Source organism: Myxocyprinus asiaticus, chromosome 43, assembly GCF_019703515.2.
Source record: "Myxocyprinus asiaticus isolate MX2 ecotype Aquarium Trade chromosome 43, UBuf_Myxa_2, whole genome shotgun sequence".
Lineage (NCBI taxonomy): Eukaryota > Metazoa > Chordata > Actinopteri > Cypriniformes > Catostomidae > Myxocyprinus > Myxocyprinus asiaticus.
Genome location: NC_059386.1, coordinates 9827976 through 10116333, shown reverse-complemented (window position 1 = coordinate 10116333; position 288358 = coordinate 9827976). Strand labels below are relative to the sequence as shown.

Here is a 288358-nt window from a genome sequence, read left to right as displayed (position 1 = left end):
ATAAAAAATAAAGTTCTAAGTTTGAAATCAAGATGTCTTGCTTTATTGTGTAGGCTTAACCCTAACCCTGCCTAATGAAAATTACCCCATTGTACCACCTAGCGTCCAACCAGCGGTAATACCAGTGTTTGTCGGTTTCCTGTGGAGTTTTTTTCTGCCACCAACCGACCAATCAAAACTTGGTCGACCAAAACTCTTCTCATTGACTAACCTTTGGTCGACTATCAGGGGGCAGCCCCAATATATATATATATATACACACACACACACACTGGTGCCCAAACGTTTGGAATAATGTACAGATTTTGCTCTTATGGAAAGATATTGGTACTTTTATTCACCAAAGTGGCATTCAACTGATCACAATGTATAGGCAGGACGTTAATAATGTGAAAAATTACAATTACAATTTGAAAAAAATGTTCAGAACTTCAAAGTGTTCTCATCAAAAAATCCTCCACGTGCAGCAATGACAGCTTTGCAGATCCTTGGCATTCTAGCTGTCAGTTTATCCAGATACTCAGGCGACATTTCATCCCACACTTCCTGTAGCACTTGCCATAGATGTGGCTGTCTTGTCGGGCACTTCTCACGCACCTTACAGTCTAGCTGATCCCACAAAAGCTCAATGGGGTTAAGATCCATAACACTCTTTTCCAATTATCTGTTGTCCAATGTCTGTGTTTCTTTGCCCACTCTAACCTTTTCTTTTTGTTTTTCTGTTTCAAAAGTGGCTTTTTCTTTGCAATTCTTCCCATAAGGCCTGCACCCCTGAGTCTTCTCTTTACTGTTGTACATGAATCTGGTGTTGAGCGGGTAGAATTCAATGAAGCTGTCAGCTGAGGACATTTGAGGTGTCTATTTCTCAAACTAGATACTCTGATGTACTTCTCCTCTTGTTTAGTTGTACATCCGGCCTTCCACATCTCTTTCTGTCCTTGTCAGAGCCAGTTGTCCTTTGTCTTAAAGACTGTAGTGTACACATTTGTATGAAATCTTCAGTTTTTTGGCAATTTCAAGCATTGTAAAGCCTTCATTTCTCAAAACAATTATTGACTGATGAGTTTCTAGAGAAAGCTGTTTCTTTTTTGCCATTTCTGACCTAATATTTACTTTATTGATATTTACATGCCAGTCTATTGTATACTGTGGCAAATCAAAAACAAACACAACAACAATGTTAAGCTTCATTTAATGAACCAAATAGCTTTCAACTGTGTTTGATATAATGGCAAGTGAAACCATACTTATCTACTGACAGCAGACCGTACAAGATGAGTAAAGACACATTCTTGCATTCAAACACAGCTGGACGGAGTGCAACACTCAATGCAGGGTTCTCAAGATAATTTTTTCTGTTTCAAACTACGTTTAAAGTGACACAGCGTCATAACTCATTTGCGAAATGGATTGCTGTTGTGTTTGTTCAATAATATGGAAATAAATCATTTATTGCCTTCTAAAGCCACTTTTTTATTGTGTAATCAATGCTTTACTCATCTACCATGATATTGTAATGTTTTTTAACTATCTGAATTATTTATTATATTTAAAATTATTTACACACAATTATTTTATCATTATTTATTGAATTATTTATATTTGGGTCCTTTCTCTGCAAATATTGATATATGCGAAAAATTTGATTAATGATCAGCACATCATGTAATTAATTTAATTTAAAAAAATTAATCGTTTGACAGCCCTTGTAAATATTATGCATGTTTACATGATTTTAGGGTGATAATATAAGAGATTTACTGCCATTATGGCATATACCAGATTTCAGGGTTTACCGGTGTTACATCATCATTACAACAAAGTTGTAATATTGGAAGTGATTTTGTCAAAATAAAATAATTTTAACACCTATACTATTGACATGTTATGGCTATACTTTTGAGACCATGTGTATTTTAATGTTAATGGACTGGCCCCATTCGCTTCCATCCTAATTGTCTTACTGTAATCGTCATTTTTTTCTTTTTTTAATAATAAACAAGGGTGAAGTCGAAAATTTTTTTGTGGTAATCAACATTATATCACAAATGCTGTTGATTGATCTTAACTTGTATGGACCCGGAAAATTCCTTAACGCACAGCACTAGCAGTTATCTGCCTATAGTTCTTCTAATGAATGAATGAATGGTTGATCAAGCAGAGAGGTAGATGGTATGGTCTGCAAATTTTAATGGGATAGGTAGGATTAGGATTATGGGCAGGAGAGTGGGAGATTATTTATTTGGATAATCTGTCCTAATTAGTGCAGCTCAAGTACAGGGTACTCTCTTGACTGACCTAAACTGTAGTTTTAAGTACTTTTAAACAGGGTGCTTTACTCCCCTGCTTAAAATAATTTAATGGTCTTTTCTGTGATGTGTAAGATTTTAAAGATAAGGAATCGGTGGAGTTTCTGTTATAGAATAGATGTGTTTTGTATGTATTATGCTTAAGGAAATAAAAAAATGCAATTATTTAAACATTAATATTGTATTGTTGGATAGTAGATGGATCTGTAAGAGGAATTTACTAAATTATAGGCATTGTATTTCCCCTTTTTTTTTTTTTTTTTTAGAGGAGGAGCTGAACTTCTGTTTGATGGAGTCAAGAATCATCATGTGACACTCCCCGGCCAATCAGATCCCTGTGAGTATAGAAAAATGTAGTTTACAGTTGTGTTGTTAGTGGTGTGTGCTAAGGTAAGCATCAGTATTACTTTTGGTCATATTTAGGGTTAGGGATTTAACAAACCACTAACCCTAAGCACTTCAACGCATATCTCTTCCTGCACCAATTATGCTACGGGCATGAAAGCACTTCATTTCACTTGTTGAGGAGAGGTACGCTATTTCTTTTCTAAGCAATGGGATTTGTTTGCTTGGAGGAAAATAAAATCCAATAGACTTAAAGGAGGGACCTGAGCCATATCTAGAGAGCAGACTAAAGACTTGGAGGTGGGCTTTTTTGACCCGAGTCTGTTAGCAACCCCTCATACCACCCTAACAACTGCATTGCAATGCCCTAACATTCCCTCAGAACACTATAGCAACCCCACAGCAATGCCCAGGCAACCCCCCATAAAGCCCAAAGTATACTTCGTCTGCGTACAGGACGAGTGATGCAAATCTTGTCATCAGCAGGTGGCGCAAGCACTGAACGTGTGCAGCCTGATTTTTCTAACCGAGAGTCTTTGAACACGCAGAATGCGCATGCGCCTGGAGTTATTTGCACTAATTAGTGGGTCCACAAGGTGGCAACACTTACATTTTGAGATGTTGCTGTTACGAAGAAGTGCTAGATGTAATCGCTGCTAAACGTCAGGAGATGAAGGTAAAAACAACAACAGTGGATGTGCAAGTCAAGAGCACGTGTGTGAGGAGGTCTGGAGATACCTGCATTTGTATAACTTGAGTCTGAAGGAATAGACATCTTTGTGAGTCTAAACTCCTGAAGAGAAAGTCTGGTATCTCATAGCAGTCGTAGCGCGCATGCGCCAACTGCCTGTGTATGTGCACACAGTTATACGGAGTATACTTTGACAGGCTCACGTTTGACTGTACGCAGACGCTGAGTGTTCGCATCAAAATGGAAGTATACCCAGGGCTTAACACACATGCTTTGTTGTGGTGAGTTTTGTATGGAAAGCACCACTTACATTTTCTTCAGAAGAAGTGTACGTTCTCAGATTTAAGTGGGTTGTTCAAAAAATTATGCTTATAATGCCCAGATGGTCTTGAGTTTGCTAAATATTTTAAGAGATTTCTACCAAACTTAAAAATTTGGCGCCTTTTACCCGACAAACCAGTGCCTTTTCATATCCAGCACTGATGACTTAATTAGTTCCAAATGTCTCCACCCTTTCTTTTCCATTGCCCAAGAATCGGGGTGTGGGATTCACTTACTGGCCTTTTGCCCTGCTGGAACTAAAGGGTGCCTTTTCTTTTGGCTATTTCCACAGGGAAAAAAGCCACACAAATTATACCAAATTATGTGCCTCTTTCTCCACATATCTCTTTTTTTCTGCTGTTCCTCTGCCTGATGCTCTTTTCCCATTCACTGCTTTCCCTCCCCTGACCTCTCCAAGCCCTGGTTCACACGCTTCCCTGGACACCTTTTCTTCCAGGCAGTCTTGCTTTCACCCTGACGTTGGGCCAATAGCGAATCAGTGCTGGCCTGCCATCACAAATCGAGTTTTTTTATACCCTCCACCCCTCCCTCGGCAACAATGGAGCTTGAGCCCCTTCTCCATGCATCCCACCTCCCCCTCAACCACCACCAACATCTGTGAGCCTCCCTGCGCCGGCTATTCTTTGCCTAACTGCTCCATTATTGGGCCCCTTTCACTTGTAAATGCAGCCAGTGATACTGTTGATGGATCTTTTATGCCCAGTGCTGGGGTCACAGGAAAGGTATGGAGAATGGAGGGCCAGTAAAGGAGGGAGGGACAATTGTTACAAAGCACTAAGTCCTTTTTGTGTGCAGTCACTTTTTGGGATGCCTGACACTACAAATGCCTCACTCCCGCCTCGCATTCCTCCAGCTTCTTGGTGGGACATCGGGTGAAAGTGGTGGGATGTTTGGTTGTGGGGGAGTGCTGGCATTGCCCCAGTATTTAGGCAGAGAGTGGGTGACATGTTCTCTGGCATCTCTGGATTGAAACTCATTGTTTGACAGTCATTAGCAAATAAGATACATTGAAGATCCAAGACCATATATTCCATGCACATGCTAAGAAGTCCCTGGAAGATTTATAGATAATTTTTTTGGACAGGATTAGTGGTCGACCAATATGGCAACCAATATATTTTCAAAGGGAGGTAGCAATGTCAATATCTAGAAAGCAGAATGGCCGATGCCCTACACAATGCAAATATATATTGGGTGAATTTAGGTAAATTGGGCCACGTTTTGGCAGTCATCTCAATTCTGTGAACATCTCATTTGCTAACATTAAATTGTATTGAGATAATATGTATAATATTTAGGCTGAATACAGGAAAGTTGGGCCACTTTTTGTCATCAATATTGGGACATTAATTGTGGGGCAGTTTCAGCCACATAGATTAAGTCATTGGCCAGTGATGTGTGATATAACTTTGGTCATTAAATAGTTAGGCCTGAATAAATAAGTAATTGTAAGGAGTCACAAAGCCAGTTTTTTTTTAGTGGTTGAAAAGTTTTTTTTTTTTTTTTTGGTAGGAACTGCCATGATTTATTCCGATTTTTATATTGACCTGCTGCTTATAGTTTCCTGGCACAAACATGCAGACAGTGACTTCCTTATTTTTTGGGATATTTCCTCTGCTTGTGGTCTGAGTTGTAGAGAACAGGACTAGAACTTATGACCAAATGTGTTAGTATACATTTTTGCATCCCCATCCCAGCTCGGTGTTTAGGACAGTTCTCATATATGTGTACTCTGGTGGCCTTGCTAACCTCTGCAAACAAGAAAAAGGTCAATTTCCGTCACACTGAAGTATCCACGACAACCTGCCCACAAAAGTGGATGGCAGGAGGGAATGTGACTACCAAGACCTCGCCGGGACCCAGGAGGTGACCTTGGAGCACATTTGAAGCCCATAGTCCCTACGTTTGTTTGTGGGTATGATTTGAGTATGTCACGGATGGCTAGCTATGATTGCTTAGGCTGACACTGATGCTGAAAAGTAATCCCTCCTAAATTTTCTGTCTTCTGGTCCAGACCCCTCTGAGTGATTGATGAGTAGCACTGAGCCCCCCGCTGCTGGACACACACACACTACACATACATATGATTGTCACAAAATAAATGTCTTCATTACCTCCCACCCACAGATAGTGGCGATAATGACAATCGTCATGCTAAAAGAAGGGAAACAGCGCAGGTTAGCCAGCCACTATGCTACGTAAATGGCGTCACCCTCCCACGCAGGATATATCCCAGCATGCACCTGTCTGCGATGATGCACCCACCATCCCCAAACACACACGCATGTTATCACTCCTCCTCCTACCCTTAAAACAACTTCTCCAGTCCTTTTTGCTGTACAAGAAAAGGGGGCAATGAAGATGTGAGGCATCTTGTTGACCCCTCACTCTTTGCCCCTGGCCCACATAAACCACCCTTTGTTTGATAAAATGAAGCAGTCGAATTTCGCTTCAGTCTTTTCAAGTCCCCCCCTCCCCCACAACCGACGGAATTATTCGGGTGAAAGTGATCACGTATGTTTTTCTCCCCTGCTTTTGGCGCTAGTCGATATTCATTGCGGTAGTGCAGCACTGAGGCAAGCATCACTCTTCTTTATAGGTGTAGGAGTGCAGGCTAGCTGAGCTGCAAGGTAGAGCGATCGTTACACAACTGAAGAGGCTGACAGCGATCCAATTAACCTGAAACAGCCTCTGTTTCTCGGCCCCTGCCTCTCGCTGAGAAGCACGCCATGCGCACACACTTGCACGCATTGGTGCTGACATCTCTAAAAGCTTCAGTTCTAGTGGAAACTTGTCCAGTTGAAAGTATTGTGTAGACCTGCACCCACTTGCCCTCCTCTTTCATCCTATTGCTAATTATTTGTTCTGGTCTAATTATACACACTAGCATAGCCAGTTAGCTGTAGCACAATGGCGGTAGCAACTGCAAATCCGCTGGTCATCATGTATCCTCCAACCCTTCTAGGGTTTCCCAGCCCCCCTCACAGGTTCTGGTGAAACTTGCCCAGTTGAAAGTCTTGTAAAGACCTTTTCTTCACCCACTTGCCCTCGTCTTTTGTCCTCTTGATTATCATTTGCCCTGGTCTTATTATACATGCTAGTATAGCGGGTTTGCTGTAGTACAATGGTGGTAACAACTACAAGTCTGTTGGTCATCACGTCTCCTCAAACCCATCAAGGGATTCCCAGCCCCCCTAGGTTGTCTGGTCCACCCTCCAATGTTAGTCACTATTGCCCACCTGAGAAATTCTGTGTCCCTCTCCATTGCTCAGATCGGGACAGGTGTCAGTAAAACAGGTATCGCTGCATGCACACAGAAATCAAAAGGATGACGTTCAGCATTAAATGTTGCCAAAGGCCTGTTTTAATGGACCCTTTTTTTTTATTTAGAGCCAAGATATATGCTGACATGCATAAGAGCAAACACCTACACACATAGTGCCAGATATTCTTTAATACCCCTTTATATTGAATATCTCAGGACGATGTAAAATGTACAAGATGGTGATTGCATTACAACCATATTCTATTTGCATCTTAATTATTATTATTATTATTATTTTATTATTATTTAGGATTCAGGTAAGTTGCAAAGATTGTTGTAATGCATTTCCTAGATTTCACACAGAGATTGAGCAACTGCACTGGATTTTGTTGAAGAGCAGTAATTGGTACAGTTGCATCTATATGCATGTTTGGAAATGTTTACATGAATTTGCGCAGGTGAGTGTTCGCATGTGTTTTGATGGGATGGGCAGCGCGGATGCTATATTTGAGTTTCAAAGCTCTGTGTCTGTCACATTTCCAATAAAAGAAATAGCTTTTCATATTGACGAACTCTTGAGCTCCAAGAATTTGCCATTTGTGGAAAGCGCAAACAGCCTTCAGTCTTGCATCTTAACAGCGCCAACTACAGCAAACTCACAAATAATGAATTCAAGCTCCTCCCCAAATCTAAGAAAACAAAATGATCTTTTTGTTTTTGTTTTGTTTGACCATGTTTCTTTCCCTTTCTTACTGTTTCTCTGTCTTCATCTCCGCCCCCCCTCTGAGCAGAAAACTGGTATGTTCCAGACATGGACACTGATGATACAATGTTGATGTTGGACCAGAGACATACTGACTTCGCCATGTTGTGCAGTAGAGCTTCAGTGCTCACACACATGCATTGCTATAAAGCAATCATCTTTCATCATTACATGCTAGATTTATCTCAAAACACACAACACACATCTTGAAATCTAAACTTTACCCTTGCTTGAGTTGAATAACAACTAATAGCTGTAATTAGACTATATTTGCATCATTTGAGGTTCTGATTTTTATTGTGTTTTGTTACGTAGTATCTCTTTGCCCAGAATTTGAAATAACAAAATATTCAGAGCATGCAGATGTTTGCGAAACACTACGAAAAAGGTATCCACGTCGTTTACCATAAGGTTACAAAGGCTGGCTTTCTAGCACATTTCGTTTTTGTGGGGGAGGGTGTGCAGACATCCTAAATTTCATTTGAATTTCAACATGGGCGCTTTGGATTTATATCCATCAATCATCAACGCCCTCCTTTTTAATAGATATTAAGGCTGATTTTTTTTTGCTATACTTCTGTAGTGTAAAACATACCTATATAGTCACATTTACCTGGTCAATGCTTTCAGACCGGTACGGCTACAGTCTGAGTACGAATCTGAATTTAATTGGCATCACTGCAAAATTTTCAATGGTGTGCTCGAAAATGACAGTGGCCGAGTCTATTCTTGATATTCCTTCTATTAAATCCCCGCCCCCCCCCAATCGAGACTCTGTCGCGTCACATCGACCGTGAGGCTGGCTCACTGAACTCTGACCTGTAACCTTTGACCTCTGTGGTGCTCTTACAGGGGACATGAAGCAGCTGCTGGTGTGGATCCGAGGGAACATGTTGAAGGAGCGCCCCGAGCTCTTTATGCAGGGCGACACTGTGTAAGTACACAGACGCATAGTAAATACGTTACCTATGCAGGATGATGCTCAGGCAAACATACACGCCTGCACTAGACACACACTTGCAATAAATGCTGACCTACGCATTCGCTGTAGATTCGCTGTGAGGTCAAGTAAGTAGAATCACACAGCATTCCCCTGTGTGGTGTGTTTTAACGTAAAGATGAATTACTTCCTTTACTTCCTTTTTAATGCATCAGATGTGCTTACTTTCAATGTAAAAAATGTATTTTTGAATGTACAAATTAACATTAACCAAGATTATTAAATGCTGTAAAAGAATTGTTTGTTGTTAGTTCTTGCTAACTATTGTGTTAAAGGAATATTCTGGGTTCAAAACAAGTTAAACTCAGTCGACAGCATTTGTGGCATAATGTTGATTGCCACAAAAAAAATATTTGGACTCGTTCCTCCTTTTCTGGGTTACAGTGGGACACTTACAATGGAAGTGAATGGGGCCCAATTTTTTGAGGGTTTAAAAAAAGAAATGTGAAGCTTATAATTTTATAAAAGCACTTGCATTAATTCTTATTATTGCATTTTGTTTACATCTTATGTCTATACTTTTGAAACAGTGAATATTTTAATGTTTTACGGAAAAAAAAAAATTTTATATAAAGAAAAGGAGGGACAAGTTGAAATTAATTTTTGTGATAATCAACATTATGCCACAAATGCTTTCGATTGAGCTTAACTTGTATTGAACACGGAAAATTATTTTAATTTATGTTAAGGAATGCAACCTTATTAGAAAGTGTTAACCAATATTTTCCAAAGTTTGCTTTATGTGTAGCAAAATTTGGCTTTCTCCAAATGGTTTTGTGGACACAATTGTCATCGAGTCCATAAATTATCTTCATCCTAGCCTTGACATAACTGTAGCTAAAGAAAATATCTGATGGGTTACTGCAGTACACCGTGTACACTTCCATGGTGTATAAACCTGACCATAGACTGTTCTGCCATGAGGGACAGATCATTCACTGACCTACATATAAGAAAAGATTTGTTTTTATTATATGTATATATATATATATATATATATATATTATTTTTTATGAATAATCTAAGTGGTATTAATGGTTAAATACAAAGCAGAATCCAAAGTGTTGTCATTTTGCTTTATTGCTGTTTGCTTTATTTGCTTTCTTGGTTTTTGTAATTATAAATATTATGCTAATCATTGTGAGAGGATATTCTATGCATATTCTTCAGTGTGTTTCAGATTGCACGTGTATGTAAGAGATGCCATTCATTCAATGAACTACAGATGCAAGGGTCTTCGAGAAAACACAGGACTGGCTATTTTTATTGTGTATAAACAGGTTGCTTTACTGTCACTTATATGAGCTTTTCTTTTTCTATGCACACAGTAGACCAGGTATTCTTGTATTGATTAATGATGCAGACTGGGAACTGATGGTAAGTGTGTGTGTACATCCTCAATCACTCCCTCCACTCTCTGTTTTAATGACATGTTCATTTTTGGTCCAGTGTCAGCTCCTCTCCATTCATCTAATGTACATAACAGTTGTGCTAGGCTGTTCTTTCAGGAAAACGTGTATTGGCATCAGTACGTAATTTAAAGAAACAATCAATGGAAAAAAGTCAATGTCTCGACAGCTGTCAATGACGATGGAAACCAGCAAATCAAGTGTTGATTTAAAGTTAACAGTCTCTTCACATCAGTCTAGACTTTATTTTTGTGTTTCTGCAATACACATTAAATATATACTCTTCTGTAAGTGAATATATTAGTTCTTCAGCTTAAAAATGTGGTATGATTGACATTCTTTATAAACCAAATATTGACATTTTCACCACTAACATATATATTGTGTGTGCTCATGTCCACCTATGTCCTTTGCAGGGAGAAGTGGAGTACCAGCTTCAGGACCAGGATAATGTTGTCTTTATCTCCACACTTCATGGAGGTTAACTGACTCTTTAAAAAAAAAAAAAAAAAAGCACCACCGCACCCACAGGAGACCCTGCACCCTTCAATTGGCCAAATATCAAATGATCCATCAAAAATGGCTGTGTTTGCTGATTTCAATTCTGACATTGGACTTCTCAACCTATCCTGTGAAAAGACGCTGACTTATTTTGGTTTTAAATCCAATAAAATGTAACGTCATCGGGAATCAGGCTGCGGGGTGGACTGTTCGCTGGCCCCTGCACCTTACAGGAGTATGGGGGGTTAGGATGGGAGAATGTGCTCATTAGGAAGGTCACTCTGTCTAGCCACTGTCCAGATGGATTCTCTGGAGACATGGTGGACTGGTTGCCCCATGTCAAATGGCTCAGTTATAATTTTAATTTGTTTTTGTTTTTTTCAATGCCTTAATAGCCATCAGTTTTTTGTATGCTATGTAAGACCTATGCTTTTTTTTTTTCTTTTTCTAATCAATAAAAATTTTGTCATATTGTTTTGATACTAAATACATTTTCAGGGGAAAAAATGCAAATTCAAAAATGCATGTTTTTTTAATTTTTTTTTATTATTATTAAAATGAAGATATTTCTGTAAATGCTGTCCATCTTGTAGTGATTTCTTTGATATTTTTATATTAAGTATATATGTGACCAGGCTGCACTTATATACTGCTATATATATATATATATATATATACGTTAGTATACATCAACATAGTCTAATAGTCCGACATCTGCGACTATTATTTTTTTGTTTTTGGACGACTTAATAGTTTACCATCTTGAAATGGTACAACAACAATGACACTTTTCTCAGAAATGCCGCATTCACCTTTTAATGTTGGGGATTGATTATACTTCCTTGTCCTGGGGTTCACCTATAGAATATGCATTAGAATAAACTATATAGGATGACGGCGGGAGGTTGAGCACTGAGCGAGAACAAATCTCTCCTGGCTGAAGACTCGATTTGCAACGGAAACCCGTATGATAATATTATGCTAAAAAAATAAAATAAAACACAAACATGCTAATAATGTGAAAGAAATGCGTGATGTCAGCATTTGTGTGTGTGGAGAGAACGGGGTGAAAGGGGGATAAGACAGGTAAACATGCTTCTCCTGGACTGTGACCTGTTGGAAGGCACTTTTTACTGAGATTTAATTTTATTGGCTCGTGTAGGCGAATCCCCTCAGTTGACATTTTTTTTTTTTTTTTTTTTTTTTTTTTTGCGTATACATTGATTTGAATGATTTAGGACATTATACAAATCTGTTATACATGTTGTTTTTTTATTATTATTATTATTATTTATTTATTTTTATAAAGGGTTTTCTTTTTTGTTGTATTATTATTATTTTATTTAGCATATAGGCTATACATGGAATCGTACGATTTCGCCTGAAAACATTTTCCGACATAGTTATGAAGTGGACATTAGGCTTTGGAGATGTGGTTTTTCTATTTGGCTTGATTCATTGAAATTGTTTGATATATGGCCATATGTGAATATATATAAAATTTCATATAGCCTATTAGTGCACATATCTAAAGCATTTATATATGTATTATAAATTATTGAGAAAATATGTTGCATTCTTTGTAGTATTTATGTTACATATATGTACAAGCAGGCTACTTATAGCGAAAGCATTATGAACATTATTTGTTTTGCATGTAATGTAATGTCATATCATATCTTAAACCCCTTAATATCCTAATACCAATTAATACTGCAAGTATTAATATATAATCTCTCATCAGAAATCTGTAAGCTACGAATACTGGACTTTATGTATAGCATAGATCTTATTTATAGGGAAGACCGAGGCTAGTTGTCACGCGGGGAAATTGTTACAAGGGCTAAATCTCAATAACAATAAGGGTTTGAGTCAAAAGTCAAATGAACTGTTTTCTCTAGCAGGGATTTGTATGTTCATATCAAACACGTATTTTGTCTAGTTCACCTAAAACGTGCTATAGCTGTTCAGTAAAGATGTGAACACAAAAAAAACAAATACATGCAAGGGTCAGTTATAACGAAGGTAGATTTTAACCTAAAGGTTAAAAACTGTGTTCTCAGGACAAGGGTATTTAAGCTAAATGTCAGGGGCAAGTAGTCACATGCGTTTTAAAGATTATAAATGTATACAATTTATTAATTGCAGTATTTGGTGGACAAACTAATGGTTTGAGATTGTAGGCCTATAAATTGTTTGTTGATGTTTGCTGTTTCAAGAACTGTTCTCCGTTTTAATTTCTGCTGAAAATCCTATATTAGGCTAGCTGGTTCCATGTAGTGTGACAACATGCCCACAAAAGGTCTACGGGGCAAACCTCTATAAAGTTTATATCCCCCTAGTGTTGAATTGGTTAGCCAAGAGCATATCTTACCATAGGCCATGTAAAAAAAAACAAAAACAAAAGGACAACACCGGAATGGTCATTTTACAGTGCAAAGGGCTAAACTATTATCAGTTAATATGTCAAACCATTTGTCAATGTAACTGATTTCTACCTTGATTTTCTTCATTTATTTGAAACACTCATTACAAATACAGTTTTCCCTGTTCATTCAGTCTATATTTTACATTAAACTTGTACTTGAATACACGAAATACACGCGTTTGCGTCGATGCTTACATAAGTCCGGGCCTGAAACGACAAAAGCCAAAGCTAATGCTACACACAGCCTACATTTACGTTAGGCATTTCTACCTCTGTCACGATTCCACCAGTACATTAGGGTATCACGTGATGATGATTTCGAGTTGATTTTTGCATGCAGGGTTTATTCATTAGGGTATCACGTGATGATGATGATTTCGAGTTGATTTTTGCATGCAGGGTTTATTCATAAGGATACCACGTGGTGATGATTTCGAGTTGATTTTTGCATGCAGGGTTTATTCATTAGGGTATCACGTGGTGATTTCGAGTTGATTTTTGCATGCAGGGTTTATTCATTAGGGTATCACGTGATGATGATTTCGAGTTGATTTTTGCATGCAGGGTTTATTCATTAGGGTATCACGTGATGATGATTTCGAGTTGATTTTTGCATGCAGGGTTTATTCATTAGGGTATCACGTGATGATGATGATTTCGAGTTGATTTTTGCATGCAGGGTTTATTCATAAGGATACCACGTGGTGATGATTTCGAGTTGATTTTTGCATGCAGGGTTTATTCATTAGGGTATCACGTGGTGATTTCGAGTTGATTTTTGCATGCAGGGTTTATTCATTAGGGTATCACGTGATGACGATTTCGAGCTGATGTTTGCATGCAGAGTTTATTCATTAGGGTATCACGTGATGATGGTGATTTCGAGTTGATGTTCGCATGCAGAGTTTATTCATTAGGGTATCACGTGATGATGATGATTTCGAGTTGAGTTTTGCATGCAGGGTTTATTCATTAGGGTATCACGTGATGATGATGATTTCGAGTTGATTTTTGCATGCAGGGTTTATTCATAAGGATACCACGTGATGATTTCGAGTTGATTTTTGCATGCAGGGTTTATTCATTAGGGTATCACGTGGTGATTTCGAGTTGATTTTTGCATGCAGGGTTTATTCATTAGGGTATCACGTGATGATGATTTCAAGTTGATTTTTGCATGCAGGGTTTATTCATTAGGGTATCACGTGATGATGATGATTTCGAGTTGATTTTTGCATGCAGGGTTTATTCATAAGGATACCACGTGGTGATGATTTCGAGTTGATTTTTGCATGCAGGGTTTATTCATTAGGGTATCACGTGGTGATTTCGAGTTGATTTTTGCATGCAGGGTTTATTCATTAGGGTATCACGTGATGATGATTTCGAGTTGATTTTTGCATGCAGGGTTTATTTTTTGGAGGCTGGTGTATCCAATGGTCAGCTGTCGATAACCGTCAGGAGTGCGCCATTTTCAAGCTTAGCTATCATTTTTGAAGTGTCAGAGAAATACTTTCACCACCGACTTTATTTTCTTTAGAAATATAGCCATATATGCAATAAGACATCTATCTATTTGATCAATTTTTGGTGTTTATATTATTTAAATTCAAACTGCACTCTATATTATATTTTTATATACACGGAAGGGAAAATAGGCTACTAGTGGCCTGTATTTGTATTATTATTATTATTATTAATTATTATTATTATTATTATTATTACTTTGTATGAAGATGATAAAATTGTGGTGAACCTTTTGTGACGTGTTTTTACTATAAACAATCCGCTAAATTTATATCAGGCCTACACTGCAGATGGACCCGTTGAGTTTGAACTTAGTCATGAGGTTTTAAATTAAAATCTTATATTTCCTAAATGCGTGTATCAAAACTGTATTTTTTTTCTTCTTGTCTGTATCGTTTGTTAGACTTCTACTGTTAATATTTTACGCTGACATTATCAAACGCGTGTAAACAGCTGCTCTATGCAAAGATCCTTTGGGGCCCCTTTATGTCAACTAGTGGGCAATAGTGCCCACAATTTACAAAAGCTTTTGAACAAACGAAGTTTATGAATAAACGAAATGATAATGTGTAATGAGTAGGAGTGTGAATGTGTTTCTGAATATTATGTAAATTATTCTTGAATTTCACAACCACACGTGGTGCAGGTGCAAAGGTTTAATCCGTCTTGGTAGCCTTTCATAAAAAATAAATAAATAAATAAAAAAAAAAACATCAAACAAAATCGTGTCGTGTCTTTCATTGTCAAAAACGTCACTGAAACTACTTTGTAGTGTAATTAGCAATGTATTGATTTAGCAAGTGGAACGTAGTTACCAATACAATCAATCGACTTTCTGAAGTGGAATATCAAATCAAGGCAAAGCTACCGACAGTTGCCTGTTTCTTAAAATACATTTAAATACTATTTAGAATCACCTATTAATTACTTTCATTTTTAAATGGTTGAGAATCAGATGCCAACAAACACACACACACAAACACATTTTTGCCTGACCCTGCAGTTGTGGTACAAGCCTGCAATATGCGTAAAAACATAGCTGAATCCACTCTTAATGCTAAATTAAATAGTGTCTCGATCAAGCATTCTCTGCAGTGATGCAAGTAATACATGAGACTGAAAATAAAAAAAATGAATGCAATAAATGGCGTTTTAGTTTACTTAGTTTCATGGAGTCCTTCACCATGCAGCTTTAGGCAAAAGATGGCAGTCTCAGTGAATGAAAAACACAAGCATGCTCAAAGCATTTTCCCACCATGCTTTTATAATCAGCGTGACTTTTTATTCAGCTACTAAACAAAACAAGAAAAGCATAAATTCTATGATAAACACAACATATTGTGTGAAGTTTAGCAGTCAACGAAATTCATTTGGGGAATTCTTTTTACAAATATAACAGCATTAAAAAAAAAAAAAAAAAAAAAAAAATGAACCTACACACTTGTTCGTTTCAGCCAAAACAAAAAAAAGATTTCCCAAATGAATATGATTAGGGATGCAAATGCATTAAACATTAAACAAAAGTGTTTGGACAATTATTATATTTTATTTCATACCATCCACTCTTAGAACATGAATTCAAACTAATACGAATAATTGATCAAATAATAGCTCCAGTGTCATATAAAAAGCATCTTACCTTACACAAAACCTTTAAGAAAACGAATATTTAGCGCACATGATGACAAGGCCCATGTCCTCCAGAAAGAAGATGTTTGAATCTCCAGCAACAGATGTCCAGGCACAATTCTTGGATTTAAATGACATTTTACAAGAATTGCGTTTGGACAATCAATCTCTGGGACTCTTTGAAAACGACAGTTTGGTCTCAACGAATTTAAAATGCTCTTTGGAAATGTATTGCATGTATAAATCTGCATACTAACTAACACGATTCTGAACTGCCATCTATTGATGTGTTCCTGTGGCTATTCGGTAGATTTTTCACACAAAATGGCATTGCTCTTTTAAGCCTGCGCTCAAACGCTTTAGTTCCGCGTGTCCCTCTGTCTCTGGATATCTGTCTGTATTTTTGCTTTTAAATGTGTGGAGATGTAAAGTTTATATCGTTATTTGTTGCAATGGAATACATGTATGTACTGGCGGTAATTTACAGCGTTGGTACCAGGCTACGTGAATTTTACCTCAGGATTTGCGAAGAAATCTTAGTATTTTCTAAAATTAAAATAGTTAGGCTACCATTCGTAAACATTCATTTGGTCATTTTTTCGTAAACGTATTCAAAACAGCAAATTATAAACGTAATTTTAATTTACTTTGTAGTCAAACTCGAAAGGCCAATTTATCTTCCATTTTTGAAAGCTTTTCCTGTCGTTAAGAAAAGAGGGTTAAAAGTTTGACACGCTTTAAATGCGCCTTTTAATAATCTGTATAAACCGCACAAGAAAAAATCCAGAACTTCTCCTCACCACATTAGAACAAGAAACACTTTTGAAGAAAAAAAAAAAGAAAGAAAAGAAAACACACACACACACACACACACACACACACACACACACATCAGCTAAGAGAGCAGTTTTATAAAGTCCAGATTGTTAAAAGAGGCCAGCTCTTCGCCATTTCTGCACCTGTAAGGGCGCACATCCTTGTAGTTCCACCTTTCGTCATCAGGCGAAGGAAATTGGTTGCATCTTCTCATATTGGTAAAGACAAAAAAAAAAAAAAAACAACTACGAAAAACATTTTCCCAATCGACGCTTTTCGATACTTTTGTTGCCCATAGTATGATGATGTTTCAGGAAATTGAGCCGCTTCGTACCTCGCTTTGGTGATGAAATTGAAAGGAAGGCTCATGTGCGTGATGTGTCCGCGCGCTCGCTGTATCCTCACTAATGCACGCGGAGAAAATGGTCAAACGCAAGAAGGAGGGATCGCTTTGGGTCGCTCGAAGAGTCCGCACGCCCTTAGTAATGCCTTGGTGGGACGGTTCTTATGGAATGGCACGGACTATCACGTATGAAGGCTTTTCTCAGGCTCCCGTAACAATACCGGTGTTACCACGACGAGCGGCGAGAGGGAGTGGGGATGATCTTCGCTTGGTACTGAATTTGAATAACACCATGGGGTGATAAATGTCCATTGTGCTGTAGAAGTAATGAATCTCCACTGTCTTCTATTGCACACAAGCCAGCAGCTGCGAGCGAGGGACCAGCAGCCTCTTAAAGACACAACAGCCCCATTTTCTCCTCAAAAGTGATCACAATCATACACTGTTTATTCTATCAACACACACTGCATGACGTTTGTTTTCTGGACACCTTTACTTGGGTGAGGAAAGCTAGTACAACGCTGTAACCAGGCACTTACGTAAAATGCATGCCCACTTGATCATTTTAAGACAAATGAAATGTAGGATCCTTGAAAAATGTATAAATAAATATGCTCTTTTTATTTTTATTCTTGGATTGCATTGCACATTTATTATTGTTGTAGTTATTCTTAATGATATTATATGTTATTTAAGGAATGTACATATGCCGAAGTTTTAATACTTTTAGACACTGATTAAAAGATGACTAAAATAGCTAGGCTATGAAACATCCTGTTAAAAACTGGTTTTAGTTCACTTTTAAAAATAAAATAATAATAATAAGAAGAAGAATAATAATTATATATATATATATATATATATATATATATATATATATAGATAGATAGATAGATAGATAGATAGATAGATAGATAGATAGATAGATAGATAGATAGAATCATAAATATAGAAATACTATAGAAATATTAGCAAAACGAATTATTTTAGTTGGCACTAAATAAAGATATAGTAAAGAAACATTTTACTTGAGAGGTGACATCACTGCATATTGATGCTATTACACAACACTATGTCATGGGTTTTAGGTGGTAAACTATGGCATTTTTATATCCAGGAAAAGTTTATTTGCTTGTATCTATGAATAATAGCATACCCTCCAATATTTAAATTCCACAGTAACTGGCTTTAGGTTAAGGTGTAAGTAATTTTTTAAAGGTCTAACAATTTATTAATACCATTTAAAAAAATAAATAAAAATCTAATCAAATTAAGATCGTGTATCTGATGCTTGGATTATAAATTACCATCCTCACTTAAAACATTTTTCTTATGGGTATGAATGTAAACCTATTTTAATGTGTCATATGCGAAGTCCAGTGTTTCACCTCAGATGTTGTGTAGTTTTTCTCCTTTGTGTGCATTTGGTAAGCAGGTGTTTCCATTGAGGTATTTGAAAGTACAAGAAACAGATTATTTTCTAGTTCTACCACCTAACCTACTAGAAAGCCATTAAAATTTCAACAAAGCTCTGATGTAACATCCAAATGCTATCATCTAATATATTAGCCGTATTTCCCGTTCCAGCGCTCAGCCCATCAGCGTCACTAGGGCAAGCTGAAGGATCCCCTTGCTGTCCCTTTTCTTCAAATAAATCATGGAGTAAATCCCGCCCCTGGGCACTGCTCCACCCTCTTAAAGTGAAACTATTTCATCCTTTCATCTGTCTCTCTGAAGTAAGCGAGTTAACCTCCTCTTCAGTTCTGCGGGGTGCCTTGCCCGCGCACAATCCATTGCTCATTTGGCGCTAAAAGATTCTTTCCCGCTGCCGCCTTTTGACAAGAGTTTCACGAGCGTTAATGCGGAGTGCCTACTTGAGGAGGTTAAAAACAATAGAGAGTAATAACACTTATTTAATGGGAGTATTAAAGGAACCCCAGAGGCACAAGTAGTTTCGACTTAATTTATGGCGTTTCTGTAGTTTAATGTAATGTAATATATTCTAAACAGTCAAAACACTTGGTACACTAGACTTGGGTCATACTTGTTATGCAGTAACTTTTTAACTCAATAAAATGCTTGTGTAGTTGTTATAAAATGTTACACCAATATTTCCGAAATATGCAAGGGCTAAATAAAGATCTAAAGCTAGCCATTGTTGGTGATTGAGAGTTTTCTTAGCCTAAATGAGGTTATCTTGTACTGAGGTGTCAACATGAAATTCATTTTTATATTTTAAACCAGCTTTTGAAATGTTTGTTATTGTATTATCATACAGATTTATGTTATTTTATCAAACAGGATGAAATACTCAGACTGATCTCACAGTGAACTCACTTTTCTTTGGATAAAATTGGTCTGTGCTTACCGAAAATCAAAACACTGCCCCTATTGGTCAAAGCGTTAAAGGCTGTTGGGTGTATGGGCATGTGTGAGCTCCACGGAGGGGTGCCAAAAGCGAGTTGTGAAGCAAGTTGTTTTTAGCTGTACAGGCTGTAATAGACCAATCCAATTGTTTATAAATATAAGTGGTGGCAGAAAGCCGGCAAACTGGTATGTTAGATTTGACAGATTAGACGATTAAACAAAAGTATGAAACAAAACCATCATAAATACACAAATATTCTTAGCTATTCAATTATTATAATGATTTGAGCTAATAACATAACTGTAATAATGTTCGCTATAAATATTTGCTGCAAAGCTGTAAGTTCAAATGATCTCCTCAGTCCAGTCAACTCTGTTGGTGTCTTGAAGCCACAGGTGTCTACGAGTGCCCTCGAAATACTTTTTTTAACAACGGAATCCAATAAAAGTTTACTGTTTGCGCATGGTTTTTGCCACCACTTCCATGTGGGACATAAGCGGTGACGTTGCCAAAGGATTGGTCTATGTGAAGAGGGATGCATATTTTATAAACTGTGCCCCAAAACCTAAACCTAACCATCAGTGGAGTAAAAATATAATGTTAAAGGGAAAAATGCAACCTCCAATTTGCATGCGTTACTGATTATGTGAATGCGATTGCTTCCTGGTTTCAACGAGGGATCAGAACCTGGGTCTCCCATGCTGCTAAAACAATGCGCTTCCTTTTCCACAAGGAAAGAAAAACACACTGGAGCCAATGCAAAAATGTCTGATAGGAGATGCCACTTGTCAGTGAGTCAGCATTATGTGGCTGATCCTAGGGTACTGAAACTCTTGGAAACAACATGCCAACTTTCCATGTAATCGTTTTGCAAAACCTCAAAATATCACAGAATTCATAAAATCAAACGCTAACAGGCTTACCGGTACTCATGTTTGTGCTGTTGTTTTCCTACCAAAAATGATGTCACTTCCAGTGTTGGATAAGTTACTCAAAATGTTATTCACTACAAATTACTAATTACTTCTATATCAAATTTTAATCTGATTACTTTACTAATTACGTTACTTTTAATTTACATTTTAAAGTTAATTACTATTAACAAAAAGTTTTTTTGTTTTTTTTGCTCAACAAATTCAAATTAATTGGCTGCGTCCGAAACCAAAGCTGTCTTGTTGCCTCCCTGCCCTATCAGTCAATGACTCAACAGACAGAGTTTGCATAGGAAGGTACCTCCAGAAAATGGATTTGGACAGGCTACAGAGGCAGCATAATATCACATCGTTGCTAGGATACCAGCAACTGATTATTGCCATCTGGTGCCCACTAAAGGTAATGCATCTGCTTCATTCAGTTCAACTGAACCACAATGGTCTAATAATCTAGAACAAAATCAAGAGAGTTCTGGTAATAACCAAGTGTATATTTAATAACTTGAATACTACTTTCTCACTAGAAATGGAATCAAAAGTTGGAAAAAGTGAATAAAAACTGATATTTATACACAAATTGGCTATCAACTGCCTCTTTGGTCACCTTTTTTTTCTTCAGTTCAACCGCTGTGGATCCACGTGTACAGGATTCTGGGATTTGATAGGCAGCAATAGATACATCAACTGTATGCTGCCTTCAAAAATAGATCAGATGAAGGTATCTCAGTAGACAGGATGTGACACGAACATTGGATTTGGACGTGCCTTGATCCCTTCCTACCTCCACATACAGCCTCCGGTTGTAGCTTTTTCCTGGTTTCGGACACAGCCTATATTTCCTCCTAGTTCATACACTCAACACCACACATTTCTCCCTTACAATGACTTATTAAGGGGCTTACGCCTTTTAGCTGTCACAGAAATGCAAAGACATGTACATATGAACATAATTCATGTTTTAAATTTTACATACTATAAATAATACTATTTTAGGAATATGTAACAGATGCATTTCAAAGTAATTAACTTAACTGAAAGTCAGTGACTGTAATTTAAAACGAAATACGTGAAACTACTTGACTAAAAAAGTAATCATATTACTGTAACTAATTACTTTGTAATCAGATTACACCCAACACTGGTGTCTGAGTAAAGTCCAACGCGAGCCTGTCAAGTTATACTTCATTTGACTGTGCGCGCTTACACAGGCAGTTGCCGCATGCACGCTACGACTGCTATGAGATACTGGACTGTTTCTTTTCAGGAGTTTAAACACATAAAGATGTTTTTATATTCATTCAGACACGAGTTATACAAATGCAGGTATCTCCTGACCTCTTCACACAGGCGCTCTTGATGTGCACAATCACTGTTGTTGTTTCCACATTCATCTCCTTTTGTTTATTGCTGATCTTTTTCTAGCCTTTCTTTGTAAACGCAATGGCTCAAATGTGAGTGTTGCCACCTTGTGGACCCACTAATTAGTTCAAATAATTCCAGGCGCATGTGAATTCTGCACATTCAAAGACGCAGTTAGAACTATCGGGCTGCACACATTCAGTGCTTGAGCACTCTGCTGATGATGAAATTTGCATCACGGGTCCCGTGCATAGACGCTCAGTGTTACTTTGGGCTTAAGGAACTTGCTTTTATTGGTTAAAGGTGAATTATGTAATTTCTGTGCAGCTAGCATCACTAAATGGAATAGCAAAAAGTTCAAAGTTTATAGCGCCTTAGCCATGAACACGCATGGCAAAAATGCAAACATCCGTTCAAACGAATTAATGAAGTCATTTAAAATTTAAACCTATTTTCATGTTTCATCTGCTTGTTTGTTAGAATATTTCGGTCAATGGCAGAAGAGGGGAATATTCATGAATGCTGTTTGAAACAATGTTATTTTTGCCAAAAATATTTGGTGGCACTGGTGGCACAGAAATTAAACAATTCCCCTTTAATTATGATGAAAGTTTAAAAATTGTGCTTTTCATATTATATTCAATATACAGTATTAAGTCATATGAAAATGTACTCCATAATAGCAATGATTCAACTGCTATTGAGAATAATAATATTTAAGGGAGTATTAATGAAATCCCAGAGGTACATTATGTTTAGCCTTTATGGCATTTCTGTAGGGAAAGATGTGTGCTCTGTCATTGGGTTAACTTGGATATCTTTATGCTTTCTAGGCTCTGCTTTCAATTCTATGCATAAAAATGTCCAAAGTTGTTATCCGCATTGTTGTACACAACAAATTTGAAACTCTGATGCGACAATCCTCTAGCAGGGCAAAAAATACACAAAACTTGAGTTGCCCAGTGGGCAAGCTGGGCAGGATATTGTCAAGTCATGCACATCAGGACAGTGGGAAACATTGAATTGTTTTGGCACTGTGCTCGCCCTATTCACAGATAAATGTTTAACCCAGGAGCTGAAAGGAGCAGTGGGGGTGAGGAGCCCAGATCCACAGGGTAGGCAATGAAACGGCTCCTCTGAGGAAAGGAGGAGGGAGGGCAAACAATGGACCAGGGAGAATGCTAAAATAAGCCTCACCAGATGAAGGCATCTCAAGCCTGCTATATACACTAAGCAGAATTAGATGGATCAATGTACACCTCTTACCATCTGTGAAAGAATGCTTATAGAGGATTATCAGCTTCAGAAGGTTTAATAGTTTTGTTTATGCATCATGAATGGCTGTGTATTACCTTAAATAGAAACATGGTTGTCTTAGGTTTGTTTGCTATCATTGTGTTATTGTGACATTTTTACTTGTATTCACCCATTGAAGGCCTAAATCACTCAACATATCAGAAGTAGTTGAAATAAACATTTTGCACAAGACAGCATCACTGTAAATCATACATAATGTGGCTGTATCTAATCATAAAATGTTTTTCTCAAGAATAGTTTTGCACTGGGAATTATGATGATGCTGTCGATTCAAGAATGAATTTGTGTCAGTGTGTTTTAGCTGTGTGACTGAAATTGAGTTTGCCAGATGTAAGTTATGTGTGTCTAAAACAGCACAATCTTGTTTTCAATAAAACAATATTCTTCTCGCCATGATTATCACAGTTTATATTTAATTGCATGCCATTGGCTTTATTCCATCCTACATTATAGATTTTCTTCACATAAGTGCAATCTATAAATAGTATAGAGTATCTGCCTGAGCTGGATATATTATAGAACAAAATGGTGCGAACAACAGCCCCGGGATATCTTCTACATTGACCATTTTTATGATATCTATGATTTTATGAGAAAGACCAGTTCCTCGAAGGACTTGCAGCAGTTTTAGAGAAAAGCTTCATTTTTGTATGCTATAATATCAGTCAATGTGATTTCACAAGTTCAGAGATATAGAACAGTAATTGCTCATTTGCTGTTTTCATAATGTTTATGACATTGTTTACTTAAGTAGTTGTGCTTGCTACTTGTGCTTGACCTGGCAGACAATAAAACAGGCGAAAAAATCCCACCGATTTACATTCAAGGAGGATTCTTAGCCATATTTATAGACCAAAATATTATTGAATCTTGTGGGTGGGTTCTTTTCAATTTTTGACCATCTAGCAACCACTAAGAAAACTCTTGCAAAGCCTTAAAGGGATAGTTCACCCAAAAAATAAAAATGTTCCCATCATTTACTCACTCTCATACCATTCCAGATGTGTTTGACTTTCTTTCTTCTGCTGAACACAAACAAATATTTTTAGAAGAATATCTTAGCTCTGTTGATCCATACAATGCAAGTGAATGGTGACCAGACATTTGAAGCTCAAAAGATCACATAAAGGCTGTATAAAAGTCATACAGATCTGGGATGGCATGATAGTGAGTAAATGGTGAGAGACTTTTTTGGGTGAACTATCCGTTAAACAATGGCCTTGCAACCACATAGCAAAATATCAGCAACCACTCAGAACACCTTAGCAACCATATAGCAACACCCTGGAAACCACCCACAACTGGCATTGTGGTGATGAGGTTTATGTGGACAAGTACCACCCATATTTTCTTCAGAAAATGTCAAAATTTCGTTAGTGTTTGATGTTCTTTGTCACAGTCTGTCCATGACGGTTGCCCCCTTTCTCTGTCTGGGTGTCATGTCTGTGTTTGCCTGTGTGTTTCCCTCTCATTTCTCACAGGTGCTACTCAGACGCTGGTTGCACAGATCTGCAGCACCTTTGTCCACTTATTTTCTCCGCAATTTGAACTCTCCTTTGTCTCGTGTTCCCTGCTCATTTGTTTTGTGAGTTCGTGTTTCCTATTCCAGTCTGTCGGTTCGGCTTTCATAGCCCTCGGTCGGTTACCATTTACTAGTTGGTACTGTTTCGGTTTTGCTTATCATTTTGTCTCCATTGTGAGAGTTTTATTGTATTTTGTCTTTCTGTTAATTAAAGCTTTTTGCCTCCATCTCTGCGTTTGGACCTTCATCTCATCTGTGAGTGTGACATAACAAACGAGCCACAGACGGACCCAGCAGAGATGGATTTTTTTTTTTAACTAAACCTCGTTCTCCTGCTAGCCAGCGTGCAGAGTTTGTCAACAGGCTGTACGGGCTACGGCAGGAGGACAAGTCCGTGTGGGGGTATGCATTCTAATTTTTGGCTATATCCTCGTGTCTGGGATACAATCAGGCCTGCATTATTGAGCTTTTCAGAGCAGGTCTGACTGAGTCCATTAAATCGAGTGTCCCAGATCAGGGTGAGGGTGGGAGACTTCCCGAGACCATCAGGCTGTCCATGAAATGGGATGAATTCATCACAGCCTGTGCCTCGGAGGATTTCCAATCTTCATCCCAACCCGAGGATGATGACACCCCCACACGGAAGTGGACGCCTCGGCCTGTCCTGTTCTCTGTGGCTGTCGACGAGCCTGTCCAGTTCCCTGTAGTCATTGAGTCTGTCCAGTTCCCTGAGTCTGTTGACAAGTCCGTCCAGTTCCCTGAGGCTGTCAACAGTTCTTCCTAGTCCACTGTGCCCAGCACTCAGCCTAATAACTCCCCAGTGGCCAACACTCTGCCTATCCAGTCCCTATTGGCTGCTGCTCCACCTGTCCTGTCCCAAGTGGCCGCCGCCCAGTCTGCTGACCCCTCTCCAGTGGCCGCCGGCCAGTCTGCTGCCTTTCCTGTCCTTGCCACCCTCCTCTCCTCCCTCGTTCCCTACCTAAAACCTCCTCCCCGGACGCTGGACCATGCCCCTTTCCTGAGTCCCCCTCCCTGGCTGCCAGACCCCACTCCCTTCCTTAAACCTCCTCCCTGGTCCCTCCCACCGGTTCCACCGTGGACTGCCCTGCTGGTTCCTCCCTGGTTTCCCTCCCTTTCCTCACCTTCTTTTGTTCTGCCAATGCTCCCGGCCTTGGAGGCTGTTCCCCAGTCACTGCCAGCGCTCTCGACCACAGCAGTCACCACAGAGCCTGTCCAGTTTCCCATGGTCATCGAGTCTGTCCAGTTTGCTGAGGCTTTTGATGAGCCAGTCCTGTTTCCTGTGGCCATCGACGAGCCTGTCCTGTTCCCTGTGGCCGTCGACGAGCCTGTCCTGTTCCCTGTGGCCATCAGTGAACCTGTCCTGTTCCCTGTGGCTGTCGACGAGCCTGTCCTGCTCCCTGTGACTCTCGATGGGCCTATCCAGTTCCCTGTAGTCATTGAGTCTGTCCAGTTCCCCGAGGTTCTTGACGAGCCTGTCCAGTTCCCTGTAGTCATTGAACCTGTTTAGTTCCCTGAAGCTGTCGCCGAGCCTGTCCAGTTCACCTGTGGCCATCGAAGAGCACGTCCAGTTCCCTGTGACTGTTGATGGGCCTATCCAGTTCCCTGTAGTCATTGAGTCTGTCCAGTTCCCCGAGGTTGTCGACGAGCCTGTCCAGTTCCCTGTAGTCATTGAGCCTGTTTAGTTCCCTGAAGCTGTCGCCGAGCCTGTCCAGTTCCCTGTGGCCATCGAAGAGCACGTCCAGTTCCCTTTGGCTGTCGACGAGCCTATCCTGTTCACTGTGGTCGTCAACGAGCCTGTCCAGTTCCCTGTAGTCATTGAGTCTGTCCAGTTCCCTGAGGCTGTCGATGAGCCTGTCCAGTTCCCTGTAGTCATTGAGACTGTTTAGTTCCCTGAGGCTGTCGCCGAGCCTGTCCAGTTCCCTGTGGCCATCGACGAGCCCGTCCAGTTCCCTGTGGGCGTCAAAGAGCCCGTCCAGTTCCCTGTGGCCGTCGATGAGCCTATCCTGTTCCCTGTGGTTGTCGACGAGCCTGTCAAGTTCCCTGTGGTCATCAAGTCTGTCCAGTTTCCTGAGGCTGTCGATGAGCCTGTCCTGTTCCCTGTGGCTGTCGACGAGTCTGTCCAGTTCCCTGTAGTCATTGAGTCTGTCTAGTTACCTGAGGCTGTCGACGAGTCCATCCAGTTCCCTGAGGCCGTCGACGAGCCTGTGAAGTTCCCCGTGGCTGTCAACAGTTCTGCCCAGTCCCCTGTGCCCGGCACTCAGCCCGATCACTCCCCAGCAGCTGCAGCTCTGCCTGTCCAGTCCCTAGCGGCCGCTGCTCCACCTGTCCAGTCCCAAGTGGCCCCTGCCCAGTCTGCTGACCCCTTTCCAGTGGCTGCCACACAGTCTGCTGACCCCTGTCCAGCAGCTGCCGCCCAGTCTGCTGCCTTTCCTGTCCTTGCCACCCTCCTCTCCTCCCTCCTTTCCTACCTAAAACCTCCTCTCCGGCCGCTGGACCATGCCCCTTTCCTGAGGCCCCCTCCCTGGCTGCCGGACCCCACTCCCTTCCTTAAACCTCCTCCCTGGTCCCTCCCACTGGTTCCACCATGGACTGCCCTGCTGGTTCCTCCCCGGTTTCCCCCCATTGTTTTGTTTTTTTGTTCTTTATTAGTGCCTGTTCTGTTTGTCTTGTCTGGTGTTTTATGTTCCTCTTTTGGGACAGGATCCTGTCACTCTGTCAGTCTGGGTTTTTCCGGTGACAAGATCCTGACATTCTCATTCTGTGTCTGTGTTGAGTGCATGGCTCAGGGGTTCTCTCCTGACCATGTACTCTACCTGTCCTTGTTTCTTGTCTCTATGTGAGCTCACGGCTTGGGTTGTGGTTTCCCTGCCATGCGCTCTCCAGTTGGTTTTGTGTTTCATGTTTGGAGCATGGTGTCTGGATCCTGACTCTTCTGTCTGGTTCAGTTTTGGTCCTGGTGTCGGGATCCAGACACTCATGCTCCATGTCTTGTCTTTCCCCCACCCTCCCTCCCCTGGCCGGTTCCTTAAGATGTCGGCTGTGGACGCCATGTGGCGTCAAGTGAAGTCATTTTTATTTGTATAGCGCTTTTCACAACACACATCGTTTCAAAGCCGCTTTACAGGAAATCATGCATTAACAAAAACAAAAATTTATGATTAATGATGAAAATGTAATATCTATAATGTCTTACAGTGATCATTGTGTAGTTTGATTAAATATGATTGTAAAATGTGTATAGAAATTAAATAATTAAATAATAATTGTATTTAGAACCCCTGTGAGCAAGCTGAAAGCGACTGTGGCAAGGAACAAAAAACTCCATAAGATGTTAGTTACTGGAGAGAAATAACCTTGGGCTCCCTGTGGGGGCCAATTCCCCTCTGGCTAAACAACATGACTATAATACCAATATTAGTTATTTGTGTGCAGTGCAAGTCATGGTTTTAAATTTGTAAATTAAGTAAGCATTTAGGTCCAGTGTTTTAAAACATAGATGCATTGTCCTTTGTTAGTTGGCTGATGAAGGCTTTTGTTGGCAATTACATGATAATCTATATATTCCATTTCAAGAGAGTAGTCCATCAATAGACAAAGGTGATGCAGGCAAAGATTAATGAGGTGCATAGCAGTTCAACCTGCAGGCCATTTCGGTGAGGTTCGGTGGGGTCCATCCTACGTTCAGGCAGTGGCATATGAAGTATTCAATGTCTTACAGTTGTAGTTGGCATCAGTTCATCCTCTGAAGTCAAAAGACTGAAGTGATGTCTGGCTAGCACCGGCTGTAGTTTGTCATTATCTCTCAGCGACACGTAGCAGTTGAGCCCGACACCAAGCAGGAACGAAGCTGGATCTGGCAGGCTCTGGTAACCTCAGGATATGAATCATGGAAACAAATAGTATAATATTAGCATAGATGCCATTCAATTTTATGCAGAGTTATAGATTATGGATGTTTCTGGTTCCAGCAGACCTAACTAAAGCAGCCAAATTGTGAGTTGAAGGATAAATTAGGTGTATGCCTGGCTAAATAGATGAGTCTTTAGTCTAGACTTAAACTGAATGAGTGTGTCTGCATCCTGAACAGTGTTAGGGAGACTAATCCATAGTTTAGGAGCCAAGTATGAAAAGGATCTTGTCCTTTTTTGGATTTTCTTGGAATTATTTACAAGGCAGAATTTTGTGATCGTAATGAACGTGATGGAATATAGCGTGTCAGAAGGTCACTTAAGTACTGCAGAGCTAGACCATTCAAAGCTTTGTATGTAGTTAACATAATTTTAAAATTAATAAAACATTTAACAGGTAGCCAATTTAACGATGAAAAAATTGAGCTAATATGATCATATTAATTGGTTCTAGTCAGCACTCTGGCAGCTGCATTTTGAACCAATTGAAGTTTATTTATTGAACTTGCTGGACATCCTCCCAGTAATGCATTACAATAATCTAGTCTTAAAGTCATAAATGCATTAATTAATTTTTCGGCATCAGCAACAGAGAGCATGTGTCATAATTTAGCAATAATTCTAAGGTGGAAGAATGCTGATCTACAAACACTGGAAATTTTATTTTCAAAGGACAGTTTTGTATCAAATATAACACCTAAGTTCTTTGCTGAAGAAGACGATGTAACAGTACATCCATCGAGAGTCAAATTATATTTTAGCAGTTTATTTTTAGAGGTTTTTGGTCCAATCATTAGTACCTCTGTTTTGTCAGAATTGAGTAGAAGGAAATTTCTGGCCATCCAATCTTTAATTTCATTGATACACTCTGCTAATCTGGAAAATTGTGAATTTTCATTGGGTTTAGAAGAAATATAAAGTTGGGTATCGTCAGCATAACAGTGGAAACTTATTCCATGATTCCTGATAATATCTCCCAGAGAAAGCATGTATAAGTAGAAAAGCAGAGGTCCTAAAACTGATTCCTGTGGCACTCTATACTTTTATTTGATTTGACAATTCCTTGTTTACACATACAAAGTGGTAGCAATCTGATAAATAGGACCCAAACCATGCTAATGCAAGTCCACTAATGCCAACATAATTCTCCAGCCTATTCAAGAGAATGTCATGCGGTGTCATGCACAGCGAGCCATGTGATACGATGCGTGGATTGACTGTCTCAGAAGTGGAGGCAACTGAGACTTGTCCTCCGCCACCCAGATTGTGGTGAGTAACTGCACCACCACGTGGACCTACTAAGTAGTGAGAATTAGGCATTCCAAATTGGGGAGAAAAAGGGGATAAAAAAAAAAAAGAAGAGGTTCGGAGATTACTGCGAATACCACTTTAAGAGCTTAGTTGGTATTGGATCAAACATACAAGAATGTGGCTTTTGATTTTTTGATAAGTTTTGTTAGCTCTTCATGACCTATGACAGTGAAGCAAAATTATGAGACACTGTTTTCTGAGGTGCTGTGACAGTTGATTGCATAGTTCCAATTTTATTTCTGATTATTTCAATTTTATCAGTAAAGAAATTCATGAAGTCGTTACTATTGTGCTGCAATGGAATATCTGGTTCAGTCGATGCTTTATTCCTAACCAATTTAGCCACAGTACTGAATAAACACCTAGGATTATTGTGGTTATTTTCTATGAGTTTGCTAAAATATGCTGACCTGGCAGCTTTTAGTGCCTGTCTGTAGCTACAGACACTATCCTTCCATGCACCGCAAAATACCTCTAATTTTGTATTCTTCCACTAGCGCTCCATTTTCCAAGCTGCTCTCTTGAGAGCATGAGTGTGATCATTGTACCACAGTGCAAGGCTTTTTTCTATAATCTTTTTTAATCGAAGGGGGGCGACACTATCAAGAGTGCTAGAGAAGACTGTATTTATATTTTCTGTTATTTCATCAAGTTCTTCTAGACTTTTTGACTTACTGAGTATGTGAGACAATTCTGAAAGATTATTAGTGAAGCTATCTTTAGTGGTTGAAAGAATAGTTCTACCTGAATGATAGCGTGGTGTAGATTGAGTGACATTAGCTGATCACAACAAAAACGAGACGAGGTAATGATCTGAAATGTCCTCGCTCTGCTGTAAATTTCTATAGTATCAACATCAACTCCATATTAAAGAATAAAATCTAGCGTATGATTATGGTGATGAGTTGGTCCTGTCACATTTTGTCTGACTCCAAGAGAGTTGAGAATATCGATAAATGCTAATCCCAATGTGTCATTTTCATTATCTATGTGAATGTTGAAGTCACCAACAATTAAAGCTCTATCTACATTAACTACTAGATCAGATAGAACTTTTCAGATTCACCAAGGAAACCAGAGTAAGACCCGGGTGATCTATATAATGTAGCAAGGGCAAAAGATGACAGAGATTTTTCATTTATATCTGACGGTGTCATATTAAGCATTATTAGTTCAAAAGACTTACATTTATATCCTGTCCTCTGAGTAACACCAAAAACTTCACTGTAAATTGTAACAAAACCTCCTCCTCATCTCTTCAGATGAGGCTCATGTTTATAACAATAACCTGGGGGAGTAGATCCATTTAAACTAATATATTCATCTGGTTTAAGTCAGGTTTCAGTCAAACAGAGCACATCCAAACTATGATCTATACTAATTTCATTTACAATTAGTGCTTTGTTAGAAAGAGATCTAATGTTTAGTAGCCCTACCTTTATATGATGTTTATCTGAAATTATTTATTTTTATTTTTATTTTTTTCAAGTTTCACCTTAATCAAATTTTTTCTAAATGATTTAGTGAGAGTTTTGTGTTTGGTAGTTCGGGGAACAGACACAGTCTCTATATGATATCTAGGTGATACAGTCTCTATGTGTTGCAGTTGATGTGACCTATGTGACGTCTCAAGGCAGCTAGCCGACATTCGGATTAACCAGTTTGTCTGCTTCCTGACCTGGGTCCCAGTTAGTCAGACACTATCATTATTCAGACTATGAGTCAAATACCTAGAGAGGAGAGCGGCACCTTCGCTGGAGGGATGGAGTCCGTCTCTCTTTAGCAGGTCAGGTCTACCCCAAAAACTCTTCCAATTGTCTATAAATCCTGTGCTGTTCTCTGGACACCACTCAGACATCCTGCAGTTCAGTGACACTAATCTACTATAAACCTCGTCACCACGAGGAGAGTGAGGTTTACACACTGCACATCTATCACATACCAGCTGGTTACCATTACACAATGAATAAGCAACCTATGGGGAGACTAGTTCTTTCAATTAGTCAAACTCCCACTTAGACTTTGGGAAATGTTTAATGTTACTTGAATAGATGATATTTTAGAGCATTTCTATCTTTATACTCTATAAGGCTTTGTTTGGAAAATGTTAATAAAGCATTATATTGTAACACATTGTTTTGTTTTCCTTCCTTTGAAGGAATAAATGCATTTTGACAGGAAAATAAGTATATTTAGAGTCAAATTTTAGCACTCAAAATCTGTGATTAATCGTGATTAACTAAGAAAAATTATGTGATTAATTGCAATTAAAATATTTTAATGGACTGAAAGCACTAGTTTTAATATTTCAATATCATGACTGTCTACGTAACACAAGTTTAAAAAAAAAGTGTTTTTCTCATAGCGCTCATTTACAAAGAATGCTCATAAAAGATTTTCACTGAAAAATGACTTAAATTGCAAGCTGTTTCTCACCAAAACCTATCATATGCCTTCAGAAGGCTTGGAATATGATGCATGGACTACTTTCATGTTTTGGCCTTTTTTTTAAGATTGTGTGGCACTATAAACTGCCCTTGTATCGAAAAGACATTCTGCAATATTCATTAAAACTAATCCTTCTGCATAAGAAAGAAAGATATACAGTCTTGGAACAACAACAGCTTGGTTTCCATCCACATATTTTTATGCACATTTTGGGATATCGCATAAATACTGCTGGATGGAAACACCAAGATGCGAATAAAATCTCCAAAATGCGCATCAAAAATGTATACACTTGTTAGGGTGGATAATTTTTTTTATTCGACAAGAAGAAATGCGCGTAAACTATGATGGAAACACATTTACATAATAAACCCCTATAGGATTTATTAGGAATTCAAGATGCACATAAAAAAAGTCATGTGACTGAATAACTCATTCATAACTGGACTAACCAGAGGGCCAATTTGAAATGTTGCTCCGGTCTACCTGAAATAACATTGTCTAGCAAATCCAAAGCCTGCACAGATTTTCTAATGCAAATAAGTCGAATACAAACTATAACTGTGCTGAAGAGCAGGTTTATTGACACTTTTGAAAAATAAATTATAGATCTGCATGGCAAAGACATAAGGAAGAGGAACGCACACACATAGTTGCTCCCAGAACTGTGTGACACGCTGTCGCTCCAAAACATGAGACAAAATGTAATTTACAGTGTTTTGTCTGTGTGCTCTAAACCGCAAGTATTTTATTAATGGAAAAAAAAATCACAGTGGCAACAATTTCTCCGGAAGTTATGATTTTGTTCTATTGAATACATGGTATGGAAACGTGGAATCGCACATTGTTTTTGCAATATTATGGTTTTTTGCATAAATACAATTTAGCAACTTGGATGGAAACATAGCTAATGAGTACATTTTGACAGAATTAAAATTTTTAAGTGAACTATTCCTTTAAGCATTTTGCAAGCAGCTTACAGTTTCTCTATATATTGTCAGATTTTTTTTTTTTTTAATTAAATATACTATTTTACTAAGCAGAGTTGGTTGTAAAATTCACTGAAAAGAAAGAAACAACATTATCATACTTATAAATGTTGAATATATCGCCCAGCCCCTCTGTGTGGTATATTGAGTAAGCTGAAATATTATAACATTAAATATTTGATGACATCATTAAAGATAATAAAATGAGGAGTTCACGTGACGCCATGCGAGAAGCAGACGTGTGAGACACGAGCTCTGCGAACGTTGCTAGTTTTAAAATTATTTTCATGTCATAATCTGGTGAGATTCGATACACCCAGTTACATACTTGCTTTTTGAGGTAAACATGGCAAAGAAGTCAAAATCCTCAGACTCTGGAGACATTAAAAGACACTTATGTGTTCAAGCTGAGGCCTCTGGCGGCCCTGCGAGCCGAGGACTCGATTTGGACGGCACGTCAAGAGAAGAAATTCAGCGTCAACTGTCCAACATCTCGGTAATGCTGACGAAGGTTGTTACTGACTTGGAGGATCTCGCTGTAATACGTCGATCGATTACGGCGATGGAAAAAAAATTCTCTGAGTTGTTTACAAGAGTGACAGGAGTTGAAAGACAGATCGATTATCTTGAGTCATCGGAAAGTGAATTATCTGCTAATCCGCCCACGTCCAAAACAGATTTGGGATTCATTTTGGAAAAACTGGAATATTTCGAAAATATGAGCTGAAGGAATAACATACGAATTGTTGGAATTTCTGAGCATGAAGAGGGCAGAGATATGGTGAAATTCCTGGACGAGCACTTCCTGAATCTGCTTGACATAACAGGCCATAAACTGGAAATCGAGCGAGCTCACAGAGTCCCGACTCGCAGATCTGCTGAGGGAGACAGGCCCTGATCGATTCTGGCCAAATTTCTGAAATCATCCGATAAAGATCTCGTGTTGCACCAGGTGAGGAGCAAAGGAAAGCTTTCTTGGAAGAACCACAATATTTTCTTGTTCCCGGACTTTGCGAATTCGACAATAGAGAAACGTGATCGGTTCAGGGAATGCAAGAAGCTCTTACACCAACAGAAGATAGCTTTTGCACTGATGTTCCCGGCCAAACTGAGAATAGAACCGAAGAATGGTCACAAAGTGACATGTCCAAAACAGGCACTCTCCTTCATAAATACATTGGAGTAAGACATTTGATGTTTCTTATATTAGTGGACTGCCTCGTGGTTGAGGAACTCTATTATCTGAGAAAGCTGGGTGCCATTTTTGTTTCTTTTCGCGTTGGCTCTGCCTAGCAGAAACACCGGACTTGAGTAATCCGATGGCAAAGTTGTTGCGTGGGTTCTCGCGTACATGGACTCTTTGAGTTTGAGGGATTGACGCGGTTGGCGCTGTCGTGCGCAGGGTTAATGCGCACGTTTTTCTTTTTTCTGTTTGTTTTGTTCGGGGGGGAAGTTTGGGGTTTGATTGTTGCATTAATGGGGAATGTGGTCTGTGTAATCCTGTTTTTGACACAATTTTTAATTTTTTTATTATATCAATAAAATATTAATATGAATAAGTTGTCTCTCTCTACATGGAATGTGAATGGGTTGGGGCACCCTATAAAAAGAAGGAAGGTTATTTCTTTTTTTAAACGTAAGAAATATGACATTGTGTTTCTTCAAGAAACACATCTTTCCCCACAGGAAGCTGAAAAATTCTGTAAGATATGGGGTGGACATGTTTTCTTTAGTGCTGGTTCAAGTAAGAGCAGGGGAGTCATTACAATGATAAATAAGCATCTACAATTCAAATGTCTCAAACATATTAAAGATAAATTAGGAAGAGTCGTTGTTTTAGGAGAAATTCAGGGGCAAAAGTTGATTTTGGCTAATATTCACGCACCTAACACTGATGATCAGGGCTTTTTTATAGATCTTGATAGGATGTTGCAAGCTGCTGGCACCCCTCATGACATAATATTGGGAGGAGACTTTAATCTTTTGATGGACTCAGTCCTTGATCATAGTGAAGCAAAAGTGTGCAAGCCCCCTAGAGCAACACTGACACTTCACAGGACGTGTAAAAATCTTGGTCATGCAGATATCTAGCGACTTTTGAACCCATCTGGTAGGGATTATAAATTTTTTTCATCAGTTCATAAGATTTACTTTAGAATAGATTTTTTTATATATCTAAGTCCCTCATTTCATCTGTTGTGGATTGCTCAATTGGAAACATTTTAGTCTCAGATCATGCCCTGGCCACACACAGAGAAAAAGAAATCATATAGTTGGCGCTTTATTGTATCCCTTTTGCAAAATCCTGATTTCCAACAAATGTTAAAGACTGAAATCAGTGTTTATATGGAGACCAACTGGTCCTCAGTATCTTCTGTGGGCGTGGCTTGGGAGGCACTTAAGGCTGTTCTTAGGGGTAGGATCATACAGTATGCCTCATTCACCAAAAAATCCAAAGCACGAGAACTCGTGGAGTTGGAAGGAAATATGAAAAGTGCCGAGGCAGAGCTGAAGCGCTGAATGTCATCTGATGGTCTCAGAGAATTGACCCAATTGAAATACAGATATAATACTATTTTGTCGCGGAAAGTGGAGTTTTGGTTGTTCAGGGCAAGACAGTCATACTTTGAGTCAGGGGACAAAGCAGGGAAGCTTTTGGCTAGATATATAAAGCAGAGACAGTCTTTTTCTACCATTCCCTCAGTGAAATCTGCTGGTGGTGAAATATTTACCTCAGCCATTGATATTAATAATGCCTTTAAAGTATTTTATCTTGATCTCTATAGTTCCACGTCTTTGTCTACTGATGAAGATATTAGAAACTTTGTGGAACCATTTTAACTCCCTAAACTGACGAATGAGCAAAAAAACCACTCTTGATTCTGAGATAACCTTGGAGGAACTTGACGAGGTAATTAAGTCCTTACATACAGGCAAGGCTCCGGGGCCAGATGGTTTTGCCGCTGAATTTTTTAGATCTTATGCTACAGAACTGGCTCCACTTTTGTTAGAAGTTTATTCTGAATCATTAAAGAATGGGAAGCTTCCGCCAACTATGACACAAGCCCGGATCAGTCTGATTCTTAAAAAAGACAAAGATCCAAACGAGTGTAAAAGTTACCGTCCAATTTCCCTGATCCAGCTAGATGTAAAAATTTTGGCTAAAATTTTGGCTAACCGATAAAATAAAGTTATGACATCTCTTATACATATAGATCAGGTGGTGTTTATTCAGGGTCGTAGCTCTTCTGATAATATTAGGCATTTCATCAATATCATGTGGTCAGTGGCGAATGATCAGACTCTAGTCGCTGCCATCACACTTGATGCTGAAAAGGCGTTTGATATGGTAGAATGGGATTATCTTTTTAAGATTTTGGAAATGTATGGGTTCGGGAGTATGTTTATTGGTTGGATCAAGTTACTTTATAGACACCCTGTAGCAGTGGTACAAACAAACTGATTAATTTCAGATTATTTTACTCTGGATAGGGGCACCCGTCAGGGTTGCCCTCTTTTCCCATTATTGTTCTGTCTTGCCCTGGAACCATTAGCAGCCACGATAAGAAAGGAGGATGATTTTCCAGGGGTGATGGCGGGAGGCGTGGCGCATAAGCTTCTGCTTTATGCAAATTATATTTTATTATTCATTTCTGACCCTACTAAATCTATGCCTTGCCTCCACTGAATTATTCATTCCTTTTCCAAATTCTCAGGATACAAAGTCAACTGGTCTAAATCCGAAGCTTTGGCTTTGACAGTGTACTGTCCAGTAACGGCCTTCCAGCCAGGCACCTTCCAGTGGCCCAAACAGGGCATTAAGTATTTGGGCATTTTATTCCCAACATATTTGTCTGATTTAGTCAGAGTTAATTTAGACCCTTTAATAAAAAGTTTTTCGAGCGATGTAGATAGGTGGGCTTCATTACATTTATCGATGATTGGGAAGGTTAAGGTTATTAAAATGAACTGTATTCCAAAATTTAACTACTTGCTACAGTCTCTCCCAGTAGATGTCCCCCTCTTTCAAGCAATTTGAAAGCATAGCCAAGTCTTTCATTTGGAGTGGTAAGTGCCCCAGATTACATTTCAATAAGTTACATAGGCCGATTGACAAAGGTGGGCTAGGCCTACCCAAGATTTTGTTTTATTATTATGCATTCGGTCTCAGACATTTGGCTCATTGGTCGCTTCCACCTGAAAGAGCCCCTCCCTGGTTCTGCACTGAACAAGAACTTCTTGCCCCTATTTTGCCATTGCAAAGCCTTTCCATCTAACTAAATAGAGAAATTAAATCACACCCTGTTATTTCACATTTGCACTCAGTATGGACAAAAGTGTCCAGAGAATTCAGATATTTATCTAAATGTTGCCTCGAGCCTATGGCTAAACCCCAAACTATGCATTAAAAAGTCCCCTTTTGGTTGGTCAGAGTGGATTGCGAGGGGGGTTAATTCACTCGTGATCTTTATGAGAGCGGTGTGATGAGGTTCTTTGAAAATTTGGTTCAATATTTTGGGATCCCCAGATCTCAGTTTTTTAGGTATCTTCAGTTATGCCACTTGCTCTGTACTATTTTGGGAATAGCATACACCCCCCTAAAGCAGCAGATACTCTAGGAGAGGTGATTTCTGCTTTTGGGAAGGGCCATGAGGCATCAGTGTATTACTCCTTATTAATTCAGAGTCTGGGGGACGGAGTCTCAACCACTCTCAAGAGATTATGGGAGAAAGATTTAAACCTGGAATTGGAGGAGGGAGAATGGGCTAGGATTTTAAAAAACATAAAAACTGCATCGAGAGATGCAAATATGCGCCTTATACAATTCAAGATTTTACATCGGTTCTATTGGACCCCCTCTAAATTATATAGGCTTGGTCTTGAAGGCACACCCACCTGCTGGCAATGCCAATCAGAGGATGGAGACATGGCACATGTTTTTTGGTGGTGCACTGAGATTCAGGAATTGTGGTTGAAGGTACAGAGTGTTGTGTGTGACGTGTTGGGCATTCGGATTTCGTTTTGCCCCAGACTCTGTGTTTTGGGTGATGGGGCAGTCATCGACATAGGTGACAAATACATAAACAATTGGGTCCTCACCAGTGCGATGATAGGCAGGCAGATTGTTTTAAGGGGTTGTAAATCGGTGGGAGCACCCTCAATTTGGGAGTGGTGCGTGGAGATGGGAAGGGTGGCAGCCTTCGAAGAGGTAACATGTAGAAGGCTGGGGAAATGGAATTCTTTTATTGGGAAATGGGGTAGATATTTGATTTTTTTGGGGGGCTCTCGGAGTGGGTCTGTGGAGAGAGGTATAGTTTAGAGTTGTATGTTTATTATATGTGTATATGTATGTATGTATGTATGTATATATGTATATGTGTGTGTATGTATATATATATATATATATATATATATATATATATATATATATATATATATATATATATATATATTATATTTATTTATTTTTTATTATTTTATTCTCTGTATATGTGTGTACTTATGTAAGACCACTGGGATGTTCGTTTGGGGTCGGGCGGGGTTCTTGATTGGGGAGAGGAAGTAGTGGGAGTTAATGTTGATTCATTGTATATATGCTTTGTTTTTCTTTGAAAGATCAATAAAAATGTTAATCACAAAAAAAGATAATGACATGAAGTGTGTTGCAGTGGATACATTTCTGGCACTCATCTCCAGCATTCCGGACCCTTCTTGTTAACTTCAGGTACCCCACGGTTAGTTGGCAAATTGGTTCTTTACACACTCCCTTGCACTTTTTTCTCACTTTCTCCTTGTCTCCCCTCCACAACAAGGCAAACAAATTCTTTCACTGTGGTTGGCTGGTTGCCAGGCAACAAGGAAAGTAAGCGAATCCATGGTGACTTAGGTTAAAAAGACTACTGGGAGATTCATTCCCTATTGTGGGTTTCACAGAGCCACAGTGCCTTAAGTACACACATCCATTTCCGCAGTCCCCTCAACAAAGTCACAAGCACAAAACACTAAAACAACAAGGGATGCTGGCTTTTCAATATAATCAAAATTGTATCCTAATAAGTTTGTAAAAGTAGACAGTTCATGCAAAGCACATTCACAGAAGTCAAGAAACTATAAAGCAAATAGAACTTAAAAGGAACGTTTGCTAAAGTGCTTTTATTTTGAAATTAACATCTCTGGGCAGTTAATTTAAGAGAGTTGCCTGCAACTCCTGAAAGGACTTGATTAGGTCAGTACACCATTTGCCAGCTGTTAAATCATAGAGAAAGTAATAAAGCAATAGAGAATATGGGACTGTTTGGAGGCCCTAGATGCACTTGGTTTCAGTATTAGCATTAGCACTACTGTCCACACACATGCTGTCTACATAAGCCAAGAAAACCTTTGCACGGTTTTGCAGAATAAGCTACTGTTAAGTTAAAGCAAAGCATGAGATCTTTTCACTGCGTGTTGAGAGTAAAAGTTTGGTTTGGCTCATTCTGTGTAATGCAAGTTCAAAGTTGAGATCCATGGAATCAATTTGTCATTGAATAATGTCTCTTTTAATATCCTTTCTGTTCTTTACAGTCAGTTGTTTATCAAAAACTAAAATAAACATTTAATTCTAATCACAAATAGCACGGATGCGGTAAAGAATCTGTGCGATGCGCTTCATCAAAACACTTTTGTGAGATGCTCACTGAACTGTTGATTTTCTTAAAGAGACAGTACTGTTTTAACATTTGTTCTAAATATACCACTATTCTTATAATAATATAATATATGCTATATAATATATGAATATAATACATGCAATTTCAAGACAACATATTTATTAATGGAAAAATGAAATTGTGAAAAACTAATGATAAAATTACATTCGTAAAATTTATATTTTAGTAATGTACCAAGTTAGAAAGTGCCCATCTGTAAGCAAAACAGACATTATAACTGAAATGAATCGGAATCTAATCAAATCTGGAAATCTGTCTCAATACCTAGCCCTACAAATAAGCACCATAAAAATAAAAAAAACATACAAATGTACATTTAAGTCATTATTCACTTAACATCTGCTGCTGTAACTCTCAAATCTCAATAACATATTTGCATATTTCAAATTTGTGTCACACTTGGTTACGAGAAATGTGAGAAGCAGTGGCATTTGGTGTTTCAATCGACTTCAAACCAAGTTTCAAAATGTGCATGTTTGAATGGGATTTAAGAGCTACAGCGGATGGAAAGATTTTCAGTGAAAAATGATTTCAATCTGTTTTCCACATACATTTATAGTTTGGCTTCAGAAGACTTGGGATATAGTGTATGAGTTGTGTGGGCTACGGTAATTTTATGGTGCTTTTTGGCCCTTTTGGGGCCTTTAAGGGCTGCATCTGTATGTGTCTGTTGTTTACAAAGAACAGAAATATTTCTTCTTTTGTGTTCCACGGAAGAAAGAAAGTCATACGAGATAACAGTATAATAATTTTTTGACTGAACTATTTTGTTAAAATAAATGCATTTTATTGCTAAAGGCCTCTCATAAAGAATCAAGCCAGGAGACACTATACGGACCAGCAATGTTCATCAACCGGTACATCACGTGTAATACTGGGACCTTGTTTGATAAAGCACATCGAACTATTCAGCAAAATTGTATTGAACACAGTTACTTTAATAAGAAAAATGATTTCCTGGAATGTGTGAAGCAATCTGTGTGCTCAAAAAGGTGTCAGACTTCTTCTAGAATCCCACTACACTGATGGAACAACATGACTACAACTGCCTATAGATTTACAGAGGCTTTGGTCATCCTGCAGTATTGGCCAAAGGGAAACATATGAGCTGCCAATGGCCTGATTACCAGTCAATTTATCTATACTGACTATATCAATACATTCCCACAAGCTTTCTTTTTCTGGGACATATGTGTCTGTCTGCACTATCTACAAACACAGACAGAAAATAATTGAAATGCACAGTATTTGCACAGTAGTACTGTTGGTATTATTAGTCAGTCAACTTTTTTTGAGGTTGAGAAAGTGATGGGCATGTTCGGAATGTTATAATACCATAATATTCATACATTTTTTTTTTTTTGCAAAATGCAGCATGTACATTATCAACTGTGAATATCACCTTGACTCATTATTTCATTCATGATGACAAAAAATGCTGATTAAAACTGCATAATAATCATATTTATATCTGACTCCGAATTAAAAGGACAGTTCTCCCAAAAATGACAATTCTGTCATCATTTATTCAACCTTATGTTGTTCCATACCCAAATAACTTTCTTCTGCGGAATACAAAAGGAGATGTTTTTAAAGAATATTGTGATCACTGTGATCTTTCCATAAAAGTGTACAGTGACTCACTTTAGAGTTAAAAAAAGCACCCAAAAATGTCAAAACGCAATTTACAATAAATTACGATTTTTTAACCAATAAATAACTATAAAAATTAACAATAAATGACTATAAAAAACAATAAATAACTAAAAACAAATAATAATAATAAATAAATAAAAAAAATGAACAAGAGAAGGGGGCCCTAAACAGCTGCTTATGCTGCTTATAGTTAAAAATGGATGTTATTGACACGTCGCCATATTTGATTTGGGCTCAATATACATTAATTGATCAATGATATGATTTGATTTGATTTGATTTGAGAGTGAATAACGACCTAAATTACAAAGTGTTCAAATGATTAAGAAGTCTTGGAAAATGAAACACAAGCCGCATGGACTACTTTAACCACGTGTGACCCCGCGTACACATGCGTGGATGTTGTATTGTGGCTTCGCTATATGCAACGCATAACTGAAATTAATTTAAACAGACTGATCTCAGTTCAGGGGAATATGTGCTGTCAGTAAAGGGTTAAACTTTCCACGTATGGAGTCATGTGACAAAACAACATGGCGCCGACCACAGCAGAGTTTGTCTGTGGGAGAAACGCCAACAAAACTACATCTGGTAAGAAACCTAATTATGTTTTTACATTGAAACTTGTTTGATTCAAAAGATTTGTCTCTAGTTAATTTTTTATGTAATGTCTCAAAACATGAATAACCAACACTCATGGAAACATGATACACAATATGACTTTCTATATAACTTGGTATTATTTTATATTTTTCAACTTAGTCCTGCTGTCCACATATGTGCACATACATTTTTAGGAAAACTATTTGCTCTAGAATTTTTTTAAACATGTTTATTAGGTGCTACTAGTTACAAATCAAAAAGGGAAATGGAAAATGCAAACAGCAGTCACGCTCAGGTCTCAGGAGGTTGGGTGCTTTTTTAAAGCTTTAAAGTGAGGCAATATCCACTGCTATTGGGAAACCACCTCTAACAGCTGTTTTGTGCTGCAGTGAGAGCTGGAGGGGGATAGAGACAGACACATGAAGCTGACTGTGTGTATTTATGTTAAGCTGAATAGTATTGTTAATAAAAAGACTCACATTGGATTGTTTCCCCGGCTCCCGCTTCCTCCTTCAAAGAGAGTTTGTGACTTGTCACAGTGGTGCCGGAACTCAGGATTTGGAGGAAGATCCGCCATCATGGATTCCTCACCCTTTGCCAATCTGATCAGGACCCTCACCAGCATCCACCAAACACGACATCAGTCTCTGCTTGAGCTGCGCCAGGAACAGGAGCAGCAATTCTGGGTCATCCTTCAAGCTCAAGCAGAGGACCGGCAGGTGTTACGGAGCTTGCTACACCAGGGGGATTCCACTGGCACGAACTTGGCCAAGGCCCTGCCATGACCCACTTCACGATCACCAAGTTGGGACCAGAGGACGACCCGGAGGCATTCGTGGAACTGTTTGAACATGCGGTGGAAGCAGCGGGATGGCCAGAGTCCCAGTGGGTGGTCCGCCTGCTGCTGCTGCTGTCGGGAGAAGCACAACTGGCAGCCTAACAACTACCTGTCGCCAACCTCCTGGGGTATCAGGACTTGAAGCAAGTTATCTTGCAAGTTATCTATCGCAGAGCAGCACCGCCTACACTTCCGTTTGCTGACGCTTGATGAGCTCAGCTGCCCATTTGCCTTTACCCAACATCTCCGTGACTCCTGCCGGTGGTGGCTGCTGGCAACCGAACACAACGCCATGGCAGTAGTCAACCTGGTGGTACTGGAGCAGTTGATCAACCGAACCGAAAGGGATGGCGGAATGGGTCCAGTGCCACCACCCGGCAACGCTGGATGAGGCGGTCCAGCTGGCTGAGGACCATTTGGCGGTGTAGTTGGGGGCTGGCAAGCCCTCTTCTCTCTCTCTCTTCCCTCCCCCTCTCCTTCCCCTCATCCTGTTCCTATTCCCCGGAAATGGGAATTCTGACCCCAAAACCGGTTATCCGGTCCTGTGGGCCATTTTTCCCTAAACCTCTCCGCTCTCCCCCACAGGCTAGTGAATCCGCTGCCTGTGGGAGTGGGCGTGTAGTCTGGGCCGGTCTGCTGGAGCTGTGGGGAACCTGAGCATTTCCAGGACCAATGCCCCGCGATGAAGGTGGAAACATTGATCTGGATCCACAGGCCTCCCCTGATCGAGCAGGTGCATATCGGATACCTGCGAGTATTAAGGGGGTACATGCCAAGCCTTGGTGGATTCAGGTTGTAATCAAATCTCCATTCACCAAAGCTTGGTTCAATCCGAGGTTTTCGATACAAGCTGGCAGCTGAAGTTAAGGTGTGTGCATGGGGATATTCAAAATTACTCTGTAGTGACGGTCATTGTTCAATTTCAGGGACAAAAGCATAGTGTCCAGGTTGCGGATAGTCCCCACCTCTCCCATCCACTAATTTTGGGTATGAATTGGATGGAATTTACTACTTTATTGAGGAGAATGTGTGTGGATGGGTCCTGCAACAAACGGTCAGGACCTGATGGTGCCAGGGCCATCTACGTCAGCTCCACATCAGGAAGACGTAAGGGAGGGGGAAGTCCCCTGCAAGGGATTTCCCTCTGGAGCAGACGTGAGACGAGACCCTTAGGCACACTCTCCCATGTCCATGTATTTAAACCCTCATGTTTTCCATTGTCCTTTGTCAAGTATTGTTGATATGTACGTTTGGTAACGTTGTCATGTCTGTTTATGCCAAGTCAAGTTTATGTTAATCAAGTTTATAGTTAAGTTTATGTTTATGTTTCACGTTTACAGTTAGGGTTTTGGATTTCACTTTTGTCAAATAAATTGCACTTGGGTTCTTCATTCCATCGTCATCGTCTCCATTGTCATTGCCAGCGCCAGCAACAACATCGTTACAGAATACTTGACCGCAATGAACCCAGCAATCCAGCTCCTCCGCCTACGTCAGGGGAATCGTCCCCTGGAAGACTATGTGGAGGACTCCTGTGCTCTGGCCTGCCGGGTGGACTTCAATGCGGTTGCCCTCATAGACTGTTTCTGATTTGGACTAAATGAGCCTATCTCCACTTTGATGCCTGGCGGTCGCAGTTCCCTCAGCCTCGCTCATTATATCAACCTTGCCCTGCAGATCACTGGTTCTACGTTCACTGTGGGGGAGGTGGATGCCGAGCAAGAGTTCAATGACATGGCCGCCGAGCCAGATTTCTACGACATGGCCGCCGAGCCAGGCCGCAGAGCCAGAGTTTCACGTCGTGGCCGCCTAGCCAGAGTTTCATGTCATGGCCGCCAAGCCAGAGTTCCTCATCATGGTCACTGAGCTAGCGCCATCTTTTGCCCCAACGCCTCAGCCTGCTCCATGCCATGTCACAGCAACGCCTCAGCCTGCTCCATGCCATGTCACAGCAACGCCTAGCCTGCTCTATGCCACGTCACAGCAACGCCTTAGCCTGCTCCATGCCACGTCACAGCAATGCCTCAGCCTGCAAGGGGAACTTTCAACCCTCTGACCCTGCCTGGACCCTCCGAGCCCTGGACTCCGCCTTGGCCTGTAGGTCCCTCGACATTGCTTCAGCTCTGCGTTCCCTCGGCTCCACTGCGGTCCTTCAGCCTATCGACTTTGCCGGGGTCCCTCCGGCTCCTCCTTAGTCTGTCAGTCACCTGGCTCCGCCTTGGCTCTCCAATCCTCTGGCTGCACCTCGTCCCTCCGATCCGTCAGCTCCACCAGGGACCTCCTTCCCTACAGCTCCGCCTTGGTCCTCAGTCCCACCGGCTCTGCCTCAGTCTTCTGATCCCCCAGCTCTGCATTGCTCCTCCGAGCCTCCAGCACCGCCTTGGTCCTCCTTGCCATCGGCTCCACTCTGGCCCTTCGAGTCTTCGGCTACTCTCCAGGCACCAAGTTCCATGGCTCCGCACCTTGAGCCTCTCACAGCTCTGCCTTACATGGCTCCACCCCTTGAGCCTCTCATGGCTCCACCCCCCATGGGCTCCGCCCTGATCCCATGCTCCATGCCCTGCCAAGCCATGTCTCAAGACCACCCCCCAGCTCCCTACTGAACTTTGAAATTTTTGTCATGTTTTATGTGTTGGGGCATCAGGAGCTGGGATATGTCATTTGTATTTTGTTGATTCTTGTTTTTCATGTATTTTATTTTGAAAGTTATTTCCTGTTTCATGTCATGTGTCCCTAGTCATGTGATTTCATGTTTTTCCTCCATGTTCATGTGTCTTGTTTTCATTGGTTTATTGGTTATTATCTTGTTATCAGTTCTGTCAGTTTATTGGTTATCTTTGTCATGTGTTCTCCCATGTCCATGTATTTAAACCCTCATGTTTTCCATTGTCCTTTGTCAAGTATTGTTGATATGTACGTTTGGTAACGTTGTCATGTCTGTTTATGCCAAGTCAAGTTTATGTTAATTAAGTTCATAGTTAAGTTTATGTTTCATGTTTGCAGTTAGGGCTTTGGATTTTACTTTTGTCAAATAATTGCACTTGGGTTCTTCATTCCATCGTCTCCATTGTCATTGTCAGCGCCAGAAGCAACATCATTACAGTGGGCATCGCTTTGTGCTGGTTCTGGTGGACTACGCAATGTGATATCCGGAAGCAGTGCCTCTTTGCAACATTTCAGCGCGAAGTATTGCGGAGGCACTCTTCAGAATTATTCCGAAAGAAATCCTCACTGATCAGGGCACTATGTTTATGTCACGTACACTACGCAAACTGTACAAATTATTGGGGATTAAATCAATTCGCATCAGCATTTACCACCCCAAATGGACAGCTTGGTCCGATTCAGTCAGAGCCTAAAGAATATGATTTGTAAGTTCATGTGCGAAGATGCTTTAAATTGGGACAAGTGGCTCGAGCCCCTATTATTTGCAGTACAAGAGATCCTACAAGCCTCCACGGGGTTCTCCCCACTACAGATGTCGACTGCGCGGCGTGCTCGACGTCCTACGGGAAAATTGGGAGGAGGGACCTTCAACAGCATAAACGAAATTCGATATATTCTTGACCTGAAAGCAAAACTCCACACACTGGGGCAATTAACACAGGAAAATTTGCTCCAGGCTCAAGAACGTCAAAGCCGGCTATATAATGGGGTACTTGGCCACGGGAATTTACTACGTCAAAGCCGGCTGTATAATGGGGTATTTGGAGGTAAAGTCCTTGTATTGCTCCCCACATCGAGCTCTAAATTACTCGCCAAGTGGCAAGGACCCTTTGAGGTCACACGGTGAGTTGGGGAAATCGATTATGAGGTTAAATGAACAGATGGAGGCAGAGCACTTCAGAGTTACCACCTGAACCTCCTAAACCCGTGGAAAGAGGCGGTCCCCATGACTTTGGTGATGGTGGTTCTGGAGAGGGAGGAGCTTGGACTGGAGGTGAACTTAAAAGCCACCGATCGGGTCACCCCAGTCACTTGTGGAGACCACCTCTTACCATCCCAAGTCACGGAGGTTGCCAGGTTGCAAGGAGAATTCTCAGATGTGTTCTCGCCTCTTCCTGGTCACATGAATCTAGAGCACCATATCATAATGACCCCAGGGGTAGTGGTACGTAGTCATCCCTACCGATTACCCGAATACAAAAAAGAAGTGGTTTGGGAAGAATTAAAGGCCCTGTTGGATATGGGGGTATTGAAGAATCCCACAGTGACTTGGTCAGCCCGGTTGTTCTCGTGCCTAAGAGTGACGGCTCAGTCCAGTTCTGTGTGGATTATAGAAAAGTCAATACGGTGTCTAAATTTAATGAGTACCCGATGCCCTGATTGATGTGTTGCTCTTAAATCACTGGATTTAACAAAGGGATATTGGCAGATATCCTTAACTCTCATGTCCCATGAAAAGACGACATTTTCCACACTGTTCGGATTACACCAATTCGTGATGCTTCCGTTCGGTTTGTTCAGGGCCCCGGCTACGTTCAGCAGCTTATGGACAGAATCCTCAGACCAAACGCTGCCAATCTGGATGACATTATCATTTTCAGTAATGATTGGCAGCAGCATCTGAGGGCTGTCCTGAGGTCGTTGAGATGGATGGGAATCACAGCAAACCCAAAGAAGTGCGCAACTGGGCGGGTGAAAGTATGGTATCTGGGCTTCCACTTGGGTCAGGTGCATCCCCAAATTGATAAGACCGCAGTTATTGCAGCCTGCCCAAGACCTAAGATCAAAAAGGAGATGAGACAGTTCCTAGGGCTGACTGGCTATTATCGTAGGTTTGTGCCTAACTATTCGACCGTCACCAGCTTGCTGACTGATCTGACTAAAAAGGGGACACCATTCAGCAGGCGTTCACACGGGTGAAGGCTGCACTTTGCAATGGGCCATTATTGCTCTCTCCTGACTTCAGTCTCCCCTTTATCTTGCAGATGGATGCATTGGACAGAGGGGTGGGAGCGGTACTGTCCCAGATGGTGGAGGAGGAGTAGCTGTACATTAGTTGAAAGCTTTCGCTGAGAGAGACTAGGTACAGCACAGTCGAGAAGGAGTGTTTGGCCATCAAGTGGGCGATCCTCACCCTCCGGTACTATCTGGTGGGGCGTGCTTTCACCCTCTGTTTGGACCATGCCCTGCTCCAGTGGCTCCATCTCATGAAGAATACCAATGCGTGGATCACCTGTTGGTATCTAGCTCTCCAGCCTTTTAAGTTCGAAGTGGTCCACAGGCCGGGGGCGCACATGGCTGTTGCATATTTCCTTTCCAGAAATGGGGGGGGGGGGAGTAAGTGACAGGCCAGATGGCTCTCCGGCCTGAGTCGGGCGATGGGGGTATGTGGTGATGGGGGTGTGGGTGAGCGACATCTGTGGAGAGCGAGGCTGGGAGAGGAAGAGCGGTAAGGATGGACACCTGTGGGAAATCACTGCAGTGAGAGCAACACAAAACAGCTGTTTTGTTTTGTGACTTTCTTTCTTCTGGTGAGCACAAACAAAGACTGAAATTTTAATATTATGGCAAGCCTAGTATGCAGTATAGGCCTAAATAAGCAATTCGCATATATGTCTTTTCCTGAACCAACTTCAAAACAGTCAGTAAAGATTCAAACAAACGGACACTTTAAAGATAATTCATTCAGTGTTGAGCTGTCATTCCATGACTGCTAAGTTTTTGTGATTTAGCTGACCGTGGGACAGTGAGTGACAGTTATTGAGCTTATGAGCCATGAGACGTCTGTATGGGAACACGATTATCGATTATTGCCACACTGAACTAAGTTCGAGGCTTTCCCAGAGTGTTGCAGCTGCCCTTTCATGGATTTTGACTGACCCACTAAAGAAAAGGGGAAGACATGGAGAAAGAGTCTGCAGAGAATCTTGGACCATTGGACTTTCCTGCCCCCCATGCACTTTGATGGCCACATGTCTTCTATATATCCATAGGCTCATGACAGACCCCCCACTAGGCATAGGATAAAGTGGCTTAATCAAAGTTGTCCAAGGGGGACAATGCCCCCAACATTTTCTGAATAAATGTTTGGGCCCAGCTAGTTGTTTTGTGTGGCTTTGACCCCTGCCACACCATGTTGCCCTGCTCTTCAGACCTTTGACCCCGCAGTGAAAAGTTAGTTGGGATGTTGGTGAACTCTCTCAGGCTTGGCTGTGCTGAAGGCGCTGGGAAAGTGCCCTCCGAGGGCCAAGGGTTGGAGGGGTAGGTGTGGGGTACCATGAAACGACACTCCCTTTGACCCAAGTCTCCATGCCAGGCCAGAGCATGGTGCTAATTTAAATGTTACAGACAGTGCCACTGGTCAATGACAGAGAGGTGACTTGAAAGCTGGATGACAGCTCTCTCAGTACCTTTATCTCTTGGTCCTGATCATTCCCCAGCCATGCTGTTTTCTTTCCTGATTAAACCCTCTAAAGTCTTCCTCTTTAACACCTTCCTCTAGCCTCACATTCCATGTCTGGGATGAGTGTCTGAGTGTTCAAAAAGGAAAGAACTCAATAGAGTGGATTGCCACTGATCAATTTTACATTCCTTTGCAAGTGAACAACTAGTAAAAAATGCAAGATGGAAATCAATGTTGTATTGTACACACTTTGGTTAAAGTGTTCAGCAATTTTTATTTTACAGCCAAGGGAAGCCCATTTCCACCACATTAAAAAAATGGTGTTTATGTTAAGTCATCATTTTGAGATACTAAATCATGATGAGATAATAAATCATAATTATGACTTTTAATCTCATAATTATGACTCTTTATCTCAAAATTTTGCATTTTTATCTCATAATTATGACTTTTAATCTCAAAATGTTGACTTTTTAAACTCATAATTATGACTTTATTTCAACATGACTTGTTATCTAGTAATAATGACTTTTTTCCCATAATTGACTTTTAATCTCAAAATGTTGATTTTTTAATCTCATAATTATTACTTTATTTCAACATGACTTGTTATCTAGTAATAATGACTTTTTTCCCATAATTGACTTTTAATCTCAAAATGTTGATTTTTTAATCTCATAATTATTACTTTATTTCAACATGACTTGTTATCTAGTAATAATGACTTTTATCTCATAATTATGACTTAGTACCATATAATTATGACTTTTTATTTCAACATGACTTTTTAATCTCATAATTATGATTTAGTATCTCATATTATTTATGATATGATTTATCTCAAAATCATAACTGTGTCTCTGTGTCTCATAATTTTGACTTTATTTCAACATAATAACTTTTTATCTCATAATTATGACTTTATCTCAAAATTATAACTGTCTCATAATTTTGACTTTATTTCAACATAATGACTTTTTCTCATATTTATGACTTTTTATTTGAAAATGTTGACTTTTTAATCTCATAAATATGATTTAGTATCTCATAATTATGACTATCTCAAAATTATAACTGTCTCATAATTTTGACTTTATTTCAACATAATGTCTTTTTATCTCATAATTATGACTTTTTATCTCATAATTTAGATTTTTTTAAGATCATAATTATGATTTTTTTATTTCCAAAATTTGCTTTTTAATCTCATAATTATGATTTTTAATCTCAAAATGTTGACTTTTTAATCTCATAATTATGACTTTTTATTTCAATATGACTTATCTAGTAATAATGACTTTTTTTCTCATTATTATGACTTTATCTCAAAATTATGACTATGTATCTCATAATCTTCACTTTTTATCTCATAATTATGAATTTTTAATTGAATGACTTTTATTCTCATAATTATGACTTTTTTTTCTCATCACTGACTTTTATCTCATAATTATGACTTAGTACCTAATAATTATGACTTTTTATTTCAATAACTTTTTATCTCATAATTATGGAGTTTTTATTCAAGTAAAAAAAAAAAAATTAATCTGACTAAATACACCAGACAAATTAGGTTATACCAAAAAAAAATAATAATAATAATAATAATTTATAAGGGTTAAATAAATTAGAAATACAATAGGGTAACAATAGCAGGTAATCACGTTTTTGTGTGTGTGTGTGTGTGTGTGTGTGTGTGTGTGTGTGTGTATTAACACTTTTTTCAATCTTTATTATTATTATTATTATTATTATTATTATTATTAAGAGGGAACGGAGCAACGTAATATTTAAATTCTCGCCATTGGTTGTAAAACAAGCTCAACGCATCCCTCTTGTGGTTATTCTTTGAAAGTAAACATTGAATGAACGAAGCAAAGAGAACGTTACATGGTGGTTTTGGAAAATAAAAGCATTTGCTATTAAAGTAGTTCCTTAAAATATATATTCCTTATTTTTTAATTGTGTAAAATACTTTCACAAGGTTTTGGTTGTTCATAAGCGCCAGCTTATCTAAGTGGATATCTTTATGAAACGCTAGTTTTAGTTATGGCTTTATATTTTTTATTTTACACGTTTATTAAAGACGCAACGCAACAAATGAAAATATTTAGAATCTTATTACTCTTCTTAGTTAAAAATAAACGTAAAATAATAATAATAAAAAAAAAAAAAAAAATATCAAACATCAGCCAAAAGTGCTCGTTTTTTAGTTATTGATTTAGTCAGTAACGGTAACAAATGTAGGTCTCTTTTGGATGCAACGAAAAAAGCGATAAGTGCCAACACTCTGTTTTAAAAAAATTTAACTGTTAAAACTGTGTTTAAAAATGCCAATGCTATATTTAACACTGTAAAATGTACGAACTGAATGTCGACATCGTCCTTTGAATCATTGTAACAGTAGTAAACAATAGCGAATGGATGTAAATGCTCATTGAACATTCTAAAAATATAACATTTGGTATTGAACGTATCCGGAAGTTGCCTAAAAGCAGTGAACAGCACACGTTGGCTTCTCCGGGGGGAACAGAGACTTAAGGTGGAGTGTGAAATTTAGGGAAGATCCTTCATTCCCTCAACTGCTGACGCGGATGGGGTCTATGTGTGGAACGACGCCGCTGATAATCGAAATCCAATCCAACCATGTTATCTTGGATTATAACTATTTTGACGATACTTACGGTAGCACAATGTTACTTTACAGAGGAAAATTATACCGAAGAGTCACAAATGCAGCCGCCCACGCTCGTAATAGCTATAATCGCACGAAACGCCGCTCATTCTTTACCATATTACCTCGGAGCTCTGGAGAGATTAAACTATCCCAAAAAGCGCATCTCTATCTGGTAGGTGAAGTCCTTCCTGCAGTTTAAGCTTGCGAATGTTCTTTCTTATTATTTAAGAAAGTAGATGTCAAAAGGTCAATCTTATTTGCTTTCCATCACCTCCTCCCTTTGACTTCTTCAGACTTTCTCCTTAAAGCAGAAACCATTTTCCTCAACTAATAAACTTACCGTATTTATGTTTATGATGCACTTTATGCAAATGCATTTGATTGCTAGTGCATACTAATTAAAATATATGCAGAGCAAAAGTATGTAGTCTACGATGTTTTGCAGGATTTAACTATTTACAAGGATTTATTAGGATACTTGTGTCTACAAGCATTCCTTTAGCAGAAATTGGCCTAAAGAATTCTGATGCACTCATATAGGAAGAGTCGTTATTGTATGTTATAACATTGTTAATATAATTACAAGCAGCTCCACAAAATACTTCAGTGCATATTGTTCATTTGTATTAATCAGTACCATATATGCACATAAAAATGCAATGCAGAAACACTGTAATGTAAAGCATGTCCAAAAATTATTACATTCAACACACTCTAACAGCGAAATCGTAAGGATTCGTACGATTGTTCAAAACTTGGATAATGGGTATGATATGGTGCGACTGCACTCGTTTGAATTCCTACGAATTTCACTACAGCCAATGACGTCGCTGGACATAGTTTCCATCTAATACGTGCTTCTGTCACACACAACTGCTTCCTATCATGTTTACACACTCTACTGATTGGTTAAGTTTAGGTAAGGGCATAATATTAATAAGTATGTCCTTAACACCTGGTGCACGGAATTCGGGCTTACCTCCGCATTAGACATCCGGGAATTTCCAAGTGATGAAACTGTACAAGTTTATGCGAACAACATCTTGCGAGACCATACGAAATAGCCAACTCGTAAGTTATGTACGATTTTTTATGAGATCGGGTTGATTACATTGTAGTTTATTTGTTACTGTTGCCCTAACTTCACTTCCAGTCTTTGGTTAGAGGGTTTGTATGTGTTCACACTGACTCAGTGTAATAACTCGGACAGCACTAATCAATTCAACTCTTTCTGCTTATTTTTGTTTCCTGTAGGGCAGCAACAGACCACAACATTGACAACACAACAGCAATCCTTCGAGAGTGGCTCACCGTCATGCAAACACAATATCACTACGTTGAGTGGAGACCTATGGATAAACCCACGTGAGATTTCCATTATACGCCATGCACATGCTGTCCTTACGCATGCATTACAAAATGTAAAAATGCATAAATCATGTGTTCGGTTGAGGTGTGCTATTACTTCTCTAAGTGATCGGATGTAAATGTTTTTGAAAGGGACAAATCTACAGGTTTTAGCCCTCCTGGTTTTATTGCTTGTTCTATCTGCAGGTCCTATGCGGGTGAGCTGGGGCCTAAGCACTGGACTAACGGCCGTTATGAGTATATTATGAAGCTAAAACAGGCAGCGATGAACTTTGCATTGAAACGCTGGGCTGACTACATTCTGGTATGACCTAGTTAGATCATATATACCCCCAATTTTAGCTCACAAACCCAGTATCTCATAGGAATATTAAAAAAGTTACTACCAGGTCAAGATTCATAAAGGTAAACAGGGGCTCATTCTTATTGGGGTCTAAAATATGAAGTTTGCCAATAGATTTCACAGGAATTATTTTTGCTTATATCATGTTTTTTGCTGTTTATTTGTTTATATTATGACTGCCTATGTTAACCTTTTTTTTTTTTTTTTTTTTAAGATTATGCAGTCAGTTACTTTTCCAAAAAACTTTTAAGTCACTATGTGTGTTTGTGTGTCTGTTTTCTTGCTTCCTTTTTGGTATTTATTTAATCATCTACAGTATTCAGACACAGATAACATCCTGGCCAACCCTGACACACTGCATCTCCTCATGGCGGAGAATAAGTCTGTTATTGCCCCCATGCTGGACTCACAGTCAGCATACTCCAACTACTGGTGTGGCATCACTCCACAGGTAAAACCAATTTCTAGCTTAAAAGTATACATCACTGTGTGACATTTGCATACTGGTAGATCTTATGAAATGCCATATGCGATAGCTAACATTCCATCCTGCCATACACCAAACATAACGCTGGTAAAATGACCAGAACTGGTTCTAGTGTTGCTGTCTCTCTTTTTGGTCAACTTTAGTCTTGATCCATTTTGCGTTTTACACGGTTGTTGTTGGAACCCAACCAACCTGAATTATATTATATTATATTATATTATATTATAAAGTATGCAATAGTAAAATGTTTCTATCTCAAATTCTTTATTTTCACAATTTCTTTAAAGCTCTCTGATTAAACCCATGATCCCTCATTTCACATGAAGAAAGGACTTTGAGATTCGGTGTTTCTTCATTCTATCATCTTGGGTGTGACACAGGGCTTCACTGTGTGTATGAACCCACAACGACAAATAACATTTGCCATTATACAATCTTTAATGAAAGTGAAACCAGAGTGTTTTGCATTCACTAAAATCCTCATTTATATTTCCGCAGGAGTTTTTCGCAAACCTCCGCAGATGGCACGTGCATTACAACGCTTCATGTCCGGTTCAGAAGCGGTTCATCTCCACACGCTCTTCAGGAGCTGCACTTAGTGCGGTCCGCGGTGCGGCTCAGTGAGACGGTCGGAGTTCAATTTAATGAGACACTCAAATGCGCCATGCATTTCGTTATTTGGACAGTAAAATGTGTTTGGAATTTAAAGTGCACAATAATCGCGGCTATATCAAATAAATGCATTTAGATCAAATAACTGCGATTTGACAGTTATTTAATAATCACCACAGGCTTAGCAGATCCAAATCCAAAATCCAAAATCCAAATCCTGACGAGAACCACATTTTCCATGTATATAAAAGCAGCGTGTCACTAGAAATTTGCCTGACATTTAACAAGGACGCATGTATTATTGTCTTAATACACAAAAGAACGCAAGTCCATATTTATATTCTTCTAATTAATTGCATACAGTCCATTTACACTACTAACTTCTTATTAATGTGCTATCTTTCATTATATTGCTGGTGCTTGACAGGGAATGGACTATATAATAGTACGCTGACGATGTCGGAGAAGAAGCTAAGAATTAAATTGCAATTGATCCAGTCCATTAGCGCCTTGCACATGCAATTTCGCCAAACCCACTTGCGCCTAGACTTAGCGCATGCTTGCATAAAAAAAAAACAAAAAAAAAACTTCACGGCCATGCCCATTGACATTGCGCTTATAACTTATGGCATAGCGCTGTGCTTAGTGCTCTTAAAATAAGGCCTTAGATATATTGTTTTATCATTATAACCTAACAATTTTTTTTTTAATTTTTTTTTTAGAAACGTATGCTTGTGCTATCTTTCTTATGCTAGTGCATTCAAACATTAAGTGTGACTTAAAGGAATACTCAAGAGTTCAATACAAGTTAAGCTCAACCGACAGCATTTGTGTCATGATCATTTATTTAGACTCGTCCCACCTTTTTTTAAAAAGAGCAAAAATCGAGGTTACTTTCAAAAGAGACTTTCAATAGAAGTAAATGAGGCCAAGTTTTGGAGGGTTTAAGGCAGAAAACTGTAGCTTATAATTTTATAAACGCACTAATGCATTAATTTTTCTGTTGAAACTTGTGTATTATTTGAGCTGTAAAGTTGTTTAATGTAAATCATGTCATCATGGCAACAAAGTTGTAAAGTTGGATCACACTAAAATCATGCAAACATGCATATTGTTTATGTCTTGTGGCTCTACTTTTGAAACAGTGAGTATTTGAACATTTAAGGATTCACTTCCATTGTAAGTGTCTCACTGTAACCCAGATTGTTGCTTTTTTTTTTTTAAAGGAGGGACGAGTCGAAATTATTTTTTGTGGTAATCAACATTATGACACAAATGCTGTCGATTGAGCTTAACTTGTATTGAACCCAGAATATTCCTTTTAGTATTTGTGTGAATGGGAGTTTCATCACGAGTGCCATAGTGAGTATCTCCTAAGACATATAACATCACTTTTGGTCAGAATTGATCATTCTGTTCAATATTATTTTATTTCCAAGTTAATTTTCTATTTAAATTTAGTTTTTCATGTTTAGACCCACAGTTGGCAGGTGATGCTTGCACAAACGCTGGTTCTTTGTCTATGTTGTTGAGATTTCTGTCTGCTTCAGGGTTACTACCGTCGTACTGCAGAATATTTTCCCACAAAACACCGTCAGAAACTGGGCTGCTACCCTGTGCCGATGGTTCACTCCACTATTCTGCTGGACCTCCGCAAAGAGGGCACCAAGAAACTGGCCTTCCACCCTCCTCACAAAGACTACTCTTGGCCTTTTGACGACATCATTGTTTTTGCCTTCTCTTGCAGAATATCCGGTACGGCGCCCTCTTCTGGATGACTCCAAATTGTCTTCTTTATCTTATGCAAGATAATGGATATAACATTTGGATTTAGTTCAGAAGAAATGAGGGAAACATTCTTCTCAATGTCCAGCTGACTGTATGAGAATTGATAGTCAGAGAGCATTAGAAAGAACTGAAAGTGTGAATAGAGATAGATGTTTTTTATTAATCTTAAATTATTTATTTGGTTAAACAGAAGTTCAGATGTACCTGTGCAACAAAGAGCATTATGGGTATCTGAACATACCTGCAAAGCCTCATCAGACAGTGGAGGACGATCGAATCAATTTTGTCCACCTGTATCTGGAATCTTTGAGTGAGTAACACTGATATTTGATGAATCAAATGAAACAAACTTGTTTGTATTGGCCAATCTGTGTATCATTCATTCATTTAATATTCAATTAGGAATTCACAATTATTATTTCATTATTTGTTTACAAAACCTATATTAAAAAACAAATAATTACTTGTTTTTCGTCATTTCAACTTAATTCTCAAGTTAGAAATAGGAAATTGGAAAAATAGCTATGGGACACTGTGCGTTTTGATTAGTTGATTTCACTAATATATGGCTTGAATATTTGATTCGCACATATGGGTGGAGCTGAAACGCCCCTTTCTTCTGATTGGTCAACCTGCACCGTAGTCTTCCTCAATGCTGTGAGACAGAATAAAAGTTCTCTGCTGTTTAATTGTTCAGATAAATTTGTCTCAGTTAATATAAAATTCTTTACCATTTATTCTCCAAAACTCGCCACGTTTGTTGCAGCTGAGCTATCTCTCTCATCAAGTAGCCAGACACAGTGCCTATACATAACCATAAAATGTTCACTGAATGCAGACAGGGTTTCATTTTCATGCAATTCAGCATTAGGACAATCATTGCATTGTGAAGCAATTGATAAGAGCGAGACACACACACACACATACAGTGGTGGCCAAAAATATTGGCACCTTTGGTAAATATGAGAAAAGAAGGCTGTGAAAACTGTGTTCTAATTATTTATCCTTTTGGTCTTTCAATCAAAATATTCACAAAAATCTATCCTCAAATAGATATCAAACAATTCCAAACACAACACAAGATTTATCAAAAAACAAATATTTTTGTCAAATATATGTGTGGCACAATTATTGGCACCCTTTTGTTCAATACTTTGTGCAACCTCCCTTTGTCTTCTCCTATAATGCCTAATGAGGTTGGAGAACACATGGCAAGTGATCTGAGACCATTCTTCCATGCAGAACGCTCCTCTTCAGTTCACCACACAGGTTTTCTCTTGGGTTCAGGTCAGGGTACTGGGATGGCCATGGCAGGGCATTGATTGTGTGTTACCTCATATTTATACCTATGTGAAACAGGAAGTCTTGGCTGAACAATTTTATGTTCCTACTCACCCAGGTGTACTAAAAAATGTTAAATATGAATGGGGATATACTCCAGATATATTTTACTCATAAGAATTTCTAGGGGTGCCAATAATTGTGGCGAACGTGTTTTGGAGAAAAATTTTTATTTAATTATGAGACCCCCCCCCCCCCCCCCCCCACTTCAATTAGTTTACTTCAACTAAAGGTTAGATTTTTGTGAATATTTTGAATGAAACACCAAAAGGATAAACAATTAGGATATATTTTTCACAGCCTTCTTTTCTCATAATTACCAAGGGTGCCAATATTTTTGGCCACAACTGTATTATTAAGATGTTTATTAAGATTAATCCCTCGCTCTCTATGCCAAATGTCTTTACGCAGTTATCCTTCCTCGTGCCACACAACGTGTTTTATTCATTTATAAGTGGTACCATGCAGTGCAGCTGATCAGTTGGGCACTTGGTGGTCCACACTGCACTGGACAATCGGCTGCAGCTGGGTATGGCATTTGCAGTTAGGGTGACCAGACATCACTTTAAAACCGAGGACAGTCCCGATTTTACAAGTCATGTACCGTGTCACGGTGGACTTACAGTTGGGACACCTTTTGTCCTAATAGTTAGTCTAAGGCAGCTATAGTTTGATTGCTTTAAATAAGCATCACATCTGTGTTTTGTGCGTTTCTGAAATGAGAAATCATCAGAGTATTAAAAGTATCGGTTTATTTTCGGTTTTACATATTGCAGTACAATGAACAAAAATGGATATGAAATGAACTAATGATACACGGATTCTGGCCTTATCTGAAAATGGTTATTTGATATGGAGAGATCCAATGTCTTGCTTTGAAATGCTGAATAAACGTAATGGGGTCCAAAATCACTAGACCACTAAATAAAATGCTTTTTTGGATTTTGTTTTCTAATTTAACACACATTTTGTAGTACACATTATAATAACAGTATAACAATTTTAGTAAAATGTTTAATTGGGGTGGGGTGGGGGGGGGGGATTCTGAATTTTTTAGTTTTCTTAGAATTCTTAATATTTGGTATGTCTCCCTTTTGTTTTAATGTCAGTACAGAATCTCTAAAATGTTCTTTGTTTTAAAATGGCCAGAATATTTCCAGTTTTAAAAGAAAAAAATCCCAGATTACAATGTGATCTCAGACTTTTGGACCCCACTGAATGTGAAGATTGTACTAAGCTTGTGTTAATTAGTGATTAGCTACTGATCAGATGGAATCAATGTGAAGGATTGATTTAATTGAGAAAATCTTTCATGCAGTCAATGGGCCACCCATGTACGTCTCTCGCCATGTCCATGTTCCTCCCAAACAGTCAGACCTAATGAACTTTGATGAGGTAAAGATGAGTGCAACGGGTATTACCCTAAATTCCACTATTAAACTAGAGTATACACTGTTTGAGCTACATTAATCACAATGTTTGGTACACTAAAATGTGTTTTTGTATGTGTGCTTCTCAGATTTACTTGGTAAACCTGCGCAGGCGTCCAGACAGAAGGAATAGGATGTTGTGGTCACTGTATGAGCTAGAGATTGATGCAAAAGTTGTGGACGCTGTAGATGGAGCGTAAGTTCCAATGTAGACATGCACTAGACACTTGGTGTTATATATTCATTTTACTATTTTCTGAGACTGTATTGTAGAAAATAATCATGATAACAGCAATAATTTTGTGTTTTCAATTTTATGCCTTTGTAGAGCTCTGAACAGCAGTGATATTAAGATTCTAGGCGTTGATCTCTTACCTGGTTACTACGATCCCTTTTCTGGCCGCACACTGACCAAGGGAGAGGTGGGCTGCTTCCTGAGCCACTACTATATCTGGAAAGAGGTCAGTGGCTAAATAAACACACTACCAGCTTATTGTGGCCCCAAAAAGTATATTGGACACTTAAATCATGTATACTGTATATATAATATATGAAAGATAGCACACTTTAGGTTTTTAATAGTGCTGTCAAATTAGGGCTGTTTAATTTTTTTTTGAAATTATTCACATATAGAAATATTTGCCAGGAAAGCCCCCCAAATAACAATAATTTCATATATGATCAAATAATTATATTTCAATAATTATAAATATAATAAAGATTAGAAATATAATTAAGATAATTAAATGCATTACATTATTGTGGCAGACGAGTAAAGGCCTATTCACACCAAATTCGTGACGAATTTGCGAGACGAACTGCTGAACAATGGTCTATTCACACCTAGAACTTAATGAATAAAAGGATTTTTTAAACTCCTGTACAGTAGGTGGCGCTGTTCTACAAACAGATTTATTTAGTTTTTTCTGCTCAGACCTTATTCAGCTGTCAGTGCATAAGATTCATATTTTGAATGCTGTTAATGCATTTATTTAACTAATTTGGTGTAACTGTTTCATTATGTTCTTTCCATGTTTTTACTGCATTTTAAGGAATATAGAATTTGTTTTTTTTTTAAAAAGAGATGAGTAAAGAGCGCTTTTGCATAAATATATGTCCTCTTTATATTTATTTATATTATATTTATATTTGCTGAACTTTTTTTTTTTATAATGCTTGGATAATAAGGTACAGTGATATAAATACTGGAATACTGGAATAATGTACATTAAGGAAAAACAGGTATAGAAAATATGATGCATAACATTAGAATTATATAAAAGAAAACAGGCTCATGGTCTTTATTTAACTATTGCATATTTGTATTGAATTCGGGTTTCTTGTGCGTGGTGAGTAAAAGAGCACAGTTACAGGACAACTTTGTGTTAAATTATCCTCGCAATAAAAATAGCAGTGATGTTCTGCAATATGTTTGTCTACACTAGTAAAATATTGCTTTTCACGCGGTATTTTTCTACGAGTTTAGTCCAAACAAATTGCCGAACCTCACTGCTATTTTTAATGCCTGGATAATATAGCAGGCACAGTAATATACATATTAAATGTACATTAAGACAAAACACCTGTCACATATTCCTTGTCGTTTGTATTGACTTTTATGTTGAAATTCTTGTTTAGTTCCTTGTTCCTCTTTCCTGTTAGTTTTGTAGTCCTTTGTATTTTCTGTACATGATTGGTTTTCCCTTGATTGTTTCCCCAGGTGTTCCTCATTCCCTTGTTTTCCCTTGTGTATTTAAGCCCTTGTTTTCCCCTGGTTTTTTGTCAGTCTTCCTTGGTATTATGTTTTGTTCCATTATGTTCTGAGTTACCTGGTTTACTTTTGCTTTATTAAAAAAGGCTGCATTTAGATCCTCATTCCTCTCCTGTCTTGTCACAACACCACTTATTATATAATATGAGTTATCATCAGCACATTACATAAATATTCTAGAAAAGAAAGAATGTATGTTTACGGCTTATATATATATTTTTTTTTTTACTGCATATTTTCATTGAATTCAAAGTTTTTTGCATGAGACGAGTAAAAGAGCACAGCACCTATGTTTGCCAGTTGATTAGCGCCACCAACCCAATGGATTGAGCAGCAGCAACAACTCTGGGGAAAAATGACAAAAAGCTCAACTCATTGGTCAGTCAGTTTTCATCGCAGTGTGAAAAAAAAAATTCAGACCGCTCTCTGTAAAAAAAAAAACCTTCGGATTGTCGGCAGACGACTTGTTGGACCCGATGTGAATAGCGCCATGGGAATCCATTGTTCCAATTTAAAAGCTCATTCGGAAGTACATTTGCACCGAAAAAAATGGGTTTGGTGTGAATAGGTCTTAAAGCATTGATAAGATAATACACTAATTGGCTTTAGAAGGCAATATATTATTTCCATATTATTGAAAATAAGCCTATCATTTGCCTACAGTCCACAGCAATACATTTTGCAGTTGAATTCTATCTGTCCGAGATAGATTTATTATAAGGTCTTTTCTAAGGATGCGTCAATGTACACATGCGACAGACGGATGCTTTTGGAGCATCTCACTTTGGGTACATCACGTGATAAATGCAATGTTTTTAGGTCGCTGTGTCAAGTTAAACGTAGTTTGAAACTCAGAAAAATACATCTCGAGATCCCTGCAATCTGAATTGCGTTCCATTGAGCTGTTCTGAACTGTGCTGTCGATGGTGTCAAGCAAGCCTGAGTGTGGTTCTGCACATTGCCTATACAGCTGGAGTTTCGCTTACTGCCCCCTGCTGAAAACAGGTGGTACTTCAAGTATATATATAAATATTCTTTATTATGGTCTGGGGACGTGATTATTGTGTTAATTTTTTTTAACACCTTATTTCTTAAATAATCGCACTGAATTAACATACAATCAACAGCCCTAGTTTTTAATGATAAAATCACTATACAAATATACTGTTCAAAATATAGACAAAAAGTATTTAGACAATTTCTGGTCAAACGTTATTGAAACATAGTAAATGACAGGGCTCAACGCTAAGGATTTTTTCTACTGGCCCGGTTGGGCCAGTGCTTCAGATTTTTACTGGCCCTGCCAACATTTTCACTGGCCCCAACACAAAAATGACTATGTTTTTACCATCATGGCTTTAAAAAATATGTCCGAAGATAAATATTTTTTACATATCTTATGTTTTTAATACAATGCCCCCCAGGGGCCTGGGTAGCTCAGCGAGTAAAGACGCTGACTACCACACCTGGAGTCGCGAATTCGAATTGAGGGCGTGCTGAGTGACTCCAGCCAGGTCTCCTAAGCAGCCAAATTGGCCCGGTTGCTAGGGAGGGTAGAGTCACATGGGGTAACCTCCTTGTGGTCACTATAATGTGGTTCGCACTCGGTGGGGCGCATGGTAAGTTGTGCGTGGATGCCGCGGAGAATAGCGTGGGCCTCCGTGGTAACGCGCTCAACAAGCCACATGATAAGATGCGTGGATTGATGGTCTCAGATGTGGAGGCAACTGAGATTCGTCCTCTGCCACCCAGATTAAGGCGAGTCACTACGCCACCACGAGGACTTAGAGCGCATTGGGAATTGGGCATTCCAAATTGGGGAGAAAAATAAAAAATACAATGTCCCCCCAAATTTAATCACATTTATAATTTGAAAGATATGATTTATGCTTTATGTAATCCCATATATGCGCTTTACAGATATAAATTCATAAATACATCATATTAACCTCAGCTATCCTGCCATTTACACATGTGCTTTTAAGCCGAGAGTTCTGTGGAGGAGATGATGGGTTTTCGGTCACCCGTTTAGTCATGCTGTCATGCAACTTTTGCCCATGTGTAGTGTTTTCACAAGAAGGATCTAAGATAATACACTGAGTTAAAGATTTGATTATTGGCTGAGAGAACAGACATGCTACTAAATCGGTTGTGATGTGTAATATACAGTAGGTAGATATTAGGCCTAATCTGTGAATAAACAATGTGTATATAACATGAAATCAGACAACCCAAACAAGACCAACACTGACTGATATACAAAGAACATAAACAAAAATACCTGTATGGTCCAGAAATGAGACATGTCACAGGTGTTTTATCAGGATGATATGAAGTAGACTGTTTCAAATATTCATCTTCACCCTGCAGCTGAACAGCTCTGATAATAATAGCCTAATAGCCATAGTGATCTTGCTTCTTTTCATATCAAACGCCATTATCATGTCAAATTAATGTTTACATTTTGAAACATTACCTAATTAAATGTATACTTACATTTTGGATACTGAGCAGCTTGTGATTTCCAGACACGAGTATAACTGGGATTTAACAAAGTTTATTACGTCTCATTCGGCACTTCATCTCTAAAGGCGAATTCATGAGAGAAAATGTGTTTTTTTTTTTTTTTTTTACAGTGGGAATAAAACTAGCGCTCTGTCCCTTTACGAGAGCACATGCATGTTAAACAGTCTACGCTGCATGGAGAGAGATGATGATGAGACAAATGCATGGAGAGGCATGGATTTTCAGTCCTATAGAAAGAAACTGTTGATTTCTTGTGTTCCAATGTGTGGATTACTAATTTTCACCAACATGTAAAAACGAAAAATGTGGGGATTTCACACACTGTGAACACGGAATGTGCGGGGTTACTTAAAATGTTGCACAAGATAACATAAGATGTTAAATCCCACTATGAAATTCATTAAGTAGGTTTTTTTCCTGCTATTTTCTACACATTGGTAAAAGACACTTGGAAAAGAGTGAGGACAGTGCTAGGAGAGTGCGCTCGGTGTCTGCATGATCTTGTGCGTGCACACGACTGTGCCTTGGCGCGTCCAGTATATTATGCATTTGCGCGTCTTTGTGAGATAAATATACTTGCGCTCCCTCCTCGGTTAAAAGAATTTGTTCGCGCCGTGTAATTTTTGTGCTCTCTCGCTTGTTGTTTGCTTGCACTAATGTTATAAATGCAGCACTGGCATGATCGGGCAAGTGACATTACTAGCAACTGGCCTGAATCTTTCTCACACTGGCCCCGGGCCAACGGGCAGTCCTTATTTTCGAGCCCTGAATGAGATAAACTAGTTATGGTTACTCTGCTGGGATGCCTGTGTGAATTTAAGGGGAACTGACTTCACTGCATTTGATGAAGGATGCAGTTCTAGGCCGGTAAAACAGTATGTTCTTTAGGTTGTATAGATTCCGGACAAACTTTATCCGGGAAGTGGGCATTGACCCGTGACCCGAATATATGACATAATAACAACAAATGTGGAAATAATTTAATCTAGTTTTGTTAGACACACACAATTTAAGCACAAGGAACAACTTTGTTGGTGTATACAATATAGCACTTACAGTTGAAAAGAGCCACCGACTCGCGGTTCTCAGTCCTTTTTTTTTTAATTTAGTGTATTGAACATGACGTCTCCACAGCACCCGTGGCTTTATGGGATAAAAGAGTGTCCAGTAGATGAATCTTGCCTTCCATGCTTACTCTTTTATTAATACTGAGGATCTGGACATACTACTCCATTGGCATACTATTTTTGGCATACTATGTAGTAAGGACGTATGCATATTCGGACGTAGCATGTTGCTTTGTACAAATAAATTTTTGGCCACTATATGTAGAACAAGGCTTCAAGAACCGACACAAGTGTACATGAAGCCATAAAAACTGATTTTGAGTTAGCAAAAATTTGTACTTGACTTATACTTTCATGAATTCAGATATGACTTTTTACATTTATTAAGCTTTGTTTTCAGTATGACAAGGTAATATGTTGTTTATCACTCATAGATGGTAGACATGCAGCTTGATAAGGCGCTGATTTTTGAGGATGATGTACGTTTCCAAGCCAACTTCAAACGACGTCTGATGCGGCTGATGGAGGAGGTGAAGCAGGTGGAGCTGGACTGGGACATCATGTGAGTGACGCCTGTAAATCACACTGTTGTTATGGTATCAAGAGGAGACCACAATCTGAAGTGTCTGTGGCTTTGTCCTCCTTAAGGCCCCAATATACTTCTAGCGAAACTGAAGATTTCTAACAAAATCTGGCTGTTTTTTTAAGTTGCAGTGGTTTTTAGCAGCAGGAAACTTTATTTCAGCTGTCAAACACCTTCTTACTGCCATTGGTCCACATCATCAATCAGTGTGACCCAGAGCTCCACTTGGTCTGACGTCAAAAAAAAATTCCGGTTGATTTCTTCACTCAGTTGAGACAGAGAAAAATTGGATGGGAACATTTTTCCCATTGAATGGGAAAAATTGGAACACTCAATATGGCAGATGTAAAAAAGGAAGTTTCGCCTAACAGATCACCTTTTAGAGACAGACATCACCTGTCAGTCAACTCAAGAACGTGCATGCACATTAGCCTGACCAGCCTGAAAAATAGCATTTTTTCAGAGTGATCTGAGCTAAAGAAGCACAATTTATGATACCATTGTTTTCATATTCTTTGATCTTATTCTTGACCAACCGTTTTGGAGATTTCTGTCTTTTCCCATTCAAGCAGATAGGATATGTAATTTTATGCTGCTTATATCCATAGAAAATAGCTGCCCAGGAGGGTTCCCAAGATGGTGTCTAAGTGGACTGGCTTGTCTTTAAAGGGACCTAGTTTGAGATCAGTCAACCTTAACAAAGTGTAGTGGAGAGTTACTGAGCTGGTGCAAACTTACCTACTTCTGTAAGTCTGTTCACATAGAGACATTTTCCAAGACCATGTCATGTGATTTTAGATTAAGTCTACAAAAGTCTATAAAATACAATAACAGATGATAACCGGTGCATATTATGGCCACATGTAGCGTGTTAGCGCATTAGCCCAATTAATGCAGAATCGGTTTTGGGTGAGAAACAGACCACAATGTAACACATTTTTCACTGTAAATCTTGCCATTGCAGTCTCCTAGGCATGATCATGATTTGAAGCTCCATTACACTTCAAAGCACTGCTCATGTACACGCGCTGTACATGGGCTCTCTTCATGCATCAAGCTTTAGGAAGTTTAATGGAACTATAAAAAGTGATAACACCTAAAGACTGAAGTGGCAAGAGCTAAAAGGAGTTATATTTTCTCTGGGGTGTGTTTCTCACCAAAAGTCAATTGCATCGCATCAGAAGACATGGATTAAACCACTGGAGCCATATGGATTACTTTTATGCCGCCTTTATGTTCTTTTTGGAGCTCAAAAGTTTGGAAAACATTGATTTGCATTGTATGGATTTATTCACCTCATATCTCCATCAAAACATCTTCATTTGTGTTCCATGGCAGAAAGAAAGTAACGATGGGGTAATTATCATTTTTGGGTGAACTGTTCCTTCCAGTTTGGCTTTGTCACCTAAATTACTTACATTTCTTCATTAATCACAATATTATGTCAATAATTACCAATGATGATTTATAGGCCTGAGCTGGAGAATTACCCAGAGAATTGGGCTAGTTTTTTTTCTGAACTGAATTGATAGCTTCAGCCTTTTATGTCTAGGCAAACATTCAGACGGGTCTTATTTACTTGAATTTGGAAATACTGATAACTATGTTGGCTTAGCTTACATTTCAATAACATATTTCAAATCACCAATAAAACCAGAGAAAAATGGTATCATAAATGCTGCTGCTTTATTTGAAATCAGGCTGGATTGAAAAAAACTGTATTTCTCAGATCGGTTTAGTTAAGCCAGCATTACACTGGCTGATTTGTCACTTCGATTTTCAACATAATCGTTGGCCTGTCGAAAGGGACTTGGAGCTTGCGCTGCTTCTGCCAGCGGAAGGGAATTAATGACTTGACAAACTAAAATCCCTGCTGTTAGTATTCTCATTCATCTCAATGGCAGTTGTTCGACTGGCGCATGACTCCTCGGAAGTACGTATTTCAAAACAAGAAAAATATAAATGGCGCGTTTTTAAAAGCCACTGGTAAAACATCTAGAAAGGTTATATGATTAGAATACATGGCTACTTTTAATCGACCATCAATGAAGAAAGATGCTTTTTGGCTGAAAAGTCGTGTACTTGTGGCATCTACAAGTAGTGGCTAACTGGACCATGCTAATCAGACAGATGCTGACCCCGTGCCTTGAATAAGATGAGGGGCTGCCTTTACTAATAAACTCACTGGCTCTTTTAAGTCTGTCCATCATAGCCTAAAGATGGCGCTACTGTAAATAATGTCTATAGCTGCCATATGAAGCGTTGCAATTACTCCTATTAATTTTTCTACTAGTGGTCACTCTCCTCTTCTTACACTGTTTGCAATGGTGTGGTCTAACTGTAAAACTCATCTCAGACTTATAGCGCAGCCATCAGGTTTGTTCACTCTTGTGGGGTTTTCTTTGCAGATACTTGGGCAGGAAGCAAGTGAACCCTGGAGAGGAGGTTGCAGTGGAGAATGTGAGGAACCTGGTGTATGCTGATTATTCGTACTGGACTCTGTCGTATGCCATTAGTCTCCAGGGAGCTCAGAAGCTGCTAAACGCTGAACCGCTATCCAAGATGCTTCCAGTTGACGAGTTTCTTCCCATCATGTATGACAAACACCCCAAGTGAGTGACACTCATGTCTCCAGAGGCTGTGACTAAATGAATAAAAAAATAAATAATGTGTTGTAGGGTTTGTGACATGCTACAAAGCAGGGGTGCAACAACCCATTTTCGAGGATGTATGCGATACCTACATTGGTGCCCCATTTCAATACATTGCATACATTGGGTCCCCCTTGAATGTCGTTTTCGGCTTTCTGGGGGGCGGGGGGGTTTCCCAATTGCTGCCCCATTAGTGAGCCCATATGCATTGCATACATTGCTTATATGTTTTTGTGCCTTTGCCACAAAGTAATAGCTCACCTAAAATACTTAACCCAAAAACTTTGTTATTATGTGCCTCATGCTGTTCATATGCTGTTATTTTACCATGGAACACAAAAGTCAAAATGTTTTAATCGCTATGCAACTTTTGCTATACAACGACAGTTCATGTACATGAACATCACTATCAAGCTCACAAAAAGACAATTAAACATAAGAAAAGCATAAAAAAGGAGTCCATAGTCTTCTGAATCCATACGATAGCTTTTCTGTGAGCCATTTTTTAATCCAGATGTGAACACAGGCTGGACGCAAAGATAGTTAGTGAATAATGACTTTGGTCTGTTCCCCACGCAATGCTACTATGTGGCTTCAGACGACTTTAATATAGAGCACAAGTCATATGGTTTGTTTTTATAACACTTTTTTTTGTGTCCTTTTTGGAGCTTAACAGCCTCAACTCTGTGGACCCGAAAAATGTCTATATCCAAAAAAAGGACTCCGAATACATAAGTCAGGCATATGTGGTATCGTTTGAAAGCTTAGAATCTGAACTTTTCATAAATAACCATCACTTCTGCATTAAAGTATTGAAGTATTAATATGAATATGAAAGTCTTTCAAATAGCACTTAAATAGACAAATCATATATCAAATGAAAGGTCCCATTCCTAGGAATGCGACTGTACAGTTTATTGCGCTAATATTACAGTTTGAAAGATTTTCAAAATAAATTATGAAGTGAAACATCTCTTTTATGCACCGATCACTGAAAAAATTAGAAAATGTTTTGGCAGTTAGTCCACAGTATGTGCTTTTAAGTTTGAGTGTGAAAAATTGCATGCAGCAGCCCAAAAATGACCCAGAGTTGAAGAGGTTAAACTAGTGAGCAGCATGAAACAGTCCTTGTTTTACCTCCAAAGCCTCTCTGATTATATGTTAATCACATGTCTAGCTTATAATGAAATGTTAGTGTTTTATGCATTTTATTTTTAGCTGTCAGTCATATTACATCCAGAAACAGAAAGACAGCATATTTTAGCAAAGGAGGACTGGTTGAAAAAGTTTAAAGTGTGCACTTTGATTTGTGTTTTATTCTAAAGGCTTCTTTCTGTGTGGTTTCTTTATTGTAATTTGCAAAAGTCAGTTTATTTTTATGAACAGAGCGCAGAGACCCAAGCCAAGTAAGTCTGATTTTGAGGTAGCAATAGCTTTTGATTCCTCAATGCAAGTGTTTTTTGGTGTGCTGCAGACTGGCCCGATGCCATTATTGCCCTCCCCCCCCCACCCCATCCATTTCCTCTCCGTCTCTGGTTCTTATTCATTCTGTTTGGCATGTCCAGCCTGAAGCACCTCATCCCCACAGCAGCATTCTCTCCACGTTATTCACTCTTTCCACTTGATCCACGGCTCTCTCAGCAGAACCCGGCGTGCTGCTATTGCCCCGCTCACAGCAAACCCTTTAAACTGCTCTGCCCGTTCCGCATTCCAGCAAAATTAGTAGCTATTTTAGCTGCTGTTTGCTGCTTTGCTCTCCTTCCAGGTCTGACAAGCCAAGGGCTGTCTGCCAGCTCGCCAAGTACACACGTTTTATCCTCAGTGCGTTTGATTGCATAAAGTACCTCTTCACTGAAAGTAATTGATATTTTATTCATTTATTGAGCTGAGGTCAAGCAGCACAAGCCCTAAAGTGATTCGTTATCGGATTTTGGATCCAAAAGAGCCATTAAATAGAGAAGTGGTGACTTCTTTAGTTTAGGCTGTAAGCATCACTATTACCATTACTCATAGGGTTTGGGATTACCCGTACTGTTTGTGTTTCAAAAGCAGTGTTTGTCCTTCCAAATATGGATAATAGGAACAATTATTACTTTAATAATTATTTACTACATTTTATTTATCATAAAACATTTGTGTTTGTATAATTTTCAAATTTTCAAAAAAAAATAAAAAAATAAAAAAAATATGATATAACCTTGCAAACAAAAGTTGTGGTCACTACCAAAATACCTGGTGTTTTAATCAAAAAGTAAAATGTTATTATTAACTACAATTTTATGAAAATTACTGATTAAATACATATGTTCAATTTTATAAATCATTGACTCAAATCTGTATGATCAAATGTATGTATTTTACAGAGAAAATGTGTATTTATATTTTGATAAATCTTATAAATTGAACTTTGAAATGAGTTCATATTTTCATTTTAATTGTGGAAAAATTAATTAAAAAAAAAACGTTTTAGTTTTAAATACTTAGTGACTTAAGAATTGCTTTGTGGCTTAAGAATTGGTATTTCTGTTTTTTTAATATATATATTTGAAAAATAAATAACCATGCTATTTTCTCAAGGCTGTAATCATTATGATGATATCAGATATTAAAAACAGCAACATACTCCTATATATATATACATTAATTTTGCTGTGTCTTTCCTCTATCAACAGTGAGGACTACAAATCCCACTTCCCCAACCGGAATCTGGTGGCGTATTCCACAAACCCCCTTCTTGTTCAGCCCTGTCACTACGCAGGGGATCCTGAGTGGGTGAGCGACACGGAGACGTCTACACTGTGGGATGATGACAATGTGCGCACGGATTGGAGGGGGTCACATAAAACTCTCAAGGGCTCCCAGCCACCAGCCGGTCTGCAGAGCGCCACCTACAAAGACGAGTTGTGAAATATAGTCCAAAAGTCCCATTAATTGCCATTTTCTAAGAGTGGAGAGATCAGAATGAGTGAGCAGCTAATGTCACTCAATATGGAGATCTCAGTACTGTGGAAGAAACAAGGGAGACCTGGGACCAAAACTGAGAACCTTTACAACAATGCAAGGGAAAGAGTGCAAGGGAAGATTCTTTCAGATTTGACCACAATGAAAGAGAGATGTTATGTGTTCGGAATAGAAAACTAGCTTACTACTTACTAAATCCTGTGCAGTTTACACTTCATACTGCCTACTACTTTTTTTTAAAGAGTATGTGAAATGGTATTTATTATTCCATGATAATTCCATTTCGATGCAGAAAATGTGCATACTGTGAAAGTATACATACAGGTAACTATACAAATAGTAAGAGTAGTATGTTAAAATGCTATTTCAAACATAGCCTGTGTTTGACTGGAGGGTATTTGTCAGTCATTTGGAAATTTTTGGGGGTATTTTCTATTTTTTTTTACTCATTTAATAAGAATGTATTAAGCTTCATGCAAAAGTGGCAAAGCATAATTTTTATTGTAGGGTTTTCCCCGAAACTTAACAGTTGTCTATGATTATGACTATCATGCTCAGACAATCGAACAAACAGAGCTTAGATGTGTTTATTTGCATTATTTGTATGTATGTGTGGTGTGTTGTCCTGGCATTTATGGTGCATGATTGCTGTTTAAATTTCTGTTCTTATATTTTCTTATTTATTTCTCTTCACTGTCTTACTCCTTTTCTGTGCCCCTCCATAATGAACAGCAAGACCAATTTATATGACATGACAAGAATGTGTATGGCAGTTTTGTTAAATGCTGTTTTTGTTTCCAATTAAAAGTTGATGAAAAATGACAAAGCTGGATCTCGATCACAATGGGAAAAATTTGTGATTTTTGCCTGCCATAACTGGTTTAAAGTGAGTTATTAATATGCATTTTTATTTATTTTTTTAATCAAAATCATGTATATATACACCAATCAGCCACAACATTAAAACCACATGCCTAATATTGTGTAGGTCCCCCTTGTGCCGCCAAAACAGCGCCAACTATTCTTCTCACCACAATTGTACAGAACGGTTATCTGAGTTACAGTAGACTTTGTCAGTTCAAACCAGTCTGGCCATTCTCCATTGACCTCTCTCATCAACAAGGTGTTTCCATCCGCAGAACTGCCCCTCACTGGATGTTTTTGTTTTTGGCACCATTCTGAGTGTATTCTAGAGACGGTTGCATGTGAAAGTCCCAGGAGATCAGCAGTTACAGAAATACTCAAACCAGCCCGTCTGGCACCAACAATTATGCCACGGTCCAAATCACTGAGATCAAATTTTTTCCACATTCTAATGGTTTATGTGAACATTAACTGAAGCTCCTGACCCATATCTGCATGGTTTTATGCACTGCACTGCTGCCACATGATTGGCAGATTAGGTAATCACATGGATGATTGTTGGTGCTAGTGCAACTGGTCCTGCTCAACCCGCTCCGAACAGGATTCGAACTGCTGTGGGAGGCAGGCACGCTAACAAGCAGGCTAAAGGCTACAGCCTCTAGCGTCAGTTGCTAGTGCGCCTCATGAGGCCAGGGGAGTGATGGTTACACACCACACAGCTATCTACCAGCTGGCTACAGTTACACTCACCCCCCTAAACCTCACTCCCATCCGGGTCATGGCACCACTGCAACTGGTCCTACTCAACCCGCTCCGAACGGGATTCGAATCGGTGTCACCGGCGTGGGAGGCAAGTGCGGTAACAAGGAGGCTAAAGCCTCTAGCATCAGTCGCTAGTGCGCCTCATGAGGCCAGGGGAGTGAGGTTTACATACCGTACAGCTACCTACCAGCTGGCTACCGTTACACCAGATGGGCTGGTTTGAGTATTTCTGTAACTACTGATCTCTTGGGATTTTCACGCACAACGGTCTCTAGAGTTGAATGGTGCCAAAAACAAAAAACATCCAGTGAGGGGCAGTTCTGCGGATGGAAACGGCTTGTTGATGAGAGAGGTCAACGGAAAATGACCAGACTGGTTCGAACTGACAAAGTCTACGGTAACTCAGATAACTGCTTTGTACAATTGTGGTGAGAAGAATAGCATCTCAGAATGCTATTCTGAGATACGGGTTGGCGCTGTTTTGGTGGCACAAGGGGGACCTACACAATATCAGGCAGGTGGTTTTTATGTTGTGGCTGTAGATATTGTGTACCTCAAAGAAAAGAGACAAACATATAAACCCATAGTCTCATTTTTAATTATTAATCTCCAAATTGAAAATAGCCTAGTTGTAATACTTGGTGATTTAATAAAGAAAAACATAAAAAATCTACTTAGACACATTCTGGAGGGCAATTTCACTCTATTTCCAGCAGGAGCACAAGAGGCTTATTGGAACTGTAACAGAGCCACCAGCTGTTACACTGGTGCATCTCTATCACCATCTATTGGCTAAATTACAGAAGCACAACAATCACAAACTTGTGTTCCTTGACTGCAGCAGGTCATATTATGATAGAGGAGATATCAGTGATTAATTAAATATTTAGCTTTTGTTCTGGTTCATTTATTTATTTAATTTATTTTTACTCAGTATGATATACACTGTTGAGCCAAAACATTATGTCCACTCACAGGTGAAGCGAATAATGTTGATCATCTTATAACAAGGTGACATGTCAAGGTCTGGGTAGATTAGATGGTAAACGAACAATCAGTTCTCATAGTCAGCGTGTTGAAAGCAGGAGAAATGGGCAGGAGGAGTAAAGACCTGAGCGATTTTGAAAAGGGCCAGAGGGGTTTTGGAACAGGTTTGTGGGGTGTTCCTGGTCAGCAGTGGTGAGTACCTACTGACAGTGGTCTGAGGAGAAACAAACCACAAACTGGTAACAGGGTGTTGGTGTCCCATCTGGTCCGAATCGGCAGAAGGTCTACTGTGCCACAAGTTACAGAAAATTTTAATGATGGTTACGGGAGGAATGTGTCACAACACTCAGTGCATTGCACCCTGCTGTGTATGGGGCTGCGTAGCCGCAGACTGGTCAGAGAGCCCATGGTGACCCCTGTCCACCATCGAAAGTGCCTTCATTGGGCATGCGAGCATCAGAACTGGATCTTGGAGCAGTGGAAGAAGGTTGACTGGTCCAATGAGTCTTCACGTGTCTTTAGCTTCAGAACATTTTGTTAGGGTTAGGGGCATTAGCACCAAAGAGATGCATCTTTAGATGTTTCTTGAAGGTGGATAGGGTGAAGTTTGGCAGGTCATTCCACCAGCAAGGAACAGTTGAAGTGAATGACCGGGAGAGTGATTTTGAGCCTCTGTGAGATGGCACCATGAGGCACCGCACACCCTCTGATCGTAAACTTATGGATGGCACATAGACTTGAAGTTGCGAGTGTAGATAGGGGGTGCGGAGCCAGTGGTTGTTCTGTAAGCGAGCCTCAATGCTTTGAACTTAGTGTGAGCAACCAGCAATTCTAATAAGAGAGGTATGACATGTGACCTCTTGGGCTCATTGAAGGCCAATTGTGCTGCCACGTTTTGGATCAATTGCAAAGGATTTACTCTACATCCAGGAAGTCCTGCCAGAAGAACATTGCAGTAGTCCAGTCTAGACATAACAAGAGCCATGGTGAAAGTGACATGCGCATATCAAACTACACACTAGAGCATATCAAACTGCATGCTAGAGAAAAATCTGACACAACTTATATACAGTAGGACTTATATAACAGCGCTGACCTTAAAATTTACAATCAAAAGTTGATCTTGGATGCCTAAATGTTTTTTTTTCTCCTGAACTCTATGTGGCAGTACATACAGTGGAATATTCCTCCTAGCATTAAAGATGCTGTAAGCATTTTTTTCATTGAAAAGTATGCAAAACAATGTCCTACTCCCTTAGAGATATTAATGAATAAGTGTCCTAAGATATTTCACCGGTCTCTGTGACAGCTGTAGACTTTGTAAACAGCAAACAAATATGTGTCCACAGACCTCAGACATTGACACTTTTCACCTGTCAATCATTTTGCTTGTTCTCATAGTGTTGTATTTGAAGTGGATCATTGAGGCTATGATTCATAATGTTTGTCAGTTGAGGGCGCTATTGTGCCACTGTTGAATTTGACAGCCACAGGAACAAACAATGCTGCTTTTTTGCTTGGTTTTGGTCTCAAAATTATTTTTGGAGGGCAGGGTTTTGGAAATGAGGGGGCGTGGATAATTCAACGGCTTAGTCAAAGCTTCAGAACGCTTAAATCGCTTACAGCACCTTTAATCCACCAAAATGGGGTTGGGGAAAAAAATATCATGATTTGTGTTCGTTGTGACAGGTGCAGTTACACCGAGAGACTATTAATTTTGAGAGACACAGTGAACTACAATGTACAGTATCTAAGGCTGGTATTTTCTCATTTCACCCACCATTGGCAGATGTGGCAAAAATTTGCGCAAGTTTGGACTGAGTAAAACCGATGAGAAAGGTAGCAAGCACTTTAATACAGACATAGGCTACTTTGGTCTACTTCAATATAATCATCAGCCTATACATGTATGCTATTATTTAAGGAGCTCAAGTTTTTCACAAGGACAGCATATTTTGTAATCTCTACAGTATCTTTTATATGGTTAATAGGCTACATGTTAAAATTAATATGTTAATAGATTAAATTTTGTAAGTTTGGTCTGGTTTGTTTACAGTTTGAAAAGTTTTTGCACAATGTCATTTAAATGTAATTTTCTTTGACTAAAATTGGATGCCATATTAGGCAATAAAATTGAATTAAAATTAATGAATATGATGAAGAAATACTGACTAAACTTAAATGATATTTTCAAGTAAAGGCTAAAATTATGATTTAAATTATTATTATTTTTTTTTTGTGTAAAATGTAACAATACATCTCTTTTCAGGATCTCCAACTGCTAAAGTTTGATGTAATTCATCCTCACGTGCAGCATAACAGCTTAGACACTCTAGTTTCTTGCATAGTTTGCTTTATAATAATAATAATAATAATAACACACATATATATTTTTTTTTCTTTTTTTTTTTTTTTTAAACACTAACCGAAATAACAAGTATTAATAAGTACTACTTTAGTTTTACTTTACCCCCTACTTTAATACTTGGTGTAACCACCTTTTGCAGCTATTATAGCCACCAGTATTTTTGGAGAAGTCTCTACCAACTATGCTCATGAAATAATTGAAAGCAGCTGATCCACTAATTTCCAACACAAGTGGAGACTATAGAGCAACAAAATGGATGTGTTTATACTACAATATCTTGCACCTGAGCAATATCCAATATATAGATATACAAAACTGTGTACCAGCTTGGGGTGGTAAAAAAAAGTAATCCTTTAATATATTTAGAATCTGACAAAAAAAAAATAAAATAAAAAAATCCTATTTTTAAAGGTGCACTCAGTAACTTTTGTCTTTGTGTCATCTCGGATTTACACTGATACCTAACGGCTTCGATACAGCATCATTTAAAATCAATAGTTTTCAGTCTCAGATGCCATTTTAGAAATGTAGTATTCACAGTCAGCCATGATTACTTTAATCAATGAGCGAAAGTGTCAAACAACAGGATGGTTACTGAGATTAAGGGAGTAGTATTCGGCTGGTCATGTGATTCTAACATGGCAGCCCTCATGTGTGGACCCTCTCCATGTAGAATAAAACAGCTTTTATAAGGTTACTGATATGACTGGAGTCTTCATTTTAATGTGAGTGCTCATGATTTCCTACAAATATTGCAAAATTACAATTCATGTATTTAGGAGTTAAACTTTTTTAATAAGCAAAAAATTACTGAATGCACCTTTAACCATACCATTTTTTTGTTACTGGTTTAACCTAATGTATTAAGGTTAATTCAGTAATGTTAAATTGTATTTAAAATGTATTACTTTAAATATAAAATATTTTATCCATGCTTGAAAATGCTTCTATTTTGCATTTTTCAAATTTAATACAGCTAAATGTTTATTGTTACAAACTGTATTATAAGGATAAAGTTTGAGTGAAAATTTTGGCAGAACCTGATGATCCATGTTATCCAGCATGATTGCATGAATGTTCCATAGAGCATCATGAGTGCTTCAATGAAAGTAAGATTTCACAAAATGAGTACAAAAGGAGTTAACATAGTTAATGACATATTTGTGCCTCTTTATGCGCAAATGGTTTGCACGCGCTGTGCTCGTCCGTGGAATAGCGCAGGGTCATCACACTTTAATAAAGTTTTAGCTTCCCATTTAGTTCATAACCACATAACCCCCCGCACTCTCCACATACCCCCATTGCCCGACTCAGGCCAGGGAGCCATCCAGCCTGACTTACTCCCTCCCCCCCATCCCGAACTGCAGCTCTGGCTCCATCTTATTCCTTTCCCGGCTGATTGCGATCACTCTCCCCCAGCCATCCCTACTCACTCCCTACCCACTTTCCACAATTACATCAAGAAGTAGATTGGCATGCAGGTGCAAAGGACTTCAAATAAATACTGTAAAATAGTCCTTTTTTTTTTTTTTTTTTTGCTGTCGCGTGTCAGTGATTACCCCTTTAAAGTGCCAGTGTTGGCACACGTGACATAGGTTGCCGACTCCTGTGCTAAACTGATGTAACCCCCTGTTAAAATTCAATATGAATTGTAGTAATATCAATATGAACTGCTATATTGAAACATTAAGCATGCACCTTTATTAGACATTTATTTACAATTGCTGTCGCATGGGTGATTTGGTGTGCATGCGCCTAGAACAAATATGGATATTTGGTAAAATGATGAGTTAAAGTACTTCTGTTATTAAATCACTGCTTTTTGGGACTCAAATCATTCCATGGAACATAGGCCAACAAACCAAGTAAAATCGCAACTGTATAGCAGTGGATGATTATTAAGCACAGGGTGCATTTAATTTTGTGATTTGATTGACTTGACCTGTAGCTACTGTACAGCGCTACAGACCTTATTTACAGTAGCATCATATTTGATTTTTGACATGTATCAATATGAGGCTGTGAGGAACAGACTTAAAGTCTCTTCAGTGGCATGCACTTAATATAGCTGTTCAAGCTCCTAGATCACATGTAATTTTCAACCATTTTGAAATTTTTTGGAAAGATGTTTTTTTTTTTTTTTTTTTTTTTGTGGGAAGGCGGCTTATTCTATTTCTGTGATGAACAGAAAGCAGCAAAAGTGAGAGTAATCAGTGAAATATGACACTGTCTCTTTTCAGGATCTCTGACTGTTGAAGTCAGAAATAGTTCATCAGCTATAATGCTCTCCTATTTTTTTTAGGATCTCTGATTGTTGAAGTCTGTAATAGTTCATCAGCTATAGTGCTCTCGACTCTTTTCAGGATCTCTTGACTGTCTAAGTCTGATGTAGCTCACTTCCTTGTGCAGCACAGCAGCTCTGCTGCTCTCATCTCTTTTCAGGATCTCCGACTGTTGAAAGTCTGATGTCGTTCACCTCCAGTTACAGTTTAATTTTTTTTTTGTCATTTTATTTGTCAATTAAAATGTTATTTTCCTTAACAAAATTATATTCCATTTTAGAGTAATTATTTAGAAATAATTATGACAAGAAAAAAAATTGACAAAATTTAAAAGACATTTTCGTCAAAAGATTAAACCTCTCAGCCTGTCTACATGGGAGTGTTGCGCCACAACGTCTTGAGGCTGTCTACACTGGATGTCTAGAAGCGAAAGTTTTAAAAAGATGATGTGCACAGACAATCAGCTGTGAGCTGCAGCATCAAATGTGTCAGAAATAGAATGGGGTGCCCCCCTTGTAAACTGTTAGTGCTACTCAGCACGACCCTGCGCAACGCAGCTTGACGCTACAGATGCATCTAATGTAGAGAGCATCATTGATTAAATTGTGAATGATCTGCATGTCGCTCATGTCCAGTGTAGACAAGGTGTGAGAACAAAAATAAAAAACATTAGTGAAAATGTAACACTATGTCTCTTTTCAGGATCTCTGACTGTCTGATTTCGTTCACCTCCATGTGCAGTACAACGGCTCTGATGCTCTCATCTCTTTTCAGGATCTCTGATTGTTGAAGGCTGAAATAGTTCATCAGCTCCGATGTTTGTGTCTTTTTTCAGGATCTCCAGCTGTTGAAGTCTAAACTGTCTTCAACAAACGATCTGCTTTCAATGAGACATGTTGCTCATGTCCAGTGTAGACAAGGTGTAAGAAAAAAAATAACATGGTAAAAATGTAACACTGCGTCTCATTTCAGGATCTCCTACTGTCGAAGTCTGATGTCATTCACTTTCGTGTGTAGCACAACAGCTCCGATGCTCTCGTCTCTTTTCCAGATGAGTCCGCTGGCCCGTCTCACGGCAAGTCTGACCTCTTGTTTGGAGACCGTGAAGATGATGAGCTCTCGAGTGCAGCATCGGAGAGCGGGCTTGTTCAGTCGGACGCAGAAGCCTCAGCTGGGCTCCCCCCCTCGGGGACGATTGCCCAGTCACAGGCTGATGCAGAGATGATGGACATGCTTTCCCAGGCGGCCGCGAGCGTCGGGCTAGAGTGGAACCCTCCGCTCTCCCCTGAACCCTCGTGGCTCAATGATTGGTTCCTGGGCTCGTGGCGCCGCTCAAAGCAGCCACCCCCCTGCTCCAGTGCCTTTCTTCCCGGAAGTGCACGAGGAGCTGATGAAATCATGGGGGGCACCTTTTACTGCCCGGCCCCGATTCCTCAGTTCCCCCGCCCTCACTACCCTCGATGGCGGGGCGGCCAGGGGCTATATGGTGATTCCGCCGGTGGATAAGGCACTCGTGGTGCACCTATGCCTGCAGAGCGCCACCACCTGGCGCGGACGCCCAAAGCTCCCGTCCAAGCCCTGTAGGTTCACATTGTCCCTGATGGCTAAAGCCTACAGCGCTGCTGGACAAGCCGCCTCTGCCCTGCACGCCATGGCTCTCCTGCAGGTCCACCAAGCCAAGGCGCTAAAAGAACTGCATGAGGGTAGTTCCACCCCAGATCTGATGCAGGAACTGTGCTTGGCGACTGACCTCGCTCTCCGAGCGACGAAGGTCATGGCGCGGTCTCTCGGGCGGACGATGGCCACATTAGTGGTCCAGGAGTGCCACCTTTGGCTCAACCTGGTCGAGAAGGATGAGGCCGACAGGACACGGTTCCTTGCTGCCCCCATTTCCCAGGCTGGCCTATTCGGCTACACCGTCGAGGACTTTGCCCAGCAGTTCTCGACGGTGAAGCAGCAGACGGAGACTATCTGGCATATCCTGCCCCGGCGCGGCTCAAGATCCCACACCCCATCTGCTCGTCGCCAAGGGCGTCCCCCTGCGGTGACTGCACCGGCTCCGCTGCAGCCCGCCCCTTCGGCCTGGTCCCGGGGTGGAGCCCACCGAAGGAAGCAGACGCTACCCGTCTCACAGTCGGCCGCTAAGAACCCACGGAGGTCGTCAAAGCGCCCCTGAGACAGGCGACCCAGGGTCGAAGAAACCCACTCACCTGGAGAATCTTTTGTTGCCTTTTTGTTTGATTTTGCCGCATGCCCAAGTGGCTGCGGTACCCAACAATTCAGCAAAAGTGCAGTTTCCTTCTTCCCTGGGTCACATACCCAGTGTGCACGGTTGTCATCACGACTACCGTCCACTGATTTTTTCTTGCAGGATTGGCGCTCCAGCGGTGGTCTTCCCGCCCCTGAGCACCCAGCTGTGGCACACAGCCGCCCCCAATGTGACAGTCTCCACGGATTACGAGGACAGGCCTCTTCCTCCCCCGTCCCAGGCTGTTCCGGGGGTGGTCACAAGGAGCCAGGTAAGTGCTTCGATGTCCCTAGACTCAGTACGGCCACGACATGGTGTGGTACCTCGAGCTCTGCCCCACCGCTCTGCCCCACCTGCCGGTACGTCCGATGATGTTGTCCCCTTGGTCTCCCTTGCGCGGAACTTGGATGCGAGGCTTGCGCTTTCCAATCCGTCGCGATGGCTGGTCCGGACCATCCAACTCGGCTACGCGATTCAGTTCACCAGGTGCCCGCCCAGGTTCAGCGGTATCCACTTCACCTTAGTGAAGGACGAAAATGCTGCTACCTTGCGCATGGAGTTCGCTACCCTCCTACGGAAGGGCACGATAGAACCTGTCCCTCCGGCCGAGATGAAGAAGGGGTTTTACAGCCCCTACTTCATTGTACTGAAAAAAGGTGGTGGGTTGCAGCCAATCTTGGACCTGCAAGTACTGAACCGGGCTTTACACAGACTCCCGTTCAAGATGCTGATGCATTCTGGCGAGTGTCCGGAATCGAGATTGGTTCACGGTGGTAGACCTGAAGGACACATACTTCCACGTCTCGATCCTACCTCGACACAGACCCTTCCTGCGGTTTACATTCGAGGGTCAGGCGTATCAGTACAAGGTCCTCCCTTTCGGCCTGTCCCTGTCTCCTCACATCTTCACGAAGGTCGCAGAGGCAGCCCTTGCCTCGGTAAGGGAAGTGGGCATTCGCATTCTCAACTATCTCGACGACTGGCTAATCCTAGCTCACTCTCGGGATGTGTTGTGTGCACACAGGGACTTGTGCTCTCACACCTCAGCCGACTAGGGCTTCGGGTCAACTTGGAAAAGAGCAAGCTCCTCCCGGTTCAGAGCATCTCTTTCCTCAGTTTGGAGTTGGACTTAGTCTCTTTGACAGCGCGCCTCACGAACGAGTGCGCCCAGTTGGCGCTGGCCTGTTTGAAGGCGTTCAAACAGAAAACAGCGGTTCCACTGAAAATTTTTCAGAGGCTCGTGGGGCATATGGCATCCTCAGTGGTAGCCACCCCACCGGGTTGATGCATATGAGACCGCTTCAGCACTGGCTTCAGACTCGAGTCCCGAGATGGGCATGGTGCCGCGGGACACATAGTATGGTCATCACGCCGGTCTGTCACCGTCTTTTCAGCCCTTGGACTGACCTCTCATTTCTATGGGCAGGTGTTCCCCTAGAACTGGTCTCCAGGTGTGTCGTGGTCATGACAGATGCCTCCAAAATGGGCTGGGGTGCTGTTTGCAATGGGCACGCAGCCGCCGGCTTGTGGACGGGCCCACGACTGCATTGGCACATCAACTGCCTCGAGTTGTTGGCAATTCTGCTCGCCCTGTGGAGGTTTCGGCCGTTGATCCAGGGCAAGCACGTGTTAGTTCGGATAGACAACACGGCAACAGTAGCATATGTCAAACACCAAGGTGGTCTGCGCTCTCTTTGTATGTCACAACTCGCCCGCCGTCTCCTCCTCTGGAGTCAGCTGCACTTCAAGTCGCTGCAAGCCACTCACCTCCCGGGCAACCTCAACACTACAGCAGACGTGCTGTCATGGCAGGTTACCCTCAGGGGAGAGTGGAGACTCCACCCTCAGGTGGTCCAGCTGATTTGGAGTCTCTGGAATCTCCATGTTTGGCCCCTGGATGGGACGCAGAAGACCTAAGCGGTCTACCACCCGTGGTGGTAGACCCGATCACTCAGGCTAGGGCCCCCTCTACGAGGCGCCTGTATGCCTTGAAGTGGTGTCTGTTCGCTAAGTGGTGTTCTTCCCGACGGGAAGACCCCCAGAGATGCGCAGTCGGATCAGTGCTTTCCTTCCTGCAGGAGTGGTTGGAAGGGCGGCTGTCCCCTTCCACCTTGAAGGTATACGTTGCCACCATAGCAGCACACCACGACGCAGTCAATGGTAAGTCCTTAGGGAAGCACGACCTGATAATCAGTTTCCTGAGAGGTGCCAGGAGGCTGAATACCTCCAGATCGCACCTCGTTCCCTCATGGGACCTCTCTGTAGTTCTTCAGGGTCTATAGAGAGCCCCCTTTGAGCCTTTTCAGTCAGCTGAGCTTAAAGAACTCTCCTTGAAGACTGCCCTCCTGACTGCGCTCACTTCCATCAAGAGGATAGGAACACTTGCAGGTCTCTCTGTCAGCGAAACGTGCCTGGAGTTTGGTCCGGGCTACTCTCACATGATCCTGAGACCCCGACTGGGCTATGTGCCCAAGGTTCCCATGACCCCTTTTAGGGATCAGGTGGTGAACCTGCGAGCGCTGCTCCAGGAGGAGGCAGACCCAGCCCTTTCGTTGCTGTGTCCGGTGCGCGCTTTATGCATCTATTTGGATCGTACGCAGAGCTTTAGAATCTCTGAGCAGCTCTTTGTCTGCTTTGGTGCACAGTGGAAAGGAAGCGCTGTCTCCAAGCAGAGGATCATCCACTGGCTCATTGACGCCATAGCTATGGCATATCACGCCCAGGACATGCCGCCCCAGGTAGGGCTACGAGCCCATTCTACCAGGGGTGTAACGGCCTCCTGGGCCCTGGCCAGGGGTGCCTCTCTAACAGACATTTGCAGAGCAGCAGGCTGGGCAACACCCAACACCTTTGCAAGGTTCTACAACCTCCGGGTGGAACCGGTTTCGTCCCAGGTAGTGGCACACAATACAAGCGGATAAGCCCGGGATAGCCGGCCGGGTGTATCGCTTGTACATAGTGCCTTCCACCTCTTTTGAGCTGAAGACGTGCACCATTAATTCCCAGTAGTGTTCACAAACTGTGTTCCCTGGTTGACTTCCTCCGAGCCCTGTGGCAGTCGAGTTTTCGGAGAGACTCGCTGCCGGCCCAGTACACATGCTAACTAAGAGCCCTGTTCTGGGGTAGGTGCTCCGCATGTGGCGGTTCCCTGTAAGGTAACCCCATGCGATGTATATCTTCCGCTAATTCGTTTCTCTGTTGGCAAACTGCGTCTTCCTTGGGCAGAGCCCCTCTGCCCCAGTCTTCATATTTGTAGTAACTCCTCCCCCATTGGGTAGGATATACATTGAGACTCTCCACTTGGTTGTCAAGACCATGTGATGTATTTTTTCCACTTAAATATCCCCCCTCTCTTTGGGTGAGGTGTGGTCTCTGCGGTGTACCTGGCAGCCCAGTCAGATAATCCCCCTTCTTTTTTAGGGAGTGGAAAAAAGAAGGGGAAAAGAGGCCACGACTGGGTTAGCCTGTCACTATCTTTTGGGTAGTCGACTTGTCCCCAAAGGGCCGTTCCACACTCATAACTATGTTGGGGGAGGTTACGTGTCAGCCTGGTGCGCTGGCTATGAGGCACACAGTGGTATGCCTGTCACACACCGCTAGTTCACGTAACACAGTTCAGCCCGTTGTGGCATTTCGTATAGGGACCACTAGTGTCACTACATCGACACAACGTCGAGTGTGTGACAGATAGGGAACGTCATGGTTACTTGCGTAACCTCCGTTCCCTGATGGAGGGAACGAGACGTTGTGTCCCTCCTGCCACAATGCTGAACTACCCGCTGAAATGGCCGGACCTTGTCTCGGCTCCTCAGCATAAAACCTGAATGAGTGGTTGCATACCAGCTCCTTTTATACCCGTATGTCTGGGGGAGTGGCATGCAAATACCACTCGCCAATTTTCATTGGCCTTTTATCAAAGACCAGAGGTGTCTCGGACTCCCAAGAGTGACCCCTAGTGTCACTACATCGACACAACGTTTCGTTCCCTCCATCAGGGAACGGAGGTTACGCAAGTAACCATGAAGTTTTTAACTAATGGCGTTTTCCAAACTGCATTTTTGCGCCCTTGAAGCGCGCTATGGGAAGGGGATGCCACAAGAAGAGTTGTTCCTAATGAAAGTAAGACAATTGCCACAAACAGCCAATGCTTGAAACTTGAAAAGAGAGTCAGCACGATTTACTTCTAGCGAGAAATTCAGCGTGATTGCCGTCTCTGCAGAAGATCAAGCGATCATTATGAAAGTACGAAGAATTCAAACATTTACATAGCACAGATGCTGCCATGGATGTTTGGGGTGACTGTTGGGAAAAAAAAAACCTGAATATAATGTTTAATTGAATTTATATAGGTTCACAATAAGGACATGCGGTCTTATTAAAAGCATAAAAATCTATATATTTATGTAAAATGTAAAAGCTTTTATATTTATTTAAATTAAAAGCCTAATATAATTTAACGAAGTGCAAGCCATGTCACTTTATTCAACCACTATATTTTTTAGGTGGAATGACTCGCATTGCATACAAGTACAGTATGTGAAGAAATCCAAAAATAATACTTTTTTAATGTGCTGCTCAAAAGATACAAGGTTACCCGATCTCTCAAATAAACCATTTTATAATATCTAATAGGTCTACTATATTAAATCTTAATATATGAATCTAAATGTATCGAATATATAAATTACCCTGTGAAGAGTGCTTTAATTTGAAGCGAGAGATTCAGGAGAAGTGACTTTATTGCATCAGAGATGTCACTTTACTCACAGCTGATTGGTTCGGCAACTGTTTGCAATCTGTAACCCAGAATAAAACCTGCTCCGGAGCAGATTAGCCATGTATCGTAAATTGCAATGGCGATGAACATGGGTAAAAACCGACTCACCTTCTTGAGACCAACAAAACAGTGTTTCCTCAAACTAAACTCAAACTTACCAGGGTAGCTACTGAAACCGGCTTCCTACACAAGGCCTCAGGAACTCCAACTCTCAAAGGGTGCTTCTCAATCAGAAAGCTATAGCCTAGTTAGGCTGGATATCTCAGCTGCCACATCATCAAGCACCATCAAAGGCCATTTCAATTGTGAGGACCCTTGGAAGGCAGCCTCATTTCACAGCCTTCGTTCGCCATATTTTGGAGGATACATCAAGTGCATCCTTCGTGGCCTTCAATCACCCACAATACCTTGCACATACGCACTTACTAGACCATCTCATTCTTGCGCTGAATGCTGAGGAGGAGCCTAGCATACATCCATAAAAGGACTGGTCTAGGAAGGAAACTTTCAGATTGAGAAAAATGTCTGATGTTGTTAACCGCATTCACCACAACAGCACTGATGTCCTCATCTCTTTTTAGGCACTGTTGCGTTGTTTCTACCAAAAAGTTTTGCTTGCACATTGTGCTTTGTATCTCAATCTCCCACACATATATTGGTACCCTTACACTTTATTTAAATAATTATTTTATTGATCGATATTACTTTCTGTCTTAAAAGCTCCAATTAAATCATAGCCCATTACACACACTTTTGTGAATTCGTCCATTATCTAATTGATTTGCAGATTATTATCACATCAGTTACTGAAAAATTAGGTCAAAGCTGCTAGGGAGCATGTTTATTTAATGTAAACAGGTTTAGATTGCCCCTTAGTGATACTTACTGTTCTTAAAAAAATCACCCTTTTGAATCATAGGCAATTATTTAGTGTTATAACGATCATTTGAATAATAATAATTTAAACTCAAATGAAAATATTTTAGATACTAATAGGTACACACCATAGAGCTGTTCAGCCGTTAAGTCAATTTGCAGGCGAATCCGGAAGTCTAATTTGCCATGGGATACCCTCTGGATTTTCCTATGGGTTTCTATAATGGGGTTTTTGAAATTATGAGTAAATTAAGGTCTGTGGTAAACATTACTTGACGATACATGGACATTTTGTTCTACAACATAAATTACACACTTTCATACCTCAAACGTGAATTCTGAAGCCATGGTGTGTTTAAAAAAAATACATTTCTAATTCATTTGAGGTATGACTGTGTGTAATTTATGTTGTAGAACAAAACACCCACGTATCGTCAAGTAATGTTTACCACAGACCTTATTTTACTCATGATTTCAAAAACTCCATTATAAAAACCCATAGGAAAATCCAGAGGGAACCCATGGTGAATCAGACTTCCGGGTTTGCGGACTACAACCTGAACAACTCTCTTGTACTCATTTAGAGGTAACTCTGTAGTTGTAATGCCATGTTCCATTCAACTCGGAAAGTCAGATTTTTTCCATCTTCCTACTGGGAAAAGTGCAATGAAACGCCACTCGAAGTCGTAATTCCAACTTGGAAAGTTGTGCGGAAAAATTAAACTCCGATTTCGCCGAGATGTAGGTGCGTGACATCACACAATCATGTCAGCACCCAGGAAGATATACAAAATAAGTGATGAACATTCACTTGTATTAAATAATATTGATAAATTAGTCAAAGTTCCTATATTACATGATATTAACACGTGTTTAACAAACGTTAGCAGAGTAGCAGTTGTTCAAAACATGGTAAATTATACTCTCTTTTGATAATCGTACACCTGTAGCACAAATGCTAGCGTTGCAAATTGTTTATGAATTGGATTGCTAGGAGACATCTCTGGTGACAGTCAAACCCCTGCTAATCTAACGAGAGCATTGCAGTTTTGTTTCCTTTACCGTCATCTTCCGAGCATCTGGCAATGGAATGCATTTATGGTTGGAGATTGGATATATCAAGTAGGAATATCCCACATCCGATTTGAACGGAAGGCAGCATAAGAGATCATCCTAGTTCAGTAGTCAGGGCACTAATCAGTGAGTCAGACATTTTTAGGGCTGTCTCAATCACAAAATCGTTCTGGTGCACTGAAACATTCGCTCCCTAAAAAATCCCACAATGCACCGTAAAAACCAGGGAGCATCATTGCTCAATACATTCCCTAACCGGAAACTTCATCATGTCTTCTGAAGTCTCTCAAGAGATGACGAGTACAAGTGTAAAACTATTAAGTCCAAGCCTTATTTTCTCTTTAAAATAGATGTAGTTTGTAATGTCTTTCATTCATAATTACTATGAAAGTGAAACAATATTTTAAATATTTCAGTTGTTAAAAGAAGGTTTAAAATACTCCTCTATATTTTTATTTCTTTATTTATGTCGTGTTGCGGGTGATTGAGTCATAAGTGTCCCAATGTGCAGTGGAACACCCTTAGCAATACCCAAATTCGTGCTCATGATACACTGATTCACGACATAGAGGGCTAGGGAGCTGACTGAGGGGCTGTTTACACAACAACGTTTACAACTAAAAACGTAAAACTTTTTATGCGTTTCGGCTGTTCATTTACACGACAAAAAAAAAAAAACGATGCCGTTATCATCTCTGTGTAAACATACAAAAATGCGAATTTGTGAAAACGGTGACGTCATGCGCACACGTATTACGTGTTCAGTCTATAGGCATGCGCGCGAGTATTTCAAAACAACGCGCGAGACATTCAAAACTGCAATTGCGGACTACAGGACTGTGTTTGTGCTGCTCAAGATTTTGAGTTTATTGACCCTTCTCCAGCAAAGTAATTGTAGTAATAAAGCAACCTCATCGTCCGTCCATACAAAATTGCTCGATGCTTTCACCATCTTCATTGTTTGTATTCATTTCCACTCTGTGGAAGAATGCTCATGTGCACAGGCACGGAGTGTTTCTTTACAGTGACATCGCCAACTACTGGCCTGACATGCATAATACACCGTTTTTAGTCGTTTTTGCGGATCCGTGTGACTGGGGATCATTTTGACAGCGTTGTCGTCTGTATGTGAAATTTTCAAAAACGCAAATAAAAAACTTTTCCATTTTTAGTACATCGTTGTCGTGTAAACGTATCCTGAAACACAGGGTATGTTTTGGAGTCATCCGTGCAGAACTTCAACACAGTCTGCATTGGCTGAGGTTCTTAGCGCTCTCTACAGTTCAAGAGATGTAAAGAACACAGAGCACTGTTTGCCGTGCCATTTGAAAAGTGTGCCTGGCCCTACATAGGTAGAATTTAGTGTGATAAAATCATATATTAACCTTTATGTGTAAAGTTATATTCAATTTTACCACTTTGTTGCCATGATGATGTAATGTCAACAAACTCTAAAATGACTGTAAAAATGACTATTTAAACAACTTAGCTCAAATTATATACAAGTTTTATAAGAAGAATAAATGTAAGAGCTTTTATAAAATGATACGTTTCACATTTCTGCCTTTAAACCCTCCAAAAATTGGCCACATTGTATGTGCCTCAATGTAACTTTTTTTTTTTTTTTTTTTTTTTTTTTTTTAAGAACAGGAAAGATGAGTCGACATTTTTTTTTTTTGTGGTAATCAACATAATGCCACAAATGCTGTTGAATTTGTATTGGACCCAGTATATTCCTTTAATACGCTGCTACATTTTGAAAACATCTGTGAGTTATGAAGAGTCAGATGTAGAGTAAAAGAGACTGGGATTAGTTGTCACACCTTTTACTCTAGTAAATACTTCTCATTGTAAGTTCATATTTTTCATTTCTGTATATGCAGTGATCAGGAATCATAAAATTGTGAAACATTCATGTACTGAGAGACAGAAAGACACAAGTCCAGTTATAACTATATGTCTAGTTATAAGCCTATAAGATACTCTAAGATAGGAAATACTGTAAATGTAGCTTCTTTAAACATTAAACAAGACAGGAAACTATAAATAGAACAATAAATGTTATATGAAATATAACTATAGATACAAAATCCACAAAGTGTGCAAAACATAAAACATGTTGAAATGCAATGAAGATAGAAATAGTTGAATCTGTAAAACCTACGGATTACGGAAATGGATTTCTTTCTTCAGTAGAACACAAAAGGAGATGTTCGGCAGAATGTTATCTTCAGATACCATTCACATTCATTGCATTATTACATTTATTCCATTAATGTAAATCAATTATGGCCCACCGTCCTCCACTCATAAATTAGCAAGCAGGGATCATGCAGCTCTATATGTAAAGGGTTGGCTTCTGTTAAAAATACATTCCTTAAATGGCATCCGCCTTCACCTGAAGACATTATTGTATACGTCTAGGGCTCATGACCCCAGTGACCCCTGCTCTGATGACTAAAGGTAGCTAAATTAAATTTTGTAGAGTTCCAATAGTTCACTCCAATATTGCACACACTCAACTGGCTGTGATTATTGCAAGAAAACAGCATTTTAAATGTCTAATCTAATGTTTATGCTCTTCTGTCTGTGTGGTATCTAATTCATGTCAAACTGTTGGCTTGTTGCACAACAGTGTACAGTAGCACTGTGATGACATCACTCTAGGCCCTTGACCCTATCTGCTCCAGGGGTGCCGTATCATGGCTGACCCTGCACTCTGACCCCAGCTTAGCTGGGATATGTGAAAAAGAAGAATTTCACTGTATATGTGCAAATGTATAATGTGATAAATAAAGAAAATTAATTAATTAATTATTTGCATTTTATAAAGTTTCAAGAACTGATTTGCAATGCCCCAAACAACATTAGGCCATTTAAAAAATACTGTAATTTGAATGTATGAAATATAAAAGAAAACTGAAATATTGTTATAGTGTGTTAGCACATTTCCTTGACTAGAGGTGTTGGCTCTCAAATCCTTTACTGATTGGTTGCCTCAGAGGTTTTGTGAAGTCAGTGACTTTCTGTGCATGTTTCCGGCTACAGCAGAAACGTCTTGGTTACTGACCTCTGTTCCCTGATGGAGGGAACGAGACGTTGTGTCGATGTAGTGACACTAGGGGATTGATCTTGAGAGCCCCAATCACCTTTGCTTAAAATAGAAAAGGCCAATGAAAATTGGCGAGTGGAATTTGCATGCCACTCTCCGCCCCGGACATACGGGTATAAAAGGAGATGGCGTGCATCACTCATTCAGATTTATGCTGAGGAGCTGATAGAGAGTCCCGGCCCTGTCAGCGGCCGGTTCAGCGCTGCGGCAGGAGGGACACAACGTCTCATTCCCTCCATAAGGGAACAGAAGTTACATAAGTAACCAAGACATTCCCTGTCTGTCACTTACTCGACGTTGTATCAATGTAGTGACACTAGGGGTTCCTATAGAAAACGCCGCAGGCGCTGAACCATATCACACAGCATGGAAGAGTGGACACAGGCAAGCTGCTGCGTGCCTCGCAGCGAGCACTCAACCAATGTCGTGACATTCCAGCTAGGTAAGGCATCTCCCTAGTCCCGTTAAGGGGGGAGAAGGCACTTACCCAAGTAGGCTACCGGTTGTGCCTTTCTTAATTTGCTGTTAAGCAATCTCCCGCCGAGCACTTTCTAGAATAGCACTGGGAAGTGCTCTACGGAGCATTATGAAGGAGAGCACTACGGAGACCACATCCTGTCGGAGAGAGGTTAACATGTGGAGCATACCTCACATGGACTTACCACCGGGGAAGTACACATATGGAATGATACCACAGGAGGACCCTATCTACAGAGAGGGTACACAGCATAGTGGCCGAGACAGAGAAAGCTCTGATGAGAGGAAACACAGGTTTCACCTAAGGGGGAAACCGAACAGTGGAAACTCATCATACGGGATTACCAAAGGGGAATCACCATGCATGGAGCACTGAGCCCAAGCACACGGGCTCACCTGAAAAGGGGAATGCCATGAGTACTGGTCTTGGTGGCGTTACTCCTCCGCTGAGTTTGTCACCGGACAGTGCTAAAGAATTAAAGAGGCGTCCGGAGTTCACCGGTGGACAAAAAGCTCACATTATCACCTTTGAAAAAGGGGAAAGGCGCAATGCAAGTGGTACATCCAACCAGCCGCCAGGTCTACCTGCTTTTACCACGTAGCACTCGGGTCGAAACCGGATCTATGCGTAGGTTATAAAACCTTGTAAAGGTATTGGCCGTAGCCCAACCCACAGCTCTGATATGTCTGCTTGAGAGGCCCCCCTTGCCAGTGCCCAGGAGGATGCAACACCTCTAGTGGAGTGAGCCTGGACCCCCAAGGGGCACGGCAAGTCCTGAGACTGGTATGCGAGAGAAATGGCATCCACAATCCAATGGGCCAACCTCTGCTTGGAGACAGCTTTCCCCTTCTGCTGTCCTCCAAAACAGACAAAGAGCTGCTCCGAGCATCTAAAGCTCTGCATGCGGTCCAGATAGATGTGCAGGGCGCGAACGGGACACAGCAATGACAAGGCCGGGTCTTCCTCCTCTGAAGGGAGTGCTTGCAGGTTCACCACCTGGTCCCGAAAAGGAGTGGTGGGAACTTTGGGCATGTAACCGGGCCGGGGTCGCAAGATAACGTGAGAGTGTCCCGGCCCAAACTCCAGGCATTCGCTGGTAACAGAGAGTGCCTGCAGGCCACCACCCTCTTGATGGAAGTGAGTGCAACCAGCAGGGCCGTCTTCAGAGACAGAGGGCTGAGCTTGGCCTGCTCCAGGGGCTCAAACGGGGCTCTCTGTAGGGCTGGTAGGACCACAGAGAGGTCCCAAGAGGGGATCAGGTGCGGTCTCGGAGGATTCAATCTCCTCGCACCTTTGAGGAACCTGTTGATCAGGTTGCGCTGTCGTGAGGGACTGCCCTCCAGTGTATCGTGGTGAGCTGCTATGGCAGCCATGTACACTTTCAGAGTAGAGGGAGACAGCCGTCTCTCCAGCCCTTCCTGAAGAAAAGACAGCACAGACCCGACGGCATATCTCTGTGTGTCTTCCCCACAGGAAGAACACCAGTTAGCGAAAAGATGCCACTTCAAGGCATACAGCCACCTCATAGAGGGGGCCCTGGCCTGAGTGATCGTGTCTATCACTGCTGGCAGAAGACCTGCTAGGTCGAGGAAGGATCAATACGTGAAAGTACACGTCCTTCAGGTCGATGGCCGTGAACCAATCCTGATGTCGTACTGACACCAGGATGCGCTTCTGCGTTAACATCCTGAACAGAAGCCTTGTTCAGGGCATGCAGGTCCAAGATTGGGCACAATGCTCCCCCTCTCTTGGGCATGATAAAATAATGGCTATAGAAGCCCTTGCACAACTTGGCTACAGGGACAGGCTGTATTGCTCCCTTCACCAGAAGGTTGGCAACTTCCGGCCAAAGGACGGAGGCACCCACACCCTGCACCGTAGTGGAGAGGACGCCACTGAACCGGGGCAGGCATCTGGTGAACTAGATCGCGCAGCCGAGGCAAATCATCCTGATGAGCCACCGTGAGGGGCTGGAGAGCTCTAACCAGGCCTCCAGCCTCTGTGACGGCAGCACCAGGGGGACAACTGGACTTACCGTGCCCATGCAGGGTGGTTCGCGGCAAGGCAGAGTAGGCGCCCACCTGGAAGACAGCCCAGGGGGGACGTGCTGCTCCGCAAGCCCGCAACGGTGGCCGGTGACTGGGGCGGGCGAGTGGCCCCAGAGACCAGCACTCAATGGTGTCGCCAAAAAGCCCCCCTTGGGAGATGGCCGCATCAAGAAAGCAGACTTTCTCGGTGTCACACATCTCCGCAAGGTTGAGCCACAGGTGCCGCTCTTGGACCATAAGCATGGACATCGTCCGCCCCAGGGTGCGTGCCGTGACCTTCATCGCATGTAAGGCGAGGTCGGTTGCAGTGCACAGTTCCTGCATCAGCCCTGGGTCGGTCCTACCCTCATGCAGGTCTTTTAGCCCTTTGGCCTGGTGGACCTGCAGGATGGCCATGGCGTGCAGGGTGGAAGCGGCCTGACCCGCGGCCTTGTAAGCCTTCGTCATTAAAGAGGAAGAGAATTTACAGGCCTTGGAAGGGAGCCTTGGTCGGTTTCCCCAGGTGGCTGTGCCCTGCGGGCATAAATGCACCGCTATGGCGTGCTCTACCTGGGGAAGCTCAACATATCCCTTAGCCGCTCTGCAGTCGAGGGTAGTCAGAGTGGACAAGCCCGCGAAGCATGTACGGGCAGTAAAAGGTGCCTTCCACGACTTCGTTAGCTCCTAGTGCACTTCTGGGAAGAAAGGCACTGGGGCGGGGCGCGGCCATGAGTCGCGCTCCGAGCCCAGAAACCAATCATCCAGCTGCGAATGCTCAGGGCAGGGTGGAGGGTTCCACTTCAGCCCAATGTTCGCAGCCGCCCGGGCAAGCACGGCTCCCATCTCAGTGTCCGACTCATCCTGTGTTCTACCACCCGTGGGCGGGAGCTCAGAAGATTCATCTGCTTCCAATAGCAGAAGCCCACCCTCCGATGCCGAGACCGAAAGCTCATCCTCGTCGCAAGCTGTGAACGTCATATTAAACCCGCCCTGCATCGCTCGACAGCTCGTCCAGACGGAACGAAGAACTCTTTTAGAAGGAAATATACTCTTTCTAATGTACTCTTTCAGCACCTGCAGACTCAGACTGCCAAAGCACCCAGGGGAAACACAGCACTCAACCGTGTGAGGATGACCGCTGATATGCGGCATTAGAATCCAGCTGCGTAGCAAAGAGTGAGAGGACGAACCCACATGCATTTGGCTCGAAAGAAAAAATCTGAATGAGTGATGCATGCCATCTATTTTTATACCCATTTGTCAGAGCCAGGATTTGAACTTGGGTCTCTGGCGCAAGAGTCTTGATTTCCATCATTGAGCCACAGAAGAGAGTTGAATCCAGTAGTCAGACACGTTCTTAAATGAACTCAGAAGAGTTTATTAACAAAAATAGCAAAAAGGGTACAAAAAGTAATTTCTTACTGACAACCACAAAACAGAAAAATCTTTAGTCCAAAAAGGATCCAAAAGGAGGAAAAAACAATCTCCAAAGAACTCAGGAAAAAGACACCAAAAAACAGGAAAAATAAACACAGGGAAAAAACAATCCAAAAGGCTTTCAAAGTTTAGTACTCAGAACTAGAGCAGATTTACGACAGCAACTGGCTAGGAACATCAATAACCAAGCAAAGAAACAAAAGGAAGTGATCAGCTTAAATACACAGCCCAGAATGAGGCACATGTGAAAACAATGGCACTGATTACAAGAGACACAAGATAGACATGAGTACCATAGGGACCTCTAGTGGCCAAAATATAACATTAAAGCAAAAACTCTGACACCCGTATGTCGGGGGCGGAGAGTGACATGCAAATTCCACTGGCCAATTTTCTTTGGCCTTTTCTATTTTAAGCAAAGGTGATTAGGGCTTTCAAGATCGAACCCCTAGTGTCACTACAACGACACAACGTCGAGTGACTGACAGACAGGGAACAGGGAGTTTTTAAGTTCTCTAGGATGTTATTTTTGTATTGTGTAAAAACTGGCCAGCCAGTAACAGTCAAAGTTCATTGGTATTGTGTAGAGACTATTATTCTGTCTTAAATTGAAATTACTCAATAACTGAAAAACCCCACAGCCCAAAAATCTATTAAAGTGAAATAAATACATTCCTAGAATGTTGTTTTATGCAAATCTCATAAAAACTAGTTTAATCCAGGGACAAATTCCAGTATGTATAAGTGCTTATCATTTGCAATCTTTTACAAAACAAATTCAATGCCAATTCAATGTATCAATGAGTCCAGTACCAAAGATGATACCCATTTTATCATTTGTATTTGTGTCATAGCATAGGTTATGGCATAATACCACCTTTGACATTTTTTAGGTGTTTATCCTGTAATCATCATGTTCTAAATATTTGCCTGCAGCAATTAAACATTTCAGTGTAGAATATTATAATATAAGAGCATATGTCAAAACATTTCTAATCCATTTGTGATCTACTCTGATGTAAAACTAACAGATGAGTCTTCACACGTCATTCATTAAATAATAAAAGAATCAAGCATAATTTTTTTTTTATTTTTTCCCAAAACATACAGTAACATATGGGTCGACCCTCAGCCTGATACACAAAGTACAAATCTGTTCTTAGTGGGTAGAGAGTTCACACTAGGGTTACTATTTCTGTTTGGTAGCAGCAACCAGATTTCAATGTGCAGTGTGCATTAAGCCGCACACAACTTCCAGAAAAGCTAAATAATTTATTGTTTTTCGTTCCCTAGTGGATTTATTCATTGGGAAGGTAAGCATTACATGCATTATTCAGGACCAGTGAACTACCTAGTATCTAGACAACATTTTTGTACTGTCTAGGTAGGCAGCACACTAACATCTGGCTGAGTTCGGCATAACATACTTCTCTTACTATTTCTGCCGTGTATAGTAGTATGGTACCTTTAGTATGCTATTCCAAAAAGCCTCTGTTGACGACTCGACCACTTTTAGCATGTTATGGCAAGGAATTCTTTAGCAACAGACAACCAATCATAAACTACCTAAGTGCTTATCTCATTAAATATTCATGCGTTTGGACAGTTGCAGAAACTTGCACGCGTTGCTTGAGTTCCTTATCAATTCAGTCAGAATGCTGCATCATAGCTGATGCTATTAGGCTATCCCCGCATGCGTAGCCAATCTCTGAAACTCTTTAAAATCTCGCCGATTTTAATTGGCAGGTAACGCTTTGTGCTCCGCCTCCCTCACGCGCATATATAACGTAAATAACAGCGGTGCACAGTGCTATCTCTTCAGAATTTTCTCCTTCAGGGTGCCGATAATCTCTCTTGTAATCTGCACAGAAAATTGGATTTTCTTCTACAAAGAATCACCGTCAAGATTTGCTCCTCTCACAGCGGGTGCATCAGAGTTTTCTTCTACCCCCTGCAGTGCTCCGGCGATAGCGGATACTAAACCTTCACCTTTGAACAGCAGTGTTGGAATTTTTCCTTCTGTGGACAGCGGGTGGATGAGACATCTTCACTTCTTCTACCGCATCACAATGCTAGGATTATTGTACGGTCTGTGGGCCTCAACGGATAGTATCCTTTGGATTGTTAATTTAATGGATTGTATTGTATCATTTTCTGTAGGGTGTAGCATAAGCTCTACAGCCTGATTGTGTTTGTGTGGAATTGTCTGTAGACCTCTGAGACAGGATTGTATTGAGGCACAGATATGGGGAAGGGTACAGAAAAATTTCTGCAGCATTGAAGGTCCCAATGAGCACAGTGGCCTCCATCATCCATAAATGGAAGAAGTTTGGAACCACCAGGACTCTTCCTAGAGCTGGCCGCCTGGCCAAACTGAGTGATCGGGGGAGAAGGGCCTTAGTCAGGGAGGTGACCAAGAACCCGATGGTCACTCTGACAGAGCTCCAGCATTTCTCTGTGGAGAGAGGAGAACCTTCCAGAAGAACAACCATCTCTGCAGCACTCCACCAATCAGGCCTGTATGGTAGAGTGGCCAGACGGAACCCGCTCCTCAGTAAAAAGCACATGACAGCCCGCCTGGAGTTTGCCAAAAGGCACCTGAAGGACTCTCAGACCATTAGAAACAAAGATTGAACTCTTTGGACTGAATGGCAAGCGTCTTGTCTGGAGGAAACCAGGCACCGCTCATCACCTGGCCAATACCATCCCTACAGTGAAGCATGGTGGTGGCAGCATCATGCTGTGGGGATGTTTTTCAGCGGCAGGAACTGGGAAACTAGTCAGGATCGAGGGAAAGATGAATGCAGCAATGTACAGAGACATCCTTGATGAAAACCTGCTCCAGAGCGCTCTGGACCTCAGATTGGGGTGAAGGTTCATCTTCCAACAGGACAGTGACCCTAAGCACACAGCCAAGATAACAAAGGAGTGGCTCCGGGACAACTCTGTGAATGTCCTTGAGTGGCCCAGCCAGAGCCCAGACTTGAACCCGATTGAACATCTCTGGAGAGATCTGAAAATGGCTGTGCACCAACGCTCCCCATCCAACCTGATGGAGCTTGAGAGGTCCTGCAAAGAAGAATGGGAGAAACTGCCCAAAAATAGGTGTGCCAAGCTTGTAGCATCATACTCAAAAAGACTTGAGGCTGTAATTGGTGCCAAAGGTGCTTCAACAAAGTACTGAGCAAAGGCTGTGAATACTTATGCACATGTGATTTTTTTCGTTTTTTATTTTTAATAAATTTGCAAAGATTTCAAACAAACTTCTTTCACGTTGTCATTATGGGGTATTGTTTGTAGAAGTTTGAGGAAAATAATTAATTTAATCCATTTTGGAATAAGGCTGTAGCATAACAAAATGTGGAAAAAGTGAAGCGCTGTGAATACTTTCCGGATGCATTGTACTTTACACTGCGTGCCTAATTATTAGGCAAGTGAGTATTCTGATCTTATCATTATTTCCATGCACATTTTCCAACGCCAAACCATATAAACTTGAATGCTTATTGGATTCAATCATTTTCAGGTGGTATGTATTTGTGTAATGAGGGAGGGTGTGGCGAAAGTGACTAACACCTTATATCAAGGTGCGCATAATTATTAGGCAGCTTCATTACCTCAGGTAAAATGGGCCAAAAAAGAGAGTTAACTGACACTGAAAAGTCAAATATTGTAAAATGCCTTTCAGACGGATGCATCACTCTTGAAATAGCTAAACTATTGAGGCGTGACCACCGGACAATCAAATGTTTTGTTGCGAGAAGTCAACTGGGGCGCAAAAAACACATGGAGAAGAAAAGGTGCAAATTAACTGACTTGAGTTGAGAATAATTAAGCATGAAGCTACCAGGAACCCATTATCCTCCAATGCTACCATATTCCAGAACTGCAACCTACCTGGAGTGTCCAGAAGTACAAGGTGCTAAGTGCTCAGAGACATGGCCAAGGTCAAGAAGGCTGCAACACAACCACCACTGAATATATTCACAACTTGAAGCGTCAAGATTTGGCAAAGAAATACATGAAGACAGATTTTTCAAAGGTTTTATGGACAGATGAAATGAGAGTGACTCTTGATGGACCAGATGGATGGGCCCGTGGCTGAATCACTAATGGACACAGGGCACCACTTTGAGTCAGGTGCCAGCAAGGTGGAGGAGGGGTTCTGGTATGGGCTGTTATCATTAGGATGAGGTAGTTGGACCTTTTCGAGTTGAAGATGGACTGAAACTCAACTCTCAAACCTACTGCCAGTTTCTGGAAAGTACTTTCTTCAAGCAGTGGTACAGAAATTCATTCAAGAAGGCCATGATCTTTATGCAGGACAATGCTCCGTCACATGTATCCAAGTACTCCACTGCTTGGCTAGCCAGCAAAGGCCTCAAAGATGTCCAAATAATGACTTGGGCTCCCTTCCTCACCTGACTTAAATCCTACTGAGAACTTGTGGGCCCTTCTCAAATGTGAGATTTACAGTGAGGGAAGACAATACACCTCTTTGAACAGCATTTAGGAGACTGTGGTTGCTGCTTCAGCGAAAGTTAAACGTGAACAGATCAAGAAACTTACAGACTCCATGGATGGAAGGCTCATGGCAGTTATTGAAAAGAAGGGTGGCTATATTGTCAATGAATATTTTTGAAATGCCAAAATTTTTTTATTTAATTGTCATTTTGTGTTACTTATTTGTTGCACCTACTCTAAAAATTGAGAATAAACAATTGAGTAGGGAGAAATTCTTTTTGTAATTTAGTTGCCTAATAACTGTGCACACTTATATATTCCCATGAGAAAGACAAAACTCACTTTTTCTTTGTTAAACATTCAGGTTTAAGGTTCAGTAACATTTTGGATTGACTGAGAGCATTGTGTTCAGTAAAATTAATCCTAATTTTTGGATTTTTGCCCAATAATTGGGCACGTGGTGTAAAGCTTAAAAAAGCAACAAAAAGTGTCTTAAAAGTAGTCCATTTGACTCATGCATCATATTCAGAGTCTTCTTTTGAATGAAGAACAGAGCAAAATTAATGTAATTTTTACTCTCAAATTGAATCAAAAGCTTTATTTAAGCTTTAAACCATCAACTGCTATTGTATGGAAATTAGCGATTGCGCCATTCTATAAAATGGGCACTATATATATATATATATATATATATATGTACCTCTAGAATCAAGATAGAACAGGATAGTGGAGGCTTAGTGGGGGCTTATATCGCTGAGTGAATTACTGTAGGTCAGTGGTATGGTTTAAGTTGTGATTGAATTTATGAAGCATATTTGTAATATCGATGAATATCCTTTCGATTACAGGTGATCGAGAACTGTCCAGTGACTGGTATCCAGGTGAAGGCTGATGATTTGGGAGTGAAGAGAGTGAAAGCAGTTGAAACTCCTCAAGGGACTATCCAAACACCATGTGTGGTCAACTGTGCAGGTCAGAATAATGCAAACTTGCCATGTCTTTACCAGCAGAGGGCAGTCAATGACAATGAAATGCTGTTTTATGCTTAACCCCAAACCTTTGGAAAAGCTAAATTTGATTATTAACTGATACCAAATAACACATCAAACCTAATTATATAATGCACTGACAATTAATAGCCATTTTTTAATTATTATCTTTGCCTCACTGGCCTTTAAACTTTACAACATAAGGTTGCTAATCAGTCATTGCAAAGATCATGACATTATTTGTTGTTTAGCCTATCAATAATTAGTTTTGATGTCACATGATGCAACATAATTTTTAAAGTATACAACTTTTTATCAGGTGTTTGGGCCACTAAACTGGGTAAAATGGCAGATGTGAATGTTCCTTTGATAGACATGCGCCATACTTATGTCGTCACAGAGAGAATCGAGGGAATTCAGGTAACCTTTTTGTTTTTAGAGCTCAGCTATTGAAATTTTTATGCTGTTCAGTATTGTGTAAAACAAATTAACAATCATTACAAGCTCTGTCTTTAAAGGAATAGTTCACCCAAAAATTTAAATTCTGTCATAATTTACTCACCCGCATGTCGTTCCAAACCCTAATGACTTACTTATGCATAACACAAACTGAGATGTTTTAATGAATATTGTGGTCCATCTGTTAAAGCTTAAAAAAGATCCCAAAAGTATCATAAAAGTAGTCCATGCGACTTTTGCACCACATTCCAAGTCTTCTGAAGACATACGATAGGTTTTGTTGAGAAAAAACCTGTAGGGCCATATTTTAAGAGCCCTATGCCTAGGCACAGTGCTATGTGATACATCATATGTGCGTAGTTAGTTGGCATCACCATGAAGTTTTGATATTTTTGTGCAAGCATGCGCTAAGTCTAGGTGCAAGTGGGTTGGTGAAACCACACAAACAAAGCACTAATGGGCTGGATCAAGTGCAGTTTAATTCTAAACTTCTTCTCCAGTTATTGCACCATATTCGTATTATATATTCAATTTCCTTTCAATCTACATCAACATAAATAAAGGCGGTCCATCCATAAGAATTCGGTAGTGTAAATTTGCTGAATGCAATGCATCACCTGCTGTATTTGTCGCCTGAGCTGCTGACAGTGGTGTATGTGTTGTATGTTCTCTATCGGCATCTCTGTGACTGTTTGCTCTCTTTCTGCTCACCAATTTCTCACCTGCTTGAAATATGCTTTGCTTCTCTCCCATTTTTCATTGTTTTGTAATGTGTACTTGTCATACGTTTCTTTTTTTAATGTTTTTTTTTTTTTTTTTTTCTGTACAGCTTCCTTGAGTTTTGGAAAGGCACTATACAAAATACACTTATTTTATTGGTATTAGTAGTATTGTTATTTATCTACTGACAAAAAATAAATACAAATAAAATAATGGCTTGTATTAAAAGTGATCGATAGCTCTTTGATATCATCTGCTGGTTGAATCCCCAAACTGTAAATGCAGGAACTGAGTTTAGATTTTCGCCGAGAATAGACATGGTTCTCATACTCAGCCTATTTCTCAGGAAAATAGCAAATTTCGCTTTGCGCCACTTCGTTAACATACAATACACCCGCAATTTGGGTGCATGCACCCACAGATAGCGCTAACACTTCCACCCACGGCCACTTGCTCTTTGTGCTGGCACAGAAATTGCGCTTAGAATTAGTGCTTTCACGAAAATTGGATAAAATGTTGCACACGGTTTTAGCACTTAGCACTGCTCTTGGAAGAGTCATGAAAATAGAGCCTGTATTGTAAGTCTTATCTCAGCTCTGTAGTTCCATACAATGCAAGTGAATGGTGACCAGAATTTGAAGCTCAAAAAATCACATAAGTCAGCATAAAAGTAATCCATACGACTCCAGTGGTTATATCTATATCTTCAGGAGTGATATGATAGGTGTGGTTGAGAAACAGATCAAAGTAAAGTTTTACTGTAAATCCTCCTCCCTGCCCAGTAGGTGCTGATATGCAAGGATGCGAATCACCAAAAAACAAAAAAAGAAGAATGTGAAAGTGAAATTGGAGATTTATAGTAAAAAAGGACTTCTATATTGTTCTGTTTCTCACCCATACCTATCATATAACTTGTAGAATTAAACCACTGGAGTTTTGTCTTAAGCCATTTTCACTGTGTTACGTCTGTGCCTCTTTCACCTTTTGTCTCTATGCTCTTTGGTCTGTATTTTGAACCCTATAGGTGTATCTTATTGCAGTCTTCACACTGCAATGGCAAAACACAACAGCAGTTGTGAAATAACCACTTAGCTGTATTATGCAACTCTCTCTCTCTCTCCCTCTCTCCTGTGTGTGTGTGTGTGTGTGTGAGAGAGAGAGAGAGAGAGAGAGAGAGTGAGTGAGTGTGTGTGTGTGTGTGTGTGTGTGTGTGAGCTTTTAGTTTGATGCATGGTTGATGGATGGCATGTTACTAATATGTGCCATCTTTTAAACTGAAATGATGGAATATTTGTCAACCACACAATGTGGTAGTGAAACTGATTGACTGGTTTGCTCCTGCGAGACACAAACAAGTGTTAAAAACACAGTAGATATATCATTATACACTGTGATTATATTAGCATGTAGTGAAATATAATAGTGTTGTTTAGTAAAAGATTTTATCCACCCTTTACATTTTTTAATTTACATTATGAGCCATTCTTTTGCAGACTTTTGCAGTAATGTTATGAAAAATCAACTATGTATAAAAATGTGTATTTTTTTCATTAGAATATGCCCAACATCAGGGACCACGCAGATGCATCTGTCTACCTTCGTCTCCAAGGTGATGCACTCTCTGTCGGAGGCTACAAACAGGACCCAATTTTCTGGGATGATGTAAGTTGTAATAACTGCATTTAGCTAGTTTCATGTTTTTATCTACTCTCTTTGTTCTTATGTAGTAAAATCATTTCAACTTACAGTAAATCCATATTTCATGTCCATTTATTTATTTGGCAAATAGCCATGTAATTAGCTGAATAATGTATAGTCAGCCAGTCGTTATCAGGAAATAAAGCCCAATGTTGAGTTTTTTTTTTTTTTTTTTTTTTTTTTTTTTTTGCAATAATGACCAGCTGTTTTTACATTATCTATTAAGTTTCCTTTTTTTGTTACCATAGTTGTTTATGTTGTAAGTGTTCTGTTTGTGCAAGTTCCCTTAACCAGATTTCAGTAAATCTCTGCATGGGCTTTTTCACAAGCACTGCTGTGTGTGTGTGTGTGTGTGTGTGTGTGTGTGTGTGTGTGTGTGTGTGAATAATTGAGGTATCGTTTGCCACTTACACACTGCAAAGTTTTGGGAGTGACAAATGCATTTAATTATCATTCTGTGTGTGTGCAGAATACAGGATTTATTCCTGAAACAGCAATGACTCACAAGTGATAACCGTAGCTACGTTTCAGTGTCTTGCACCTATCAATAAGGTTACTTCGAGTTTAGCCTGTTTGGTTTTCAATATTTTTGAGTATTACCCACTAGCGACATATTATCATCCATTATTATCATATCTCACATGTGTTATTGCCTTCCTTAACAACTAGTTGTACAGTCTGGTACACACTACCTGGAATTTATGAAAATGCAGTTGTCATCTCTTGAGTTAATTCAGTTGTAGAATGTGTTTGTCACTTCCGTAAATTAAAACTGTGTGTACAGAACAGGATCAGGCACTGAAAAAGTAAAGTGACACCCTTATTTAGCTGCAGTGTGTACATATTCTTTACATCTTAGCTATTGCGTCAGCTCTTGATATGTAAAAAAGTTTTCCATGCTTGACACACTAAAAATGTCACTAGCCACTTTATTAATTGTTGTGGGCCATGTGAATGTGTATGTGTTTCTTTGTGTCTTGTGCCTCTAAAGAATTATCTGCTGTACTTCATTGAGTTCTGTTTTACTACTTTCAAAGTCCTCTCTGACCCTGTTTTTGATACAGTACCTTTAAGTCTTCTATATGTAAATTACCTCTGTTATGATTGACTAATCTCTGCAAACTGGTGTAGTTCACTCTGTCCTTCATCAGGTCAGGCCGAGTCTATGTGATTTTTTTTTGTTTTTTTTTTTTGTTATCGTCTGCCAGACAGAAATCGCTGGTCAAATTGTTTAGAAAAGTATAACAGCACACCTCTCTTCAACAAGGTACATGATTCCAGTATCAATTGAGGTGTCATATATGTCCGTAGCATAAACAGTGCCATACAATTTACACACTGAATTTGAATATTTAGGGTAAGGGGTTTGTTCAAATCTATAACCCTAAGTATGAGCAATAGTAATAATGATGCTTACCTTAGTAAATGTTACACCTGCAGCACCTGCTATCTCTCCTGTACGCCGCCAGAGGTCACCATCCCCAGAGTACTAACTTCTCATGAACTACATTTCCCATAATCCTCCGCTCAGACTGATTACTCTCACATCTGTTTCATATTAACTCTGGTTATTTAAGTTCCATGTTTTCTGGCATTCATTGTGAAGTCTTGTTGTCTTGTCAACATTTCTGAGCATTATTCACCCATCCTCCTTACTATTTATACTTTTAAAACTGCATATGGATCTTAACACTCCTGCCTCGGCATCCTTGCTACAGTAAACACCACTAATAAAAACCTCTTTCCCATGATACATCCCTTTGAATCCTGCTCATATTAGTTCTCAAATTTGACAATATTAGGGCTGTCAATCAATTAAAAAAATGTTAATCAAATTAATTCCATGATATGCTGATTACTTAATCGCAATTAATCCCATATCATTATTAACTAAGAAAGATAATTCATTATATAATATTTATTATAATATAATTTGAATAATATTTCAAAGAAATAACGTTAATTTGAATTGATTAGACAATACAAAAGGTGGCTTTGAATTCAATATATTGAACACGTTTACATGCACTACAGAAAACAGTTTATTCCAGGGTTTTTGCAGAAAGCGGCGTTCTGAAACGTCATGTAAATGAGAACGGCATTTTCCTTACACCGATTAAGAGAAAGCGGTTTAGAGAAACCTGTTTTTCCTCCCGGAGAATGCAGTTTATTTGGCCATGTAAACATATAAGTGGCATTCTCACTGGTTTTAGAGGAGTGCGCATGTGCTTGGAACAGACCGGATAACTCACGTCATAGGATGGAGCTCAACAACAAGTCAACACAGTGGAAAGAATTCAACATTACTGGGAGTACAGTGGGAAAAGTGAAAAGCACATACATTATAAACTATATCCATTTATATACACCAATTTAAAATATCGACTACTGTCCCTCACATCCGCGTATATGCACTGAAGTACACTGGGGGAATCCCAGAGTTTTCCGTAAGAGGAAAACCCCACTATTGCAGGGCAATTCCGCTGCAAGTCACGATGGAAACAAACACCGCAACAACTCTGGAATATCTGGAAATAAAGCAAAGCAACAGAGAATAAAATAGCAAATTCCTCAGATCCCATGTTTGTTGTTTACTCAAGTGTCGTGGGAAATTACGTGTCTGTGAAGAAAGCTGCTTACTGACCGAGCTGCATGTATATGGGAGTAAAGAGAAAGCTGTGAATACAGTGCTTGTTTTCGGGAACGCCGCTTTACAGCCTTAAGCAGCTTGCTTGCAATAAACTGTTTCTGGTGTCCATGTAAATGAGCTCACTGTCAAAATACTGTTTATGTCCATATCATTGAACATAAGCCTATCACTGGCCTACTGTTACAGGAATCCATTTAGCAAATGAGTTTTTGCAATCTATCCATTGAAATTTAAGAGCTATTTTTACTCTTCATCTGTCTGCGCTTTTTTTGCTCTATGTACAACACGTGTCAGATAGACACTGTTGGAGCGACCCACTGTGGTTGCGTTTAACTGGTTTTCAGCATCTCACGCCATAAATGCTTAGCGTTTTAGTGAAAACAGCGTTTTTAGTGTGCTGTCCTTTTAAATAAAGTTGGAAAAACATATCTCAAGACCCCTGCATTCTGCTAAGCCCTGTGCAGCTGTCTTTGATCAGCTGTCGATTTGTTGTCCGTACAGCTGGAGCTACACTTACTGCCCCATAATGACTGCGAGTTGCAAAAACATGAAGGTGTTAGTTCAAGTTTGAATCAAGTACAAAATTCTCATTTGGCAGGAAAATTCTTTATTACAGAATCGGGGGCATAATTAATTGTGTTTTTAAATCTTTTTTATTTTTTATATATAATTAATCAGACTGAATTAACAGGTTACATTGACAGCCTTACTGTATATGCATGCATCTGTGTGAGAGAATAATTTCTGTCTGCAGTGTTGGTGTGTGTGTGGGTGTTGAAACCGACTGCACTTTTGTTTTTTCAAGTTAAGTCCGACGTGAGTTTTTATCCTTGTCCCTCTCCCATATGACCACATTTAAATTCTAAACTTCCTTAACAATTATCTTCAGCCCGCAGTACTACAAAGGAACAGTCTTGCAATGAAACAGCGAATCAATAAGGTAGAAAAGTGTGAACATTTTGAGAAATGTGTTTTTAGAAATAGCTCTGGTCTGAAACTCTTAATGAGACAGTGTGAAGGCTGGCCTCTTCTCAAAACGAGCAGCCTCTACAGTTTTTATTTTTAAACTGCAGACTGCTCCACACCAGCCACATATTCTCTCGGTTTTTGCAATCAGCATTTCATCAGCTGTCAGATTGCTCACACCGTCTGCTCCTTACCATCCCACGCTTCGGAGTTCACTGACAGTCCCCTGTGGCGGCGAGTGAAGACTGTGACAAGCAGAGAACACTTTTTTTTTTTTTTTATAAAATTACAAATTGAAGAGAAGTGGCCATGGAATTTAAAGAAAGTACAGTATGCAGAGAAAGAAAAATTGTGCTGTGCACACGTACGGAACATAGTAATATTGTCAATCTGAAATTAAGAAGAAATAGTTCAACTAAAAATAAACATTCTCTTTCTTGCCGTTCCAAACTGTATGACTTTCTTTCTACTAAGGAACATAAAGGAGAAATTCTGAAGATGTTCATGGCACACTTTTATATAAAGCTACAAAAAGACAATAAAAGTACCATAAAAATGCGCTTGAATTTCAAGTTGTCCACTGAAAATCTTGCCCTCTGTCTTAGCTCTCAAATCGCATTCACACGCATATTCAGGCATGCTTTGCTTACTTATGACAGAGATGCCCAAACTAGGATGACCTTTGATTTGGCTCGCCTTGATGTATATGACAAGAGGGAAAAAAATAAATAAAAAATGCTATTGACGCAGCTTTTCATTGCATTAATTTAACAGATTGCGGAATAAATGTTTTTTTTGTTTGTTTTTTTTTTTTGTATGATGAAATCATTGTAACGTCGCTAGCAGTAACAGGCAGACGAAGATGATAAAGTGTGAAGAACCCAAGTGCAATTTATTTACAAAGTGCAGTTTATCCAAACGTGAGCACAAAACAAACATAAATGACTTGACTAGATAATGTTACACCAAAAAAAAAATACTCGACCAAATACAATAGCAAACATGAGGGCTTAAATACATGGACATGGGCAAACACATGACAATGACAACCAATAACAAGACTAAACTAATAACAAGATAACTAGATACTACAACATGAACCAATGAAAAGACAAGACTGATAACATGGTAATCAAACAATGAACCAATGAAAACAAGACACATGAACAGGGGAAACACATGACAAGATCACATGAGGGAACAGGAAATCACATGACATGAACACATGACTATAAAACAGGAACTAACTTCCAGAATAAAAGACATGAATACAAAACATGAACAAAAACACATTTAAACGTGACAATCATAAAGTAGGGGAACCAGAGCAACTTTAATATTTTAATATAATACAGTCTGCAGAGCCTGAAATTTGGTGTGGGTATTGTGCACAATTTTAATAATTCCAATTTTAAATAATTTCCACGTTCATAATGCGGGAAATTCCCGCACATTTTTATTCACTTGACAGTGCAGCTGCGCATTAGTAAACCAGTAGATACAGATGAACAAATCAAATCCATAAACTTGTTTTTGTATCAAATTATAATTCCAGAAGCTGCGCGAGTAAAGCGCTTTGTTTCTCTCACTCTCGTGCAGCTGTCGGCAGCGCATTGAGCAGTTGTTAAGTTTAGTGTGAGTGCGCGCAGTGAGGGAGCCCTTTGTTGCATAGATACTGAACTTAAGATGTTACAAATGTATAAACCTTTCTAAACCTGTTAATTCAACATGCAAATGGCGTTATGCCACGTCTCCGTAAGCGAGCGACGCTATAAAACTAGCATTCCTGTTTATAATCAACAAAGCTGCACATTTGCAAGAAAGGCAGTAATAGCAAAAAGGTTTTGCATAATGAACCAGCTGTATGGTGAGGAGAGACGCGTAAACACATTACATCTCTCATCTCCATAAACGCGCACACACGGGCACTCCGCTTCTCAAGCTCCACATCAGTTCGGTGTCGTGCTCCCACGCTAAAATTATCAAATGCTACAATGTAGTTAATAACAATATTAACAAAAAGAATATCTGGATGTGTTGAATAGCCTTGATGTTAAATAAAACTTTATTAATGATACAATAATAATTTTACAGAACATTAACCACTTTTGGTGTATGAATCATATCTCTGACTAATGTTCATTGTTTTATTAAATTGGCTTGAAGGAGTTGCTAAGTTTTTATATAAGCTCCTCATTCCAAATCTGGAGAAACGCTGTCATCTACTCTGTGTCGGTGCATTTGTTTTGTAGGCTGTTGATTTAATAGCCAAAATATTTGGAAATAAGTGAATGAGAAAGAAAATTGTTTCAGTAACAATGCACATTATGCAATGTAGAGATCATGCAATTTTGTAATTATTGAAACATGCCATTTTAAAATGTAATTAATTGTTTCAATTAAAGAATTTGACAAAAGGATGACAGAGTCATAAGGCTAGAAATAAATTACCTTTGTAAAGGTAAGAAAATGCCCTGATATGAGCCCCCCGACCCCAATCAAGTCTGATTTTTGGCCCTTCGTAGGAAAATGTTTGGGCACCTCTGGCTTTTGACATGCATTGAGAGCTATAGAGCGCAACATTCAAGTTCCGGAAGTAAAAATCCCATTCATTTTTTCCATAGCCGAAGTGATTTTTAAAAATAACTTATAAACCTTTAAAGACAGACCTACCGTGAGCTTCGAGGTTGTTTATCCATGGTATATGCTTCTGTTGAAGCCATCAGTCAGCGTTATTTCAACTTCATTGTTAAAAAAATCACGTTTAATATCGAAATTCCTGATAAACAACTAAACTACCCATGGTACAGCAGTGAAAGATCCACCAATCAGAGAACTGCGGCCAAGTAAGCCCACGAAAAATGCCTGGACAAGACCGTCCACCTTCATGACACACTCTGAGTGATGCATTAGAGTAAGTCTTCCCTCAAACTCCTTATTTATTTGCATATACTTGAATATTTTGCAGAAAACTTAAAACATATTGTTTCTATATTTAGAATTAACAACCAGAAATCAATAGTTTTATATAGTTCCATCGTTTTTTTTATCTGATTACTTCATTAACAATGCTTCATGGGATTGTAGTTCGTGCCCTCGTGAAAGATGGTAAGTACACAGTGTTGTATCTTTGTCTTTTAATCAGATTCTCAAGTACTTTTTTGCTTCAAATCAAATGTGCAATGTTTTGATTTGCCTCGGAACTGGTTGGTTTGGTTCAAGGTTTAGAACTCTTTTATTAAGGTGTAACGACGTTCAATGGAAAGGAGGAGGCGAGAACCAGCTTGACAATATAAATAATAATTTAATAATAAATAGAGTGAATATGCGCATGCACTTATTCGATTTCAGGGAAAATGTGTAAAGAAACATTATCAATAAATAGCAGCCTGTTACTGACATAAGGCTATCGTATTGCTTCATGATATGATGTATGATAATATTATTAAACTTTTTTGCTTTTTTCCACGGCTAGGTGTGCGTTAAATGATTTTAAATGCACGGCGTGTAGGCATTTAAAATAGTTTAACGCACACCTAGCCTATCCCGCTTATACCATGGTCACTTGCCAGAACTGATTAGTGACAGCTGTCATAGATTTTTTTGCAGTGCACATTTTGACCATAAGAATAGAAAAATTATGGTTAATTTCATCCAAGGGTCATTAGATCTACAGCTTGCCTATTCAGACAGAGAAAAAGTAGTTTCTGATATTTTTTTTTTTTAAAAGGCCAGTGAGAATTGGCGAGTGGAATTTGAATGCCACTCCCCCGGACATACATGTATAAAAGGAGCTGGTATGCAACCACTCATTCAGGTTTTGTGCTGAGGAGCCGAGATAAGATCCCGGCCATTTCAGCAGGTAGTTCAGCATTGTGGCAAGAGGGACACAATGTCTCGTTCCCTCCATCAGGGAACGGAGGTTACGAAAGTAACTATGATGTTCCCTATCTGTCACTCACTCAACGTTGTGTTGATGTAGTGACACTAGAGGTCCCTATATAAAACACCACAACTAACTGAACTGTGTTACGTGAAGTGGCGGTGTGTGATGGGCAGACTGCTGTGTGCCTTGTAGCCAGCGCACCAGGCCATCACGTAACCTTCCCCAATGTTCTTTATGAGTGTCGAACAGTCCTTCAGGCACAAGTCGACTGCCCAACGAATAGGTGGACAGGCTAGCCCAGCCGAGGCCTCTTTTCCTTCTCTTTTCTCCCCAAAAAGAGTGGAATTTGTTAACAGACTGGGAGCCCTAAGTGTCTACGTCGGGGGGTGTCATTCCCAAGGGGAAGACACCGCGGAGACCACACCCCACCCAAAAAAAGGAGGGGGGGGGGGTATTTTGAGTGGAAATACGTCACATGGTCTTTACAGAGCCTTGTCGGAAGTATGTCATGTGGAGAGGTTCCATGGTAGGTCCTACCTAAAGGGGGAGGAGTTTCTACAAAGCAAGGCGACCGGGGGCATAGGGGCCCATGCCCAAGGAAGACGCAGTTTACCGACAGGGAAACGATTTTGCGGAAAATATCACATGGGGTTGCCTTCGGGGGAACCAGCACATGCGGAGTACCTACCTCAGTACAGGGCCTCATTAGCGCACTTACTGAGCCGGCAGCGAGTTTCTCCGCAAACTCAACTGCCACAGGGCTAAGGAGGAAAGTCATCCAGGGATCACAGTCTGTGAACACTACTGGGAGTCAAGAGCGCACGTCTTCCCCTCAAGGGAGGGGAAAGGCGCTATGCGCAAGTGGTTCACCCGGCCAGTTGTCCCAGAACTTACCTGCTCCTGCCTGCCACTACTCGGGATGAGACCGGCTCAACCCGGAGATTGTAGAACCTTGCAAAGGTGTTGGGTGCTGCCAAGCCCGCTGCTCTGCAGATGTCTTCCAAAGAGGCACCACTGGCCAGGGCCCAGGAGGCCACCACACTCCTTGTAGAGTGGGCTCGTAACCCCGCAGGGGGTGGCACGTCTTGAGCCTGATATGCCATCATGATGGCGTCAATGACCCAGTGGGCGATCCTCTGTTTGGAGACAGCGCTTCCTTTCTGCTGTCCACCAAAGCAGACAAAGAGCTGCTTGGAGCTTCTAAAGCTCTGCGTGCGATCCAAATAGATGCGTAAAGCTCGCACTGGACACAGCAACGCCAAGGCTGGGTCTGCCTCCTCCTGGGGCAGTGCTTGCAGGTTCACCACCTGATACCTAAAAGGGGTCATGGGAACCTTGGGCACATATCCCTGTTGGGGCCTCAGGATCTCGTGAGAGTAACCCGGACCAAACTCCAGGCATGATTCGCTGACAGAGAATGCCTGCAGGTCCCTCTTGATGGAAATGAGTGCAGTCAGGAGGGCAGTCTTCAAAGAGAGTGCCTTAAGCTCAGCTGACTCCAAGGGCTCAAAGGGAGCTCCCCGTAGACCCTGAAGGACTACAGAGAGGTCCCACGGGGGGACCAGGCACGGTCTAGAGGGGTTCAACCTCCTAGCACCTCTCAGAAACCTGTGCTTCCCCAAGTACTTACCATCTACCGCATTGTGATGAGCCGAAATAGCGGCTACATACACCTTCAAGGTGGAGGGGGACAGCCGCCCCTCCAACCTCTCCTGCAGGAAGGAAATACAGGTGCCTCGTAGAGGGAGCCCTAGCCTGAGTGATCGTGTCTACCAAAGACAAAGGGGCGGGGGGACCGCCGCTGGAGTCCCATACCTGCAAAGATGAGATGGTGGACGGTGGTCGTGAAGACGGCCGTGCACACTGGACATGTGACCCAGGGAACAAGGAAACTACTCTTTTGCTGAACTTTTGGGTACCGCAGCCTCTTAGGCATGCGGCGCAATTAAATGAAAACGAAACAAAAGATTCTCCTTCCGGCCCTCAACTGGGGGATGGAGTGGTCTGCTTACCAGCTCCAGTGTAGCAGGTCTCCTTGCCCCTGGTTCACCCGTCTCAGGGGTGCTTCGAAGTCTTCCTCAGATTCTTAGCGGCCGGCTGTGAGACAGGTGGCGTCTGCTTCCTGCGCTGGGCTCTACGCTGGGGCCGGGCCATGGGAGCGGGTGGACATGGGTGGATATCGTCTGCCCGAGAGACCGAGCCGTGACCTTCATTGCCCGGAGAGCAAGGTTGGTCTCCGAGCACAGTTCCTGCATCAATACCGGGTCAGAACTACCCTTGTGCAGTTCTTTTATCGCCTTGGTTTGGTGTACTTGTAGGAGAGCCATGGCGTGCAGGTCGGAGGCAGCTTGTCCAACGGCACTGTAGGCCTTAGCCGTCAGGGATGACGGAAACCTACAGACCCTGGACGGGAGTTTCGGGCGCCCGCACCAGGTGCGACGTTCTGCGGACATAAGTGCACCGCGAGCGCCTTATCCACCTGGGGGATCACCGAGTACCCCCTGGCCGCTCCGCCACCAAGGGTAGCGAGAGCGGGGGAGTTGAAAGATCGGGACCAGGCAGTAAAAGGTAAAATCTTGTCAGCTCCTCATGCACTTCCGGGAAGAAATGAACGGGGGCCCAGGAACCAATTATTGAGCCGCGAGGGTTCCGGGGAGAGTGGAGGGTTCCACTCTAGCCCGACGCTCGCGGCCACCTGGGAAAGCATGTCCATCATTTCCACGTCAGCCTGGGACTGGGCAACCATTCCCGAAGGAGGAAGCCCAGTCGAATCCTCTGCGTCTGACTGGACGAGCCCACTCTCTGATGCTGCGCTCGATAACTCATCCTCTTCCCGGGCTCTGAACGAGGGGTCGAACTCGCCCTGAGACGAGCTGGCGATCTCATCCGAGCATGCGACCGGGGCAAGCGAGCGTGCTGGGAAAGGGAGGTCCGTGGGGGGATACCCGGCGGAGGTGGTCCCATTGAGGTCCCCAAATCGCCCTCAGTGCTAACCGGCACGGCCTCATACCCGTAGGTAGAAGGACCGAGGCGGGGAGCCGCTGGGGTGGCTTGCTTTCTTACGAATGCAAGCTGCGACCGCAATGTTGCCATGGTCATGTTCTCGCAATGAGGACATGATCCAACCACGAACTATGTCTCCGCGTGGGCAGCGCCCAGACACGTAAGACAGAAATCGTGGCCGTCGGAAGTGGAGAGATAATGACCGCAACCAGGAATAACACACAAACGCGTCTTTAAAAAGACGTTCCATGTGTGCCGCTCTTTCAGAAAGAAAATATACTCTATTAGAATATACTCTTTTAAATGTTCTGCCGAAGCACCCAGGGGCATTCTCTGCAAACCACAGATGCAGAGGGGGAGAAGCCACTGAAATGCACTGTAAGATCCAGCAGAGAGAGGTGAATGAACTCGCCGGATGAATTCAGCTCAATGAATAGAAACGCTTGGCTCCAAAGAGAAAATCTGAATGAGTGGTTGCATACCAGCTCCTTTTATACCCGTATATCCGGGGCAGTGGCATGCAAATTCCACTCGCCAATTCTCATTGGCCTTTTAAAAATAAAAAAGATCGGAGGTGTTTGGGGCTCCCAAGTGTGACCCCCTAGTGTCACTACATCGACACAATGTCGAGTGAGTGACAGATAGGGATCCGATGTTACAAACGTGGCAGTGACAGTATAAGTAACACTTACTGTATGATAAGGGGAAAACCATTCAAAACACTCTTGAACCTGCGGATTTTGATCTCTGAGACATCAGTATTGTATCCATCAAGGCTGCACAATTGACGGAATTAAGAATGAAATAGCAAAATAAATAAACAGCACTTCTCCTTCAGCGTTTGAGTCAGAGATGCATGAGCGCGGGCTATGGGTGGCACTTCAGCACAGCAACATAACATACACATCACATTACAGTTTAAATCATCTTGCATCGCCTTGCCAGAAAGCGACAGATGCATTTAATAGGTCTTTATTTCCTTCTCTCACCCTCCATGCAAAACATTATATTAGCTATGCTGATGAAAGTGGTTAGGAAATAATGTTATGTTGCTAATGTTACAAAATGTGCATTTTGTTGATAAAAACTCACCGGAACTACCTGTAAATTCAACGGTTTGAACCACATGCATTACAGCCAAGAATCGAGTATTCAAACAGACCATGGTATAAAGATGCAGTGTATATATAAACAGTATACCTGAATGTACTGAATGACCAGGTTATCCCATCAATGGATTTTTTTATTCCCTGACGGCACGGGCATATTCCAGGACGACAATGCCAAGATTCATTGGGCTCAAATTGTGAAAGAGTGGTTCAGGGAGCATGAGGAATCATTTTCACACATGAATTGGCCAGCACAGAGTCCTGACCTTAACCTCATTGAAAGTCTTTGGGATGTGCTGGAGAAGACTTTACGGAGTGGTTCGATTCTTCCGTCATCAATACAAGATGTCCGCCAAACATTAATACAACTCTGGATGGAAATAAATGTTGTGACATTGCATAAGGTTGTCGAAACTATGCCATAATGAATGCGTGCCATAATCAAAGCGAAAGGTGGTCAAACGGAAAATTAAAATATTACTTTTTTTTGGCCAGGCAGTGTGTATATATATTGCTAATTATATTCCTCATTTGTAAGCACTCATTTTACATTTAGCTAAATGACTAAATGTACAATTATATGAAAAAGAATGGCATGAATATTCTTCAAAATATCCCCTTTTGTGTTCCAAAGAACAAAGAATGTCATACGAGTTTGAACAACATAAGGCTGAGTAAATGATCATTTTTGAGTGAACTATTCTTTTAAAGTCAATATTAAATAAAAATGTACCCTTTTTATTTTCCTGTCCAAAATGTCCCTGCTCTGATTGTGTGATTCACAAGTGCATGTTTTTCTAAAATAAAAAAAAAGTCATAATCTTTCATTAGAATTTGGCTCAGAAAAGGCTTTTTATTTTTGGTTATGTAACCAAAGCAGTGCGGGTGGGAAAATAATATTTTCGTGCTTGCCCATGCAAAACTCATAAACATGATGCTAGGGTGTTCTAGGTGGTTGCAAGGGGGATTATGTTTTGGGTTTTTTGGTCCGTGTTATTGCTCACCAGTTTATAACACTGTTTGGCTATAGAAGAGTACACATTTGTGTGTGCACATATTAAACAAATAAATATCGTCAGTGCACCACAACATGACCAATCACTCAATCGTGCATTTGTGAACAGTGTGTCAATATTTCTCTCTCTCTCCTTTTGCTCTGACTTACAGGTATCTGATAAGTTTGCCTTCAGCTTGTTTGATCTGGACTGGGACGTATTCATGCAACACTTCGAGGGTGCTGTTAACAGAGTACCTGCTCTGGAACAAACTGGAAACAAATCCTGTCTGTGGCCCAGGTACTGACACACACACACACACACACACACACACACACACACACACACACACACGTTGGTGTGGGTATCCTTATGAGGACTCTCCATAGACATAATGATTTATACTGTACGAACTATACGAATCAATCCCCTAACCCTAACCTTACCCCTAAACCTAACCCTCACAAAAAACTTTCTGCATTTTTACATTTTCAAAAAAACAGCATTTAGTATGTTTTTTAAGCGATTTGAATTATGGGGACACTAGAAATGCCCCTACTCATAAACTCTTGTAATTACCAGTTTGTAACCTAAAACAATGTCCTCGTAAACCACCCAAACCTGCTGCAACCCCCCCCCCCACACACACACACACACACTCACACACTCACACACTCACACACATACACACACAGACACACACACAAACAAAAAAAACACCCATGTTACACATCAGTTAGACCTTCACATACTGGATTGTGATATAATGTTACTGACACTTTAAATTGTTTTAATGATGGTACTGTTTTCCAATATGCAGTACCATTTGCAAACACAGATTTATACTCAATTACTTAAACTCAATGCTGTTAAAGTCAATATAAAATCAAAAATTACTTTCTTAATACATGTTCATGTTCTTATTGGGCAAGATTCATAATGCACGTTATTCAGAAGAAAAACATCTTTGTAATATTTCATCAAAAGTTAATAACATGCTCTGCCTCTGAACGCCTCCGCTAACGTGACCTAGGCTGCATGGACTATGGGTTGGTCAAACAGCCAAATAGTTATTAAGGGTTAGCAAACTTGCATTTAATTGTGGTGCTATTCTGGTATGGCACTCCTAATTTTCATGATCTAATAAATTCCTGATGGATAGAAAAGTCTCACCCTACTTTTTTTTTTTTTTTGGTCTCATTGAATATCCTATATCACTAAATGTCATTTCATGTAGACATTTACAAACATCACTCTTCCAAATGTCTTTCTAATATCTTTATCAGTACACTATACAGTCCATTTTTGTTTAAGGTTTGACTCTCACTACCATCTAACCCAATGCCCTGGCAGCCAATCTCACCATTCGATTGGCTTTGGCTGCCTTATCAGGCTGCCAATCAGTGACACTGCACTTTGATTGGCTGATCTGTCACTGCTCTGGCTCTCCCTAGGGATTCAGTCAACCTTTATTGGCTATAATAAAAGCTGACATGTGTGAAATGCCACTAACACATTGTAGTGACTGTCGGTCATTGCAGATGGGTTTTGGGTCAGTGGATAAGCACTTCTCAAATCATTTTAAGAGAATGCTGTCAAAGTCTCTATTCACCTACTCATCAGCTATTAAAAAGAGATGTTGAGCATACAGTATGTATAATTCAACAAGATTATGATCTGGTCTTCTATAATTTGTGTGTGACCTTGGGGTGTCCTTATGGTTTAACTGCATTCATTTTAGTTCAAGCTGATGTGTGTAATTTTTTAATGTTAAAATTATTTTGTGAATCCCAGCTTTATATGCAGAGACATCTATAAGTAAGCCATTGGTAGGTTTATTTCATCTGAAAGTGTAACACTATGGCTCTGTGACGCTTTTAAAACAATGCTCTGTTTGTTTGAGCATCCAGCCCGAATCAGCAATATTGGCTCGAACAATGGTGTGAGTTTGGGGTGTGACAATCTTTTCTTACAACCAAAGGAAGACATGAGAGTTTCCTGGAATTTGTTTGAAAACTACGATTATTTTAGCAATTACATTTGGTGAAGCTTTGGTGCAAAAAATTACACACTTCAGCTTTTAGAACAACACTTCAAAGTCACATAAGTCGCACTAGCGGCACCAAATGGAATGGTAAAAAAATAATGACCCCCTCCCCATACATCTGTATAGGTATACACCACTCTAAAATGTTTAATTGGCTAGAAATGTCTCTTTGTAGGTGCAATCTCTTTAAAAAAAAAAACATTTCAAAATCTGTATCCAGTAATCACAATAACTGATAAACGACTAGAAAAATCATGGAAATTCATTTTTAAAAAGGTGTGGGAACCCTGTCCTTTAATGTGATGCCCAAGAACACCCCTTGCAAATGATAAAATAACTGTAATGGTCTCTCATTACTTATTTTTTAAAATCTTTTTACAGTCCTAATGTATTTAACCAATATCACAATAACACACCTGTTCTGCTGTGATCCGGCTGTAGGCACGAGGACACAGTGTAATAGATTTGTGTAACAAGGTTTGTCATTGTGGGAAGGAAGTAGATCAAGAAAGTACTGAATTTCATTTTCACTGTTTAAAGGTCCCTCCTCCCAAGCTTCCCGCAGGATGTCGAGCACACCTTGCAGTCGACGCCCATACAGCAGCTCGAATGGGGAAAACACTGTGGAGGCTTGCGGGACTGCTCGAACTGCAAATAACAGGGGAACTTGTTTCAATTCCTAGTGTCCTCGTGAACGAACTTACGAATCATATTTCTCAGGGTATTATTAAACTGTTCCACCAACCCGTCTGTCTGTGGGTGGTAAACACTGGTGCGAATCGATTTAATACCCAACAATTCGTATAGTTCACATAGTGTACGTGACATGAAAGCGGTACCCTGATCAGTGAGGATTTCTTTTGGAATCCACACTCGGGAGATTATTCTGAAGAGTGCCTCCGCAACACTATGTGCTGAGATGTTGGCACTGCTTCCGGATATCACATTGCAGAGTACACCAGCACCAATACAAAGCGATGTCCACATGCCGTCCACTCTAATGGCCTGATGCCAATTCTTTCGAAGGGGACCTCGATTAATGGAAGGGGGCGCAATGGCGCTCTTGGGGTGGCCAGCAGATTCACTTGCCGACATTCACGGCATGCTGCACACCACATGCGATCATCCCCGCGAATGCCCAGCCAATAGAAATGGCCATTAGTCGGACCAGTGTCTTTTCCTGCCCTAAGTGACCTGCCATTGGATTATAATGAGCCGTCTGGAATAACATTCCCCGACGGCTCTGCGGTATTAACAATCGGGTTGTATCCTCTTTTGTCTGAGTGTCCTGTATCACTCGATACAACCAATCCTTGACAATTTAAAAATACGGATATGAAAGTGCAACATTTGGCTGGAGCTGTAGCCCGTCCGGCTTTGGCGGAACATTCCCGTGCTTCCGGGGAACTGGGGTAGGCTGGAAAAAAGGGGCAGAGCGAGAGAGAGAGAGAGAGAGAGAGAGAGAGAGAGAGAGAGAGAGAGAGAGAGAGAGACAGAGGTCCTACACCAGGAAACTTGCCGCCAGTAGTTTTTGTGCCGTGAGCTGGGCTTCCCCGGACAACAGTGGAATGAGTCTGGCCACCCACTGGGCACATGGCCACCTCCAGATCTCGGCCATTCACTCAAATAAGTCAAAGAGTGCCTCCGGATCATTTTCTGCCCCCATTTTCTTGAGAGTGACCAGAGGCATGGGGGCTGCTGTGTCTGGGGTCGCAGCTGGGGCCTTCTCCTGGTGCATTAAGCTCTAGATTGCCTGTCGGCCCTCTGCAGGGCCTGATGTTGTGAATGGTGCATACTACCGAGGGATTGGATGACTTCCACCAACTACGAAGACTCTATGCCGGTGTATACTTCATCCAAAGTCCTGGGTTTTGGAACCAGAGTAATAAGGTTTGTCATTGTTGGAAGGAGGTAGGGGGACTCAGGTATGTTGAACTCAAACTCCTTTCTTTATTAACACTCATTTAAGATAGTTTTTCAGCCTAAACTCAAAGGTCCCAACATAACTGAACTCTGCTGGTCTCTCTCTCTCATCCTTGGGGTGGTCCCTCTTTTTATCGCTCTCCCCAGTGCTTACTGCAATCAGAAACAGGTGTTAGATATTATAGCACTCAGGTGTGTTGACCACGCCCCCACCGCCACAGTGTGATATTGCTTTTATACTACAGTTCAACAAACAAGTAAAAAATATTAAACAATGTGCATTCCAGACAAAAATTGACTAGTTAGTTTGTACAGTTCTTCTCTGTACAGTACTCACTCACACAGCTTTCAAACTAGTGGTTTTGTTTATAAGTGAATCAGTGTTTTTGAACAAATCATTTAAGTGAACAAATTGTTCTCATTCACATCCATTGTTTCAATGGTGAATGACATTGTTTTTTTAACTTCTCAGTTGAGTCAATGCTTGAATGTCTTGCCTCATAACATAAAAGATGCTCATTTGTCACCACTTACTGGTGTAAATATGCAGTCTCAAATTAGTGATAGCTGGAAGTTGTCACTAAAAATGGTCACTGAATGAATCAGTAAGTAAAAATCAAAATGGACTATGAAATAAAGATCCCCACCACTATTTAGAAAACCATGAATATGGAGATGTGAGACTCCTGACAATTCCCTGGCTGGCCAATAGGGGGAGCAAGTCTCTCCACTCTGTTTGATTAATGATCTAGTTCACCTGTGCCTAGTTTTGTCATTTGTATTTAAACCCAGTCTTTTCAGTTGTTATTTGCTCAGTCTTCTCTTTAAGTCAGCCAGCCTCAGTTCTTTCCCTGTGATATATGCCTGTAGGTTCTTATACTTTTTGAGATATTTTGACTTCTGGAACTTTGGAATTTTTCCCTTATTTTGATGCCTCTCCATGTGGATTATTTACCTTTGTTGAAGTTTTGGAATTGCCTTTTCCCCTAAGACTGAATTGTGCCTTTGTATGTCCTGTTGGATTACCTTTTGTGTTCAGTAAAGACAGCCCTTTGAACTACACACTGTCAGCCTTGGGATCTCAGTCTGCTCTGGTACTGTCTCAACCTCCACTGACCACTCCTGCCTCACCTCCACCTTCAGCTGGTCCTGAGCCTCATCTTCCAGCTCCTCAATGCTATGATGGCGAGGCTGGAGAGTGCCAGGGATTTCTTACACAGTGCTCCTTGACTTTTGAGCTGCAGCCTACCACTTTCCCCTGAGACAGATCTAAGATCGCTTACCTCATCACCCCATTGACTGGGAAGGCCTTATCCTGGGCCACAGCAATCTGGCAGCTGCAAACACCCCCATGTTCTAGCTACCAGCTTTTCACTGAGGAAATGCAAAAGGTGTTCGATCACCCAGTCTATGGAGATGAAGCGGCTAAGCAACTCTTACGACTCCACCAAGGGAACCTCAGTGTCGCTGAGTATGCCATAACCTTCCATACTTTAGCTGCAGAGAGCAAGTGGAACATGGAAGCCCTGACAGCAGCCTTTCAGCATGTCCTCTCTGACACTATCAAGGATGAACTAGTCTCCAGAGAGGCCGTGGCAGATCTAGAGACACTATTTGATCTGTCTATATGGATAGATAACTGACTTAGGGAGAGAAGGAGAGAACGTCACTCCACCCCTTACCCATCATCTGAAGTTCGGGTTCCACTGAGTTCAGCGTCCACTGATCTTTCCTCAAGTTTCTCTTCTGCTCTGGAGGAGCCCATGCAGATGGGTCATACCCATTTCTCTCAGTCAGAACGTGACCGAAGAATGAGGGAGAGGTGCTGTCTCTATTGAGGGGAACCTGGACACTTCAGATCTTCCTGCCCAGTGCTGATGAGAAAAGACAAGGCCCATCCAGGGAAGGGAGGACTGTGACAGGCCAAGCAACAACTCCCGAGTCTGGGGCAACTGGAGTCCTCCTCAACATATCGCTTTCTTGGGGAATGGGTGAACAACCTTTGAAGGCCTTTGTGGACACCGGGGCCACTGGAAACTTCTTGGACGCTAACCTAGCCTCCCGACTCAGGATTCCTTTGGCCACCATTGACCCTCCTGTGAATGTCACTGCTCTTGATGGACGTCCCCTTGGTTCAGGTAAGATCCATCATCTCACTGCTCTGCTACATCTGTGTGTGGGGGAACACCAGGAGATGCTTCAGTTTCATGTTATTTCCTCTCCAGAATTCCCTGTGGTCCTAGGATATCCTTGGTTGAACCGTCATAATCCACATATCAACTGGACCTTTGGTTCAATAACTGAATGGGGATCCTCATGTCATGCTACTTGTCTTTTCGCTAGACCTTCTCCTTCTCTCGAGTCCCAAGTCTCCCCTGAATTATCCGGAGTCCCTCAAAAATACATGGATCTAAAAGAGGTCTTCAGTAAGTTTCGAGCTGCTCTTCTTCCCCCTCATCGATCCTATGATTGTGGCATTGAATTGTTGCCTGGAACTTGCCTGCCTCACGGTCGGCTCTATTCTCACTCAGCCCCTGAAAGAGTTGCCATGGAGAATTATATCAAGGATGCCCTGGCCTCTGGGTTCATACACCCTTCCTCCTCACCTGCTGGAGCAGGCTTCTTTTTTGTCGAGAAGAAGGATGGCGGGCTCCATCCTTGCATAGACTATCATGGACTGAATAAGGTTACTGTTAGGAATCGATACCCACTTTCCCTAATGACTTCTGCCTTTGAATTGCTTCAGGGAGCGACCATTTTCACAAAGTTAGATCTGCAAAATGCTTACAACCTTGTCCGTATTCGTGAAGGTCATGAATGGAAAACAGCATTTAACACCCCTTGTGGTCATTATGAATAATTGGTTATGCCTTTTGGTTTAGTTAATGCCCCTGCTGTGTTTCAAGCTTTCATTAATGATGTCCTCAGAGATATGCTTAATCATTTTGTTTTTGTTTACCTAGATGATATACTCATCTTCTCCAAGAGCCTCCACGAACATGTGCAACATGTCAGACAAGTCTTACATCGCCTCCTGAAGAACCACCTGTTTGTTAAGATGGAGAAATGTGAGTTCCACCAGCCCACAGTTTCATTCCTTGGGTTCATAGTCTCGAATGGTCACATCCAGATGGACCCTTGCAAGACTCGGGCAGTTACTGACTGGCCATGTCCCACCACAGTTAAGGAGCTGCAACGCTTTTTGGGGTTTTCACATTTCTATAGACGTTTTATTAGGAATTTCAGCTCCATAACTGAACCTCTCACTGCTCTCATTAAAGGTCTCCTTAAGAAGATTTCTTGGACTCCAGAGGCAGATAAGGCTTTCAAGGAACTGAAGAAGCGTTTTGTCACAGCTCCAATACTTACCCTGCCTGATCTGGAGCTCCCTTTTATCATTGAATTTGATGCCTCTAATGTGGGGGTGGGGGCTATACTTTCCCAACGATCAAGCACTGATGGGAAACTACACCCGTGCACTTTTCTCTCACGCCGTCTCTCTCCCAGTGAACTTAATTACGGCATTGGCAACAGAAAACTGCTTGCAGTCAAAGTGGCTTTAGATGAGTGGCGACACTGGCTAGAGGGGGCTAAACACCTGTTCCTGGTCTGGACTGACCATAAGAACCTGTCTTACATACAGGAGGCTAAGCGACTCACACCGCGTCAGGCCAGATGGGCACTTTTTTATCACTTCCACTTCACCTTGTCCTAACACCCAGGCACTAAGAATCAGAAACCAGATGCTTTGTCCAGGCAGTTTGATACCCCAGAGAAACTTCAGAACCCTGAGCCGATCCTCTCAAGCACCTGGATTGTGGCACCTATCTGGTGGGGAATAGAGACTATAGTTAGGAGGGCTAAAAGAACAGAGGCAGACCCAGGAAATGGCCCACCAGGCTGTATATTTTTCCCCAAATCAGTTCGTTCTCAAATACTACAGGGGGGGCACTCCTCGAGACTGACAAGTCACCCTGGTAGTGGAAGGACACTGGAGTTTCTGAAGATACAATTTTGGTGGCCCACCATGGAGGAGGATGTCCATTCATTTGTTGCAGCCTGCCCCACTTGCGCTTGAAGCAAGACACCTAGGATGCGTCCTCAAGGGTAGTTGCTCCCACTTCCCATTCCACCCCGACCTTGGGCTCACATCTCAGTTGACTTTATCACGGGACTTCCCCCATCTGAAGGTAACACTGTAATTTTTGTTATTGTTGATAGATTTTCTAAGGCTTGCCATTTCATACCTTTAACCAAGCTGCCCTCTGCCCAAGAAACAGCTAAGCTCCTGTTGCAATATGTTGTCTGACTACACAGTATCCCTCAGGACATTGTGTCAGACTGTGGAACACAATTTACTTCTCAGTTTTGGAAGGCTTTCTTCAGACTCCTGGGTGCATCTGTTAGCCTCTCTTCGGGGTTTCACCCTCAGTCCAATGGGCAGACTGAGAGGATGAATCAAGAGCTGGAGACCACCTTGAGATGCCTTGTTTCGTCCAATCCCACATTATGGAGTAAAGAACTGTTTTGGGTGGAATATGCTCACAACACCCTTAAGAGCTCCTCAACAGGTATGTCACCATTTGAATATCAGTTTGGTTACAAGCCTCCTCTGTTTCCAGAGCAAGAGCCTGAGGTCGGTGTACCTGCAGTGGAGTCAATGGTTCGTCGCTGCCATCACATATGGAGGAAAGCAAGGTCAGCCCTACTACGAGCCTCACGTCGTCACCAACAACAGGCCAACCGATGACGCAGACATGCTCCGCTGTTTCGCCCAGGACAGAGGGTTTGGCTATCCACTCGAGATCTTCCATTGTGGGTGGAATCCCACAAACTGGCCCCTCGCTACATTGGCCCTTTCAAAGTCCTGCAGAGAGTTAATCCAGTGGCATAAAGTATCGGTTTACTCATCTCACAATTCGGTTCGGTTCACGATACTGAACTCATGGTTCAGTTCGTTTCACAATTCTTTAAACTAAGCCTGAATCAAGAAAAGTTAAGATTGAAAGTTTATTATTATTATTATGACTTTATAGTCATATGCAAAACAGTTTGTTTCCTTAATGTAGCTAAAAGAACTGTTTGTAAATGTGCTAAATGGTCCATCAGAGATATACTAGGACTAGCTAATGATTCTGCTTACTGAAAATATGGAATTGCTAGATACATATGCTGCTTACACAGTGTCACTGATTACATACATTTAAAATATTTTAAATTAAAATTGTGTCTTTCTCAAATAGTATTGTCTCTGATTACATCTAAATATAATTTTTTTAAATACATATGCTATTTAATGGAAGTGCATGCTTATCCAGTTAAATAACATAGACATGACATTAGACATTAAGATTATATTCCCCCATAGTATTATAATACATAATATTCAGCATTATATACAGTAGATTAATATGGCACTCTCATTAAACCTCTGTAAACTTTCATTTTCTCTCACGCTGTCAGAGCAGATCACTCTTGCACGTCAAACGGACATTTGATCCCTCGTGCTGAAAAGGCGCGTCTCACTCCCGCTCCTGTTTTCACTTTCAGCCGAACTCATGGTACAACACCTGTGGCTGCTAGTGTGCAATTGTAATTTAGAGATCCTTGTGTCCAATGAAGCGATTTCCATGTGCATGCTGCGTTACATAGGTGTAGGACGTCGCATGAATTGCATAGAACAGACTAAAATAATTTTATATAAAAAAATTAAAAATTAAAAAAACGTCCCATCACCACGATACATGTTGTCACATTTTTTAACGACGATGCATGCCACAATAAACCGTTACATCCCTAATGTGAACCATTTGGAATTACCTGCATTTATGTATAAATTTGTCTGGTTTGATCTTCATCTAAGTTACAATAATGAACAAACACAATCTGTTTGAACTAATAACACACAAATTATTGGATTATTCTTGTGCATACTGAATACATCATTCACCATCAAACATTCACAGTTTAGGTTGGAAAAAGGTAGGCTAATGACGTCAACAAAAGTTAATTAGAGTCAGGAGCAAACCTTGCATCTAGTTAATGAAATGAGATTGGAGGGGTGGGTTAGAGCTACTTTAACTTATAAGAATCACTCAAACATTTTGAGTTTGCTATTCACAAAAAGCATCTGCTGACGTGGACCATGCCTCGTAAAAAAGAGATCTCAGAAGACATACAATCAAGAATTGTTGCTTTGCATAAAGCTGGCAAGGTTTATCTCAAAGAGCTTAGATATTCATCTTTCCACAGTTATACAAACTGTCTTTAAATGGAGACGATTTAGTACTGTGGCAACTCTCTCTAGAAGTGTCTGTCCAGCCATGATTTGGGCCTGCTTTGCTGCTTTGGGGCCTGGACCACTTGCCATCATCAAGGGAAAATGTATTCTCAAGTTTATCAAGATATCCTACAGGATAATGTCTGGCTGTGTGCCAGATGAAGCTCAGTAGAAGTTGGGCGATGCAGCAGGACAATTACCCTAAACATCAAAGTAAATCCACTACAGAATGGCTTAAAAAAAAGAAAATCCACCTTTTGGAGTGGCCCATTCAGAGCCCAGACCTTAACCCAATAGAAATGCCGTGGAATGACCTCAAAAGAGCCATTCACACAGACATCCTCAGAATATGGCTGTACTGAAGCAGTTCTGTAAGGAAGAATGGTCCAAAAATCCTTCTGAATGTTGTGCAGGTCTAATCTGTATCTACCGGAAATGCTTGGTTGAGGTTATTGCTGCTAAAGGAGGATCGACCAGTTATTAAATCCAAGGGTTCACTTACTTTTTCCACAGCACTGTGAATGTTTAATGGGATGTATTCAATAAAGTCATGAATGATTATAATTGTTTGGGTGTTGTCAGCTTAAGCACATTTCATTTGTCTTTACTTGTAACTTTGATGAAGATGAGATCACATTTTAATGATCAATGCAGAAAACCACCAATTCCAAAGAGTTCACATACTTCTTGCCATTGTATATAAATATATATAATGTAGTATACCAGAATATAGTGAATGTATTATTTGCTGTACACCGAATCAGAACAGGGCAACTGAAGTGTGTTATAATTTGAGTAACACACACTCTCTCAAGTAGATCATTTTTGGGTCCCTCACTCTTGCAATAAAGGCATTGATTTGCCGTTGGTGTCTGTGGCATCATGTTGAAGCTGTGTTTGACGTACAAGGTGACCCACAGTAAGTCTAATCTGCTGAAGATGACAGTCAGTGTGGTGTGGTCATTTCTCTAAGGGGATAGAGCTGTCTGTTTGTGTGTGGTGATGTATGAATTAGGGCAATGGAGGAAAGGAAGATGGATAAATAATATATAACTGCAGCCTCACCCTTCCCATGCTGTCTTTCATGGTCTCTATTTCTATCAAAGAGCAAATATGCTTTGGTAAAATACTTACTCATATGGAGTAATGAAAAGGTGTGTCTCTTGTCTTCATCTCTCATTTTATTTTTTTATATTTTCTTTGTAATGCTGAAGTGTGTAATTTCTGCACCATTAGCACCACCAAACAGAATTGCATAAATAATCACTGTCTCAGATTAAAGTAAACTACCCCCATCTTTCATTAGTTGTACAAACAGATAGTCTTGCCCCAAACTCACGTCTTGGTCGAGCCAATGTTGCTGTGTCGGGCTGGACAGGCCATTCACACAAACAGAGGGATATTTTGATTGCACCACAGAGCCACAGTGTTTACACTTGTAGGTGAAATCAAACTACAAATGCCTTACAGTAAAATGTCGTACTTATATGATGTAGGATATTAAGCTTTGATACAAAGAATTTTACATAGAAAAAAATACGAATCAAATATGGGTAGGTGGTGATGGCACGATAAGACTAAGCTCATCAATATTAATTAGCATATACTGATGTTACTAGGTAATCTTCCTACACCGTCCAGTCACGTTACCTAATTAATATTCATGAGCCAAACATTCGCTTTTGTTTTTGAAGATGTTCCATACTGTTTTGGCATTGAAATGCAAAGTCAAGCCAGTTTTGTTACCCTTTTTAAAAAAAATTAAAACAGCAAATTAAAAGGTATCTTTTAAAGTAATCAATTGCTAAATTCATATCAAATTAAAGTCTATATCAGAAATGTGCTGTTAATCCGAGCCAACAGAGGTAAGCTACATATTTTAACGTCAGCCGAAGTGGATATGGGCTAAAAGTTCCTGCCTTTGTTTCTCTTAACACCCATTCACCTTTTCCTTTCTTTCTGTCGTTGATGATTTTTAGGCACATCCCATGCTATCTTACGACTGAAAGCATTGACCATTAAGAAAAGACCATTAAGTGAGCTCTCAGCAGCAATAAATTTTTAAAGAGCATCTATGAAAGATCTGATCTTGTCTTTTGGCAGCACCATATGGTGGTTTTCCACCTCTTGTCCATGTTTATTTACCTTTTGTGCTTTAAAGAGACCATATTCTACACTTTTGTAATATAATATTATTTGTTCTCTGAAGTGTGAAAGGAACATTATCTATAAATATCAATAGATACCACATGACAAAGCATTGGCTGATTCAGATTAAAACATGAATGGAGGGAAATTTTGCCATGTTGAGGTTTTGCAATGTGACCACTGACCAGTGGCTAAAATGGAGTTTGGATGTGAGTGACATGGTCACCATGGAAATAACACTACATAATGAGCTCATGTACGCAGCTGAGAAGCTATATTGTGAATTTAACATCCGCATTTTTGCACATACACATTTGCTGTATTGAATACACAACGTAAACATATTTGCTCTGTGAAAAAGTGCAGAGAAAAAAACAGTAGTTTTATTAAATGTGAGGGGAACATGTCCCCAGTGCGTTTAACACTAATGATTCATAAAAGGCTATATAAATTATTTTTTAATTAGCGCTGTCAGTTAATTAAAAATTTTCATCACGATTAATTGCATAATTTTTCGTAGTTAATCCCGATTAATCACATATTTTGAAAGTGCTGAATTTTGACTCTAAATATAATTATTTTCCTGTACAAATGCATTTATTTCCTCATTAGGAAAGAAAACAAAATAAAATTGAACAGTATAAAGATAGAAATGCACTAAAATAGCACCGATTCAAGTAACATTAAATGCTTCCCAGAGTCTAAGTGGGAGTTTGACTAATTGAAAGAACTTGTCTCCTCATAGGTTGAGTATTAATTGCAATGGGCATTAAATCTCTTAAACTCTCATCCTCCACAATATTAATCAGCTGGCTGACTGTGGCTATCCACTTTTTTACAGCGATTGTGAAGCCATGTTCATGATTTGCGTCAGGGTGTCAGCGCCAGCTTCAAGCGCCGCTTTGAACTCCACATGAAAAGCGCTTGCAGACAAAAATGTCTCATTCTGCATTTTAGTAATAGTTAAGACTTGACATGCTTCTGTGTTTGAGGTGTTTGTGCGTCAGTGTAATGACTCCGGGTGGACACATCGACACATTACAAAGGTTCCGCCTTTCCAACAAGTGTTTATGCTGGTTATGCTGGTTATGCTGTATTGACGATAAATGTGTTAATTGCGATTAAGAAAAATTAACATGTTAAACTTTTAAAATTAATCTCATACTAGAGTTTGACAGCTCTAGTTTTAATACATAGATTAATTGTACATTTTCAACATGTTTTCCACCAAGTTCAGCAAAAAATAGGCTCCACTGCGAATCCTCACATTTCCGATACTGAAACACAGCAGTCCTTGGCTTACAAAGTCATTGTGAATGCTGTAACCTGTTAATATTGGTGCTAAAATGAACATGCACTGGTCACACCCTGTAGATGCAGTATGCGTGAAACAGGCCCTAGACTAAAGACATTGAACTCCTGTTTTCCATTATATGATACATTTTGTTGGTTTCTTCTTAAAGTGTTGGACATAAAGTGGATTTAAATTATTATTTTTTTTCTTAGAATCCTTCACTGCAGACCACAAACCCCTGATGGGCGAAGCTCCAGAGAGGAGGGGATTTTTTCTTGGCTGCGGCTTTAACAGTGCAGGTAGGTCACAGAGGTCACAGAGCTTGCATTAACACACACAGACACCTTTTACTTCAAGTTGACCTGTATCAAATAAATTATTTTACCTTGTGGCTCTGCAGAGTTTACATACAAAGTTCACCCCTACCCACTCTCCATGTACACATGACCTACTCAAGTGGTGCATCTCATCTCGCTACCTACCCAGCAAACACATTTACGTTGTGGTGACATTACTGCCACATTCCATTTTTACTTTGCTACGTTGCTCCTGATCTCCACATTGTGACAATGTAGAAATGTAAGACGCAAGAAGGCTGTGACAACATTGTTGCGTAACTTTCAGCAACTGCAAGATGATGTTCCAGCTCAGCTAACACATTAAGCCTCAAAATAAAATAGCAAATTATGCAAAAAAAAAACCATTGCTAATATTTTACAAAATATTACAAAAGTTATATTTACAGTAAAATATTCAATTATAATCAACATGTTAATTATTAACATTTAAAAAATACAACATATCATGAGTTTATTAATACATATTACAATGGTATTGTAATTTTTGTAATTGCTCTACCAAAAAGTACATATTAGTAAAAGTATATATAAAACACGTACTGTAGCATATTAGGTATAATTAAGAATAACAACTTCACAACCTTAAACCTAAAATACTGAACTTATTGTCTCCTCCTCAGACAGCCTTGAGATGATTGGACAGCTTATTCCCCTTATTACATGAACATTTAACAAATAAATATATAAATGAACATGAAATATTATCTGCAATACCTGGATGACTGATTAAATACACTGCCTGGCCAACAAAAAAGTTGCATACTCTAAAATTTCTTTATGCAAACAACCTTATGCAACGTCACAACATTTATTTCAGTCCAGAGCTGCATTCATCTTTGGTCAAGATATTGTATTGATGACAGGAGAGTCGAACCACTCCGTAAAGTCTTCTCCAGCACATCCAAAAGACTTTCAATGAGGTTAAGGTCAGGACTCTGTGCTGGCCAATTCATGTGTGAAAATGATTCCTCATGCTCCCTGAACCACTCTTTCACAATTTGAGCCCGAAGAATCTTGGCATTGTTGTCCTTGAATATGCCCATGCCATAGTCAGGAAAGAAAAAATCCATTGATGGGATAACCTGATCTTTCAGTACATTCAGGTAGTCAGCTGACTTCATTTTATTGCCGCATAACGATGCTGAGCCTAGACCTGACCAAAGGAAGCAACCCCAGATCATAACACTGCCTCCAGAGGCTTGTACAGTGGGCACTATGCATGACGGGTGCATCGCTTCATGCGCTTTCCTTCTTACCCTGACGCACACATCACTTTGGAATAGGGTAAATCTGGACTCTTCAGACCACATGACCTTTTTCCATTGCTCCACAGTCCAATCTTTATGCTCCCTAGCAAATTGAAGTCGTTTTTTCCGATTAGATTCACTAACAAGTGGCTTTCTTGTGGCCACACAGCTGTTTAGTCCTAATCAAAAGTTCTCGTCACACTGTGCATGTGGAAATGCTCTTACTTTCACTACTAAACATAGCCATGAGTTTTACAGTTAATTTTACGATGTGACTTCACCAAGCGTTTTAGTGATCTCTGATCACGATCATTCAAGATGACCACATTTCTTCATGAAGCTGACGGTTCAGCACTATCCTTCCAGGTTTTAATAATGTGTTGGACAGTTCTTAACCCAATTCCAGTGATTTCAGCAATCTCCTTAGTTGTTTTCTTTGCTTGATGCGGGCCAATAATTTGCCCCTTCTGAAACACAGTAACATAATTTCCATGACCACGGGATACATCTTCTGACATGGTTGTTTAAGAAATGAGAAGCTACACACTGCAACAGTTAGAGTAAAATATTTGTTGCCCGTTGAAACATATTATTCACTGCAATAATGATCCAATCATAGGCTCTTAAGTACTGTATAAGTTTGAGCCCAGATGTGTAGTCACTATTCATAAATATTTGATCACTGAATGCCAAGATTGACCAATCAGAATCGAGTATTCTAGCAAGTTGCATATTAAACTTGGGAATTTAACTTAATTTTCAACTTTCAAATGTGCCATAACTCTGCATCCTTCTGGACATCCCAATTGGGTATGATGCAGAAATCTTTATATATTAGTATATTAGTCTTATATTAATATTGTGTTAATACATTTACGGTTTTAAACGTTTGCTTTGAATGTAGTGGCTGCCCAATCCAGCTGTTAAATGGTTAGTAGTTGGCTTTCAGTCAATGACATTTTAACAGAAATTTGACATGTATGCATTCCAAAAAGAAAAAGATAAAAGGAAAGCATTACCTTCCAGATGTTGTGGCATGACTGAATGTGTGCTGTCTGCAAGTTTAGCTGATTTGTTGACCACTGGCATCTATGGATCAATGATATATTAGTAAATTACTGGCCTGCAACCATTTGTCATACAGTATATTGTGAATTGTGTGAATATGTTTTTCTACATTAATACTCACACCTACCATAAAATCTCATCTTTTGTTTTCCATTCTTGAAGACATTAATGTTGTAAAATTAGTTTTTAATTAAAATTAGTTTTTAATATGACTATTTAAGAAAAGACTTCAAATACTTATAAAATAAAGGAAAACTATAACACTGATTAATTGCTTTATTCCAGCACTAGCAGAATATTTTATTAGTTTACCCTAACATCCTGAGACCCAGAAAATGTATAATTTTGTCTTATAGATTTTTTTTTAATATCACTGTTTGGTGAATAACACAGCTTTCTAATGATACAGGCTAATTATTATGTTTCTGCTCCATACCTTTACTTTTTAAGACATTATTTGACAGAAGATTTATTCAAACATACATAAAACAACTTGCTACAACTTGTAGTAAGTGTACAGCGATCCCAGCGATTTGTCAAGCTACAACATTGTTGAAATTTTGTGGAAACATTTAAATAGTTTAAAGCTGTGATGTTTTATCAAAAATAACGACAACAACAAAAAAGTCAAGTCGTGTTTCATCGCGTTTCTACATAGGCTACAGTAAAATGCTTATTCGGACATCCGACTGAAAATGTCACAAAACAAAAAAAAAAAAAAAAATGACATCACAAGAAAATGCCTAATACACTTTAAGCTACACCAATATTTATAACAGTGGCGTTGTTTCAGAAATTCAATATCATCTTAGAAATGTTCCAAATTTGTTATGTTTCAATATTTAATTATCTTATTTTGCTGATATAGAAATACAATACTCACCTTGATGAATCGCAGCAGCTCCGCTTCAGACGGCCCAACTGTCAGTTGAAATGTAAATGATATTCGTACTTCAGGACAGTGATGTGTGCAGTATATGTCGTAGAGTGGTGGTCAACACGATGTAAGCACAGCCTTTATCGGTGACTCGGAACGATGGTAAAACCGCAACTTTGTGACAGTATGGTTACAACCTCCACAACAAGACTTAAAATTGGCAACCTTTTGGCCACATTGTTGCAACGTTGGTAGAAGGTTTGCGACGTTGAGACAACATTCTGTGTTTGCTGGGTAGCTCCCTATGTCATGAATCAGTATATGGTGAACATGAATTTGGTCACTGGCAAGGGTGTTAATCCACTGAGCACTGGGACACTTATGACTCAATCACCTGAGACACGATACAAGGTCGTGCATTAAATGCAATTGACATTCTTGTGCATTTTCTTGGTAGATATTAAAGCTTACAGTGTTATTATGAAAGATAAATGACATAAAAGGGATACTGTTTGTATATCTTTCATCCAAACAATCTTTTAAATATTAGACTTTTTAGAAGATAAAAAATACACTCCTTTTAAGACTTTGAGTTCATAATTTTACACTTGCAGTTGTCATCTAATAAATTGAGAGACTTCAGAAGACATGACAATGTTTCTGGTAAGGGAATATAGTGAGCAACAATGCTGCCTGGGTTTTAGGGTGCATTCTGGACATTTTTAGGGAGCGACCATTTCAGTGCCCTGGAACGATTTTGCGATTGAGACTTAGAAATGGCCGACTCCCTGGTCAGTGCCCTGACTATTGAACTGGGGAGCTGATTGAGTTTCACCCAAGGTCAGCACAGTTTAAACTTTGACCCCTGTGTGTTTAGTACTTAAGAGATCCAGTGTGTTGCGTTGTGGCCTTCTGTTACTGTGCTCTCAAAGTGCATAGTTTATAGAGGTTTCTGAAGAAAGTATCTAGAAGAAACAAGTCAATCAGAATAAAGATTATGATTACTATTTAGTGTTGGGCAATATATCGAATATTCACTATGCAATTTTGCTGGCAACATGAAATTAACAACAACGTGGATATCGCACACTCTTTAATATGCTTTTTATTTGGCCATTAACTTTTTAAAGGCTGCTTCAATAGACTAGTTTTGCAATCCTTGTCACATAAGTATGAGTGTTAAATCAAATTTTAATAGCATCTCTGATTTAAACTTTTGTAACAAATGTGACCAGAAATTTGAATCAGATCAAACTATCAGTTTCAAAGAATTAATTCAAAACTCTGTTTCAACTATTTAGTTTTCTCATCACTCACAATTGTTCGCTTATTTTAACCACGGTAGATTTTTACTCTGTTTTACTTTATGCTTTATACATTTTTAATCTACTGGCTGTTTGGTCAAAAGGATCTTTCCTTTCCTTCCATTTAAGTAAAATATCATTTTAAGCAATTTAAGAGCAAATTCCTAAATATTGAGATATGTATTGAACATTGCTTTTATGGTGAAAAGGCTAAAAAATATTGATATATAATATTATTTTTTTTTATAACGCCCAGCCCTGATTATATTACATGTAAACACAAGATAATTAGAGATTGCAAAGTGAATATAGGTGGTGGTATTTTTGGACGTAGATGGGTCGTGATTTTGAAGGTCGGATGAAACTCATTCCGGCTCTAGAGTTACGCTGATGTTGCTCAGTTTGGGTGGGTCACCTTGCAGGCATTCAAAGCTGCTGACGGACAACGGGCCACGATCATGTGAACGGATCGGAATACATAAGCGATAGGAATCATAATCAGATATTATATACATTCACACATTTATTTCTGACCTCAGCATGCAAAACGTATTTCCTGGAACAGAGGAGCACGAGAGGCTTCGACGTATTACGTTATTTGATGGAAATCATCAACATTTGCAAATACTCATATGTATTATTACTTTTTCCCACATTTTAATAGTAGTTAAGTCATCAAATCTATTAAATAAATGTAAGTATGGAAATACTGTAATGGGGTAACAAAAAATGATAAACAAATCAAAACTATGATATATTTTAGCTTCTTCAAAGTAGCCACTCTTTGTCTAAATTACAGCACTGCACACTCTGGGTATTCTGTCAATCAACTTCATGAGGAGCCACCTGGCATGCTTTTTGAACAGTATTAAAGCAGTTCCCATGTATGCTTGACATTTTTCAGCCTGATCTCATGAAAATTATGTGACTGTGACAACATTTTTGCTAAATGATACGACTTGGTTCACTACACGTATCGCTGCACTTACAAGGTGAAATGTCCACTGAGGGGCACTAAAAGAGAGTTTAATGTTCTCCCAAAATGATCCGTTTTTTTTTTAAGGTTATTGCTCTGAGTTTTAAATTAATAAAACAAACCTCCTTAACCTAGACCTTTAACAGAAACCTAACCAATAGTGTCATAAGAAGCATATGTGAGATGTTTTTTGTTCTATTTTGAAATGAACAAAACCGACAATGTGAGGTGAACAAAACGGACATCCCTACCCTAAACCTGACACCTAAACCTAAACGATAATGTCATAAAAGCAAATGTGAGATGAAAAAATGCAATAGCTGATGCAGCCACGTCATTTTGTGGCGCTTCCATGACACTTTCGGTTTACGTGTCAACTTGTCTGCTTTGCTGGTCTCAAACCCCGGTCTTCCAGAATCCAACGCTCTTTTAGTTGTGCCACCATGCAAATTAGTTACGGTTAGCTTGTGTATGTAATTGGTTATGTAATGCTAGTGTTAAAATACAGGTATATCGTCTTTCAAATCAGGTGTTATAGTAAAAGTGTTTCGATGTGAAAAGTTAGTATTTTGTGGGGAACAGAGAGAAAAATAAGTGTTTATAAACTGTTAATCTGCTGTTTTACTTGTGATTTGTGTAAATAAAAGTCATTGCTGTTGTAGCGCCTTAGCCTGTAGCGTAGTGCTTATTTCACCAGAAAACTGCAATATGTAGAATGAGGCACGTAAATGTGATTTTGCAAAAAGGTAGTTATAGTAACGTTTTTACTGAGACCAGGTTAAAACTTTTAGTTTGTAAACACATTCACACATAGGCACAACTTAAGCCTGAAATACTCTGCACAAGTACGTGAACGCAGACGCTTCTGGCTACGCAAACTCAATTTTGTGCATCATTGCATTCCGAAAAGTGTCATAACACAATGCAAGTATGCGTTGCATTTTTAATGTTGTTGGAAAGGGTGCTATGTAGCAAACTTTAGTTTGAACTGTCCACTTCTACGGCAAGTTTTCTCTTTCAAGTCAACTACTGTCATGGTGGAGCAACAATTTGTAGAGAATATTGCTGAGCAAGTCAATACATGTTAAATTAACTTAATAATAAGACATCTAGTTTTATTGAACACTTACTTTTGAAGATAACTCTATTGCACCCTTGCGTGGTAAGGTTTCATACTGCTACAGTAACACAAAAACGCACTTCAAGCACTTGGGTCTGCATTCGTTTTTGCGTAAGGTATGTTTCTAGCCATTGTCTACAAAAAGTTTAAGCATATAAGCATAAGCCTTTAGATCAAAAGGTCTTTTAAGCAAACATTCACCCAAAAATTAAAATTCTTTTTTTTATTTACTCACCCACATGTTGTTGCCAACACTTGTGCTAATATTTTTTCCATTAAAAATAAAAGTTTTTTTTTTTTTTTTTAATGGTTCTGAGGTCTTGTCATACAATGACAGTCCATAGTGACCATTGCTGTCAAGCTTTAAAAAATGACAAAATGCACAATAAAAGTACCATAATAGTAGTCCATGTGAGTCATGCGCTATTGTCCAAGCCCTCTGAAGCCATACAAAAGTATTATGTGAAGGCAAAGACTGAAATTTAAGTTACTCACTGATAATCTTGCCCCTGCCAAAGCTCACGCCTAGCCCGCATCCAGATCCAAAACTTTTGTGTCAACATCATTGATGGCAAAATAACATAGGTTTTGCAATGTAAAGTAAAATTTTTGTGAACTATTCCTGTAGCATCATGACAAACATAAATTAGTCATGGATATAAAACCTTTTGACTGGTGCTGTACTCAATCATGAATCATAACACTGAAAATCAATTAAATCTGTGATGAAATAGGCTATAGCAGATTTGCTCTAATAGAAAAATGTGTGATGGTAATGTACAATTCTAATAAAGAGAGAAAGTGATAGACACTCATCCATATGAATGTCAAAGCTGTAATGAGAAGTGTTTAAAGTGGGTTTTTAGCCTGGTACTCATACTATAAGATTTTGATCAGGGATTCTCCTTGGGTCTGATTGCATCAGAACTGTGGGAGGATTTGTGTGTGTGTGTGTGTGTACTGGAATGGAAAGGATTCCATCAGTATGCATGACCACGAAGATGTCGTCCTTCCCTGCTGCTTCCAACATGTCCCACCATTTGTCTTCAGTCCGGTTCTTCCCTGTCTGTCTCTGTCATCCTCTTGTTCATCACATCATTTAATAGGGGCAGACAAATACGGAGAAGTGGAAGTTGTCTTGATAAGAGTTTAAAGACTAGTTCAATGGTGTACCATTTACCTGGTGTGTGTATGTGTGTGTGTGTGATAAGAGAAGAGGTTAATCTGAGGCAGATGGTGACCCCTTGGTGATGTGATTGCTAAGAGCCGATACCCTTCGGGAGAAAACACCTGTTCTGTTCCAGCATAATCATGCTGCCTTCCAAGATTTGGCCAAATTCTTGGCCGAATCATATTACTAACTTTGATTTGAAGAAAGTATTTAAAAATTGTCAGAAAGACAAAGGTACAAGACTGTGTACATTTATTATGTTTGCTATGTTTTTTGTTGTTGATGTTGTTTTAATGATGGAATGATGAACTACAATCCCATAATGTAATGTGAATGATGTAATCAAATTAAAAACGACAGAAAACTTTTGATTTATGTAAAGTTGTTGATTATAAGTGTAGAAACAATACATTTTAAGTTTATTGCAAAATATTCAAGTATATACAAATATGTAATTAGTTCAAAAGAGTAGGGAGAGTACACTGTACAGATTGTGATTAACATGTTTGACCACTGCGACCCATCTTGCTATTTTATCGGCGTCTCCCACCATGAGTGCTGCATTTTTAAGACATGTGTCAAGATAAAAACATATTAACTTAAAATAAACAAGTCCCGAGACCTCTGCTTCCTATTCCATTCTGCTGCTTTACAACTAGCTGTTTTTGAACACAAAAACACATTCTTTTTTTACAGTTCAGAGCAGTTGAAGCACAACACAGACTATAGATTGAATGTCTCTGCAGTCATCTGAGAAGGGTCATGGCTACACTTCTCCTACTACACCTTTCATAAATGAGAGGAGTAGTATAATACAAATTATCCCCCAGTTTTCAAAGTTTGGTACAGAATGTCTGAAGGATATTCAAGAGTTTTGTTTGAGACACTTAGCAAGTACTTTCGATATCCTTGACTGAGTTGGAATCAAGATCGGAGCCTCCAAGACCCAGATCCAGACCAATAACAGACCCTTCAAGACCCAGACCAGTACCCCCGACCCCCAAAGTCCAGCTGTTAGGCGTGTCAAGGTGTTGTTGGGCATATTGTAACTGGCCTTTTTTGTGGCATTGGCGCAGTAAAGGCTTCTTTCTGGCAACTCGACCATGCAGCTCATTTTTGTTCAAGTATTGTCGTATTGTGCTCCTTGAAACAACCACACCGTCTTTTCTTTGTATCCCAAACAATTCTTCTGACAGTTGTGGCTGAAATCTTTCTTGGTCTACCTGACCTTGGCTTGGTATCAAGTGATCCCTGAATTTTCCACTTCTTAATAAGTGATTGAACAGTATTGACTGGCATTTTCAAGGCTTTGGATATCTTTTTATATCCTTTTCCATCTTTATAAAGTTCCATTACCTTGTTACGCAGGTCTTTTTGACAGTTCTTTTCTGCTCCCCATGGCTCAGTATCTAGCCTGCTCAGTGCATCCACGTGAGAGCTAACAAACTCATTGCCTATTTATACCCAGCCACTAATTGCCATTTAAACCTGTGTGTTTCACCTTGTGTGTCTGTAACAAGTCCAAACATTCAAGGGTATGTAAACTTTTGATCAGGGTTATTTGGATGGTTTCTGTTATCATTATGATTAAAAACGGAGCCAAACAACTATGTGATAATAAATGGCTTCATATGATCACTATCCTTAAATAAAAGACAGGTTTTTTGCATGATCAGTCATATTTTCAAAATCAATGCCAAAATTTAACAATTTTTACCAGGGTATGCAAACTTTTGAGCACAACTGTATATAGACCATAAGATCAAGACACTCCTAATTCCTCAATCTTTGAGAACAATTCTTTGAGTTATTTCCAATGTTGTTAGATATTTTAGATTTGCCCATCCCTAAACAACAGCTGTGGTTGATCACTTTATGTGTCGGTCAGATGGTTTCTTCATGTCTGCAGGTTAGGATATACTTTGTTTTTCCATGTTCCGTTCTGCACTGTTAAACTCTCAGCTTTTCAAAGTATACACTTGACCGTGAGCCAATACAGACACATTCGCCGCATATGCACTACAATTGCTTTGTGAGTTCAGTCAATGGCAGCGCATGTGTCGACGATAAGCAAAGATACCCGCACCCCGTCTGCTCGTTGCCAAGGGCGTCCCCCTGCGGTGACTGCACCGGCTCCGCCGCAGCCCGCCCCTTCGGCCCAGCCCCGGCGTAAAGCCCACCGCAGGAAGCAGACGCCACCCGTCTCACGGCCTGCCGCCAAGAACCCAAGAAGGTCGTTAAAGCGCCCCTGAGACGGGCGACCCAGGGTCGACGAAGCCCACTGCACTGGAGCTGGTAGTAAGACCACTCCATCCCCCGGTGGAGGGCTGGGTGGAGAATCTTTTGTTGCCTTTTCATTTGATTTCGCCACATGCCCAAGTGGCTGCGGTACCCAACAGTTCAGCAAAAGAGCGGTTTCCTCCTTCCCTGGGTCACATACCATCGTGTCACGACCACCGTCCACTTTTTACCTTGCAGGATTGGCACTCCAGCGGCAGTCTCCCCGCCCCAGCATGCCAAGCTGTGGCACACATCCGCCCCGATGTGACAGTCTCCATGGGTTGCAAGGACAGGCCTCTTCCTCCCCCATCCCAGGCTGTTCCGGGGGTGGTCACAAGGAGCCAGGTAAGTGCTTCGATGTCCCTAGACTCAGCATGGCCACGACATGGTGTGGCACACTCGAGCTCTGCCCTGCCACGAGGCGGTAGACCTGAAGGACGCATACTTTCACATCTCGATTCTACCTCGACACAGACACTTCCTCCGGTTTGCATTCAATGGTCAGGCGTATCAGTACAAGGTCCTCCCTTTCAGCCTGTTCTTGTCCCCTCGCATCTTCACGAAGGTCGCAGAGACAGCTCTTGCCCCATTAAGGGAGGTGGGCATTCGCATTTTCAACTATCTCGACGATTGGCTAATCCTAGCTCACTCTCGGGACATTTTGTGTGCACACAGGGACTTGGTGCTCTCGCACCTCAGCCGATTAGGGCTTCGGGTCAACTGGGAAAAGAGCAAGCTCCTCCCGGTTCAGAGCATCACTTTTCTCGGTTTGGAGTTGGACTCAGTCTCATTGACAGCACGTCTCACGAATGAGTGCGCACAGTCGGTGCCTGTATGCCTTTAAGTGGCGTCTGTTCGCTAAGTGGTGTTCTTCCCGATGGGATGACCCCCAGAGATGTGCAGTCGGATCGTTGCTTTCCTTCCTGCAGGAGAGGTTGGTAGGGCGGCTGTCCCCTTCCACCTTGAAGGTGTACGTTGCTGCTATAGCAGCACATCACGACACAGTGGACGGTAAGTCCTTAGGGAAGCACGACCTGATCATCAGGTTCCTGAGAGGCGCCAGGAGGCTGCACCCCTCCAGACCGCGCCTCGTTCCCGCATGGGACCTCTCTGTAGTTCTTCAGGGTCTACAGAGAACCCCCTTTGAGCCTTTGCAGTCAGCTGAGCTTAAGGCACTCTCCTTGAAGACTGCCCTCATGACCGCACTCACTTCCATCAAGAGGGTAGGAGACCTGCAAAAGTTCTCTGTCAGCGAAACGTGCCTGGAGTTCGGTCCGGGCTACTCTCACATGATCTTGAGACCCCGACTGGCTATGTGCCCAAGGTTCCCATGACCCCTTTTAGGGACCAGGTGGTGAACCTGCGAGCACTGCCCCAGGAGCAAGCAGACCCAGCCCTGTCGTTGATGTGTCCGGTGCACGCTTTATGCATCTATTTGGGTCGCACGCAGAGCTTTAGGATCTCTGAGCAGCTCTTTGTCTGCTTTGATGCACAGTGGAAAGGAAGCACTGTCTCCAAGCAGAGGATCACCCGCTGGCTCATTGACACCATAGCTATGGCTTATCACGCCCAGGATGTGCTGCCCCTGGTAGGGCTACGAGCCCATTCTACCAGGGGTGTAGCGGCCTCTTGGGCCCTGGCCAGGGGTGCCTCTCTAATAGACATTTGCAGAGCAGCGGGCTGAGCAACACCCAACACCTTTGCGAGGTTCTACAACCTCTGGGTGGAACTGGTTTCATCCCGGGTAGTGGCACGCAATACAAGTGGATAAGCCCGGGATAGCCGGCCGGGTGTATCGCTTGCACATAGTGCCTTTCACCTCCTCTGAGCTGAAGACATGCGCCATTAATTCCCAGTAGTGTTCATAAACTATGTTCCCTGGTTGACTTCCTCCGAGCCCTGTGGCAGTCAAGTTTTCGGAGAGACTCGCTGCCGGCCCAGTACATGTGCTAACTAAGAGCCCCGTTCTGGGGTAGGTGCTCCGCATGTGACGGTTCCCTGTAAGGTAACCCCATGTGATGTATATCTTCCGCTAATTTGTTAGCGTAGGGTAGGATCTACCATGAGACTTCTCCACATGGTCGGCAAGACCAAAAAATTTATTTTCCACTTAAATATCCCCCCTCTCTTGGGGTGAGGTGTGGTGTCCGCGGTGTCCTCCCCTTGTGAGGGACACCCCCCGACTAGACCTAGTTGGCCCAGTTGGATATTCCCCCATTTTTTAGGGAGTGGAAAAAAAAAAAGGGGAAAAGAGGCCACGACTGGGCTTGCCTGTCTCTATCTTTTGGGTAGTCGACTTGTCCCTAAAGGGCCGTTCGACACTCATAACTATGTTGGGGGAGGTTACGTGTCGGCCTGGTGCACTGGCTACGAGGCACACAGTTGTCTGCCCATCACACACCGCCAGTTCACGTAATACAGTTCAGCCAGTTGCAGAATTTTGTATAGGGACCCCTAGTGTCACTACATCGACACAACGTCGAGTGAGTGACAGATAGGGAATGTCATGGTTACTTGCGTAACCTCCGTTCCCTAATGGAGGGAACGAGACGCTGAAATGGCCGGACCTTGTCTCAGCTCTTCAGCATAAAACCTGAATAAGTGGTTGTATACCAGCTCCTTTTATACCCGTATGTCCAGGGGAGTGACATGCAAATACCAATCGCCAATTTTCATTGGCCTTTTATCAAAGACCAGAGGAGTCTCGGGCTCCCAAGAGTGACCCCTAGTGTCACTACATCGACACAACATCTCGTTCCCTCCATCAGGGAACGTAGGTTACACAAGTAACCATGATGTATTAAATTTACGCTTAAAACGTTTAAGTCCCTGGATATAGAAGACAGGGGTATGTGGTATCATTTGAAAACTTAGAATCTGAACTTTGCAGAGAATACCTTTTCCATTTATGTTATGTAATGTGACAAAATTAAGCCTTAAAAACTTTGTGTCGCAAATGAGCACCACCTAGAGTTGACAACATAAAAATATGCGCTGAATAAGCTTTTCACATAGCACTTAAATACACAAGTCATATATCAAAGGAAAGCCCTCATTACCAGGAATGTGACTATACAGCTTATTTGTCGTACTTACCTCACAGGTCGAATGATTATTAAAAGAATCACAAAGTGAAATATGATCTCTGTAAGACATCAAAGACAGATGTCTCATGTCTGCTCCGATCACTGCTTTTTGCCCAAAAGTAGCCCAAACTCCATATCAGATTTTGCCTTATGTTGTCTTCTATAAAATGAGCCATTTTTAATTTTTCTGTGAGCATGCTTGGTCAAATAATCCAGTGTTATATCTCAGATATCCAGAAAAAATTGCAGTCCAGCAGAAAAGCATTATAAACAAATCACTGGCAAAAAAAAGTGATCAGCTATTGATAATGAAATGTTATATATCATCACAATGCTGAGGATCTCAGCTTTACAATAGATTGAGCTTCTAGTCCATTCAGAGGCAGAGATATATGACGAAACATTGGGAAACATGCATGCGATTCAAAATTGACTGGATGTCTATGGTGTGAGTGCTCAGCTGCATTTGAGCGCCACCTACATTTCAGATCTGTATATTGTGATGGAAGTTTATAGATGAAAATGTATTTTCCCTAGTACTTGCTGCCATCTAGTGGAATTAAATAACGTGTTTTGCAGGGAGATAGAGCAAACAGAACCAGAATTACATGCTTATGAAGTTAGGGGGAAAATTAAAAAATATATATGTTCATTATAATATTGTAAAAATAAACAATATTATATATGAATAATTATAAACTTTTCTTAACATTTAGGGAGTTGGCTGTAAAAAGAGACCAATTTTATGTAATTAGTCCACTCGATGTATGTATGGTAAGCTTTAATCCTTGAAGAGGTTAAGGCAACATCCACACTAATACATTTTTGGTTGAAAACTACTGGAATATGGGTTAGTATGGATTTGGCCTCAGATTGTTTAGTATTTTATTGTGGTGTTCCATCCACATCAACGTAAGAATGCAGACATTCAACAACATTTAATGAAATTGGAATGTCACCAAAATCATTTGGTTCTTGTGTGTTTTTGTTTTTTTAAATGGGCACAATTCCCAACCATACAAGTGTCGGATCCCCAAAGGGCATTATAAACACTGCACATGGGATCTGTTAACATGTCGTGCCCAACTGCCCTTACAAGTAATGATTCCTCCCAAAGCGGATGTCTGCGAATGTACCATCATGTCACCCAGCTCAGGGAATCAGATGAGTGGGATTATCAAGGTCACCCACCATTACAAAGGGTAGCACACTCTGAACTTAGCAGTCACGCTCAGCTCCAGGGCTAAAGTGAGTGTGTGTGTTTTTGTGTGTAACAGTTTCTTATTGCTTTTCTCTCTTTTTCTCCATCTCAGGTGGTTCCATCACTCCCTGACCAACAACAACCGCTGGATCAGAGTACAAAAACTATTCAGTGGTTTTCCCCTTCGACGAACCTCTGGCCAGTCACAACATGAGAGAGACCCCCTTCACCAGGTTCTGCCCTCTTCATCCATCTGTTTTACCACACCGCAACTATCTTATCATTCATAATAATCAAATATAATTTCCTATACTTTAAGTTAATACATACATTTTATTTCTCCCCCTGAGGTCCACTTATTTGGCAACTTTTCCTATATTTAGTCTTATCATTAGATCTTCTGTTGTTTAGGAATAATTGTATCTATCCCATGTCCTCCTTATTATCTCACTGTGGCTGGGAAGGTCAAGTTTCTGAACACCGAATAGGCATTGCGGATCTAAACGTGTCATATTTTGATCTAGCTGACATCAGAAAGAAAATAGAAAGGGAGAAAATTTTGAGTTCTGAATGTTACGTATGTTTTCATAGAACAATGAACTGTTTTATTTCAGAAAATCAACAAAAGTTCTATTTCTCATGATATGACCCCTTTAAGACAAATAATTTTAAAAAGTCACCCAGTTTAAAAGTCCAAAGTAAATAAACAGCATGAAATTATAACATACTCACAAACAACTTTTTGCACCAGAACCATTCACTCACAGTCCGATTCCCAATTTCTCAGACGCGGAGGCAACTGGGATTCGTCCTCCTCCATCCGGATTGAGGAGAGTCACTACGCCACCACGAAGACTTAGAGCGCATTGGGAATTGGGCATTCCAGATTGGGGAGAAAAAAAAACCCAGGAATAATCTCATAATAGGCCTTTTACAAGAATAAAGTCAAAGTTTCAAGAATAAAGTCATAACATTACGAGATTAAAGAAGCAATGTTTTGAGAATAATGTCGTAAAGTTATGAGAATAAAGTTGTAGCATTACAAGATTAAATTCATAATATCATGAGAATAATGTCGTAAAGAAAGTAATATCAAAGTGTTATGGTGGATAAAGTTGAGCCGATGTAGATCCGTATGTAACAATTGATACCCTTGGAGTCGACCACAGTGTCTGCCTGTGCTGACGCCATTGGTGTAGATTCTTGGGGGGGGGGGGGGGGGGGCCTAATCAAAACAAGCAAGTACAACCCCCCATTATTTATACCATTATCAATGGAAACATGGGTAAATACTTAAAAAAAAAAATTGTGTTAATAACATCAAGACATCCTTTATTTAAGTGTGAATAATTATTTAAGTGGACAAATTTTGCAACTTTGCCAACTTTGCCTACACTTAAGCTAGCCAAAAGTGTTACGTGTGAATCCATTATCCAACATTTTAGTGCCAGCATCTGGATGAGTGTGGCTGCTTGAAAGACTTGTTGCTAAGCTACTGCTAAAAAGATGATGTTAAAGTGTTTCCAAAAATACCACTTTGTTCTGGCTAGGCTCCAGGCGTTGAGCCACACAAGAAGCATCATCTTAGTGAATAATAGCCTTCTGAAATGCTAGCTAGCAATAATAACACTGTGCATTCATTTAGACCACTGAGCCTCACTAAGATGAATATAAATTAGACATTCTGCCTGAATATTTAATCTCTTTCCAACAAAGAAATCTTCCTGAGCAAATCCAGTGCTAGCAAAGGGATATGTGAAGTAACTTGGGTTGGTTAAAGACAATTGCCATTCATCTAATCTCAAAAGTTAATGTGTTAACTTTGGCAGCCCTCATTTCTATTAATTTAAGTAAAAAACATTATTCATTAATACAGTTTACTGCACGAATTAACATGCACAGGTATGTTATCATGGATGCTTCAAAATACAGTAAATAAAAATCTAGATAACCTATCAGCCAAATTGTTTCATTTCTTCTGAAATTTTCCCACAATTAACAATTGCCAAGTGCCAAATGAGAGTAATAATTTGTTACTCACCAGGGACCGATAAAGTTATACTGCAACATAATTCATAAGTCAAATTGTAAAAACTGCAGTCTGACCCTCACTAATTTTCTTGTGAGCTGTTCAAATCAAAGACATATAAATCATATAATGTTACCAAAGACTTTATACCTTTTTAAGGGACTGCAACATAATAGATGGTTTAAGTCGAACTGTAAGATGATATCCCTTGCAAATGACCTTTGCTGATGAGTGATTCAATGAAAGGCATTCAAACTATCTATTAAACAAAGAAATCTGTCATGAGTTGGGAGTCTTCTAACAGCTTACCTCAGTGGAAAATGTAAGTTTATCTAGGATGCCTAAATATTTTGTGTGGAATTTTCCTCCGTTTAGACACCAAAACAAAATTATGAGTAAAAAATAATGACGTTTCTTCATATTTTTGTGTCAGGTATGTTTGTCTACGTAACATGCACTTTTGGGTTCGTTGAAGACCAGCCGTGCTGCTACATTTTGGATCATTTGCAGAGGCCTGATAGCAAATGCAGAAAGGCCGGCTAAAAGAGCATTACAGTAATCCAGTCTAGATATGACAAGAGACTGAACAAGGAGTTGTGGAGCATGTTCAAGAGATGTTTTGTTTTGACATCAAAATGACATGTGCGCAAGACATGCTCACAATGAATACACTGACAGAACACTGGTAAAGGTGTTTACATGCTGAGTGAAATCAGGGAAATGGACAAAAATCTACATGTTTTTATTGTTATTTTCTTATTACAGAAGAAAACTGTTTAAAGCCAAGCGTACACTACATGACTTGCAGTCGGCACCCTACAGCTCACAGTTCTGTTTTTTGTTGTGCTGGTGCACACAATACAGGACTGTAGTGTAACAACTACACAACCATTTGTCCCCGACTGAGACCATGGTATTAAGATGCGTTTTGGGTGATCCGATCACAAATGTACAAGCGAGACACATCATTGTTACACCAGGTCATCTCTTTGACCACTTGTGTTCGGATTTCGAGGAGTCTCTGATTTCATGAGGACATACAGTACATCAATCATTACATCTGTCTTTTACTAAATAATAATAAAGCACAAAAAAGTAAAGTGCTAAAAACCATCGCACAGTTTCTCATAATTATTCGCAAACATGCCATTTAGAGCCGAATCCGTGGTCATGTTAGTGTAGTACTTGTAACTGAGTTTCTAATGTGCATGCTGCTTATATCTGTGTACCTATTGTACATGTTCAAGCATTCACCTTTTGTAAATTTTCTGATCATATGCTTATTTCCCTTAAAATTCACATGGAATTGTCGAAAACCGGCAGTTACAGCTGCCTTTAGCATAATCCCATTTCAAACAGATTGCCTAAAATGCATCTTAAAATTAAGAACATCTAAGGAGATGAGATTGAAGCATGTAGTGTACACTAGGCTTTAGGCATGACCTTACACGTTGTCGAGTTAGCAAGCATAATCGATGTAAGATGCATGTAAAACCCACTAATTTACTCAACCTCATGTTGTTACAAACCCATATGACTTTATTTCTTCCATGGAACACATACAGAGATGTTCGGCAGAATGTCCTGTTCTTTGCCTTACAGTGACAGTGAGTGGGGACTGGGGCTGTCAAATCATAGGTGTCTTTCATATACCCACTAACATCTATGACTGTATGTGCTGAGAAAAAAACACTTGAGCAAAGTGTATGTAATTACTTCTAGAAACTTTTGCCTCTTTCTTTTCAATGTCTATCACTGCCCAAGGTTGTATTTTTACACATACCTCTACAAATTCTCCAGTTAAGTAACAGCATGGACAAAAAGTACCCTGGTGGCTCATTGGCATGGCAACAGCAGGCGATTTAATTCCTGCAAATAATATTTTTAGCCCAGGCAAATGACTGAACTCTACCATTATCATTATAAAAACGATAAATAACAGCATTTCATGCTGGATAAGACAAGCTGCTGTGCATGACTCATGCATAGCTCGTGAGCTCCATACTTTACTCCAGGAGAATAACGTATGGACTTCAAAAACCCTGGAGATAGAAGGCAAATTGCCTAGCAACCAGTAATTCTCTGGCCTGTGAGAATTAGAACAAAAATCTGGTGCTATGTAGGGGGTTGAGAAAGAGGGTGGACCAATTTCTTCTTTTTTGTTTTCGAACTCGAGAATAGCCGATTAAATCGTGACGGCTATTTTGGGAAGTCGAAAGCAAAAGTGTGAGGGAAGGATACTCTAAATGCAAAACTGATATTTAAAGATGTTTGCGCTGCCTAAACTGTGGCATTTCTGCTCAAAATCTGTGTACAGTTGTATTGATGATTAGTGGCATTTGCTAAGGTAATCATCACAACTATTATTGCTCAAACTTAGGTTTAGGAATTTCAACAAACCCCTAACCCCCAAGAATAAATATCAGCATGCAATTTGTGTTATGTTAACTTGTTTGTGTCAAATTATGCAGCTTATTTAGGAGAAGTGTGCTATCGGACTTACAATTATTGTCTGGCAGATGATAAAGCAAGTGAACGAATCCCACAGACTTTGAAGAAGGGACCTGAACCATATAAAAATACCATAATAACATAGAGACTGGAGAGTGGCCATTTTTTACTTGGACCAGTAAGCACCCACCCAGAACACCTAGCATTAGCAATGCTCTAGCCAAAAAAAAAAAAAAAAAAAAACTATACAAAATTGTTAGTGTGTGGCAAGGAGTCTTTTTTACAACTCACATTTTCTTCAAAAGATGTAAAAATAAAATGTCCCATATTTCTTCCCATTTATCATTTTTTTATGATGATAGATTTCTAGTAAGAGTGTTGCTTGTGTATAACTGTATTGTGTACAATTGTAATTGTGTATAATTATGGTTGTGACGCAGTGATTGGTGTGTATTTTTGGATTGATATTTGACAGGTGCTACAGGAACAGGGCTGTGTGTTTCAAAAGAGGCACGGCTGGGAGAGACCTGGCTGGTTCAACCAAGATGATCCTGCGCCAGTGAGTCTTTAACACACAAATACACATGCGCACACACACATTTACAAAAATACAGCACTGTTACATCAGTATAGGGCAGAAATAGCTTACACAGAGTGTGCATTTTGGCAGAAATGTCAGGCCCACATGGAATCTATGTCCGCAGAACTTGCAGACTCTGTTTAACACAGAATTCCACAGATTTTCTTTCAAATTCTGCACAGAAAATATGAATAAAGTCAACAGATTCCGTCTGGACCTAGATATAATCCACAACAAACAATCTGAAGTTTTATAAACTGAGTCAGTTCCTGATTTGGTGATTTGTAATTGTGTTTGTTACCGTCCTTTTCTCTGTAGGTTCTAGATTATGATTACTACAGAGCCTATGATGTTCCCAAGAACACTGTTTACAAATACAATGAGCTGCTAGGCAAAGAATACACCTTTGATTTCCCACCACATGTGGGAATGTGTGTGTTTGTAGAATTAAATGATTATCTTAATCTTAAAGGGGTCATGTCATGAGGAATCCAATTTTCCTTGATACTTTGACATCAAGAGGTCATTACAGTATAAAAACATACTGTAAATTATAGAACTCAAAACTTAATCCCCAATACAATAAAAGCATTTATTTAAACCAAGCTGCAAGCTGCAAAAATGCCTGATTCTATACTTTTGTGACTTCCCTATGGCACTATGGGGCCCATTAATTCATGACTACCTCTAAAGCAACAACATCAACGCCTGCTTTACATCATCGCACCCTTGGCCCCGCCCAGTGGCGCTCCACTCATAAACGGAGAAAGAGCCGGACACACAGGTCTAGTGTGGCCTTACGTCCCTGAACACCAAAGGGGACCCATCTTCAATTATTTTTGTATATAAACATGAACTAGACAGACGTCTTTGACCAGTGTCATGTATCTCGCGCCGTTTTTGAAAGACTTTGCGTCAAGTTACAACTCTCAAAAGCAGACCCCATTCTGTTTCATTCAGCTGAGATGCTCGTGCTGTTTTGAGGACAAACATATCCTGGATGCCTTCTTGTGCCCATCTGCAATTTTTTTAAATTGTTGGTGTATGTAAACATGCACTAGATGATATTGATATGTGTGGATCTAGTTCACCGTGCTTTGGACTATGTATGTGCGTGGTTTTTTTGGCTCATATCAGTGTGGATTGTTTGTGAACTGTCATAATATGATTCAAGTTTTGCAAAGGAACTGTTACTGAAGGATAGTGCAGTTAAAAACACCATTGGACCCGATCGCAAAACTGTAAGTAAACAGTTTCATTCATGAATATTTTATAGTTTGATATTAACTATACTGTTTGATAGTTTATAGTGCTGTTGTGCTTAAGTGAACAGTTTAATATATTTGGATGCAATGTGTTGGATGTGCGTTATGTCTAAACACTGAAATTTAGTTTTATAATGTTCTGGATCTTATTCATTCACTTATGGTTGAGTTTCAAATATGGCTGTATTTCAGGGGCTGCACGATGTTAGCCAATCATAACAGTGGGCATTTTAAGGAGGCGCTTAGGCCAAAACTGAGCGTTTCAGACAGAGGACCATAGACAGGGTGGAAAATGATCATATATTAATAAATTATGACTATTTTTTTGCGGGGAAAAAAAAACAAAAAACATTACTAACATTATCAGTGGACCTCAGGGAAGTTAATAAAATAAAATTAAAATTAAAAAATAATATGTCATGATCCCTTTAATAGCTAAACAGGTTTGTTATGTTTCATTTTCAAATTCAGGATGAGTGTCTGACCTGTAGGAATAATGTAGCTGTGTTTGATATGTCTTACTTTGGTAAATTTTACCTGACTGGTCCAGATGCAAAGAAGGCAGCTGACTGGCTGTTTACAGCTGATGTCAACAAAGCTCCAGGTGAGAATCTCTGTGAGTCTCTCTCTGTCTTTCCATCTGTTTATCTGTTCCTTTGTTCTTCTTTGTCTATTTTCTCTTCATTTTTTCTCTACTTTAAACACACAGACACACACACACACACATACACACACACACACCACTCAGCTCTAGTATTCATTGGTTTTCTATTAAACTTCATTGATAAACCTTACTGAAGGTTAATATTTCTTACTGTTTTTTGTTTTGTTTTGTTTGGATTCAGATTCAACAGCATGTTAAACAGGAAGGGTGGAGTTGAGTCTGACCTCACTGTCAGTCATCTGGAGCCAAGCTCCACCCACCTCCCCGTGACACCTGAATCTTACGGTAAACAAAACAGACATGCGTTTATGCAGGATACAAGAACTAATGTTTAAAACATTGAAAGCTGACAGGAGATGCCTGGAGTTTATATTTACAGCACTCTGTGTGTGTGTGTGTGTGTGTGTGTGTGTGTGTGTGTGTGTGTGTGTGTGTGTGTGTGTGTGTGTGTGTGTGTGTGTGTGTGTGAGAGAGAGAGAGAATCAGGTTATGCATACTACCTGGCAATAGGAGGTTGTGTGCCCAGCATAACTGGAGCCACATTCAGACAGCTTTGCAGGATCAGGGCTATAGCTGCACATTAATAGACCATACTGAGGACATGGGCATGATCAGCATTCAAGAACCCAAGAGGTTTGCACAAGTACACACACACAGGCTCTGTTCCAGAACTTAGAGAGCTGCATTCCAGGTATATACCTTCTTTTAGCCAAGATTTAAGGCAGCATCGCATTTATCCTCTGTGGAAAAGATTATTGCATAATGCTTTGCAACAAGCACAGTGAAAAAAATGCATCTAAGATGGCAGACAAATTTAAAGTGGACTTTTTTTTTTTAACAAATATTTGTGGTGCTATGTTTTCATGTTCTTGCCTATTAGAGTATCATGTCATTAGCTTAGCAAAATGCTAACACTAAACTCTATTGAAATCAATTATGAGTGCGCTTCACGTAAGGAGTGCTATTTGTATGACGCACTGAGGACATTGAGTCCATACTAATACATTTACATTTGAAAACACAAGTTCACGTGCCTCATCCACACTAGAATGCCGTTTTCCTCCACCGAAAACAGACTTCGGGTCTCCATAACCATTTACTTTGGAAAATGATGACGTAAGGAAACTTAAAATGTAGTTTTCAAACTTGAACAGATTAGTGTGGATGTGGTCTGAGTTGTTTCCAATGTAAAGTGTTCCAAACCAGTGACTTGCATGATTCCATTGCAATTAAGATGCTGCCTTAAGATAGCTGCTTATGTAGTCAGTAGACAGCAAGGTAGCTCACTAGGTTTTGGAACAGAGCCATACTAAATAAACACACACGTCCATTATATGCAAACAAGGTGGTCAAGATGTAAAAGTTCCTGTTCCTATAAGTTATATTTATTCAATTTATAAAATATTTATATGTTTATATTCAGTAAAATTTTTATTCTTTTCATTGTCTCTCTTTGTTCTTGTTGTGCTGCTATATAATGACATCTGCCTGCCAGACCTCTCCTTGTTCCCACCTGAAAGAATTCAGCATGTTGTCTTTTTTTGTCCTCTGCACTGTAAAAAGCAGTGACTGGTGTATTTTAAAAGAGGAGGAGACCTTAAATCAAATATCTTACATTAGTCATTCATTATGAGATGTCTTAGAGGAGCAGGGAGAAGAGGAGAGATGAAGAGATGCAGGAAAGAGTAATGGAATGACTGACTTTGAGCTGAACACTTGAATTTCTAAAGTAAAGTGAAGTGATTAATATAATATTTAACCTTAAGGCTGTCACATATTGATGTGAGCTAAAATAATTTAGCCAAATTAGATAGTGAAATATTCTTTGTTTTTGTTTTTATTTGTTTTTTATTTTTATTTTTTTTTCACCATTCTAACCATTTCCAATGTGTTTTAAAAAGGTTGTTTCATAGATCATTTAATCATCATCACTTAAGCCTATTTTCCAACCTCACAATGGCCCAAATAATTAAACAGGCCATTTTTGCTGCTGTACCTTTAAGGCATCTATGTAAATGACCTCTTGACATGTGAAATCAATAACAAGGTTTGGTCACGGGCTGTGTGCTAAATGTTGGGTACAATATACTGTAGATGTAGCTGTACCATTCTCCAATAACAGCCTCCTGCAAAGCCTTCATTACATTGACAGAGATTTACAAAACAATCCACCCAGCCATCTGTCTGACATCAGAAAGTTGTTGAAGTTTGGAAAACATTATGTTTGCATCATATTTTAGTAAATGACCTTTTTGGACTAAACAGGAAGTTCTGAAAGTTGAGTTACAGTATGTTTTCAAAGTACACCAAACTGTTTTATTTCAAACGATCAAAGCAAATTTTTCCTGATATGAAACCTTTAATGCACTTCTGCTTTAGCTCAACATTTCACAGCAGGACTGAAGTCATCACAACAGTATGTCCTTCAGTCCTTTCCTGTAATGTCATGATGAAAGCCAGATGAAAGAGTTACCAGCCTTATGAAATCTTCATCTTCCTCTCCCTCAGTGTGCCCTTCAGAGGGCAGTGACTCCTGTCAGCTTTGCTGACCGATGGTGCATCTTTGAGAGAGCACTGCAGGATCTAATGAATAGTGGCTACTGTCGGTCCTCAGAGATCACCAGGTGTAGATCCAATTTAGCATGAAAATTAGTCACTCTGATTAATGATGTAATGTCTGACTTGGCCCTCTATATTAGTTTGATTTTTATAGCAGGCCTTACCCTCTTGAGAGGCTTTTTAAACCCAATATTTTATCTAGAATTAAAATATAGTATAGATAAATTTACTCTCCAACCTCAAAATGTTTCTTATTGCAGTCTGGCATACAGCTTGATTTACCCAAGTTGGAAATGTTCCTGGATTAATGTCCTTTGTTGTTCTTCTAACAACATTCCTATGAATAAATCGTAGCCCTAAGAGGAATATTGTTCCAGGGCCTAACCCTAGCTTTATCCCTAACCCAACCCAAAGCCTAACCCTACTTCTGAAATCAAAGGGCATTTTAGTGTTTATTTAGTGTTTATGACAGCTCGGTAGTTTCATATGATGCACTTTATTCAGGTTGTGATGTTATGAGCTGCACTCGGACTGAAGGCTGTTGTGTGCATATGTAAATTATACTAGTGGGATTCTATCAGGCAAGAGTGAGATTTATGCAGCGTTAGCAGTGCAAGAGACAGTATGCTTATGTTTATTCCTAAAGTGTGAAATTACGCTTCACTATCATCCAGAGACATGCTCCCACAACTGCACTTGCAATCACTGGCAGAAATATGAATGAAACATTAACTTTTTGGCATTTGCAGGACAGAGATATTAAGCATTCTGACACCATGACTTCAAACTTCCAGAGAGGAATAAAAGAGTGAGGGTTGAAGGGAGAGTCCACCAAATTTAATCCCAATTATGTTGCATTTTGCTTATGTGTTGGTGAAGTGTTTTCCTCAGAAGTCCAGGGGAGACCATTTTAAGCCTCACTTATGTGAGACATTTTAACAAGCTCAGTCCCAGAATTTTGCCTCATTGTTCACCTCAGAGTTCTACCTTCGCATTCTGTCCCAGAGTTCTTCTCGAGAGTTCTTCCCCAATTGTTCCATCCCAAAGTTCTACCCCAGTGTTCCATCCCAAAGTTCTACCCCAGTGTTCAACCCCAGAGTTCAACCCCAGAGTTCAACCCCAGAGTTCAACCCCAGAGTTCTACCCCATTGTTGTGTCCCATAGTTTTTACACCTGTGATTCATCCCAGAGTTCTTCCCCTGTGTTCCATTCCAGAGTTCTTCCCCTGTGTTCCGTCTCAGAGTTCTACCCCTGCGTTCCTGTCACATATTCCCTGTTTTTGTATTGACTTTTATGTTGAAATTCTTGTTTAGTTCCTGTTTCCTGTTAGTTTGTAGTCCTTTTGTAGTTTCATTTTATGATTGGTTTTCCCCTGATTGTTTCCACAGGTCTTCCTCGTTCCCTTCTTTTCCCCTATGTATTTAAGCCCTTGTTTTCCCTTGGTTTCTTTGTCAGTCTTCACATGTGTTGTCATGTTCTGTGCTTGGTTTCCCGTGTTTTTGTTTCATTTTATTTTGAGTTACTTTATTCATCTTTTGCTTTTCATTAAAGCCACATTTAGATCCTCATTCCTTGTCTGCCTTGTCACAGTTCCATCCCAGAGTTCTACCCCTGTGTTCCGTCCCAGAGTTCTACCCATGTGTTCTATGGCAAAGTTCTACCCCAGTGTTCTGTCCCAGTGTTCTATCCCAGTTCCCTATCTGTCACTCACTCGACGTTGGTGTCGATGTAGTGACACTAGGGGTCACACTTGGCAGCCCGAGACACCTCTGGTCTTTGATAAAATGCCAATGAAAATTGGCGAGTGATATTTGCATGCCACTCCCCCGGACATACGGGTATAAAAGGAGCTGGTATGCAACCACTCATTCAGATTTTCTCTTCGGAGCCGAACGGTCATGCTCATTTGAATGAATAGCACTGTTCATTCACCTCTGCTGGATCTGACGGCGCATTTCAGTGGCTTCTCCCTCCTTTGCACTGGTGCACTGCAGAGAACGCCCCTGGGTGCTTCGGCAGAAAAACTAGAGAGTATATCTTCTGAAAGAGCGTTTTTCCCCTCTAAAAGAGTATATTTCTCTAAAAGAGTGCACACACGGAATGTCTTTTTAAAGACGCATCTTTCTAAAGATGCCTTTCCGATCGTGTGTTATTCCTGGTTGCGGTTGTTTTCTCTCAACTTCGGATGGTCAACGAGCCGACACACGGAGGCAGCGTTTATGAATGGTTCATGTTCTCACTGCGAGAACATGACCATGGCAATGTTGCGGTACCTACAGGTATGAGGTCAGCGCGGCTAGCACTAGGGGTGATTTGGGGACCTCAATGGGATCGCCTCCACCGGGTATCCCCCCGTGGACCTCCCATTCCCCAGCACGCTCGTCTGCCCCAATCGGGCTTCCGGATGAGTTCACCAGCTCGTCGCACGGCGAGTCTGGCTTCTTGTTCGGGGCCCGCGAAGATGATGAGCTCTCAATCACGTGAACATCCTGCCCCAGCGCGGCTCAAGATCCCGCACCCCGTCTGCTCGGTGCCAAGGGCGTCCCCCTGCGGTGACTGCACTGGCTCCGCCGCAGCCCACCCCTCCGGCCCGGCCCCGGCGTGGAGTCCACTGCCGGAAGCCGACACCACCCGTCTCACAGCCGGTGCCGAGGAACCCACGGAGGTCCTCGAAGCGCCCCTGAGACGGGCAACCCAGGGACGAGGGAACCCACTCACGTGGAGCTGGTAGAAAGACCGCACCATCCCCCGGTGGAAGGCCGGGTGGAAAATCTTTTGTTGCCTTTTTGTTTGATTTCGCCACACGCCCAAGTGGCTGCAGTACCCAACAGTTCAGCAAAAGAGTGGCTTCCTTCCTCCCTGGGTCACATACCCGGTGTGTACGGTCGTCACCACGACTACCGTCCACAGGCTTTTTCTGCAGGATTGGCGCTCCAGTGGTGCCCTTTCCACCCCTGAGCGCCCAGCTGTGGCACACAGCCACCCCCAATGTGGCAGCCTCCACGGGTTACGAGGACAGGCCTCTTCCTCCCCCGTCTCAGGCTGTTCCGGGGGTGGTCACAAGGAGCCAGGTAAGTGCTTCGATGCCCCACCTGCCGGAACGTCCGACGACGTTGTCCCCTTGGTCCCCCTCGCACGGAATTTGGATGCATGGCTTGCGCTTCCCAATCCATCGTGGTGGCTGGTCCGGACCGTCCGACTCGGCTACGCAATTCAGTTTGCCAGGCGCCTGCCTAGGTTCAGCAGTATTCACTTCACCTTGGTCAAGGGCGAAAACGCTGTTACCCTGCGCGGAGATCGCTACCCTCCTACGGAAGGGCGCGATAGAACCTGTCCCTCCAGCCGAGATGAAGAAAGGGTTTTACAGCCCCTACTTCATCGTACTGAAAAAAGGCGGTGGGTTGCGGCCAATCTTGGACCTGCGAGTACTGAACCGGGCTTTACACAGACTCCCGTTCAAGATGCTGACGCAAAGACGCATTCTAGCGAGCGTCCGGCATCAAGATTGGTTTGTGGTGGTAGACCTGAAGGATGCGTACTTTCATGTCTCGATCCTTCCTTGACACAGACCCTTCCTGCGGTTCGCGTTCGAGGGTCAGGCGTATCAGTACAAAGTCCTCCCTTTCGGCCTGTCCCTGTCTCCTCACGTCTTTACGAAGATCGCAGAGGCTGCCCTTGCCCCATTAAGGGAGGTGGGCATTCGCATTCTCAACTATCTCGACGACTGGCTAATCTTAGCTCACTCTCGAGACGGGTTATGTGCACACAGGGACCTGGTGCTTTCACACCTCAGCCGACTAGGGCTTCGGGTCAACTGGGAAAAGAGCAAGCTCCTCCCGGTTCAGAGCATCTCTTTTCTCGGTTTGGAGTTGGACTCAGTCTCCTTGACGGCGTGCCTTATGAACGAGCGCGCCCAGTCGGTGCTGGCCTGTTTGAAGGCATTCAAACAGAGAACAGCGGTTCCACTGAAACTTTTTCAGAGGCTCCTGGGGCATATGGCATCCTCGGCGGTGGCCTCCCCGCTCGGGTTGATGCATATGAGGCCGCTTCAGCACTGGCTCCAGACTCGAGTCCCGAGACGGGCATGGCGCCACGGGACACACTGCGTGGCCATTACATCGGTCTGTCACCGTCTTTTCAGCCCTTGGACCGACCTCTCATTTCTACGAGCAGGTGTTCCCCTTGAACTGGTCTCCAGGCGCGTCATGGTCACGACAGATGCCTCCAAAACGGGCTGGGGTGCTGTTTGCAATGGGCATGCAGCCGCCGGCCTCTGGACGGGTCCGCGACTGCGTTGGCACATCAACTGCCTCGAGTTACTGGCAATTCTGCTCGCCCTGCGGAGGTTCCGGCCGTTGATCCAGGGCAAGCACGTGCTAGTTCGGACGGACAGCATGGCAGAGGTAGCATATGTCAACCACCAAGGTGGTCTGCGCTCTCGCTGTATGTCACAACTCGCCCGCCGTCTCCTCCTCCGGAGTCGGCAGCACCTCAAGTCGCTGCGAGCCACTCACATCCCGGGCAACCTCAACACTACAGCGGACGCTCTGTCATGGCAGGTTTCCCTCAGGGGAGAGTGGAGACTCCACCCTCAGGTGGTCCAGCTGATTTGGAGTCGATTCGGTCGGGCACAGGTGGACCTGTTCGCCTCCCAAGAATCCTCCCACTGCCCACTCTGGTACGCCCTCACCGAGGCTCCCCTCGGCATAGATGCGCTGGCACACAGCTGGCCCCCTGGCATTCGCAAATATGCGTTTCCCCCAGTGAGCCTGCTTGCACAGACCCTGTGCAAGGTCAGGGAGGACGAAGAGCAGGTCATCCTGGTAGCACCCTACTGGCCCACCAGACGTGATTCTCGGACCTCACGCTCCTCGCGACAGCTCCCCCCTGGCAAATTCCCCTGAGGAAGGGCCTTCTTTCTCAGGGACGGGGCACCCTCTGGCACCCGTGCCCAGACCTCTGGAATCTCCATGTCTGGTCCCTGGATGGGACACGGAAGACCTAAGTGGCCTACCACCCGCGGTGGTAGACACGATCACTCAGGCTAGGGCCCCCTCTACGAGGCGCCTGTATGCCTTTAAGTGGCGTCTATTCGCTAAGTGGTGTTCTTCTCGACACAAAGACCCCCAGAGATGCGCAGTCGGATCAGTGCTTTCCTTCCTGCAGGAAAGGCTGGAAGGGAGGCTGTCCCCTTCCACCTTGAAGGTGTACGTTGCTGCCATAGAAGCACACCATGACGCAGTTGATGGTAAGTCCTTAGGGAAGCACGACCTGATCATCAGGATCCTAAGAGGTGCCAGGAGGCTGAATCCCTCCAGACCAACCCTCGTTCCCTCATGGGATCTCTCTGTAGTTCTTCAGGGTCTACAGAGAGCCCCCTTTGAGCCTTTGCAGTCAGCCGAGCTTAAGGCACTCTCCTTGAAGACTGACCTCCTGACTGCGCTCACTTCCACCAAGAGGGTAGTTGACCTGCAAGCATTCTCTGTCAGTGAAATGTGCCTGGAGTTCGGTCCGGGCTATTCTCACGTGATCCTGAGACCACGACCGGGCTATGTGCCCAAGGTTCCCACCACTCCTTTTAGGGACCAGGTGGTGAACCTGCAAGCGCTGCCCAGGAGGAGGCAGACCCAGCCTTGTCGTTGCTGTGTCCGGTGTGCGCTTTATGCATCTATTTGGGTCGCACGCAGAGCTTTAGAGTCTCTGAGCAGCTCTTTGTCTGCTTTGGTGCACAGTGGAAAGGAAGCGCTGTCTCCAAGCAGAGGATCGCCCACTGGCTCGTTGACGCCATAACCATGGCATATCTCGCCCAAAACATGCCGCCCCCGGTAGGGCTACGAGCCCATTATACCCATGGTGTAGCGGCTTCTTGGGCCCTGGCCAGAGGTGCCTCTCTAACAGACATTTGCAGAGCAGCGGGCTGGGCAACACCCAACACCTTTGCAAGGTTCTTCAACCACCAGGTGGAACCGGTTTCGTCCCAGGTAGTGGCACGCAACACAAGTGGATAAGCCCAGGATAGCCGGCTGGGTGTATTGCTTGCACATAGCGCCTTCCACCTCCTTTTGAGCTGAAGACGTGCGCCGTTAATTCTCAGTAGTGTTCAAAAATTTTTTTCCCTGGTTGACTTCCTCCGAGCCCTGTGGCATTCGAGTTTTCGGAGAGACTGCCGGCCCAGTACACGCGCTAACTAAGAGCCCTGTTCTGGGGTAGGTGCTCCGCATGTGGTGGTTCCCTGTAAGGCTAAACCCCATGCGATCTATATCTTCTGCTAGTTCGTTTCCCTGCTGGTAAACTGCATCTTCCTTGGGCAGATCCCCTCTGCCCCAGTCTCCATGTTTGTAGTAACTCCTCCCCCATTGGGCAGGATCTACCTTGAAGGCTCTCCACATGGTTGGAAAGACCATGTGACGTATTTTTCCACTTAAAAATATCCCCCCCTCTCTTGGGGCGAGGTGTGGTCTCTGCGGTGTCCTCCCCTTGGGAGGGACACCCCCCGACTAGACCTGGCGGCCCAGTCGGATAATCCCCCTTCTTTTTAGGGAGTGGAAAAAGAGAAGGGGAAAAGAGGCCACGACTGGGCTAAGCCTGTCTCTATCTTTGGGTAGTCAACTTGTCCCCAAAAAGGGCCGTTCGACACTCATAAATGTTTTGGGGGAGGTTACGTGTCGACCTGGTGTGCTGGCTATGAGGCACACAGCAAATCTGCCCACCACACACCGCCAGTTCACGTAACACCGTTCAGCCTTGTGGCGTTTTGTATAGGGACCCCTAGTGTCACTACATCAACACCAATGTCGAGTGAGTGACAGATGTTACTGTCATGGTTACTGGTGTAACCTCCGTTCCCTGATGGAGGGAACGAGACGTTGGTCCCTCCTGCCACAACGCTGAACTACCCGCTGAAGTGGCCGGACCTTATATCGGCTCCTCAGCATAAAACCTGAATGAGTAGTTGCATACCAGCTCCTTTTATACACATATGTCCGGGGGAGTGGCATGCAAATACCACTCGCCAATTTTCATTGGCCTTTTATCAAAGACCAGAGGTGTCTCGGGCTCCCAAGAGTGACCCCTAGTGTCACTACATCGACACCAACGTCTCGTTCCCTCCATCAGGGAATGGAGGTTACACCAGTAACCATGACATTTTCTGCCCCATGGTTCTGCCCCAGATTTTTACCCAAGTGTTTTACTCCGTTGTTCCTTTCCAGAATTCTACCCCATTGTTCCATTCAAGAGTTCTACCTCATTGTTTCATCCCAGAGTTCTACACAAGTGTTCTGTCACGGAGTTTTACTCCATTGTTCCATTCCAGAGTTCTACTCCATTGTTCCATCCCAGAGTTCTACCCCGTTGTTCCTTTCCAGAGTTCTACCCCATTGTTCCTTTCCAGAGTTCTACCCTGTTGTTCCTTTTTAGAGTTCTACCCCTTTGTTCCATCCCAGAATTCTTCTCCATTGTTCCTTTTCAGAGTTCTACCCCATTGTTTTTTCTAGAGTTCTACCCTGTTTTCCCTTTCCAGAGATCTACCCCATTGTTCCATCCCAGAATTCTAACCCATTGTTCCTTTCCAGAGTTTTACCCCATTGTTCATTTCCAGAGTTATACCCCATTGTTCCATCCCAGAGTTCTACCCCAGTGATCCTACCCAGATTTCTGCCCAAGTGTTCCATCCCAGAGTTCTACCCAGTCTTTCGACCCAGAGTTCTGACCTTGAGTTCTGCCTCAGTGTTCTGTCCAAAAGTTTTACCCAGGAGTTTTACCCCATTATTCCTTTTCAGAGTTCTGCCCCAATGTCTCAACCCAGAGTTCTACCCCATTGTTCCTTTACAGAATTGTACACCAGTGTTCCATACCAGAGATTTACCCCAGAATCCTGTCCCAGAGTTTTATCTCAATGTTCCACCCCTAAGTTTTACCACAGAGTTCTACCTCAGTGTTCTGTCCCAGTTCTACCCTATTGTTCTTTTCCAGAGTTTTTCCCCAGTGTTCAATCCCAGAGTTCTACCTCAGTGTTCTGGCCCAGTTCAGAGTTATTTCTTATGAAAGACACAAAGGGATATTTTGAAGTCTCACTGTATCACTGGTTGTAAAAAAAGAATATGTAAAAAAAACATACTCAATGCATAATTGCAAAGCATAAATTGTCTTTTAATAATCTGCATCTATTCATTTCACTGCATATTTTACACACAAATATATTTCTCTCAAAAACATCACAAAGCTTTAAGTGAAAGTTTCATAAGTAAATGTTATGCATGGCAAGATTTTGAGAGCGCTTTGGTTGAATGCCTCACCCTCAAGAGTGATTTCATTAAAACTATATCTGATCCTCATTCAACTGACACTGCTAAAGGAGAGGCAGAGCGGCTAATTAGATTCACACGCACACACACAGGCAAACACACTGTATAATTAGAGTGGTTGTTGGCCACTGTGCTTCGGTGAGCAGAGTGATGTTTCAGTGGGCGGATAGTAGGAGACTTCCTTAATCACGTCAAAGCCATCCACACACATCACACACACACACACACATTCAAGCATAACATCTATAAGCATACGAATGATGCAGTCCTTCGAAAAGGTGTCATTTCCATCCTCATCCATTTGTCTCTCTCCTCCATCTCTATACTTCCTTCATCATTCCTTTTTTAACCTTTCTTTCTTCTTTCATCTGCTCAGCTCACACACATGTCATTTTCTTCGCCGTGGCTGTTGCTGGAAGATAACTGTACTGTGTGATATATGTTGCATGAAGATGAACACACACACACACACACACACATAGACATGTTTTTTAGCAAACATCCATCAGGGCTACAGCTGTCTTTGTTGCACACACACACACATGCAAAATAGAGCAAGCTGTTCCTGTCACCCCAAATGATGCAGCTAGAGCAAGTCTATCACACCCACACACACACTTGCAGGAAGAGTACAGGTCAGATGAGGGCCACTGAACTTCAAACTGTAAGGTCTAAGACACATAGCTTTATTTATTTACTTATTTATTCACTTATGTATTTACTTGTTTACATATTTACTACTTGTAAACTTATGAATTTATTCTTTTGATTTTGGGTTGAAATATGGACATGTTCGAGAGATTTACTCTTGCGATTGGTGTGTTCACAGTCGTGAGCTTCTGCAGGACATGTTGGACACAGATCTCAGCAATGAGGCTTTCCCCTTCTCTACACACAAGATAGTGACTGTTGCTGGACACAAGGTAACTCTCTCTCTCCTTGTCCTCTCTTTGTCTTACCATTTTATGTGATTAACTCTGATGCACATTCTAAAATATAATGTAAATGATAATTTTATGTATTTGTGAAGGTGCCAGAGTGAATTATGAACTATTTAGCTCATACTCTCTTGCCCCTGTGCTAAGAGACCAGTGTGAGATTGTGTGTGTGTGTGTGTGTGTGAGTGTGTGTGTGTGTGTGTGTGTGTGTGTGGATGGGTGGGTTTGGGTGGTTTACGAGGACATTTCTTTAGGTTACAAACTGGGTATTATGCTATATATGTGGTCTATGAGGACATTTCTAGTGTCCCCATAATTCAAATCGTTTAAAAAACATACTAAACTATATTTTTTTTGAAAATGTAAAAATGCAGAAAGCTTTTTGTAAGGGTTAGGTTTAGGGATAGGGTTAGGGTTAGGGGATAGAATCTATAGTTCGCACAGTATAAAAATCATTATGTCTATGGAGAGTCCTCATAAGGATAGCCGCACCAACATGTTTGTGTGTGTGTATGTATGTGTGTGTGTATGTGTGTGTATGTGTGTGTGTGTGTGTGTGTGTGTGTGTGTGTGTGTGTGTACATTTATGCACATTGGACAGATAGCCTGCTTCCACTCTTGTGGCTGACATAGATGCAAAACACTTGCTGATGTCATCCACTTTTATCTACTCACCCTATCTCTCTCTCCCACTCCCTCTCTCTCTCTCTCTCTCTCTCTCTCTCTCTCTCTCTCTCTCTCTCTCTCTCTCTCTCTCTTTCTGTCTCACTGTTATGACAGCCTTGTACCTTGTAAAGACTACTTTGTTTCCCGGCAGACTGATAAAAACTGTGCATCTTTTGTCCTGGTAATTTAGTTAAAGCCAGCCTGCCAATCAGATCAGTCAGCTCTTGCCAATTTTGTGTTCAAAATGCATCAAATGGCCTGTGAATGGTCCATAGGTGGTCAATATGAGTCTTAGACTAGTGCATTATGGGTAGCATGGGCCGAGTCCATTGGTGTCTTGAATTAAATTTCAACTACTGTCAGCCAGTGTAGAAAAAGCATAATGTGAGAAACCCACTGCTTGTACTCACTCACTGCACAGAGCACAGTGCATGTTTCTGTCTGATAATGGTGTCCTTCACATGATCTAAGCCCAAGCAGATTTATTTTATTGTAAACCCTCAGGACTGGCACAATTAACTCTCTCTGCGTTCCAATCACTGATTCACACACTCCTATGCATCTGTTATTGCTGCAGGTTTTGGAGAGCAGCAAGGCTATTATCTAAGCAAACTGTTGTGTTGTTTAGGGCTGTTGATTCTGCTTGTTTGGCTGGCTGCTCTCTCTTCTTCCCTGGTTGGGTGTCTTGGAGAACTGTTGTGACAGGGTGAGCAAGAGACAGACACAGCGGGTGTGGCGTCAAGCCTCGGAGAGGTATTTATTGGAAACAATAATAAAGGTAAAAATGTCCAAAAGGGGTAATAAAGTAATAGTGTTCATAATAAAGGGGGAATCTGGCATCCTCGTGGTGAACGGGGCTCCGTGAAAGGGGTGGGGTAGTGTTCATAGGAAAGCCCAGGCACGGGCTGGGTCAGTCGGCCGCTCACGCTCCCCTCCAAAGTCCACGGCGTGTGGGGCGGTGGCGTTACTGGCAGCCTGTCTTCCCAGGACCACGGCAAACTTGAGGGGAAGGTGGCCCGGCATCTAGCCCGTCGGCGGCAACGTGAGCTGTGAGATTTGAAGCCGGCTCCCTGAGAAGAGGTGCACACTGCGTTTTAAAGACAGTGCTGATGAAGCATTATCCACATCCACCGCTTCATTCACCGCTGACCAAACAAGGCTTATTAACTATGCACCTCTTCTCGCTCTCCCGCCCAACTCCCTTCGTGAGCCTGGCTGAAGGGCAGGCCTAAGAGGCAGGGCGATGATGACGAGCCAGAGGGGTGGATCATTCTGGCACTCCCCCCCCAAGTGTCACACCGTCTGCACCTCCTCCCATGCTCACATCCAATCATGGAATCCAGAGCCGGAGGTGCACACTCTTTAGTCGCCCACACAGGAATGCTACTTCCTCAACCAGGCCCTACGGTCGGAGTGGATGTAAGGGGGATACCTCTCCGGACCAACTCCTCTCACTCACACCCAGGTGGGAACAGAGAAAAAACACAAATTAATATGACAGCCTCAGCCAGCTACAGGGTAAATGCTTATTAAGTGCCACTTACACTTTGCTGCAGCTGGGAGGCCATCCTCATGTTGTCTCCGTCCCACTCCAGGCTTTCCATCAAACTGGCGAATGAGAGGAAGAGTGACGTAACTGTTAGTGCCCAACTGTGCTGTCTTTGCCCACAAAAGTACCCTCATTCTCCACCACTGTGACAGGATGAGCAAGATACAGACACAGTGGGTGTGACGTCAAGCCTCGGAGAGGCATTTATTGGAAACAATAATAAACGTAAAAATGTCCAAAAGGGGTAATAAAGTGTCCAAGGGGGAATAGTGTTCATAATAAAGGGGGAATCTGGCATTCTCGCGGTGAACAGGGCTCTGTGAAAGGGGTGGGGTAGTGTTCATAGGAAAGCCCAGGCATGGGCTGGGTCAGTTGGCCACTCACGCTCCCCTCCAAAGTCCACGGTGCGTGGGGCGGTGGCGTCACTGGCGGCCTATCTTCCCAGGCCCGCAGCAAACGTGAGGGGAAGGCGGCCCAGCATCTAGCCCGTCAGCGGCAACATGAGCTGTTCACCCCTGGCGACTCATTACGGCATCCTGGGGTCCGAAGAACGGGTCCGGCAGTGCGTTCACTCATCCGATCCCTACCAGCTCTGGTCCTGGTCATGCGAGGATGCCAGTGTGTGCAAACATGGAGATTTGAAGCTGGCTCCCCGAGAAGAGGTGTGCACTGCATTTTAAAGACAGCGTTGATGAAGCATTATCCCCATCAGGTGTGCTTCATTCACCGCTGACCAAACGAGGTTTATTAATTATGCACCTCTTCTCGCTCTCCTGCCCAACTCCCGTCGTGAGCCTGGCTGAAGGGCAGCCCTAAGAGGCGGGGAGATGATGATGAGCCAGAGGGGTGGAAGGAAAGTTCAATAAAAATAAAAATTTGGGCATTGTTTACTCACTTCTTTCTGTGGCAAACCCTTAAGGGCTATTTTTTTAGACCGCTATAGTAAAAGTTTTGTAGAATCGTTCTGCAACTCTTTATATACAACAGTTCATAATGATTACATTTCAAGCTCCAACAACCATCTAAAACAACACCAAAAATAGCACCATAGAAGTACTATGGTGCTTTTTGGAGCATAACAGACATAGTCAAAATGAACTGAACTGTCATATGAAAAGAGCTGCGTGAAGTGACTTCATAAATGTATCCTTTTTGTATTCTATGGAAAAATAACAGCAAACAGATTTGGAATGATAATAGGGTGAGTAAAAAATTTGGCTGAATTATTCCTTTAATGTGTGTTCAGAATGAGTGAGAGGCAGGTAGTTTTACCCAGTTTAATGAATGGATCCCTGCTGAGCTTTCTGAATTGTGGAGGCAGCTGGACAGATGGTAGGAAAAACCTCTCTTAAAACTCTGTTCCCCCCAGTTGTCACAGTTGTATCTCACATTCTATGACTCTCTCTGTTTTTTGTTCAATGTGTCTCTCTCTTCTTCATGTACTATAAATACTCCATGTACACCATGTAAAGACCACCAAGTCTGGAATTTGGCATAAAAATCAAGGAAAAAAGATAAAGGAAATCAAGGAAAAATAAACTCAATAAACTCTAAACAGAGGTCAAAATATCAGACTGCAATGAGCAATCGTTTTTTATTTGGAGGCTAGACTTTTTTTGTAATTGTTCGAATTGTGAACAGTTAATTCAGGTATCCCAATATTTTTCAGAGAATGACCAAAAAAAGTATACTTTTATTTAAATTTTATTCTGTTATTAGGGCCAAGCACCGAAGGCTGACTTTCATCTTAGGCTGATTTTTGCCCATCGATCAAAATCAAAGGGATGAGGGTCTGTCAGCAGAATCTTCCCTCGGCCATTTAATGGCAGCAGGGATTCCCCCAAAGGGAAGTGCTTGGGGAAGTTAGCGAGTGTAACGCAGCCCAGTTCTGGGGTCCCTAGACCAAACTCAATAGCGCCACCAGTTCAAAAATTCACTTTTCTTTTGCAAAAAACTTTTGAACCATTTGGCCTAGAAACAAAATTATTTTTGTGTCTAATTTCTGTCATGAACATTGCAAAGAAAATCTGCCCATTACAGTGGCCACCATCTTGGATTGTGACGTTTATTGTTTTTATCTATTCACATCCCACAAACTTTGTCCAATTTGCCTGAAATTTTGCTCAGATAATCTTCACACCGAGCCACACTGAACTGACCAAACAGAATTTTGATTTGTGCTACCGTTCGGAATTTACACCAGTGTGAAATTAACTATAACGATGTGGAACAAGAAGTGAAGCTGTTTCATGGCTTGGTTTGCTCCATTAGGACCATGATCTGAGGGTACATGCCAAATATTGTGACAGTGCCACCTTTGGTTCAAGAAATGTAAAAAATTGCCATTTTTGCATGTAACTTTTGAACAGCTTGTCCTAAAATCAGGAGGTTGGTGTCTTGTGTACTCCCTGGACCATGTGGATTTTGACAATCAGCTATATTGCTTCACTGCCCTTTTTAATTTTAACAAACGTTTGTATATCTTTTGAATGCCATGATGGATTAAAAAGAAAATTGGTATGCGTCCTTGACATCATGTCCTGAGGGTACCTGAGCAGTTTGGAGACTGCGCCACCTATAGTTGAACAGATAACTAATTTATACTTTTGTGTGATGACTCTAAAATGGAACATCTCTTTGCCGTCGTTGAGATTTGTCAACTGAGTGTGGCAGTGTTCTAATATCTGGAGTACAACCTCAAAGGTTTGATGTTCAAATCCCACAAAAGATTATTTTGTAAACTGTACTTCTGTTCACCTTTGGGTCTTCACTTTGGGCATACTACAAGGTAGGCCATACTTCACTGCATAATTCCTGATTCATTTCAAAACCACTTGGATGTAAAAACAACATTTTCTCAGCAATAGTTTTGTACTTTCAACATGGTATCTACCTTTGGTGACTGTTGATGTTGTGGCTGTGTGGTGCAGTGAATTGTGCTCTGGACTAGAGATCATAAAGGTACAGGTTCAATCCTTGCTTGAGATGACACGTAAGCCAGTGTGAATTTGTAATACAAATCATTTCCCCTGTGTGGGTCCTGCAGGTCAAATAGGCCTGCAGGCCAATTAGGTACTTGGCCCCATACTTGCTGCTTGCAGTTACATTTTTGTTTAGTTTTCTCTGTTCTGGTGTTAACAGGCCTTCATGTCAACATGCTGTTCGCAAATCATTTTACTTAAGAAATGCAAAACCCTCCCTTATAATTTGGTTCCGGGCCCCGTGAATTCCAACAACAGTGCTGTGTAAATGTGATTTGTGATAAAAACGTGTTGGGCGGGACACGATTTTATCTATCTGGAACTGATTGGATTGTGAAAAGTGGTCTTTATGCCTCTATTTTTTAAGTCTGGTTGAAGAAATCTGACAGGTGGTTGGAACTTGGAAGTGCTAAAAAATAAGAGGGCTTGGTGATGTCAGCCAAAACAGACTACATTTTTTTCTTTGAAATAACATGCACTATCAATTTTGGTATCATGTTGACTTTAAAGCTGATTTCTGTGCCAATAGCATCACCAAACCTAATTGCAAAAATAATGATTGTTTCCAAACCGTTTCATCAAACACTCTTACTTTCTCTTTTTCTATAGGTGAGGGCCATGCGTCTGTCATTTGTAGGTGAGATGGGCTGGGAGCTTCACATCCCTAAAGAGCCCTGTTTGCCCATGTACCGCACAGTCATGGCTGCAGGTGACAAACATGGCATCTGTAATGCAGGCTACAGGGCCATTGACTCCCTCAGTATTGAGAAAGGAATATGTTAATGTTCTTGTTAAATGTCTCTCTAAATAGCTTGAGATAACTGTATTTCACAATCCAATCAGTTCCAGATAGATAAAATCGTGTCCTGCCCAACACGTTTTTCTCGCAAATCATATTTACACAGCACTGTCGTTGGAATTCACGGGGCCCGGAACCAAATTATAAGGGAGGGTCTTGCATTTCTGAAGTAAAATGATTTGCGAACAACATGTTGACTTGAAGGCCTGTTAACACCAGAACAAAGAAAACTAAACAAAAATTTAACTGCAAGCAGCAAGTATGGGGCCAAGTACCTCCTTTGGTGTTCAAAGGTCTATTCTTATAACTTTTTATAGTTCCTTTATTGAGAGTATTTTGTGTTTCTCATTCATATGTTGGTTTACCTCACTGTCTATCAAAAACAAAAACCACCTTCAAGCCATTGTTAAACTATGCTCAAAAATTACTGGTGTACCTTTACGTACTTTAACTGTATTTTATGAGCAAAAGGTGATAAGAAGGGATTATAGCATCATGGGAGATGAAACACATCCCTTGCACTCTCAGTTCAAGCTTTTGCCCCTTGGTAGGCATCTACGTGGTGTAAGGTGCCTTACAAATCGATATAAATTTACCTTTGTGCCTGTGGCTATTCGACTATGTAATGGGTGATATCAAAGTTTCTTATCATTATTATTGTATTTTTATGTATTTATTTATTTATCTTTAATATTTATTCTCAATGTGTGATCTGGTATGCTGTATTCTTGTTTAGTTATTGTGTTGTTGTGTGAAGCACTGCTGTAGACCTATATTAATTGCCCCGCAGGAATTAATAAAGTTCTAATAATAATAATCAGTGTGATGATACATGCTTAGTAAAAAGTAGCAATGTCTTGGGTGCATGAACTAATTTTGCTGATAAGTATATTTATACATCATAGATGGTGTCTCTGAATGTAAACTTGCTGAGGCAGGCATCACTATTACTTTTGCTCATAATTACTTTTTCTAAACCAGTAAATGTAATTTCCACCACAACATGGAAATGTCGTGGAAATACAATTTTAAGCATTTTTGGGATAAAATGCCAGCCTCATTTTTCTTGCTAAGGCTAATCCTAAAAACACATCATTAAATATTTTCAGTTTGCATGGTATTTTCATTTAGCGTAATTTGAAACAAAATACAGCTTGATATAAATATATCAATTAAATATATTAATTAAATTAAGATTGTACATATAAAATATATACATAAAAGGCATTTGAAATGTAGCAGAAATAAATAAAGGCATGGTTAAAAGTTTCCAAGTTTTAATGTGACTTCCATCCACCAATATATATATATATATATATATAGAGAGAGAGAGAGAGAGAGAGAGAGAGAGAGAGAGAGAGAGAGAGAGAGAGAGAGAGAGAGAGAGAGAGTATATACATACACTGGGATTCTATTGATGAGCAATCTTTGAGCCAATAAGAGTTTCACTGTACACATCTTGATTGATCTTTTACAGTTTTGTAGAAGCTCATGGAGATACATTTTCAATCCACACTGCAGGCATAAAACAGCCCTGCTATAGAGCCATATATATATATATATATATATATATATATATATATATATATATATAATAATTCATTATTAGTGCTTCTCTCTTTACAGGCTTTAAACTGAGAGCTTGAACCACAGCAGTTATTTTGCACCAACAGTATCTCAGCAGTATATACTATACTGTATACACATACTGTATGTTTGAAAGCTTAATTATTAAGATGTGAACACATGTCCAAGAAAAATATTAAATTTTTACCTGTTCTTTTTTATTTATTCTGACATTTTAGAGTAATCAAAACTGTATTAAAGTTATTTTACAAAATGTATGCAACCAACATGAATGAATCTATTTTAAATTCAAACAATTTTGAATGAACTGACTGTCTCTCTTTCTTAGGTTACAGGCATTGGCATGCAGATCTGTGGCCTGATGACACTCCTCTAGAGGTGGGACTTGCTTTCACCTGTAAGATGAAGACCTCCATTCCCTTCCTGGGACGGGAGGCATTGGAGGCCCAAAAAGTTGAGGGTCTGCACAGATGAATTGTCTGCTTCACCATTGATGAGTGAGTGACAGCACGCCAAGGAGGACATCTCAACCATTATAGTTATCACTGTTATGAATTCATACACCTAATGGATGAACCAGAAAAGTCAATATGGTGGAGAAACAGGGTTTGTAATGGACTTAACTGAATTTCACAATTTTTGGCATTTGGCAAGTTTGAGGAGCGGTTGAGGACCAGATGACAGCGCGTCCGGGAGCCGGCGAGCAAGTTCTTCTCTCTCTCCTCTCTCTCTCACTCTGTGTCTCCGCACGCCCTTTGCCTCACCCCATGCCTCCCCTCGTCTCTCCCCCCCAGGTTCACAGGTGCACCACTGGCTGACAGAACGGCCGGAAGGGCAGCGTCTCCCCCCCAGATATGGGTGGGGGGAGTTAGTCAGACCTGTGGCGCCCCAGCCTGAATAAGGCGCGGGAGGAGTGTGAGGAGGAGGAGGGCGTGGAGATCAGCGGAAGAGCGAGATAAGGGGTGGCCAGATACGCCGGTTCAAGAGAGAGAGAGGCACGCGGTCGCATTGAATGCTTGTTTATGTTGGCTTTTTAGTTAATTTATATCATTAAACTTTACGTTGACTGTTCAGCCAGTTCCCGCCTCCTCCTTGCCCGTCCTTATACTGTTTCAGACACTGATGTTCAATAAGCAGTTACATTTTTTTAATATTATTCATAATCGGAATTAAAAAAAATGTGTGCATTATTGCAAAACTTGCAGTCACAGGTGCTTGTTCATAGTGATTTTACAATGTTTTTGTACATGGCTAGTTCAATCAGAATTTAGACACAGAACTATCCATTTTGTAAATTTCATAAATTTGATCAGCTTCAATTTTGTATTTTGCTTTATTTGTCTCAAAAATGTGAAGTGCTTATTGCCAACTTGTTATGGAACTTGTATTACATCAGATTACTTTTTTAAACTAACGAGTAAAGTGACGTGTAACCACATTATTTTGAATTAATTGAAGGTTCAGGGGGAACACACTTGCTCACAGGTAAAAAAAAAAAAAAAAAATTACCACTTCAGAGGTAGCTTACTTACCTTACAATTTAACAATGTAATCTAGTTAGTGACTTTCATTATGACTTATTAATGTAACACATTACTTTGAAAAGTAACATTCCCCATCACTGGCTCCACATTAGAATTTGGTCAGTGGTCATGACAAAACATCTTTTTAACAGAAGCAGACACTTTGGCTTGATTGTGTCTGTTGAAATCTTTTAAGATGTGGCCTTCTGAAGCCTACATAAATGCCATGCAGTATTTCTGAACCAATGTTCTTAGCTATTCAGTGTAGCCTCATTTTATCAGCACTGATGTGTTGTTTGTCTTTTCTGTAGGAAAGTGCCATTGTTTGGTCTGGAGGCTATTTTCCACAATGGTGTTCCGGTGGGCCACCTGCGATGCTCTGAGTTTATAATTGCCATCAACAAGACTATTGGCTATGGTTATATTCACCATCCAGATGGTGGTGTGGTGAGTAGCGTACAGTGGCTTTCTTCAAAAACTTAGTGAGCTGCCTACCTAGATATCATTCATAAGTATGCAACGTTGAGGCTGTGTTAAAAAGTATTCAGCAACATTATACCGCCTTCTAAGCTACCTGTTTTTCACAAAATGCTAATACATAGTAATGAAAGCTGACAGATTACAGAGAAATGTTGACTGTAAATATGCTTGCAGTATATTTCATTATTTACTGAAAAGTATCTATAAAAAAATGACTGTCTTGCCCAATGTTTGTGTTTTATGTATTTTTATTCTTCGAGTATTGCGTCGTTAGAGTAGCAACATGCTAATATCAATCTCTATAGGAATCAGTACTATTTGGCACGCCGAGTCATTGTCTATGAAGAGTGTTGCAAATTGTTAACTTTCATGACAGTTAGATGCTGCCTATATAGACACTAGACAGAAATCTTGTTAAAAAGACCAGCATATTAAGTAACTAGCTTAACCAGAAAGAAGTCCATGGTCAATCAGCTTCACTAGAAAGGCCATGCTATGCGGGTCTTTTAATGGAGAAGGCAACTCAATTGATTTAGTCACTAAAGAGCTAAAGAGGAGGTTTACCACACACACACACACACACATACACACTCTCAGGTCAGAGGTCAAAATATGAGAATGGGTCACAACTACTTACTTATCTACAATGGTATTTTAAGTGTAATTGAACTCAAGGGATTGGGCGCAAACTCTTAAGAGATAAGTATTAAACCCTCCACAGTCTGGCTATTTAGAGACACTGGTTTTTGTCTCAATATTCTCTCTGTTGCAAAAACTCTCTTTTCTCTCTCTCTCTGCTTTTATGATCCAGAGTGAGTCATGCCCTCATAGAGCTGTATAGAGTGATTATTAGATCAAGGATACTGGCTCCTGCACTGTTCTCTACTGAACACATACTGCCATTATTGTGGAGTTTTCATTTGCATTTCTCCAGATTTACTACTTGTTGGTGTGATACTTAATAAAATGATACATGGAGTTGGGAAGGGGTGGGCCATATGACCAAAGTCTTATACCATAATTTCATATCACAATAACACTATATACAAATGTATGTATATATATATATATATATATATATATATATATATATATATATATATATATATATATATATATATATATATATACTGGTTATACTGTAGATACACACTCACTGAGCACTTTATTAGGAACACCTGTCCACTTATTCATGCGATTATCTAATCAGCCAATCGTGTGGCAGCAGTGCATAAAATCATACAGATACCGGTCAGGAGCTTCATTTAATGTTCACATCAACCATCAGAATGGGGAAAAAAATGTGATCTCAGTGATTTCGACCATGGCATGATTGTTGGTGCCAGATGGGCTGGTTTGAGTATTTCTGTAACTGCTGATCTCCTGGGATTTTCACGCACAACAGTCTCTAGAGTTTACTCAGAATGGTGCTAAAAACAAAAAACATCCAGTGAGTGGCAGTTCTGCGGACAGAAATGTCTTGTTGATGAGAGAGGTCAACAGAGATTGGCCTGACTGGTTCGAGCTGACAGAAAGGCTACAGTACCTCAGATAACCCCTCTGTACAATTGTAGTGAGCAGAATAGCATCTCAGAATGCACAACATGTTGAACCTTGAGGTGGATGGGCTACAACAGCAGAAGACCACGTTGGGGTTCTGTCAGCCAAGAACAGAAAGCTGAGGCTGTAGTGGGCACAGGCTCACCAAAACTGGACAGTAGATGATTGGAAAGACATTGCCTGGTCTGACAAATCTGGATTTCTGCTGAGGTACACAAATGATAGGCCCAGCTTTCTGTTCCTGGCTGACAGAAATGGAACGTGAAGTGGTCTTCTACTGTTGTACATGGGATACTTCATATGCCACTGCCTGAACCTTTGACTTAGGTTAGACCTCACTGAAATGACTTGCCGGTTGAACTGCGATGCACCTCACTGATCTCTGCCTGCATCACCTTGGTCTAATGATGGACTACACTCTTAAATGGAATACATAGACTATCAATTAATTGCCAACATAAGCCTTCATCAGCCAACTAACAAAGGACAATGCATCTATGTGAACTTCTGCAGTTAATCCAGGATGAACTTCAAAGACATTAGTCATTAATCTTACAATTCATACAAAATCTTTGTTTAAACACTGGCCCTTAACACTTACTTAGTTTACTAATTTTAAACCATGACATGCACTGCACATAAATAACTAATACTGGCATTATATTCATGCTGTTTAGCCAGAGGGGAACTGGCCCCCACAGTGAGCCTGGTTTCTCCCAAGGTTATTTTTCTCCATTAACAACATCTTAAGGAGTTTTGTGTTCCTTGCCACAGTTGCCTTCGGCTTGCTCACAGGGGTTCTTAATACAATTATTATTTCATTATTTATTTTTTTATTTATTAATAAATTTATTTATTTATTTATTTTATACACAATTTACAATCATATTTAATCAAACTACACAATTATTAGACTTTATAGATATTACAGTTTCATTTTCTGTTAATGCATGATTTTCTGTAAAGCTGCTTTGAAACTATGTGGGTTGTGAAAAGTGCTATACAAATAAGAATGACTTGACTTGTTGTAGCCCATCTGCCTCGACATGATGTGGGTTGTGAAAAGTGCTATACAAATAAGAATGACTTGACTTGTAGCCCATCTGCCTCGACATGATATGCATTCTGGATGCTATTCTGCTTACTACAGTTGTACAGAGTGGTTATCTGAGTTACCGTAGCAATTCTGTATTTCCGACTAAATTCTTATTGTATGAGCCACATTCGAAGGCATTGTAAAATTGTCAATAAATGCACACCTGTGACCACACATCAGTTGGGCTCTATATTAATTTGGCAAGTTGTGACATTGCTTGCAAAGCATGAAAACTCCAATCATGTTTCATTTCCGCTTAATAATAAGTTCTCCCTCATCTTGACTTGTTTGGGACACGTCCCACTTTTTTTTCACATTACTTTATATTTCTTTGTCAGGTGTTAATAATGTAAAGCAATCTTGCCCACTGATAGCCACTTAAATATAGCCACTTAATCGACCACAGCGTGAACAGTATTGTAAAATCAACACCATTGCAGTATCAACCCCATCCCACATTATATACCGTTTTACCACCCAGCATGAGGTTCAGTGGTTGTATGCGAGACTTAGTTGAGAGAGGAGAAACTTTCTTATACAGCTTTGCAGTGTGAGTGTGTGTTATATTGCTTAGGAACAGTGGTGGCTCTGAAGTCTCTGCACCATGTCTATGACATGATACAGGGGGATGTGTATTTAATGCTAACTGACAGAGGACTAGATGAGGAGGGACAGATGAGGAGGTAGAACTGAGACCTCTCCATTCCACCCTGTGGACAGCAGTACTGTTGAACAGAGGCAAGCACTGATCTGATCAGACCTAGACTGTCTCTGCTCACTGCATTACACACACACACATTAGAGAGAGGGGGACAGAGAATAACAGACACAACATTGGATGTAATAATGTTAGAAATAAGAATGTTGGATAAGCATTAGTCACGGAAGAGAGACTTGGGGACTCATGGATAAAAATTGTCATTGTTTCTAGTTCACATTTTAAAATATTTTTTTATTATTTCTAAATTGGAATGTACCATTTATTACATTTTTAATATTACATCTACAAACATAACAATGTTTGTCTTTTAATCTTTAATAAAAATAATAACTTGGTCCACCTCTGAAATTACTTGCTTTTCAGCTGACGTCACAAATCCTTAATACTTTTTCAACCCCTCCCCACCAACCACCTGTCTTATAGAGACCACTTTGATCCAGTCAATTGCAGATGGACAAGATCAAGCCCCGCCCAACATTGTTTTTTGTTTTTTTTTCTCAGTAAATATCTTATTGTACTCAGAAATACATCACATTATGCAAGTAAAATGGGCTGTGAACGACATAAGATGTTAAATGGATATGGAATTATACATGGGTTCCAAGCACTTTGAAATGCATCACATGACTGCAAGCTCTCTTGCCAAGAAGCCATCTATATTCGACAATTTTAGCTTTTAGTCGGTAACCAACACTACCATATGATAGTTTTGGAATTATGGGTTAACCTAAGCCACTTGCAACTGTGTTAGTTGGAGCCTTTGTGCACAAAAAATTAATTGCACACTAATTGAATTTGAGTGATATCTGTTGACGAAAGTAAACTCATTCTCCCTAGCAACATGAGTGCAGTAGACTGAGCCGATTATATATTTAAAACTCATTACCTACAAATTGCTTGGTGACTGGTATATTAATGGAAAAGTACATCTTATTCAATGCTGTTTAATTTGTTTGTTCACCTGTTAGGCAACATAGTCTAATTTATAATTATGTATGTGAAATAGTTTGCATGTGTGTGCTCACATTCTCAAATCAAGTTTTTATAAATCTTGACTTAGTAGAAAATGGCATACACACTCTTTGAAGCATGTCTATTGCTTCATTCTTAGCACAAATTTACTGGTTATCTATGAGTGTCCATTAAGGCTGCAATGGCCCACTTAAAGAGTTCAGGCTAGTTTTCTACTGACTTGATCTTTACTCCACAGAGTAATGCCTGCAGCTTGTTCAGAATTAATTAAAAAGAGATGCAACTCCTGAAAGAGATAGCGAGAGGGACAAAGATAGAAAGAGAGAGGTGAAGAGAGGCAGACCTTGTTTGAATTGCATGGTTTGACACTAAGATGTGAATGAAATGACTCAAGTAGCTTGTAAGCTGCACATTGAAAGGAAAAAATAGTAATGTGGATTAAAGGCATTTTATAATTAAACTGAGTTTAGGTAGAGAGCTAACAGGCTATATAGTATACCAAGTTTGCTCTAAGAGATTAACCTAAGTGTTAACAAGCAGACATGTATTATTTTGTTTGGCTACAATTACAATTTAAAGTGTGCAGAAATGGTGTTCTCCAAATGTCACTGTAGCAGAATGGGCCTCATTCATTAAACACGAGCAGAGTGAATTTTTGAGACAGTCACCATTCTTATTTAAATTGTTGCATTTAATTTAATGTGACAATTTACTTAAGAACAGTTTCATAGGCTATTTATACAGATATTAGTTCTGCACATGTTGCATGAACGAAGGCCATTGTGTCTTAAAGAAATAGATTACCAAAAACAAAAATGAAAATTCTGTCCTAATTTACTCTATCCTCATGTCGTTCCAAACTGCATGACTTTATTTCTTTTGCAGAACACAAAATATATTTCAATGAAAATTCCACCTGCATCTTTGCAATACAATTGAAATTTTATTTGTGAAATGTCAGCCTAAAAAACTTCAAATCCCCTGCAGGTGAGCCCTGATTTTGTCCGCAGTGGAGAATTCACCCTAGAGAGGATGGGCGTCACATACAAGGCTAAAGCTAACTTGAAATCTCCCTTTGACCCCGAGAACAAGCGTGTCAAGGGCATCTACAGCTCACCACAGGATGAGAGTGGAGCACACAAGCCAGAATATAATTGATCCAGACTGAGTTCAGTATAAACAGGCTAAATGTTTACAGGCCTTTATCCAACACATGTAATGAACATTGACATCAGCATTCCAGGATAAACACAAAATATTCTGTTTCTGTATTTATATTCAGTCTTAAAGGGGTCATCTATGGCATAGGATCATATAAGAACAAATAATTAATGTGAATTTGAAAAATTACCTGTTGGTACATTTATAAAAGTGTTCAGATAAAAGTATCTATGCCTTTAATTTTTCATATTTTTAGGAATTTACAACCTAAAATAATTTCAACAAGCAAATCTAGGATGGCAGATTGTGACCTGCACAATCCTTAAACCTGCCTCAGTTCAATCATACTTCCTACTACTAGTTGAAATATGTGAGTTTTTGATGTACATTAAAAATGTCCATCAGTGGTCAAAAACTGTCAAATTAAAAATAATTTAATGATTTGAAAATAATTGTATTTATTTTTGTTTTTTGTTTTTTGTTTTTTTTAGCTCACTTTATTGCCAAAAATACATTTATGAAATGTCAAATACAAAATATAAACATCTGTTTTGTGTACAGGTTAAAAATAATGTATTTTCCAGACAGAAACATAAAATGAATTATGAATATTGGCCCGTGGATTCATTCCATCTGCCATGTACTGTTTAACTGGATTGTAAACTTGCTTGTTGCTGGTAATAGTAATTATTTTTGAAGTCTGGCCCCTGAGCTAGCCATTGTTTAACTGCATTTAACTTGACTGTGTGAATTTGCTGAGTTTATTAACAATAAAGCCAAATGATGTCATATTGTGAAATACTGTCAAACTGTGATTCTCGTTGTACTGTATAAGTGCCATAATGACCTCCTGGTGGAAACTGTGGGAGCAAAATAGAGAACTCATAACAAATTGAGAAATTTGCAGTAAGTATTTTTTGTTTATTTTGTTTTACTGCACGATATAACAGACGGATGGATGGATACAAATTGAAATCAGAAATTTACATACACTTAGGTTGAAGTAATTAAAACTAATTTTTTAACCACTCCACAGATTTCATATTAGCATGACACAAGTAATTATTCCAACAATTGTTTACAGACAGATTGTTTAACTTTATTTGACTATATTTCACAATATCAGTGGGTCAGATGTTTAAATACACTAAGTTAACTGTGCCTTTAAGCAGCTTGGAAAATTCCAGAAAATTATGTCAAGCCTTTTGGTAATTAGCTAATTAGCTTCTTATTGGCTAATTGGAGTCAACTGGAGGTGTACCTGTGGATGTATTTTAAGGCCTACCTTCAAACCCAGTGCCTCTTTGCTTGACATCATGGGAAAACCAGAAGAAATCAGCCAAGACCTCAGAAAACAAATTGTGGACCTCCACAAGTCTGGTTCATCCTTGGGAGCACTTTCCAAATGCCTGAAGGTTCAGCAAGTATAAACACCATGGGACTACACAGCCATCATACTCCTCAGCAAGGAGACACATTCTGTCTCCTAGAGATGAACGTAGTTTGGTGCGAAAAGTGCAAATCAATCCCAGAACAACAGCAAAGGACCTTGTGAAGATGCTGGAGGAAACAGGTAGACAAGTATCCATATCTAGAGTAAAACGAGTCCTATCTCGACATAACTTGAAAGGCTGCCCAGCAAGGAAGAAAGCACTGCTCCAAATCTGCCATAAAAAAGCCAGACTACAGTTTGCAAGTGCACATGGGGACAAAGATCTTGCTTTTTGGAGAAATGTCCTCTGGACTGATGAAACAAAAATTAAACTGTTTGGCCATAATGACCATTGTTATGTTTGGAGGAAAAAGGGTGAGGTTTGCCAAAGAACATTATCCCAGCAGTAAAGCATGGGGGTGGCAGCATCATGTTGTTGGGGTGCTTTGCTGCATGAAGGACTGGTGCACTTCACAAAATAGATGGCATCATGAGTAAGGAAAATGATGTGGACATATTGAAGCAACATCTGAAGAAATCAGCCAGGAAGTTAAAGATCGGTCGCAAATGGGTCTTCCAAATGGACAAGGACCACAAGCATACCTCCAAAGTTGTGGCAAAATGGCTTAAGGACAACAAAGTCTAGGTACTGGAGTGGCCATCACAAAGCCTCAATTTGTGGGCAGAACTGAAAAAACATGTGCGAACAAGGAGGCCTACAAACCTGACTCAGTTACACCAGTTCTGTCAGGAGGAATGGGCCAAAGTTTCAGCAACTTATTGTGAGAAGCTTGTGGAAAGTTACCCAAAAAGTTTCACCCAAGTCAAACAATTTAAAGGCAATGCTACCAAATACTAACAAAGTGTATGTAAATTTCTGACCCACTGGGAATGTGATGAAAGTAATAAAAGTTGAAATAAATTATTCTCTCTACTATTATTCTGACAATTCACATTCTTAAAATAAAGTTATGATCCTAACTGACCTAAGACGGGGAATGTTTTCTATGATTAACGGTCAGGAATTGTGAAAAACTGAGTTTAAATGTATTTGGCTAAGGTGTAAACTTCTTACTTCAACTGTAGATAGATAGATAGATAGATAGATAGATAGGTAGGTAGGTTTGGGAACAAAATACTGAATTTACAGGCATGCTCTGGTAATGCATTCCTGGGAGGAATTAAATAAATAATATTAATAACTTAATAAAAAAAGGAAATGATCATTTCCAAAATAAAAGCCTTACCAAAACCATTCTAGAACTACATTCTATTAATATCTTTGGTTTAAACCTTTTGGTTGTATTGTTCTTAATTTTTTAATCCAGTACACCACCTTCTGTGAAGAAGGGTTAACCACAGTCGATTAATTTCTAGGCCTGAAATCTTAAGGCTTGCAAATGAATGTTCTCTAAAATGAGAATATCATATTTTGTCCAGCTCCAGGCGACCCACCTGATATAAATGTTGTTTTAAACGAACTGCTAGGGTATGTTTTGTTTCACCTATATAATTTATAATTTCCCACACTTCATACACTCTATAACATAAATTACATTGAAACTTTGCAATGTAAAAGTTTGTAAAATGGGACTCCCCAAGTAGGAATATTTGTTAAAAACCAAATTACTGGATTTAAAATGAAGATACCAAGATACAAAATTAGGTTTATAAGCAGGATGTTGTATAAAACGAGCATGCGCTAACATACGTATCTTTTAAATTCTGTTCCCTATCTGTCACTCACTCAACGTTGTGTCGATGTAGTGACATTAGGGGTCACTCTTGGGAGCCCGAAACACCTCTGGTCTTTGAAAAAAGGCCAATGAGAATTGGCGAGTGGTATTTGCATACAACTCCCCTGAACATACGGGTATAAAAGGAGCTGGTATGCAACCACTCATTCAGATTTTCTCTTTGGAGCCGAACGGTCGATGCTCACTGAGCTGAATTCTCACGGCTGTTCATTCACCTCAGCTGGATCTGACGGCGCATTTCAGCGGCTTCTCCCCCTCTGCACTGGTGCACTGCAGAGAACGCCCTGGCCGCTTTGGAAGAAATAAAAGAGTATATTAAAAAAAAAAAAGAGTATATTTCTCTAAAAGAGCAGCACACACTTTTTAAAGATGCCTTTCCGTTTGTGTGTTATTCCTGGTTGCGGTCGTTATCTCTCGACTTCTGACGATCATGATCGCTGTCTTTCGGATGAGTCCGCCGGCTCGTCTCACGTGAGATCGACCTCTTGTTCGGAGCCCGCGAAGGTGATGAGCTTTCGAGCGCAGCATCGGAGAGCGGGCTCGTCCAGTCGGACGTGGAAGCCTCAACTGGGCTTTCCCCCTCGGGTACGGTCGCCCAGTCATAGGCTGACGCGGAGATGATGGACATGCTTTCCCGGGCAGAGTGGAACCCTCCGCTCTCCCCTGAACCCTCGCGGCTTGATGATTGGTTCCTGGGCCCGCGGTGCTGCTCACAGCCATGCCCCGCCCCAGTTCCTTTCTTCCCGGAAGTGCACGAGGAGCTGACAAGGTCATGGGAGGCACCTTTTACTGCCCAGTCCCGATCTTTCAGCTCCCCCGCCCTCACTACCCTCGATGGTGGGGCGGCCAAGGGGTATTCAGTGATCTCCAGGTGGATAAGGCGCTCAAGGTGCACCTATGCCCGCAGAGTGCCACCACCTGGCGTGGGTGCCCGAAGCTCCCGTCCAGGGCCTGTAGGTTTACGTCATCCCTGACGGCCAAGGCCTACAGTGCCGTTAGACAAGCCGCCTCTGCCCTGCACGCCATGGCTCTCCTGCAAGTCCACCAAGCCAAGGCGCTAAAGGAACTGCACGAGGGTAGTTCTGCCCCGGGATTGATGCAGGAACTGCGCTTGGTGACTGACCTCGCCCTCCGGGCGACAAAGGTCACGCCGCGGTCTCTCGGGCAGGCGATGTCCACCTTGGTGGTCCAGGAGCACCACCTTTGGCTCAACCTGGTCGAGATGGGAGAGGCCGACAAGGTACAGTTCCTTGGCACCCCCATTTCCCAGGTTGGCCTGTTCAGTGACACCGTCGAGGACTTTGCCCAGCAGTTCTCGGCGGTGAAGCAGCAGACGGAACCCGACGCGGTTCAAGATCCCGCACCCTGTCTGCTCGTCGCCAAGTGCGTCCTCCTGCGGTGACTGCACCAGCTCCGCCGCAGCCCGCCCCAACGGCCCGGCCCCAGTGTGGAGCCCACCGCAGGAAGCAGATGCCACCCGTCTCATGGCCGGCCGCCAAGAATCCGAGAAAGGCTTTGAAGTGCCCCTGAGACAGGCGACCCAGGGACGAGGAAACCTGCTGCTCTGGAGCTGGTAAGCAGACCACTCCATCCCCTGGTGTAGGGCCGGGAGGAGAATCTTTTGTTATCTTTTCATTTAATTTTGCCGCATGCCCAAGTGGCTGCGGTACCCAAGAGTTCAGCAAAAGAGCAGTTTCCTTGTTCCCTGAGTCACATACCTGGTGCGCACGGCTGTCATCATGACCACCGTCCACCATTCCATTTCGGCAGGTTTGGCGCTCCAGTGGCAGTCTCCCCGCCCCTGCGCACCCAGCTGTGGCACACAGCCGCCGATGTGACGGTATCCACGAGGCCCCACCTGCTGGTACGTCCGACGATATTGTCCCCTTGGTCCCCATCACCCGGAGATTGGACGCGTGGCTTGCGCTTTCCAACCCATCGTGATGGCTGGTCCGGACCGTCCGACTCGGCTACAAGATTCAGTTCGCCAGGCGTCCACCCAGGTTCAGCGGCAGACCCTGTGCAAGGTCAGGGAGGATGAGGAGTAGGTCGTCCTGGTTGCACCCTACTGGCTCACCCAGATGTGGTCCTCATGCTCCTCGTGAATTCCCCTGAGGAAGGACCTTCTTTCTCAGGGCCAGGGCCATCTGGCACCCACGACCAGACCTCTGGAATCTGCATGTCTGGCCCCTGGATGGGACGTGGAAGACTTAAGTGGCCTACCACCTGCAGTGGTAGACACGATCACTCAGGCTAGGGCTCCCTCTACGAGGTGCCTGTATGCCTTGAAGTGGCGTCTGTTTGCTAAGTGGTGTTCTCCCGACGTGAAGACCCCCAGAGATGCACAGTCGGGTCGGTGCTTTCCTTCCTACAGGAGAGGTTGGTGGGGCGGCTGTCCCCCTCCACCTTGAAGGTGTATGTAGCCGCTATAGCAGCACACCATGACACAGTGGAAGGTAAGTCCTTAGGGAAGCACGACCTGATCATCAGGTTCCTGAGAGGCGCCAGGAGCCCTTATGTTGCTGTGTCAGGGCTTTAGAGTCTCTGAGCAGCTCTTTGTCTGCTTTGGTGGACAGCGGAAAGGAAGCGTTGTCTCCAAGCAGAGGATCGCCCACTGGGTCATTGACGCCATAGCAATGGCATATCATGCTCAGGATGTGCTGCCTCCTGCAGGGCTACGAGCCCACTCTACCAGGAGTGTGGCAGCCTCCTGGGCCTTGACCAGTGGCACCTCTCTAACAGACATTTGCAGAGCAGCAGGCTGGGCAACACCCAACACCTTTGCGAGGTTCTACAATCTCCGGGTTGAGCCGGTTTTGTCCCGTGTAGTGGCAGGCACAAGCAGGTAAGTCCGGGACAGCTGGCTGGGTGTATCACTTGCACATAGCACCTTTCACCTCCCCTGAGCTGAAGACGTGCGCTGTTGACTCCCAGTAGTGTTCACAAAGTGTGTTCCCTGGATGAATTCTTCTGAGCCCTGTGGCAGATGAGTTTGCGGAGAAACTCACTGCCGGCTCAGTACATGTGCTGACTAAGCCCTGTACTGGGGTAGTTGCTCCGCATGTGTTGGTTCCCCATAGGTGACCCCATGCGATGTATATCTTCTGCTAATTCATTTCCCTGTTGGTAAACTGTGTCTTCCTTGAGCAGAGGCCCCTCTGCCCCAGTCACCATGTTTGTAGAATCTCCTCCCCCATTGGGTAGGACCTACCATGGGACTTCTCCACATGACATACTTCCGGCAAGGCTTGGCAAGACCATGTGACGTATTTCCGCTCACAATAATTTTTCAAAGACCAGAGGTGTTTCGGGCTCCCAAGAGTGACCCCTAATGTCACTACATCGACACAACGTCTCGTTCCTTCCATCAGGGAACAGAGGTTACGAAAGTAACCAGGATGATTTCTTCTAAATGCTGCTATCACCTTAAATGGTCTCAAAGCTTTGTGTCTGTCCTGTGACTGCTGAAAATGGGCCTTAACAACAGAATTCAATTTCTCAGCCATTGGTAAAAATAAAATAATCAATGGAATCAAAGATGTTCCTTTATTAATATCTTTTGGGACATTCATTTAAATTCTGTCTACATTAAACTCCCTACAAACCTCCACTTTAATACCCCTCAGAAATCTCTTGCTATAACGTCTAAGTCTGAGGGCTTTAAAAAGTACTGATGTTGCCTCTTCAACATCTTCTGATTGGGAACAAATTCAAAGAAATCAGATCAGTTGAGATTTAATAATCCCCTTAAGCGTATGTTTAGGATGAAAACTCTTTTTGTGCAAAAGTGCCTGTGTGTCAGACTCAGCAGACTTAAAATACTTATTTGTACTCAAACCTTTCATTCTCCCAACCACATCTTTAAAAAATACATGGATGTCTAAAAATTCCAGTCTTTTTTTTTGGAGGTTGTGCTTGATAGTGATACTGGGATGATGAGTATTTAAAATTTCTACAAATGTATAAAACTCTCCCTCTGAATGAGTCCAAAGCCAAAGATGTCATCCAAGTGTATACAATACATGACAGGTAAAACTGGGCATTTCTGAATGACAGCATGCTCCCAGTCTGCCATATAAATATTTTCATAAGCTGGAGCAAATTTCTTTCCCATAGCTGTGCCATGTATTTGTGAATAGTGTTTAGAATTAAATACAAAATCATTTCTGCTTAGACCCTGTGGCAGCGGGGACGTGGTCAAGCGTTTGTCCGGAGAGAGAGACAGCGGTAAGGGTACGCACCTGAGCACTATAATATCTAACACCTGTTTTTGATTGCAGTTAGCACTGGGAGAGGGATAAAAAGAGGGACCACGCGAAAGATGAGGAGAGAGAGCCCCGCACACACACCCGCTGAGTCTGTGTTGCTTGTGACTGCTGAAAAGCGAGTTGTTTACTGAGTGTATAAATAAACCTACCGTTTGAGTTTGAAGTTCCCCACCCTCCATTACACTGGTGCCAAAACCCGGAAGTTTGGAGGAAGGAGTCCTCACTGTTGGTGGAAGTCATCCAGTCCCTCACCAGCATGCACCATTCACAACATCAGGCCCTGCTTGAGCTGCGCAAGAACCAGGATCGTCGGTCCACGAGGTGCTCCAGGCTCAAGCAGAGGACCAGCGGGCGATCCGGAGCTTATATGCACCAGGAGAAAGCCCCGGCTATGACCCCGGACACAGCAGCCCCCATGCCTCCGGTCGCCCTCATGAAAATGGGACTTATGGGAATTCTTGGACTTATTTGAGCGAACGGACAAGATCTGGAGGTGGCCGTGTGCCCAGTGGGCAGCAAGACTCATTCCACTGTTGTCCAGGGAGCCCAGCTCACGGTGCAATAACTACTGGCAGTGAGTATCCTGGTGTATGATGATCTGAAGAAGATCATCCTGTAGCGGGTCGGCAGCCCCGGACAGCACCGACAATGGTTCCGCTCAGTGAAGCTTGTGACCACCCATTCGCCTTCACTCAACAGCTCCGTGATGCCTGCCGGAAGTGGCTGCTGGCTGAGGACTGTGACTCCAAGGGAGTCATCTGCTGGAGTTGTGGGGAATCTAGGCATTTCTGGGACCAATGCCCTGTGACGGAGCTGGGAACATTGGTCCGGGTGCCCGACAGTCCGCGGGCTGCCCCTGATTGAGCCAGAGCATACGGAATACCGGTGAGTACAAATCAAGCCTTGGTGAATGCTGGCTGCAATCAGACCACTATACACCAATGTCTGATTCAAGACGAGGCTTTGGGCACAGGTAAAAGGGTGAAGGTGAGGTGTGTGAATGGGGTTATTCACAATTATCCTGTAGTGTCAGTCATTATTAAATTTCGGGGGCAAAAACATAGAGTGGAGGCTATGTTTAGTTCCCGCCTCACCCATCCACTAATTTTGGGAACTAATTGGCCAGAATTTAAAACTCTATTAAAGGGAATATGTGTGGATGGGTCCAGCTAGAAAATTATTAGATGTGGGATGCCTTGGTGGGGGAGGCAGTGCTGGGCAGTTTTCGTCAGCTCCACATCAGGATGACATAAGGGAGAGGGAGGCTTTGGCCCCTCCCGTTCTTAGAGGATTTCCTGAAGTGGATTTCCCTCTGGAGCAGTCGAGAGATGAAACCCTTAGGCATACCTTTGACCAAGTGAAGGTTATTGATGGGCTAGCTCCAGCCAAATGTTGCACTTTCATATTTGTATTTTTCAATTATCAAGGATCTGTTGTATCGAGTGATGCAGGATGCTCAGACAAAAGAGGATACAACCCAACTGTTAATACAGCAGAGCAGTCTGGAAATGTTATTCCAAACAGCTTATTATAATCCAATGGCAGGTCACTTAGAGTGGGAAAAGACACTGAACCGACTAATGGCCCATTTCTATTGGCCGGGCATTCGCGGGGATGTTCGCAGGTGGTGTATGGCATGCAGTGAACATCAGCTGGTGAATCCGCTGGCCACCCCAAGAGCACCAATGCGCCCCCTTCCGTTAATCGGTCCCCTTCAAAGGAATTGGCATGGACCTCGTCGGGCCATTAGAGCGGACGGCACGTGGACATCGCTTTGTATTGGTTCTGGTGGACTATGCAACATGATATCTGGAAGCAGTGCCTCTGCGCAACATCTCAGCATGTAGTGTTGCGGAGGCACTCTTCGGAATAATATCCCGGGTAGGGATGCCGAATGAAATCCTCACTGATCAGGGCACTACGTTCATGTCACATACACTATACAAACTATACAAATTGTTGGGTATTAAATCAATTCACATTAGTGTTTACCACTCACAGACAGACAGGCTGGTGGAACAATTTAATAAAACAATGAAAAATATTGTAAGTTCGTTCACAAGGGCGCTAGGAATTGGGACAAGTGGCTCGATCCCCTGTTATTTGCAGTTTGAGAGATCCAGCAAGTCTTCACAGGGTTTTCCCCATTTGAGCTGCTGTGTGAGCGTTGACCGCACGGTGTGCTCAACATCCTGCGGGAAGCTTGGGAGGAGGGTCCTTCAAACAGTAAAAATAAAATTCAGTACGTTCTTGATCTTAGAGCAAAACTCCACACTTTGGGTCAACTAACACAGGAAAATTTGCCCCAAGCTCAAGAACGTCAAAGCCGACTGTATGACAGGAGTACTCAGCTACGGGAATAACGCAAAGGAGACAAAATGCTTGTATTACTCCTAACATCGAGCTCTTAATTACTCGTCAAGTGGCAAGGGCCCTTTGAGGTCACACGACATGAAGGAGATCTTGATTATGAGGTAAGGTGAACAGATAGAGGTGACGCATGCCAAATATACTATCTCAACATCCTGAAATTTTGGACGGAGGCGGTCCCTGTGACATTGGCAACGGTAGTTCCGGAGAGGGAGGAGCTTGGGCTGGAGGTGAAGTTAAAAGCCAATCATGTCACCCCGGTCACTTGTGGAGACTGCCTCTCGCCGTCTCAATCACAGAGGTTGTCGAGTTGCAAAAATAATTTTCAGACGAGTTCTCGATTCAGCCTGGGTGTACAAATCTCATAGAGCACCACATCGTGACTACACCCAGGGTAGTGGTATGCACTCGTCCCTACCGGCTTCCCGAACACAAGAAAAATATGGTTTGGGAAGAATTAGATGCAATACTTGTTATCAGAGTAATAGAAGAATCCCACAGTGATTGGTCCAGTGATTGGGTCAGTACGATTCTGTGTGAGCACTGCCCCCAGCCCGCAGTCGCAAGCTTTCTCTGAGGGAGACTAAGTACAGCTCCATTGAAATAGAGTGCCTTGCCATCAAGTGGGCTATCCTCACTCTCCGGTACTACCTGTTGGGGCATGTCTTCACCCTCTGTTCAGATCACGCCCCGCTCCAATGGCTGCACCGCATGAAAGATACCAACACGCGGATCACCCAGTGGTATCTGGCTCTTCAGCCGTTTAATTTCAAGGTGGTCCACAGGCCATGGGTGAAGATGGATCTCGAGGACTTCCTCTCCAGAAATGGGGGGGGTGGAGTAATGGGCAGGCCGGATGACGCCCTGGCCTGAGCAGGGCAGTGGGTGTATGTGGCAGCGGGGGCGTGGTTGAGTGTTCATCCAGAGAGAGAGAGAAAGCGGTAAGGGTACACACCTGAGCGCTATAATACCTATCACCTGTCTCTGATTGCAGTAAGCAGTGGGGAGAGCGATAAAAAGTGGGACCACGTCTGAGATGAGGAGAGAGAACCCCCCCACACACACCTGCTGAGGCTGTGTTGTTTGTGACTGCTGAAAAGCGAGTTGTTTACTGAGAGTATAAATAAACCTACCTTTTGAGTTTGAAGTTCCCGGGCCTCCACTTCCTCCTTACTAACACGCCTTGAACTTGTTACATACCCATTTCTAGCAGTGACAGGATGATCTCATCATATCTTTCTGGATCAGGATATCTCAAAAGTATGTTCTTTACTGCCTTGAGTCCCAAGGCTGTATCAATATTTGTACAGAGGCTATCAATATCAATAGAAAACAAAAATGTCTTTTCAGTTACTACAATATTTCTATGTATTTTTGGTAAGAGATAAATCTGACATGCACATGGATTATCTGGGCCTATAAGATACCTCAGTTGCTTTTTATTAATATATTTTTTCTCATAAAGTACATGTAATACTTGTCTTATGCATTTTTGGGTCTTTTCCTGTAATAAATTTGAAAAAAGCATGTAATGTTTTACATTGCTTAAGTTGGGACCCTTTCTGGTTGTGGTATGGTCTGACTTCATACATCCAGTAAAAATCACCTGGGCACAAGTTGGATAAATTTACAAGCAAAAAAGTCTCCGGAAAATGTAGTTCTGAAAAAAGATAATTTGTTTGCATATTATACAGTATATTTGTTTAGATATTATAATAACTCATACATATTAAGTGTTCAAATACTTTTTGGTGCCATTTGTGCTTAGGTTAATTCTGTCCAAATGCAATTTTAAATAATAAATAATACTCTAATCACAAAAGAACACTTCAGTCATTTATTTTCATCCAATAACATTAAAGCACATATCATCTATATTGTACTGGCTGCTGCATGGATCTGTTGCTGAGACGCCAGACAGGAGAAGCATGACAAAGGTTAAACTCTGTAGGAGGCAGCAATGTGTCTGGGGCATCAGCCGCTGCTGTCTGACTTGACCTCTGTAGGGTTGTCATTTTGAGAGGCTGCTCGCTGGCTTAATTCACATGGGTAAGGGGCTCTCTGGAGCTCTGCGGTGACCACTGGTATCTGCTGTTTCTCCCATTGTCCCTAAGAGAAAAATTAGACAGTCATTCTATGTAAATAATTAAGACTTACTGTAAGAAACATGTTTAAAAAGTAACAAAAATTTAACACATTTTCTGAGCAAGAGTTGTATGGAATACTTTTAGCATTCTTTTCCCTTATTGACTATAGGGTCTTCAACATGTTGTTGTACTCACGGGGAACAGCTCAGCTGTGGATTGGTTGCAATGCATGGAGATCGGAGAGGTGGTGTAAAGGGAGTTCAGCACCTCCCCATTGAAGCTGTCCCAGGTTAATGAGGAAAACTGGTCTTCCACACTGGTCTGGGGACAACTGCAAACCTCACGTCCCTGAAACCTACAAAGAGGACAACAAAACAAAATTAATCTTTCCAGGATTGATAAAACCTTTCCTTTTTGCAAATATTTTCACCAAAATAACCATTCAAGCTGTGGTAATTTGGTTCCATGGTCAGAAAACAACTCTCATAGTTCTTCTGACTCCACTACAATGAATTGCTTTATTAGACTGGAAAAATGCAATTTGCTAGTACAAAATGGATGAATGCAAATGCCAACCCCTTCTTTGTTTATGCATTGTTGAATAAACCTATTTCTGTTTTTTTATTTATTTATTTATTTTCATTGCTCTGATTTTGTGGAATTTAAATCTTTCCACTTCTTTCTTGTCCTCGGGCATTTAGACTCGAAGCAAAGACTTTAATTTCAAGTACCCTGTTTTTTTTATTTATTTATCCATACTTGGTCAGAACTGTGACACACACAAAAAACATTCCCCTGCAATGTTGCTATTTTCAAGGTTTTCTTCACATTGCTAGGTCTGGAACTCTTGGGAACATGTATGCAATTTAATTTCATGGTAAACAGGTATTAGAAGGCCATATTATAAGGTCATATCTGACATTGCAGTGGTTAGTTTGGTCTCAGTAAATATTTATTGTATTCATGTTGTACCTGTTGATGAGGCTGAAGTATTTCTGTAGGTAATCCAGGTCCACATGGCTCTTACACAACTCCAGCTGTGTACGAGGGTAGTAATGCACGTAATTGACACACATCTCTTCCATAATTCCAAAACCACCCTGCGGATGAGAGAAAGCAAAATCTTCATTGACTGCGCTGCCTCAGCACTGCAGTTTAGCTGAAAATGATTGACGATTAACTTAATTGGAGTGTAACCTTTTAAGCTCTGAGGGTGTTTTTAAAGATTTCCTGTTTCAGTGGAATGGCCAAAATTAAAGGCTTATAACTTCACAAAAAACAAGGAGGGTCAAATGTTTGGTATCTGGGTTCTAGACTGCGACCATTTTTACTAACAGTGTGATTAATCTTTGCAAGAGGTCGCACTGGTGAGACTACAAAGCTGACCGACTCTCTGATTGTGAGTTGTCGTTTTTTGTTGTGTGTGAGAAATATCCAACGGCAATTGTTCAAAACGCTAAAGGAAACAGCTCTAACCAGATCAGTTAGTGCAGCTCAAGGCTCAATGGACAGATCAGGGCAGAGATGTGCATTTACACACGAACCGGTCTCGAGCGCTCAGCCGCACAGATCAGAACAGAACAGCGATGCGAGAAACATGGGCTGTTACCTATATATACCTATATGCTCAAAACCTATATGAAAACCCATAATGTGTTGATGATTAAACTAGTTTAAAATCATATTAAATGGCTCCAACATTCTAAACAGCATTGAAAAGGAATAAAGGAGAAATCTGTACCATGAACAGACAGAAATTGTAGCTAAGGCTTTCAATTCACACATCACAGATATTAAAAAATATTTACCATGAACAGGGTTGGGGAGTAACGAAATACAAGTAATGGGAATACATATTTAAAATACAAAATATAAGTAACTGTATTCCACTATGTTACCAGGCAGGATCATATTTTTTTATCAAAAAAAATTCACGTTGGATCATAATTTTTTACTAGTAAGACCTTTGATATTAGGGCAAAAATCATATTCTTGATAATAATTTTTGTATTGTTTTCCTGTAAAAATATCTAAAAAGCCTTAAAACAAGATCATTTTGATTTATCTTGTTTTAAAAACAACACTGCTTAAGATAATTAGGTTTTTCAGAGAATGTATTTTTAACGTGTATTTTGTCTTACTGTACTGGCAGAGTTTTTATAGTCAAAACAAGTGAAAGAAATCTACCAGTGCTGAAGAAGTAATCCAAAGTATTTAGAATACATTACTGACCTCGAGTAATCTAACGAAATACGTTACAAATTACATATTACAGCATGTATTCTGTAATCTGTAGTGGAATACATTTAAAAAGTAACCCTCCCAACCCTGACCATGAATTTATATCAATATATCGGGGTAGTGAGGGAATACAATTTAATTTCGGGATGTGTTTTTCTTATGAAAAATAGCATAATATGTTTTAAGGTTATTGTCCATGATATCATGGTTTTACTTTTACCTTTGGTTACTATGATCTTATTGCATATACCACTTCCTGATGAAAAGAAACCGTGAAAGAAAACATAAGTTCTGTGCATGTACCATGGTCTTTTACCATTCTACTGCCTATCACGAGTCTTAATTACAATAAACTCAGCTGACTGACCCTAGGGTTTGGCTTTACCATATATAAACATCCGGGTAAGCTGACCTCTTCCTCTTGCCTGGAACGCCTCAGATCATCCCAAGTGACAAGGGATGGTGATGGTCATCATTCGGTCTCATAGATCCATTGTTATGTACAAAACTTACGATCTAATTTGACCTCACTTAGACTGTCACCACTGTCTTTTACCCTAGATGACTAATATCATTATAGTCATTAGGGATGGGACCCTCACTGCCCTGTTTAGCAGCTGCTGTCAAAACAGCAGACCCAAAAAACAAAAACAGGGTTAGCTACATTAATCCTGTAAAATCTCGTAAATGTACAGGGTGTGCTCCAAAAAGCAGCGGAGCAAATATCTGAGAGTGCCATCCCTTTAAGTGCTGCCCAGGATGTGGCCATACTCCTGGTGGAGTGTGCAACCAGGCTACCGGGAACTGGTATTTTCTGACTCGAGTATGCATGAGCAATCGTGTCCACTATGAAGTGAGACAAATGCTGTTTAGATAGTGGCTGACCAAGACTCTTTTTTACCAAAACCCCCAAATATTTGTGTGTGTGAAATACGCAAAGATTGAGTGCACTTCACGCAGGCACATAGTGTCCTGATGGGGCACAAGGTGGAAATATCCAGTCCTGTATCCAAATAATGTGGGTCAGGCTGAAAAGCCTCCAGTTCAATTATATGATTAACTGTACCTGGTTTAACCACTAAAAGGCTGGATTGGGCCAGAGAGAGACCCCATTGTACTCTGCCTTCCACCTGAGGCAGTCTTCACTGACAGATATTATTTGACTTACTGTGGCCCAGGTCAGGAAGCAGACAATCTGGTCAATCCGAATGTTTGCTAGCTGCCTTGAGACGTCACACAGGTCACATAAACTACAACACAAAGAGACTGTATCACCTAGCTATCATATAGGGACTGTGTCTGTTACCCGAACCACCAAACACAAACCCTTTACTAAATCATTTAGAAAAAATGTGATTATGCTCAAACTTGAAATAAAAAATAACTGAAGATAAACATCATATAAAGGTAGGGCTATTAAAAATTAGATATCTTTCAACCAAAGCACTAATTGTTAATGAAATTATTACAGATAATAGTTTGGATGTTTGACTGAAACCTGGCTTAAACCGGATGAATACATTAGTTTAAATGAATCTACTCCCTCAGGTTATTGATATAAACATGACCCTCGTCTGAAGGGTCGAGAAGGTGTTGCTACAATTTACAGTGAAGTTTTTGGTGTTACTCAGAGAACAGGATATAAGTTTAAGTCTTTTGAACTAAGAATGCTTAATGTGACACCATCATATATATTTTTAAAAAATCTCTGTCGTCTTTTGCCCTTGCTACAGTATATAGATCAACTGAGCCATATTCTGATTTCCTTGGTGAATTTGCTAATTTTCTATCAGATCTAGTAGTTATTGTAGATAGAGCTTTAATTGTTGGTGACTTTAATATTCACATAGATAATGAAAATGACACATTGGGATTAGCATTTATCGATATTCTCAACTGTCTTGCAGTCAGAATATTGCCATAATTATATGCAAGATTTAATTCTGTCATATGGAGTTGATGTTGATACTATAGAAATTCTACTGCAGAGTGAATGACATCTAAGACCATTACCTCGTCTCTTGTTTGCATCGATCAGCTAATGTCACTCAATCTACAAAGAGCTATCGTTGAGGTATAACTATTCTTTCGACCACTAAAGATAGCTTCAATAATAATCTTCCAGAATTGCCTCACATACTAGGAAAGCCAAACAGTCTAGAAGAACTTGATGTAATAACAGAAAATATAAAAACAGTCTTCTCTAGCACTTTTGATAGTGTCACCCCCCTTCGATTACAGAAAATTAAAGAAAAAAGCCCCACACTATGGTACAATGATCACATTTATGCTCTTTAGAGAGCAGCACGGAAAACGGCACGCAAGTGGAAGAATACAAAATTAGAGGTATTTCACGGTGCATGGAAGGATAGTGTCTGTAACTACAGACAGGCACTAAAAGCTGCCATGTCAGCATATTTTAGCAAACTCATAGAAAATAGCCACAACAATCCTAGGTGTTTATTCAGTAATGTGGCTAAATTGGTTAGGAATAAACCCTTGACTGAACCAGATATTCTGTTGCAGCACAATAGTACTTCAATTCATGAATTTCTGTACTGATAAAATAGAAATTATCAGAAATAAAATTGGAATTATCAACTGTCACAGCACCTCAGAAAACAGTGTCTCATAATTTTCCTGATTTTTCAATCCTTCGCTGTCATAGGTCATGAAGAGCTAACAAAACTTATTTTAAAAAAAACAAAAGCCACAACATGTATGTTAGATCCAATACCAACTAAGCTCTTAAAAGTGGTATACCCTGTAATCTCAGAACCTCTTCTTAATATTATTCACTCCTCACTATTCTTAGGACACGTCCCAAGAAACTTTAAAGTAGTAGTTATCAAACCGCTTATTAAGAAGCCACAGCTTGATCCTGGCGAATTGGCTAATTATAGACCGATTTCAAATCTCCCATTTATGTCGAAAATACTAGAAAAGGTAGTGTCCTCCCAACTACGTTCATTTCTACAGAGAAATGGTATATATTAACAATTTTATTCAGGATTTTGGCCCCATGACAGTACAGAGACTGCACTTATCAGAATTACAAATGACTTGCTCTTATCATCTGATTGTGACTGCATTTCTCTTCTATAGTGCTTTCAGATCTTAGTGCTGCCTTCGACACCATAGATCACAAAATTCTCTTGAATAGGCTGGAGAATTATGTTGGCATTAGTGGACTTGCATTAGCATGGTTCAGGTCCTATTTATTAGACTGCTACCACTTTGTATGTGTAAACGAGAAATTGTCAAATCAAACAAAAGTTATGTATTGAGTGCCACAGGGATCAGTTTTAGGGCCTCTGCTTTTCTCCTTATATATGCTTCCCCTGGGAGATATTATCAGGAATCGTGGAATAAGTTTCCACTGTTATGCTGACGATACCCAACTTTATATTTCCTCTAAACCCAACAAAATTTAACAATTCTCTAAATTATCAGAGTGTATCAATGAAATCAAAGATTGGATGGCCAGGAATTTCCTTCTACTCAATTCCTACTAAACAGAGGTACTAATTATTGGACCAAAAACCTCTAAAAATAAGCCGCTAAATTTAAATTGACTCTCGATGGATGTACTGTTACGTTGTCTTCTACAGTAAAGAATTTAGGTGTTATATTTGATACCAAACTGTGCTTTGAAAATCTAATTTTCAATGTTTGTAGAACAGCACTCTTCCACCTCAGAAATATAAGTTAAGACACATGCTCTCTGTGGCTGATGCCAAAAAATGAATTAATGCATTACTGATAGGATGTACTGCAAATTCAATAAATAAACTTCAATTGGTTCAAAATGCAGCTGCCAGAGTGCTGAATAGAACAAAGAAATATGATCATACTATCCCAATTTTATCGTCGTTACATTGCCTACCTGTTAAATTCCTTATTAATTTTAAAATTATGTTAACTACATACAAAGTTTTGAATGGTCTAGCCCCACAGTACTTAAGTGACCTTCTACCACGCTATATTCCATCACGTTCATTATGATCACAAAATTCTGGCTTGTTAATAGCTCCTAGAAAATTAAAATCCACAAAAGGAGGTAGATCCTTTTCCTATTTGGCTCCAAAACTATGGAATAGTCTCCCTAACACTGTTTGGGACACAGACACACTCAGTTTAAGTCTAGACTAAAGACTTATCTATTTAGCCAGGCATACACATCATTTATCCATCAACTCACAATTAGGCTGCTTTAGTTAGGTCTGCCGGAACCAGAAACATTTCTCAGAAACATTTCTCATAATCTATAGCTCTGCAGTAAATTGAATGGCATCTTCGCTAATATTATTCTATTTGTTTCCCTGTCTCAACCTCGGGATTCATATCCCAAGTGTACAAGAGCCGGATAGATTTAGCTCCATTCCTGCTTGGTGTCGGACTCCACTGCTATGTGTCACTGAGTGATGATGACAAACTACAGCCGGTGCTAGCCAGACATCACTTCAGTCTTTTACAATGGACTTTTTACAAAGAGGATGAACCGATCCCAACTCCAACTGAAAGCCATTGAATACTTCATATGCCACTGCCTGAACCTTAGACTTAGGATGGACCCCACCGAACCTCACCGAAATGACCTGCCGGTTGAACTGCGATGCACCTCATTGATCTCTGCCTGCATCACCTTTGTTTATTGATGGACTACACTCTTGAAATGGAATCCATAGACTATCAATTAATTGCCAACAAAAGCCTTCATCAGCCAACTAACAAAGGATAATGCATCTATGTGAACTTCTGCAGTTAATCCAGGATGGACTTCAAAGACATTAGTCATTAATCTTACAGTTCATACAAAATCTTTGTTTAAACACTGGCCCTTAACACTTACAGTACTTAGTTTAAACCAGATTTTAAAACATGACGTGCACTGTACACAAATAAGTAATATTGACATTATAGTCATGCTGTTTAGCCAGAGGAGAACTGGCCCCCACAGTGAGCCTGGTTTCTCCCAAGGTTATTTTTCTCCATTAACCAACATCTTATGGAGTTTTGTGTTCCTTGCCACAGTCACCTTCGACTTGCTCACTGGGGTTCTAAATATTTAACTGTTTATTTATTTTTATACACAATTTACAATTACACAATGATGACTCTATTCACCAAATCATGAATGTGGGAAATGTCTCCAATGTAAACCTTTATTGTATTAGGAGAACAAACCAATGTCACATCTGACAGGATCCAGCTGTTGACTGTGGCACCATGCCACAAAAACTCACCATTTGCTGGAATAACAATCCCATGTAAAGAATGCCTTAGAACAACCTATAGTCCTCATAACTGCCTCATCTAAGACTTGAGTGAGGAACTGACAAGAGGCCAAACCCAAAGTTGTAGCATGGCCAGATTCGGGTGCCAGATCTGGCCCTCTACTTGGGAAAGGAGGTCTGCTCTTATTGGTAATGGCCATGGGTGACTCTGAACCAGACATAGAAGAGAAGGGAAACAATGTCTTCTTGGCCATCTGGGAGCAACCAGAAGCATCCTGTAATGACCCAGTGTTACCCTCTTGAGAACAATTGAGATTAATGGTAGAGGGGGAAAAGTGTACAACAACTCTTCCAGCCAATCTCAAGATAGTGCATCCAACCCCAGGGGGCCTCTCTGACCACTCAGAGAAAACCACATTCCCAAAGTGTGTCCATATGAGACATACCACTTCCGGGTGCAGGTGCCATTCTCCTGGGAGTGGTCCAGTCCAGGACAAGAGATCTGCTGCCCGATTTGACACACCTGGTATGTGTGTTGCCCTGAGCAAAGCCTGACTTGGAGCCACCTTGGTGACTGATGTGATACACCATGGACATGTAGTCTTTTCTCACTAGAACATGTTTGTTCTGTATGAGAGGAAAGAGAGCTTACAAAGAAAGATGAACAGGCTTTAACTTCAGCACATTGATGTGCTCTGAGGTCCAAGGATATTCCCACAGGCCTCTGACCATCCTGTCTTCTGATACTGCACCCCACCCTTTCAGGGATGCATCTGTTGTCACCACGATTTGTCTCGTCGGAATGTGACCTAAACAGACTCCTTGAGACAATACGTTTTTGTTTCCCCAGGGAAGCAGATTCCAAATGCATTTCCATGTACCCTTTTGGGTTACCCATCTGTCGAGTTTGGGGTGAAGCAGCTGTAATGGTCTTACTCTGAGAAGGCCCAAAGGAACCACATACAGTATATTGCTGCTGTAATCATTCCCAGCAGCTTCTGAAACTGATGCAACCTCATGCATTTGCTTAACCGAAATGACTACACCAAATTGGTAATTTTCACAACTCTTTGAGGAGTCAAAGATGCAATCATTGACAATGCATTCAGATTCAATGCATTATTGAGCAAAGATAAATCAGATCATATGAGGTGTATAAACATAGATTCTGTGTTAATATAATATTTACGTATGTTGACTTACATGTATGTGCTGTTGCGCAGACTTACCACAGTAACTTTGTTCCTGTCTTCCGTGTTATACGTGCACTTTGTCATAAGAACATCACCCTGTGGGGGTTGACACACGCACAAAGCAGCGATCAGAAATGTTCAGATCAGGTTTATCACTCGGCTATTTGTAGAGCATGTTAGAGAAATGTGAGAGTTCAGGCGCTGGCAGGTTAGCATTAAATTGGCAGGCTCAGTGGTATGTGTGGGTGCTGCTATTGACAGTCTAAATGCAGCAGATCTGGGCTTTTGTTGGTGGCTTGCTGGCTGCAGGCGTTTCCTGTAATGTTTGCAGTATCTCTCTTTCTCTAATATACCATTAATATGCTTCAGTTTTTAAACGTGTGAACAGCAACTTACCGGCAAAACAGTCACCATCTTTTTCAATACACGAATGATCTATACAAAAGTGAAATGATTACAAATGTTAGTGTTGGCTTAATATTTCATTTATATTACATTTATCTGAACCAAAACTGCATACATCCAACATGATTACACTGGAAATCGACATGCTGCTTCCGAATGTTCATGTACCCTGAAATCAACCCCAATCTGCCAAATTACTGGCAACTGCCATCAGACATTTTTGCATTAATTGAAACATATGAACCTTTTCCTTTAGAACTACTGATAGTGTGTCACATGAGCAGCCTCATGGACACAGGTTCTAGTCCCATGGACACCAGGAAGTAATCGCATTCATGTAAACAAAAGTGAACGTGATTGGAAGGTTGCATTTTCGCTCTAAAATTAAATTTTACTCCACTGACGGTTAGGTTTAGGGTTGGTGTTTGGTTTAGGGGGTAGAGTTATATGCATACCTTTTGACTGTATTGCATCATTTAGGGTTAGGGTAAAGTTTAGGTTAGGTTAGGTTTGACTAAACCTAACCCTAACTAAAATCCGCTTTTGTTGCCACCCTGTGGACATTTCACTCTGAAAATGGTCAACAACACTTACAGTTTTGGCCACTATGGGCAGTGGTTTAAATTTCATTAAACAGACCGATTTCAGCAGCAGAACTTTCAACCTACGGATGCCAAATTCACAGTGTGATCAGCCTGATTCATTAGAGTACATCAGAGTTATCATATCACTTTACCCCCATGTTTTTTTTATTAGTGGTGTTTGCTAAAGCTATGGCACTAACTCTAAGGCAGCTCACATGGTGGAGAGTTTTGCACGGAAAGCAGATAATCAAAATAATTCACATAATAATTTTTATTTATTTATTTTTTTTTATTTTTTATAAAGTACTTTGTGTCGGGTAAACATATTTATAGCTTAATTTTATATCTTGCCAACAAGGTACAGTATGTATCAGATAGTAATACCATGGTACTTTGACCTACATATCATAGTACCAAATTATTACCATTGTTGGGTTTAATATAATTAATTTTTTAGTACAAAAAGTGTAACATATGACATTTTAAGTTTGGTTAATTACTTTTAAGAACATTACTTGGGTTACACATATTTCTAAAATAACACTATAATGTCAACTACATGTAAAACATGAATTATGTTCATATGTACGTCTGTTTGTGTTTCTGTGACAGCTAAAGGGCGTGTGCCCCCTAACAAGTCATTTTAAGAGAGAAACATGTGGTGCTGTGTATCACTTGCGTGTGACAATAAAATTAAAGGGATAGTTCACCCAAAAAATGAAAATTCTCTCATTATTTACTGACCCTCATGCCATCCCTGATGTGATTGTTATAAGAATATTTCAGCTCTGTAGATCCTCACAACGCAAATGAATGGTGACCAGAATTTGAAGTTCCAAAAACACATAATGGCAGCATAAAAGTAATCCATAAGACTCCAGTGGTTAAATCCATATCTTTAGAAGTGATATGATAGGTGTGGGTGAGAAACAGATCAATATTTATGTCCTTTTTTACTATAAATTCTCCTCTCTGCCCAGTAGATTGCTGATATACACGAAGAATGTGAATCGCCAAAAACAAAAGAATGTGAAAGTGAAAGTGGATACTTATAGTAAAAAAGGACTTAAAAATTGATCTGTTTCTCAACCACACTTATTATATAGCTTCTGAAGCCATTATAGATGATCTAAATAGATTATACCACAGAAGTCGTATGGACTACTTTTCTGTTGCCTTTAAGTGCTTTTGGAGATTCAAAGTTCTGGCCACCATTCACTTGCATTATGAGAACCTACAGAGCTGAAATATTCTTCTAAAAATCTTTGTTTGTTTTCAGCAGAAGAGAGAAAGTTATTCAAATCTGGGATGGTATGAGGGTGAGTAAATGATAAGAGAATTTTCATTTTTGGATGAACTATTCCTAAGTTATCATCACTGAACATGGTATTTACATGGTACTCCAAGTTACATGAAAGAATGCTGTGGTATTAATAATAATAATAATACTTTTTTAAAATATAGCACCTTTAAAGGTAGCTACTCAAGGTGCTTTATATAAAAAAAGAACAAGAATATAAGAAGACAAAGCATAAAAACAAATAGAGTATACAAACATGCATATTATCATGGTACCATGTCCATGAAACCATAACCATAACGCTGATTATGGTGGCTGTAGGAATTGAAAACCCGCCTTTCAGTTAATAGAGTCAATCACCTTTCTGACAGAGACATTGCCTGTTAGTTATCATCAATAATGCACATGCACATTGTGCCTGAAAGCAGCCTGGAAAATTTCAGTTTTTAGTTTTTAGCATGATCTAAGCTAAAGAAGTACAATTTATAGTATTGCTGATTTGAAATATTTTACTTGCTTGTAATCTTGACCAACCATCTTGGAGATTTCGGTCTTTCCCCATTCAAGTAGATTGGAGCTGCAACTGTATCCATAGACCTGACTTGCCTTAAAGGGTCTTTGATTATGCTGCAAAGGATTTGTATGCCCAATATGGATGGTCTTGCTTGTTAATATGTGTGTGTGTGTGTACCTGGTAATGTGTGCTGAAATGTTTGTCCTCTTGTACCACCTCCACCTCTCTGTCTCCTCGTACCAGAACAGTTCTCACCCCAAGCCCGGCCAGGTGAGTGTGTAACTGGGATGCAAAGATATGTATACCCCCAGCAGGAAGAGCCTAAATGAGAGATATAAACATAAATTTGCATGTGTGAATTAATAAGGAACTGCCATTTCAGCAATGTAAAAGCAATATTCAGTTCTCTTTGAATATTCTTTATTCCAAGCTTAAAAGAATCATTCCAAGCCAGTATTGTTTCTTTCATGGAACACAAAAGAAGATTTTAGGCTCTTATATCTCCTTCATGCTTGCACATATTCCAAGTTGTCACGTCACAGTCCAGACGGATCGCATTGTGAATTCGGCAGCAGTAGATCAAAATTTTTGCTGCTGAAATCAGTCTGTGCTAATCGAAATTTGAATCACTGCCTCCCAGTGGTCGAAGCTGTAAGTGTTGTTGAAGTATGAGCATGTGCAATGAGTTCCTGTATAAAATGTCCACAGGGTGGCGCCAAAAGCAAGTTGTATTTTTAGTTGTAAATGATGTCAAACAGTCAAAAGGAATTCATATTTTACTTACTCTACCACTAACCCAAAACCCATCTGTAAAACTAACTGTCCGTGGAGTAAAAATGTAATTTAGAGTGAAAATGCAACCTCAGAGTTACGCTTACCATTGTTTATGTGAACACGACTACTTCTTTCAGTTTCCCGTATGATCATGTAGCACAGTCAGTTACAAGACACTTGAAAACCAATGATGGTTTAATATGAATTGTCCTCTGCTCCTCACCTATATTTTGGTTTCTGAAGACTTGGAAAATGACCCATGAGTGATATGGACTATTTTTAGGTGATATTTATGGTATTTTTGTCCTTGTTGGAGCTTGACAGCCACTGGTCACTGTATGCTTTCTTTGCATGGAAAAGAGCAGCCAGGACATCATGTTTAACTTCTAATTTTGCATTCCACATTAGAAAAAAAGTAATACTGGTTTGAAAGTAAGGGTGAATAAATGGTGACTAATGAACCAAATATTGTTCTTTAATTCTGTAAAAATAACAAGTAGATGATAAAATATTCCTTTAAAAATTGTTTTAAACAGTCTTTCTTTTGTTAAAGAGTTTTTGCCACTGTGGGCTGGATTATTATACTTTTATTACACATAGTCCTAGATAGGAAAGTATTTTTAGTGCTTTTGTAGTCTTTAAGTCTCTTGCAATTGCATAATTTTCTCAAAATTAGGCTTAATCTGATTTCACAAAACCACCCAACGAGTTTTAATTGAATTCCAACCCAGAATGCAGTTATAACTATATGGATTGGATTTATCTTCAAGTCAGAACTTAGCTGCTTTGCTTAATTTGTTCAGGGTTGATGCATTGCGTCTCATTTGGACTCATGTGCAGTGCAGCCAGTATTTAGGAATGTTTGCTTGTGTGTCCAGTGAGGAAGCTCGAACCGTCTGTGTGCACTTGGCGGTGCAGTAGCCAGTCAGCTGGAAAGAGTGCTGGCGGGGGGGGATGGCCATGACAGGGGTGTACACTAGCCCAAGCTCCATGATGCCTGCATCAAACCTCCTCAGAGATGGAGTGTACCATAAACGAATGCCTGAGGAGTCCCTTCGTCCTGTGACAAATATAAACGCACATAGAACGTGTGAAGAGGAGTTATGTACAGTATTCAAAAATAACAGCAAGAATATTGGTTTAATCAGTCTAGTGAGGAGTTTAGAAGAAAGCGTGTTGGGGGGGATGAGTCAGACTAAACTATGTTTTCTGAAGAAAATGTGAGCGGTGCTCATCCATGCAAAACTCGCCACCATGATGCTAGGGTGTTGTTGGTGGTTGCTATGGTCTTGCTATTTGGTTGCCAGGGTGATGCTAGGTAGTTGCTAAGGTGTTCTGGGTGGTTACCAGGGTAATGCTAAGTGGTTGCTAAGGTATTCTGGGTGGTTTTTAGCGCATTGCTTAATGTTATCTAGGTGATTGTTTACAGGACCAAGTCAAAACAGCCCATACCTAAGTCTCTATGATGTTCTGCAGCCAGGTTGCAAGAAACCCTTCAATTTAAGAAAATCCTAATTGACAATACACTTACAATTATAACTAAAGTTTAGAAAGCCCTTAGTTGTAATAGTAAGGCTATTAACACTAGGGGTTTACTCTACTAAAGGAGTTTATAGCAACCGTCTGCATGCCCACTGTTTAAAGGAATATTCCGGGTTCAATACAAGTTCAGCTCGATCGACAGAATTTGTGGCATAATGTTGATTATCACAAAAAATACATTTTGACTTGTCTCGCATTTTCTTTAAAAAAAAAAATGTTTACCCAAAACTCTGGGTTACAGTGAGGCACTTACAATGGAAGTGAATGGGGCCAATCCGTAAATATATACACCACGATATGTAAACAAAATGCGTGTTAACATGATTTTAGTGTGATAAAATCTCTTACTAACCATTTCTGTGTAAAGTTATATCCAATTTTACAACTTCATTACCATGACGACGTAACGCCATAAATCAGGGGTTCTCAATGGGGGCGGTACTGCCCCCCAGTGAGCGTTCAAAGGATGCCAGGTGGCACTGAGAGCAAATTAGTAGGGAGGGGAACGTTAGGATACAAATGGGGGGCGTTTATCAGTCATGCTAATCAAATTTATCATCAAGTTCCTGTTTGCATTAAAATGTTTATCTAGACTCCATTATAAGGGTTGGTGCGCATTTGTACCGCAGTTCATCTAACGATGCATTGAAGTATCTGGTTTAGCAGCATCATATATACAGGTGAAGTCATAACCTCAGCTAATGAACCTGAATGGCTCTGTAGGTGGATACGGCTAAATGGACAGAGCAGCGCGAGTGCAAAGCAGGTGCGTTTTTACTCGCTTGAGCTCTTAAACGCGCAACTCTGATCATTGCAGCGCTGTGAGAATCAGTGAGAAGCAAGGCACAAGATGCAGCAACAATTCGGCACAGAATTCTACATCACCACACTTGAATTTACTATAGTATTACTAGCTGTACTTTAGGCAGAAATAGATTGATAATAAATATTATCATATCACTACTTCAACTCTATTAAATTTGTCATAGGATACATTAGGGGAGTGAGGGAATATAATACATTTTTGTTACAACTTTTAAATGTTTATATTTTGTATTTATTGTTTTTATATGTGTTTAGAGTAGGCCTACTGTTTGTAATTACAAAAATTCCATAATTTGTTTCATAGAAATCATGTTACATCTAACCACGGTAGTGAAGAAGATCATGCTTTCATGTGCTTACTATGGTCTTGTTACAAATACCATTGTTAAAACTATACAAATAAATAAATACATTTAAATTTTCAAAAGGGCAAATGCAACATACATAATTTTTTATTTTAATTTTATTTTATTAAATAGAAATGCATAAATCCTAAAAAAAAATCATAAAATCAAACTAAAATATTTTTGTTTGTGTGTAAGAAAATATAACTGATTTTGTTTGCCTTCAGATGTCATGATTCACTGTTGTTTTGCCTTGTGTTTTGCTTCTGTCATCTGTCTCCAGTCTCCCTTGCACTACATTTGCCCTGATCACTACCAGCTGTTCCCTATTGTTCTCACCTGTATTTCATTTACCTCGTTTATCCCTGTGTATATATTGCCCTGATGTCTGATTTACCTTTGTCAGTTGTTGTGTTTTCTCCAGTTTATGTACCGTTTGCCATCTTGGATCACGTTTGTTTTGTTTTCCCATTTCCTTGTCTTGCCTTGTTTCCAGTGTTTATCCTGTTTTTGTAATTTGATTTATTTTCTATTAGATTTTAAGCTGCATCTAGATCCTGCTCTCGTGACTTCATTCAAACGTTACAGAACAACTGACCAAATGGATCTTGCATCTTTGTTTCTTCAATTGAGCCAGGCGGATTTACCCATAAGGGAATATTCCCTTCGTTTCAGCGCCATTGCCAGCTTCACAGGATTTGCGGACTCCCACCTTAAGTTGATTTACTGGATTGGACTATTAACTCACCGGTGGAAGTAATTGCCGGAGACAGAAGACTACACATGGGAGGAATACGTTAAGTTAACACTAGAAACTCTGGCTTCAGAGGATCCTACCCTGAATCCCGGCTTCCAAGCCTTCCATGCCTGAGTCTGCTCCACGCCTTGTCACTGCCGCGCCTGAGTCCACTCCACGCCTTGTCACAGCCGCGCCTGAGTCCGCTACATGCCTTGTCACAGCCACTGTGTACTGATATACCCGACCCTCGAATGCAGACCGCAGGAAGGGTCTGTGTCGAGGTAGAATCGAGACGTGGAAGTACGCGTCCTTCAGCAAACCAATCTTGATGCTGGACACTCGCCAGAATGCGTTTTTGCGTCAGCATCTTGAACGGGAGTCTGTGTAAAGTGTAAAGTCATACCCGTAGGTAGAAGGACCGAGGCGGGGAGCCGCTGGGGTGCTGGGGTTTCTTACGAAAGCAAGCCGCGACCGCAACATTGCCATGGTCATGTTCTCGCAATGAGTACATGATCCATTCACGAACGCTGTCTCCGTGTGGGTCGTGCCCAGACACGAAATACAGTGATCGTGACCGTCAGTAGTTGAGAGATAACGACCGCAACCAGGAATAACACACAAACGGAAAGGCGTCTTTAAATAGACGCGTCTTTAAAAAGACATTCCGTGTGTGCCACTCTCTTAGAGAAATATACTCTTTTAGAAAAATATACTCTCTTATTTCTGCCGAAGCGCCCAGGGGCATTCTCTGCAGTGCACCAGTGCAGAGGAGGGAGAAGCCACTGAAATGCACCGTCAGATCCAGCAGAGGTGAATGAACAGTCAGCTCTGTAAACATGGACCTTTCGGCTCCAAAGAGAAAATCTGAATGAGTGGTTGCATACCAGCTCCTTTTATACCCATATGTCCGGGGGAGTGGTATGCAAATACCACTCGCCAATTTTCATTGGCCTTTTATCAAAGACTAGAGGTGTCTCAGGCTCCCAAGCGTGACCCCTAGTGTCACTACATCGACACAACGTCGAGTGAGTGACAGATAGGGAACCTCCGTCTGCTCCTTCACCACCGAGAACTGCTGGGCAAAGTCCTCGATGGCATCACCAAACAGGCCAACCTGGGAAATGGGGGGGTCAAGAAACCGTGCCTTGTCCGCCTCTCCCATCTCAACCAAGTTGAGCCAAAGGTGGCGTTCCTGGACCACCAGGGTGGACATCACCTGCCCAAGAGACCGCGCAGTAACCTTCATCACCCGGAGAGCGAGGTCAGTTGCCGAGCGCAGTTCCTGCATCAATCCCGGTTCAGAACTACCCTCGTACATTTCTTTTAGTGCCTTGGCTTGGTGTTCTTACAGGAGAGCCATGTCGTGCAGGGCGGAGGCAGCTTGTCCAGCGGCACCGCAGGCCACAGTCGTCAGGGATGATGTAAACCTACAGGCCCTGGACGGGAGCTTCGGGCACCCGTGCCAGGTGGCGGCGCTCTGCGGACACAAGTGCACCGCGAGTGCCTTATCCACCTGGGGGATCACCGAATACCCCCTGGCCGCTCCACCATCGAGGGTAGTGAGAGCGGGGGAGCTGAAAGACTGGGACCGGGCAGTAAAAGGTGCCTCCTACGATCTTGTCAGCTCCTCATGCTCTTACCAGAAGAAAGGAACGGGGGCAGGGCATGGCCGTGGGCGGTGCCCTGTGCCCAGGAACCGATCGTCGAGCCACGAGGGTTCAGGGGAGAGTGGAGGGTTCCACTCTAGCCCGACGCTCGCAGCTGCCCGGGAAAGCATGTCCGTCATTTCCGTGTCGGCGTGAGACTGGGCAACCATTCCCGAAGGAGGAAGCCCAGCCGAAGCCTCTGCGTCACACTGGATGAGCCCACTCTCCGATGCTGCTCTCGATAATTCATCGTCTTCCGGAGCTCCGAACGAGAAGTGGAACTCGTGCTGAGACGAGCCGGTGGTCTCATGCAAGAGCCCGATAGGGGCAAGCGAGCGTGCTGGGGAATGGGAGGTCTGTGGGGGGATACCCGGCGGAGGTGGTTCCATTGATGTCCCCAAATCGCCCCCAGTGCTAACCGACGCGGCCTCAAACCCGTAGGTAGAAGGACTGGTGCGGGGAGCCGCTGGGGTGGTGACCACAACGTTGCCATGGTCATGATCTCGCAATGAGGACGACTCATCCATGAACGATGTCTCCGCGTGGGCAGTGCCCAGACACATAAGACAGCGATCGTGGCTGTCAGAAGCGGAAAGATAGCGACCACAACCAGGAATAACACACAAACGGAAAGGCATCTTTAAAAAGACGTTCCGTGTGTGCCGCTCTTTTAGAAAGAAAATATACTCTTTTTAGAATATACTCTTTTAGTTGTTTCTGCCGAAGTGCCCAGGGGCGTTCTCTGTACTCCACGGGTGCAGAGGGGGAGAAGCCGCTGAAATGCACCGTAGAATCCAGCAGATGAGGTGAATGAACTTCGCGAATGAATTCAGCTTCAATGAATAGAACCGCTCAGCTCCGAAGAGAAAATCTGAATGAGAGGTTGCATACCAGCTCCTTTTATTCCCGTATGTCCGGGGGAGTGGCATGCAAATTCCACTCGCCAATTCTCATTGGCCTTTTTTCAAAAAAAGCAGGGGTGTTTGGGGCTCCCAAGAGTGACCCCTAGTGTCACTACATCGACACAACGTCAAGTGAGTGACAGATAGGGAACTGTAACTATAATAACACTCAGAACCACTGCCATAAACCCTGAAATCCTACAAAAACTAAGATTTAAACAACTTTACAGCTCAAATAATACACAAGTTTTAACAGAAGAATTAATGTAAGTGCTTTTATTAAATTATAAGGTTTACAACTCTCCAAAACTGGCCCCATTCACTTCCATTATACACATATAAGCCAAAACATTATGACCACTCACATGTGATGTGAATAACGTTGATCATTTCCAAACAAAGCCACATGTCAAGGTCTGGGTAGATTAGATGGTAAGCGAATAATCAGTTCTCAACACTCAACATGTTGAATGCAGTAGAAATGTGCAGGAGTAAAGACCTGAGCGACTTTGACAAGGGCCAAATTGTTATGGCCAGACGACTGGGTCAGAGCATCTCTGAAATGGCAAGCCTTGTGAGGTGTTCCCGTTCAGCAGTGGCGAGTACCTACCAACAGTGGTCCGAGGAGGGACAAACCATAAACCAGCGAAAGGGTGTTGGGCGCCCAAGGCTCATCTTTGCATGAGGGCAACGAAGGATGTCCCATCTGGTCCAAACCGACAGAAGGTCTACTATGGCACAAATCACAGAAAATGTAATGATGGTTACGGGAGGCATGTGTCACAACACACAGTGCATCGCACCCTGCTTCGTATAGGGCTGCATAGCCGCAGACCGGTCCGAGTGCCCATGATGACCCCTGTCCACCATCGAAAGCGCCTACAATGGGCATGCCAGTGTCCAAACTAGACACTTCTAGTTGGAGCAGTGGAAGAATGTCGCCTGGTCCGATACGTCCCGTTTTCTTTTACATCACGTGGACGGCCGTGTACATGTGCGCTGTTGACCTGTGGAAGTGATGGCACCAGGAGGCACTGGGGGAAGATGACAAGCCGGGAGTATGATGTTCTGGGCAATGTTCTGCTGGGAAACCCTGGGTCCAGCCATTCATGTGGACGTCAGTTTGACACATGCCACCTACCTAAACATCGTTTCAGACCAGGTACACCCCTTCATGGCAATGGTATTCCCTGATGGCAGTGGCCTCTTTCAGCAGGATAATGCACCCTGCCACACTACACACATTGTTCGGGAATGATGAAGAGTTCAAGGTGTTGCCCTGGGCTCCAAATTCCCCAGATCTCAATCCGACTGAGCATCTGTGGGATGTGCTGGACCAACAAGTCCGATCCACGGCAGCTTCACCTTGCAACTTAAAGGACTTGAAGGATCTGCTGCTAATGTCTTGGTGCCAGATACCACAGGACACCTTCAGGGGTCTTGTAGAGTCCATGCCTTGGCAGGTCAGCACTGTTTTGTTGGCACGTGGAGGACCAACAGCATATTAGGCAGGTGGTCATAATTTTTTGGCTCATCAGTGTAAGTGCCTCACTATAACCTTGATTTTTGATTTTTGCTTTTTAAAGAAAAGGAGGGACGAGTCAAAATATTTTTTGTGGTTATTAACATTATGCCACAAATGCTGTTGATTGAGCTTAACTTGTATTGAACCCTGAATATTCCTAAGTCTATGACATTTTGCCTGCCTAAGTATGAACAATAGGAATGTTAACTAATTGGGCTGAAGTATTATAAGTATACCTGATATAAGGAGAGGGTTGTGGTAATGAACTTCAAGACGAAGAAACCTAGAAGATCCATCTCCTCCCAGAGGCAAACCAGCATCAGCAGGGTAATAGAATGGCTGTGCATACACAACTACAGAATTATATGGTGGCACCAAAAGTATTTGAACACTTGGACACACTAAAAAAATTCTGAATGTCATTGCATTAGATAATAAAATATCAAAACAAATGGCATATGCAAACAAATAATGCTAGAGTTTTTCTCAGAACTAATTTCACTTTTCTAAGCCATTTTTGCAATAACTTTTAGCCTACTGGTCCCAAAATGATTTTAGTGGATGTATGAAGTCCATACAGTATATTATCATTAAATATTGCATTAGATATTTTTTCAGCTTGATTTGTAGTAAATAAAACATGTTTTGTACCTCTTTTTGGAATTTATTGACAATAGGCCTATATTACCTGAACTAATGCATCTCAATCTTTGCATTTTTTAATGGATATTTTTATTATATTAAATACAGTATCTACAATTTTCTGTCCTGTTTATCACACAATTTTGTTTTAATGTTTAACCAGAAATTATTTTATTTTTGTTACTTTTATTTTGTAAAAAATGTCACTTTTTTGGTGTTCCCAGACAAAAATGACTGGCCCATTAAAATGTATACAAATCTCTCATTATGAATATATTTTCACTAGATATTGCATTAGATCTTTTTGTTAACTTGATTTCTAGTAATTAGAACAGGTTTGATACTTTTTGGAACTTATTAATAGTAGGCTTTATTGACCTGACTTTATACAACTTGTTTTCCAAGTTAAAATAGCATTATTTATTAATTATTTGGACTATATAAAAAAACATGTGCTATTTATCACATATTTGTTATTTTAATGTTGTTTAATTTAACAAATGTTGTTTTTATATTTAAAAAAGAAGTTTGCTTTGACACATACATTCTTACTCTTTGTGAGAATTTGAAAGTTCCCCAAAAACATTGTTATAATATTTGTTCTTTGTTCCTGTGGAGTCAAGAATAATTCAGAAGTTACCTGGGACATCAAACATTGTGTGTGTGTGTGTGTGTGTGTGGGCAGGTTTGGGTGGTTTACAAGGAAATCTTTTTAGGTTACAAACTGGTAATTACAAGGGTATTATGCTATAAATGTGGTTTATGAGGACATTTCTAGTGTCCCCATAATTCAATGCTTAAATGCTTAAAAAACATACTAAACTACGAGTGCTAACTCAATTTAGTACTAATTTAGTACTACAGCAGGCTGCTTTCATATGCCCACATGCACATGTCTGCGTGTGCTCTATAGTGGTTAGGGTGCCATGGGGGAAAATTCCTATAAAATAATGGCCACATTATTTAAGATTTGTGATGTACAGTAAAGGCGAAATATAGACCCTACTTTGTCTATTCTGAAAACTCTTGAGCGAAATATCGAATTACATAACCGCTCTCCTTCCACCTCCAGTTTCTCGCCCCATTCCCATCTCTTTTCTCTCTCCATCACACCCTCCCTGTCTCTCACCCACTCCCGCTCTTTCTCTCGCCAGGCATCAAACAACATTTAAAAAACAAAATGATTAAAAACTAAAAGAGAAACCGCAATCTACTGAAGAAAAACCACATAATCTCATCTCTCCAGCTTGACATTGGCAGCGAGCAGAACACATGATTCAAGTTTGTTTTACTCCCATGTAATCCTATTGGAGGCCTGTCTCTCTCTTTCTTTTTCTCTTCGAGCTCTCCATCAGTCCCTGGCTCCATAGCTGACATATCAGGACGCCTCTGCATTCAGATTGGCTCTCAGCTCTGCTCAAAACCAAAAAACCATGACTGGCACCTACCAAGAGTGGGCGAATTGGCGCAAATGAAGCCCATCTGTATGTTTGCCCCCTAAAATGAACTTCTAAAACTGCTTATTATCATATGCTCTGTTTTTAGCTTGCTCAACTTCAAGCTTAACAGGGAAGAATTGATTTGAAGAGTGACCTCTGTGGATTTGATTAATTGTGAAACATACTGTCGAAGATTTGGACATTGTACATGTGACCAGGAGCTAACAAGTTCCAAAAAGGACAAAAAAGCAGATTTAAAACAACAAGAAACTAGTACATGTGACTTGTACACTATACAGTATGTCAAGTCTTCTACGAAAACCATAAAATAGCTTTGCTTGAAGATCAGACTAACAGTACCTTTTGTTCTGTTCCTCACATAAAGCTATTGAATGACTTCAGATAATAGTGCATGAGTCAAATTAACTACTTTTATGTGATTTTCTGTCCTTTTTGGAGCTTGACAGTCGTGATCACCATCTCTACATTCATTGTATGGAAAAGAGCAACTTGAACATTGAGCTACTTTTGTGTTTTAAAGTAGAAAGAGAGTAATACAGGTTTGAACAACGTACAAGAGAGTAAATGAAGACAGAATACATTTTTGGGTTATCTATTAATTTAATATTAATGGACTGGGATTGTGTTTGAGGAACAGTAGCTTCCGTACCTCAGCTCCCATGGCCCAGGCAGCCAGAACATGGCGGCAGTAATTGAGTTTATGAGGCTTCATCTTAGAGTCGCAGGAGCCGCTGTATTGAGGGACGGTGTCCATCTGTGGGGAGCATTCAAACACCTCGATATGATGAACGATGGCTTCATTACCAGGAGTGATCACTGATTCATACTGCAAAGAGAAATTAAAAGAATCATTTCTGTTCAATCCTATAACCAACATAAAAACATAAAAATGGGGAAGGAAGTTTTAAATTATTTGTAATGTGTGGCTAGGTGGTTAGGGTGTTCTAGGTGATTGCTAAGGTGTTCTGGCTCGATGCTAAGGTGTTACTAAGTGTTTGCTAGGATGTTGCTATGTGGTTGCTAGGGTGTTCTGGGTGATTGATAAGGTGTTAATGTTTGCTAGGGTGTTCTTGGTAGTTGCAAATGCATTGCTAAGTGGTTGCTAGGTTGTTCTGGGCGTATGCTAGGGTGTTCTGTGTGGATAATAAGGTGTTAATATGTGTTTTTTAGGGTGGTTTGGGTTGTTGCTTAGGCATTGCTAGGGTGTTCTGGGTAGTTGCTAAGGTGTTTCCAGGTGGTTGCTAGGGTATTCTGGGTGGTTGATAAGCTGTTAGGTGTTTTATAGGGTGTTGCTAAGTTGTTGCTGGGGTGTTCTGGGTAAATACTAAGTTGTTTCTAGGTGGTTGCTAGGGTGTTCTGGTTAGATCCTAAGGTGTTTTATGTTTTGCTAGGATGTTGCTAGGGTTTTCTAGGTGGATACTAAGATGTTTGCTAGGTGGTTGCTGGGGTGTTCTGGGTGGGTAATAATTTCACGAGTTCGTTTGCCCATATAATCTTTAAGTTATTAAGATTAAACTTATTTGGCTTGCTGTCCACAGAGGAGGGGCTTGATGAAGCAGCCCCCCCCCCCCCCCAAAAAGCAATTTGAATGGGAGAGCCCGCGTTGCATATGGTCGGGAGGGCCCACACGGTGATTCTAATGGGAGAGTCCACGTCAGGCATGGTAGCTCATGCGCACTCGAACGGGAGGGCCCTCACTGTGTCCAGATGGATACGAGCCCAGCAGGGCTAGGTTAGCAGCGAGGTGCATAATAGTAGGGAGGCATGGTCCTAGCCTAAAAAGATGTGAGCGTTTGGTATGCTTGTCTGATGTGATGGAGGTAGGATTGGATGTATGTTTCGAAGGAGTGGGATGACCATCGACAGAGCATTTTAATTTGGTGCTCGGATAGATCTTTCTGGGCGGCTGAAGTAGCGGCCCCTATGCGGAAGGAATGGGAAAAACATTTTTGGTAGGTATGCCGGATTTGTTGAGGATAATTTTTAGATTCTTTTGGAACCAGTGTCTAGACACGGGGAGGTTTTTGTCATCAACGTATAGAGGGTCGAGTGGAGAGGTGATTTGGGAATTTCTCTGGAGTAGAAAAAAGGTCAGGGACTGGTATGGCTGGATGGGGGTTGGCAGATTGAAAATGAAAACTGAATGACCGTGTTTCAATTGATCGGTTTTACTCTGTTTGATGTAGAAACGGATTGTGTCATGGTTTAAGATTTGAAGATCAGAGAAGGTGGGGTGGATGGCTGAGTTGAAGGTGGAGTTAATGGTGAGTTCTGAGACTCTGAGGAAGCCGAAGAAAGCCAAATTGAACATGGCATCTAGGGTTCTTGTTTTGTTGGGGGAAAACAGACCGGAGCGAAGAGTAATGAGGCATTTGGTTAGGATGTCAATGGTTAGTGGTTGTCTAGTGTCCAGACGGGTGGGATTCATTTTGTGTAAATCCTTGATGAGGAGAGCTACCTGGGGGTTTGTAATGGAGGGGCATTGTTGGCCGTGGATCAGTTTAAAGAAAAAATTAATGCTGCTGAGGTATACTTTGATTGTTCCTGGCTGAATTGATGAGATATGAAAGATGATATGGAGAGAAAGAAAAAATCTGGAAAAACTAAGTTGTGTGCTCTGTGGAATTGTTTGAAGGAACTCCAAGCTGTCCTGTAAGTTTGGAGTGTTCTGGGAGAGACAGCTTGTAGTATAGAACCCATTGTTAGCATGTGAAGTTGTCTGAGAGGGTGGTCTATGGGAATATGAGCTCTGAATAGGGAGGAACTGGAGTTGGGTTGGTGTCTGCTTCCAGAGCCAATGTTCTGAATTTCTGAAAGAGAAAACAGGATAAGGCATCAGCAGTTTGATTTTGGTGACCTGGAATATGTTCAGCTTTAATGTTGAATTGCTTGCAGGCAGAAATCCAGGTGAGTGTCTCAGAAGGTACATGATTTTTGTAGCGTTTGAACACCTTTGTTAATGCAGTGGACAGTGGCTGAATTATCGCAATGGAACAAAACATTTTTTTGTTGACCATTCAGAACCCCATAGATGGGCTGCTACGAGGATGGGATACAGCTCAAACAGGGCGGACGATTCGGCAGACTGGGGGGGAGAGTTGAGCTTGGGTGGCCAGGTCGAGGTGAACCAGCGTCCTTTGTGGTAGCCTCCAAAACCTATGGAGGGGGCAGAATCTGTAAATAAGGTGAGGTCGCAAGGTTGGGACAAAGTGTTGTCGTAGAAAAATGTTAGCCCGTTCCATTGCTTTAAGAACATGGCCCAGAGTTTCAAGTCTGCCCAGCAGGGGGGTCTTAAATTAATGGTGTCGTCTAGACCTGGAGCTGAGGTAGCGAGTGTAAGTAGGTGGGAAATGAAAGGCCGGCCTTGGGGAATTATGCGCATAGCGTAATTTAAGTGGCCTAGGAGAGAGAGAAAATCATGCTTGCTGCACCTGGTTGCTTCTAGCAGATTTGATGCAATGGCAATTATTCTGTCTATTTTTTCTTTGGAAAGGGAGGCTTGGAATTTAATGGAATCTAGGAGAATTCTGAGGAATTCCAGGGATGTAGATGGGCCTGAGATTTTCTCGGAAGAGAGGGGAACTCCTAGTTCGGAGAAGACTTTTTGGACAGTTGTTAGATGTTTTGCTGCCGGAAAATAGCTTGGGGAAATGACAAGGAAGTCGTTGAGGAGATGAATGAGGTAGGGGATTGCGTAATTGTATTGTTGAATCCAACAGAGTGCTTCGGAGAGCATGTTGAATATTTTGGGACTGCTTTTGCAGCCGAAATTCAAGCAGACTGCGAAGTAGAATTGATCGTGCCAGCGAATGCCAAACAGATGCCAGAAATCGGGATGAATGGGCATGACTTTAAAAGCTGACGTTAAATCTAATTTTGTTAGCCAAGCTCCGAAGCCGGCATTTTTAATGAGGGTGATAGCTTGGTCTACATCGTGGTAGTGCAAGGAGAATTCGTCTATTGGAATTAGACTGTTAATGCTGGGTTGGGAATTGCCGTGAGGGGCAGAGAGATCGATGATAAAGCGTTTTTTTACCAGAGAATTTCCTAGTGGCTACTCCTATTGGATTAATGCAGAACAATTCAAATGGGGGGAAATGAAAGGACAAATCATGAATCCATAATCTATTTCTTTGTTGACGTAGGCTGTTGACAGACCAGTTTGAAATGGGGGACATGGAGTAACGGCAAGAGAATGAGGGTATACATTTCGGGCAGATGGGGAATGAGACGTGGTTGAATCTGGCTGTCTTGAAGGAGGAGGAGAGAGCAATCTTCTGGAGCGTGGTTTGTAGGAGCACTGGATTTTGCGGCTTGAATGCTCGGAAGGGCTATCCATGCTTGCAAAAGGAGGATCCAATCTTACATGAGAGGAGATTGTTGGTGTGTCAGGAAGAATGGAGAGTTCGTCATCTGACGGGAATAGCTGGATTTCCGGGAGGTCGGACATGTTTCCAGGATGGAACGGATGCTGGAAACAGCTGAAACTGAAGAGAGGTAAACAGCTGCTTATATACTCTGGCTGTTAATTGAAAGATTAGATGGACTCGCTCTTCCCGAACTTACGTTTAGGAACTCCATATATTTCTAGGTGGTTGCTAGGGTGTTATGGGTGGTTGCTAAGGTTTTAGGTGTTTGCTAGGGTATTCAGGGTGGTTGCTAGTGTTGCGAGGTGGATGCTGGGGTGTTCTGGTTGAATACTAAGGTTTCTAGATGGTTGCGAAGGTGTTCTGTGTGGTTGTTAAGTCGTTAGGTGTTTGCTAGGGTGTTGCTAGGTGATTGCTAGGGTGTTCTGGGTGGATGCTTGTGTATGGTTAGATGTTTGCATGGGTGTTTCTAGACGGTTGCTAGGGTGTTCTGAGTGGCTGCTAAGGTGTTCTTGTTTGCTAGGGCAATGTTTGGTGGTTGCTGGGGTGTTCTGGGTGGATACTAAGATGTTTTTGGTGGTTGCAAGGGTGTTTTGGGTGGTTGCTAATTTTTTTAGGTGTTTGCTAGGGTGTTCTGGGTGGTTGCTAAGCTTTAGGTGTTTGCAGGATTTCTGGGTGTTTGTTAAGCTTTTAGGTGTTTGCAGGAGTGTTGCTAGGTGGTTGCAGGGGTGTTCTGGTTGAACACTAAGGTGTTTCTATATGTTTGCTAGGGTGTTCTGTTGGTTGCCAAGTTGTTAGATGTTTTCTAGGCTGTTGCAAGGTGATTGCTAGGGTGTTCTGGGTGGATGCTTGTGTGTTGCTTGGTGGATGCTTAGGTGTTGATAGGTGGTTGCTCAGGTGTTCAGGGTGGATACTAAAGTGTTACCAGGTGGTTGCTAGGGTGTTCTGGGTGATGCTGAAGTGTTTTCTGTGTTTGCTTGGATGTTGCTAAGGTATTCTGGGGTGTTCTGGTTAAATACTAAAGTGACTCTAGGTGGTTTCTTGGGTTTTTTGGGTGGTTGCTAAGGTTTTCTGTGTTTGCTAGGGTATTCTTTGTGGTTGCTAAGCTGTTAGGTGTTTGCAGGAGTTCTGGGTGGTTGCTAAGCTTTTAGGTGTTTGCAGGAGTGTTGCTAGGTGGTTGCTGGGGTGTTCTGGTTGAACACTAAGGTGTTTCTAGGTGTTTGCTAGGGTGCTCTGTTGGTTGCGAAGTTGTTAGGTGTTTTCTAGGGTGTTGATAGGTGATTGCTGGGGTGTTCTAGTGGATACTAAGGTGTTTCTTGGTGGTTGCTAGGGTTTTCTGGGTGTTTGCTACGGTATTCTGGGTGGTTGCTAAGCTGTTAGGTGTTTGCTAGTGTGTTGCTAGGTGGTTGCTGGGGTGTTCTGGTTGACTACTAAGGTGTTTATAGGTGGTTGCTAAGGTGTTCATGGGTGGTTGTTAAGTTGTTAGATATTTGCGAGGGTGTTGCTAGGTAATTGCTAGGGTGTTCTAGGTGGATGCTTGGGTGTTGCTAGGTGGTTGCTCAGGTGTTAAGGGTGGATACTGGTTGAACACTAAGGTGTTTCTAGGTGTTTGCTAGGGTGTTCTGTTGGTTGCCAAGTTGTTAGGTGTTTTCTAGTGTGTTGCTAGGTGGTTGCTTGGGTGTTCTGGTTGACTACTAAGGTGTTTATAGGTGGTTGCTAGGGTGTTCTGGGTGGTTGTTAAGTTGTTAGATATTTGCTAGGGTGTTACTAGGTGGTTGCTGGGGTGTTCTGGTTGACTACTAAGGTGTTTATAGGTGGTTGCTAAGGTGTTCTGGGTGGTTGCTAAGTTGTTAGATATTTGCTAGGGTGTCACTAGGTGGTTGCTGGGGTGTTCTGGTTGACTACTAAGGTGTTTGTAGGTGGTTGCTAAGGTGTTCTGGGTGGTTGTTAAGTTGTTAGATATTTGCTAGGGTGTTGCTAGGTAATTGCTAGGGTGTTGCTAGGTGGTTGCTCAGGTGTTAAGGGTGGATACTGGTTGAACACTAAGGTGTTTCTAGGTGTTTGCTAGGGTGTTCTGTTGGTTGCCAAGTTGTTAGGTGTTTTCTAGTGTGTTGCTAGGTGGTTGCTGGGGTGTTCTGGTTGACTACTAAGGTGTTTATAGGTGGTTGCTAGGGTGTTCTGGGTGGTTGTTAAATTGTTAGATATTTGCTAGGGTATTACTAGGTGGTTGCTTGGGTGTTCTTAGTGGATACTAAGGTGTTGGTAGGTGGTTGCTAAGTGTTGTGAGAGGTTGGAAATTCATGGCTTACTGGCCCAAATTAAAACATCCCACCCACGTCTCTATGTTATTCTGCTCCCTAAATATGGCTTGGACTCTTCCTTCAGCAATAGTCTAAAGGATTTTTTGCCCATTTTATCATGTGGTAGGTAAAAATCACAAGCCTGATCCAGTGTTTCTGGCACCAGCAGCACTCTACAGCTAAATCTCCTATACCAGGGCAAAATAAATTATATTTAATATCATATCATTTCTATACCCAAGCTTGCAATCTGAATTGAATGCGATGACATAAAAATACTGTATGCTACAAAATAATGCCAAGACAAACTTTCTATCTTTCTATTGCATTGTTTTCACTGGATGCACTCAAAAACAAACATTCAGTGTGATTAGAGTAGTCTTTTTCACAAACAAATGACTATTATGACTTTTTTAATGAATCACACAATAAGACAAGCTATCAGTTTGAATCAGTCTGATGAATCCTTCATTGAATAAACTCACTAAATCTGTCAGAGCTGTTCCTGAATTAACAACTTAAGAGGGGCTTCCCTGATGCAAAAACATAATTCTGTAGAAAACACTGCTGTGATCACTCAGAAAAATACAGCACACCTCTCCTCACAAACCACATGATTTCAGGTATCATCATGTCCATAACATGAAAAATGCAGCAAAAGTTACATGCCGTACCATTTTGTACTAAGTTTAATACTTGGGCTTAAGGGTGTGTTCAAATCCCTAACACTACAGATGAGCAATAATAATAGTGATGCTTGCTTTAGCAAACAACACTAATTATCAGATTCAGTTTACATCACCCCAAACTTGCTAAACTTTTGCACCAAAAAGCACAATATATAATTGATCAAGGTACCTGACATGCTTCAATTATTGACCATGTCTCTTAAAGTTTACATAGAAAGGTTATATGTAATGTTATGATACAAGTTTCTCTAAGACTTTGAAGTTACCATGACCATGTGGTTCTTGGGCATATTGGGGGGAAGCTGATAGATGTGGCACCAGTAGGTGGTCTCTTGTGTGGGGATGATGACATCAGGCGCCAGGACCTCTAGGGTCCGTACATCTCTCGGGAGAGGAGGGGAGAGAGTGTTTGGACGCAAGAGAAGGACTCGCTGGACACCAAGCTGAAGGCGGGACATGTTGAGCTCATGCAAAGACAGGACTGGATGCTCCAGTATGGCATAGATGAAGTGAACAGTGCCTTCCTGAAAATCAGAAGTTTTGGTTTAAGTACAACTGCTTTTAAAATTGGTATCGGTCCTTTAAGGTATAGTTCACGCAAAAATGAAAATTCTGTCATTATGTACTGTGACGAGGAGGAGGGCGTGGCCAGGCCAAGAGGAAGCACGCCTGGCACTGAGCTGCCCAATCAGCGGGAGAGGGATAATGGAGGAGCCGGGGATGCCAGAGAGAGAGAGAGAGAGAGAGAGAGACACACATGTCTTTATGTTTCAATTTTATGTTGGTGTCTCATTAAAGTTATTTTGATTGTTAATTTGGTTCCTGCATCCTCCTTTCCCTAACATTGTTACATGTACTAACTCTTCTGATGTTCCAAACCCATATGGAACACAATGTGTTTATGCAGGGACGATTATCAGTGGTGAAACTTTTGCTTGTTTTTGAAATTTTAGAAGACTCTGAATATAGTGTATGAGTGGTTTGCACCACTTTAATTATACTTTTATATATATATATATATATATATATATATATATATATATATATATATATATATATATATATATATATTTATTTATTTATTTTTTTTATTTTTTTTTTTTTGTGGGTTTTCATTTTTGGAGCTTGATAGTTTCCGTCCTCATTTATTTTGATTGTATGGCAAAGTGCAATGTGAATGTAATGGTAGCCAGCTGGTACATGATAGATGTGCAGTGTATAAACATCACTCTCCTGGCCTTAAGAGACGCACTCATGGCCATTGCTAGAGTCCATGGCTGTTATAGCCTCCTTGCTAGCACAACCGACTCCAGTGCTGGTGATCGCTGGTTCGAATACCGTTCGGTGCAGGTTGAGTTGGACCAGTGACATGAACATTCTGCCTAAACTCCTACAGGTTTGGAACGAAATGATGGTGAGTAAATAATTACAGAATTTTCATTTTTGGGTGAATTATTCCTATGACTATAAAAAAATTACATACTACAGATAAGGTCTTTAATATGTTTAACTGAGTCTCTTTTCTTACACTTTAGAGCATTTAAGGAGACTGTAAGAAATAGAACAAAAAAACTTTGTTCTCTCTTTCTATCTATTTCTACTTGTCATACCACAACCCTCCTTAACAGCTGTTCTACTTGAATTTGTTTAGTGCTGTGCCTCTATGATGTAGTCTCGTGGGTCGCAGGTGCTGAATGGTCTTTTGAAAAGCAGGAAGAAGCCTTCAGTGGAATGATGAGTCTCAAGCAGCTGATAGTCCTGATGAGTGTCTAACATCACTCGACCTTCACTGTCACTCCATGCGTCCTAGAAATATTACATATAAAAATGTTTCAATATCAAATGTGCATCGAGAATATTTGTTCAAATACTGTACATGTACAAATATTTTGGACTAAATAAGTATATACTTTATATGAATACATGAATATACAGTGAGGAATCCAGAGGTGATGAAAATGAAAATGAAAATAAACTTTTGTAATTTTAAGTACTTTTCACAGTCACACAAGCTTAATGGGTCCCGTCTTGGCCATGAGCTTTCATGGATAATATGGTATGTGTTAAAGTAAACAGCATGTACGGCATTGCTCAGGGCCCATTCCAACATAGGGATCTGTCCTCTCTTATAAGTATCTCAAAACTTATGTGAAAACATAAATATAAATAACTCTTACACATATATCACCTTCCTCCACCAGCTTTACAACATTTATCAAATGTAAGAGTAACTTTCATCAATTACATTAGCAAATATGACAACAAATAGGCTGGTAATGCATTAAAAAATTTTATTGAATGAATTACATCATATGGCGATTAATTAATACAACTGCATATAGCAATATTTGCTGAGAAAGGCCTCAAAATTAAAAAAATATTTTTTATATATAATGATTAAATAAACTTAAATACAGTTTATTTAATATTTAGGTAATTAAAATGCATTACATTATTGTGGCAAATTAGTAAAGCATTGATTAGGCAATACAGAAAGTGTCTTTAGAAGGCAATTTAGGCCTATCATTTATTTCCATATCATTGAACATAAGCCTATCATTGGCCTGAAGTCCACAGCAATCCATTTTGCAAGTGAATTCATCAATCTGTCTGAGGTAGATTTACAATAAGGGCTTTTCTAAGGATGCTTTTCTACGTATGTACACATGTGTCAGATGGACACTTTTGGAGCGTCTCACTTTGGTTAAATCACGTCATAAACACAGTAACTTTTGGACACTGTGTCAAATTAAATGTAGTTTGAAACACATCTTGAGATTCCTGCATTTGGAGTTGCACTCCGTCTAGCTGTGTCTGTCTGTCCTCATCTTGTGCTGTTTGTTCTCAGTACAGTAAGTGTGGTTTGTTGCCTCTACAGCTGCATGCTGCCTCTTCAACTGGAGTTGCGTTTACCGCCCCTTATTGCTGACTGAGACTCGTTAAAACATGAACCGGAAGCAAGCGTAGCGTTGCGTGAAAATCATATAGATCCAATTATTATTAATGAAGCTGTCTACACTAATGTTACACTAAGGGTCTGTTCCAAAACATAGTGAGCTGCCTCCAGAGGCAGCATTAGGCATTATAGGCATGCTCCAGATACAACAGCTGTTTCAAAATGTAGGTATCATAATTATGCTGCATCCTAAGGTATCTTCTTTTGGCCAGATTCTAAGATATCATCGTAAATATCATTAGGTAGACGATCGCAGAATTCATCGTGATAAGCTCGGTGGACGAAGAAAAATGTTCATTATAAATATACTTATAATCAATTCAGTACTGAAAAGTGTATTGAAATCAGTTGCAATGAGTTGAGTCTCCCATGCGCTGTGCATGACGAGCACTATTTGAATGACGCATGTAGCTGCCGCCAATGAACCTTTTAGAGCTCCTTGCTATGAACAACAGTGCATCTCAATCAGCTCCCTAGCTCCCTATGTCGTGAATCAGTATTCACAAATTCGGGCGCTGGCAAGGGTGTTCATTCACTGAACATTGTGACGCTTATGACTCAATTACCTGTGACACGATAACGAGCTTGCTCATTCAAGTGTAGCTGTTTTTAATCTGCACATTCACTGTACAAATTACACTATTGCTCATTTTCGTTGAAGATCGTCAAACGTGCAGTGTTATTATAACAGATAAATGGCATAAATAAAGAAATAAAAAATATAAAGGAGTGTATTTTATACTTACTTTTAACAACTCTAATATTTAAAAGATTGTTTCCCTTTCATTGTCATTATGGATGAAAGACATTACAAACTACATCTCTTTTAAAGAGAAAATAAGGCTTTGGCATCATTTATTTACACTTGTGCTTGTCTTCTAACGACTTCAGAAGATATGACGACGTTTCCGATAAGGGAATATATTGAGCAACGATGCTCCATGGTATTTACGGTGCATTGTGGGATTTTTTAGGGAGCGAACATTTTAGTGCACGATTCTGCGACTGAGACAGCCCTAAAAATGGCTGACTCCCTGATCAGTGCCCTGACTACTGAACTGGGGAGCTGATTGAGGGCAACAAGGAACACCCACTACAAGACAGGTCCACTCCAAGTAACGCCCCCCTTGGATCATAAAGACATTCTATTGGCTTAAATAACTTTAAAATCCTATGCAATCGCTGTATGATTCATGTTGTCTTAGCTGTGTAAATATAACAAAGAATAATTTTTAAATTATATGTCACATATCATATTATAAAACAAGAAATAAATGGCGAAATTTAACATTTCTCTGTTCTGTTTTCTCAAGTTAGCTTATAAGCTAGCCGGTTAGTCTATTAGCTTAGCATACTGCTGGCTTCTTCTCAGCTTCATTTTCATCATATTTCTCCTCACTGTCGCCACCTACTGATACGGCGGTATGATTCTTTTCAATAGAACTTTTTAGTTGTGGTATATTTAATAATTTTACAAACTTTTAAAAAATTTTAATCTTTGTGGTTAGGGTTAGGTTTAGGGGTAGGGATAGGTGTAGGTGTATGGTTGCTGTGGGACTCCAAATAAACACAACAAACACAGTGTATGAATGTGACACCCAACTGTTGCAAGACTCAAGCATTTCGCTGGTTATTTAAAGGGGGTGTTTCTTGTAGTGGGCATGCCTTGTAGTAGGCACGTCTTGTACTAGTGTTGCAGGACTCAGACAGACCCTTCTCCCTATTAAGAGCATTCCAAATCTGTCTCTTATGACGCTCCATTTCAGTAAGGATGAATTTCTCATTCTAAAGAGCATTTGATTGGACATAAATTTGTATTCGCCCCTGAGTCCAAGATGATGTAATCAATATTTTTGCTCTCTTTTCCGGTTGGGAAACACAGTAAATTTTAAATGCATATATTGCTAAAAACAATTATTTAGTCAACTCAGGGGTACATTAGCTACAATGCTAACTGTGGAAGTAAAAGCCACAAAATTCATTGACACTGATTTCATGGCATCTAGTTTTTCACTCAACAAAATTATCTATTTGTTTGTTTGATCATTCGTTCATTCATTCGATTTTAAAACCAAACACCCCTGTTAAGCTCACATTAATGTGTTGGTTCATCTCATGTCTCGGCAGCGATACAGTGTTTTGACTTGTGCTGTCTGTTTCTCTTCTCACAGACAGATGCTGAGGGAGGCAGGGTGGACGGCTGGCCATACAACATTTATTCAAGTTGAACCAACCTGCACAGCCCATAGCCAAAATAAAAAAAATAAAACATTCATAATGAATGACTGGGACTTCAACAGAAGCATGACCTACTGCTTTGAATCACTTTATTTGGGGTGCAATGGGTGAAAAGAGAGTTGTTCAGTTCAATGTGTGTAGGTGTCGGCTGTATCCAGGAAATCATAACAAGATCCATAAGGCAACACTATTCAGACTGAAGAGTAATAGAGAGAGTACGCTCTGACACGAAAGTTACAGTTTTGTCATCAAACCTCAATTATTTAATGACATAAAATTGGCAAGCTGAGTATGGTTTCATAAGGGGATAAACATAAAGACTCTTATTGTCAAGATTTAACATTGTGTTGCAACATTCACTGTTAAAAAGCAAACTACATTTTATCCTGAATACTGAGCTTTTTTGTTAGGAGCCCCTTAGAGGACAGAGAGGGAATGTTTTCTGAGTTTTGCATTCCCTCACAATAAGTTTTGAGTTTGTAATACTGTAGTAACAATGATTGTAGCAACCATGTTTTTTTGTGTGTGTGGAAACCATGGTTTTATTATAACAGTACTGTAGTAACCATGACTATAGGAACTATACTATAGTTTTTACACAGATACCATGGTTAAACTATGGATTCTGTAGTAAAACCATGGTTAATTTTCATAAGGGTTTTACTACAGTAATCATAGTTCCCTATCTGTCACTCACTCGACGTTGTGTCGATGTAGTGACACTAGGAGTCACTCTTGGGAGCCCGAGACACCTCTGGTCTTTGACAAAAGGCCAATGAAAACTGGCGAGTGGTATTTGCATGCCACTCCCCTGGACATATGGGTATAAAAGGAGCTGGTATGCACTCATTCAGATTTTCTCTTCGGAGCTGAACGGTCATGCTCACTGAGCTGAATTCCCACGACTGTTCATTCACCTCTGCTGGATCTGACGGTGCATTTCAGTGGCTTCTCCCTCCTCTGCACTGGGCGCTTCGGCGGAAATAAAAGAATATATTTCTCTAAAAGAGCGGCACACACGGAACGTCTTTTAAAGATGTGTCTTTTTAAAGATGCCTTTCCTTTGTGTGTTATTCCTGGTTGCGCTCTTTAACTCTCACATTCTGATGGTCACAATCACTGTTTTTCGTGTCTGGGCACTGCTCACACGGAGACAGCGTTCGTGGATGGGTCATGTACTCATTGCGAGAACATGTCCATGGCAACGATGTGGTCGCGGCTTACCTTCGTAAGAAAGCAAGCCACCCCAGAGGCTCCCCGCCTCGGTCCTTCTACCTACGGGTTTGAGGACAGCGCGGCTAGCACTGGGGGCGATTTGGGGACCCCAATGGGACCGCCTCCGCCGGGTATCACCCCGCGGACCTCCCATTCCCCAGCACGCTCGTCTGCCCCGATCGGGCTTCTGGATGAGTCCGCCGGCGAGTTCAACCTCTTATTCGGAGCCCGTGAAAGTGATGAGCTCAGCATCGGAGAGCGGGCTCGTTCAGTCAGACGCAGAAGCCTCAGCTGGGCTCCTCCCTTCGGGTGCGGTCGCCCAGTCACAGGCTGACGCGGAGATGACGATATGCCTTCCGTGGCAGCCACGAGCGTCGGGCTAGAGTGGAACCCTCCGCTCTCCCCTGAAACCTCACGGCTCGATGATTGGTTCCTGGGCTCGTGGCGCCACTCAAAGCCACGCCCCACCCCCGTTCCTTTCTTCCTTTCTGCACTTTTTACCGCCCGGTCCCGATCTTTCAGCTTCCCCGCCCTCACTACCCTCGATGGTGGGGTGACCAAGGGATATTCGGCAATCCCCCCAGTGGATAAAGGCGCTCGCGGTGCACCTATACCCGCAGAGCGCTGCCACCTGGCATGGGCGCCCAAGGCTCCCATCCAAGGCCTGTAAATTTACGTCGTCTCTGACGGCCAAGGCCAACAGTGCCGCTGGACAAGCTGCCTCTGCCCTGCACACCACGGCTCTCCTGCAAATCCGCCAAGGCACTAAAGGAACTGCACGAGGGTAGTTCCGCCCCGGGATTGATGCAGGAGCTGAGCTCGGCGACCGACCTCGCTCTCCGGGCGACGAAGGTCACGGCGCGGTCTCTTAGGCGGGCGATGTCCACCTTGGTGGTCCAGGAGCGCCACCTTTGGCTCAACCTGGTCGATATGGGAGAGGCCGACAAGGCACGGTTCCTTCCTGCCCCCATTTCCCAAGTTGGCCAGCAGTTCTCAGCGGTGAAGCAGCAGACAGGGTTATCCTGCAAATCCTTCCCCGGCGTGGCTCAAGATCCCGCACCCCGTCTGCTCGTCACCAAGGGCATCCCCCTGTGGTGACTGCACCGGCTCCGCCGCAGACCGCCCCTGCGGCCCGGCCCTGGTGTGGAGCCCACCACAGGAAGCAGACGCCACCCTTCTCATGGCCGCCAAGAACCCCCGAAAGGCTTCAAAGTGCCCCTGAGACGGCCGACCCAGGGACAACGAAACCCGCTGCTCTGGAGCTGGAAAGCAGACCACTCCATCCCCCAGTGGAAGGCTGGGAGGAGGATCTTTTGTTACCTTTGCATTTAATTGTGCTGCATGCCCAAGTGGCTGCAGTTCCCAAGAGTTCAGCAAGAGCAGTTTCCTTGTTCCCTGGGTCACGGATAAGGTGTGCACAGCCATCATCATGACCACCATCCACCACTCTATTTGGCAGGTTTGGCGCTCCAGCGGTGGTCTCCCCGCCCCTGAGCACCCAGCTGTGGCACAAATCTGCCCCCAATGTGACAGTCTCCATGGGTCACGAGGACAGGCCTCTTCCTCCCCCGTCCCAGGCTGTTCCGGGGGTGGTCACAAGGAGCCAGGTAAGTACTTCAATGTCCCTGAACTCAGCACGGCCACGTTATGGTGTGGCACCTCAAGCTCCGCCCCGCCGTGAGGCCCCATCTGCCAGTACGTCTGACGAGATTGTCCCTCCAGCCGAGATGAAGAAGGGGTTTTACAGCCCCTACTTCATTGTACCGAAAAAAGGTGGTGGGTTGCGGCCAATCTTGGACCTGCGAGTACTGAACCGGGCTTTACACAGGCTCCCATCCTAGATGCTGATGCAAAGACGCACTCTAGCGAGCGTCCGGCATCAAGATTGGTTCGCGGCGGTAGACCTGAAGGACACGTACTTCCACGTCTCAATTCTACCTCGACACACACCCTTCCTGCGGTCTGCATTCGAGGGTCGGGCATATCAGAACAAGGTCCTCCCTTTCAGTCTGTCCTTGTTCCCTCACGTCTTCAAGAAGGTCGCAGAGGCAGCCCTTGCCCCGCTAAGGAAAGTGGGCATTCACATCCTCAACTATCCCAACGGTTGGCTAATCCTAGCTCGCTCTCGGGATGTGTTGTGTGCACACAGGGACCTGGTGCTCGAGTCCCGAGATGGGCATGGCGCCGCGGGACACATTGCTTGGTCATCACACTGTTCTGTCACCTCCTCTTCAGCCCTTGGACCGACCTCACATTTCTACGGGCAGGCGTTCCCCTAGAGCAGGTCTCCAGGTGCGTCGTGATCACGACAGACGCCTCCAAAATGGGCTGGGGTGCTGTTTGCAATGGGCACGCTGCTGCCGGCTTATGGACGGGCCCGCGGCTGCGTTGGCACATCAACTGCCTCAAGTTGCTGGCAATTCTGCTCACCCTGCGGAGGTTCCGGCCGTTGATCCAGGGCAAGCACGTGTTAGTTCGGACAGACAACACGGCAATGGTAGCATATGTCAACCGCCAAGGCGGTCTGCGCTCTCGTTGTATGTCACAACTTGCCCGCCGTCTCCTCCTCTGGAGTCAGCAGCACCTCAAGCTGCTGCGAGCCACTCACATCCCGGGCGACCTCAATACTGCAGCGGATGTGCTGTCATGGCAGGTTACCCTCAGGGGAGAGTGGAGACTCCACCCTCAGGTGGTCCAGCTGATCTGGAGTTGATTCGGACAGGCACAGGTAGACCTGTTCGCCTCCCAAGAAGCCTCCCACTGCCCGCTCTGGTACGCCCTGACCGAAGCACCTCTCGGCATAGACGTGCTGGCACACAGCTGGCCGCCTGGCCTGCGCAATTATGCGTTTCCCTCAGTGAGCCTACTTGCACAGATTCTGTGCAAGGTCAGGGAGGATGAGGAGCAGGTTGTCCTGGTAGCTCCCTACTGGCCCACCCAGACTTGGTTCTCGGACCTCACGCTCCTCGTGACAACCCACCCCCCCACCCCCCGGTGAACTCCCCTGAGGAAGGACCTTCTTTCTCAGGGACGGGGCACCATCTGGAACCCACGACCAGACCTCTGGAATTTCCATGTCTGGCCCCTGGACGGGATGCGGAAGACCTAAGCGGTCTACCACCCATGGTGGTAGACACGATCACTCAGGCTAGGGCCCCCTCTACGAGGTGTCTGTATGCCTTTAAGTGGCTTCTGTTCGCTAAGTGGTGTTTTTCCCAATGGGAAGATCCCCAGAGATGCGCAGTCGCATTGGTGCTTTCCTTCCTGCAGGAGAGCGGCTGTCCCCTTCCACCTTGAAGATGTACATTGCTGCTATAGCAGCACACCACGACACAGTGGACGGTAAGTCCTTAGGGAAGCACAACCTGATCATCAGGTTCCTGAGAGGTGCCAGGAGGCTGAACTCCTCCAGACCGCGCCTCGTTCCCTCATGGGACCTGTCTGTAGTTCTTCAGGGTCTACAGAGAGCCCCCTTTGAGCCTTTGCAGTCAGCTGAGCTTAAGGCACTCTCCTTGAAGACTGCCCTGCTGACTGCGCTCACTTCCATCAAGAGGGTAGGAGACCTGCAAGCGTTCTCTGTCAGTGAAATGTGCCTGGAGTTCGGTCCGGGCTACTCTCACGTGATCTTGAGACCCCGACCAGGCTATGTGCCCAAGGTTCCCACAACCCCTTTTAGGGACCAGGTGGTGAACCTGCAAGCCCTGTCTAACACGGGCATTCCACGTGTCCAGTGCGTACTTTACGCATCTATTTGGATCGCACGCAGAGCTTTAGGATCTCTGAGCAGCTCTTTGTCTGCTTTGGTGCACAGCGGAAAGGAAGCGCTGTCTCCAAGCAGAGGATCGCCCACTGGCTCATTGACGCCATAGCTATGGCATATCACGCCCAGGACGGTTGCATACCAGCTCCTTTTATACCCGTATGTCCAGGGGAGTGGCATGCAAATACCACTCGCCAATTTTCACTGGCCTTTTATCAAATACCAGAGGTGTCTCGGGCTCCCAAGAGTGACCCCTAGTGTCACTACATTGACACAACGTCTCATTCCCTCCATTAGGGAAAGGAGGTTACGCATGACGTTATAGTATGCTCTTTTAGTAGAAAAATATTAACCACAAATTATGATTTTTTTTATCACCATTATGTTCATTGCCTGTACTATCACTATGGTTTTCCAATGGCCTTTGGCCCAGCGATTACCCTTGGGCCAAACAAGACCAACTGGGGAGTGAGGCAGGGTCAATGTCAAAGGCGGAGTTTCGCTGAACTTGCTAGGTTTTGTATCCAATGCACAATGGTACAGGTTTGGAAAAAATTGCGGGAAGGGGGCCTGGGTAGCTCAGTGGTAAAGACGCTGGCTACCACCCCTGGAGTTCGCTAGTTCAAATCCCAGGGTGTGCTGAGTGACTCCAGACGGGTCTCCTAAGCAACCAAATTGGCCCGGTTGCTAGGGAGGGTAGAGTCACACGGGGTAACCTCCTTGTGATCGCTATAATGTGGTTCGCTCTCAGTGGGGCGTGTGGTGAGTTGTGCATGGATGCCACAGTGGATGGCATGAAGCGTCCACACATGCTATATCTCCGCGGTAACGCGCTCAACAAGCCACATGATAAGATGTGTGGGTTGACGGTCTCAGACGTGGAGGCAGCTGAGATTTGTCCTCCGCCACCCGGACTGAGGTGAGTCACTACGCCACCATGAGGACTTAGAGCACATTGGGAATTGGGCATTCCAAATTGGGAGAAAAAGGGAAAAATAAATAAATACAAATTGCAGGAAAAGATGCTAATGTTATTTACTTCATTTCGTGGCACCCCACATCCACATGCGTGGATGTTGTATTCACTATATGCAACACATAATTTAAATTAATTGAAACAGACTGAATACTATTCACAAGACTCTAAACTGTCTTTTAAGGGTTAAACTTCTGGCGCACAGAGTTAGGTGACACAACAACATGAGGTTGATTTCCGTGAAGCACTTCTAACGGTGCAGAGCCAACAAAAGTACTTCTGGTAAGAAATCTAATCTCTAAGTTTTTTCACTGAAACCTATTTAAGTGTAAAGAGTAGCGTCTCTAGTTTCGGTTGATATGCCACTTTAAAAAATTCATACATTTTTCATGCTTCAGCGCACTGATAAACATGGATTTTGGGACATTATTCCCTCAAAAGTTGAAAAAAACTTGTTAGGTATTTTGAATAACTTTCAACATTAACACATTTGTGGGTCATTTTGCTTCATTTGAATATAAATTGTGTTATATTTTATTTTGTTATCACTGTGCAATCCATGTAAATGCATTCCTATATTAACTGGCCATTTTCAACTTGAGAATCAATGGGTTCATCTCAAAGCTAATAAAATGTGCTTTCAGAGGCTTAATATGGAGTTAGGATGAAAATAAGGTGCATTTCAAACTATTCTGAGACTAGTGCAGACAGACAACACACTGGAGTTTAAGTCATTCACTAAATAGAGAGCAAGGGGACATCATATATCTTTCTATGCAGCTAAGTGCATTCACTCCTAACATCCGACCAAAAGTTCAGTTTCAGGCTGCAGATGATGTCTGAACCACACAACATGCTTGGCAGACATGGGACAATGGTAATCAGTACATAGATTCAGAATTTTTTATGTTTAATTTTATTTTTACATAGTTGGCAATGATTGGATGATACTGGTCATTACTTTGAATCTGAAATAATTATACTAATTTCTGAGGTCTGTAATGCCTAAAAAACATGAATAACCAACACTCCTGGAAACATAATAAACAATTTGATGAAAAAAATTAAAATATGTGGACATACATTTTTAGAAAACTATTTTCTCTAGAATGTTTTTTTTTTTTTTTTGCTTGTTTATTAGGTACCACTAGTTATGTATTCAGTAATAGTACATAATCCTGCACAATTCCTTTGTACAGAAGACAGGTTTGCAACCCCATAGAGTAAAAACCTTAATAAAATCAAATTGTATAAGCAACGCATGCATAAATTCTTGCAGGAAGGTGATCCTGAACTGTTCTTACCCCAAAATATGATTTGTGACCGTCGTCCCAGAGAAGCACCAGGTCGGCATTTGTGGGTTCTCCTCGATCAGACATGCCGAGCAGAATGCCGTGGTGGAGCTCCTTAACCCTCAGCTGAAGGTAGACCTCCTGGGTGGGATAGCTGATGTTCCAGGACAGCTCCAGCTGACCAGAGGGATCTAAGGGGATGTGATAGGCCAGGGTGTGTCTGGAGTGGACAGCAGGAGCATGGTAGGATGCCACCAACAGCACCACCACAGTGGCCAAAACGGTGAGGTACATGAGGGTGAAGTCTTGAAGCCGCAGGTCCTTGTTTAGAAGACGCATTTCAAAAGAAGTCTCCTTTTGTTTGACTTGTTGCAACTTTTGTGTCTTGATTTGTTTGGTTTTATGCTTTTATGTTTAGGTCCATTTAAACTGTTTGACTAAATAGTATTTTTTCAAGGAATGCCTTTCTGTTGGTCCTTGTAGTTGTCCACTTCTGGGGATTGGTGTGGCTTGTTTTGCCCCTTGGATTGTTGTAAAGATTTTTCGTTCACCCTCTATCCTCTTGTCTCTTGTAAGAATTGTTGAAGTCTTTCTTGTCTTTTCCTTTTCTCTTGCAGTCTTCAGACCTTATTGCCTCTTTTGTCCATTGACAGACCGTCTCTTGAGGATCCCCGAGTCAGTTTTTCTTCAAATGACTTTCTAGATCAATTTTACGTCTTAATCGGTAGCTGATTCTCATTTCGGTCTCCACTGGTCCTTTGGTGTTTGTCGACTTCTGTTGGTTGTGGCTTTTGGTCTGCACTGAATCTCTCTGGCTTTTAAGAGCACGACCCTGCGACAGCCTCTATTTTACCCTGGCTAATTGTGTTAGCTGGGTTAACGAAAATTCAATTGTTTATTTTGCCCTCTGGTCAAACTTCTTTTCCCCAACATCTGCTTGTCGTGCGTGAGCATGGTACACCAACGGCAGATTTCTGTAAAACTATACTTTTTTTGTTTGTTTGCTACAAAACATATTGCTTTTAATTGTTTTGTATTTAAAAGTGTTACCATGTTATTACGTTCTTGGTAAAATAGTGACTGAATCAAGCTCATCGCCCAAGATAAGATACTCTACAGTAGTTTAATACCTTCACTCTCAACCAGTCTCTTCCATTAGGTTGTTTCAAGATCTTTAAGGGAAAGTTTTAGGTTCAAAACAAGTTAAGCATTTGTGGCATAATGTTGATTACCATAAAAATATTATTTTGACTCGCTCCTTGTTTATTAAAAAAAAAAAAAAATGTTAATGTCAGGCTCTTACAATGGAGGTGAATGGGGCCAGTCTATAAATGCTACAGTACACATAGTTTCAAAAGTTTAGCCACAAGACATAAACATTATATGTGTTAACATGATTTTATGATCACTTACTAACCTTATCTGTGTAAAGTTATATCCAAAACTGGGATTACAGGGTTTAGTTGTCATGACAACAAAGTTGTAATGTTGGATATAACTTTACACAGATAAGGTTAGTAAGTGATGTTATCACACTAAAACCATGCTAACATGTATAATGTTTATATCTTGTGGCTTTACTTTTGAAACAATGTGTATTTTAGCATTTATGAACTGGCCCCATTCACTTCCAGAGATGTCAATTGGGAGTCTTGGAAATATTTTTTTGTGTAGTGGAAAATAAAAAGCTGCACATTAGAGAGCATAAATGTCAAATTATCATCATTAATGGAAACAAAAACACTAATTAAGCTTTAAATGAATGTGCTCTTTGCTGCGCTTGCCTCTTTTATATAGCAATGATCTCCACTGGCCTGAAGGAGAGAGGTTTGGTAAGGCCAATAAGATGAAAAATGTCTTTAATAAAGAGGGTTTGAATTTGCAATTTACATATCTTGATTTACCTTTGTATTTCAATTAATATGTAAGGGATAATGTACAGTCAGCCAGTTATTATGGCAAAATAAACCCCAACAGGCTGATCAGGGGCCTGATATGGAGTTGAGGAGTCTTGTATCAACCTAAAGAGTTTATTTTGTAGTAATGACCAGCTGACAGTACATTATGCTGCTAATTATATGGCTACTTACAAGAATAAATAAATAATGAGATGAACATGAAATATAGTTTATTTTTATTTATAGTTATTATTTATAAAATACTGTATATATTTATATTATAAATATAATTTTATATTATAAAATTTAAAGCATTAGCCTATAATTTAGCATTAGCCAATAAAATAGTTGCTTTAATATCCGATATATTTGTAAATATATAAAGTATATTTGTATATATATGTGACATGTTTGCTATTGGTTGTCATTAAAGAGATACTTTATATTCAACACAAGAATGTTGATCTCATATTTTATAGCATGTGTGACAGTTTCAAGCTTTGCCATTTGCTGATAGAAAGAATATTTCTAAAGACAACACCTGTCTTTATCTCCACCTTTTGGAGGATAACACCTGTGTCTTTATCTTTTACTTGGCTTTCAAGAAATTAAAAGATATTGAGATGAAACAATTGCAATAGCAATCTCACTAACACACATGCACACAAAAACAAATGCCCTGGAGCCACTGTCCAGCTGCTGCCAATTGTGTTGTCTCAATCAAGAAACATGTATACCTTGTTTGAGGAATAAAAGGTTATTTAGGTCCCTGTGGCAATGGCAGGAGGGAGTGTGAACACAGGATGGACGAGAAAGCAACAGATGCCGGTCTGAGCCAGTAATGAAATGAAGTCACAGGGCCAGAGGGCCATTCGGTGCCCTGGAGAGATGAGTGTTCTGTGGACTGAAGCAGCAGATTATCAGGCCTATGACACACCACACATGGCCTGCTGTTGCACTAATGTGTCACAAAACACAAAAACAGACAAAACTAGAGTTTGACATTTTCTAAAGGAAATGTTAATATTCCTTGTGTGCGCACCAGGGTGTGGCTATGTGGTTACTAAGGTGTTCTGTGTGGTTGTTTACATGTTGCTATGTGGCTGTCGACCACATTCTGCCAAATTACTGACAAGCTGCATTCCCTATAAGACATTTTTGCACTAATTCAAGCATGTTCACGTTTCCCTGTGGTGTTACTGACAGCATTGCACGAGCACGAGCATTGCATGGGTTCTAGTCCCATGGAAACCTGAAAGTAATCGCATTCACATAAACAATGGTGAGTGCAATTCAGAGGTTGCATTTTCACTCTTTTTTTCACATTTTTACTCCACTGTCGGTTGGGTTTAGTGTTGGGGTTTGGGTTAGTGGGTATAGTAAATAAAATATGCATTCCTGTTGACTGTTTTACATCATTTACAGCTAAAACAACAATTCACTTTTGGCACGTGGAAACTTCCAGATTTTGCCACTGGGGGCAGTGGTTCAAATTTCTGTAATCACAGATTGTTTTCAGGAGCAAAACTTTCAGTCTCCTTTTGCTGAATTCACAGCATGATCAGTCTGGTTCTCGGTGGTTATTAGGAGGTTGCTATGTGGTTTCTAAGGTATTTTGGGTGATTGCTAAATGGTTACTTACTAGTCCAAGTCAAAAGAGTCAACCCCCAAGTCTCTAATATTTTCTGATATGGTTCGTGTCCCCTCTTCAGTGTATATGCATGGGATTTTTTTGCCCATTATATCATCTGCCAGGTGAAAATCCCAATCATTTAACCCTTCTACTGTCTTTGGTCATTTTTGACCGATTTGATTTGTATTTTTTAAATAAAAATGGTTTCCTTCATCGGAGTGGTACAAGGTGACTTTTTCTACATTTGCTATCTGAACACACACACACACACACACACACACAAAAAAAAAAAAAAAAAAATCTGAATTGTTTCTATTAATCTAGGTGGTTTTATCAAACAGTGTTACACCTAAAGCGTTCCCAGTCAAATTTGACCATGCATAAGAAAAAACAAATAATTAGACACTTGAACACACACACACACACACACACACACACACACTTTTTTCACTCACACACACACACACACACACTCTTTCTCTCTCTCTCACTCACACACACACACATACATACTGTATATATACAGAACTTAGGTGTGGGAGCCACATCATCCAGACAAAACACAACATTATGTAAAGTTATACTTGTGGCTTTCTTGGGCCTTGCTCACAGTTCTATTTCAGCAGCACAATGATGAAATAGTGTTCCTAACATTACTGTTACATCATTTTTGACAGATTTGACAACTCAGTTTGAATTGAATTGTCATGTTTGCAAAATAAATGGTTCGAAACATAATGCTCCCTCTTAAGTCTTCTCTCTGTAACACCATGGTCAAGTTTGACTGCAAACATAAATGCTAAATGCTAAACTTCTGAATAATCCAAATTCATAACTTAATATCTAGAAATTAACTTTGTTACATTGGTCTATAGTGACCAGGCAGCATGTGTGGATCGCTGCAGCTATCTACTGGTTATAGTTGTAAATTCATTTATGTATTTTTTTTTTGTTTGTTTTTTTAGAAGATGGCAGCAGATGCTCCAAATGCATGACAAATTTTTATATTTTCATTTTTTTTTTTTTTTTCCAGTTTAATGAAGTGTATGTTTTTAATTAAGTGAAAGTACTATAAATTGTGTCTATTTTTTTATGAAAATAAATGGTGTAATTTAGTCATTTAGAGGTAACTTAGTTCTAAATACCATAACATTCCAAAAGAAATGCATAAGTTTAGTGTTATTACTTTAGTAAAGTTAGTTTTATTACATTTCTTTAAAAAATAAAATTAAATACATGATTACTGTATCCAGTCAAATTTGACCGGGAATATTAAGAGTGTTGTCCAGTAATGAAGACTGTTGAAGGGTTAAGAAAGAAATAGACTTCTCTATAACATTTTAACATTTTGCATGATTTGAAGAATCATTTATTTTGAGTTACACATGTCCAAGTTTAAAGCTTGATACTGAGAGTTGGAGATTTCGAAAAAAAGTTTGAGCAATAGAAACAGTGTTTGGTTTAGAAGGAGAGAGGGAACAGAGGCAAAAACAGGACTGAAGTGTGGGTGGAAAAAGAGGACTAATTGTCTTGAGATGACAGGGAGAAAGGAAGCAGAAAGGCAACAAATTAGGACAAAATGAGGACAAGAAATTAAGACAGACAGGGAAAGTGTGGGAGGGGTGGAAAAGAGAAAACAAAATGACACTTGAATGACCAAAAGTTGCTGTCCTTGATATAAAAAAATGATTTGAAATGTTTTTTGGCAGAAGGACAGAGAAGGGGGGGGGGGGGGGATTAGGACGATAAGAAGGAGAAAATTCCCGATTGTAGACACAAAAGAAAGAACAGCTTGTAAATATTACATTGCAGTGGTTCTCAACTAGTTTTGCTTCAGGACCCAGATTTTACATTGGACATCAAGTGTCAAGCAAACATTGTACTAAAATTGTTTATCTGTAACATTAAACTAAATGTTCTTAAAATCAAATGTTGACATGTATTAATGTTTCCTTGAATTGCATAGGCCCAACAATATACAAAAGGCAGAGGGTATTTTTCACTAAGTGTAAATAGCAACAAAAAGCATGTTCTTTGTACTAAGTGCAAATAGTGTTAGATCTGCAAATAGCGGCAGATACTATTTACACCCCTAATTAAATACTAACATACAGTATAGGAGCATCACTGCAGTGTGTTTATTGTGTTTATTTAGTCCCACATTATGTTCCTACACCAACTCATACCCCTAAACCTAACCCTTACCTTACAAAAATTAACCATGGTTTTACTACAGTAACCATAGTATCAACATTTTGTAGTAAAATCATAGTAACCACAAAATGAAACATGGTTAATATGTAAAAACCCTATTACTGTAGTAACATCTCACTACCTACTGGGCAGGAAGGAGAATTTATGGTAAAAAAGGACTTAAATATTGATCTGTTTCTCACCCACATCTATCATATCGCTTCTGAAGATACAGATTTAACCACTGGAGTCATATGGATTCCTTTTATGCTGCATTATTGTGCTTTTGGAGCTTCAAAGTTCTGGCCACCATTCACTTGCATTGTATTGACCTCTAGAGCTGAGATATACTTCTAAAAAATCATAATTTGTGTTCTGCAGAAGAAAGAAAGTCATACATATCTGAGATGGCATGAGGGTGAGGAAATGATGAGATAATTTTCATTTTTGGTGAACTATCTATGATCTCCATGAATCTGTCAGAACATATACAATCCACCTATTGAGAACCACTGCTTTGGTGTATATTTTGCATGTCACATACACATAAATGTAACAAAGAGTGGAGTTTGATGTATACAGACACACACACCACAAATGAGTCAGATGGCCCGAGGCACAAACTGACATTATCCAGTTTGTAACAGTACTTCAGTCAGTCAGCATAACCTCAAACAAGCTGGATACACGCAGAGAACGAAAGAAAGAGTTGTTCTTCCATGTCTTCATAGAGAGAGATCAGACACAGGGTGGAAGGAGGACTGAACAGCCATGGTTCAACTAGTTCCACCCGGGTTATGTATTATGCACAGCTTTGTCACTACGATAGAGCTCAGTCCCCTCTTCTTAATATTTGGCACCTGAATAACGAATGCAATAAAGGTTTACTTTCTTTTCTTAGAAGTCGTAAGACAGCCAAAACCAGAGAGAAATAGTGTGAAAATGGAGTGCAAGCATGCAAGGAAGTTGAAAAATACTTTAAAGTCAACATGAAAAGCTGTTTACAGCCAATTTTACTTCCGTAATGTGACATATTTTAAAATAAAATAGGATGTTTAACGAGTTAAAAACATACATGATTTTTTATTATTATTGGGAATTGATTGGATAATAAAATAGGATGTTACATGCCAGAATGATGTGAGGTGGTTGGAGGGGAGAGGTTGAAAAAGTAAGAGGGAATCATGATGTCAACTAAAACAGAAAAAGGTTTTTAAGTGGCAGAGCAAATTGTTATATTTTGATGAAAGATTCCAACAGTTTAAAAAATGGAATAAAATGCACCTATTGTGCACACTAAGACCTGGAATTTGTATTAAGAACGTAAGTGCATTAAGTAAGGGCCGATTTTGATTTTGACTAAAATCAACCCCATTCAGCTGAATTGCTGACAAGCGCAATGCCCCATCAGACATTTTAGCATCAATTTGGATATGAACACTTTTACCTTAATGCTACTGATAGAGCGCTGCACAAGCGACCTCCGAGACACAGGTTCTGGTCCCATGGAAACCAGGAAATAATTGGGCTAAAATGTTCACTCTAAAATTACATTTTATGTAACATGTCTAGAAATCATATTAACAAATTTCAAATTCAAATCCTTCAGTCATTGTTCTAGCTCCATAGAGGTGGGGAAGGCTGGTACTCTGATTTGTCCCAGCTAGAAACTTTTAAAATCTGCAGTATATGATCTGAAAATTAGAATGCTTGTGTAAATTTCTTTCAATCTGAAGAAACCATATCACCACATAGTCCAGTCTAGAACTGGACCGAAGGATCACATCATGGTTGAGCCATGTGTATCCTACCAGTCATTATAATGTTGGCCAAAATCACTCAATGAGCAGGCCTTAAGCTTATCCTGGCCTTTATCCATTTCTGCTGGGCAGCTCTTTTATTCAGTCTTCAGGCCATCCTTACAACCCAGTTTCTGTAGATAAGGGCCTGAAGGAAAGGGCAATATCAGTGGCTGACAAGAAATAATCACCTACAGTAGATCTTACATCAACATTTTGTGTGTGAGAGAAAGGGAGGTGGGTGTAATTCTCAACGCTCATCGCTCCAAAGAAGAATTATATGCACCGTTGACCGTAAACAGCCGCTGGTTCCATCAAATTGCAAATCGGGAAACAGCAATCAATGAGAAATGGAAATATGACTTACATACTGTTTTATTGCATTACACAAAAGCTTCCTTGGACCCATTTAAAGTGCTTTAGAAAATTGTTGATGTTACATACTTTGGCACCTGTAAATGTAGCTACCATTACAGTGATAGACTTAGAGGAGTAAAATACCAGATTCTTTTAAAATAAGATGTTTTTGACCATAAACACAATTTACATGCTTGTTATTGAAATAACATTTAAATAACTTGGTCCATATTGACTTTTAAGATTTGAATACAAAACCTCACTAGAATTGTGGAGTTAAATAAACAATAAGCCACAAGACACCATGTGTTATGGTGATTTTACCAAGGCTAACATTGCGTCCTCCACTGAAAGAAATGACTAGTAAGATTTACTTAATTTTTATTTCACAAGTTTTTGCACACAGTTTTTGAAGTAAATTTTAATGCTATAAAATTAAGTAAAATCTACTTAACTTCATGACATGATATTGATTAATGTGAGTGAGTAAATTTAACTTAAACATTTCAGTTAAGACAGTAACTTTAACTCACAAATCTGGTGTACGTGGTACTTAAATAACCTTTAATTAACATTTTATTTGAATATTTCACATTTTGAACTTTCCTTATGAGCACATGTTGAATCATGTACCACATGAAATATAGAAGCCTTCCATTGGGAAGTTTTTTGCATGCTATGTAGTCTATAAGACATAATTATCTTGCATAACTGGCAAATGAAAAATTATAAAGGGCTACGCACGCAGGCCTCTACACTTGGTATGCAAAACATGATGATAGTGACAATCAACAGATTTTTTTTTTTATCATGAATAGTTAATTTTGAGTAGAAATGGAACCTCAGACTTCACAAACAAGAAGTAACCAAACATAAAAACAAAATCGACAATAAAAACAATGTAAATAAACTTGCAAACAGTGAAACCATGCAAGCTCATTAATTATTCAAGCTTGGTGCATGCTGGAAACACCAGCTTAAAAAAACATATTAAGTAAAAATTACTTATATATATATATATATATATATATATATATATATATATATATATATATATATATATATATATATACCAGTGACATTTACTCAAATTAGCGAATAAATATGACAATGATTTTCTACTTTAGGTTTGATTCATGATGACGCATTGTAAAGATAACAATCATAAATAATATTTACTTATAAGCTAGAGCATTTATTTTTACATGCTTGAATTGAGTACAAATGTAGAATTTACTTAATATTTTCAAGTCCACGCTTAAACTTACATATTCAATGTAGAAAGTACTTTATTTTTTCTGCTATATTTACTTCACAAAATATTTTGTTTATTGTAACCAAGCAATGTAAATCTGAGTTTTTAGTCTTTTCTCTTTTTTTTCAGTGTATAGGTAGTCAGTTATTTAGCTCAATACACAACAAAATAAACACTGCATTGTAAAGTTTTACATGTCTTAATTAATCACTCAGACGTTATCTAACGCCCTCAATGCGCTCGGATATATTATGATGCTTCTCTGGATTCGTTGAGCTCACATCACAGTTCCTGATAGCAGCATATCGTCAGTCAGTGCCCGGAACTGTAAAACCGTCTCATCCCACTCCGCGCGCGCGGGCAGATTTACAGTGGACTTCAGCTGCACGAGACAAACAGCAGCAATTATCTCGCGGGAAAGATCGCGCGACACCAAACACACTCCAAATCAGCATCACGAGCTCTGAGAACAAACAAGCTGAGATTTCACAGTCCCTTTTAATTTTCTCGCACAAGGAGAAGAAGGAATATAGACAACAGTGACATCTCCAGCAGATATACATGAAGCTTGGAGTGCATTGAAGATCTGAGGACGTTTAAAAGCGGCACAAGAGGAATAGCGTTGCGGACCACTTCGATGTAGCTAGTTTACGCTGATTTTATCATAAGACGCCTGATTTGAATAGGGCTATCTATCGAAAAGGACGTAAAATTGGGTTACCTCAACAAGTTGTTTCTTCTTTTTTTTTTTTTTTTTTTTTTTTTTATTATTATTATTATTATTATTATTATTATTCTAAATTACTATATTGTGCTCTCGGAGCTTTCCCTCCGTCACATTTGAGGAACTGTCCATTAAAACTCGCTAAGGATGTTGACAAAAACAGATATGAAAAAAGGAACACTTTAATTTTGCTTCGGACTGCGCAGCATTTACGCTGTTTCCATTCCGTTCGCTTCATGTTTGAGGGGTTTTTGGACCCCGAAAGTCGGCGAGAAATCGACGAAAGACACTTGCGCGGATTCCTTAACAGTTCACCCGGGTAAAACCAATCATTCTTCATAAAGCACATGCTCGCCTCGATACTCTCGTTTGAGCCTCGTCACTTCTGCAGATGTGCTCTGGTTCAATTCTAACCTTCGTGTAGGTAAGAATACCACCTTACCGGGTTTCTTTACAGCACATTTGTGATTCGGTTCGATTAATTTGTCCATAGTCTTGCTTTTGCTGTGGAGAAATGCCATTTCTGGTTTCTCTTTTGGTGAATAGTAATCTTTGGTTATTCGCATTCAGTGTCAATAAAAAAATCACATAGGCTATCTTTGACTATCATTATTAGCAATTCTTCTCAAAATTAAATTATTTAGCCTGGGTAGCTACAACAAGATGCAACCTCATTAATGTAGTAGAATAAACAGTTTTAGAAATTGATCCTCTGTCCGTGGTGCTGAAGTCCAGGAAACTTTTAAAACTGTGTTATATCTGTAGGTGTTATATCTAGACATTGCATGCATCCTGAATAGATTATACTAAATACTTCACAACTACTACATTCTTCATTCATCAGGGGCGTAGCAGTCATTTTAAAAGTGGGGGGACACAGCTGTCAGTAGGTGGCTTGCACAGACCCAACACTTACAGTGCAGTATTAAAATATTACAGTATGTATTAATATATAAGTATGATATGAGTATTATATTTATATATACGTATTATTTACTTTTAATATGTGTAGTATTTTAAAGATTCAAGTATTGTAAAATAAGTGCAAAATTGAGCAAAATTAGCTGCAAAAATAAAGGGCATCTTGTGGAGCAATTGCTTCTGTTTCACACATGACAATAAAAGACTGAGCACAAGCTGGTCCTGAATAAATTATTTAATAAATTACAATAGTGACAACTGTGCATGTGCACAATTTTATTTTTTACTCTGTGCTTGTGCATTGTGGGATTCAAATGTATCCAAGTGGCTTAAGTGTTTTGACTACGTTCACCAAAATTCGTTCAGATACTTTTAAAGGAATAGTTCACCCAAAAATTTGCTGATAATGTACTCACCCTCAGGCCATCCAAGATGTATATGACCTTCTTTCTTCATCAGAACAGGATTTAAGATTTTTGGGAAAGTATCCCAGGTTTTTAGCTTCATCCAATGCAAGTTAATGGACACCAATTTTTGACGGTCCAAAAAGCACATTCCAGTCAATTAAGTAATGTCTTCTGAAGTGAATCGATACTTTTGTGTGAAAAACAAATCGCTAATTAAAACGTTTTTAACTTAAATTGGCACTTCTGCCAGCTCTCTGTGGCTGAATTCTCGTGTGAAGTACCTTCCTCTGTGGTAAACAGAGCAGAACGTCTGAATTCTCGCGTGAACGCGCCAACGTGATGACGTCAAACGACAGCGACGCGAGGCATTTAGTGTTTACAGGAAGTTAATAAAGTTTTAATTAGCGATTAATTTTTCACACAAACATAACGATTCAGAAGACATTACTTAATCAACTGGAGTCATGTGGATTACTTTGATGCTAACTAAATGTGCTTTTTGGACCGTCAAAAATTGGTGTCCATTCACTTGCATTGGATGAAGCTAAAAACCTGGGATACTTTCCTAAAAATCTTAAATCCTATTCTGATGAAGAAAGAAGGTCATATACATTGTGGATGGCCTGAGGGTGAGTAACTTATCAGCAAATTTGCATTTTTGGGTGAACTATTCCTTTAATGAGTCAGTGGCCATTTCTGGTGATCCCACGATGTGGTGACAAATGAGTGTCTTGTGTGAAATGAGTTAGTCACTGAATTCAACAATCAAAAGAAAATTGAATCCTTTAAAATTTGTTTGTCTACAGACCTACAAAGAGACTTTAGTTGAGGTTTTAAGCATTATAAGAACAAAGCAAATCTATAATTTCCCTACAGTTTCTGAGCTGCTGAGCATGACTTTATCAAAAGACAACAATAATAGTCTTATAATAATTATAATGAGTTTCAAAAACATCCGTATGTTTTAACGTATAAAAAAGCATGTCTACATATCTATTCACTTGAGTAAAATGCATGAGTTCTAAGAACACAGCAGATCTATCTTTTTCCTACAGTTTGTCGAAGGCACACCAACATAGAAGTAAAAAACAGGAGCTGATATTAAAAATAGCTTTACATACTTAACGCAGATCTAGTAATCTGCTTAAATTGGCAAAAACAACCAATCAAACTATTACCTCACAAACATAATGTAAAAAGCATAACTTTATGAAGACTCATGTGCTGATATACTTACAATGTGTGCTTAAAAGAAGGATTGTCCTTTTTGTTTTTCTGCAGTGCATTTTTAATGCTGCCAATCAAGAATGATATGCCGATAACTCTCATTTGTGTGTTCCTCAACTCTAGATTATTAATTTAGATCAACATCAGTGCCGATAAAAAAACATGGATAAATGAGCATTGTTGAAAGCAACTTTGTAGAAATGAATGGAGCTGCATTGATTAGACTGTCAGACTGACGGCCTATTACGTTGTTTCGGCTCATGAATCTCACCTGTGATTGGCTGGATGGTTGCTCAATCAGCCCAAAGTAACAAAACACAAAGAATACTATATACAAATCTGCCATTTGGACTCATTATGGGTTTAGCTTGGAAAAGTGCAGGGGACAAAAATCACCTTTTAAAGTGTCCCCCACATCCCCTGCGGCTGCTACGCCCTTGTCATTCTTCATGTGTGAACTGAACATTTAAACGTTAATAACATTTCTACTGATCATACCTGGATGCATTTAAGGACAAACCCTGATAGTTCTTTGAACTTAAAGCTGAAAGAGTTGCATTTGTTCTCTTTTGGTCATATAGCAAATAAGCTGGTCTATACATACAGGTATGTCTCAACCTATGCTCACTTTAAAGCAGGGATATATAACATAACTTCAGACATCAAGAGCCCTTGAACATTGATGTCACTTGTGAAGTCAAGCATATATGGCTGGGCAATCTACACTTCTTCTGATTGGTGAATGTGATTTCCCATAACTCCTTGAAAGGTGAACAGAGTCAGTAACTAGATGGGGCACACAGGGGGAGTTGCATTTCCACAATAATAATGTTAAAAAATTCTCTTCACCCCCAGCCATGACCGTTTCTCCATCCTTTACCCTCCCCCATCACATCTCTCTCTCTCTCTATCACACACACATTAATTGCAAGATGCCCCCATTGCAATGAATAATGGAGACAACGCATGTCCATTCCAAAGTGTCATCTTTAGAAAAGCAAGCTAGTGTCAGATATGCAGCCTTTCTTCTAAATGTGACCTCCCATTTCTCTAAGAGCAGCATGAAAACACTGCTTTTCTGCACTGTAAAAAGTGAATGTGTGCAGTTGTTACCTTAAGGAGCTATTTTTAACTGATCTGACTCTTAAAAATGATTTTGTTGGTGACATTTAGTCAGGATTCAATCATGATAAATAATATTATGACTTGATTAAAGCCTCATAATTTAGATGTTACCACACAAAGCACATTTTTAGGTAACCTGACAAAACTGCAATTTTCACATGTTCCTTGGGGGCTTATGGGATTTAAAATGTCTACTCTGCATGCAAAGAAGTTAAGGAATAATTATAGACCATAATAATGACTTTTCATTGCATCATCTTAATAAGAATTGTAATATTTTAAAGTAACACAGTGTTTCATTATTTCAATTGTAAACTTTAAGCCATAGTTCACCCAAAAATGAAAATTCTCTCATCATTTACTCACCCTCATGTGATCCCAGAAGTGTATGACTTTCTTCTGCAGAACACAAACAAAGATTTTTAGAAGAATATCTCAGCTCTGTAGGGCCACACAATGCAAGTAAATGGTGGCCAGAACTTTGAAGCTTCAAAAAGCATATAAAGGCAGCATTAAAGTAATCCAGATGACTCCAGTGGTTTAATCCATGTCTTCTGAAGTGATCCAATCAGTTTTTGGTAAGAACAGACCAAAATAACTCCTTTTTTACCATACATCTTGCCATTGCAGTCTCTAGGCACGATCATGATTTCAAGCTCGATTACACTTCCTAGTGCTTGACGCATGCCTCAGAGTGATTGATGGTGCTAGGAAGTGTATTCGAGCTTAAGATCATGATTGCCAAGAAGACTGTAGATGTCAAGCTAAATTTTTTGTCTGTTCTCACCCAAAATAGATTGGATAGCTTTAGAAGACATGGATTAAACCACTAGAGTTATGTGGATTATCTTTATACTGCCTTTATGTGCTTTTTGGACCTTCAATGTTTGTCACCATTCACTTGCATTGTTTGGACCTACAGAGCTGAAAAACTCTTCTAAAAATCTTAATTTATGTTCTGCAGAAGAAAAGAGTCATACACATCTGGGATGACATGAGTATAAGTAAATGATGAGAGAATTTTTATTTTTGGGTGAGCTATTCCTATAAGGTACTGTTTCTACATGATTTATGCCCTAAAACTAGTTTTTTTGGTGTAACCTAATGTATTCAGGTTGATTCAGACCAGTTAATTTACCCCTTAAACTCTATGGACCTGCCAAAAGGGGGGCGCCATAACGTTAATTTTTTTTTACGCTTGAACGTTAAAGTCCCCATATACATATGTCAGGCATACAAGGTATCATTTGAAAGCTTCGAATCTGAACTTTTCAGAGATAAGCATCACTTCTGCATTTATTTTATTTAACATAACAAAATAAGGTCTCAAATTAGCACCCCCTAGAAGTAATGGGGTAGAAATATTTATATGAAAATAAAAGTCCTTCACATAGCATCTAAATAGACAAGTCATAGTATATCAAATGAAAGCACTCACTCTCAGGAATTTTGTTAACCTAATACCACAGTTTAAAATATTTTCAAAAGAATCACAAAGTGAAAAACAAACGTCTCTTTTATGTGCCGATCACTGCTGCTGTAAGCCTCAAATAGCTAAAAACTTTATATCCGTTTTCTAAAAAATGAGCCATTTTTACTTGTCTGTGAGCTTGCTTGTTTGAATAATCCAATGCTATATCTTAGATGTCCAGAACAAAATATGCCATCCAGCAGGAAAAAGCATGCTAAACAAATCATCAGAAAAATGTTTTCGACTATTGATGATAAAATGTTATATATCATCACAAAGAGGACTTCAGCTTTCTAATGACACAATAGGTTGAGCTTCTAGTCCACTCAGAGGCCGAGATATTTGATGAAATAACAAGGACGGTGCATGAATGGAAAATTAGACTGAATGCCTGAATGGATGGGCACATCTGTGAGGGCTAAAATGCGTTAGAGCACCACCTACATGTCAGATCTGCATATTGTTATGGAAGGTGATAGAGGAAAAATTATTTTTTCTAGTGCTTGCTGCCATCTAGTGGAATAAAATAAGACTTTTCAATTTAAAAGTCAAATAAAAAAAAAAAAAAAATAGTTTAAATAATATTTTTGACTTTAGATGTTACCAAAAGAAGCTAATTTTTTAGGTAATTTTTTTTTTTTTTCAATGATAGCAGTGGTACTGGTTAGCAAAAATAAGGAGACTAAAATAGGGAGAGAAATCAACAGGTTAACAAGACAGGGCAGGTGTGACTAATAAACTAATAATGGGCACACAAGGAGGCGGGGTATGACGTAAGAAGGAGAGACACACGGCAATGCAGAAACAGAACAAAGCCACGTGCTCTTACAAGACAACAAAACACCCGAATGGCATGAGCGCACATCGCCAAGACAATAAGGTAATATAAGCCCATGCCAACCGAAAAAAAAAGATGAGAGAATGCATAGCAACGGCAAAAAAAGCGATGCCATGCATTCTCACACTAAAGGAAACCTAAGTGTACATCATGAGGCAAACGCCACGTGATGCACTCAACTGGCGACAAAAGCAAGACAGGACACCTGTGCGAGAGTTTGGCCACACACAAATCTGAAATGTCAGACCGAAGTGACCGAACAACGTGAAGACAGCTCATGACCCGGGTGCGCAACAACACGCGATGCGAGGTGCACCCGTGTACGTGAAAGACAGACAAACTACTGATGCGGGTGCATGCTGCCAATATGACATAAGCGCGATGCACCCATGTCAATAACAGACAGACATGGAGCATGAGTGTCTGGATCCCGACACAGACCGAAACCGAACCAGACAGGAAGTCAGGACCCAGACACCGTACTCCAGACATGAAACAAGACAGACCGAAGGGAGCACAGCAGAGAATACAACCGAAACTGCACTCACACAAAGACAGACAACGAAACACAAGACAGACCTGGGACGATTATTCCACGGTCCTGTCAGACAAAAACCCAGACTGACAGAGTGACAGGACCGTGATAAACGTACATTGAATGCTTCATGTGATAACATCTAAAATACTAACTGGTTTAATTCAAGTCAAAAATACTATTTAACATCATTATATCAACCTGAATACATAAGGTTACACCAACAAAACTAATTTTAAGGGTCAGATCAGTTAGAAATAGCTCCTGAAGGTAACAATTGCAGGTTCCATCTGACAAAACAGTTTAACATTCACGTGTTTCTTAGGGGTTAAAAGGATTGCAGAGAGGTTTAGGAATAATTATAAATCGTAATAATGAATTTTATCACATAATCTCAATAAGAATTGCAATATTTTGAAGTCACACAGTGATTTATTATAACACTATGCTGTAAAATACATTTAAAACATACTAGATTTTATCACAACCATAAGGCCTCTGTGTAATGATTTTGTTGCGTCTGCTTGAATCCCGAGCACTGACCTATTCTTCGAACATCTTTTCTGAAAAACTCTATTTATTCTAAGCACTTCACCATCAGAACCTACATGCACCAGAATATCTCAACCTCCCACATCACATCTCCTCTCTACTCCTTCATTTATGTCCTTTACTGTCCACCCTCCCCCGTACAGCCCCCACACTGTCAGAGACAATTGCTATGTCTCCCGCCACAAGGCCATGTCACTTCCTGTAACCACAGACACTAGTATGGGGGGTACAACACACCAGCCACCCCAAGGGAAAACATGCTGGCCAATGCTTTTAAAAACATAAACATGTCACATATTAAATTCTGTTCAGAATCATGCAGCACAGACTGTTTTAAATAGAAGATAGAAGCTGATGTTATCACATCCCCTGAACTGCTTAAACTGAATCAGGAAGCAATGAAGGTGGTCCCAAAGCAATAACAAAATTGATTATTTCTCACAGCTTTTCATTTGGAGGAGGTTTCTCAGCAGGAGACTTTCCTTTCTACAGAGGGACCATGATAGATACACATACCCGCAGATGTTTAGTAAGAAACTTCGACAGTTGCACAATTAGGATTTTCTTAAGTTATAGCGCCTCCCTAGAATAAAAAATGTATGAAATTTGGCTTGCGATCTCAGAATGTTCTGTTGTCTATGTGCACTATGTTTTAAGTTTGAATATTGAGCTCACAAGATATAGGCCAATTAGATATTCTAGGCCACACCCAAAATTGTCTTGGCTTATATCTTTCAAACACCTTAAAGAATCAGAATTCTTTTGACAACTTTTTGGTATAAAAGTTTTTGTGCAGAAATGGAAACCAGATGACCAATTGATTTCGGGGCACTGAAGGATTCAGAGGAAATACACATTTTTATTTGATATAAAGCCTGATTTTGGGAACCTGTAAGTGTATGCAAAATTTCATTCATAACATAAGTTATTGCCTCCTGAAATTTGATTGACTGCAGGAGGCTATTTTTGTTAATTTGTCCTATCAATATTTTAAGGATTTAAGATGGAAGATGTATGCTAAATTTCAACTTTGAAACATTGATGAAATGCTTGGAGAGTTTGGATGTTTTTTATTTTTGTATTATTATAGCACTCCCTATGGACAAATAGACGATATTTGGTGTGCATACTCAAAATGTCTTTGTATCAAAGTTTACCAAGGTTTGTTAAGTTTGGACTTTGCATTTAAAAGATATAGGTCGATAATTGAAAATGGGTCACGGCAAGGCTGTTAACCAGCCTATACTATACGTTTGCAAAGATATTAGTGAAAATGTAAAGTGTTTATTATAGTGCCACCTAGCATTGGATGAGTGAGTGTGTGTGTGTGTGTGTGTGTGTGTGCGCGCCTGAGTATTTGGGACAACCCTGCCAAGATTAGGATTGCTACAATTTACGTTCCGAGGTGAAACGTCCACTGTGTGGCACTAAAAGCGAGTATAATGTTCTCCCTTATAGATTTGAAGGTTTTTAAGGTTGCACTTGCTCTATCGAGTTTTAAATCAACAAAACCTACCTCCCTACCATAAACCTTAAACCTAAACCTAACCGATAGTGTCATAAAAGCAAACGTGAGATAAAAAACGCAATTTCGGAAGCAACCACGTCATGTTGTGGTGCTTCTATGTCACATTCGACTTGTCAACTCGCATGCTCTTCAGGACTAAAACCCTGCTCTTTTACATCGCAAGTGCAACACTCTATCACTTGAGCTACCACGCATTTTATTGCACTTGGACAAGTATGTAAATATAGCTGATTATGTAATGCAAACATTAAAATTAATTGCCTTACAAGTAATGTACTATAGTAAAAGTTTTTAGAAGTCACAAGATAGCATTGTGTGAGGAAAAGAGTGAAAAGTTAGTGTTTATGAACTGATAATCTGAAGTTTTACTCATGATTTGTGTGAAGGGGAATAAAAGTCACTGTTGTTGTAGGGCCTCTAGTGTTCATTTTACCAAGAAACTGCCGTGATGCGTACAACAAGCCACGTAAAAATCCTTTAGCAAACATTTAGGTATAGTAATATGATTCAATGAGACCATTTTGGAACCTTGAGGTAACAACTGCATGTTACCACTTTTACAGTGTAAAGTATTATTCAATTTATTTCATAATTAATTTAATTTTTAGCCTAAATATCCATTTTGCGTTAAAAGGGTTCTTTGTTTTTATTTGAGCCTCGAGGGCAGAATTCATGCCAAAGCACATAAACGCAGAATGATTCTGGATATGGAGTTGCCAACTGGACAGGCAGAGATATAGAAAGGTTAAGGCAGGAAGAGAAGATGGAAAGAGGCTGTAACAGTACTCAGCTGCCCTACAGGAATAACTCAAAACACACACACACAAATACACTATGTTATCTCACAAAAGAGTGTTTTATGTAAGTCCTGTAAACACTTTTATATTTTTCATGGCGATGGAAGAAGGCTAGAGGTTGTGTACAAGGCGGCTATGAAAATGACTCAGTCTTATGCTCTCTGTAACTCACTCTTTCCCATTAATGCATACACAGTCAGTCAAAATACACATCAGTCTCCCCTGAGGCCGTGGGGGGTTGAACCGGTCACCTACCGTTCCAGTTAAACTGAGGACAAGTCTTTTAGAAATAAGTGATGTGCAAGAATTCACTTGGATTGATGTATTGTCACTGTTGTGGTTTACCATACAAGCACAATTTATAGTCAAACACTTGGACTTGGAAGTAATATAGTTTTAAATAGAGACTTCGCAGAGCTTATTGGGATGTAAGCGCTTCTTTGAAGGAATAGAAATGAGAAGATGATTCATCCTGAGCTATATATGTCATTATTGGAGTGCTCCGTTTGAATTGTATAATCCACATTTAGCTATTAAAAATGTGAATTTGATGGTGCAAAATGGTCTTAAGTTCTTTGTTATGATCCAATCAGTGATCGCGAAGTAAATTTCCAGGTGTGAATATATAAATGGATAAAGGACATTTTTAGGCACAATGTGGATACAAGTCATATGTAGCTGTGAATAGTTTCACAATATTGTAGACTTTGAGTGCCTTATTGCTTTTATAAATACCTAATAAAAATATTGCCGCAAGTGGCAGTTATCAGGGTCCAAGCACAAGTGAAGAGTACATGACCAAAATAGCCAAATTTGACAGAACCTGTAGATCCTGTGGATACAGTTGTTTTGGTGACAAATTTCAACTGCTTTGATAGTTGCACAATTAGGATTTTCTTAAGTTATAGCTCCTCCCTAGCATAAAAAATGTATGAAATTTGATGAAAGTTGTCCATGTGCACTATGTTTTGTTAAGTTTGAATGTTGTGCTCACAAGATACAGGCCAATTAGATATTCTAGGCCACACCCAAAATTGTATTGGCTTATATCTTCAGAAAGGCTTAAAGAATCAGAATTCTTTTGACAACTTTTTGGTATAAAGGTTTTCGTGCAGAAATGGAACCCACATGACTGATTGACTTGGGGGCACTGAAGGATTCAGAGGAAATACACATTTTTATTTGATATGCAGCCTAATTTTGGCAACCTATAACTGTATGCCAAATTTTATTTACAATGCAAGTTATTACCTGCTGACATATGATTGGCTGCAGGTGTCCATTTTTGTTGTTTTGTACAATCAATATTTTAAGGATGTGTAAGCATTTAAATAAAAAAAGATACATGCTAAATTCGAACTTCCTTGATGAAACGGTTGCAGAGTTTGGATGTACAGTATTTTTTTTTTATTATAGCCCCCCCTATGGCCAGAAATGGGTGAAATTTGGTGTGCAGACTTAAAATGTCTTTGTATCGAAGTTTACCAAGTTTTGCTAAGTTTGGATTTTGCGTTCAGAAGATATACTGTAGGTTGATACGCGAAAATGGGTCACGGCAAAACACTTTGTTGGCTATTAACCAGCCTATACTGAAGATATTAGTGAAATTATAAATTGTTTATTATAGTGCCACCTAGCGTTGGATGAGTGTGTGTGTGCATCTGAGTAGCGGTTGGGATTTGGGATAACCCTGCCAAGTTTAAGATTTCTACGACTTACGGTCTCTATTGCCCAGACTGTTTTAAAGCAAGAAAAGTAGAAAATTAGTACAAAAAACAATAGGGGTTTCAGAGCACAAATTTTCATTAAAATGTTATTTTAATAAATTATAGTCCTTGACATGTAAACTGACGTTCATAGTTGGCTTCTATGGGTGTTGTACAGTAATATACAGTTGAAGGCAGAAGTTTACATACACTTAGGTTGAAGTCATTCAAACTAATTTTTTAACCACTCCACAGATTTAATATTAGCAAACTATAGTTTTGGCAAGTCTTTTAGGATATCTATTTTGTGTATGACACAAGTAATTTTTTACAACAATTGTTTACAGACAAGATTATTTAACTTTTAATTGACTGTAATCACAATTCCAGTGGGTCAGAAGTTTACATACACTAAATTAACTGTGCCTTTAAGCAGCTTTGAAAATTCCAGAAAATGTTGTCAAGCCTTTAGAAAATTAGCCAATTAGCTTCTGATAGGAGGTGTACTGAATTGGGGGTGTACCTGTGGATGTATTTTAAGGCCTACCTTCAAACTCAGTGCCTCTTTGCTTGACATCATGGGAAAATCAAAAGAAATCAGCCAAAACTGTGGACCTCCACAAGTCTGGTTCATCATTGGGAGTAATTTTCAAATGCCTGAAGGTACCACATTCATCTGTACAAACAATAGTACGCAAGTATAAACACCATAGGACCATGCAGCCATTATACTGCTCAGGAAAGAGACGCATTCTGTCTCCTAGAGATGAACGTAGTTTGGTGCGAAAAGTGCAAATCAATCCCAGAACAACAACAAAGGACCTTGTGAAGATGCTGGAGGAAACAGGTAGACAAGTATCTATATTCACAGTAAAATGAGTCCTATATAGTATTGACATAACCTGAAAGGCTGCTCAGCAAGGAAGAAGCCACTGCTCCAAAACCACCATAAAAAAGCCAGACTATAGTTTGCAAGTGCACATGTGGACAAAAATCTTACTTTGTGGAGAAATTTCCTCTGGTCTGATGAAACAAAAATGGAACTTTTTGAAAAAGGATTAGGCTTGCAAGCTGCAGAACACCATCCCATGTTGTGGGGGTTTCTTTGCTGCAGGAGGGACTGGTGCACTTCACAAAATAGATGGCATCATGAGGAAGGAAAATTATTTGCAAATATTGAAGCAACATCTCAAGACATCAGCCAGGAAGTTAAAGCTCGGTCACAAATGGGACTTCCAAATGGACAATGACCCCAAGCATACCTCCAAAGTTGTGGCAAAATGGCACAAGGTATTGGAGTGGCCATCACAAAGCCCTGATGTTGCAGGATATGAAGCAATCCCATGTTGAATGCATCATCCACAGACCTGTTTGCTCAATAAGCAAATTGAAGGGGATCTAGAAAGGGTCCAGTGATGTCCATCAGGTGGGCCAACACCAGTCTCTCAAATGACTTCATGACCACAGACGTAAGAGCAACGGGTCTATAGTTATTAAGTCCTGTGATTTTGGGTTTCTTTGGGACAGGAATAATGGTGGAGCATTTGAAGCAGCAGGGAACTTCACACTGCTCCAGTGATCTACTGAAGATCTGTGTGAAGATGGGGGCCAGCTGGTCAGCACAGGATTTTAGACAAGTGGGTGAAACACCATCTGGGCCCTGTGCTTTCCTTGTCTTTTGATTCCAGAAGACACGGCACACCTCCTCTTCACAGATCTTAAGTGCAGGTTGCGTAGCAGGAGGGGGGAGGAGGGAGGTTACAGGAGGTGTTGATTTTTGTGTGAAGTGAAGGTCAGAGCAGGTGTGGGGTGTGAGACTGTGCCTTTCAAATCTACAGTAAAACATATTCAGTTGTTGGTTCCCTTCAGTGTTGGGGGATGGTGTCTTGAAGTTAGTAAATATTTTAGGCCTCTCCACACTGATGCAGGGTCGTTAACTGAAAACTTGTTTTTCAGCTTATCAGAGTAGCTTCTTTTACCCACTCTGATTTCCTTATTCAGTGTGATCCTGGCCTGATTATAAAATATTTTATCCCCACTTCTGTAAGCATCCTCTTTGGCCTGACAAAGCTGCCAGAGTTTTGCTGTAAACCATGGTTTGTCATTGTTGTATGTTAAATAAGTCCTAGTAGGAATGCACATATCCTCACAAAATCTGACATATGATGTCACAGTATCTGTGAGCTCGCCCAGATTGGTGTCTGCAACCTCAAATACACTCCAATAAGTGCAGTCAAGGCAGGCTTGTTGTTACAGCTCTGATTCATTGGTCCATCTCTTTACAGTCTTTACTACAGGTTTAGCTGATTTTAGTTTTTGCATGTAGGTTGGAAGAAGATGAACCAGACAGTGATCAGAGAGTCCCAAAACTGCTCTAGGGACAGAGCGATATGCATCCTTTGTTGTGTAGCAATTATCCAAAGTATTTCTGTCTCTGGTGGGGCATGTCATGTGCTGTCTGTATTTTGGCAGTTCACGGGTGAAGTTATCTTTATTAAAATCTCCCAGAATCATAATAAGTGAGTCTGGGTATTGTTGTTCCATGTCTGTGATCTGATCAGCCAGCTGTTGCAGTGCTGCATTCACACACGTATGTGGAGGAATATAAACACTCACCATAATAAATGAGGAAAACGCCTGCGGCGAGTAGAAAGGCTTACAGTTGATAAAGAGCACTTCCAAATTAGGACAGCACATCTTCTTTAACATTGTTACATCTGAACACCAACTTTCATTGATGAAAGCATGTTCCAATGCTTCTTGTTTTCCCCGATAAATCAGCGATGCAATCAGCTTTGAACGGCTGTAAGCCTGGCAGATGTAACATGCTGTCCGGAATGGCTTCACTCAGCCAGGTTTCTGTGAAGCACAAGGCAGCAGAGTTTGAAAAGTCCTTGTTTGTACGGGTGAGGAGATGTAGTTCATCCGTTTTGTTAGGAAGAGAGCGGAGATTCGCTAGATACTCTGCAGTGCTGTTCGAACGCTGTCGGATCTTGGCCAGAGCACCGGCACGCTTCCCTCACCTGCGTCTCATAGCGCATTTAAACAACACGGCTGCGCCTCCGACTAAAATGTCCAGCAAAATGTCCGAATAGTCCAAAACCAGGAAAAGATAGTCTGGTATGTGCTGCCGAATGTTCAGCAGTTCGTCACTGTTAAAACTACACACCTGGTTTGTGTGTGCAAATTCAAGATTTTGTGTGGTAAAAAGGTGGCTTTACTCTGTGGGGGAGATATGGGAATTATTGTCACTTGATAGGATCTAGATTATTTGTCAAAACTTACATTTGTGATGCTTGTACTAATCTCGCTAACAGACTTACAACTTGCGGCTTAAAGTCTGGTCTACTATTCAGCTTATCCTGGCCAAAACTGCCTGCAAAGACAGGAAGAGATTGTTTGAACCAAACATACACCGAAATCACAGCTAAGTCATTTCGGGGTATGTTTATCTGAAAAAGTTGATAACCTACTACAATAATTGACCATGATAAGAATTAATTGAAATAATCGCACAGTAGTATCTATCAGGTCATGAACGGCTGTTCAGAAAACAACAAAATAATAGCAGAAATATATATTGTCTTTGCAATCAGAATTTCTGTCTCAATAAGTAACAAGTACTGATTATTTCAGCCTGATCTCATGAATGAGCAATTTATACTTTCCAGTATCTAATTAATATAACTTTGAACTTCCTGCGATGATATGGACAATAATTTTGCCATTAACAATATCTGTTTGCCATTTCCATTGTGATAAGTGCCACTTTGAGTACCCTTATTTCCATCTTTTTATAGGACATAGGGCATAATGACTAGGTAGGACAGACTAGTGTACACTAGTGTTGGGCCTCATGTCCTCAGATAGGAGACAAAGGCAGGCCTACACACAGTCATAAAGCCTGACTGAGGCCTGTAGGAACACTCAAAGCCAAACGGAGCCAAAATCAAACAAAGGGAGTCCAAACAGATTACAAATCCCATCAAGCCTTGCTCACTTTACACCTAGGTGTGAAAATCTGAAGGATCGAACTCTCAACTCCTATTGGATGAAACGCACAACAGAACGCATCCCTCAACCATGATGTCACCGAAAGTATAAAACCCCAGAGATTCCTCCTAAGCCTTGCTTCCAGCAACAGTATTCGCCACATCTAGTTGCAGCCCTGTTGCTCCCAGGTATAGCTTCGCTGCCCAAGGAAGTAATGTATGTACCTGAACTTTGGCCATACAATCTCCATTTAAGAACCAACAACCGCTGCGGATGGATTACGAGTTGTCACTGCGTGTCTGAGTGATAAAACTAATATTTGCCGTCTCTCCCACGATTGCTAAACCGGCTTCAGTGCCGTCATCCTGTTCTCTCTCTCTCGTACTAACCACACACACACACACGACCCCTCACAAACATATCCGCACACACATTTGGTGAACAGATAACTTGGCGATAGAGCCCAGCTTTGTCCCTAAGTTATCGTACCAGCGGAGACACGTGTAAATTCTTATTAATATTCTATTGATTTTGATAATTGATTTTCAAAATTGAATTTGATAGTCATCTTTGATGATTGTTGATTTGAAGGATTAAAAAGCTAATGTTGATTCTAATCAATGTTCTGTTGATTTTAATAATTAATAATGATCTTTAATAATTATTAATTATTGCTAATAACCAAATCCGCTCCTGAACAAAGCACCAACTTTAATGGTGCCCCGTGTGAGGCATCCTGTATGCCATTTTTGTCACAGTGTGTATGCACAAGAATCCAAAGTATTAACTTGAACCATTAGTTCAAAGTTTGGTTCTGTTTGACGATTGACTTCTCTCACGACTTACCAAGCATAAGCCAGTGTGGTGTGAAAGTGCTCTTAAAGTGGATTAGGGGTTGGTAAATTTACGATAGTCTGCTCCAAGCCTGCTGTTGTTGTTATTTAACTCCTAACACTTTCACCTAGATGTTACAGAGAGGTGTCAGGTCACCGTGATAACTCGTTTCATGATTTCGAACTGACACTGCCAGTGATAGGAGAATTACATCCATCACTAGCCAGGGACGACAACCTGGACAGTGTCCTGTCCACTTTCCCGACCAAATGATCACGGTGGCCCGCCACGAAGCACTACAAGGCGAACCAATCTGCAGTGCTACCCTGGGCACCGGAGGTGACATGGTCATATACTCTCTTGTGACTCAACCCGGAGACACAACCCCTGGTGATGACAGAAACTGTTCCTGAGGTCAATGAGCAGCTTGCCAAAGCAGATGCTTTAACAACAGAGGATCAGAGAAAAACACTTCAGAAACTTCCATGATTTCCAGCCAATCTTCTCGGAGATTCCCATGATTGTGGAGTCACTGACCTCCACACCGTTTCATTCCCACTGATCCAAAATGCAGCACCCACATTTGTACAAAATCCCACTGGCTGCCTATGAGTCCATCCAAGGGATCCTCAACAAGCTTTCGCAAAAGCAAATCATTCGAAGTGGGCAACAAGACAAACCAGTATCCGGAGATTGTAGCAGTGCTCATCATGCTCCAGCAAGCCGCCAAGTTGACTGTTGAGCAACTGACAATCTGTTCTGACTGAAACTATTCTCGTCATAGTTTTATCTCTCATTTTCCCACATGGAAAGAGAATGGCATGAGGAATGCGAGAAACAAGGAAGTCAAGCACTCTGAACTCTTACTGGCTTGCGACCGGGAATGACAGTGTACTGGAAAAAGGTCAAAGGTCATTCCCAAGCCTCCAGTCCTGACAAATACAGAAATGATGAAGCCGACCTCCTAGCCAAGCTAGGCACGGAACAGGACATGACCTGGGAGTTCCAAGACAAGTGGCTTCCAATTTTCCAAAAATGTAAACACAATCACCCGTCTGCAGGCAAAAGAAAGGCGAGAAGACCCGCAGACCTGCCCACAGACTCTGCACCTGAGACGGAGACCTGGCGATGTAGATCTGATCACCATGCGGGAGCAAGACCTGGCCATCAAAACTGTCTGGCAGCAGGTAACAAACCCTGCAACACAAGGGGCCTCTCAAACCCCACCATGCAAGTCAGAGGAGCTACATTCTCTCCTTTGCAACCAGCTGCGTATTAAACTGAAGAAAGGTTAGTTGGTCTATACCCAAACTGACCTGGGACCAGCTCGCTGGGTTGTCCCAACCGAACATAGGAGAGTGATGCTAGTCCATGCTCACGACTCCCCTGTCGGAGGCCACTGGGTTTACAAGGCCACCCTCGAGACCCTCCAGGAAGTCGTTTATTGGCCATCGATGGCCCACGACACCTGTTCCTATATCATAGGGTGCCTGGTCTATAGCCAGTACCAGCCATCCAGATCGCTGGATCGGGCCCCACTCCAGAACTTAGGGATCATGTTCTCGTGGTCCTACCTGCAGGTGGATTGGATTGAACTAGTCCCCAATTCCTCACGAGGTAACAAGTACCTCCCCACGGTTACCTGCGCTGGAATAGTGGCTGGAATGCCTTCCTGCCCCTAACGGCACAGTCACAACAACCGCAGTCCTGCTGCAGAACCATGTGTTCAGCCGCTGGGGGCTACCCTCTCCGTTGATTTGGATCGAGGCACCCATTTTACCTCAAGCGTCATGACTACCATGTACGAAATCATGGACGTGGAAGTCAACTTCCACATCCTGTATCATCCCCAGTCATCTGGACAGGTCGAACGTGCCAACCGCACCATTATCAACATGCTTAAAAAGTATGTTAACAGCAATGGCAGAGATTGGATGTGAAACTCCCCCTGGTGCTGATGGCTTTAAGTCTACTTCCCACCGCTTTCCTTTCGAAATGATGACTGGAAGAGAACTAACCCTTCTGCTACACCTTGTATCAGTGACCCGAAAGACGTCAGTGTTTCAACAGCCTATACAGCACACCAAAACGTGACGGACCTGCAGGACCATTTTCGGGCCACATTCACATGTGCCCAGAAGAACTTGGAAGCCAGCATCAAGGGATCCAAAGCCTACTATGACAGGAAAGCGTCTCACCACGAGTACCAATTAGGCGCCAAGGTACTATATTTCAGGTACACCAAACCAGAAGGAATCTCTAAAAAGTTCCTACCAAGTTGGTCAGGCCCCTTCGAGATAGTGGGAAAGCTCTCACCAGTAGCCTACCGCATCAGGGTCCCAAAACCAAGCCAAACACCGGCATTCAAATGGGTCCACTCGAATCAGATTAAGCTCTTCAAGCCATTTTCACTCCAAAAGGGAGAAGATGCACCACAGTAGCGCCATAAGGATAGCTGCATGCCTCAACCCATCCCGTCGGCATGCACTAACTCCTAGCACCACTCCACTTTCATACAGTAATCAACTCTGGTTTGTTTCAAGATGAAAGTCTTGTGGATCCTCGGCATTCTCCTCAGCCTATGAGTTGGCCTATCCAGTGATGTGGTCGAGCCCGTCCCGCTGACCGGCATCGTCCTACAAGGGACACCTGGCCTCTTGATCACCCGTTGAAACCTGTACACCCAGAGAATCTACGTACGTTTAGATCCCTGAGATGTATATCGCAAACACATCTGCCTACCCCCATGATTGAATGAAGGCAGGCTAAGTGGAACCTAAATGCATGACACAGTCGAACGTGCCAAGCAGACAACCTTTCACACCTTTGAACAAGTGCGGAAATTCCTAGTGACCGAGGAGGACCTCAGTGGCCAGACACGACCAAAACAATTTCCCGGTGACCTGCTTGCAGCAGCATCAGCAACTGGGTCACTGTTCTCCATTGGCCTCTCTGGTGCCAACTCTGTCAGCATCAGTGCACTTCAAAGGCACATGAGTGAACTCGATGAGGAAATGTCAGAAATCCAACAGAGACTCCTCCTCCAACAAGAACAATTACAGGGCCTGGGTAAAACCCTTCAGGGTACTGTAGTCATTTGCACTCTGCTCTTTTCAATAACACTTTGCATGCTTTAGGGACTTTGTCAGAGTTTGTCAGAGAAGACATAACTTATGTGCATGTCATTAGAGATCTAATGCAGCACCTCATCAGCTCCTCAGTCAACAGTCTTAGTGGTGTCGAACAAATCCTTAGATCTGCTAAATCTAGCCATCACAGAAAGGCAGAATATATACCAACTAAAGTTCTCGGTTTTTAGAGAAGTAACACACACATTCACCTCAAAACACCACCAACACTCGCCTACCACAATGAGGACCCCTCGCTCTATCTTATCCCTAACCTAAGCATGTGTACCAAGACAAAGGACATTCATTGGGTTTGTCCAAGCAAGCCCTTTATTAGAGAGGTGACTAACTACCTCTGCGGCCAAAGAGCCGAATCCCCTGAACAAAAGTGTCAAAGTAACATGTCTGTCAAAAATGAAGGAACAGAGACAAAGGTAGAGCGAGCAGGCAACCGCTGGCTTGTTAACACACCGAAGTTCTAATGTCATATGACCGCCATGATGCAGCCACTAAATACACCCTTCAACAGCAGCTTCAGGCTGAAGGGACAAAATTAGTGACGTTCAATGGACTAACTCCTTCTCGTACAGCCGCGTTTTACACACCAGTCTGAGCCCATCCCACAGGTTAACCCCAATCATTTCCAAGGATAAGCCTTTTAACCTCTAACCCTCCTTTCCTTTCCTCTAACCTCTTTCCTCTAATGTTTTGGTCCTAGTATCCATTGTCAGGTTCTACTATGATTTTGTGTTATGACCAAAGAACAGCAAAGGATTGTGTTACGGTTAATGCTGTGCCTACCTATAACTTGGAATGTTTGTCTTTATGTGTGATAAATGTAGTTTTAGACTTAGCTAGAAGTTCTATGCCCAGATGTGCTTCGGTCTTTGCCCAGATGATAAAGACTCGGTGAACTCTAGGAACTGTATGAACTGTGCAACCATTTTCTTTTCTATCAGGAGGACACGGACGGCGTAACCCACAGGTTACTGTGAATCTACAGGAACCGTTCGGCCCTTCAGTTGCTCTAAAGATGCTGGACAACTACCAACTCTTCAGACCAAAGGGGGAAATGTTGGGCCTCATGTGCTCAGATAGGAGACAAAGGCAGGCCTACACACAGTCATAAATCAAACAAAGGGACTCCAAACAGATTACAGATCCCATCAAGCCTTGCTTACTTTACACCTAGGTGTGAAAATCTGAAGGATCGAACTCTCAACCAACGTCCCTCAACCATGATGTCATCGAAAGTATAAAACCCCAGAGATTCCTCCTAAGCCTTGCTTCCAGCGACAGTATTCACCGCGTCTAGTTGCAGCCCTGCTGCTCCCAGGTGTAGCCTCGCTGCCCAAGGAAGTAACGTACGTACCTGAACTTTGGCCATACAATCTCCTTCTCACTGGATGAGCCGAGATTCTCTGTGTTACACTGAGCACGCTAACGGATCCGAAGGAGACCGCTGAACCGCTGAGACCGTTCACCCTTTTGCCTGCAGTAGTGAAGATTTCTCTTCCTTCTTCAACCGAGTCGACTTAGCTAATTTCTCCACCAACCCGCCGAGAATCAGCCGCCGTACCGCCCGCGGACAGAGTGAGGAAACGGCCTCCCGCCATCACCCGAGTTTTGAGGAACCAAGTCGGAGTCAAACGACGGACGAGCACACATTCTATCCGCATCCTCATGCGACTGAAGTAAGAGGTTTACGTCTGGGCAGAGATAAATTATTATAGTGTGTTATTCTTGTGTATCAAGGTTATTGCTTGTACAGTTTACGGATCGCTAAGTCCGCTCATTGCTGCTAATAATACTCAAGGTATTACTGTAACTTACTGTTAACACAAATGAGATTTGCTGTGTTGTCTTCCAACCACGTTGGGCTGTTTGTGCATTTCCGCCATCACGGGTGAGACCGGCACACTGAGTTTATCTATTTAAGAACCAACGACCGCGGTGGATGGATTACGAGCTGTCACTGCATGTCTGAGTGATAAAACTAACATTTGCCGTCTCTCCCACAATTGCTAAACTGGCTTCAGTGCTGTCAACCTGTTCTCTCTCTCTCGTACTAACCACACACACACACACACATACGACCCCTCACAAACATACCCTCACACATATTTGGCGAACAGATAACTTGGCAATAGAGCCCAGCTTTGTCCCTAAGTTACCGTACCAGTGGAGACACATATCAAACGGGCAGACGCCATTAACCAGTCTCTCCACCCACATTCGCAGCCATATTCTCTGGCCGGAAACCTCATGTGACGCACTCTCAACGAGAGCCACACCCGTCATTTTGTGCACTCCTTCTGTCCTTACACACACACACACACACACACACACATACACCCATTCACACACACACACCTCTACCCTCCTTCCATGTATTACAGGCTTATCTGTTACTATATCTAATCATGTTACTGTTTAGTTTGTAGTTGGAAGTCGGAAGTTTATCGATTGCATTGTATTGATTATTAATTGATATTACTGCATCAATAAATTTTGTTATACTTTAAAGAGAAGTGTTTTGGTATTGTTCTGCATGCACCTGTTCCAAGGGCTGGCAGGGGATGTCAGTGCTCAGATTCAAGCCTTCATTGTTCATCTTTTGAATGTCGATGTTCTCCGGACATCGACTTTCTAAGAGAACAATCCTATATTGAGACTGCTATACTTTGTGGTTATTAGTCCCTGATTCCAGTGTAGTGCCCCGGAAATATTAATTCTTATTAATATTCTGTCGATTTTGATAATTGGTAGTTATCTTTGATGATTGTTGATTTGAAGGATTAATAAGCTAATGTTGATTCTAATCAATGTTCTATTGATTTTAATAATTAATAATGATCTTTGATCATTATTAATTATTGCTAATAACCAAACCCGCTCCTGAACAAAGCCCTTACACTAGTTATTAAGTGATGTTGAATACCATGAGGTATATTGCAATATCACACATTTCAGTGGGATAATTAGAATTCCTAGAAACATTCTGAACATACTAATTTCTCCTGCAGAATTACAAGTCTGAGGTCAACACAGTGTTATTTTTGTCACAATTCACATAGCATAACTATCGTAACTAGATTTTTACATTTTTTGGAGGAAACATAATTGATGATTGCCCATACAAAACTCATAGTTATAATGCTAGGGTGTTGTGGGTTTTTGCACGGGCTTAGTGGTTTAAAATGTTGCTAAGGTGTTCTAGATGGTTGCTAGATCATTCCTAGGTGGTTACTATGGTGTTCTGGGTGGTTGCTAAGTGGTTACTTACTGTCCCATGTCAGATTTCTGCATATTCCATGTAATTCAAATCCAAGCCGTCCAATGCAAGCATTTAACTTATACGGATATGTTTTTATCAATGGTTCCCAGTACTGTTTCTGGAAGCCTCCCAGCACAGCATATTTTGTTTATCTCCCTTTTCTGACACACCCAGTTCAGGTCTTGGAGTCTCCACTAACGAGCTGATGAGTTGAATCAGGTGTGTTTGATTAGGGAGATATCCCAAATGTGTAGTGTTGGGGGGCCTCCAGGAACTGGGTTGGGAACCACTGTTTTTGATAAACGATTATATTCTGCACATTAGGCAAAAGCTGTGTTCGCAGAGTTTGTTAAGGGAATACACATCCCTCCTGTCATATATTTGGATCAATGGGGGTTTTACATTTCAATGGTCCTTTATAGACTCATGACAAAGTGTGCGTGTTTCAATGGCCTTCATTAGTGTGAGAACGAATTATATAATGGCATACCTGCATGCTTGATCCCCCAACACACACAAACTCACTCACTCTCTCATACACACAGTGTTACTCAAATAGGCCTGTGCAGTATCCATGGGGTTACCAATGGTAACCCTTTATTTGTCACAAACCACAAATAGAAAGATTATGCAGGGTGCATATGGCACAGCAGTATTTCATGTTATTCATCTTGAGTGCTTTAACTGAGTTTGATGTGTGACTCAGACATGAAAATAGGCTACTTATTCTTTATAATCGGTGTATAAAGACATAGTCATTGATTTATTTTGAATTAATTTCAGAATAAACAAATGGTGTGCCACATGTTGGCCTTCACCAAATGTCCCTCCAAGGGAGCAAGGTAAAACACAATGATATTGATGGACCCAGCAACCTTTATAGTGCATTTGTTTATTGTCAACATTCTATGCATTTTTTGCTTGTTTGTTTACATGAGTTGTCATTATAATCTCATTAGTATTTGTATGTTTTCATATAGGTATTTGTATGTACTCGTACGCAGGGTTGGGTGTAATCTGATAAAGTAATTTGTTACTGTAATCTATTTACTTATTTATTTACTAGTCAATAACGTAATGTTACACATTACATTTTAAATTCCCATAGTCATATTACAGTTACTGACCTTCAATCAAGATTTAAGTTTACTTTTAAGTACTTCACTTCAGTTCCACATATTCCAAAAATAGGAATTATGTTAATATGTTCATCTGTTTGTGTTTCTGTAACAGATGAAGGGACAGCGATAATGAACAAAGAGAAAACATAGACATTATTTTGAATTCGTGGAGCAGAAAAACAAAAAACGTGTCTGTGAAAATAGGTTTGGAAAGTAACTTAAAAGTAAGGTAATTTGTAATGTAATACATTTTCAATGAAGTAATCTGTAAAGTAATCTGATTATAATTTTGGAGACGTAATTAATATTTTGTAGTGGATTACTATTTTTGAGTAAATTACCTAACACTGTACGTATGTAGGTATTTGTATAAATGTGGTTTTGTCACATTTACACTTTTGTACGCTTGCATAGGCCACGTCCACACTAATATGTTTTCATTTAAAAATGCATATTTTTTTCTATGTTTTGGCCATCCGTCTACACTGAGATCCCAAGTGGATACATTTGAAAATGCTGTCTTCATGTTGTAGTGTGGACTGAGAAGACGGAGATATCTGAAAACGATGGCGTATTTGTTGTCATGTGATGCAGTCATGTGATCCATTCAACCCAAGACAAACAAGATGGTGGCCCATGTTGTTGCAGTGTTGTTGTGCCTGTTATTCACTGTGATAGCATTGTTAAAGATAAATGTTACTTTGTACAACCTTCACATTGCATTCCTTCAAAGGCAATGGGAAGTTTAGTCAGAATTGCTGTCTGTCGACTGAACACGAGGACAGTTGTGTTTCAGACCGTAAATGGAATGGAGATTTTCTGCATGCGCAGTACAGGGATTTAAGCGTATTCATACGTTTCAGTGTGGACGAGAAACATTTGGAAAATGCTTGAAAATGGCAGTGTGGACAGAGAGCATTTCGAAAACAAAAATGCAGTTTTCAAATGTATCTGGATTAATGTGGACACTGCAACATATTAAATTGGCATATTGACAGCATCTTTAACGTAAACCTTTTCATGTCTGAACAACTTTAGAGATGTACAAATGTTTACAAATCCTTTTGGGTTCAAAGATTCAGAAGTTTCTGAACAATTGCGACAACAGCTCACACATCACACAAATCAAGAAATTATCGAAACACACGTTAATATTATACAATAACGTGGACTGTGTTTCACTTGGATTTCACACTTGTTGAGGTTTGATGATAATTAAATTCAGCTGTAGAAAGAGTGGTATACAAATATGTCATTAAAATGTCTTTCCATGATGTTTTTCGTTCATTCACTAAAAAAATAATTCCTGTTATGAGATGGTGTCGGAGTATTGAACAAGTTCAAATGCAACGGTATCCTTGAAAGGTTCTGTTAATTTCCAACCAGTTATCAGAAGATTAAAAAGATTTTTAAGTCTCTAAATATGTACATAATTAATTGCTGTGAATACACTGATATTGTTTGTTTCAGTGTCTATCCAAACATACAAACATATAAACATAACAGAATATCTATGAATACTAATGAGATCACCGAAATTTTAGAGATATGACAGTTTCAAGGCTTGCTTCACTTTTAGTGTCATAAGATATTACGTTTTATTACTTTATCTATTATATTCAATTATTTTTGCCCCATATGAATTTGTCCTTTAGGCATTATATTATTTTTATTTTTTTACTTTTTTAAGCCAAGCTTGTCTGAACACACAAGGTTAATTTGTCCTTTTATCTCTTTGAAATTTGACAAAATTTAGTTTTCACTGCAAGTTGTGCAAAACGTTTAGCTAGGTTTTGGCTTAAGAGTTTTTTTTTTTTTTTGCACATAATTATTTTAAGAGACAGTATGTTGTACAAGGCAACAAAAGTCATTCACAAGTTTACTGGTTCATATACGTCTGGAGCGCATTAAGGTAAACGGATTTGGCATTCAGTCCATAACTGAGGGGCTCCAGCACAGCATTGGGCTTGAGCTCTGAGACCCCCACACCCCTCAGGACTATCAGGCTAAAGCAAGAAATAGAAAGACAGTTTTGAATAATAATTGGTGGTGGTGTTATAAAATGTAAAGGTGGATATGGGAGGTGGAGGGATTCCAGAAGAATAGTCACCGGTGAGACGAAAGCAGCTGCTATCTTTGTGATTTGATTGGGTGGCCTAGATGAACAAGCTCGTTCTCTAACATATGTTTAGAACTTTATATGTATTTATATGATATTACATTATATTGGCTTTCCCATACCCTAGATAAATCACATTTACTTATAAAAACATTAACATTTTATTAAAACTGAATAATTTATCTGTGTGCTGGAGTTACCACAACTTTTTGAGGGCCTTTACTCAGTATAAACACATTTGTGTTTAGCCAACACAATTTCTCTGCTGTTGGCTGTGTGATCTCTGTCTTTTATTTGTGTGTGTTGTAAATAATTAAAGCTACATGTTGTGATATGGCAACATATTGTTCATAGAGTGATGGAATTAAGCTATCCTCATGGGAGTTGGGTGAGGCAGACTGCAACATGCTAATTGAATTATAGCTACTTGAGCACATGTGAGCGCTGTGCATAAATGCTGTATTTTGCATAGGCTTTATGCATGACTCTAGGCTCATGTAAAAAACAAAAAACTCAATTGTCCCTTTTAATCACAGAGTTCCAGTATTACTGATCTTTATAGGTCAATGGTCACAAACAAGGTAATCAATGGTGTGCCAACAGGGTTAGAAAACAGATTTCTTCCATCTCTTCAACCAAATATCAAACATTAGCTCTGACACAATTGATGTTGCCTAGCTGGCTTTCTCGCAATCAAATGAAAACCAACAGTCCTGTTTCATTTCCAACCCGGATCAATTGATTGCATTCGGCCACAGGACAAATCAGATTAGAATGGCTTAATTTGATTTTTGAGAGCAGGTACAAATGACTCGAGGACAGGTCAGCTGATTGGCGGAGACAGATGCCTCTCAAAATTAAAGGCAAAAGGAGTTTCAAAAAGCCAAGAGACTGTCAAATACCCTTTAGGTTTGGGAGGGTTACTTTTAAAATGTATTCCACTACAGATTACAAAATGCATTATGTAAAATGTAATTTTTAATATATTCTGTTAGATTACTCAAGGTCTGTAACATAATTTAAATACATTGGATTACTTCTTCAGTAATGGCAGATTTTTTTTTCTTGTTTTGTATATAAACAAGTGAATAACAACCCTTAAAGAAAATCTAGAGTGCAGACAAACTTGCTGCAAATTTCTCACTCATTATTTTCACATGCAAACCCTTACAACAAAATCTAAACTAGCCACAAATTTGCCACTCGTTATTTTCATATGCAAATGAGCTTTTCGCATATTTTCTGCATATATTTGCTAGAAGTTTGTAGCTGTTCGCCGGTAGTGGTAAACCTCCGGCAAACCTTTGGCAACAATGGACAATTTGCTGCAAGTTTGCCGCAAAGCTCATTTGCATGTGAAAATGATCAGTGGCGAATTTGCGGCAAATTTGCCATGAACTCTCGATTTTTGTAAGGGAATAAGCTTACATATTGGCCCTAATATCAAAGGTCTTACTATAGAAAAAAATTATGATCTTGCATGGATTTTCTTAAAAGAATTATTATAAAATGTAATCGAGCCTAGAAACAGGTGCGTATAAGGGACGTAGTATTTTAGCCTAGTATAAATCTAATGTAAATGACATTTGCAAGATTAAGTTTTTCTGCTGCTCCAAACTTACTTCAAAACCCCACAGATTGTATACAATGACGTCTTTTTATGATCATATGTGGATTCTGTTCAAAGAATGAGGCAAAAAATAAATCATTTATAGCTTTCATTACGATGTTAAATGCTACACTGGTTGGCATTTCTCAAATAAACATCCTTTAATCTTGTAAAATTCCCAAACCACATTTAAACATTGGCAAACCATATATCATTGTAATTGTTTATTTATCGGATTGATGTTTTGTATGTCAATGCTTTACTTATCATTTTCTATTAAGCTTTAGGAACATGCTATAGTTATAGTATATATAGCTCTGTTAAGCTCCCAAGGGGAAGCATATGGTGCATTCAAGTCATGTCCCAATGATCATATTTATTAGTTGAACGCTCATAAATGCCACCACAAAGTCGTAATTATGAGTGGGAAACTCTGGATTTTCTTCAAGTCTCGACTTTAAGTGCTGGGGGCATGTTAATTTAAGAATCATGGCTGAAGCAAATTGTTACTGGTAATAATTCCGTTCCCTATCTGTCACGCACTAGACGTTGTGTCGATGTAGTGACACTAGTGGTCACTCTTGGGAGCCCCAAACACCTCTGCTTTTTTTTAAAAAGGCCAATGAGAATTGGCGAGTGGAATTTGCATGCCACTCCCCCGGACATACAGGTATAAAAGGAGCTGGTATGCAACCACTCATATTTATTAGTTGAACGCTCATAAATGCCACCACAAAGTCATAATTATGAGTGGGAAACTCTGGATTTTCTTCAAGTCCCGACTTTAAGTGCTGGGGGCATGTTAATTTAAGAATCATGGCTGAAGCAAATTGTTACTGGTAATAATTCCGTTCCCTATCTGTCACTCACTCGACGTTGTGTCGATGTAGTGACACTAGTGGTCACTCTTGGGAGCCCCAAACACCTCTGCTTTTTTTAAAAAGGCCAATGAGAATTGGCGAGTGGAATTTGCATGCCACTCCCCCGGACATACGGGTATAAAAGGAGCTGGTATGCAACCACTCATTCAGATTTTCTCTTCGGAGCCGAGCGGTTCTATTAATTGAAGCTGAATTCATCCGCAAAGTTCATTCACCTCATCTGCTGGATTCCACGCCACATTTCAGCGGCTTCTCCCCCTCTGCACCTGTGGAGTGCAGAGAACGCCCCTGGGCGCTTCGGCAGAAACAACTAAAAGAGTATATTCTAAAAAGAATATATTTTCTTTCTAAAAGAGCGGCACACACGGAACGTCTTTTTAAAGATGCCTTTCCGTTTGTGTGTTATTCCTGGTTGCGGTCGTTATCTCTCTGCTTCTGACGGCCACGATCACTGTCTTACGTGTCTGGGCGCTGCCCACGTGGAGACATCGTTCATGGATGGGTTTTGTCCTCATTTCGAGAACATGACCATGGCAACATTGTGGTCACGGCTTGCATTCATAAGAAAGCAAGCCACCCCGGCGGCTCCCCACCTTGGTCCTTCTACCTACGGGTATGAGGCCATGCCGGTTAGCACTGGGGGCGATTTGGGGACCTCAATGGGACTACCTCCGCCACGTATCCCCCAACGGACCTCCCATTCCCCAGCACGCTCGCTTGCCCCGGTCGGGCGCTCGGACGAGATCGCCGGCTTGTCTTAGGGCGAGTTCAACCTCTCGTTCGAAGCCCGGGAAGAAGACGAGTTATCAAGCACAGCATCGAAAGAGCTGGCTCGTCCAGTCGGACGCAGAGGCTTCGACTGGACTTCCTCCTTCGGGATTGGTTACCCAGTCCCAGGCAGACACGGAAATGACGGACATGCTTTCCCGGGTGGCCGCGAGCGTCGGAATAGAGTGGAACCCTCCGCTCTCCCCTGAACCCTCACGGCTCGGTGATTGGTTCCTGGGCTCGGGGCACTGCCCACGGCCACCCCCCGCCCCCGTTACTTTCTTCCCGGAAGTGCATGATAAGCTGACAAGATCATGGTAGGCAACTTTTACTGCCCGGTCCCAGTCTTTCAGCTCCCGTGCTCTCGCTACCCTCAATGGCGGAGCGGTCAGGGGGTATTCGGTGATCCCCCAGGTGGATAAGTCGCTCATGGTGCACTTATGTCCGCAGAGCGCCGCCACCTGGCGTGGGCGCCCGAAACTCCCATCCAGGGTCTGTAGGTTTACGTCATCCCTAATGGCTAAGGCCTACAGTTCCCGCAGGACAAGCCGCCTCCGCCCTGCATGCCATGGCTCTCCTGCAAGTACACCAAGCCAAGGCGCTAAAAGAACTGCACAAGAGTAGTTCTGACCCGGGATTGATGCAGGAACTGCGCTCGGTGACCGACCTCGCTCTCCGGGTGACAAAGGTCACGGCGCGGTCTTTCGGGCAGGCGATGTCCACCCTGGTGGTCCAGGAGCGCCACCTTTGGCTCAACTTGGTTGAGATGTGAGAGGCTGACAAGGCATGGTTCCTTGATGCCCCCAGCTCCCGGGTTGGCCTATTCGGCGACACCGTCGAGGACTTTGCCCAGCAGTTCTCGGCGGTGAAGCAGCAGACGGAGGCCATACAACACCCCGCACCCTGTCTGCTCGTCGCCAAGGGTGTCCTCCTGCAACTATAACACCAGCTCCGCCGCAGCCCGCCCCCATGGCCTGGCCCCGGCGTGGAGCCCAGTGCAGGAAGCAGACGGCACCCGTCTCACGGCCGGCCGCAAAGAACCCGAGGAAGGCTTCGAAGCGCCCCTGAGATGGGCGACCCAGGGGCAAGGAGACCCACTTCTCTGGAGCTGGTGAGCAGACCACTCCATCCCCCAGTGGAGGGCTGGGAGGAGAATCTTTTGTTTCATTTTCATTTAATTTCGCCACATGTCCAAGAGGCTGCGGTACCCAAAAATTCAACAAAAGAGCGGTTTTCTTGTTCCCTGGGTCACATGTCCAGTGAGCATGGTTGTCGTGACACCGTCCACCATCCCATCTTTGCAGGTATGGCACTCCAGTGGCGGTCCCCCCGCCCCGTGCGCCCAGCTGTGGCACAAACACGGCCACACAGGATTGGGTCCGGTGGACTACTGGGACGAGACTTCTCCTCCCCCCCTCGGCCAATCTTATGGTGGGCGGCAGGAGTCAGGTAAGTGCTTCGATGTCCCTGGACTCAGCACGGCCACGGGGCTCGAATCCCCTCGATGTGGCACCTCGAGCTCCGCCCCGCTACGAGGCCCCACCCGCCGGTACGTCCAACGTGATCATTCCCTTGGTCCCCCTCGCCGGAGTTTGGGTGCGTGGCTCGCGCTTTCCAACCCATCGCGATGGCTGACCCGGACCATCTGACTCGGCTACGTGATTCAGTTTGTCGGTTCAGCGGCGTCCGCTTCACCTCGGTGAACGGTGAGAATGCCGCTACCTTGCATGCGGAGATCGCTACCCTTCTGCTCAAGGGCACGAAAGAGCCTGTCCCTCCAGCCGAGATGAAGAAAGGGTTCTACAGCCCTTACTTCATCGTACCGAAGAAAGGCGGTGGGTTGCGACCAATCATGGACCTGCGAGTACTGAACCGGGCTTTGCACAGACTCCCGTTCAAGATGCTGATGCAAAAATGCATTCTAGCGAGCGTCCGGCATCAAGATTCACGGCGGTAGACCTGAAGGACACGTACTTCCACAACTCGGTCTTACCTCGACAGACCCTTCCTGTGGTTTGCCTTCGAAGGCCAGGCGTACCAGTACAAGCTCCTCCCCTTCGGTCTGTCCTTGTCCCCTTGCATCTTCACGAAGATCGCAGAGGCAGCCCTTGCCCCGCTAAGGGAAGTGGGCGTCTGCATCCTCAACTATCTCGATGACTGGCTAATCCTAGCTCACTCTCGAGAGTTGTTGTGCGCACACAGGGACCTCATGCTCCAGCACCTCAGCCGACTGGGGCTTCGGGTCAACTGGGAAAAGAGCAAGCTCTCCCCGGTTCAGAGCATCTCTTTCCTCGGATTGGAGTTGGACTCAGTCTCGATGACAGCGTGCCTCACGAACAAGAGCGCACAATTGGTGCTGAACTGTCTGAAGGCATTCAGACAGAGAATAGCGGTTCCACTGAATCTTTTTCAGAGGCTGCTGGGGCATATGGCATCCTCAGCGGTGGCCACACTGCTTGGGTTGATGCATATGAGACCGCTTCAGCACTGGCTTCAGACTCGAGTCCCGAGATGGGCATGACGCCACGGGACACATCGCTTGACCATCACGCTGATCTGTTGCCACCTCTTCAGCCCTTGGACCGACCTTGCATTTCTACGGGCAGGGGTTCCCCTAGAGCAGGTCTCCAGGTGCGTCATGGTTACGACAGATGCCTCCAAGATGGGCTGGGGCGCCGTATGCAATGGGCACACAGCCGCCGGCTCCTGGACTGGCCCGTGGCTGCATTGGCACATAAACTGCCTAGAGTTGTTGGCAGTACTGCTCGTCCTGCGGAGGTTTAGGCTGTTGATCCAGGGCAAGCACGTGTTGGTCCGGACGACAACACAGCAATGGTAGCATACATCAACCACCAAGGCAGTCTACGCTCCCATTGCGTGTCACAACTCGGCCGCCGTCTCCTCCTCTGGAGTCAGCAGCGCCTCAAGTCGCTACAAGCCACTCAGATCCCAGGCAACCTCAACACAGCAGCGGACGCGCTGTCACATCAGGTTACCCTCAGTGGAGACTCCACCCTCAGGTGGTCCAGCTGATTTGGAGTCGATTCGGTCGAGCACAGGTAGACCTGTTTGCTTCCCGGGAATCCTCCCACTGCCCACTTTGGTACGTCCTGACCGAGGCACCCCTCGGTTTATATGCACTGGCACACAGCTGGCCCCCTGGACTACGCAAATAAGCGTTTCCCCCAGTGAGCCTACTTGCACAGACCCTGTGCAAGGTCAGGGAGGACGAGGAGCAGATCATCCTAGTAGCACCCTACTGGCCCACCCAGACATGGTTCTCGTATCTCACGCTCCTCGCGACAGGACTCCTTTTAGGGATCAGGTGGTGAACCTGTAAGCGCTGCCTCAGGAGGAGGCAGACCCAGCCTTGGCATTGCTGTGTCTGTTGCGAGCGTAAAGCATCTATTTGGATCGCACACAGAGCCTTAGAAGCTCCGAGCAGCTCTTTGTTTGCTTTGGTGGACAGCGGAAATGAAGCATTGTCTCCAAACAGAGGATCGCCCACTGGGCCATTGGCGCCATCACGATGGCATATCAGGCTCAGGACGTTCCACCCCCTGCGGGGTTACGAGCCCACTCCACCAGGAGTTTGGCGGCCTCCTGGGCCCTGGCCAGTGGCGCCTCTTTGGCAGACATCTGCAGAGCAGCGGGCTGGACAACACCCAATACCTTTGCGAGGTTCTACAATCTCCGGGTTGAGCCAGTCTCGTCCCGTGTATTGCAGGCATGAGCAGGTAAGTTCCAGGACAACTGGCCGGGTGTACCACTTGCGCATAGCGCCGGGTGCTCTTGACTCCCAGTCGTGTTCACAGACTGTGATCCCTGGATGACTTTCCTCCTTAGCCCTCTGGCAGTTGAGTTTGCGAAGAAACTCGCTGACCGGCCCAATACGTGCGCTAATGTGCCCCTGTACTGAGGTAGGTGCTCCACATGTGCTGGTTCCCCGAAGGTGACCCCATGTGATATCTTCCGCAAAATCATTTCCCTGGTGGTAAACTGCATCTTCCTTGTGCAGAGGCCCCTCTGCCCCGGTCGCCATGCTCTGTAGAAACTCTTCCCCCTTCGGGTAGGACCTACCATGGGACCTCTCCACATGACATACTTGCGACAAGACTCGGTAAGACCATGTGATGTATTCCACTCAAAATACCCCCCCTTTTGGGCGGGTTGTGGTCTCCGCGGTGTCTTCCCCTTGGAAGGTACACCCCCCGATGCAGACACTTATGGCTCCCAGTCAGTTAACAAATTCCACTCTTTTTGGGGAGAAAAGAGAGGGAAAAGAGGCCTCGGCTGGGCTAGCCTGTCCCTATAGTCGGGCAGTCGACTTGTTCCTGATGGACCGTTCGACACTCATAAGAGCGTTGGGGGAGGTTACGTGATGGCCTGGTGCGCTGCTACGAGGCACACAGCAGTCTGCCCATCACACACCGCCAGTTCACGTAATACAGTTCAGCTAGTTGTGGCGTTTTGTATAGGGATCCCTAGTGTCACTACATCGACACAACGTTGAGTGAGTGACAGATAGGGAACGTCCTGGTTACTTTCGTAACCTCCGTTCCCTGATGGAGAGAACGAGACATTGTGTCCCTCTTGCCACAATGCTGAACTACCCGCTGAAATGGCCAGGACCTGGTCTCGGCTCCTCAGCACAAAACCTGAATGAGTGGTTGCATACCAGCTCCTTTTATACCTGTATGTCCGGGGGAGTGGCATGCAAATTCCACTCGCCAATTCTCATTGGTCTTTTTTCAAAAAAGCAGAGGTGTTTGGGGCTTCCAAGAGTGACCCCTATTGTCACTACATCAACACAAACTTCTCGTTCCCTCCTTCAGGGAACGGAGCTTACGAAAGTAACCAGGTCGTTTTAGTTGAGAAGTTTGACTGTGCTGTTCAATTTGTAGGCAATTTTTGAAGAAAAGCGATAAAACTTGCGAGAAAATAAGCCTCATTTAGCTGGTTAATGCAGCGACAAGCATTTGCAACAAACCTGCATTTCCTATCATTACATGTGGCCACACAAGAATGATATAACAGATAAATAAAGTATTAATTACACACCTAATGCATGGCTTTGCTCTTTTTTTTTCTTTTTTTTTTTTTGCATTGGTGCTAAAAAATGTTCCTGCCTCCGCTAGTAAGTGAAAAAGAGAAAACTAATTATGAAATTGTAAAACGGGTCCATTCTTTCTGAATAAAATCACTTGAACGTACATCACATCGTATTTACGATTTACGACCTTGTAAGTATGAACTTCCCAGGAGGAAGGAATGCACCAATAGATACACATGACGTCAGATCCACCATTTCACTGATAACAGTGTGAGAGCGCACTCTGTCTGATCATATGAATGTAACATATCATAAGAAAGTGTTTCACCACTGTTAAAACGCTCCTCAGTTCGCATAATTTATATTGATAAATTCCGACCGCATAGACTAAATATCAAATGAAACAAATGAGAATAATATGCAAAGTAATCTCTACAGTAATCAAAATACTTTGAAAATGTGACTGTAGTCTGATTACCAATGATTGTAACTGTAATTTAATGCAGTTATTATTTTTATATTATTTTAAATAGGCCTTCTTAATGCCGTTACATGTATTACATTACTACCCAACCCTGATAGTCTTTAAGACAGGGTAAAAGCTGAAGAGTAGGGTAGATTCTGAAATGTATGTGCATGTGTTTTCCACCCCAACAGACTCAAAAGATTTTGACCCTATTATTAGAAGAGTTCAGGAATGAACATTTTATTTCCTTCCCTTGGTATTTTTGCTAGTGCACTGTACGTACCGCTTCCCGGTGAGTAGTGCTCACAATCAAGACACCTTGTTCTTTTTCTTAACTGTCTCAGGGCTAAATTCAACTAGGAGCGTGATGGAGGTCCATGCCAGAAGAGCACTCAATGGGGGAAATAAGATAAATGAGGGTCATTACATTTTTATTGCAATTACACAAGATTACTGGGGTTTTGCCTCTTCCAACCTGAACATCTGATTACACACTGTTAGAGCTAGTTTTATTTAAAGGTGCTGATGTTAGGTGTTCTAGAACTTTCACCAGACTTAGCTACTGAATTAGACATGGACCGTATTATAAAAAACAAAGCCCTACCGTTGCTTTCAGTATGGAAATGAGTATGGGAATGGGATACCGTTCCCTATTTTATTTCTTTTCCTTTCATCTGAGTCAATGGATCTATAGATCCAGCAGGTAACTTTGATCTGCAAACTACCTGCTCAAGGCCTTTCATTACAGACAGTAAGCCAAACCTGTCTACCCTTGTCCAAACTTCTCTTAAAGACTATTTGAACATGTGAAGGCACTAAATTGTGATTTTGCATGCTTCAATAAGACAAAGTGTTCATTTCTCAAAGGAGGGTGACATTTGAGGAAGGCTTATGGGTCAATTGACCTTGGCCAGTGTCACAGAAAGGACGTTATGTATTAATACCCATCTAACGTCACCTGGTTCCAACCATTTATTTCACAATCTATTTTCTCCAGCTGCCATTTATTTTCTGTCATGTCTAAATAGAGTATTGGGTGTCTCAGTTCTAAGACCACTGTATAATTAAACATGGGACCCAGGATCAAATCAGAGCTATTGTTGCAGAGCCAGACGTTTGACTATCATCATCAAGTCTGATCTGCATTGTTGCTTGTTCTGGCATCACAATTTTTTTGCACATAAGTGCAGTCCGGGACCAGAATCTGCTCTTTAAAATGCTGAAAGAGCGCTTGACTGTATAATGTGTCTGGACATATGGCTGGTTATAATGCTCTTCTCCATCAATTGATCATCATTTGATAATTTCGCTACTGCCATGATCACTTTTGAATGTACACAAACACCTCCTTTAAACAAAATTCTGTTTGCTGCCTGCTTTATGCAGACAGTAATAGCAACAATTTTAATTGCGGCAGGCAAGTAGCACTGAGTTTTGTGAATCTGGTTCATTCTACTGTATAATAAGCCTAATTTACATAGAAAGGAGTTGTATTTTCTCTGAAAAGTATGGCAATGACTTAATAGGCCTTTATCACATTTCCAAAGCTTCAACCTGCAGCATTGAACAAATTACACCACAGTCAGTATCAATGGCATTGGATATTTATGCACAATTCATCTCAAATACCCTAATCTTACAGACCCACCTCACTATTCAATCATTACTAAGTTTTTTACATTTATCCATTTGAGAAAGCGTTTTCGAAAAGCTCAATTTTCGCTGTCAAAAACGCCGTCTCAGTGTGGACGGAATGTCAAAATGTAGAGAAAAAGATGCGTTTTCAAACTAAAATGTATGCATGTGGACGTGGCCTAAGTTAGTATAATTGAATAATCAAAACTGGCAATAGGCCATTCACAGAACTATAGGCTGAAGTTTGATAAAGCTACTAATTGGAGCTGGATGGGACAACACATGGACTGTAATAAAGGACTATTGTGCATGGGACAATATACCAGCACAGATAGCATCTGTTATACTGGATTGTTGGTGGTTAGCAAATAAGATGTAGTTTTTTGCACTCAAAGTGGTTCGACGGTTTAGTGAATTCGACCTTCTGTGCCCTGATCCATCTCTTCTGGTTCATGGTAGTGTAATATTTAAGGATCTAGGCTGCTAAAACAAACTTTGCAGTTTAAATCTTAAGTAGCGGTTCTCCAGAAATTGAAGTGGTACGGTAATTACTATGTCACTCTTGCTTCAGGATTTTTACCTCTACGGTCTGATTCATGACTAGATCTTTATCAATTTAAAATACTATCATTCCATTCTCTCTCCATCAACCACACCTTTGTGCCTTCATCTATTATATATCTTTGCCATCGTTTTAATCATTCATCTCAGTCAAAGGGTATCTCAATCATTTCCTCTTCTTTTGACCTTACCCATCTGCTTCTAGGGTCTGTTTAGTCTCTCTCTTTCTTCCATTTGTTCTGCCCATTCACATTCATCACACTGCGCGGTCACAATTTTAGCATTCAAATCATAGAATGTAAAATGCTAAAATGTCCATAACATCCTTCAGACACATTTGATTGAAGCTAATGAAGTTCAATAGCACATGCACCGGTCGTATAAACGGTTACCTTTGATGTCATCAGCAACTTCAAGGGCGTTTCTCGCTAACCTAATGCCTATTGCCTTCTTCATTTCGATAACTCAGTTTTCTCTCTCTTTCTCAGGGTGTTGATGGAGAGGCTTTCGAATGACAGCCGGGACAGTGGTAATCACAGGTGGAATTCTAGCTACAGTAATCTTACTGTGCATTATCGCGGTACTGTGCTACTGTAGGCTGCAGGTGAGACCTTGATTGTTGAGTGCAACACATTGATGCTCACATCTCAAAGAGGATTGCTCCTCTCTTGCCTTCTTTTGTTCCTCTATTTGTTTTCTCAGTTGGAGCACTGTCATGCCTGTCTTGTAGGTATAATTCTGTGATTTAATACTGTCCCTTTTACCTTAAAAAGTGGTGTCACAGTCTTTGTTTTCTTTAGATCTCTAGATTTCTAGGAATTGTCTGTCAAAAAGCACTAGCATATGTCCAACAATCAGAACTGAACAGTCAGGCCACATTTAGATTTTTCAGATGTTTTGTGAGTTTAAATATGAGAAATGAAGAAGAAGGAAACTATACACAAACGTCATTAGTTGTAGCATGTACAATGAACACTTCAGGTTTGAATGTGCGGAAGCGAGAACAAGATTTGAGAGCTATAGCAGACCATTATACCTAGCAAATGTTAAAATAAGCGTCCTTCTCTATCCCATCTCTAATCCAGACTTCATTGGTTGTTGCATATATCATATTCCAAGTCTTCTGAAGTCATATGTTAGCTTTGTGTGAGGAACAGACTGAAATTTTGCTATTCACTGAAAATCTTACCCACCGCCGCAGCTCTAAAATATCAAATTTGCACTTACTCATATTCAAACTTACAGTGTTGCAATCAATAACATGATATACGAGAACCAATGGTATTCAGACTTTTATCTTTTTTAAAGCTTGACAGCCCCAGTTAGTTACTATTTACTTTCTTTCTATGGAAAAGAGCAGTTTGGACATTTTGCTCTATTTCTCCTTTTGTGTTTTGTAAAAACATGTAGATGAGGGTATTTTCCTTTTGTTGTGTCAGCTATATTAATCTGCCACTGATATTCAGTTATCAGTGATCTAACAGATCTTAAAGAAATAGTTCACCCAAAAATGAAAATTCTCTCATCATTTACTTACCCTCATGCCATCCCAGATGTGTATGACTTTCTTTCTTCTACTGAATACAAATGAAGATTTTTAGAAGAATATCTCAGCTCTGTAGGTCCATACAATGCAAGTGAATGATGGCCAGAACTTTGAAGGTCCAAAAAGCACATAAAGGCAGCATAAACCTAATCTATAAGAAGACTCCAGTGGATAAATTTATATCTTCAGAAGCAATATGATAAGTCTGGGTGAGAAACAGAACAATATTTAAGTCCCTTTTTACTCTAAATTCTCCTCCCTGCCCAGTAGGTGGCGATATGCAAGAAGAATGCGAATCACCAAAAACAAAAGAATGTGAATGTGAGTGGAGATTTATAGTAAAAAAGTACTTAAATATTGATCTTTCTCACCCACACCTATCATATACAGTAGCTTCTGAAGACATACAGTATATTAAACCACTAGAGTCATAAGGATTACTTTTATGCTGCCTTTGGTTTTTGGACCTTCAAAGGTTTGGCCACCATTCACTTGCATTGTATGGACCTACAGACCTGAAATATTCTTCTAAAAATCTTAGTTTGTGTTCAGCAGAAGAAAGAAAGTCATACACATCTGGGATGGCATGAGGGTGAGTAAAATATGAGAGAATTTTCATTTTTGGGTGAACTATCCATTTAAAATAAGATCATAGATATTGTGCTGTCTCTCTTCCTCATACTCTTGATTAGCCATGTCCTCATTTTAATTAGTGTCATTAACCTGACCTAATTTAATGTGATTTACTTCGGCCAGTGATGATATTGTGTTAAATAAAGTAGGTCTGACATGGTCTTATCATAAAAGTTCTTAAATGTAAGTTATGCAATAACCGAGCCTATTATTAGCTACAAATTAGGCCATGAGACTATCTACCTATTTTCCATTGTAGAGCTGCGATGGAAATTATTAAAGATCCTAAGACATTAAAATTGGAGTTTTGTGGCATTTAGTCCATGTATGTTAGCTTCTAGGCCATCTATATGCTTGTGGGTGCTTAAAAGTAAAAAAAATAAAATAAAAAAAAATTCTTGAAAGTACAGTATATGCATTTACGTATTACAGTCTCGGGAAATCAAACATATTCATGACTCACCTTGCACTCATGGGTGTGTCCACTTTTTTGATCAATAAAATGCTGTCTAGAATGAGACTGTCACTCTCCCTAAAGGCCTCCTCTTACAAAAATTGAGAGTTCATGGCAAATTTGCCACAAATTTGCTGCAAATTTCCCACTCATTATATTCACATGCAGATGAGCCTGTGATTCGCTGCAGATGTTTGCCAGAGGTTTGCAGCTCTTCACCAGTAGTGGTGAATCTGCAGCAAACTTTTGGCAACAATGGACAATTTGCTGCAAGTGTGCCGCAAAGTTCATTTTACATATGAAAACAATCAGTGGTGAATTTGTGGCAAATTTGCCATGAACTCTCAATATAGGGCCGATATACTTCATCCGAAATTGAAAAATGAATGGGTGTGACATCATTTAGAACAAAATCTGGCCAGAAAGACTGTGTTTTTGCATTCATTTCGGTGGTTCATAACAGATCGCTTTGGCGAACTTTTAGAAAAATTCTTACCGGCTGCTAAACACCTTCTTACTGCCATTGGTTCATGTCATCGGTAGGTGTGACATGTAGCTTTATTAGCGAACTGGTGCAAATTTACCTACATATTTACGATCGTTCGTGTAGAGACATTTTCCAAGACCATGTCACACAAAATATATTTTTTTTCTTTGCTTAATTAGTCTACAAAAGAAATCAAATCTACTCAAATTTTCTCAAGTGCCCATTCACTCTGTTGTTTTAAATGCTGCTTCACTCATGTGCCATCTGCAGCGAAAGCCATTCACACATCTGCCCAAAGTAAGATATGCCTCTTATCATCATTCTTTTGTCTTAATTCTGCACATTAACAGTTTAATGTATAACTTTTATACATTCATCTTTGCAATAGTATCAGTGTCATCATAAATTACAATAACAGTGTAACTGCCGCATATTACACCTTACAAAAAATCGAAACTGGCCGAAAACTTGCCGCAAATTTGCAGCAGATTGGTTGCTTGTTATTTTGACATAAAATGAGCTTTTGATTCACCACAAATGTTTGCCAGAAGTTTGCAGCTCTTCGCCGGTAGTTGTAAACCTCCGGCAAACCTTTGGCAAAAATGGACAATTAGCCGCAAGGTTGCCACAAAGCTCATTTGCATGTGAAAATTATCAGTGGCGAATTTGCAGCAAGTTTGCCATGAACTTTCGATTTCCGTAAGGGCAACTGTAGTGTGTTAGCGCATTAGCGTCATGAATTCAGAATGTAAGCAAGACAAATTAAACATTTTCTACTGCATATATATTACTTTAAATCATCATCGAGTGGTTAAAACTGCTTTTTTTACTGACCGCGGCTTCTACTCAAAGAATGAGGCATAAAGTCATTGATAACACATTTTAATTTCACATTAGCATCTTGAGCATCCTCATAGTTAAATGTACCTCTAAACGCCTCCCCCAGCGGTGTGGTAGGTGTCTAAATGTTTGCAAATAGTATACCATTGCTCTGCTGTTCCTAACTTCTTTTTATTTCTGAACAAAGAACGAATAACAACTTAAAAAGCAACGATTCCTTCCCCAACTTCCTGTTTCATATATGTCAACATAGGAAAGAAAACTGTGCTTGTCAAGTGATTTCACTGGGTCTTTAAAAGAGTTAAATTATCCATCCTGGGTCTGGTTGTTTAACTAGTATTGTATACTTACAATAACACATCATGTGGCACTGGAGTGAGCTAAAAAATCATTTACTCACCCTTATTTTTGGGTGATCTATCCTTTATCTGTACTTTATCCACAAGAGCACCACTACATCTTAAAACTCAAATGCTTTCTCACACACTCCATGTTTCAGTATTATTGCTGTAAGAAGGAGGAGTCGGAGTCAGAGGAGGAGGAGCCTGACTTCGCTGTCACGTCTCGTCTGCCACCGGTGCATTCCAACCACAACATTCTGGCTGCCACTGTCCCCATGGCAACCAGCCCCAATGGGCCTGGCTTCTTCACGCCACCGCGGGCTCGAAAACTGACACGCTCGCAGACCTTCTGTCCTTCCTGTACGCATTATGATCTGCCGTTTTACCTGCAACAGCCTGAGGGCCTGCGGAATGGCGGTGAACGCATTAGCTACCACAGCGTGCATCAGCAAGATCTGGGGCTGCCCACTCCGATACCCACTCCGCTTCCTGCCCCGATGCCCACCCAGCTGCCAACACCACTGCCCAACTACCACAAACTAAACCTCAGCCGCTCGGTCACCATGAGGGAAATGTTCCAGCGGAGTTGCAGCATTACCACTGACGTCTAGACAGTATTGCAACTTAGCCTGGATGTCCAAACAGTGTTCTTCAAATTTTTCATAAAGCTCTACCTTTTGCCTGCATAAAGACAGTGGATGAGTGTTGAGTTTTCAGGAAGACGCCCAGTGCATTTGTTTGTAGCTGGGTGACACAGGTATTGTTCATGCTGCTAAAGAATTACAAGGGCAAAATGGGGTGAGATGGAATGTTGAGACCCCTTTGCCCTACCTCTACCCCTCTGTTTTAGTTCTCTTTCCCTTGTGTTGTGTTTTTTGCTAATTGGAAAGAAGGCGAAAAAGGGGATGCTCGTTTTTTATGCTTTTCTTGGATTCTTTGGAGAAGTCACACTTATACAAGGAAACTGCTGAAATTTCCAATATTTGAATATACAGTCTAAATTGAAACTTTTCTGTTGTTCATGTAGCTTACATATTAAATGGGATTTTTGCTGAATTATAGCTTAAAAAACTGATATAGCTACCAATGTTGATTTATCAAACATCACACTCTGAAAGTCCTGGGTGGGCTGCAATAAAACTGGTAAATCTAAACACGATATCAGCAGAACAATACATTATGTATTAGAGTTTGATTATGAGGTAACATAACGGGATGAGAGGCATTATTTTTTACTGACAAATTTATTGGGCACCACTCTGTGAGCTGTTATAAATAGTAATAGATGTTTTTCACAATTGCAAAATATTTGTTCTGTTTTGGATGTTTAAATGATTTGTTCTACTTTATTCACTTTTCTGATATCTAAAAGGTTCTGATTTGTTTAATTTAACAAGCCATTATCTATCCTAAATGACCATGTTTACATTCACATAATTTTCAGATTTTAATTATATTCTGGTTAAGCCTTTATTCTGAAAAAGACATTTACATGCTAGCTATTGGAATGTTCCTGCACAAATATTTAAGTTAATGTAAATCTGAACAGTAATTTAAGTAATTAATATTTAGTTGTTTCCTTAAAGGTGCACTCAGTAACTCTTGTCTTTGTGTCATCTTGGACTTCACTGACATCTAGTGGCTTGGATGCAGCATAATTTAAAATCAACAGTTTTCAGTTTCAGATGCCATTGTAGAAATTTAGTATTCACAGCCAGCCATGATTACTTTAATCAGTGAGTGAAAGTGTCAAATAACAGGACGGTTACTGAGATTAAGCGAGTAGTATTCGGCTGGTCATGTGATTCTAACATGGCAGCCCCCATGTACAGACCCTCTCCATGTAGAATAAAACAGCTTTTATAAGGTTACTGATATGACTGGAGTCTTCATTTTAATGTGAGTGCTCATAATTTCCTACATATATTTCAAAATTACAATTCATGTCTTCAGGAGTGAAACTTTTTTAATGAGGAAAAACTTACTGAGAGCACCTTTAAAGGAATATTCTGGGCTCAATTCAAGTTAAGCTCAGTCGGCAGTATTTGTGGCATAATGTGGATTACCACAAAAAATTATTTTGACTCGTCCATCCATTTCTGTTGAGGCACTTACATTAGAAGGGAATGGGACCAAGTTTTGGAGGGTTTAAAGGCAGAAATATGACGCTTATAATTTTATAAAAGCACTTACAATAATTCTTCTCTTAAATTGTGTATTTAGTTGTATAATAAAACAATTATTTGAGTTGTAAATTTGTTTAAATCGTAATTTTTACTGTCATTTTAGGGTAAAGGGTTTGTTGACATTACATCATCATAGCAATGAAGTTGTAAAATTGGCTATAACTTTACACAGAAAAGAGTGATTTTATCACTCTAAAATCATAACACACATATTGTTTATGTCTTGCGGCTATACTTTTGAAACAGTTTTTTAACATTTACAGATTGGCCCCATTCACTTCCACTGTAATAGCACCAATGTAACCCAGATTTTTGCTTTTTTTTTTAAAGGAGGGGCAAGTTAAAATACATTTTTGTGGTAATCAATATTATGCCACAAATGATGTCGATTGGGCTTAACTTTTATTGAACCAGGAATATTCCTTTAACAATTACAAACAAAAGCACAATGATTTGGAATATGTAGGCCATGATGTTTCTGTTATTGTTTGTAAAATATTAGTTGTATTTAATATGTACATTGTATCAAATATTAGCCAGAATTACCTTTGTTTGCAGATATACTGTAAATGAATGTTCAATTATGCTGGATATTCTGAATAAGGCATTTTTATGACCCAAAATTCTGATTAATATAGATGTATACCAGCTATCTTGCTTAGATTTCTAGTAACCAGAATATTGACTTATTCTGGTTATGGCAATTAGGTTAATCCACATACATGACACTTACATAATCAGAATATGATGAAATTCTGATTAATACTGGAATATTATTTTGCATGTAAATGCAGTAATTGACTACATTTGCATGCACATCATTGTCTGATTAAGGTCCATATTCCGGTTAAGCCTTTATTCTCCACCGCTATTGGAATATTTCATGTAATCAGCATATTCCGAATGCGTCCATCCAGCTGTCTTATTTGGATTTCTAGAACCCAGAATATTAGCTTAATCGGTTTATGGCAATCAGGTTACTGCATTTACATGACGCATACTTAAACGGAACATGACCAAATTCTGATGTTAATTTAAGAATTAATTTAAGATTAAAAATTATCATATGCTTGTAAATTCGGTCAATAATATTCATGATTCTTGATTATTTTACAAACCTGGATGTGAGATGAATGCAAGGGCCAAAGGGATTCTGGATTTCAAGGGCTGCATTTGCTCTTTCTAAATGCTGTTTGTTGGACTAAGAACAGAACATCTTCTCCCAGAAGGATTTTTCACTGCACACTTCATTCTTGCAAAGGCATCAATCAGCCTGATTCTTGCCTTGTTGATGTTAAAACAGGTTTGGTGATACAACTTTCCTTTTTTTTTTTAATAATGACAGTGATGATCAAGAATATTTCTTCTCTCCTTTTTCTCCTTGGTTTCTAGCTTTCTTTCTCTGTGTGTAGCTACATACAAAAGTCCTACAGGTGACTTTGACTTCTGTTATCACCATGTAGTTGTGTTGTGTTGGTTTATTTTCATTTTTTACCTTAGCTCTCCTCTTTCACTCATTATGCCCCATTTATGCTTTACACACGTTTCAGTGCCTGTTAACCAAATGTATTATAATTATTATTTATACATTTATTTTTTTGCATCACTGCTTTATAACAGTATTTTTGTTTCTGCCATAGGTAAATAATATTGTTTTTATGTTCTAAAGTGATGCCAAAATGTTATTGTAATGGATTATACAATTAAGAACACAATGTGGATAATAAAACGGCTGAAATGTTTTTGGCATGTTTTAAATACAATAATTAATATGGCTTTTCACTAATGGTTTCATGCTTTGTTAAAGGAATATTCTGGGTTTCAATACAAGTTAAGTTCAATTGACAGCATTTATGGCATAATGTTGATTACCTTAAAAATTTATTTTAACTAATTTCTCCTTTTCTTTAAAAAAAAAAAGCCAAAATCTGGTTGACAGTGAGGCCCTTACAATGGAAGTTAATGGGGCCAATGTTTGGAGGCTTTAAAGACAGAAATGTGAAGCTTATAATTTTATAGAAGCACTTACATTAATTCTTTTGTTAAAACTCATGTATTATTTGAGCTGTAAAGTTGTTTAAATCAACGTTATTACAGTCGTTTTAGGGGTTTAATGTTTACTGCATTACGTCGTGGCAACGAAGTTGTAAAATTGGATATAACTTTACACAGAAAAGGTTAGTAAGCGGTTTTATCACACTAAAATCATCTTAACACACATATTGTTTACATTTTGTGGCAATGGTTTTGAAATAGTATTCTAAAATTTACCGATTGGCCCCATTCCCTTCCATTGTAAGTGCCTCACTGAAACCCAGATTTTTGCTTAATTTGTTTTTTTAAGAAAAGGAGGAACGAGTTGAAATAAATTTTTGTGATAATCAATGTTGTGCCACAAAGGCTGTCGATTGACTTAACTTGTGCTGAACCCAAATATTCCTTTAATTATATATTATATAAGAGATATTCCCTAGAAAAGCTGAATTTGTTGATAGAATTTTTTGTGATTTTCCAAGATACATGTTCTACCTAAAATCTAAGGTGTGTCCCAAATCGCACACTTCTGCACTATTCTATGCCATTTTGTAGTGTAAGTAGTGCGACTAGTATGTTAACACTGAAAATGAAGCAAAAAGAAGTGTACTTTAAGTACACGGATACACTTTTTCAGCTGTCAAAAAGGAGTGTGGAATGCTGGACATTTCATGCACTCAGCGCACGTGGCTTGCTGTACATAGCGGATGGGGCGGAGTTACCTGGCTGCACTGCTAGTGTAACGTTAGCCAGCTGGTAGGTAGCTGTGCAGTGTGTAAACCTCACTCCCTGGCCTCAAGAGGCGCTCTAGCGACTGATGCTAGAGGCTGTAGCTTTTAGCCTCCTTGTTAGAGCGCCCGCCTCCCATGCCGGAGACGCCAGTTCGAATCCCGCTCAGAGCTGGTTGAGCAGGACCAGTTACATTGGTGCTGTGACCCGGATGGGAGTGAGGCTTAGGGGGGGTGAGTGTAACAGTAGCCAGCTGGTAGGTAGCTGTGCAGTATGTAAACCTCACTCCCCTGGCCTCAAGAGGTGCACTAGCGACTGACGGTAGAGGCTGTAGCCTTTAGCCTCCTCATTTGCACACCCGCATCCCATGCCAGAGATGTCGGTTCGAATCCTGTTTGGAGCGGGTTGAGCAGGACCGATGACACTACCGAAACTTCAATGGATATCCTTACAAATGTGAGTTAAAAATTTTACCATCATGCCATGCTGTGTGAATAAGTGTATGTTAAGATACAAGTGTTGAAATGAGGTTGGCTAACGTGCTAAAGCTAGCTGTAGCACGTGCGCTTGAAACGTAATTTCCATCAGCTGCTACACGCAATTGCTTTCATGTAGTAAAAAAAGTATTCCATTTGGAACGATACTATAGAGTAGTATCAAAATCAGCAGTTACAATATTTAAAGGTGCACTCAGTAAGAATGTCGAAGTGGCTGACACTGACATCTAGTGGCCTGGATGCTGCATCATACAAACATAGTAGTTTTCAGTTACCAATGTCATTGTAGAAATTCACTCTGCACGGAAAACCAGGATTAATTTAATCCATGAATGAAAGTGTCAAATAACAGGGCAGTTACTGAGATTAAGTGATAAGTCTTCAGCTGGTCATGTGATGCCAACATGGCTGCCCCCATGAAGTGCCCCTGCCCCATGTAGAATAAAAGAGCTTTCATAAGGTTACTTACTGATATGACTGAACTCATCATCTCACATGAGTGGGCATGATTTTATACATTTGATTCAAAATTACTATTCATGTCTTTAGAAGTAAAACTTTTTAAATTAAGAAAAATTACTGAGTGAACCTTTAAAATTTTATATGATATACCATCATGAATGGTTGGTTAGGTCTAGTAAAACACATGAACAATGTGACCCTTAATACCAACATTTTCCATTGCCTTTTTGGATGGGAAGGACACAAACTCTAGCCTGAAGGGTTTCAAGAGAAATTGTGCACAATTCATGAAATTCATCGCAATTTACCCATGTTTAACTTCGGAATGGCTAAGTTATCAGGATTGTGGCTATTT

The 288358-nt window shown here is 41.1% G+C and overlaps 4 protein-coding genes and 1 pseudogene across 6 annotated transcripts in view; 4 read left to right on the top strand and 1 right to left on the bottom strand.

Annotated features, from left to right (window-relative positions):
* Positions 1–11201, top strand: part of LOC127433626 (ubiquitin-related modifier 1-like) — a 15471-nt gene extending 4270 nt beyond the window's left edge. The window contains exons 2-5 of one of the 2 annotated variants that reach the window (XM_051685671.1): positions 2576–2646; positions 8568–8649; positions 10044–10092; positions 10541–11201. In XM_051685671.1, the coding sequence (XP_051541631.1) occupies positions 2576–2646; positions 8568–8649; positions 10044–10092; positions 10541–10609 (271 nt within the window). In that variant the 3' untranslated portion in view covers positions 10610–11201. Of the gene's footprint in view, positions 1–2575; positions 2647–8567; positions 8650–10043 lie in introns of both variants that reach the window. The other variant, XM_051685670.1, reaches the window with a different exon arrangement.
* A 40994-nt stretch (positions 11202–52195) lies between these two features.
* On the top strand, positions 52196–72150 carry LOC127433870 (probable inactive glycosyltransferase 25 family member 3). Its single transcript, XM_051686162.1, has 12 exons — positions 52196–52548; positions 53631–53741; positions 53931–54048; positions 54404–54538; positions 56737–56941; positions 57165–57284; positions 59634–59710; positions 59835–59941; positions 60074–60206; positions 65544–65671; positions 68101–68304; positions 71016–72150. Exons 1-12 carry the CDS (start codon positions 52346–52348, stop codon positions 71248–71250), a joined length of 1776 nt encoding a protein of 591 aa, XP_051542122.1. The 5' UTR covers positions 52196–52345; the 3' UTR covers positions 71251–72150.
* A 20747-nt stretch (positions 72151–92897) lies between these two features.
* LOC127433217 (sarcosine dehydrogenase, mitochondrial-like) lies at positions 92898–178575 on the top strand (annotated as a pseudogene).
* Positions 178576–189480: 10905 nt separating this feature from the next.
* LOC127433690 (dopamine beta-hydroxylase-like) lies at positions 189481–231722 on the bottom strand. Its single transcript, XM_051685787.1, has 12 exons — positions 231396–231722; positions 220606–220752; positions 219213–219470; positions 212240–212416; positions 209725–209827; positions 202859–203025; positions 201369–201512; positions 198785–198823; positions 198425–198484; positions 190690–190817; positions 189913–190072; positions 189481–189739 (listed from the first exon to the last, which is right to left on the bottom strand). The coding sequence occupies exons 1-12, from the start codon at positions 231720–231722 to the stop codon at positions 189605–189607; spliced, it is 1845 nt and encodes a 614-aa protein (XP_051541747.1). The 3' UTR covers positions 189481–189604.
* A 9158-nt stretch (positions 231723–240880) lies between these two features.
* Positions 240881–286010, top strand: LOC127433609 (protein FAM163B-like). 2 transcript variants are annotated; one of them, XM_051685644.1, is made up of 3 exons: positions 240881–241666; positions 278283–278398; positions 282254–286010. In XM_051685644.1, the coding sequence occupies exons 2-3, from the start codon at positions 278306–278308 to the stop codon at positions 282704–282706; spliced, it is 546 nt and encodes a 181-aa protein (XP_051541604.1). In that variant the 5' UTR covers positions 240881–241666; positions 278283–278305; the 3' UTR covers positions 282707–286010. The 2 variants fall into 2 exon arrangements, with proteins under 2 accessions (XP_051541604.1, XP_051541605.1); XM_051685645.1 differs by lacking the exon at positions 240881–241666 and having other exon boundaries at positions 278227–278398.
* The last annotated feature ends 2348 nt before the right edge of the window (positions 286011–288358 follow it).

Coding starts and splice junctions, on each gene's coding strand:
- LOC127433870 (XM_051686162.1), top strand. CDS start 52,346: ATGTTATCTTGGATTATAACTATTTTGACGATACTTACGGTAGCACAA. Junction 53,742..53,930: donor AGACCTATGGATAAACCCAC/GTGAGATTTCCA, acceptor TTCTATCTGCAG/GTCCTATGCGGGTGAGCTGG. Junction 56,942..57,164: donor CTTCTCTTGCAGAATATCCG/GTACGGCGCCCT, acceptor TTGGTTAAACAG/AAGTTCAGATGTACCTGTGC.
- LOC127433690 (XM_051685787.1), bottom strand. CDS start 231,722: ATGCGTCTTCTAAACAAGGACCTGCGGCTTCAAGACTTCACCCTCATG. Junction 219,471..220,605: donor CACGAGACTACATCATAGAG/GCACAGCACTAA, acceptor TCTGATTTTCAG/GAAGGCACTGTTCACTTCAT. Junction 198,824..201,368: donor ATTTCAGCACACATTACCAG/GTACACACACAC, acceptor ACTTTTGTATAG/ATCATTCGTGTATTGAAAAA.
- LOC127433609 (XM_051685644.1), top strand. CDS start 278,306: ATGACAGCCGGGACAGTGGTAATCACAGGTGGAATTCTAGCTACAGTA. Junction 278,399..282,253: donor TGTGCTACTGTAGGCTGCAG/GTGAGACCTTGA, acceptor TCCATGTTTCAG/TATTATTGCTGTAAGAAGGA.